Source organism: Dama dama, chromosome 12 (genome assembly GCF_033118175.1).
Source record: "Dama dama isolate Ldn47 chromosome 12, ASM3311817v1, whole genome shotgun sequence".
Lineage (NCBI taxonomy): Eukaryota > Metazoa > Chordata > Mammalia > Artiodactyla > Cervidae > Dama > Dama dama.
Genome location: NC_083692.1, coordinates 34,319,975 through 34,563,767, shown reverse-complemented (window position 1 = coordinate 34,563,767; position 243,793 = coordinate 34,319,975). Strand labels below are relative to the sequence as shown.

At 40.5% G+C, this 243,793-nt stretch overlaps 1 protein-coding gene across 4 annotated transcripts; it reads left to right on the top strand.

Moving 5' to 3' along the window:
* Positions 1-4,341: 4,341 nt before the first annotated feature.
* On the top strand, positions 4,342-198,960 carry PELI2 (pellino E3 ubiquitin protein ligase family member 2). 4 transcript variants are annotated; one of them, XM_061156981.1, is made up of 6 exons: positions 4,342-4,552; positions 55,723-55,852; positions 172,464-172,565; positions 179,464-179,661; positions 181,200-181,388; positions 194,229-198,960. In XM_061156981.1, the coding sequence occupies exons 1-6, from the start codon at positions 4,530-4,532 to the stop codon at positions 194,793-194,795; spliced, it is 1,209 nt and encodes a 402-aa protein (XP_061012964.1). In that variant the 5' UTR covers positions 4,342-4,529; the 3' UTR covers positions 194,796-198,960. The 4 variants fall into 4 exon arrangements, with proteins under 4 accessions (XP_061012964.1, XP_061012963.1, XP_061012965.1 ...); XM_061156980.1 differs by lacking the exon at positions 4,342-4,552 and adding an exon at positions 5,119-5,396; XM_061156979.1 differs by lacking the exon at positions 4,342-4,552 and adding an exon at positions 19,975-20,126.
* The last annotated feature ends 44,833 nt before the right edge of the window (positions 198,961-243,793 follow it).

Here is a 243,793-nt window from a genome sequence, read left to right as displayed (position 1 = left end):
TGGTTCCCATCTCTTTAAGAATTTTCCAGAGTTTGTGGTGATCCACACAATCAAAGGCTTTGTCATAGTCAATAAGGCAGAAGTAGATGTTTTTCTGGAACTCTCGTGCTTTTTCGATTATCCAATGGATGTTGGCAATTTGATCTCTGGTTCCTCTGCCTTTTCTAAATCCAGCTTGAACATCTGGAAGTTCACAGTTCACATACTGTTGAAGCCTGATTTGGAGAATTTTTAGCATTACTTTGCTAGTGTGTGAAATGAGTGCAATTGTGCAGTAGTTTGAGCGTTCTTTGGCATTGCCTTTCTTTGGGATTGGAATGAAAACAGACCTTTTCCAGTCCTGTGGCCACTGCTGAGTTTTCCAAATTTGCTGGTAATATTGAGTGCAACACTTTCACAGCATCATCTTTTAGGATTTGAAATAACTCAACTGGCATTCGATCACCTCCACTAGCTTTGTTCTTAGTTATGCTTCCTGAGGCCCACTTGACTTCTCATTCCAGGATGTCTGGCTCTAGGTGAGTGATCACACCATTGTGATTATCTGGGCTGTGAAGATCTTTTTAATATAGTTCTTCTGTGTATTCTTGCCACCTCTTTTTAATAACTTCTGCTTTTGTTAGGTCCACACCATTTCTGTCCTTTATTGTATCCATCTTTGCACAAAAATTTCCCTCGGTACCTCTCATTTTCTTGAAGAGATCTCTAGTCTTTCCCATTCTATTGTTTTCCTCTATTTCTTTGCATTCATCACTGAGGAAGGCTTTCTTATCACTCCTTGCTATTCTTTAGAACTTTGCATTCAAATGGATATATCTTTCCTTTTCTCCTTTGCCTTTTGCTTCTCTTCTTTTCATACCTATTTGTAAGGCATCCTCAGACAACCATTTTGCCTGTTTGTATTTCTTTTTCTTGGGGATGGTCTTGATCACTGCCTCCTGTGGATTCTAAAAGTTTCGTTGAGTGTAGATCTCATGTTGTGTATTGCCTATCCCAATTTTTTAAAAAAGTGAGTGTACCTCACACTAGCAATCAAAGAAGTGCAAATAAAAATTATCACCTGTCATATTAGTGAGGGTTTAAAAATGCTAGTGAGAGTTCCCTGAGGCAGGCTTTCTCATTTACTGCTGGCTGCAGTATAACTTGGCAGGCATAATCATTTTGAAAAACGGTTTGGAAATATGCATCAAAGGGTCTTAAAAATGTTCATGCCCTTTGATGTAATAATTTTACTTGTAGGAAACTGTTCTCTTGCAGTAATAACTAATATAAATATGTTTATTATTTAGAAGACCAAAAGTTAGAAATCTTCCCAATGTTTTGTAAGAGAGGGAAAGGTTAATAGACGTTGATACACATGACAAAACAACAAAAATGAAGTTTTAGTGACAAGAAAGAAACTGCTCACAATGTAATAATAAGTGAAAACAAGGGGTTAAACTGTGTGAGAGGTGACTACACACGGTATTATCACACTACATAAAAACTTCAAAAAGGTGAAGGAAATGCATAAACACTGTTTATAAAAACAGTGTTGTTTCTGGGTAATTAGACTACGGATAGTTTAAATAAAATAAGACACAAAAAAGTCCCCTTTTTAATGCTTTCCAAACTTCTGACAAGGAACTCAAGTTACTTTCCCAATCCAGAAAAAAAAAAAAAAAATATATATATATATATATATATATATATATATATATGTATATATAAAATTTAAAAACAAAAATGTGATCTAAGTTTTCATGAAAAAATGATGTTTACCATAAGATATATTTTTGAATGTATCTTCTTACTCTTTAGTCTTTGCAAACATAAACATCTAAGGTAGAATGGAGAGTGACTAAAAATTAGAGTATTCTAGAAATACTGGGAGTCATTGGATTGATTTTATTTAAGGTATGGTTAAGGCAAACATAAACTTCTTCAGTAAACCTTTCATTCTAACTTAAAAGAGATAGGTACAACTGGGGTGGGGGACGTGTAAGAGGAAGCTTAACATTTTTTATTTTGAGGCTAACATATGGCCTTAGGTAGCCCAAGCAGCAGAATCAGCTCCCTGTGGGACACTGTGGGTGGGTCATTCTCTTCAGGAGAGTGGTTTAGGAGAGATACAAATGGAATGGCAAGCAGGGAGGGAAGGGGTGGGGGTCTGCCCTGGCAGCCAGGTCAGGCAAGCCCACCCTGGCTTTCAGTGGGTTGGCAGATGGCACAGCCAGATTGTCCCACCAGCCTAGAGCTACTAACTAAAACAATTACATTCAAGAAGAGATAAATTCATGCTACAATCAGATTCCTAATGTTAGCAGGGAATGGTGAGGGTAATGCTCTAATTGGTTTAAGTTGTGAACAGAAAACTCTAATCAGGAATAGAGAAAGGTACAAACTGGCTTTTATAGGGACACAAGCCATAGATACTGAAAAAATCAACTTTATGCCCCACCACTCTGTTCCCCTCGTAGCCTTGCCATTTGATTCCACTTGAGAAGTGGTTTTCTTTTTTTTCCTGTTTTTTTGTTTTGTTTTGTTTTTTTAAACTTTTACGTATATATTTTCTTTAAACCAGACAAAAGCAAATTTGGGGAACTTGGGCCCAATCTAGAAAACAGACATGGTTTTGGTGGGTCTATGCTGTATTTAAAACCTAACAACAGAACTTATATGAGTTGCCTACAGTTAAAAGTTAGGAGATTTGGCATAAAACACAGGATTTGCACTTTAAAAGAAAGTCAAATTTAGCAACTTTAATAAGTAAGCTGTTATTGTCACATGGCAACAAGTAACTGGAGAAGAGTGACCGATACCCCTCTGCAATGGCACTAATTTGCCACAGTCCTCACTCGGCCCTTTTGCTCATTTGGATTTCCATTCCTGGTCCCTGTATGCATTCCTGAGGTTTTCTGGTGTATGATTCCCCAAACTGGTTTGCCAGCCCTGAGTTGCCTAGGATAAAAAGCCTCTACTGCTACAAAAACTAGATCCAAAGCAGCACTTCCTGTAAGTAACTCTGATAAAGATAGACCTGATGAAGAAGTTTAAACAAGCTCAAAGAAATGCAGGGAGAGCAAAAAGAGAGAGATGGCCTTTTGGAATTCAGACGCTCTATGGGAAACTCTCGCAGACAGCTAGAACGGAGGTCCTGCAAAGACTGGCACCCTATGGGAAACTCTCAGCCTAGTCTTTGAAGCTTAGTAGGAGGTTAATAAATATTTGTTTCCATCTTCCTAAGAGCAGATGCAGAGCACAGCAAGGAGGAAATGGAGCCAGAACAGTGTAATGTAATGCACAAAAGCACAGCATGCCAAGAGAGAAGAGAGGGGGTAATTGTAGCCTAGAGAGCAGTAGCAGCAACAGAACAAGCCTGGAGAAGTTAGAATGGCAAAGCCAGGTACTGTCATAACCGGGGACTTCATAACCGCAGCATGATTCTGATAGTCCGTTGCTAGTCACACATCTATATGGTAAGTAGGAGCATAGAGTAGATAGATGAAAACTGCATTAATTAGGCAGAAATTCACACCAAGACACTAATGATGAGAAAGCATTCAACCCTTTAGTGAAGGATTGTTGGTTAAAACTCATAATGATACACACACATGTAACACATGTGTTACAGAGGATATGTAAAATATGCAGGATAGCTGTGTGCAGTTGAAGTAAAGAATTTTTATATTTAGGTGAAGTTAAGTTGTTTAAATTTTTTTTGTGTTTTATTTACCAATGGTGTGGCTTTAGTTACTTTGAAACAATTTAATTCTAAAGCCCCCATTAAAAAAAATTAGTCACTAACTGAAGTAAAATTTCCTGCAGATCATGTCACTGTAGCAATAACCTATCAGAGAATGTTAGACGAGGGGTACTGAACAGCGCAATGGAAAGTTATCGCAACTGTGATGAAATTTTTTTCCCCTAGTCCTTTATTAGGGTCATAGCCAACTAGTCAGTGTTTATACATAGGGTTTGCCGTGTGTATTTAAATATTTAACAATCTTGAGAGGCAGTGACTGACAATAATATGCAGTGTCCAATATGAGTGCTTAATAAATGGTAAAACAAAATACTGCATGATGAGAAACAGCAGTCAGTAAATCTATTATACTCGAAAATATTTCAAAGCCTAGCAACTAGAAACGCAGAAAAAAGCAAACATCATGTGTTGGCTTTATGATAATACAGGAACCTTTATATTCACTAAAAAGTTTACTGAAATAATTTTCTTTTAAATTGCTCAGGGGATTGAGACAAGGTATGGGAAAGGGGAGAGAGTATGGGTTAAAACACACACACACAACTTTTTTTTTGAACCACGTGGAAGTCTGCTGACGACAGACCGGGTTGCTACATCCTGCACAATGGAGGGGTGCTCCAAGCGCCTTCAAAACTCCCTCTAATCCAGTGCCAATTGGCAAAGGCCTCCAAATTTCTAGACTTCTTCAAGCTTTAAAAGACTGGGTTTTGGAAGAGGAGGCACCAGATGCGCGTGTGGAACACCTCCGAATGTTTGCCGCGACACGGTGACACCGGGAAAGCAAATGCTCCCATATCCGGAGAGCAGGTTCTTTATTTACAGCTAGCTAACCCGAGGAAACTAACTTAGGCTTGGGGACCTAAACCGCCGTGCTTCCGGGGATCTCGCGCAGCCTTCGGCCTCCGGACAACTCGGCGACCAGGGCTGAGGTGCCCGCGCTGTTAAGTTTGGGGAAGGAAGCGAGAGGGAAAAAAAAAAAATAGAGCTGCTCCTTTAAGAACTTCCTTTCCCTTTTACTCTATGTTTACATAACACGGGGGCGAGCCGCGGCTGGGCCCGAGCGGGGCGGGGAGCGGGCCCGGGCGGCCCCCCGCGCCGGGGGAGGGGGCGCCGGGTGGGCGGGGGGCTGCGGGCGTCTCGCGGAGGGCGGGGCGGCTCCCACCTGCCCGCGCGCGGGCGGGGCGGCCCTGCGGTCCGGCCCCCGCCCCTCCCCCGCCCGCTGCCCCCGCCCCTCCCCGGCTCGCTCCCTCCTTTCCTCCCGCCCGCGGGGCTTCGGCGGCGGCGGCGGCGGCGGCGGCTGCGGCGCTTGGCGCGGTGGGTCTCCCTGCTGCCCGGTCCCATTTGTTGCCGAGTCCAGCTCGGGGCAGCCGCGGCGCGCGGAGCTCCAGAGAGCCGGGCAGGGCAGCCACGCAGCCACGACGGAGCAGCCGCGGGACTGGCCGCCTCGCGCCCCCTTCGCCGCCGTGCCCTTCCCCGGCGCGCTCACTCCCTTCTCGGGATGGGATTGTAGCGGCGGCGCGGACTCGGCGGGGATCGCGGCGGAGGCGGCGGCGGCGGCGGCCGAGCAGGGCTCCATGTTTTCCCCCGGCCAGGAGGAGCACTGCGCCCCCAATAAGGAGCCCGTGAAATACGGGGAGCTGGTGGTACTGGGGTGAGTCCGGGGATCCCCGACCAGGGGAGCTTGGGGGCGGGCAGCAAGCGCTCCGGGCTGGGTGACCGCCGTGCACCCACATCCCGGAGCAGGGCCATCGGGGTGGTTTGGGGGTTCTCTGGCCATCGGTAGGGCGTTTGGGCCGGTAGGAGCGTCTCGGAGGGCTGGGACGGCGGGAGTGGGGGTGGGATGCCCCCATCCGCGCGCGCGGGGCTGCGGCGGGCACAAGGATGCGCTATCCGCGCCGAGGACGGTGGCGAGGGAAGTGGCGGAGCGCGGTCAGCCCGGGGCGAAGGCAGCGGCGGGGACTGGGGCGACCTCGAAGCCCCGCGGGGCATAGCGTTCGGGGACCAAGTCCTCGGCAGTACCGCGGGGGCAGGGGCTCGACTTCCCCGCGTGCCCCGGGCCGGGTATCGGGGATAGGGACCAGGGTTGAAGCACAGCCGTCGTGGGCACCTCGCAGTGTCCGAGGACCACCCCGCCACCGTGGCGAAAGTGAGAGGCCCCCAGGGTGCCTCTGCTCCGGCTTACTGTGAGCCCCGGGCCGGGAACTCCAGGCGCGGCACCGGCGGCTCGGCGCTGCGGGCAGTGGGATCCGCGCGAGAGGCGTCCGCGGGCAGCGCCTTGCATATTGTTATGGTGACCGCCGCGGCAGCCGCAGCCCGAGGGCAGTGAACTGTCTGCGACCCGGGCGGCCGGGCCGGCCCTCGGCTCTCTCTGCCCGGAGTGTCATGGAGTGGGCAGGAAAGCCGCTGCGCCCGCCGGGGCTCCGGGGCGCGCGGGGCTGCATCCTCTCTGGCCCTCGGTCCTGGGATTCGGCCTCGCAGATGTCCTCCCAACGGCGGGGAGCTCGCCAGCCTCTGCTCCCTCTCGGCTTGTGAAAACCACATTCTGAAGATAGTAATTATCTACAATCTTTAAACGGCAGCAATTAGAGACTTCATCTACTTCCTGAGTTTACTTATGACATTTCTATTGTTTACCCTTAATAAGCCTAGAGAGAGGCTTCGCTGGGATTAAAGCAGGATAAAGTGGGCAGTGAAAGGGGAGCGGAATGGGGTGGGGGAAGTGCGGTAAATTCGGGAGAAGGAGCAATTTGGGTTTAGCCTTGGAAAAGAAAAGAGAAAGGATTATTTTTTCCTTTGGATCTGTCACTCTCGGAAACCCGCGCTTTTGTCCTCCTCTCTTGAAAGACTTGTGTTCCGAACATTACGGGTGCTGAAAGGTAGGCTTAGCACACATGTGAAGAGTCATGGGTATGGAAAAACTCAGGGCACTCTGAAAAATGTGTTTTGATAACTGAATATCTTGAAGTAAGTGCCGACTTGAAGATAATTTTAAAGCGACGAATTTTTAAGAGAAGCTTCCAGACACAGCCCAGCTCAAAGTTGCCCAGTTTGGCGTACTTTGTAGCTACAGTGTTAGGTGGAGTATCATTGAAAAGCTCATTTACCTATTTGGAAGCTGTCTGCAGATAAGCATTTTTCTCACCTGCATCTAATAGCACTTAAAAGCCAAACAGCAAGATTCAGTGGAAGGAGAGAGGACTGGCAGGCAAAAAGCTAGAGTTTAGTTTGTCTTATGTAACCTCAGCCCAGCCCAATTTTGTGCAGTTTGGTTTTGTTTGTGTGGCTGGCTTCAAAGTATGTTTAACATTGTGAACCTGACACGAAAGATTAACTTAGGCCAGGACTTTATTTCATTATTTCCTTTTGAGGAAATGGTCGTTGAGATGTTTCATGAAAGCAGGGTGTGAGTGGGTCTGGAGAGGGTTTGTGTTCATAGCTGGAAGTGCAGGACATTCCAAAACCCTGAAAAGGATTTTCCCCCTGAATTGTCCTCAGATCAGGCTTCTACTAAAGCAGGCTATGTAAATACTTTGCCCGCTGCATGTGCTCTGTTATTTACAAAGGTTTTTCCAGGAGACACTTAGTATGATGGAATTAAGTGTTAGTTGCTCAGTCGTGCGGGACTCTTTGCAATCCCATGGACTGCAGCCCACCAGGCTCCTGTGTCCATGAGAGTCTCCAGGCAAGGATACTGGAGTGGGTTGCCATTTCCTTCTCCAGGGGATCTTCCCACCCCAGGGATCAAACCCGGGTCTCCTGCACTGCAGGCAGATTCTTTACAGACTGAGCTACAAGGGAGGTCCATGACGGAGTTAGCACTGACATTAATATTTTAGGCCACTCAGCAGTTTGTGTGCACCTACTGTGTGCCAGCACTGTTTAGGCTTGGAGAATCCAGAAGTGCACAGGGGGCTATATCACTGTAGTGTGGAGTGGCAGATATAACCAGAAGGAAACATGTAAACAAATGAATAATAAATGGCAGTTTCGGGTGCTGCAAAGTTCTCAACAGAAATGGGTTAGCTTAGGAGACGTCTGCAATAGGCAGGTCTTGCCTTCTTTCGCTGAGAAGGCAGGGAAGGTTTCTCTGAGGAGGTGAAAGGTGAGTTGAGACCAGGCTCTGAGAAGATGCTAAGTATGGTTTTTCAATACGTGAGAAGAATTGGGGCCATTTTCTGTTTTTGAGAGTAGTTCTCTGACTCTCTAACAATACTGAACACACTGAAGAATGTGGGGAAAAGATGAGAAGGTAGGTAGACTCTAAGGCAACCCTTATTAATCATTATCCTACCCTTAGGACTTGAGGTAGTGCCCTCCCTCTTAAATCACCAGTGATGATCAAATAAAAATTATCATCAATGTTGCATGTCTGATCATCTATAACATAATGTCAGAGTTTCTAGTAGATTTTTTTATTGATGAAATTAATCTTGATATCTAAAAATGCCCTATATTAGTATTCATAAAAAACTTTTTGCTTATACAGTGCATTTTTCATTAAAAAAAAATTGTGTGATTGCCTTTTTTTTTCTCTCCTAAATTCTGTAGTAAAATGTTGCTAAGAAATCCTGGAGTGCAGATTGAGGAGCTATATACGTATATGTCTATATTCATACACAAATACTTCTGTGTCTTTTCATGCATTACACAATGTTAAGAGAATCCCAGTTAGGATTTTAGTAGGGTCATCATTTTTGTAGCAGCTTGGTAGAATTTAATTTTTTCATGATTCCAGCCAGTGAATGCATCAGAGCCACAACTTTTTGCTGTGTCCATTACGTAATGAAAGATAGAGAAATGACTATCTACCTGTCAGGTCTTTTTTGCTGTTCATTTTAAACCTGGCTAAAATGTTAAACTTGGGGAAGTGTGTGAGGATTTGAGAGGTAGTTCGATGTAGTTTGTTGGTAAGAGTGTGAACCAGCATTCAGGAGACCTGGACTGAATTTCTCCTTTCTTGCCCACTGGCTTTGTGGTAGTGGCTTAGTCCTTCACTCTCTGGCTTTCCAATTGGCCCAGTGGTAAAGAATCTGCCTGCCAATGCAGGAGGTGCTGCAGAGGTTGTTTGGGTCAGGAAGATCCTCTGGAGTAGGAAACCCGCTCCAGTATTCTTGCCTGGAAAGTTACATGGATAGAGGAGCCTGGTGGGCTACAGTCCATGGAGTCACAAAGAATCGGACATGACTGAGTACATGCACCCAACCCTCACTTTCTTCTTGTTTCTTTAGCAATAATGAAATATGATTGAATTGTCAAGAACCTTTCTGGTTTATATCCTGTAATGGTGGTCAGTGGCTCAAATGTGGAAAACATAGTTAACATAATCTCAGTAGTTTAGCATGCATTGATTTTGTGTATTCCTAAAGTGGTGGTGCTAGAATTTGAATGGGAACTGTGGTTTAATACTGGAAAAGATTGATTCTGTGATTACTTTTATGGAAGTTGGTATGTGCAGAATAGGCACTTTTTAAAGTTGTAATGGTATACATATATCTGACACATTGGTGTTAGATTGTACATGAGGGTGTTCAAAATTTGATAAAACTTTCTGTTCCAGGTTTTAGGAGGGCAGTGATGTTTCAAAATTAAGCTCAGTAGGCTAAAATAACCCAGCACAAGGAAGAGATAATCTGATGATGAAATTTTAGAACTGAAAGGGCCCTAAGAGGCCATGGTCCATACTTCACTCTTTAATTTTACTGATGAGGAAAGTGAGACTCCCAGAAGGAAGGAGGTTTGTTCAAGTTCGTAGCTGAGCTGGATCACTGCCCTGCCGGGTCACAGGTCCCCACTTCAGGGCAGATTCCAGCAGTGCTATCAGTTCCCCAAAGCTTCAGCTTTTGTGTAACTTGCATGAGGGAAGTGGAATCTCTTCCTGGATTCAATTTGAAGCATGCAGCTCTCTTGCTGACTAATGGCCCATCATGATTTTTGGAAACATATTGCTTTACTCTTAGTTCCCCTCACCTCCCTGCTGAATGGATAATGCCTTTTGCAAACCTTTCTTTTTCATTTGTGCTTCACAAAATGTATTTTTACTGGATCTCTCAACCAAAGGTTTTTAACCTAGAGTTCACAGATGGAATCCAGGGAGCCCTTGAACTGGGATGGCGGGAAAATATATCTTTACTTTTACTGGATTCAAACTTAGATTTAATATTTTACTCCATTATGTGTATAGGCAACAAATAGACCTGCTGCTGGATTTGCTATTTAATGCACTGGTCCAGAAATACACACATTATTGTATCACAACTTATCTTTGATAACCAAGTATGATTGACTTCATTTTTAAGCCTTTTGTATTGTATTTTATACATGTAAAATTATTTTTCTGCAAAGGGCTCAGTATACTTTAAAGACTGCCAGAAGGATCCTTTGCACAAAAAAAAGATTAAGAATTTCTGCAGATATGACTCAAAAATAACATGTTGTAGTTGAAACTGCTCAAGATCTACAAAAGATCAGGGGGTACGTGTGGTTTTCCCTTTGGATTGCGCAGCATTTTATCAGGTAAGACAAAGAGGGCTGTCGCTGGGAGAGTTTATGGTCTTTATTTTTTGAAACAAGCAGCTCCAGTTTCTAGATGCCAGTTTTGTCTTAACCTTGGCTCTGTGCCTTGGCCCCTCCCCTTCGTAGTAATAAGAAACCTTAAAATACATCCTAACACTTTTCCTTTTCTTGTCCTCCTCTCTAATTTGGGCCTAAACATCAAACGCCAGCATCCTTTATAGACTGAAAGGTCTTTGAACTTAAAAACAAAGCAAAACAAAAGAAAATCTTTGCTATCTCTCAGCGTTTGGGGTGATCTGAAGAGCACAGATCTGTTTGTGTGGATGGGGTGTCTACTTCTGTAGGCTATAAAGGGTTGTGATGTGACTGGCTTTGAGTTGCTATATTTTCCTTTACTAACTTTAGCCTTGTTTGGAGTATGTGGCTGTCTGTGTGGTTTCTTGTCTGGGTCTCTCAGATTTATTTGTTTCTCTCTCTAACACACCAAGCCTGAAACCTTCATTGGGACTTTTCATTTTCAGTTGTATTTCATCAGGTGATCCATATTTGGGGATGCTTTAAGTAAATAAAAGCAAAACCAGCTTGCTTCAGGTGTTAGTAACTTTGCATGTGTGCATGCTAAGTCGCTTCAGTCCTGTCTGACTCTGTGTGACCCTATGGACTGTAGCCCATCAGGCTCCTCTGTCCATGAGATTCTCCAGGCAAGAATACTGAAGTGGGTTGCCACGGCCTTTTCCAGGGAATCTTCCCGACCCAGGGATCGAACCCACGTCTCTTAAGTCTCCTGCACTGGCAGTTGGGTTCTTTACCACTAGCGTCACCTGGAAAGCCCTCCAGCAGCGTTACCAACACATATTGGTAAAATTGGCAAAAGGATGAAACATGTATACAGAAAAGACCAAAAAACCGAAAACATGTCAGTTGTCGTATTTGAAGGAGACCAGCCTTGTCACGTTGAGGCAGAGGTTTTGTGTCTGCTACACAGGAATCAGCAACATGGAGACATGGATTGGCTTTGGAACGGAGACAGTAGCCCTTGATGGAGCTCGTTGGTGTGGGAGTAAAATAACTGAACAGGAATTTCCAACAACATCTGATTTAACTAAGGGTTTCTCCTAGGGTGAGCAGAATCTATTTTATAAGAAGAAAATGGAAGGTAAGAATGATTCTGTTAACAGTTCTTATTGAGCTTACTATTACCTTCATCTTCTGGAGAATAAAAATAAGGAGAGCAAAAAGTGCTTCATAGTTCTTAGCTTTGTCTAAATCAGCTGTTCTCAACCACTGTCTCAGCCACCTTCCATGTGATGATCAGTTTTGAGGTATGTGGCCAGTAATTTATGACACATAATAAAGTGTGGATCTTTCAGATGATTCCAAGATGTCTCAGTAATAATGTGCCTTTACCTACTTGCATTCTGCTGTGTTCCTCCAAGTGGGAGAGAAAGGGGTGGAGTTACATCAGGCAAGCCAGGAATTTATTCATTCAACAAATATTTAATGGGATTGTATGCTTCCAGGCACGGGGGATATAGCTAGGCAAGGCGGACATGTGAATTACTGTCTTATTCTTGTCACAACCCTTTAGGGAACAGCTATTACAAATATACAGTTCATTTATTTATTCCACCAATATTTGAGCATCTGCTACACGTCAGATGCTGTCCTTGGCACTAAGGGATGCACTGAACAAGACAGGTATCATCTCTGCTGCTGTGGAGCCTCCATAGAGAGCAGTTTAGAGCATAGGCTGTGATGGGGAAGCATGATGGATCGCCTAACCCTGTGCCGGGACAAGAAGAGGATAGCCAGGTGGAGGTTAGAGGGAACAATTGCTCTAGGAGGACGGGCCACAGTATTCTAAGATCCAAAGATGAGCACACATGCTCCTTTGAGGAATGGAGAAAAGTCCCAAATGGCTGGAAGAGAGTGGTTGAAATGAATCATGTGGGCCAGGAGGGTGGGAGGACAAGCCCGGCAGAATTTGGGACTTTATCCTATGGGACTGGGATTCAGTAGCTGGACTGTCAGCTCGGAAACTGGGAGCAGAGAAAGCACTTCTGCAGAATGGGCTGCAGCAGCGAGGGGGTGGAAGGAGAAGCTCAGGCCGAGAGGCACCAGGGCGTGTGGGAGCCAGGATCTCATTCCTGTCCCTCAAGACGTCCAGTCACACCACTGTCCCGGGTTGTGAGTGGGCTGCCACTCATTCACTGACTCGGGAATACTGACCGAGGAGCCGCTCTGCCCTGGGCACTGGGCTGCCCTGCAGGGAGCTCACCTTTCAGTGCAAGAGGTGGGCGGTGCAGACCAGCCAGCACCTTGGGAGATACAGCTTTAATTCAGAGAGGGCCCCGGGAAATCTGACTCAGGACACGGGGCAGGAGAGTGCTTGGGTGGCAGGGCAGGGGGGGGCTAGTTGGGTCAAGTGCAAGGGATAAGGTAGTGGGGCCCTAGAAGATACACAAATCAGGGGAAACATTTCTCAGAAAGTAATTCTGTATCCTCTGAGAGCTCCCACCTTTTCCCAGTTTTTTCTTTGCTTTCAATCCTGTCTAAGCCACGCTGGATGGGTTCCACTCTTATGGGCCAAAGGATTCCGAGTAGTCCTTATCAGTGTCACATGCTCAGGGTGGTAATTGCATTCTCTAGGGCTCCTGGAGACGATTTGCTCTTCCCTCCTAGAGGACAGGGTTCCCCCGCTTAGGGTACGAGGTACACCTTTTCAGGTGCACGGGAGGTGGCATTTCTCTGGCACACTGCAGCGCCCTGCTCAACTCAGCCTCATCTCTGGGGCTCAGGGACCATTTCCTCGCTTGGGAAGGAACGCAGATTCCCGAACACAGCTGCAGGTTTGTAAACAGCCCTCCCCACCTGAAGGGCCCAAGTTAAAGGCTCCCTGCGATACTAAACATGTACTTTACTGACATCAGATACTCCTGTTTCAACTTTTTCTTTTTGTCAGTCACCTAACAGTCATTCTGTCACCTGCAGAGCGTTCTGCCTGGAAGGGAAGCGGGCCATCTGTTCCCGGTCCACCAGCTGCTGGAGCTGCCCTGCGGTGCCCAGGGGTGGGGCTGAAAGGCCGCGGTCATTAGTGCGGGCTGACGATGGCTGGGGTGCATGCCTCCTCCTGGATGACAGACCTAATAAGTATGCATTGAGGGCATTTTCAGCAGTAGATTTAAGACTACTGCAAGTCATTCTTGATTGAGGTTTTATGTCCAGCCTGCATAATGCCTCTCACTTGGAAACGCTTAACTCCATTCATACCCTGCCTTTTCGCTCTTTGTTTAGGATAAGAGTCTCTAGCCTTGTGCTCCCATTCTAATTAGTCCTGGTTTAGCAGAATCCAACCCAAGCAGGCAGCTGTGTGTTTGCCTTCCAGGCTGTTGGTATGGAACGGCTGTTTACTAGTACCAAGCACCTTCTAGGCGCCTTCAAAGCTCACCTCTCCGCCCCCCCTTCTGTCTGTACCTGGCCTTCTTGTGCCTCCTGCTGCAGGGTTGTGGGGCCTCTATCTATCTTCAGAGCTTGTGATGGGTGCGCAAGGAGGGGTTTCTGGAGCACTTGATTGATGAACTGATTACCTTGAGGAAATCCGGCCCTTTTTGTGCAAGGTCCACAAACACAAAGAAGTGTGCTCCTTGCCAGATCCCCAGAAACTTACAGACTGGGTCCTTGCTGTGGTATGTGAGACTGCATTAGAGTTTGGGTGCTTTTATTATAACATGCTCTTGGATAGAATGCAGAATGGACTCTGTCGTTTTGCTCCATAGCTGTTTGTCTAAGGTATGCAGGAGAGCTACTGGAGAGAACAGAGGACTGCACTGTGTGTCAGCAATGTATGCTTCTCAACAGGGTTTTGGCATTCTTGAACTATTTCCACATAATAAGCATTCAGTTGTTTGACTCTGTAAACCATTCAGTGAAAGAACTGTATCTAAAGGTCGTGTGTTGAGGTGGACATTACCCGACTTTCCCAGTAGGACTTGCAACCAGTTGGAGATCAGCTAAGAGAACTTGGGGTTTTAACTTAGACCCATGTTTTTCCCCAAGCATCTGCAAGCATGCTGGACCTCTCTGAGGCGGTGACTCCCCTCCCCCTGCATCTGCGCTGGTTTTGTGATTTGCTCTGAACCATCTTTGTGACGGAGGTCTGTGACTTTTGGAGGCTGCCTTAAGGGGTGTTCTAGCTTCCGTTTTTGTTCTCTATACTAATCTGCCAGGCTGCTATATAACAAAACACCATAGGCTGGGTAGCTTAAACAGCAGAAACTTACTTGCTCATAGTTCTGCAAGCTGGAAGTCCAAGATAAGGTGTCAGCAGGCTTTCTCAGGTTTCTCCCGAGGCCTCCCTCCGTGGCTTGCAGATTATTGTCTCTTGCTGTGTCCTCATGTGGCTTTTTCTTGTATGGGTGCCCATCCTTGGTGGCCCTGCCCCTCATATAAGGACACCGGTCATGTTGGATTAGGGCCCACTTACGTGACCTAACTTAACCTTGATTTTAATCTCTTTAAAGGGGCTTCCCCAGTGCCTCAGTGGTAAAAAATCTGCCTGCAGTGCAGGAGACATGGTTTTGATCCCTGGGTTGGGAAGATCCCCTGGAGAAGGGCATGGCAACCCATTCCAGTGTTCTTGCCCAGAGAATCCCATGGACAGCAGAGCCTGGTAGACTCCAGTCCGGGGTCACAAAAAGTTGGACACAACTGAAGCAACTTAGCACGCATGCACACACCTCTTTAAAGACCTTGTCTCCTAACACATTCACATTCTGAAATGTACTGAGGCTGAGGACTTCAACATATAAATTCAGTCTAGAGCACCTTCTTAGAAGGCAGCTGCCAAAGTAAAGAAGTCTTGACTGCCCTGCTGGAGAGGATGGCCCTGGCAGGATTACAAAAGGAGAGAGGCCTGGCCAGCCCCCAGCCACTCCAGCCACTCTACTGAGGCAACTGACCTTGAGTAAAGCCATCTTGGCTCCTTGGGCCCATCAAGCTGCCCAGGCCACACCACATGGAGCAAAGATGCGCAATTTCCTTCTCATTCTGCTGAATCAATGAGTTCCAAGTGCTGGCTCTCCTCAGAAGCTGCTGTGTTTGGGGGTGGTTTGTTACACAGCAGTAGACAGCTGAGACACCACAGTATCACACTGGCGTGTGGTTCAGTTGTCACATCTGACAGACTAATGGGAATTAATTCACTGAGTTTTTGTTTCCTTCAGGTTATTGATTATTTTAATAAGCACAATTTCAGCCTTTTAGATGAGTTATTCCAAACATTAAGTACTGTATGGCCTGAAAAGCTTAGCTAACAAAAGCATTTGTGGAATAAGTTTATTATGTGTAAGTCATCTGTGAGTCTCTCTGCGTTCATTAATCTCCGTAATCAATATTATCTCCTGAAATTCTTTGAGAGCAGGCAGTTGAAGAATGACCCAGCAGAGCTGAAAACCATGCTTCTGGAAGATTGGAGCGTAAGCAGCTTTAACCCCAGGACAGCTCGTGGATGATGGACTTTCAGGATTTTAAAGGCCACCCAGAAATGAAAGAAATTTAAATAAATGCCCAAATGCTGTATTTTGTAGCTTTTATAATTTTGTAGATTGTAAAGCTTAAAACTACCATAAAGGGACTTCCCTAATGGTCCAGTGGTTAAGGATCTGCTCCATGTAGGGGACATGGGTTCAATCCCCGGCAGGGGAACTAAGATCCCACATACGGCCAAGCAACTAAGCCCAAGTGCCACAACTAGAGAATCTGTGGACTGCAACGAAAGAGTCTGCATGAAGTAAGGAAGACCCCTAATGCCACAGCTCAGACCTGACGTGGCCAAATAAATAAATACTAAAAAAAAAAGAAGAAAAAAAAACTATACTAAAACTACACTAAAACCTGTACAAATGTATAGGTAGGTATATTTTATTGCACATGTGTGGATATATTGAATTAAATGTGGAGTTCACTATACATACTATAAACTGGGCAGTATCTAAGCGTATGCAGTAAACATTACTCACTCAGTTCGTGTGAGGTGATGCTGTTATGGTTGCTGTTTTGGCGATGCTGATGATCTAATGTTTAGGAACCCACATAAGGAAATGCCCTCCAGGGGCCTGCAACCTAAGGGCGAGACAAATAACTAAGCAGCAAACTACACGTGGTGTCGAGGAGAGATGGATGGAGGGAGCCGTTATTTCAGGTGTGCTGCGTGCCAGATTCTTTTGTTTTTTTCTTAATCAGTCCCAGGAGTTAGATCGCATTATTTGGAAAGTGAGGCTTCTGTTCAGGTAACTCACCTTATCAGTGGCAGGGCACTATTGGAAGGTAGGTTTGTATTACTGTGAAGCCTGATTCTTTCCACAGGGTGAAGGTCAAATGGAATTGCTGGGAATTGCTGGGAGACTGGGGAAAAAATCCTGGAAAAGGCAGCCTTTGAGCAGAGTTTTGAAAGTTGGCCTGGATTTTTATAAAGCAGTAATAGTAACGTTGTGGGGTTTAGGAACCTTGAAGGATTTGGCTGGAGATTGAAGTCCTTGGGGAAGGAAATAAAGTATCATCAGTTGGCTGGCATCTTCTCACACTGGGGATACAAGGGGTGATAACAGTGGTCCCTGCCTGCTTGGAGCTTATCGTCCATTGGGAAAGAGGAACTTTAAGCAGATTAAGCCTGGGCAGGTGAAATCTTTCTTCTTTTGCCATTGTCTGTGATGACTTAGGCTGACATTTGTATTTTGTTTACAGCTTGGAAAGGGGGTTTCAAGCCCTTCTCCTCTCTGCATTTGCCTGGATTCTCATGTCCCTGTGTGTTGATTTTTTCCCTTTCTGTCTCTTGATCTTCCTGTTAGTCCTGATTAAGGGGAAGACCCTCCACATTCCCTCCTTTGCCTCCCCGATGGTCCTCAGTCCAACTTATTACAGCAGCAGCACTGGCTTAGCTAATCTGAAAAGCAAAGGGTCAACAGCAGGCCAGGAAAGGTGTGGTGCCTTTTAATTGCTTATTCTAAGTGTGTTAACTTAGACCAGATGCCAATTAAGACTTTGATGAAACTGTTGACTTAGACCCTTCTGGAAGCTGGTGTGGCTTTATGCTGTTCAGTTTCAACCTTCCTGTGAGGGCAGTTAAGCCTTTTCCATTATAGATGTGAGGTGCACATGACCCCGGATTTCTCAAAAAAATATCCTTAATAAATAGACATCCTAAGATATCAGATGGTAAAATACTGAAGGACAAATATAGCCTCTTGATGAGCAGTGTTAGATGTTGTATGGGTGAAAAGCAGAGACTTGGACGCTCTGCAGGGAAGTAATTAAATCAGGAGGTTCTGATAATGTAATAAACTACACAAGGGTGAAACTTGAGTGGTTTACACACTAGAATGCCCTTCGATTGAATTATTGTCTTATAATAGTTGTCTGCCCATGTACTACTGTTTTAAATATTAAACAATAGCACAACTCATGTTTTCCCCAGCGGGGAGAGAAGAGACACAAATCTTCATCACCTTAATAATTTGTGTGTCCTCCTCCTACCCACCACCTTCACCTCCCATGACTGTCAAAGCTCCTGTTTTGGGTTTACTAGTTGAGAAATCCTGTCCCTGATGATTAAGCATACAGCCTCCATGTTGGATAAGAAATAGCACTGCTCCTCTGAGTATGCTGGGAAAGTTCAGCTGGGTGGTGAGCCTGCTGGCTTCTTTAGCTCCGAGGGGACCCTCTGGAGGAGGAGAAGTTCTCCCCTTCACCCTATCTTCAGGGGCGGCTCGGTGGAGTGGCTTTTCTTTCTATAGGGAGTAGGGGGGTCCCAGCAGGGCTTTCCCTTTCCTGCCGTCTCTCAGCTGCTGTACCATCTTCTGACCGCAGGAGGCAGCACTCCAGGTCCCTTGCACAGGGTGAGATGCCTGTTAGGGAGCCCCAGTCCCTGCGGCCAGCCAGGTGCTGAGTTGCCTGAGCCCTCAGAGGAGGTGATGTCACCACCCTTGGAGAAATGGGGAAGCAGAGATGCCTGGAGATTGAGCTTCACCTAGGATCCTGCACAGTTATTAACAGTAAAGGATTGGAAGCTCAGGAATTTGAATCCGGGTCTCAGATTCTAAGGCTTGCCCATATTGGACTTCTCAAAGCCTGTACATCTTATGTCATTATTGGTAGTACCTTTTGTTTACGATCTGAAGGGTGGAATGCTTCACGTTTGGCATTAGATTCTGAAGTTGTGATTATGACAATAGAAAGGCAGGCGATTCCCGTCTGGATCAGCCGGGCTGGGGAACACAAGGGTATGGGCGACAGCTCCGTGGGGAGCCGGCCCCTCCTCACAGTGACGGCTTGTCCTCTTACACTTGCCTTTATGTTCCTCTCCTTCAGGGCCATGAAAGGGTCAGAGGATGCCTGCCCCTGTTTTTCCTGTTGCCTCCGTTCAGATTAGATTCAGACAATAGAGCTTGCATTCCCTCAGGAGAAAGGCTCTCCTGTGGCCCTTTACTCAGCTGAAATGCATCTTTCTCTGATCTAATTGGGTTTTTAAAAAATGCACTTGACTACTCACCATGTTAGTTACCATAAATCACGCACTCTTCAATTTCGCTTGTGTACTTATTTCACCCCAATTTCTCCCAGGGTTAAACCAGTTTTAAGTTTGTGTCCGATTCCTGTAACTTTTAGAGGTTAACACTAATCATTAATACTAATCATTTAGCTTTTCTCCACTGATGAATTTGTAAATGGATTTTTTTTTTGAGGCAGACTATTTATATTCAGGTAATATGGAATTAATTTTAAAAAGCTGTATGTTGAAAAGATGTATAGAGAATATTAATGACAATTTTGGAAGAAGGAAGACAAATCATCCATGATGCTAATGTTATTTTCACTTTTTGCACATTCACTTGTAATATTGTCTCTGCACAAGAATATTTTATGTACTTCATTTTATACATGGTTTATGGGCTGTTTTTTGAAGTGTTAACTGATGCTGATTTTAAGAGAATTTTATTAATGTTAGAAAGACATTTAAAGTAAGCCAAATGTATATATTTTTAAAAAGAGTAGATATTGATTAACAGATTATCTAACACAAGTTCTGCTTTTTTTTTTTTTTTGAGGTGGGTTTGCAGAATCAGAATTGCCATGTGATTTCTAAGGTCTCTGTTCTAACAGGATATGTGGGACTAGGAGAATTGTTCAGGGTTATTGTAGCCACTGTTTGAAGGCTTTAAAAGATCTCTGAAAGGTTAATGTGTATGCTAAAGGCATGATTTCTGAAAATGTTTTTTAGGTACTTAAAAGAAAAGGACCCTTTGAAGAATACTGAATTCTACACAAGAAACATCCAGTCAAGCCCAAGATAACATACTTCCTTGCCCTTGGGGCCTACTTTCTGAGCCCCATTTTGCGCCCCCCCCCCCCCCCCCCCCCCCCCCCATTATGTGTTCATGGAGAAGGAAATGGCAATCCACTCCAGTGTTCTTGCCTGGAGAATTTCGTGGACAGAGGAGCCTGGTGGGCTACAGTCCATCGGATTGCAAAGTCAGACACGACTGAGTGACTAACACTAACTTCTAACTATGTGTTCATAGAACTTTCTTTCTCCTCTTTTCTCAATTGCTTTCACACACATGGTTCTCTCTGCTTGCTGCATCCTGCTCACTTGCTAAGATTGAGCTCAGCTGTTATCTCCAGCAAGATGCCCTTCCTGACTTCTCCTCCCTTTTCCTCCAGGCTAGAGCAGTTATTTCTCAAGAGCTCTCTGTGCCTTGTAAACATCCTTCCTTATGGATCCTGGACAGGGTAGGGCTGGGGTCTCCCTCTTCTGTGCTCTGTCCCCGCGTTCTGCTACAGCCTGGCACTGGACAGTCAAGAATATGGATGAGTAAGTGTGGCTCTGGAAATGTGAGCTTTTAATGCGGATGGTCTCTTCCCCCATTTCTTCGCTCCCTGATCCGGCTTTCAAGAATGATTATTTACTTTTCAGTAGGTATTTCATGCATTTGTGTTTAATTAGCTTCCTAAAAGTATTCTCCTGTTTGCATCTTCCAAGGTTATTGAAGAGTTCTTCAGTACATGAACAGGGTGAACACTCATTAGCAATTGTTTAGCCCTGAAATGATGGTGGATTTAAAATTTTCCTTTTACACTTAAAGATAAGGGGTTAAAGTGACTGAGTACAGAGATGTGGTCTGAAGCTGACAGGAATTTCAGCTTTCAGCTTTAACTGTAGTATTAAAAATCTCCTGAGAAAAGTCAGTAGATCCAAACACAATTCGATGGTGATAAACCTTTTTTTTTTTAACTTAAAATTAGTTGCTCTGGTTTCTTATCTTTCCACTCTGAAGTCACAGATAAATATTCTTTCCATTATTTCTTCACTGATATTTATCACAGTTGGTTTTTGTGTCTGCATGCTGGTTGGGTTTGTGTATTTTCGCACTCTATATCTCCTCCTTTCCAACTCTTTTCTTTTGATTTTTAGAGAGCTTCATGCTTAGATGTATGTGTTTGCTGTTCAGCCAGTTTCCCAATTGGTGTTCTTTTTTCATCTCCCTACAAACATCCTTGCTGTTTGTTGACTTTTCCTCCATTCTGCCACGTTGAGTACAGCTCCTTATATATTTGAAGCAAGACAGCTGGGGTGCTCTGGAAATAAACTTGAGTTTATTTTTTCATTCCTTTTCTTTGTTTATTTAAAAAAAAATCATTATCACGAGGAACCGGCAATCTTGTCATTAAATTCTGTTTCTTTTGCTGGAGAGAGTTGTGTAGAGCAGGGGGGTACAAGCCATCTTTCTTCCCTGGTTTTCTTTTATTCTGCCCCCATCCCACTCCAGTTTCCCACCCTGCCTGCTGTTTAGAAGTTCGAATTCTCCAATGAATATTTGTCTCCTTTCTCCGTTTCAACTCCAGTTCTTAGCAGGACCATAATAGATAATGAAATGTCTAAAATTCAGGTTATTCATGAGATTTATAACAAATAAAGAGGGAAATGCGGTGATACTTTTTAAAAATTACCTACCCATTGGAGAGCAGCGTGGCGGTATACATTATTATCATCTGTATTAAGAACATTCTTTGTGGTACCTCTGCAACCCCTAAGCTATATTCAGAGTATCAAACGTACACAAGCAGTGTGCTGACTCATGACTTACCAGCAAGGAGAAAGGAAATGGTCTGCTTCTCAGCGTGTGCACGGATCTTTGGCAGTAAGCTGCAGTCCCTATGATTTGTGAATTGTGGTTCTATAAAGAGGCTTAATGAATTTGTTCATTTAGTTTTGATTGGGTTAGAAAAAGAGACTGTATTATGGTATTTGGCTGATTATTTTTGCCTTGTTGATTTTCTTTCTGGTGTATTATTTGGCACCTGCTGCCAATAAAACTATGATCTAGAAATTGCACGTGTTCTCTCAGAATGAGAAATGATGTTTAGGGACAGTAGCTCAGTGGTTTTTGGTGAAATGCTGGCTGATGAATCAGTTTATTACTGAAGATCTGTCTCAAGTGCAGTTTCTCCAAGAGCTGACATTTTGGCTTTATGTTATAAATATGTTAGCTATACATGGTGACTATTATTAAGTTGAAAACAGCCTTTATTTTTCTGATAGGATATATTTCAAAAGCTGGAACTCTTGTCACTTCTGTACCAGAAGTAATTGGGTTAAAAAACGACTAACAATATGCTGCATTTTCTGCTTATTGAGTAACTTTAACCACGTATCCTCAGTCTTACCCAGTACAGAGCTCAGTGAAATAGAATGCTTCAGGAGTGGCACACGTAAGGACCATTGAAGTTTTACATTAACTGATGATTAAGCAGAAGTCCCTGTAGAGGAAATTTTAAAAAAGTGATATTTAACTGACATGTATAACATAGTTGTTTGCATTGTACAACAGGATGATTTGATATTTGTATATATTGTGAAATGATCACTGTGGTAAATCTAGTTCACGTTCATCACTATATATACATTTTTTTTCCTTGTGATGAGGACATTTAAGATTTGTAGAAGAAAAAAAAATAAAACACTCCAGTTCATGATGATGCTATTCCAAATCCAATATGAGTCTGCTTGAGTCTGTCTTTGATGAGTTAGGCTTGCCTTGTTGATCCTTCTTAACATTAGCAATCATTGAATACACTGTAAATTTAAAAGGCAGAAAACTGGAACTCAAGGGAATCCTCTGCAGTGCTTCTCAAACATTTTGTAAGTTAGATTTTTAAAATAAAAATAATTTTAAAGGTAACTGAACTCTCTATAAGACCCGACTGTAGGGATGGCATTTCTGTTGGCCAAGGGCTTCATTGGTGCCCTTACATTCTGCATATTTGGGTTTTCCAGCGTCTCCCAGGAGGTGGGGTGGAGTGTTGAGGTCTTCAGCTTCTTTGATCAGAACCCTCAGGTTCTGGATTTAGATCGTGTGGCAAGAAAATAAACACATTTGCTTCTGTAGAGCGTATAATTTAGAAGCATCACTGCTAACTGCCAGATTACATTTTTAACCTTTTAAACTAAACTGGTGGTTTCACTTAATCTGTTGGGTTGTTGAAGATGAGATTAAATCTGGGTTTCAACTGAGGAGGACTGGGACCAGAAAGGAAAGCTCGAGATATCATATGTGATAGATCATTCTCCAGGGCTGTTCAGTTAGAGGGATGCCTTTTGTTTAAACAAGAATAAAAATAATAGTTGAGTACTCTAGCTCACTGACCTTGGTGATTGTGACATCCTCTGATGTAATTATTGAGTGCCAAGTGTTTTTAATTGATGGATAAGCTTGGAATTTGTATGGGATGCCTGCCAGTGGTCTCACGCTGCAGGTGAGAAGGTACGCTGAAGGTACTTTCTTTTTCTCTTCCCTTTCCTCCCCTCTTCCCCCTCTTTTCATAGGTGTGCACTCTGAGATCATTCCTTTCCAGGGAGACCTTGGCAGTTTGCCTTTGGCAGCTTCCTCTAGGAGTCTCCAGTGAAGAGCCCGCCAGTGTAGTTAGTCTGTGTTCCAGCTCCCCCTTGAAAAGCCATTTTGCATTTCCCTACCCTGTGGGTGGAGGTGATGATGGTTTTGTGGGGCTGGTCCTACATCTGCTGGGAAGGTTTGGTTGGGTGATAACAAAGTGAATTTCCCCCACCCAGTGAAAACTGATTTTCATCTACTACTTACTGCAGGGGAGATGCGGGCATCAAGTTTGCAGCCAGGAGCCTAAGATGGGGTCTAAGGTGATCTGGAAGATCACCTCTTCTGAAAGGTGATTTATGGCTTTCATTAGCCTAAGAATCCCACCATAACTTTTCTTTCCTTGGGAGAGGCTGTTGACTGTGCATAATAAGATGGTTTTCTCAGGTGAAATTTGAGAAATTTCTTTTCAGTCATTGGACTGAGTAATAAAGAGAAAAAAGAGCAGTTTGAGCTGTGTAACAAGTAATTGCTTTGTATCTGGATTAGCGTGGAGAAAAAGAATGAAAATCTAAGCTGCCTGAAGCTTAGGGAACCATTGGATCCTGTTCTGTGGCCAAGATAGCACCCTTTCCCCCAGGTCCGCTGTCTCCTTGTCACCTCCAGAATATTGTGATCTGAGTGTGTTAGGGTTGATTCTTCCGCTGAAGATGATGTACACGTGTAGAAAAGATGGTTTTGTGCTTGTTTTCCTTCCCGGGGTATTTAGCAGGATTGTTCGTGTGTGAAAAACCGCTGCTCACCTTCCTGTGTGATCTTTAACTTTACCATCGGTTGTTTAAAAGTCACAGTTGTCCGTGTAATCAGATTTGAGACTGGTGGTTTGGATTTAAGATCTTAAACTGTTCCGAGTTTAAGTTGCCAAGATGCTTTATTTAGGGAAGTAAACACAGATTCATCTTTGCAGAAGAGTTCAGAAACCTGTAAGAGGGATGATTGGATCATTCTCGTAGCAATGTTACGCGATTGCAGACATTTCAGTTTGAAGCGAGGGCCAGCTGATCTGCTCTGGGCTGCAGTTCCTCTCCGACATCACTTCCTTACCTCTCTGGATTCTGGGGGGCCCAGGATGTCTGGAGGAGGGTGCTCCCTGGGCTCCGTTCTCTGCTCTCAAGGCTTCCAATGGATACGGCCTGCTCCCCTCCCCCAGCACCCTGTGTCTGTTCTGTGCTCATCAGAGCATCACAATGCTCAGAAAATTGCTTTCTCCATGAACTGGCTGTTTTTGTTTACAGTAGTCATTTTTCATGGGTAGGTAAAAGTAAGTTCAGGAGCATTCTTTGAAAATGGTACATGTAGTTAGCAGAAAGTGCTGAAACCCCAAACTGTATTTTACACAAAGCATCTTCTGTTCAGAGTTTTAGTTCTACCGTGGAATTAGCAAAGCATCTTTCAGAATTTGAACTTATCTTCTCTTTGGAATTCCCTATAACTTTTCAATCAAATCAAAGTATAGGTGGTTCTGAGGTTTTTTGTCTTTTTTTTGTCTTTCAAAGGCTGAAAAATATTCACGAATTATTAGTTGTCTACAGTAAAAGATGGAAATGGCAACTATTTTACAGAAATATTGTGTAATAGCATATTTACAAATTTCCAAAGTCAGAGCTTTGCAAATTCCAACTTCGTAAAATGATCTATTTGGCACATTTAAGAAAAAGTGGAGTGTTATTGACAGAGATGTGTGAACAATGACGAAGTATTAAAGTTGTAAAGATTTGATCCATCAGGTTAAAACAGTATTCATTTTATTCCCAACTGTATTTGACTTGTGGCATAATGAAAAGATGCGGTGAGCGAATTGTTTTCAATATCTTGTCAATCTAGTAATGTCTGTTTTTCATGCACACAACTTGTTTGAAGTCTCAATAGCATGATTATGGAAATACTCAGTTCATGTTGAAACAATTATTTCTCCTGTGTTATTGGTGTGTTTGTTTTCTCAGGTGCCTTTTCCCAGCCGGGCTTTCTCTTCTTTCCTGCTGACAAAATTGATAAACATGTAGGGAGGCTGTGGGAAAGAATGGGGGTTATAAGGGTTTCTAGCTGGTCCGGCCGACAGGAGCTGGAGGGATTTTCAGGATGTAGGCAACACAGTTGCAGGGACAGCTGGGTGGAGGTGGACTCATTGGAGAAGCCACAGAATCCCTAATTACCTAAGTGTAGGCCTGGCTTCTCAGATACCCTGCATCATAGGGCAGAACCTACCCAATCCTTGGCCTTGGTGTGGTGCTGGCCGGGGGAGGGGCAGAGAGCGAGGCAGGGCTTGTGAGGTTGAACAGAGTGAAAAATACTGGGTTTTCTCTGTATTTGGCGGTTTCAAGATTTAATTGTCTTAGACTGGTTATGAAACAGTAATGTTTTGTGTATGCAGTTGCTTATTTACTAAGCAGAGTGTAAGCAGAGTAAACTGTCGTTTTTGGTTTATCGCTATATTATCGTTTCTTGAACCAATTCCTTTTCCCTGCTCTGTTCCTCCTCTTCCAATTGTTTACTTTCCTGCTTTCCTTTCCTTTGGGTTCCTTTGTATTTTGGTCTGTGTTTTACATCTTAGGTTGACTTTTGAGTCAAGTGCCCAAGGGCCTTTTTCACTTTGAGTGAAGTGCCCAAGGGCCTGTTTTTGGGTTTCTGCTTGCCTTGTTGTGGTTCTTCCATGTTGCAAGGTTGTTTTTTTTTTTTAAGTTTCTAAAAATATAATTCTGGTAACCAGGGAGATTCCCCTAGCACAGATGAAAAACAGAAAAGCTGGGGCCAGGAGAAGCCCTGACAGCAATCACATTGCACACGCCTCCCATTTGATTAGCCAGCTTTCTAGTTGGTAAATCAAGCTCCTGTCTTTAGAGAGGGTAGTGCCCACCAACTTCCCTATTAAAAAGGAGAGGTGGGATTTTAGTATTTGAAGCTTGTTATTGGTGAGGCATGTCACTGCTGCTTAAATTTGCTTTCATCAGAAATGAGTAATTGTCTGAAAAAGAATCTTTCTTCCTCCCCCCCTTCTCTCATTTCTTCCTTGTTGACATCTTAGTGTGCATCTGTGAAACAAAGATGCAGCCCTGTTGGTTATGACTGAGTCGTGCGTCAAGCATGTCGTTCAGAGCAGGTCTCTTCCACCTACAGCTCTAAGTTGATTGTACTTATATCTTAAAAGTTTGTAGTTTTACAGAACTGATGCAGCTTTCCCATTAATATCTTTAGGATTTGTAAAGAATAGGTAATAACAACCTCTTCCTCCCAAGTACAAACAAATAAACTCTTTCCAATCCTGAGTACCTATTTTAAATGATTTAAAATGATACTAGTGGTTGCTTAAAATGAATCATTTGAATATATTCTTGTTATGTGCAAATTAATCAAACTTTTTTAAAGTAGCAAAAGCAGGAGTCAATATAACAGTAATGGATCCTTAATTTGTATTTTACTTTTACAGTGAGGGCTTAAAAAAAAGAGCATTAATTTTACGTGAGTCTTTAAAAATGACTCCTTCTTTGGGAAGAAGTTACTTTTGAAAGTTTCTGGGTAAAGGCTGCTACTTTAAAGGGTTATGTGCAGAGGCCACACAGCCCTCAGCAAGATCCCAACCTTCTTTGTTGTTGTTCAGTTGCCAAGTTGTGTCTGACTCTTTGTGACCCCATGAACTGCAGGACCCCCAGGCTTCCCTCTCCTTCACCATCTCCCGGAGTCTGCTCAAACTCATGTCCATTGAGTCAGTGATGCCATCTAACCATCTCATCCTCTGTTGTCCCCTTCTCCTCCTGTCTTCAATCTTTCCCAGCATCAGGGTCTTCTCCAATGAGTCTGATCTTTGCATCAGGTGGCCAAAGTATTGGAGCTTCAGCGTCAGTCCTTCCAATGAATATTCAGGGTTGATTTCCTTTAGGATTGACTGGTTTGATCTCCTTGTGGTCCAAGGAACTCTCAAGCATCTTCTCCAGCACAGCAGTTCAAAAGCATCAATTCTTCGGTGCTCAGCCTTCATAGTCCAACTCTCACATCTGTACATGACTACAGGAAAAACCAGTATAGCTTTGGCTATACAGACCTTTGTCAGCAAAGTGATGTCTCTGCTTTTTAATATGCTGTCTAGGTTGGTCATAACTTTTTTTCCAAGGAGCAAATGTCTTTTAATTTCATGGCTGCAGTCACTGTCTGCAGTGATTTTGGATTCTAAGAAAATAAAGTCTGTCATTGTTTTCATTTTTTTCCCCATCTATTTGCCTTGAAGTGATGGGACTGGATGCCATGATCTTAGTTTTTTGAATGTTGAGTTTTAAGCGAGCTTTTTCACTCTCCTCTTTCACTTTCATCAAGAGGCTCTTTAGTTCCTCTTTGCTTTCTGCCATAAGGGTGGTATCATCTGCATATCTGAGATTGTTGATATTTCTCCCGGCAGTCTTGATTCCAGCTTGGAATTCATCCAGCCCAGCATTTTGCATGATGTACTCTGCATAGAAGTTAAATAAGTAGGGTGAAAATATACAGCCTTGACGTACTCCTTTCCCACTTGGAACCAGTCTGTTATTCCATGACCAGTTCTAACTGTAGCATCTTGACCTGCATACAGATTTCTCAGGAGGCAGGCCAGGTGATCTGGTATTTCCCTCTCTTTAAGAATTTTCCACAGTTTGTTATGATCCATACAGTAAAAGACTTTTAGCATAGTCAGTGAAGCTCCAGTGAAGTCCTGGAGCTTTCTTGCTTTTTCTATGTTCCAACGAATGTTGGGAATTTGATCTTCTGGTTCCTCTGCCTTTTCTAAATCTAGCTTGTACATCTGGGAGTTCTTGGTTCACGTACTTCAAAAAGCCTAGCTTGAAGGATTTTGAGCATTACCTTGCTAGCATGTGAAATGAGCACACAATTGTGTGGTAGTTTGAACATTATTTGGCTTTCCCCTTCTTTGATATTGAAATGAAAACTGACCTTTTCCAGTCCTGTGGCCACTGCTGAGTTTTCCATATTTACTGGCATATTGAGTGTAGCACTTTAACAGCATCATCTTTTAGGATTTGAAATAGCTCATCTGGAATTCTTTCACCTCCACTAGCTTTGTTCATAGTGATGCTTCCTAAGGCCCACGTCACACTCCCGGATGCCAAGGACAAAGGAGAAGCCAACCCTCTTTAGGAGGGTCTGTCAAGCCCTCCCCATGGAATGAGCAGGAAAAGAGAGTGTTGAAGGCTTAAAATTATTTTTTGTTTTTAACTTTATGCCGAGGACTCAGTGTTTTCAGTTTGAAATTTTGGTTCCACCATAAGACAGGGAAAAATTGATGATATGCACGCACTAGAGCCGATAGGGTCTGTGGACGAGTTAGGAGCTGACTTTTCAGGAGATGCTGGTTTTTCCGCGGGCAAGGGAGCAAGGCCAGCAGAATGTGCAGATGCAGGGAACTTGGAGGATTGCTGGCCAGAGCTTGTGGGAGTTGACACAGCAGCTGAGTGTTTATTTCTATCCTCATTACTCTTGTAGTTTGTCTAGTTGTCCTGTCACCCAAAGAGAGTGTTCATTCAATAATAAAAGAACAGTAGTCTTGTCTGGTTGGTTGGAACCCAAGAGGCTGGCGGCAAAGCTTGGACCGTCAGGCTGTGATGGCCGGTGCCCAGTTCTGAATTGTTTCTTTGTAAACCTGGAGTTCCCATGGATGAGATAAAAGTATAATTTGTTTTTTGTTTATTTTGTTTTCTTTTAGTTTTGAGATAGAGTTGGCGTACAGCACTGTGTATGCTTAAGGTGTATAGCATAGTCCCTTGACTTATATTCCTTGCAAAATGATTGCTACAGTGAGTTTAGTTACCATCCATCATTTGTATGAAAGTGTAACTTGTTTTAGTCAATTTAAGACAAAGTGATGTGATTCAAAAACTAAAATGTTTAACACTCTTCAGGTGTTACTATGTCTCCTGTGTGTCTAGGTCTGGAAAATTAAATGCAGCATAAATGTTGTCAGACCAGAATCTCTCATGAACCTTCAGGACCCTTGCCTCGGGAGCTTCTGTGGAGGACCGGCTGGCAAATACACACCTACTCCTCTTTTGTCTGCTAAGATTTTTCTGGTGGAATTTGTCTCCCAGCTCTTAGGAGGTGATCTGTTTCATGGGCCGTATTCATGGATTTGATGCATTTGATTACAAGGAAAGTGCCTGTACAAAGGCTGGGGCTTAAACAAATGAGCAGTGTATTGTTTGCAGTCACACAGTGCAGTATCAGCGTGTTGCGATCTTTTCCAGTTCTGGAGAGTTCTTTCATGAACAGTGATCTCTAATTTACTGCGACTTGAACCCGCCCATCCCTCTTTAGTGACCTTTGAAATAAAACGTAGCTGTGAGCCCATAGCAGAATTTCACATACTGACAGTGGTCTCTCTTCAGCCTTTTATATTTTTGCTCATCCTCTTAAACTCAGGTTTTCTTGAAGTAAATAAACAATGAATATATTATCCATTTAAAAATATGTGGTATAAAATTGGAACATGCCACATCTTGAATGTGATACCCTCTGATGGGTCTTTGTGTCCCCACTGAGCTGAGACTCTGTGGGGCTCACACTGGGAATCTGCTCCGCTGACCAGTGACTGTCCTCCGGTGCTCACAGCCGAGTGTCAGAATTAGGGACTTTGTGCTTAGAAGTGAGAGCTTTCCCGCTAACTCTTGGAGTCTGTTTCATTTAGAGCCATTTCTTCCCAAATGCGAAAAGGAAATCATTTCCTGTCCTGTCATTTCCCTGAACGCTATTCTTGGAAGAAAGGGTTACTAGAGGAAATCTCAAGGTTACTAGAAATCTGCAGTCCCAGCAGTGGCAAATTGACATAGCTTCTCATTTCTTTTTTTTCTTTTTAACAAATAATTGCCTTTTCTTAAGGAAGCTGCCACGTGTTTGTCGTTGAAGATGTGGAAAATACAGAAACGTATGAAAGGGGAAATCAAATGCTCACAGGTCCCAGCACGAGGAGGGGACAGCTGCTGCCGTGTTCCCTGGCCATGCCCAAGGCCCACCTGCTCCCCTGCCCTGCGGCACGCTCCCTCCGCACGTGCAGAACCAACTAGAATCGGATCCTGTCCTGGGTCTGCCTGCACTTCTCAGTGGCTCCCGAGGCCCTGGTGGTCTGGCTCATGCTTCTGTGTTCTCCTTTCCTCCCCCCTCAGTCTCTGTCACAGCATTTGTGTCCTGTTATAGACCATCTTTATGGACCACTTCCTACTTTGTATTTTATATTGTTTATTTGGGTTTCGTCTGTCTCTCACAGTGGAATGTGAGCTCTGTGAAGCATGAGGGCCATGTCACCATAGTATCCCTAGGGCTGGCAAGTGCCTGGAATATTGTGGGGACTTAGAAATTGATGATGCAATGAGTGAATGAATGAATATACACAATTATATATACACCTTTGTCCTTTACAAAATTCTGTTTGTTTCTCCCCCCCCCCATATTAGTAGTTTATTTTCATTTTAAGTGAAGAACATGAGATTACAATGGCATACTTTTTTTTTTAAAGGCACTAAAGATTAGTATTTTTAGTAAAAAATAGGAGTATATAGTCTTTCTATTTTAAATTCAAAAGATCCAGACTACTGCACTATATTTAAAACTTAAAAAAAAAATTTAGGCTGGATTTAGATCTCTTTTTTTAACCTGTACTTCTTTTTTTCTTTTTCTTTTGAATAATTTTAATTTTACATGAAAATCACAAAAATAGCACAGAGTTCACGAATACTCTTTGCCCCACTTCCTGTGTTTATAAACTTTTATAACCATGCAGCAATAATTAAGATCAGGAAATTAACACTGGTACAGTAGTCGAACCTAAACTACCAGCATTACGGACGTGCATTTCACTAGATGGTCCCCTGCTGCCTGTTTTCCACTCTGGGACCCAGGCCAGGATCTCACACTGCATTCGCTGTCCTGTCTCCCTAGTCTCCTCCAATCTCTGACAGTTGGTCAGTGTTTCATGACCATGACTCTTCTGATGAGTACTGGTCAGATGTTTGTAGATTGTCTCTCAGTGTGGGTGGGTCTCATGTGTTCTCATGAGTAGATGGAGGCTAAGCAGTTATGTCAAGAGGTCACATGCTCTACTCAGGATAGCCTGTCAGGAGTGTGTGAAGGTGAAATGTCTTACCTTGAGCATTTGGCTAAGGTGGTAGCTGCGTGATTTTTCCTCTGTACTGACAGTTTTTCCTTTGGGTCAGTATCTTGCGGGGGAGACACTTTGAAACTAATTTTCGTGTTATCTGTAAACATCCTGCATCCGTCTTGCCTGTAGCAGTTAGCACTGTGATGTCTGCCTGGTGGTGATTTTGTGTTTTCTTCATTCTGCTTACATTTATTAATCGGAATTCTTCTGTGAAGAAGAGTTGTCCCTTCTTCTTTTATGTATTTATTACTCATATCAAGATGAAGTTATGGATCTTGTATTTTATGGATTATCTCTCAAAGTATTACTGTTCATTTTATTGCTCCAGTTGCTCCACCTCCACTGGGAGCTCCTTCCGGGTGTCTTCCTTGTCCTTTTGTCATATACCCCAACCTTTGTCAAATGCCTCTTTGTTTTCTGGCACCACAAGATGTTTCAGGCTTATCTTCTATTTTTCTTGCCATAGCCCTGGAATCAACCATTTTCCCAAGGACCATTGGTTCCTTTAATTGGAGAATGATATTTCGAAACCAAGGTCTTAGTGTTAAGTGAGCTCATTGCTACTGGGGTATTATTGGTTCTTTGCTGTCTCAGTGGACAGAGTTAGGAAAACACACACACACATACACATATATATATATACACATTTATGTAAGTGCTACATCACATGTCTGACTCCTTGCGACACTATGGACTGTAGCCCACCAGGCTCCTCTGTCCTTGGGATTCTCCAGGCAAGAATACTGGAGTGAGTTGCCATGCCCCCCTCCAGGGGATCTTCCTGACCTAAGGATTGAACTTGGGTCTACTGCATCGGTAGGCAGTTTCTTTACCAATAGCGCTACTTGGGAAGCCCGTATATATATATGTGTGTGTGTGGATACACACTTACCTGTGCTTCCATGTACATCTATATTTTTTCTGTATCTTTGTATCTGTAAAAATATATTTATTAAGAGCGATTGGTCTATACTGATCCCTCTCATTCCAGTCCAACATTATACATTTCATTCTAGCCTTCTTTCTTATTTCTAACTTATTTCTTAGGCAAGGAGAAACCTGATTCTCGTGATCTATGTAGTGTATTTAGTCTTTAGTTCAATCCTATTGTATCATTGTGGTTTCAGCTAGAGAAACAGAACTATTAGAAGATATATTAAAAGATTTATTGCAAGGAATTGTCTTACGTGATTGTGTGGGCTGGCTCGGCAAGGCTGAAATCATAGAGCAGGCCATCAGAAAGGGCAGAATGGGACTCTTGGGTGTGAGCTGAAGCTGCGTCCACAGGCGGGATTTTTTTAAATTAATTAATTAATTTTAATTGGAGGGTAATTACTTTACAATATTGTGATGGTTTTTGCCATACATCAGCATGAATCGGCCATAGGTTTACATGTGTCCCTCCCATCCTGAGCGCCGATCCCAACTCCCTCCCTACCCTATCCCTCTATGTTGTCACAGAGTACCAGCTTGCATGACCTGCCTCATGTATTGAACTTGGCACTGTTCATCTATTTTACATATGATAATATATATGTTTCAATGCTAGTTCCTCAAATTATCCTACGCTCTCCTCCCACTGAGTCCAAAAGTCTGTTCTTTATGTCACAAGCGGGATTTCTAAGGAAACCTTAGCTTTGCTGTTAAGGCCTTTCAACTCATTGAACCAGTCCCATGCAGATTATCTGGGATAACCATAATCACCTGGTTATGGGCTTTAATCACATTTACAAGATACCCCCTAGGTTAGTGTTTTATTGAATAGGTGGAAACTGTAGTCTAGCCACATTGGCTTATGATACTGACCGTCACACCTTGCATGTGAGTGAAATGGTGACAGAATTGCTAACCCATAAGTCTATGAGAAGCAGATATAGTAGTGCAACTTGGTTTTTAAGCACTCTGTTTTCTGTGTAAAATTTATAGACACAATGGTGAATATAGAGTGACATTTGTCATAATCTCCAATTACCCCTGCTGTTTGTAATCTTGTTTATTGTTTGTCTTCTTCACTGAGCCCTTATTAATTTTTGCCCTGTATCCCCAAGACTGGGTCTGGTGCCCTGCACAGTGACTGAGTGTTGAATGAGTAAAATGAGTAAGAACACCCATATCCTAATATTTCTTTTCCACCAACTTTCTCCTTTCCCAGTGTTCAAGAGAGAATAGTGAAATGGAGGACGCAGTTTGGAAGGGGATTAAAAAGAGACTAAAAGATGGGTGTTAGGTTAATAAATCCTGGTTTCTGGGGAAATGTTTTACAGGTGTTCTCTGCATTGTGTTAATAGTGGAATAGTTAAAAGGTCCATCCTGTCCCTCCCTTTCTCTTCCCACTCCTACCCCTGCTCCAACAACTGCTCAGTTTTCTGTCTTTGAGAAAAGAATAACTTCCGTGGTTTAGAGCTTCAGAATACATTAGTTGAGGGCATTACCAGACAGTAGCAATTCGCATTTTTGCTGTTTAGGAGTAGTAGCATAATGTAGACTGTCATTTATTGAACCATATTTTATGAATATTTCTCCTATGCTGTGCATTTGGGCTACAGAGAGGAAAAGATGTGGACTCTGCTATTAACGTATATATATTTTAGTGCCCTGTTTCTAACTTCAGTAACATGTAGTTCTGTTTCAAAGGGAAAAACGTATCTTGCATTCTCAGTATTGACTTACATTACTTTTGTAATGATGTTTCTTAGGTATGTACAACCACGTTACTAGGAATGAACACATTATGCTTACATCTCTTTTACCACTAGAAACCAAAGCCAATTTGCAAGTCATGTAAATCCAAATTAACTGAAATTAATGTGACAGATGTTGTTGTTTTGCTAAATCAAAAGCAAAAATGTTTGTATCAAACATTTTTGATACAAAATTTTGCATTGCCTCATAAGGGTAAAGTTTTAATGCTTCTATTTCCCCTTTGGGGACTGAAGTTTTTGTTCTTATTCAGTGCAGTGTAATTTCACTGGGCCTTCTCTTGACTCAGATGCTTCATCTGCATAGTAGGTCTGCCTTCATTTGGTTTCTTGTTAGAGCTAGATGATGAAAATGGGAATAGTTTGCATCATCTCGATTCTAAATGCAGAACAAACTGGGCCGCTGGAAAAGAAGACAGAAAATGTGCTTCTTGATATATTATGGAGCACCCAAAAGTACGTCCATGAATCCCTCCTGGAGAATCATTTGTTCAGGATAGAGAGAGATGTGCAAACATAGTTTCCACGTGAACCCAGTGCTGTGCTGGAGTTATATGTAAGGTGCATTGGGATGGTAGGCAAAAATGTTAGTGTTTGCAGGGGAAGCTTGAAGGATGAGAAGGAGGAGTTGGAGATCTAACAGCATGTAGAAGGTTGCCGGGCCTTGTAACATGGGGAGTTCAGTTGTGTCGCTGGAGTATACATCCTACAAAGGAGAACTTTTGAAGTTGCTGGTAACATTCTAACATAGTCTCATTGTGAAATTCTGGTGTTTACATGCTGACAGATAAATTTTGCTTGTGTTGTAACATTCATCTTAGAGTCTTCATATTTTTTTTTTTCCTGTTGACGAGCAGTCTGTTTTTCTTTTTTACAGCTTTATTGATATATACTTTATATACCATTCCATTTACCTGTTTCAGCATGTATTTCAGTGGTTCAGTAATTTATATATTCATTTATGCATTCATCACCCCAGGGCAGTTTTAGAACACTTTCATTAGCCCGCAGTGTTCCCTCATGCCAGTCTGTAGTGAATTCCTGTTCTCACCCTTAGCTCTAAACAACCACTGATCTGCTTTCTGTCCCTATAATTTTGCCTTTTCTAGTGATTTCATTGGATCATGCCATATGTAGTCTTTTGTGTCTGGGTTACTTCATTCAGCATAATGTTTTTGATGTTCGTCCATGTTGTATCATGTATCAGTACATCATTCCTTTTGGTGACCACATGATATCCCATTATGTGGATGTACCATATCACGTTTGCTCCTTCACCAGTTGATGGACAGACCCCGTGGACGGTTTCCAGGTTTTGGCCATTGTGAACAATGCTGTTGTAGTCATTTGCTGCTGGCAAGTCTTTGTATGGACATATGTTTTAGTTTTTTGGGGGCTTGTAGAATTACTGGGTCTCATGATAAGTTTCTTTAACTTCTTAAGAAACTGCCAGACTTTTCTAAAGACAGCGTACCATCTCACTGAGTGTATAGTCTTATTGGCAACACGTCATTTTGTACCTGGGGCAGAGGGAAGGAGAAGAGATCACAACAGTCACTGTCTTGCACTGGGTTACTTCTTTGACTCCCACTTGATGTCCTGGATTCCTCCACCAGCACCAGATTGCCCAGGATGGCATGCTGACGGTGTTGCTTTCATTTTTTCTTTTATTAGAGTACAATTGCTTTGCAGTGTTGTATTAGCTTCTGCTATACAACAAAGTGGATCAGCTGTGTGTGTGTGCATATATCGTCTCCCTCTTAGGCCTCCCTCCCTCCCCCAGCCCACCCTCCTAGGTCATCGTAGAGCCCCAAGCCGAGCTCCGTGTGCTGTGAGCAGCCTCCCACTGGTGTCTCTTTTACACATGGTGTTAAATATATGTCAATGCTACTCTCCCAGTTCATCCCTCCCACTCCTTTCCTGCCGTGTCCACTTTCTGTTTGACGTTAATTACTTTTTCTCTTTATGAACCCTGGCTTTATGTGAACTTTTTGTCAGACACTGGAATCCGCAAAAATACCCCAATAGTAATTTCCAGCTGGATTAAAACAGTACCCTCATAGCTGTCTTATCCTTTAATAAACTACTCTGGCCCAGCTTTTAGGAAGTAAGGGAAAAGCCAGGAATGTTGTAGGAGGATGAGCAAGTATTTTTAAGTGTGTGGTTTGGGTGTGTGTTGAGAAGGAACGCTGGAGTATCCTTAATGTCATTACCCATGCGGTATGTTGACCACAGCGTCATTACTCTGGCATTGTCTCTGAATCAGATTTGGTACAAGACTGAATTTTCTGTTTGTAACTAGCCTAGGGACAGACTGGTTGAGGTTTAAAGTGTTAAGAGCATTAGGTGGGAACTACAGATGATGTCATGCCTTTTGGTCATGATGTGAAGTCCAGCATCCAGATCCCTGTCTCTGCAATCTGCCTCCTTTCCTGACGTCCCTGTGTAATTGGCACTACGAGCTATGCAGACCTTACCTGGAAGTCAGCCTAGATCCTTCTTTCACGTCTCACATCACGGTGTTTGAAAACATTTTCTTCCTTACATCCCACCTGCCTCCTCTTTCCTGTCCCCGCCATGTCTGTTGCCTCCTGATTCTTTTTCATCTTCCCGTTGCAGTTCACCCTTCACTGATCTACTGGAGAGGTCTGTTATCATGGAAAGCAATTTGTGTGACCCTGTTAGGATTTGTGTCAAAATGTGTGTGTGGGTGTGTGATTGACTACAGGATAAAGTGTAAACTCTGCTTGGGGTAGAGACCTTGACACGGGCAGCCTGCCCTCCTAGGCTGCCTCCAGTCCGAGTGCACCGCCTGCAGCCTCCTGCCCCTCTCCTGGGGCTTCCAGCCTCTGCAAGTCCTGCTCTGGTGTCTGGGAGACCCTGTCCTTCCCCACCCGTGTCCATTCTTAACACATAACTTCAGCCTTCTGCGAGTTAGCATAGGTGCCCAGGCTGCCTGCAACCTTCCCAGATGCCGTTCCCTACTCTGCCCTCTGGTTCTCTTGCCTTGCAGGGCTTTTCGCAGACCTCTCTGTTTGATCTTGTCCCAGAGGACTGTCACCCTGTGCTGCTCTGTCCCTCTCTGGGCTGTAGATCCCCTGGTGGGAATGCTCTTCTTATACGTGTGTGACCTTGGTGTCTAGTGCAGCGCATGGGACGAAGTGTGCACTCAGGAAGGATTTGCAGGTGAGAGAGCCGAGGGGTCTGGGCTAAAGGTGGTGGGAGCAGCAACTGCTCGGACACTGCATCTTCACGCAGCTTTAGATCCAAACCCACCCGCTGTTGAAAGGACTTCATGAGAAGTGCCTCCTCTTTATACTGTTTCAGTAATGAACACCCTCATGCTCAGAAAATGGAAACTTGTCTTTTACCCAGATCCTTTATACTAGGGCTTAAGGCTTCTTTTCTAGCCTTAGTATATCCGGATCCTTCTGTGGAAGTAAACAAAACATATAAGCCAGAATTGTAATAATTCATAGCACTGAAACAGGAGTTGGGAAGTTAGATGCCAAGATGTGTGAACTTATTAGATAGGCTTTAAATCAGATATATCCCCAAGTATTGAAAAGTGAGGGCTTTGTATACAATGTGCCTTTCCCTGTTTAACTTTCTCTTTATGCACAGTTCTGCTTTATTTTGGTTATATATTCTGGATGCAGCAGTTCATTCTTTATCCCTTTTTATTTCTACAACTTGCCCAGTATAATGCCACGTGGAATTAATGCTTTATAAGATAGCGCCTGTCTGCCAGAGCATGAGCGTCTGTGAGGACAGTGCTGTGAGGAAGGAAATGGAAAGAGAATCTGTCCCATCACCAAGTATTTGGTTTCAATGGTTCCAGGTGCCTTGGAGGTGGGAGCCCACCTTTTACATTTTTAAAAAACTATATCACAGTTGTGAAGACTTTTTAAATCATTCTACTAAATTAATTTTTACCTGATCTTCAGGAGTTGTATTCTTAGTTCATTTCCAGATTTTACCACTTCTCATACCTTTGCAGCGTGTGTGGGTAAGGTGTTCAGATCTCTATTTGAAATATTGGATGCTTAATTATTTTTGTTCTTGGTTTAAGACCAGGTATCTTTTGGTGGTGGTGGTCGGGGGTGTTGCTTCCCAAGTGGCACTAGTGGTAAAGAATCCGCCTGCCAGTGCAGGAGGTGCAAGAGACACGGGTTCAATCCCTGGGTTGGGAAGATCCCCGGAAGGAGGGAATGGCAACCCACTCCAGTATTCTTGCCTGGAGAATCTCATGGACAGAGGAACCTGGTGGGCTACAGTCCATGGGGTTACAAAGAGTTGGATGCAACTGAACACACACACACACACACACCTTTCAGAGGATAATGCAGATATTTTGTGTTTTACGCTTATTATTTTTAAGGGAGATTTAATGTCCTTTATGTTCAGATCATACATTTTTTTCCTGACTTCTTCCTTTTTTGGTGAGGGGTTGGGGAGAGACTTAACAGCTCCTGCTTTCCTGTAACTTTCTGTGCTGGCCCCAGTGACATTGTGGGCAAGATTGATGGCTTTTCTAGAAATCATGGCATAGACATTACCAATATTGTTGAGAAGACATTTTAATAACTTAGACCTCTAGTTATGCTTGTTACTTTACTTCTCAAGGCAGGTGTAAGAATAAATAAGGTAAAGTGCTTTGATCTCCTCAAAAGCAAAACAGTTTGAGAAGGAATTATAATGGGGATTATGTCCCTGGCAAAAAAAGCACTGTGTAACTGTCAAGTGTGTCTGATGGTTAACATTAAGATTCAGTGTTGACTGCCAAAATGCCAACTTGAGGGAAACCATTTCTCCACAGGTAGCCAAAGTAAAGAAACTCATTTGAACAAAGTTTAAGAACCAAGATGTATTTTAATAAATGCTGTGCATGTTGATTGATCCAATATAACCTTGTCATTGATTCTATTATCTATTTTTCTTATGTTTAGTTTTTTTTTTTCTTCTTCTTTTACCATTTTGGTAAATACTTTGAGTAGTCACAAAATAATTTTTTCAGGTTAGCCTGTAGATCTGACATAGTACTTAGTGGCACAATATTCATTTATTAATGAATTTTGGGAGTAGATACTTTACATAAATAAGTGTTTAAATATGTTTGCCTGTGTTGTGAACTGTTTATAATACTTGGAAAATACCTTAGAATCTTTTATTTCTACAATTATAAATATTTGAAAGCCTAGCTGGTAGAAAAGGGACAGGTTTAGTTGTGTTGCTTAAGAAGACCTGACATGGAGAACTCGATAAAGAAACCAAATGTAATATAATGTAGAGAAGACCTGTATGGGCCCCAGCACAAGCTGGTTACCCCATGGCTGTGTCCCAGTAGTGGGCGGCTGGGTGGCAGTCTGTCTCAGACACAGAAGAGTTGGCTGTTGGTGGCAGTGGGAAGGCTAGACCAAGGATTCTTCAACCCTCAGTTGAGTTCAGTCGCTCAGTCGTGTCTGATTCTTTGTGACCCCATGGACTGCACACGCCACGCTTCCCTGTCCATCACCAACTCCTGAACTTACTCAAACTCATCTTCTGTCATCCGCTTCTCCTCCCACCTTCAAGCTTTCCCAGCATCAGGGTCTTTTCCAATGAATCATTTCTTCACATCAGGTGGCCAACGTTATTGGAGTTTCAGCTTCAGCATCAGTCCTTCTAATGAATATTCACGACTGATTTCCTTTAGGAGTGAGTGACTGGTTTGATCTCCTTGCAGTCCAAGGGACTCTCAAAAGAGTCTTCTTCAACACCACAGTTCAAAAACGTCAATTCTTCAACCCTAGATCTTGAGAAATCTGATAGAACTTTACAGATAAGACTGAAGTCTTAGGGATATTAAATGATTTTGCGTTTTGGATGTTAAGAACTTAAGGAAACAAGACCTTCAAGCACCTGGTCATGTTTACAGCCAGAGTTTAGGGGAAAAAAAGTGAAAATGAGATTGAGGATAAATTGAGTGTGTGTTGCTGACCAGTGTCTGGCAGTGATATCTGCCCGCATCCACCCATGGTACCCTGTGTTACTCTGAAGCATTGATTGTTGTTCACTCTAGGAGCAATTTTAGGAGTTTAATGCCACATAGCTGTTGCATATAGAGTCCCTTCTGCTTTTCCCTACTCCCTGCCCCCTTTTCCCATCCATCTGGTGAATTTTTTTAATCATTCTTTTTGTTTTTACTTATTTTTCTGAGTTAAATTTTTTAAAATTAATTTTTATTGGAGTATAGTTGCTTTACAATGTTGTGTTAGAGAAGAAAGCTGTGGAGTGATGCACGAATGGGAAGTAAAAATTCATCTGATTAATCAGCTGTAAGTATGCATAGTATGTATAATATTACAGTATATTATGTTTCTCCCCTGTGACCTCTGTCTTGACCCCTGTGTCTCTTTAGCCCATACTTGACTGACCCAGGCTTCCCTGGTAGCTCAGCTGGTAAAGAATCCGCCTGCAATGCAGGAGACCGCAGTTCAATTCCTGGATCAGAAAGACTACCCATTCCAGTATTCTTGGACTTCCCTGATGGCTCAGATGGTAAAGAATCCACCCGCAGTGCGGGAGACGAGGGTTCAATCCCTGGATTGGGAAAATCCCCTGGAAAAGGGAACGGCTACCCACTGCCCTAACCCTAACTCCTAACCCTGCAGTGTTTTGGTCTGGAGAATTCCATGGACAGAGGGGCCTGGCAGGCACCAGTCCATGTGGTCAAAGAGTCAAACACGACTGAGTGACTTTCACTCACTTCACTGTCTGGCCCAGGTGCTGCATTCCTGGTGCTCCCTTTGGACTTTAACCAGATCCACTTTAGAACAACTGTGTTTAGTGGTGTATGTTTCTCAGGGGACTGAACTTGCTAACCATGAACTTGATAATGCCTCAATCATTGGAACATACCTGTTCTGCTGGGACTTAATCAGAGTGTTTGGGTTTTCACTCCAGCTCTTTCAGTTGTCAACTGGTTGCTTCATGATGCCTCAATTTATCATCTATTGGGTGAGGATATTAATAGCACCCCCCTCCACCCACTGCCATATAGGTTTGTTAAAAAAATAAAGGATTTAATATGTGTGTTTAGAATAGTGTCAAGTAAGCATTTAATAAGTTGTAGTTATTATCTGGACCAAAACTGAGAACCAGGTTATTAAGAAATGCATTACTAAGTTTTTTTTTTTTTTTTTTTTTAAGAAAACAAAGCATGTTCTGAGCTAAAACAAAAATGAGGTTAAGTTTCTTTTAATAAAGATACTCCCCAGATACACCTAAATAATAGAGCCGAATTGTAGTAGATGTTCCCACTCTCATGAAAAAGCCCAGCGTGGAGCAGTTCATTGTTGCTACAGTCCACAGGGTCCTTCGAAAACCCATCTCCATTCATGTTATTACTCTCAGGGAGCTGGTCTCACAGAGTACAAGGGTCCTGTCTCCCATCTGTATTCCAGACGTCAGGGAAGAGAAAAGTCAGGAGAAGTGCTCTTAGCCCTAAGGAGAGGAGCCAGAAGTTGCCTGTATCATTTATGGTCCTATTCCTGTGTCCCAGTCACATGACCACACTTACCTGCAGGGGAAACTGAGAGGGTTTCCCTCAGATGGACTGGTTAGAGTCCCAGCTCTGCTGCTGAATGGCTGTGAGACTTTGGGGAAGATGCTTCACCTCTCTGTGCCTATTTTTTTGTTTTTAAAATGGAGGTAAGTGAAGCACCTGAAAAGTGAAATTTAGTCATTCAGTCATGAGGACTCTTTGCGACCCCATGGACTGTAGCCTGCCAGGCTCCTCTGTTCCTGGAATTCATCAGGCAAGAATACTAGAGTGGATGGCCATTTCCGTCTCCAAAGTGAAGCACCTCCCGTGCTTCAGTTAACTCAAAGCATGGAGTTACCATGAGGATTCCATCAAGTTAATTAATACGTAGGAATCATTCAGGGCAGTGCCTGGCACAAAGGAAGCATTATATATGTGTCAGTGACTATGATAATTTTACCAAAAGATAGAAAGGAATATGATTATTGGGGAACAGTGAACAGTCTCTTCCATGAGAGGACCACCAGAGACTGGGCTCCCAGCCTGCCTCATTAGCTGAGGTTTCTGGGTGGCAGTAACTTTGTTATAGTCACTGTGGGTCCCAGGAACTTTTACACTCCTGTCTTACACAGGTCTTGTTTAGGCCTCCCTTGGGTCAGTACAAGAAAGGTTTATGAGCTGTGTTTACAGCTTTGACCTCTTAGTTTCTCATTTCTAGCTCTTCCTTCACTGTGGCTTGTCGTTAATATACCAAAGACGTAAATTAAAGGAAACATTCTATTTACAACTATATTAGTTTATAACATTCATTCTTCATTATAGCAGTTACAGTAGTAAAAAGATGACTGTAAAGTGAAGTCCATTTCCAGTTGGTATTAACCAGAAAATGTGTATAAATGGGAAATGGAATTGCAATATGCAATCCAGTTATTTGTGACTTATGCTTTTTTTCCCAAAACATTATCCCCTGTATTTGTGGTAACAATGGGCTGCATGGTGTAAGTGCGTACTTCCCTTCTCCGTTCCCAAACTTGACTGCTTGGTCCAGGAAATTGTTGGCTCTGCATGTGCCATGAGAGTGGGATGTTAGACCAAGTCAGTGGGAAATACTGTCTGCCGTGTCTTCCGCTTGGTGATTCACAGGGTATATTAGCATATTATGGATGTGAGCAGATAAACCTGCTTTATTTTCTTTAATTCACTTGTCAGACTTCAAAATAAATTTTTTGGTTTATCGACTTGAGTAGTGATGTTATAACTATTTCTGGTGAACAGGATTCTATATGTACTGGCTTGGACAGTATGAAAAATCCCAGTCTGCCTCCAAGTTTATTGCCGATCAGGCTGCTAATTGTATGAGTTGCCTGCAGTTCCTGATCTTAACTGCATTCGAGTCAAGGTGTGAATGTAAGGCCTAATATCTTACTCATCTGAAGGGAAACCACCAGAAAGACATGGAAGTTTGACATCGCCTGATTAGTGGTGCTGAAAATTCTCTTCTTTTAGGAGTTGATCTCTTCTTTTAGGTAACAGGAGTTTCAGACTTAAAATTTTCAACAGTGTCTGTCTTTAGACCCTAGAAACCAGTTTCCTACTCTAATGATAAATTATAGGGGTGAGAAGTTTGACTAGGCTTGTACATAAAATAAATAAGTATATCTGTGTCAAGAATATCTATAATAGAAATGGAAAACTTGGGAATCTTTACAAGTTTTAAAAGTTCAAGAATGATAGGTGTGATAGAGGTTTTTGTAGAGTAACAGCTTTCACAGCTGTGAAAAACCAAATTCTCCTTGTGTACCTGAGAAAATCTGTGCATGAATGGTCTTTTCAGTGTGGCCATTTAACAATTTAGATACATTGTGGCCTTCTTTTGAGTATACATTTAAATCTTCTTCTGGTCCTCAGGGTTGATTTTATTTCTAGGTCTTGTTTCAGATCTATATTGATTAATATTGTACTCTTAGAAGTCCACTTTTATTTAATGAAATATATACTTTTTAAAACATTTAATTCATTTGAAAAATACACTCAACATAGATTTTTTAAAAAGATACTGAAAATATAAGAACTAAATCATATGATAGTTTCTAACAATAATCACTTAATATTTTAGTGTGTTTACTTCAGTCTTCCCTATTAAGTATTTTGAACATGTTAGAGATGATACCATATGCACGTATTGTATTCTCTGGTTTTCAAAATCCTTTTTCATTGCTATTAAGAATTTGCAGTAAATATAATTTCATCATATAGAATTGTAATTATCAACCTAATCCATTATTATTGAACATTTAGGTAATTTACAGTCTTTTGCCACTGTAAATAATGACATAGTTAACATTTTTGTGCATAAAACTCTACTTGTATTTCAAAACTATGTTGTGAGGATAGATTTTTTCAAGTTAGAATTACTAGGTCAAAGAATATAAATACATTTATTAAGGCTGTTGATACATGTTACTAATTATTTTACAGTGAGATTGTGCCAGTTCAGAGTATTACCAGTGATATACTTGAGTTCTGTGTCATTTCAATAGTTTGATAATTTTATTCGCAAATAATGATCTTGCTTTAATTTCATTTTCTGATTACTGATGAGATTGAACATTAAAAAGAAATGTCTACTAGCCATTGTTTCTTCTCTGTGAATTTTCTATTCATGTTCTTCGCTTATTTTTCTATAGTATATCTGTGAGGATGTCTGTTTTTCCTTTTACTTGTAGCAGGATTTACCTATTCATGTTATTAAGGTTTTTCATATTATTACCAGTGGTTTTTCTAGTTTTGTTGGACATATAATTTTACAATTCTTGATATGCAGAAGTTTCATATTTTTACATATTTAAATGTACCAATATTTATGTTTGTAGGTTTTTTTTTTTAACTGCATTTCTGTTTAGAACATTATTATTGACTCAAGGATATGCTAAGTAGGGCTTTCGAGGTGCCGCTAGTGGTAAAGAATCCACCTACCAGTGCAGAAGACACAACAGATGCCAGTTTGATCCCTGGGTCAGGAAGATCCCCTGGAGTAGGAAATGGTGCCCCTCTCCAATATTCTTGCCTGGAGAATTCCATGGGCAGAGGAGCCTGTGGGCTACAGTCCATGGGGCCACTAAGAGTTGGGCATGACAGAGCACTTATATGATAAATAGTCAACTTTGGAATTTTTGTGTAGAATGTAACATGCAGCTCTAAGAAATTTTTTTCTTTCAAAGTAGATGGTTGGTTTCTGTACACGATTGAATACTCCAATTTCTTTTGCATTGGCTAGTGGCCCTTACATCATCTTAACATTACTTTATGTCGCCAAGGGTGTTTCTTCTCCATTGGCATGTGGTTTTTGTTCTCAAGTAATATATTGTTTTAATTCTTACAGCAGTAATACTAGTTTTATATCTTCTTTTCCTTCAGTTAATACCCCTTATTTCTAATTCAGTGTTTTTGGTTAGACTAGGATTTATTTTAGAATGGTGTTCAATAAAAATGGTAATGGTAAGCATCCTTGTTTTGTTCCTGATTTTTAATATAAATGCTTTTTATTTTACTCTTTTACCTTTAAATAATGAGAAGAAAATATTGTTTTATTCTCAGCTCTTAAAGACATTAATCTGAAACAGATGAAGACTTCTATTAAATGCATTTTCAGTGTCTGTATGAAGTATGCATTTTTTAAAAATCCCACTTAATGTAATCAGTCTTAGAAAGTTACACATTTGGAATTATTTCTAATTATCTCTAATTTTAGACTTTTTCCTTCATAGTGAAAAAGAATTCTTTATGTAAAACTTTCATTTGGTATACATTTTATATTTTTGCTTTTCCCAAAGTTTTTAGATACTGAAGAAACTATTTATATTAATTGCTTTTGAAATTCATTTACTTTTTGCTGTATAATGCTGTGTAACAAATCATACCCAAAGTCAGTGACTTGAAGAAACAATCATTCATTCTCATGAGTGTGGGTTGGTTGAGATGGCTCTGCTCCAAGGTGTAATGGAGTGACTCTGCTTATGCTATGTTTATGTGGTTTGGTTCTCCTCCAAGTGTCACTTGTCCTCCTTGCCAGGCTGGCTGGGACATACTCTTCCTATGGCCATGACAGAGGTGACAGAGAATAATCCTAACTGCCAAGCACAACTCAGACCCTTTCTTGCATCATACATTAACATCCCATTGGCTAAAGCAACTCACTTGGTCCAACCCAAAATCCAGGGCAAGGAGGCTAACGGGACGTATAAAGTCATGTCAAAGGGCATGTTTTCAGGGAGGAGTGAAGACCTGGGACCAGTATTTCAGTCTACCACATACAGTTTATGCATCTGTCTTAATTGAGGTGATGAGATTAAAATAAATATTGGAGTGATAAAAAATGAATGTGTGGGATTTAATTTGGTTTTCAAGATTATTAATTGGTGACCTGTGTGAAATGTAAGATGGTAATAATTCTAGAGATTTCCATATTAAATGAAGTAAATCAGACAGATAAGTATCATATGATATCACTTAAAAGAATATCTATATGTATATTTATATGTGCAACTGAATCACTTTGCTGTACACTTCAAACTAACACAATATTATAAATCAACTATACTTCAAGTTTTAAAAATGGTTAAAAAGAACACATGATTACTAATGGCAGAGCTGTGACTCAGACTGCCCTCTCTCCTAAAAAAGATGGTGCTAATTCAAGAATAAGATGAAGTGTTAAGTCTTTACCTGGTCTTGAATTGTACAAATATTTTACTATATTAAATTCATTTCTTGTTATACTTTAGTTTTTTCCCTTTGTGTGATATTTTTTCTTTTTGTTCTTGCTTTAGTCACTAAATCGTGTCCAACTCTGGCAATCCCATGTACTGTGTAGCCCAGTAGGTTCCTCTGTCCATGGGATTTCCCAGGACATACTGAAGTAGGTTGCCATTTCGTTCTCCAGGGATTTTCCCAGCCCAGGGATCAAACCTCTGCATCTCCTGCATTGCAGGCGGGTTCTTAACCACTGAGCCACGTGGCTCATTTTCTCTTCTAGGAATCAAAAATTACTGCAGGGTAATATTTTAACAATAATTTTCACCCCTATGGTAAAAAAAAAATAGGTTCTTTGATATAAAGCACTAATATTAATGTCTTTAATCAGAGCTATTTTGGACCGTTAAAGCCAATGGCAGAAAAAGATGTCCTCATCAGTGTTTTAAAAATAATATAAATAGCCTTCTCTATGCCTCATGCTTTGTGTACCTTCCAATATTCAGTGGAAAAAAAAAAACTATATTGTTGGCTCTCCTGTGATGCTCAAAAATCAAAGATTCAGTACAGTAAAAAAGTACCAGTACCAGTTAGTCACAGTACCAGTTTAAAATGAAAAAGGGAGGAGAAAGACTTCAGATAATATGCACATGGCTAAGTATTAGATGATAATAAATATTTTTCTTTTCGCAAATAGTTCTGTGGACTGGATTTGCTTTGCATGCTCTTTTCTTTCCTGTGACCTGGTTGAAAGAAGCAGCAGGCGGGGGCGTGCAACCTTCTTTAGTCGCAGGAGTTGAATGAGTGTGGACAGAACAGAGAGAACAGGGGTCAGTGAGGAGTGTGATGCTGCTGAGGCTGGAGTTAGGGCCTCTCTGGACAGCTTTACCCTCATCTCCCACCCCTAAAGGGCTCCCGAATCCAAGCTGTAGGATGTTAGGCCTTCCTACTTTATAGGGGAGGGAAAGTGAGGTTCTGAGATGTTCAGGGACTTGTGTGAATGTGGGACTCCTTGCAGGGCCAGAGTGGGGCCTCCGTCTTGCCTTCCTGCTGTACCTTTTGCTGCAGAGAGGCTGAGTGAGGGTGTGTGGGTGTATACATCCCGGAAGAAGGGCTGAAAATCTACTGTGTGTGGGAGCAGTTCTGTGTTCCCGATAACACAGAATGTTTTAATGTTTCACCTTGGGAAATACTGTGGTACGGGGAAGCTGGAAAACCTCAAGATAAAAAGCAATGTGCAAGTGTATGAACAGCTACACCTCAACTGCCATAAAGACTTGAGGGGTCTTTGGCTAGCCACAGCCTCACCCTTCTGAGACAGGATCCTGGTATTTGAGTTGGAGGAAATGCCTTCTCCATGTTGAATTAAAATGTTTGAGAGAGGTTTGGGAATCTCTTTTTAATATTGAAATTGTAACTCTGTGCTGCTATCTTTGTAGCTTAGAAAACAGTCTCATCTTAGGTAAGTTTCACAGCATGAACTCGGAAAAGAATTGGAGCTAGAAATCGTCTCTTGGTCCCTTAAACAACTATCATTATTTCCATACCAACATGGTGACTGTTTCACTGAGACTTTCCTTAGTTTTAAGGTACTGTGTAGAGGTGAAGGTGGGGTACACAAAGACACAGGAACTCCTCAAAGAGCATCCAATCCAAATGTGTGAGTGCATAGTCTCTTTAGTCGTGTCTGACTCTTTGTGACCCCGTGGACTGAAGCCCACCAGGCTCCTCTGTCCATGGGATTCTCCAGGCAGGAATACTGGAGTGGGTTGCCATGCCCTCCTCCAGGGGATCTTCCCAACCCAGGGATCGAACCCATGTCTCTTATGTCTCCCACATTGGCAGCAGATTCTTTACCACTAGTGCCACCTGGGAAGCCAACAGATACATATAATAGCTCAAATAATGATGCTGTAATGATGCTTTATTGACTATGCCAAAGCCTTTGACTGTGTGGATCACAATAAACTGTGGAAAATTCTGAAAGAGATGGGACTACCAGACCACCTGACCTGCCTCTTGAGAAATCTGTATGCAGGTCAGGAAGCAACAGTTACAACTGCACATGGAACAACAGACTGGTTTCAAATCGGGAAAGGAGTACATCAAGGCTGTATATTGTCACTCTGCTTATTTAACTTGTATGCAGAGTACATCATAAGAAACGCTGGGCTGGATGAAGCACAGGCTGGAATCAAGATTGCCGGGAGAAATATCAATAACCTCAGATATGCAGATGACACCACCCTTATGGCAGAAGTGAAGAAGAACTAAAGAGCCTCTTGATGAAAGTGAAAGAGGAGAGTGAAAAAGTTGGCTTAAAGCTCAACATTCAGAAAACTAATATCATGGCATCTGGTCCCATCACTTCATGGCAAATAGATGGGGAAACAGTGGAAAAAGTGGCTGACTTTTATTTTTCTGGGCTCCAAAATCACTGCAGATAGTGACTGCAGCCATGAAATTAAAAGACACTTACTCCTTGGAAGGAAAGTTATGACCAACCTAGACAGCATATAAAAAAGCAGAGACATTACTTTGCCAAGAAAGGTCCCTCTAGGCAAGACTATGGTTTTTCCAGTAGTCAAGTGTGGCTGTGAGAGTTGGACTATAAAGAAAGCTGAGCACCGAAGAATTGATGCTTTTGAACCGTGGTGCTGGAGGAGACTCTTGAGAGTCCCTTGGTCTGCAAGGAGATCCAGCCAGTCCATCCTAAAGGAGATCAGTCCTGGGTGTTCATTAGAAGGACTGATGTTGAAGCTGAAATTCCAATACTTTGGCCATTTGGTGCGAAGAGCTGACTCATTTGAAAAGACCCTGATGCTGGGAAGGATTGAAGGCAGGAGAAGGGGATGACAGAAGATGAGATGTTTGGATGGTATCACCGACTCAGTGGACATGAGTTTGGGTAAGCTCTGGGAGTTGGTGATGGACAGGGACGCCTGGTGTGTTGCGGTCCATGGGATTGCAGAGTCGGACACAACTGAGTGACTGGACTGAACTGAACTGAACTGAATGATGTAAAGCCAGTGTCACTGGTGTACGTGCACCTTCTTATGCACAGTTGCAGCGGTGTGTTAGTGTCTTCGCTATTGTGGTGAATTGACATGCACGCCTGGAGACAGGGATCAAGGTAGGGGGTTTATCTGACTCCACGCTCCGTCTTCACATCCGTTGTCTCTCGTGTCTCCGGCCTGTTCATCCGCAGCGTCTCAGTTACAGTACTTGCTTGTGGTTTATCTGTGCTGGTGAAAGAGATGTTGCTTTCGAGGGAGGGCAGAGCCTTCAGTCTGTAACAGGAAGCAAGGCTGCCCCTGGAACGTGGCCATTTGGTGCTGACGGTGCCTCCTCTCCTGTAGCCCACGTTCTCATTCCCGTCCACACAGGTGGTGCTCTGTGAGTTCAGGCTGGTTAAGATCAAATGTGATGCCTTTGCAGTGTTCTGGAAGCCCTTGGCATGCCATCTCTTGCTGTTGTTTCCTATAGAGAAGTCTTTTTGACAAATGCATTTTTTAGGTGGCAGGTGTCTTCTCAAGAATGTATCTTTGTGTTATTTGTCAGGAGATGCCTTGAATTTAAAAGTTGTCAGTATTGGCTACTGGAAATAGTGCACAGTTTGGAGTCAGACAAAACTGGGTATAGATTTGCTTGCTGTCTGCTGCTTCTCAGCTCCTCAGGTGACGCAGTGGTAAAGAAGCTGCCTGCCAGTGCAGGAGACTCAAGAGATATGGATTTGATTCCTGGGTCAGAAAGATCCTCTGGAGTAGAAAATGGCAACCCATTTCAGTATTCTTACCTGGAAAAATCCCATGGACAGAGGAGCCTGGCCGGCTACAGTCCACAGGGTCACAAAGAGTCAGACGTGACTGAGCACATACACATGTACTGCCCGTTTCCAGCCATGTGATTTATGTGTGTTCCAGTCATTCGAGCCTTTTCTCTGCCCTCTAGGAGCGTCCCTCACAAGGTTTCTTGGCACATAGTAAGTGCACGCCAAGTGCCATTAAAAAGAATTAATGTGTGAACTCTGGATTTTAGACCAAAAGAAACCATATATTACTTTGCGAGGTTTCTTACAAGTGTTTTTCATTGTCCTCTGCAGCTTCTAAATACCTTTACCAGTTATTTGCCCTGCATATATGATGAGCTACATTTTCATGACACGTTTATTCAATAAGTGGAATTTTTTTTAAGTCTCCAGATTTTTTTTTTTTTCATGTGAAGCTTGAAAGGCAACTTGTGGCTTTGAATAAGAATAGCCCTGTTTAGCAGCCGAAACAGATGTGCCGGCAGCGCTTGGAAATCTTGTGTTTACAAAGTTGCTGGCTGAAAACCTTGCCAGGCCAGAGAGCATTCTAACTTTCTTTCCTAGAACAGTAACTTTTGGCCTTTATGAGCAGGGTCTCATCTGTCTGTCTGGGCTCTACTCTCCTGTACAAAAGACCATCTGTCGTGTAGTTGGCTGGGCAGGCGTCAGTGCCTGCAGCGTGCCCAGGCACTACGGCAGGTGCTGGAGATGGACTCACATTCCGGGGGCCGGGGGGAAGGGACCAGGCAGGGAGGTGAGAAGGGCATGGGGAAGATGTGCTGACAGTGCTGGCCTTGCATTAGATCAGAGGTCAGACGGGAGGCTGTGAAACCAGGAGAGGGAGACCATGCTGAAGGGTGGGGCTTGTCCCAGGCGCCTGTTACACGTCATCATCTATGCCAGACCCAGGGGATGAACACATCCACCATCGTACTTACCACATGATTCTCTTAGGCAAAGCACGCTGACTGAAACCACCCACCCTGGCCAGGCACCATAGTAACCATTTGCGTGAGTTGTTGTATGACAGGAGGTCCTGGTAAAGAACACAGAACTGATAAGCTACCGCCAACCAGAAGAATTTGGGAAAGGTCAGAAGGAGACACCATGTGTCCGACCGCCTCCCAGAATCCTTCTCGCTGGCATCTGTCTTGGCTAAGCAATGCATGTACCACCAGGAAGGACTCTGAGGCAGAATGAATGGTCAGAGACAACTGGGAAACTAATCCCATCACCATAAAACCCGAGACTGCAAGCCATGTGGCAGAGCATTTCTCCTGTTCTGGAGAGGGAAGCTTCCCTTACCCTGCGGTTCTCCTCCTGGGTGCCCCTTCCCCGTAAAAATCTCTTACTTTGTCAGCATATGTGTCTCCTCGGACAATTCATTTCCGAGTGTTAGACAAGAGCCCACTCCCAGACCCTGGAAGGGGTCCCCCTTCCTGCAACATTTCTGTGAGGCAGGCATCTGGGCAGTGCTCAACCAGGCAATTCTTCTGTCCTGTGTGGGATCAACCTAGGTCACCTGGTGTAGTCAGCTGATGGATGGGCTGGTCTGGAGGGTCTTGACAGCTTCAGTCACACGTGTGGTAACCTAGCAAGTGGTTGAAAGGCTGGGCTCAACTGGGACTGCTGACTGGAGCCACCTCCATGTAGCCTCCTTGGCATGGCGGGGGTGGGGGGGGGGGAGCGGTCCCAGGGTCCCAGCGTCCCAGCTTCCTTACAAGGCAGCTCTAAGCTCCCAAGAGACAGAAGTTCTAAGGCTTTTACAAGACCTGGCTTTGCAAGTCTTAGCATGTCACTTCCTTCCCATCCTTTTGGCAAATAAGCCATTAAGGCCAGCCCAGGTGTGGGGAGATGGAGTTAGACTCATGTTCCCTGGGAAAAGTAATGGGAACTTGTGGCTGTTTTTAATTGACCATATTGTGTACCTTGATAGGAGAGTCATTGAGAGACGTAAGGCGGGAAGTTGGATGATGGGTAGATGACATCATCAACTGTGCTTTTAGATTTGGAGGCAGATGATGTGTGCTCAAGGTTGGAATTGGGGTGGTGCGGGTAGAGTCCCTGTTTCAAAGTTCTTAGCTGTGAGGAGAAGATTGGAAAGAGAGAGAAGGTGCTGAGTGAGGCTCAGTGTTGGAGAGGCTTGCTTATTTTTACTTGGCTGGTTTGCTCTGAAGATGGGTGAGGTCCTCAAAGACCCATTCTTTTCCAAATCACACTGGCCTCTTTTTTTTTGTAATTTTTTTTTTTTTTTTATTAGTTGGAGGCTAATTACTTCACAACATTTCAGTGGGTTTTGTCATACATTGATATGAATCAGCCATAGATTTACACGTATTCCCCATCCCGATCCCCCTTCCCACCTCCCTCTCCACCCGATTCCTCTGGGTCTTCCCAGTGCACCAGGCCTGAGCACTTGTCTCATGCATCTCACCTGGGCTGGTGATCTGTTTCACCATAGATAGTATACATGCTGTTCTTTTGAAATATCCCACCCTCACATTCTCCCACAGAGTTCAAAACTCTGTTCTGTATTTCTGTGTCTCTTTTTCTGTTTTGCATATAGGGTTATCGTTACCATCTTTCTAAATTCCATATATATATGTTAGTATGCTGTAATGTTCTTTATCTTTCTGGCTTACTTCACTCTGTATAAGGGGCTCCAGTTTCATCCATCTCATTAGGACTGATTCAAATGAATTCTTTTTAATGGCTGAGTAATATTCCATGGTGTATATGTATGGCCTCTTAACTGATAACATGCCTTTGAAAGTCTCTCTTCTCCTATCTTTGGCGATTCAACTTTCTCCTGGTCCTGGTTCTTTGGCCTGTGACTAAGAAGGGTTTACTTACTTATTTGAAGATATAAAAGGTATTTCTTGCAGTATCTCTGCGTCTCTGCTCCGCCGGTTGAAATTAAAATGTTTCTGTATATGTTAAGTTGACATTCCTGGTTTTTGTGTTTTCATCTCTATATTAGACATGGCTTTGGGGCTGCAAGTAGAAGAAACCAATCTGAGTTAGCTAAAACCAGAAAGGATTTCATGAACAGGGGTCAGAGTACATCTGGGCCCTGAAGCATCCTCTTTCCATCTCTTTTCATTGCTTGTCCCTGTTCATCTGCTTTGCTCCTCACTTCTCTGCTGCTTCATCACAGAACAGACTTTGACATCCCCACAGCTCCCACACCTACAGTCTGCAGCTCTGGCCATCCACACAGACTGGAGGGTTGTCTCTGGTTCCCAGGTGTGTGTTTTCTGAGATGAGACTGTCACTGGCCAATTTGGACCAAATGTCTGCCACCAGTCACTCAGTGGGGAGGGTGCTGGCCTGGCCATTTCATTCAGATATAGTGCTGGGCTTACCTTAGGGTGTTCAGGGCTGGATTCCCTAGAAGGGATGTCATAGTGAGCAGATCTCTTAAAAAGCATCTGCCACATTCTTTGACTAGTTGCATTGACTAGCAGTGTGTGGTTGAGAGAAAGGTGCAGCGGAGAGCTGGGCAGATGTGAGGGGCACAGGACACCTTGCCAGATATTGTACCAATTGTTCTAGGCCCCAGTGATGAAAACGTCCCTTTAAATTGTTTAGGCCCTGCCTTTGATTCACATATGTTTTTCTTAATACAGGGCGCTCATACTGGTGTAAGTGATGTGCAAATATATTAAGACACAGTTGATTTATAATGGTTGTTTAATCAGGAATATGTTCTTTAGAGTGGGGATCACAGGTACGTTTAAGAAAATCATGTCCATTATTTTGATCTTGGCTCCAAAAAAGGAGAGGATTAAGACTTGAAACAAATGATTTCTGTACTCTGGAGACGTTTTCTGTAGCTGACGTTCCTTTATGATGTAGATGGAAACAGATTAAAAACACAGCAGGAATAACTTCTGGTAATTTAAATCCATTATCATGCTGCAGCTACAGAATAGTAAAACAAACACCACAAGCCCTTGTTCCGACTTTTGCTGTTCCCCTTGGGTCTGTGTCCCCTTTGCCATACTGCCCGCAGTGTTGTCTGGGTGAGACGGGCCAGTGGCAAAGGCAGGACTTCCAGGAGAGGGTGGAGCCGCCACCCACATCGCCTCTGGCTTTGGTGCTTGGAGGGAGCCTCAGAGTTGTCATGTTTGTCCACACAAATTTGAAACAATTCCTCTTTTGGTTCTCTTTAAAAGAACTTCTGCCAAGAGGGAGCTGGAGAATAAACATGACATGAGACCGAAGTCAGAATGTACAGGGACCTGTAATCTAGATTAGAAAATACAGGTGAAAATGGAAACGCTCTTGCAAGCCTGCATTCTTTTTAAACACTGGTATTGGCTTTAAGGCAGGGGTCCCCAACCCCCCTCCCTCCCCCCCCTCCAAGAAAAAACCGAGGGACTGCACAGCAGGAGGTGAGCAGGCGAAGCTTCATACATATTTACAGCTGCTCCCCATTGCTCACATTACAGCCTGAGCCTCACCTCCCGTCAGATTTGAGATGGCATTAGATTCTTCCCTGGTGGCTCAGATGGTAAAGCGGCTGCCTACAATGCGGGAGACCCGGGTTCAATTCCTGGGTCAGGAAGATCTCCTGGAGAAGGAAATGGCAACCCACTCCAGTATTCTTGCCTGGAAAATCCCATGGACGGAGGAACCTGGTAGGTTACAGTCTGTGGGGTCGCGAAGAGTCGGACACGACAGAGCAACTTCACTTTCTTTCTTAGATTCTCTTAAGAGAGTGAACCCTACTCTGAGCTGCTCATGCCAGGGATCTACGTGGTATGCTCCTTATGACAATCATCCCCAAACCATCCCCCCAACCTACCCCCTGGTCTGTGGAGAAATTGTTTTCTACAAAATCTATCCCTGGTGCCAAAAAGGTTGGGACCACTGGCTTAAGGTATTAATTTAGGGAAATCTGCTTAAGGACAAGTAATATTTCCCAGGTGACTTTTTAAGATATTTGATAGTTTGTGGACTAAAACTCCTCTTTTATACGTTTGGGCTTTTTAATGGGCAACCTTATAGAGGCATACTTTGTTTAATTTTTGAAGGCTAGTTTTCACTAACCTGACAGTATAGGGTTCAAATAGCAATTGGAATGGAGGTAGAGAATTCAGAACTTTAAGAATGCAAGGAACTAAATTTGATCTTCTTACAAATAAAGATCCTACAGACATTAAGATGATTTGAGAGTGAGAGATGAGGTTTAATTAGTATGCTCTTTTTTAACCAATTCATTTAAAAATATTTCTCAAGTGTTTCTCCAGGGTCCATTAGGATGACGTTCGCTGAATTGAGCCGGCGCTAATACAGCCTCTGCAGAATTCTCATTTGCTTACTTCTACTTGGTCTCTTCTGAAAAGATTTGAAGAGTCTGACTTTATAGAATAAGGAACCTATAATTACTTTGTGTATCACTCTTAAATTAAGTTTCTGGAAGTGATTTGAATTTCATTACAGCCGAAGTCTCTAAGTCTGTTTTGTATCCCTTTTGTGGGGTGGTTACTGGACAAGTCTTTATGAGCATTCGTGTCTTTTCCCTTAATTCCATTGGACTTTTATTCTGAATGCCCTTAAAAATCTACAAATAAATGAACTCTTTCATCTCTGTTTATAGGTACAATGGTGCTTTACCTAATGGAGACAGAGGCCGGAGGAAAAGCAGATTTGCTCTCTACAAGCGGCCAAAGGCTAATGGAGTCAAACCCAGCACAGTCCATGTGATATCCACTCCACAGGCGTCCAAGGTACGGGACTCTTTGGAATGGGGAGGGCCGACAGTGAATCATGGGTGTCCTTGTCAGCTGCTCTTTCCTTTCGGCCTCATGTCTCTGTGGGACAGTGTCCCAGCCATTTGAGCTGGATAATCTTGGTTGTGAAAGGCTGTTGTGTACATAGCCCATTGTGTGTTTCACAGCATCCCTGACCTCTACCCACTAGAGGCCAATAGCACATCAACCCCCATGCCCCCAGCCACTTTGGGACAACCAAGACTGTCTCCCAAACTTGCCACGTGTCCTCTGGGGGCTAGGAGTGGGGGCATACCCTCCCCTCTGTCCCCTACCCCTGCCCCATAATGAACCACTGCTTTAGGATGTAGTGACGTCAGCATAGATCAACTGAGGATGGTTGTGGTTGAGAGAGAAACGATGTTCTTTTTCCTGAAGAGTGTTCTGTATTAAATTTTGGTATAAACCTCATTAAGATTTGCTGTTTTCCTCTGTTACTTGAGTAGTGGGTATTTTCACATAATTTGCATGTACATGGAATTGAACTTGTGTAATTATTAGAAAGATTGGAAGTAAACAGAGCTAAGTGCAATAAGAAGTCTATGATGCATACTTCTTGTAAGTGTGCAGTATATAAAATGTTCATTTTTTATGAATATTTCGTTTGTTTTCTGACCCGTAAGTGTAGAGGAAACCTGAATTTCCATTCTGGTTTATATAGTGTACCTATTAGATTTTATGACAGTTTTTCTTTTAATTAAACATGTTACTTAATGTGTATAGTTTACTTTTTACAAAATAATTATATCTACATGAAGTTATTTTATATGGGGCATTGGCTGTATATATTTATCTTAATGGGTTTGAACCATCTGGAATAAATAAGAGACTTTCTTTCAATTTTTTTTTTTTTTTTTTTTGCTGAAAACCAGCAGTTCAAAGAGAAATGAACAGCTTCATGGAAGCATCTGTGGTGTTTATACTCAGAAACAGGTCACCTCTGTTAACTTTTTTATTTAAAAATTCTTGTTGTTTCTGAAGCAGTACCATGGAAGAAGTTTGCAAGATTGTGCCAATTAAGAATCTCTTGTATTAGGGAGGGAATGGTTAGATCAGAATATATCAAATACCAAGGAAACAGGAAAGAATAATACATAGTGGTCATGTTTTTGGCTAGAGAAAGGGAAGTAAGGTGCAAGTTTTAGGAAGGGACGGACACTCGCTAGGGTAAACAGAGGAAATCAGCCTTACTGATTCTGAGAAAAGGAGGAAGTGAAATGGCAACAGAATCTTGGAAGGTCAAAGAATTATGAGAAATATTTTATAGTCCAAAAATATTTGGAGGGGAAGAATACCAAGACAAATGTTTTTAAGCACGTGATGAGTGCCAGAAATACTCTTATTATAGACATGGTCTTTATAATTTTGTCTATGTGTCGATATTTATTTTTTCTTCTTTTGGTTCTGTACCTTTTTATGTCTCCTTTTTTTGATCTCAGATTTTATATTGATACTATGGCTTCAGATATTTAAAAAGATTATAGAAATCTTTGGTTACTTAGGCTTCATGTTACGGTAGGATATGAAATATACCTTCCAATAGCTACTCTTAGAATATCATGGGTCTTCCTTACTCATTACCCACCTCCATCTGCTCCAGTTTTAGCTTTTTCCATTTTACCTTTGTATCTAGATTTTATCTGATGATATTTAGATTATAATCTTTTGGAAGCTGTTTAAATCTGTTTAAACATATCATTGAGAGTACTAATAGTAGGGGAAGTCGTGTTTTGGTGTTACAACCTGGAAAAAAATGCATTCTCAGGGCCTCAGTTTCTCATTTATAAAGTGAGTTCGTGATGGTCAAGAGCCATGTGGATTCAGGGAAGGTACTTTGGTTACAAGCAACAGAAATGATTCTGGCTATATCACACCAAAAAAAAAAAGCAAATGTGGAGACATTATTAAAGGTTAGGCTACAGATAGCTCTCTGAATTGGGGGAAATTTTGAGTAACCACGTTTTGTGAGAGAAGTGAACCAGAGTGTCCAAAGGAGTTAACATAGATATTCTTTCCAGGGTGTTATAAAGTGGCTCCACTTTTTTAATTTTCAAGAAAGAGAATCCAGTAGGTGTGCACAGGGTCAGTCAAGGAAGACCAAGGGAGATGAGTGGACCCAACATATTTATCGTGAGCTGATCACCTGCCCATACTGCCTTTCCCTTATTCATCTTGGGACCTGTATGTCCAGGGCCTCATGCATAGTACTTCATCCTACCTGAACTGGTACCTTAGTCACAAATCCCTTTGTTTTTCTGTTCCCTTTTGAACTCCCACCCGAGTCAGCATTGCCCGACTGCTCCTGTTGCCACCTGCTCTGTTGGCCCCAGACAAAGTCTCTTATGTGTTAAAGCTTTTCCTCAAATGCTGCTTCTCTACCTTACCTTAACTGAGTCCTGGTTTTTCCCCAGGGTGCTCTTTTTCCATCTCTTTTAGTTCATGACACTAGAAATGATTTCATTTTGTTTCCATTTCAGTCTCTTCTTTTGTAACCCTATGTTTTTCATCTAAGTTCCCCTTTCCCCTCCTTCTTTGGACCTCACTGACCTATAACCCACTCTTCCGCATGTTTCCGTGACCCAGGCCCAAGCTCAGTCTCCCTGACTCTCCAGGCCCCATTCAGCCATACAGGAGGATCCATGGTGTAACCTTTTTTCTTTTTTTAAAACACATTCATGGTATAAATGGAAAAACTGTAACTTTTCAGTTTCAGAGACTGTCACTTCTGTTCTGCTTTCCCTACTAGTATGATGGACTTGATGGCCCACCGTCACTTAGCCTCTATTGTTAGCATAACCTTGAGTTCATTCTACTTGTGTATGCATATGCTTGGCTTATCTGATTTCATCAGGGCTTACAGTCCTTTAGCCTGTCCTTACTTGCCATGATTGTTAGTGTGTTTCTAGTCTTCCTTCCTACTCACCCTGTATCCCATCAGAAGGCCTGGGTATGTGGTGGTCTTGGCAAAAGCTGTTTGACCTGAACCAACACGTGCTTAGCTGTGAAATTTCTAATGCTGCAGTGTTGGTAATGAAAGGGTCATCTTTGAGTGGAATTGTACAAGTGAAGGCTGTTAGGGTGGGGGTGGCTACTGTTGTTAGAACGTGAGGGCTTGGCCTCTGACCACGTTGTTTCTTCCCTCTGCCACCATCATTCCTTCTGCCCCACGGTCTGGGGAGAGGCCAGGGAGACCCCTTTGCTGATGGTGGTGGCAGCTGGAAAATGGGCCCTCTTAGTCTTCTGTGCCTCCCAGTATCCAAGCTAAGTCAGGTGAGCTTGGCAAGTGTGTGCCACTGTTGTGTGATTGCTATTTGTGTAATCACTATTTGCATAATATTCATTTGTGTACATATTTGCTCATTACTTTGTCAGCAAAGGTCTGTCTAGTCAAGCCTATGGTTTTTCCGGTGGTCATGTATGGATGTGAGAGTTGGACTGTGAAGAAAGCTGAGCACTGAAGAGTTGATGCTTTTGAACTTTGGTGTTGGAGAAGACTCTTGAGAGTCCCTTGGAGTGCAAGGAGATCCAACCAGCCCATCTTAAAGGATATCAGTCCTGGATGTTTATTGGAAAGATGATGTTGAAGCTGAAACTCCATTACTTTGGCCATCTGATGGGAAGAGCTAACTCATTTGAAAAGACCCTGATGCTGGGAAGGATTGAGGGCAGGAGGAGAAGGGGATAACAGAGGATGAGATGGTTGGATGGCATCACCGACTCAATGGACATGGGTTTGGGTGGACTCTGGGAGTTGGTGATGGACACGGAGGCTTGGTGTGCTGTGTGGTTCATGGGGTCGCAAAGAGTCGGACACGACTGAGCAACTGAACTGAACTTGCTCTTGAAATAGTAATACTCAAAGATATTTCTCCTGTTATGTAATGTGTTTTAAAAAGACAAAACAAAACCTGAAGCCCTGTTTTACTTTTAGCAGGTCTATTACATAAATATAGGGCACTTAGCAATTTATTTCTGTTTGTGTTCAATGGATATTTATCTAGCCCTTTTCTGTAGCCAGCCATTATGCTAGGTATTGGATGTACTATAGGGACCAAAACATGTCTGCGTGGGGCTATTCATCTTGTGAGTAGGCAAACAATAAGTAATCATGTGGATACATATTTAACTGCACATTTTGAAGAGCATAGTGCAGAAAAAGAATAAGGGGCTGTGAGAAGAGGAGGCATAGAGTTTAGTCTGGGTGGATGGGGAAGGATCTCTGAGGAAGTGTCCTGTGAGCTTTGAGCTGAAGATTAAAGAGGAGTTAGTCAGGTGAGCAGGGAGGTCTGGAGCTCTTAGGGTCCTGGTTGGAAAATTTGTTTTTTTTTTTTTTCCAAGGAGAAACATTGAAGGGTGTTCAGAGGTCGATTTATGCTTGTTCATTTATTTTTCAGTGATGGGGGTGGGCAACGATTTTACTTATTTAACCTGTAAATAGTAGATGGTTGTGGTGGGGTTGGTGATGATGCCTGATGGGTAAATATTTTGCTGGCAACGTGGTTTAAATTTAGCAGCATTACTGTGGAAAACTCTTCATCATGGTTTCCCCTTCTTAGATTGTGTTTTATTGAAATCTCCTTTTTTGGAAATTTTTACTTTTAAAAAGAAATTGAATAGCACTGTGTTCCAGTTGGCATTATTTCAGAATGGAAAATATCAGTGGTCCCAAGAATGACAGTTTAGAGAAAAATTAGGGCTATTTAGTGTGACTGTCACAACCAGGATTGCTTGTAAGCTATTTACATTGGGATGGCTCTACTGATTGGTAAGATATTTAAACACTTTCCTAATCGGTCAGTGAATGATGTAAATGTGAAAAGTGGTAAAAGCTAATGATACACATTTCAGTGTGAACTCGTTAGTTCAGCTAATTTCCTGGGCTTTAGTGGGGTCTGGTTTTGCAGCACTCACTCGGTCCAGCCTGGGTCTTAGTGGCAATAGTGGCATATCTCCACTGCACATTCCTTGTGAAGCTGGAGCCTTCTGTGCTTTCAAAGAATCATCTGTTTATCATTATCCTCAGATTTTTTAAATTGCTACAGCTTTTTAAATAGTTGAGTTTTAAATAGTTTTTATTTTGATTCCTTTCATTGTTACTGCACTGTAATTCTTGAGTTAGTAGTGTCTGTTGTTTTGATATTTATAAGTAAAAGAACTAATTTTATTATATTATTATAAATGAAGAGGCAGCAAAATTTTATTGTCTTAGACAACATAAACATGAATATTCTGAATCTGTCAGAGGTGATAAAAAAGAAATATTAGTAGTAAGCTGAAATCCAGAATATCTCTTGATACACCACAGGAATACAAACCTAAAACAAATAATTTGTATGTCTCGGATGAAACACAGTTTGATTATTTTAACAAAAAACATAAACATGAACAGCCTATCTTTTTTAAAATTTATTTTTTATTGAAGTATAGTTGAATTACAGTGTTGTGTTAATCACTACTGTACAACAAATGAACAGCCTATCTTTATACCTCAAGGGGCTAGCAAAAGAACAAACTTAAGCCCAAAATTAGTAGAAGGAAGGAAATAATAAAGGTAAGAGCAGAAGTAAATGAATGAGCCCAAGGAGATTATAGAAAATATTAGTGAAACTAAGAGCTGGGTTTTTTAAAAATATAAACAAAAGAGACAAATCTTTAGCTGGATTCAGCAAGAATAAAAGAGGACTCAAAATTTGAAATGAAAAAGATGTTACAACTATACTGTAGAAGTCAAAAGATCACAGGAGACTGACATGAACAACTATATACCAACAAATTGGTTAACATAGAAGAAATAAATTCCTAAAAACATAAACTCTGCCAAGACTGAATCATGGAGAAATAGAAAATCTGAACAGATCGATTACTAGTAAGGAGATTGGATCAATAATCAGAAACCTCCCTACAGACAAAAGTCCAGGCCCATACTTTGGTGAATTTTACCAAATGTTTAATGAAGAATTAATACCAATTCTACTCCTTTTCAAAATCTTTCAAAAAACTGAAGATGAGGGAACACTTTTAAACTAAATTTTATAAGGCCAGCATTACCCTAATACCAAAACCAGACAAGGACACTACAAAATATGTATATATATATACATGCCAGCATTCCTGATGAACATAGAAGCAAAAATCCTCAAAATAAAATTTTAACAAACCAAATTTAACAGTACATTAAAAGTGTACATCATACACTTTGATCAAGAGGGGTTTATTCCAGGGAAGCAAGAGTGATTCAACAACTGCAGATCAATCAGTGTGATATGCACATAAACAATATGAAGGATAAAAACCATATGTTCATCTCACTAAGTGCCAAAAAGCATTTGACAAAAAATCCAACATCCATTTATGATTAAAAAGAGACCTCAGCACACTGAGCACAGAGGGAATGTACCTCAGCATAATGAAGACCATGTATGACAGCCCACAGCTAACATCATAATTAACAGTGAAAAAACAAAAGCTTTTTCTTTAAGATCAGGAATAAGACAAGGATACCCATTATGGCCACTTGTATTCAACATAGATAGTACTGAAGCCCTAGCTAAAGCAATTAGGCAAGGAAAGAATGAAAAAGTATCCAAATTATAAGAGAAGAAGTAAGATTGTCTCTGTTTGCTGATTACTTAAAATTGCATATTGAAAACCCTAGAGATTCCACCAAAAAACTTTTAAAACTAATAAATTCATTAATGCTAAAGAGTACAGAATTCAGAAATGAATTATAAGAGTAATGAAGAAAATAATCCCACTTACAGTTGTATCAAAAAGAATAAAATCAGAATAAATTTAATCAAGGAGGTGAAAGATCTGTACACTAAAAACAAAAGTCATTGATGAAAGAAATTGAAAAAGACACAAATAAATAGAAGGATATCCTGTGTTCCTGGATTGGAAGAATTAATACTGTTAAAATGTCCATACTACCCAAAGCAATCTACAGATTCAGTGTAATCTCTATCAAAATTCCAGTATCATTTTTCACAGAAATAGAACAGATCATCCTGAAATTCTCATGGAACCACACAAGACTCTAAATAGCCAAAGCAGCCATAAGGAAGAACAGCAAAGCTGGAGATATCATACTCCTGCCTTCATTCTGTATTTCAAAGTAATTGCATCATAATCAGAGCAATATGGTATTGGCACAAAAACAGATATATAGATCAGTGTAACAGAATAGAGAACCCAGAAATAAACCCACACATATATGGTCAATTTATGATGGAGCCAAGAATACTCAATGGGGAAAAGATTAATGCTGTTGGAAAAATCGGACATCCACATTCAAAAGAATGAAACTGGACCACTTACACAAAAATCAACTCAAAATGGATTAAAGATTTGAATGTAAGGCTTGAAATCATACAATTCCTGGAAGAAAACATAGCTTTTTGACATTGGTCTTGGTGATGATTTCTTCAATTTGGCACCAAAAATAAAGGCAACAAAAGCAAAAATAAACCAGTGTGTCTATAATAAACTAAAAGACTTTTGCACAGCAAAGGAAACTATCCACAAAATGAAGAGGCAACCTACTGAATGGGCGAAAGCATTTGTAAATCATGTGTCTGATAGGGGTTAATATCTAAAATATATAAATAACTCATATAACTTAATAGCAAAGTGAAGAAACCCTAACAATATGATTTAAAAATGGGTAAAAGATCTTAAAAGACATTTTTCCAAAGAAGACATCCAGATGACCAAAAAATACATGAAAAAGTGCTCAACGTTACTAATCATCAGTGAAATGCAAATTAGAACCAGAGTGATATTGCCTCATGCCTATTAGAATGAGTGTAATCATAAGGACAAGAAATAACAAGCGTTGGAGGGAACCCTTGTATACTGTTGGTGGGGCAGCAAGTTGGTGTAGCCACTGTGAAAAACAGTTTGGAGATTTTTTCAAATAGCTAAAACGACAATGCCCATGTTACCCAGCATTGTAGCTCCTACATGTGGAAAGGCAATGAAAAAGAAAATCTTGAAGAAGTATCTGTTTGAATGAATATCCCATGTTCATTGCTTCATTATTTATATTAGCCAAGATATGGGAACAACCTGTGTTCATCAACAGTTGAAGGCATAAAGGTGTGACATATATGTATATACAATGGGGTATCGTTTAGCCATGAGAAAGAAGGACATCTTACCATTTGCAACAGCATGGATGGACCTTAGAGGCATTGTGCTAAGTGAGTTAAGTCAGGGAAAGACAGATTCTGTATATCACATATACCTGGAATCTAAAGAACTGAACTTACTAGAAACAGACTAGAATGATGGTTATCAAGGGGTTGGGGAAATGTGGAGATGTTAGTCAGTGTATAAACCCCCAGTTACAATTTGAATAAGTTCTGGGGATCTAATGTACAGCATGCTGGTTATAGTTAATTATACTGTTTTATATACTTGAGAATTGCTAAGAGTTAATCTTGAATGTTCTCACCTTACGAAAGTAATAGTAGTTTTGTGACATGATGGAAGTGTCATGAAATATTTCATGAAAATATCAAATTAATCTTGACAGTGTATCTGACAACATATCTTGACAACAAGGTTTATGTTGTGTACTTTGACAGCATACCTCATTATAACTGGAAAAAATAAACAGAAGTCAGTTTTCAAAAAAATGAGAAAATAACTTCCCAAAATATTTTATCAAAGGGTATTGCTAGAGCAAAGGAAAAAGTATTTATGAAATACTGACACAATATACTATATAAAGTAACTTTCTGACTTGAAGTATTTATTAACACTTCAAAAAATAGTTCTTATATCATGGCAGAGTTATAGTCCTGATTGTTGTAAAACACATCTACTGAGATAAGAGAACAACTTTTTTGGAAAATTTAGGAATTAGGCAGTAAAATTTTAGTTAAAGACAAAGCTCCCACCATTTCACATAGAAGTGGTTTAATAATTTACTTAAAATGCAATATTCAGGATTTTGAAGATAGGTGATGGTTTTTGTTGATCTCACGGAGCCAAAAGGAACAACTTCTAAAATATATTAAACATTATTGTCATATTCAAGAAAAATAGTCTTAATGAGAAATATTTATATGAAAATTTTATGAATTTTGTTCAGGTGGTACAAGTATAGTGCTAGAGAGAAAAAAGTCTGAAATTATAGAAAAATTTCTGGATATTTTTATTTGATGTTTACTTATTTCTGGATCATGGTATAAAAAGATAGAAGTCAAATAAACTTATGATTTATTTCATCTTATGGTATTTAACTCTCTGGTATTTGGTATACCTAAGAACTTAGGATTGAAATAATGAAATATACAGTTGACCTTTGAACAACACAGGCTTGAACTGTACGGGTTCACTTATACATGGATTTTGTTTTTTCAATAGTAAATACTGCAGAACTGCATGATCTGCAGTTGATTGAATCCCTGGATGCAGAGGAACCATGTATATGGAGGGCTGACTCTAAGTTATACTAAGATTTTTGACTGCATGGAGGGTGTTTGCCCAAAGCCCCCATGATGTGAAGCTCAAGGGTCAGTTGTATTTACCTTTGGATGGACTCTGGAAATCATATAGACTTGACTGCTTACTTTAGTAGACAGCTTTTGAATAATTAGTTTTATTTTTAAAAAAGATTTAGCTTTATTATATGCTATTCTAACCATTCTTATTTCTTAATTTTAGAAGAAAGAAAATTTCTAACTATTAAAATAGATAGATTTCTTTGACAAGTAATAGGTATAGAACATAAAAAACAAAATACAGGAAACTGATAGAGAAGCAGAGACTATTAGAGAAACATTTCAAATGAAGTATTTCAAGAGAAAAATTATTAAATTATCTAACAAGTTACATGAAAATACACTTAGTTGATGACAAATCTGAGGAATATAGTTAACTTTGAATAACTTCTTTTTAATATATTGGTTCTTAGAATTTAGCTAGTTGATTGTTATCAAAGCACCATAGATTGAAGGTAAAGAATATTTTGTAAAAATAAGTTAGATAATTGAATATGACAATTCAGTAAGTGATTTTCATAATGGTGATAGAAATAGTGAATAATATTAAGGTTAGAAAAAAAATTGAATTTAATTGACATTAGTTCACCATAAGATAGCATAGCATTTACCAAGAACAGTACTATGTTATGGAGAAAACCTGTATCATCAAGACTCAATTCACCTGTTGTCTTTCAGTAACTGGGGGGTGTTACTGGAGGAGCTTGGTTGGTTGTATTGAATCATATCTCAGACGTTGCTTACCTGTGACAGATGCACATCAAATAAAGGATCACACCAGTATTTTTAACAATTAACAGATGACTTGGAAATTATTAACATGATTTGGTGAGTGTTTGGTGTTCTAACTTGCAGTTTTAAACTGTGTGTAGTTCATACTTAGAGAATAAATGGAAGGCTAGTTTTTTTGATTTATATGCTTATTCATTTTCATTATAATTCTGATTATTAAATATTGTCACTCCTGACATGAATAATTTTAATGTATCTGAGATTAGGTGATTATCTCATTGTTTGTTTTATGTAGCATTAGTTTTAACATCAATAATTGGTTGTTATTAAGGAGAAGGCAATGGAACCCTACTCCAGTACTCTTGCCTGGAAAATCCCATGGATGGAGGAGCCTGGTAGGTTGCAGTCCATGGGGTCACTAAGAGTCGGACATGACTGAGCGACTTCACTTTCACTTTTCACTTTTACGCATTGGAGAAGGAAATGGCAACCCACTCCAGTGTTCTTGCCTGGAGAATCCCAGGGACGGGGGAGCCTGGTGGGGTCGCACAGAGTTGGACACGACTCAAGTGACTTAGCAGCAGCAGTACATTTCTGTAAATTTTAACTCAGTACATTTATTGATGTTTTCCTGAAGTTTTTGATAGTTACTACAAATAGTGTTACATGTAGCAATTTGCAAGTTCTCTTCCCTTCTTACTGTTTGTGGTTTAGCTTTGACTTCTGTTGTTCACAAAGTAAGCAACAGTAGGCTTTCTTGTTTAAGTACATTGTCTTTCAAATCACCTAAGTAAAGTGTTGCAAATTTTTACTGCTGTGTTTAAGTGAGGCAGCTTGACTTGTACTGGGACAGCATAATGAGCACCATTTCCCCATTCAGATTTGTGTGAGCCTTTATGGTAGGTTTTAAGATGTTGTATAGTACTTTTAAAGTTAAAGTTTGAAATGTGATTCACTGCTTACTGAGAATAATTCCACGACATTGAGGGACTATTCCATTTTTCTTAGTCTCTGCAATTAATACAGTTTGGCACTAACATTTCTGTTTCTTCTAACCCTTCTTCTAGCATACATAGTTTAATCGCTTCAAGCACTAATGTCTCATTGTGAGGGTTTTTTTTGTGTGTGTGTGTATGTAGAATAATTGCTGACTTCCTTTCTGTTCATTGATATTTAATCTAAACTTATGCTTTGCTGTGTGGTGTGGGCAAAATTATTCATTGGTTCCTAGCAAAAGAGACATTTTTGTCTTTGTGTTTACCATGTGGTTGGCAGACTAGTGCCCCGCTGCCCGCCCACCCCCAATCAAGATGGTCATGCCTGGTCCGTGGAACCTTGTGAGTATCGAGCATGGCAGAGGGGACTTAGCTAATGAAGGTCATGGAGCTTAACATAGGGATTTTACCTTGGATCATTGGGGTGGCCCAATGTAATTGCAGAGGTTCTTACAAGTGGAAGAGGGATGTGGAAGACTCAGATGTGAGGGAAGGAGCAGCAGGAGGGTTTGAAGCATGAGCAGGACTCAACTTGCTGTTCCTGGATCTGAAGATGGAAGAAGGGGGCTATGGGCCTAGAAATGTGGGCAGCCTCTGGGAGCTGAGAACAACTGTGGCAGACAGCAGCAAGGAAACAGGGACCTCAGCCCTGCCATCACAGGGAACTCCGTTCTGCCAACAGCCTCAGTGTCCCTGAAAACAGATTCCTCCTAGAGCCTCATAAAGGCTCACAGCCCTCCTGACCCCTGGACTTCTGCCACGTGAGACTTGGACAGAGAAACCAGTCAAGGCTACCAACACCAGACCTATGCGATAATAGATGTGTGGTATTTGTAGCTGCTAAGCTTGATGGTAATTTTTTACAGCAGCAAGAGAAAACTTACATATACTATTTCATGGGACACGAAGTACAAAGTACCTTGAATTCTGAGCAGTTCTTAAGTTTGTGTTGTGGGAAACAAAAGGACAGGGAAGCCATCAAAGAATTGGTAGGCAGGGAAGGTGGTTTTTGGTTCTTTTCTCTCGGATCTAGAGTATTGGAGCCAGAGAGCTTGACTCTAGCACATAGTAAATCATCAGTGTAATTATCTGCATTACTGATATATAATAATTATATGATTGACTTGATTCATGTATTAGTTGGAAAAATCATATTTAATTTGTGTTGTCCTGAAAGCACCATTTTATCAAAGAGTTGCTTTTAACATGTCAGTGTGGGTTAATATTTGTATTTATATTTATAATTAAGCCTTTGCCCAAACCTATTTGAATTATGACTAATTCAGTTACTTGAACCCATCCTGTCTTTTCATGGAGAAAGAGAATCTATTGCTATAACTTTCTTTAATAAAAACATGGAACGTGAAAGTTGGAAGGAACTGTATTCAGATTGACTTTTCATTTTACACATGAGGGACCTTAAGTTCAGAGAAGCCCAGTAATTAGTCTCAGGTCACTGGGCCAAGTGTGTTGCCCAGGACCTAGGAGTATCAGTTTTTAGGTGTAAGTAGCAGGTGGAAAATGCTGTGAAGGGCAGGAACCAAGCTGGATTCTGCTTTTAGATTCTTACCTCCCAGGAGTGTGACTTGGAAAAATCCATTTGTTTCCAAACTGGGGCTCCTGTGATGATGAAAGAGATGAATGTAGTATTTGTTAGTAGAAATGGAAGTTACTTTGTGAACTTAAGGGTCATTAGCATTGTTAGCATAAGTTGTCCAGTTGGAAATCAGGTGCTTTGCAGAGAGAGCCTTTGCTACAAAAGGAACAATGATGGAGACTTGGATTGAAGCAGCTGGGTTGTTTATGGTGGTAGTTAAAGCAACAAGTGATAACAAATACAGTTCAGTTCAGTTCAGTTCAGTTGCTCAGCATGTCCAACTCTTTGTGACCCCATGGACTGCAGCACTCCAGGCTTCCCTGTTCTTCACTACCTCCCGGAGCTTGCTCAGACTCATGTCCATTGAGTCGGTGATGCCATCCAACCATCTAGTCCTCTGTCATCCCCTTCTCCTGCCTTCAATCTTTCCCAGCATCAGGGTCTTTTCTAATGAGTCAGTTCTTCGCATCAGATCACCAAAGTATTGGAACTTCAGCATCAGTCCTTCCAATGAATATTCAGGACTGATTTCCTTTAGAAGTGACTGGTTTGATCCCCTTGCAGTCCAAGGGACTCTCAAGAGTCTTCTCCAACACCACAGTCCAAATGCATCAATTCATCAGTGCTCTGCTTTCTTTATGGTCCAACACTCACATCCATACATGACTACTGGAAAAACCATAGCTTTGACTAGACAGACCTTTGTCAGTAAAGTGATGTCTCTGCTTCTTAACATGCTGTCTAGGCTGGTCATAGCTTTTCTTCCAAGGAGCAAGCATCTTTTAATTTCATGGCTGCAGTCACCATCTGCAGTGATACTGGAACTTAAGAAAATGAAGTCTATCACTGTTTCCATTGTTTCCCCATCTGTATGCCATGAAGTGATGGGACTGGATGCCATGATCTTCGTTTTTTGAATGTTGAGTTTTAAGTCAGCTTTTTCACTCTTCTCTTTCACTTTCATCAAGAGGCTCTTCAGTTCCTCTTTGCTTTCTGCCATAAGAGTGGTGTCATCTGCATATCTGAGGTTACTGATATTTCTCCCGGCAGTGTTGATTCCAGCTTGTGCTTCATCCAGCCTGACATTTCTCATGATGTACTCTGCATATAAGTTAAATAAGCAGGGTGACCATATACAGCCTTGACTTACTCCTTTCCCAGTTTTGAACCAGTCCGTTGTTCCATGTCTGGTTCAGGGTACCTCAAAGTGAATTTTGTGCAGCTGAGCAGAAGTCATAGCCTCTGAGGGATCATTCATTGACTGACTTGAACTTGCTGTGGCCTGTTTTGTTGCACCTCTGCCTTTCTCATTGTAGTGCTTGGTTGACCTTATCTTTTGTGAGAAAGTGCTTCAGCCCCTTTGAAGTCCTGTGCTGCTGATGGTTTCACAGGGATACCTGCTTACAAGCTCTTTATTGATCACACTCTTGTCATGGCTGAGTGTGAAAGAGTGGCTTCGGGAACCTCTGGCTTTGTGCTACCAGATTAGAGTTAATGGGAGCTTGGCGGAGCCTGGGCACAGGAGCTCTCAGGGGCATGATAGCTCTGGCTCATGCCTTATCCTGCGGCCAGGTAGCCCTGCAGGATCTGCCCTCTCACCTTTGTGTTTCAGCCTGAGGTTCAAGTTAAATTCCCGAGGTGGCCATGTTTTCCCTCCCCTCCACCCCTTGCACGTTCTCATTTTTTAGGATGTCTTCCAGCCCTGTGCACTAACCTTTGCTCCCCCATCCTTTAAAACTCAGCCTAGATGTCATATCCCCCCAGGAACTCTTGACAGTCCTCACTCCCTGCCTTAGAGACATCCTTCTGTAGCCTCTTGAAGTTCAGAATACACGTGTAAGTCTCCTTCAGTGCCCTGATGCTGTGTGAGAGTTATTGGTTTGCTGTCTCGTCATGTGGGACAGCAAGCTCCTTGAGGGCAGGAGCAGTCTTGCTGTCTGTGTTCCCACTGCCCAGCACAGTTTGTGGGGTTAGGAACCAGACGGCATGACCTGCCTTGGCCATGCACTGGGACAGCTGGTTGTTCTCAGGGGTCAGTGACTGATGCCTTGGGATCCTGCAGACGCATGGGCACATGCACAGGCCAGTTGATATTTCAGGCATATTTGGTAAATTAAAATTAAAATAATCCTTTCCTATTGTTTCCCAGTTTTCTTTCTTTCTTTCTTTCTTTTTTTTTTTTTTAATAGTTTCTTTTTTATTTTTGGCTGCGCTGGGTCTTGGTTCCTGCCCAGGCTTTTCTGTAGTTGCAGTGAACAGGGACTTGTTTTTAGGTTGCGGTACATGGGCTGCTCATTGCGGTGACTTCCTTCTTTGCAGAGCACAGGCTCTGAGGCCCTCAGGCTTCAGCAGCTGTAGCGCATAGTCTTACTAGTAGCAGGTCCTGGGCTCCGGAGCACAGGCTACAGTTGTGGTTCCTGGGTTTAGTTGCTCCGTGACATGTGGAATCTTCCTGGAACAGGGTTCGAACCCATGTCTCCTGCACTAGCAGGCGGATTCTGTACAACTGAGCCACCAGGAAAGCCCCACATTTTCTTATTATTTACTTATAATAATAAAAAATAACTAATAATGGTTTATAATAAAGATAAGCAGCTTTGTACGAAATCTTGTGTCCACCTCTCATCTTTTTTCCTTTTGATCTCAGGAATCACGTATTTGTTATTGAGAGTTTTAAGAAGTTACATTTGTTTTGTATAATATGAAGACGAAAGTTGAATGACGAGTGTGGGTGTTGGAGTTTTGACTTCCTGAATTCTTAGTTTCCTCTGTTTACTTGCTGTAGACTCTTGGGCAGAATACTTTTCAGTGGCTCACATTCCACTTTCATACAACAGAGATTTGTCTCAGGCAGTACAGGCCTGTTTAACCTGAAGTAACAGGCAGTTCCCAAATCTCAGGGGTTTTATAGCAACACAGCATGTTGATTACTCACATTTTGTCATGGCTTAGCATGGAGACTTATTCATCACAGACATTCAGGAACCCAATTGGAAGGTGCACCTTGACTTAGCAAATTTAAAGATCATGGAGGGAGGTAAGAGAGACAACACAGCTCTTAAAGGTTCTGCCTGGAAGTGACATACTTGAATTTCACTAGCTAAAGCAAACATCCTTGCTAACTGAGTTCAAAAGTTAGGGATGCTACAAAAGGATTTTGTGGGAAGACATCAGATATTTGCAAATATTAGTGCAGTCTGCCTCCAGGTAGTGACTTATGAAGGAAAACACTTGGAACATATCATGTGCCTAGTACATGATAGTGATTGATTAATGGAAATATTATTAGTGATCGGTTTCTCTGCAAAGGATTATGTGTTATAAGAAGTTATAAATGGGCTCAGGATACAAAGAAACCTAGCATCCATACTGAATTATTGGCAGTTTGGTTATATTGGGTTAAAAAGTTGTATTTAAAATACACTGATAGATTTAAAATTAAAACTGCAGCCTCATGGTTTGAAGATAGGTTTCCTCTGTAGACATTAGAATGTAAATTTATCATTTTCTTTAGATCACAGCAATTAAGGTTTGCTAATGAATAGTTTTTGAATTATTGAACCCACTAACTTAGAAAATCAGAGTATTGCCTCATTGGAAAAGGTACTTGCCAATTATATTTTAGAAAGGTATTCTTAGGTGAAAATACTTCTGGCCTAAGTCATTTGGTTCTTCATGTATTCCACAGACTGCTAACATTAGCTTCATTCCTTGCCTTTTGAACAAAGAAGTAATCCTGTATTTTCTCAGTGTAGAATTAAACCTTTGTTTCACATAAATAGTTAAGTCATAACAGTTTGTCTTTCCATAGTGCCTAGTTGAAATAAACATGAATATCAGTGATTTCCACCACCTCCAACCCACATTTTAGGAAGTCATGTTTATTATTTTATTCTGCAACTTAGTATCACAGATCCAAGAATATAATTTTTTAAACTTCTAAATCCCATTGTTAGATATTTTATGAGCTAGATAGAATGAATGTTATGAAATTTAGTTTCTTTCTTTATGGCTGTGCCCCTTTGCTGGCCACCTTAAACTATCACAACATTGTCAATCAGCTATAGTCCAGTACAAAATAAAAAGGTAAAAATAAATTAGGGTCCAAACATGGTTTAAAAAAATGCATAAAAATGGGAAATTGGGTCAAGAGAGCTCACCTAGCATTTCAAAAATTTTAAGATATTCTTTAAAGTATACACATCATAGATGTAGAGTTTAGTGGATTTTCATAAGGTGAACACACCATTTAAGAAGTATCCAGGTCAGGAAACCACACTGCCAGTGCTGTTGAAGACTGGGCTCTTCCTCCCAGTCATTGCCCCCTAACCCTAAGAAGGAACCAGGTAACCATTGTTGTGACCTAATGCCATAGACTAGTTGTCCTGTTTTTGTACTTTATATACCTTGGGTCTAATAAGCACATTTTTAGGGCCTCCCTGGTGGCCTTGGCATCAGACAGTAGAGAATCTGCCTGCAATGCAGGAGACCTGGGTTTAATCCCTGGGTCAGGAAGATCCCCTGGAGAAGGGAATGGCTACCCATTACAGTATTCTTGCCTGAAAAATCCCATGGACAGAGGAGCCTGGTGGGCTACAATCCATGGTGTCGCGAAGAGTCAGACACAATTGAGAGGCTAACATTTTCACTTCATTTTTCAAGCACATTTAAAAAAAAATTTATTGGAGGTTAGTTGCTTTACAGTATTGTATTGGTTTCTACCATACATCAACATGAATCAGCTACAAGTGTGCATATGTCCCCTCCCTCTTGAACCTGCCTCCCGTCTCCCACCCCACCCCTCTAGGTTGTCACAGAGCACTAGGTTGAGCTCCCTGTTACACACAGCAAGTTCCCGCTGGCTATCTATTTTACACATGGCAATTTATGTTTCCATGCTACTACTCTCTCTCTTTGTCCCAGCCTCTCCTTCCCCCACTTTGTCTACAAGTCTGTTCTCTGTGAACAAGTATATTTTTATTTCTGATCAAAATAAACAGAAGTCAGTCATAGCCAGCGGCATTCACATGTATAGCCTGCAGCAGTTTAAAGCCTTGCTGCTTGTTGCACAAGTGGAAATGTTTCCTCGCTTAGAAAACTGGTGATTTTGCTAAAATAGCTATGATTTTACAGAATTGAATATCTGGGGGAAGAACTCTTAAGTTTATACAGAACCTTGAGTTTTGTGGTGTCTTGTTTTCCTCCCCTGGTAGCTCAGGGCCTGCATACCAAGTTTTTCTCACTTTTCCCATTTGTGAAATAGGGATCCACCCTGACGCAGGAGGCAGAAAGAGCACAGACTTCGAAGAAAATGAACCCAACTGAGTCTTGGCTCTTCTCTTTGCAAGCCATGCAGCCAGGGCAAGCCACAGAGCCCCTCCGGGTGTAACAGCTGCTTTTAAAGCTGCTGTTTTTGTAAAATATGAAGAAGAGCCTTGAATGACAAGTGTAAGCTTTAGAGTTTTGACTTCCTGAATTCTTAGTTTTCTCCACTTACAGAATGGCAGTGCACACACCTACTGGCTAGGGTAGGCTCTTGGTAATTAGTAGCCGTTCTTTTAGTAACCTAGCATGGAAGTTGTAAACACATGATGGAATCATATGGTCCTTTGAATGCCACTCTGTATGCCTCCAGTATAGGGCTTCCCAGGTGGCTCAGTGATGGAGATGCAGGTTCAGTCCCTGGGGCAGGAAGATCCCCTGGAGAAGGAAATGACAACTTACTCCAATATTCTTGTCTGGGAAATCCCATGGACAGAGGAGCCTAGTGGGCTATAGTCCATGGGGTCATGAAAGAGTCAGACATGACACGACTTAGCAGCTAAACAACAACAACAACGCAACAACCCCTCCAGTGTGGTGGTTTTTGTTCAGCTTGAGCTGAGTCAATTTTCTTAACATAATCAGTGACTTGAAAAGACTTTAGTGTGACTCCCTCCTCAAATGCTATAGCCGCTCATTCTCATTGTGTAGTTTGAGTTTATGAATGTAAACACATCCTTCAAACATAATTATTCACTTGACACCAAAAATAGCATCTTTAAAACTTTATTTTTTAATTAATTAATTTTTAATTGAAGGATAATTGCTTTATAGAATTTTGCTGTTTTCTGTCAAACCGCAACATGAATCGGTCATAGGTATACATACATCCCCTCCCTTTTGAACCTCCCTCCCATCTCCCTCCCCATCCCACCCTTCTAGGTTGATACAGAGCCCCTGTTTGAGTTTCCTGAGCCAGACAGCAAATTCCCAGTTGGCTCTCTATTTTACATATGGTAATGTAAGATAAAACTTTATGTTAAAGAAAGTTGAAAGTTTGACCATCCCGGATGCTCCCTCCCGCTGAAACCTTCTTGACAATGCAAGCCCCGCCTTGCATTAGACTTGTCCCAGCAAGTCTCTGCTGCCCAAGACTTTAAGCTCCTGGGATCAGGCCCTACCTTTACAGACAGGGCCCCCCGAGGAGAATGTGCAGTTGCTGATGAAATGCACAGGAGGCATCCATGATTTTTAGAATTCGTTGCTTCTCAGTTAATGTATGTGGTTTCATGAAAGTGCCAAGAAGTTTGGTAACTTTTGCCCAGAGACAGATGAAAGCTTTTTTCAGACAATACATGGTTTTAGCATTACAGATAGTTGAACTGGTTGAAGCGTTTTCTTATTGGTGAGAATTAATCTTTACCTGACACCCAAATGGAATCCTCAAGGGGGGAAATGAAGTATGGCTGATTGGTAGCGATGAGTCATGTCGGGGGGATCTTCCAGCAACAAAGGCCAAACTCCAGTAGAAGTGTTGACTGGGGTGGGCATACAGTGACGAAAGCAGCAGGAATTCTAGAATGCTACCGTCCAGATAGGTGGATGCAGTCCCTGGTGGAGGACCCTTACCTGCAGGGTGTCACTGGGATCCAGGAGGAGCCCCGTCTGCTTTGTCCCCCTTCCGGGCCTGAGAGATTAGACAGAGACAACATGAGTTTCTCTAGTGGAGTCACTGCTCCACTATAATCTTTAAAATTTGGCGACTGAAACTGTAATTTTGAGAACTTTTTTTTCACTTGATCTGTGATACAAAATCAGTTTGTCCAAGAAATTTGGACTCTTGATTGCTACCTTTGTTTTGTTCTTCAGAATAGAACACTTTTAGTTTTTTTAATAGGAAGCTTTTTAGGGGTTTTGTTTTTTAATTGAATAAAGCTTGTAGCACCCATTTACTAACTTTACTTCCACTTAGTGTTTTAAATCACTAATGTGTTTCTAGTGTTGTATGTTTCTTGTTCCTCTTATTCCCTGCACTGAGTCATGCTGAACATGGTAGAAGAGGGAAGGATGATTAAGAAGTTAAGGAGTGTTTGGAGCAGAGTTTCTGAGCCTTGGCACTGTTGACGGTTTGTCTGGATCAGTGTACCTTGTTGGATGTTTAGAAGCATCCCTGGCCTCTAGCTACTCACTGCCAGTTGTTGTCCCCAGTTGTGACAACTCGTCCTTCTCCAGACATCACTGAATGTCCCCTCTGGGGGCAGAAGGGCCCTAGTTGAGGACCACTGACTAGACTCTGGTCAGTATGGAATGTGATTCAAAGTGTACACTTTGGAGTCACATTCCCCATGTTTAAGCCCCAAATGTTCTTTGGCCAAGTGATAACCATGCTGAACCTCAGTTTACTCACCTCTCAAGTGACAGAAAATACTAACACTTCTCAGCCCCTAGGTTGAAATACATGAGTCAATACATGTAAAGTTAACTTTTAGAGTGGCATCTGGGACATTATAAATGATTGATAAATGTTAACCATGATTATTGTTTCTGCTTATAAGAATATTGGGTATCATAGTACTTCTTTCCTTCCTTCCATTGCTGCTTATTTTTGCACCATGTCACAGAATGGAGACCTAAAGGGAAAGCATAATTGAGAAAGTTTTTCTGCACATTAATCTTCATTTTTATTTTTATTTTACTTATTTTTTTAATCTTCATTTTTAAAAGCTGCATCACCTAGTGTTTTGGCAGGCAGTGTGGCAAAGTGAATTGATATCAGACTCTTCTTCAGCGATTTATGGGCTGTGTAGCAGAAACCATTGCAGAAATCAGGCTTTGTGGAGATACAGAGAGGATGTTTTACAAATTGACTTTGCCTCTGGGGTTAGTCTGGCTTTGGCCTGGATTGAGAAGGGATTCTGAATGGGAGTATGGGCTGGAAGGAACACTATTTCTTCTATTACCCTGGTCAGTCGAAGCTCCCTCTTTCTTAAATTTCATTCATTATCTAATCTTACAAACACAAATACATTTTGCCACAGCTTTGATTGTGACTGTGGTTGCTAATTTCATAGAATAAAACAAGCAGTATTGGGGAAGGGGTGGGGTGGATTAGCAGCTTGAATGGGGGACATGGAGAAGGGGCAGCAGAAATTTTTGTGAAGGGAAAAGAGTTCTCTAAAGTCTGAGAATGGGAAAGGAACAGGAGGAGTTAAGACAAGTGTGTAGGCATACATATGAAAAGAGCCTTGAAATCATTTGTCAGAACAGTGTCTCCTCTGATGATTCATGTAATTGAATTGCACTTTTAACTTTATAGGTTAAAAAAATCCATATGAGTTAACCCCAAATATGTTCATGACAAATATGTTTAACATTTTTTGGGGTTTCTGACTCTTCAAACATACTTTTGATAAAGAATAGAAATTTTCAGTTTGGAAAAATAGTTAAGTAAACATGAGATTTTAAAAGATAAGTCAGCTTCCTTTTTTGACAAAATAAAGGAATATATAATTAATCCCTGGTTATGATACCATTTTTCTGTAGTATTGCACTGGGAAGATTCTGGTTCCTTCTGGTCACTTTCCCCAGGATGAAACTGAAAACAGGACCTTTCTGGGATTGCTTCATGAGTTGAACTAAAGGCTTTAAATTCGATTAGGTGTTTTGTTGTTAGATTCAGTTTTTGAGAAGTGATAAAAGTCTTTTTACCACTTTGTTCTTTTTTATTAAAGTTGTCATTGTTGCTGAACTCTATAGATTCTTATGTAGTAAAAAGCCCTTTGGAAAACACAGCTGGGTGTAAGACATCTCTTACTGCAGGATGTGGAGCACAGACCATGAGCCCCCAGCATCTCTTCCCATAGTTCTGTAAGCAGTACCTCCATTTCTGTCCTGGCATCTGCTCCTAAACCCACTTCTCTCCTTCTGACTCATCTGAGCGTCCTGGTTTTGGTTCTAGTCCCATCACCACCTACCACGTAGTTTAAGTGTTAACATGGTCTCATGCTTAACCTTTCCTTTCCTTTCCCTAATAACCCCAGTACTACCCCCTACCAGTGAGCCTCCAGATCCTGAAGAACTGATGTCTACACTGACCCTGAACTCCACTCTCCCCATCTTCATTGGCTACCCCGGCTTTGCCATTTGCAGTGTTTCTTGAATGGAAAGATGGCTGAAGTCCTGATAGTTCTCCTTTCTCCCTAGGCTGTAGTCACTTCAGCATGTTAGGTGCCACTGAGGTGCTAAAATGCTTTTAAGATCATGTGAAGCTCTTCCCCCACTTCATACCTTTGGGTCTGCTCAGCGACATCACTTCACCCGGTTGAAACATTGAATCCTTCTCGGTCACACACAAGATAAGTTCCCCCATCCACAGAATGGCACTGGACGTCTTTCAGAGAATGGCTCCCACACCTTTCTGATCTCCTTGACTCTCTTCCATAATTCAGTTAGAGATCGTAAGGGGTTAGTACTTTTTAAGATCTTGTTCTTTACCTATGTGAAAATGAGAACTGAGTGTGGTCCTGTTTGTTAGAGTTCAAGGGCCAGCCATGTATAACTCAGGTGTTCCTGTGCTCCCCGTGTATGGTGATGGCTTTAATGAACTCTGGAGCGTTCAAGTCCCACTGATGAGAATTAAATATAAAGCCCTAAACTGGGTGCTGATTAATTTAATGTTTTTTCTCGACACATGTTTCTACAGCTTTCCATAAAAGAAAGCATTTTCAGGCTTTTATGCACATGGATGAATACATGCAAGTCAGAGGTAAATAATCTAGAAATGAATGTAATTCCTGTTTGGCATTCCTTATAATCAGCCCTGTAAACCCCCCCCCCCCCCCCCCATAAAAAAGCGCTCTATTTCTAAATATCTCTTGTGGCTCAGCATTCACACTGTTTACTTATAATACTGTGTCTTTATGTCTGCTTCTTACCATTTCACCATTGCCTGGTTTTCTTAGTAGGGTGCAGAGAGACAGACCCTGCGCATCCCAGGACAACGGAGCTGGGCTACACCCTCCCACACAGACCCACTCTTGAGATGTCCTTGCTCTTTTTTTAGACGGTGCTCCAGTGGCATCATCCATTCTCACCTCGCAGCTGGTTTGAGGCCGAAGCCATTTTCAGCAGCATCTGTTCACTAAGGCAGTTCTGAAGCTAGTTGGGCATTTTAATGGCCATAAAACAGAATTACTGTGTGAGAGACCTTTCAGCAATTTAGCTAAAGGCTTTAGAGGCAGTAGAGATATTTTCACTTATGAAAATTGGCACTAATGAAACATTCCTCTAAATGCCACCACGTTTTGTGTGAAAATCATGCAGACCACCTATCAGAAGCAACTTCCCCACCTTTGCTGTTTTAGATTTTATTATTAAACAATTTCTTAGATTTTGGAATGGTGCCATGGAGGTCTTTTGGTTATTTAAATGTTTGTTTCTTAATTTTTTTTTCAGTCGCACAGCATATGGGATCTTAGTTCCTTGACCAAGGGTCAGACCCATGTGGGACCAATGGAAGTGTTTGTCAGTGGATGAGTCAGTAAAGAGGGGTGGTGATGGTGGTGGTGGTGTGTGTGTGAATATTATTCAGCCAGAAGGAAGAAGGATATCCTACCATTTGCAACAACATGGATGGACCTCGAAAGCATTATTCTGATTGAAATAAGTCAGATTCAGAAAGACAAATACTAAGCATATCACTTAAATGTGGAATCTAAAAAAGCTGAACTCACAGAAAAGAATATAGGCATATCTTGTTTTATTGCACCTTGCTTTATTGTGCTCTGCAAATACTGTGCTTTATTAACGAATTGAAGGTTTACGGTGACCCACCAGCCAGAAGTTGTGTTGGTGTCATTTTCCCAATAGCACCTGCTTGCTTCATGTCTCTGTCACACTTTTATCATTCTTGCAACATTTAAAAAATTTTCATTCTTACATTTGTTATGGTGATCTGTAATCAGTGGTCTTTGATGTTACTACTGTGACTCCCTGAAGGCTCAGATAGTGGTTAGCATTTTTTTTTAGCAATAAAGTATTTTTTAACTAAGGTATGTATGAAAGTGAAAGTCGCTCAGTTGTATCCAACTCTTTGGGACCCCATGGGCTGTACAGTCCTTGGAATTCTCCAGGCCAGAATACTGGAGTGGGTAGCCTTTCCCTTCTCCAGGGGATCTTCCCAACCCAGGTCTTCCACATTGCATGTGAATTCTTTACCAGCTGAGCCACAAGGGAAGCCTAAGGTATGTATATTGTTTATTTAATATATTGCACTATTACACTTGATAGACTACAGTATATGCACTAGGAAACAAAAAATTTGTTTGACTTACTCTGTTGTGATACTCTCTTTATTGTGGAGGTCTGGAATGAACCTGTAGTACTTCACAGATATGTCTGTGCTAGAATGGTAGTCACCAAGGGCTGGAGGGTGGAGGAAATAGGGAGAAATTGGTCAGAGATACAGATTTTCAGTTATAAGTTCTGGGGATCCAGTGTAATTATAGGAAATAATATTGTATTATACACTTGAAAATTGCTAAGAGACTAAATCTTAAATATTCTCACTACACACACAAAAAATAACAATGATTTGAACATGATGGAGGAGCTAGTGGAAGCTGTGGTAATAAGCATTTTATAATATATGTGTGTCAAATCAACAGGTTGCACACCTATAACTTACACAATGTCAGTCATCTCTCAGTAAAGCTGGGAAGAATGTGGATTGGTTGTCAAAACGTTTAATGTGTTCAGCTGGCCATTTTGGACACCATTCCTAGAGGCTGAGGGCTGTTACAAGCTGCTGTTTGCACGTGTAGTTGTCAGGCAGAATGTGAATGGTGCTCCGAGAGCAGAGCGACGTTTATAAGAGTGTATTCCCAGTTGGCAGGTTGTATTTTTCATTCAGTTACAAGATGCTAATTTAGGAATACCACGGTAGGGATACGGGGAGATTCTGATAGAATTCGGCATTTACTCATCTTAAGAGATGAGTAAAATAGAGTACAGAAATGCTTAAAATAGTAGCTGTAATTTTTAAATGCAGTTTCCCAGATTGTGGGAGTTGCATTATATGAACAGAACTGATACCAAGTGAATCTGAAAGCTAGAGAGACGCAAGAGATTGCTGAGGAGTAATTTCCCTCCTTAAAATAACTGTATCTGTTTCATTCTAAAACTTTTTTTTTTTTTTTTGGTGAGGGGATGCATGTTGTGAATTCTGAAACTAATGTGTTTGGCATTCATTTTTGAAGAAGGTACTTCTGAGTCTGTGTTTACTGAGGAATTTAAGCCACAGAAAAAAATTTAGTCCTTGATATTTTGCTATCTGGTGAGGAGACTGTAATTATGCCCCTGTCTCATGGTTGGTGATCTTTGTTTTGCAAAATGTGTAATCCTCTACTTCAAACAAAGTCTGTGTGGATTAATCGCAGATGTAGCTGTAAGGAAGAAATCTTCCTTTCCCCTCCTTTCCCACATTCCTTTCTTTCTCTGAGGCTGTCTGGCTCGTTGCACTGAGATTGTACACAGCTGCCCACTTGAAAAGTAACCAAGAGAACCATTTTTTAAATCATTATCTTCCATCTTTAACAAATATTTCGTATTTTTAATTTTTAAATGTCAGTTAATTTTTGCCAATCTGATGGACTATGACTGGAATTTCTGCTAAATTCCTGGCATTTATTACATATCTAATGTTCAAATTCCTTCCCTGTTTTGAATTGTATTGTTTGACTTTTTTAAATGTGTAAGACCTGTTTGTTACATATATACACATATTGCATATACTTTAGTTGTCTTTTAACTTTGTTCATGGCATCTAATCACATATTTGAGATTTTTAGACTTGGTGTAATCATATGTGAATTTTTTTTTTTCCAATTACGATTTGTAAGTTTCTTGTTTTGCTTAAGAAATAATCTATCTCAAAGCTTACATATCTTTTTTTTCCAAATGCTGTTTTAATTTTGTTTTTTATATTTAGGTTTTTCTTGTGTTTGAAATTTTTACTATTTTTAAATTAATCCTTGATATTAATATTTATTAATATCATTAATTTAATTGATTATTGCCAGTTAATTATTGATTGAGCATCTCCTCTGTGCCAGGCCCTGGGCTCTGCACTGATGAGTTAAATAAACATGGTCCCTATACTAGTGGAGGCTGAAGTGGCAGAGACAGGCAGTTAACTTAAGTAATCAACAAATATGCAATTTTCATCCTGCTTGGTGCCGTCAAGGAAACAGTGACAGAGAATACTGTATGGTTCAGGGGCACAACCTCAGTGATGCTGAGGAATACAGCATGTCTATGGAGGAATACATAGACATTAGCTTTGCAAAGAGAGAGGGAGGTGGACTATAACCAGCAGCAGATTCCAAGACCTCGAGGCAGATGTGAGGGTTGGTTAGTGGAGAGTTGAAGCTGGGGATGAGATGAAGGTGCAGAGGTGATGGATCCTTCAGGTCTTGGTAAGGGGCCTCGGTTTTAATCTAAGTGTAGGAAGTTCTTGGTGGGTTTAAAGAGAGATCTGTGAAGGAAGAGAGGTTTTTGGCTTTAATATGGAGGGTGAAGATGGAAGCAAAGAGATAACTTATGAGGCTACTGTAATAGGTTAGACCAGAGATGCAGTGGCTTAGTGATGGTTAATTTTACATGTTAACTTGACTGAGCTACTGGGCCTAGATATGTGGTTAGACATTATTCTTGATGTTTATTTGAGGGTGTTTTTGGATGAGATTAAAATCTGATCAGTGGAATGTGAAGAACAGATTGTCCTTCATAATGCTAGTGGACCTCATCTAAATAGATTGAAAGCCTTAATAGAGCAAAGACTGACCTCCCCAAGCAAGAGGTTATTCTTCAGCAGCCTTCAGACTTGAATGGTAGCATCAGCCCACCTTGCAGACTTTGGACTTGGCGGCCTCTATAATCACATGAGTCAATTCTTTCAAATAAACAAACAAACACTCTATACACACACAGATACACACACACACACACACACACACACACACAGAGGTTCTGTTTTTCTGGACAATTCTAACTAATACAACAGAGGTAGTCACAGTGAAAAGACAGAGAAGTGAACATACTTTGGAGGAAGAAAACAGCAGGACTCACTAAAAAGAATAAATTGTAATTGAACAGATGGTGATGCCAGTCATTGAAGTGAAGGCAGTAGAGAGAAGCCAGTGTAGGGAAAAATTTAAGAGTTTTGTTTGGGGCCTTCTTAGTTTGAGGTGCCAGTGAGGTATGAGTGGAAGGGTTGAGGGTACGAGTTGGTGATGTGATGCTGAAAGTCCGAAGTGTAGAGAGGGCGGAAGATTTAGGACTGAGCGCTGGAGAACCCAGCCTTTAGAAAAAAAATGAGGAGGAGAAACCAAGAGGGCTTGGTATGCTGGAAGATGACAGCAGAGTGTCTCTCGAGCAGAAGGGAGGCTCTGACAACATCTGATGTTACTGAGTGGTATAGAAAATGAAGACCAAAGAGAAACAACTGTTAGATTTGACAGCTTGCAGATTGGTGGTTACACTGGCTAAAACACAGTTGATGGAGCAGTGGGAGCAAAGTGGAGGATGGAGTGAACAGGAGATGAGGAGTGATGAGCACAACTGTGGCAGCTCTTTGCAGAAATGTGGTGATGGGAAACAGCAAACCCAAGAGACCAGTAATTGAGGGTCTGGAGGGGTCAAAAAAGGTACCTCTTTTTTACTTTTTATTGATGGGTGATTGGAGAGCATGTTCATTTGCTGATGGAGATGATTCAGTAAAGTGGAAGTTTGCTGAGGAGGAGAGAAGAGGGTGTGTAACTGAAGGAACAATTCTTGGGTAAAGGAGAGTGTCTCAGAGCACATGTAACTAACTGCCTGCAAACAGGAGTCTGGGGACGGAAGGGGAGGGAAGAGCCCGGCTGCAGGCAGATGTGCACGTGGAGGGTGGGAGAGGGGTGGGGATGAGGGACTCCCACGGGTTTTCAAAGGGAATGGGATAGTAGGAAGGAAGTTTGAAGAAAGAGATCAAGAGGTAGATTGGGGAAGAAAGTTAATTCAAGAAACAGAATTGCTGGGGAGTGTTGAGAGCCTGCTTGAGGGATTGAGACTGATTTAAAATGACACTAATCTATCTGTGTTTTTCCAGTGTAAATATTTTGCTGCTTGGCTGTGGCTATGGAAAAAGAAGAAAATTGGGTTAGAGTCTGACAGGCAGGACAGAGAGAAAAGTTCTTACAGGAGAGATTAAAGTGATTCACTGTGATGAAAAGAGTACTCATGAGTAATTAGAAACATCTAGCAACTGCGGTGAAGGGATTTGATGAGAGGTTTTATGTATATGGTGTGAGGTAAGAGGTCCAATTGTATTATTTTCAGGAGAAGCAGTTGTGTCCCACTCCTTTATTGAACAGTCCGTCCTTTCTTCACTGACTTTACTTGCCACTATTGCCATATATTAACTTTCCGTATAATGCATGGAGCCGTCTTGGCCTCTCCCCATTCTGCTCCTGGATCTCTCTGCCTCTTGCTCTGTGGGCACACACTCTTTTACTCTGGGGCAGAGTGGTTTCCTTCAGTCACATGTGAAATAGTTTTCCAGACCCACCACCTGGAATGGAGTTGCTTGGTAAGAGGTAAGTTCATCTTTTGCCATTGTGTGTTCAGTTGCTCAGTGGTGTCTGACTCTTTGCCACCCCATGGACTATAGCATGCCAAGCTTCTCTGTCCATGGGGTTCCCCAGGCAAGAATACTGGAGTGGGTTGCCATTCCCTTCTCCATGGGATCGTTCCAACCCAGGGATCGAACCTGAGTCTCCTGCATTGCAGGCAAATTCTTTACCGCTGACCTATGGCTAATTTGTCTAGATGTTTGTAGCATTTTGCACTCCTACCAGCAATATGCAGATTTCTGTTTCTCCACATTTCTACAAATATGTGATATTATCAGACTTGCATTTTGAGGAGTGGATTTTGCTGACCATCTCACTTCATCATGTTGGAAGTCAGGTTTTATATTTTAATGTAGTCAGATGAGTATGTTTCTCCTCCTCCACTTTTTGTGGCTTTTGCTTTTGTGTCTCTTATTTAAGTAATCTTTCCCAGTGCTGATGCCATAGGCATTGTTTCTGATACTGTCTTTTAATATATTTTAAGGTTTTGCTTTCCATAGTTAGGATTTTAAGCCATCTGGAATTTATTTTGTGTAAGTTGTGAGCTAAGTAAAGATTGAATTTTGTTTTTCCATGTTGACAACTAGTTTTCTCTGCACTTTCCCCCATTAACTTTCTCAGTGATTTACTAAATTCCTACATAAACATGTGTACTCACGTATATAGCTCTCTATTCTCTTCCATTGGTCTGTTTATCCCTGTTCAAGCATACTCAGAGATATTGTGGATTTGGTTCCAAACCACCAAAGTAAAGCAAGTATTGAAATAAAGCAAGCCATACACATTTATTGGTTTCCTAGTGCATGTAAAAGTTATACTTACATTATACTGTAGTCTGTTAAGTCTGAAGTAGCATTATGTCTAAAAAGAAAAAAAAAAAAAAAACCCAGTACTTTTAAAATATACTTCATTGCCAGAAAAGAAATGCTTGTCATCATCTAAGCCTTCAGGGAATTGTAATCTTTGCAGTAGTAACATCAAAGATCATTCATCACAGATCGCCGTAACAGATACAATAATTTGAAAAAGTTTGAAATATTGCAGGAGTTACCAAAATGTAACACAGAGACATGAAGTGAGCAAATGTTGTTGGAAAAATGGCACCAATTGACTTGTTTAATGCAAGGCTACCACAAACTTTCAATTTGTAAAAAACGAACAAAAAAATGCAGTTATCTGCAAAGCGAAATAAAACAGGTATGTACCAACATCATATTATTTTAATTACTGGACCTTTATGATAAATCCAAATGTTGATAAGTCCCACCCACCTTGTTCTTTAGGAGTGTCTTGACTATTCTTGGCTTTTTCGTCTTCCAAATGAGTTCTAGGATCAAATTGCCAGGTCCTACCAAAAGGAATTTTGTTAGAATTTTGATGGGATGTAGGTGTAATTTATGGGCTTCCCTGGTAGCTCAGCTGGTAAAGAATCGCCTGCAATGCAGGAGACCCCAGTTCGATTCCTGGGTCAGAAAGATTCCCTGGAGAAAGGATAGGCTACCCATTCCAGTATTCAGGGGCTTCCCTGGTGGCTCAGATGGTAAAGAATCTGCCTGCAATGTGGGAGACTTGGGTTCGATCCCTGGTTTGGGAAGATCCCCTGGAGAAGGGAAAGGCTACCCACTCCAGCATTCTTGCCTGGAGAATCTCCTTGGACAGAGGAGCCTGGTGGGCTATGGTCCATGGTGCTGCGGAGTCAGGCATGATCCGCTAAGCACAACACACAGCATTAATTTATAGATCAATTTGGGGTAAAAGCTTTACAGTATTGAACATTCCTATCCATTAATATGATTTCTCTTTATTTAGGTTACTTTTTTATGACTTTTAATGAAGTTCATTTCCACAGGGGTTTTTTCTTTTTAAAAATTTGGTCCTATATAACTTTTAGGTATAATTGCTATCATAAATAAATCTATTTTAAAAATTATGTTCATTTGTAAAATGAAGTGCTGTTGATTTTTTATATATCCATGCATATAGGTTTTTGGGTCCTGTTTTCTGCCTATTTTTTGATCAATTTTAGCAATTTTATATTTTCTTTAAATACTGCTCCTTTGCTCTGGATTTACTGACAAAGTTACCCATAATGTACACTTTATATTTCTTTTAATCATTCACATCCATAATAATATCCTTTTCTCTTGCTAATATTATAGATTTTTGTTTATTTTTTCCTTTTGTTTTTTTGCTGAAGTATTTTTTACTTACATTTTTCAAAGAGCCATGTTTTTACTTCACTTATTTTTCTGCTGCTTTTTTCTTAAATTTCATTAGTTTTAGCTCATATCTTTCCCTTCTTACAGTGTAATTCTGTAAACAAAAACACTTTCATTACTGTCATGTATGAACCAGAAGTTTGTTTCTTACTGCTCAAGGCCTGTCTCACGAGAATGATCACATGACATTTCTGAATCATCTTTAGTGACTGTTCTGAATGTCCCCGCATAGCCATGTTTGGAAACTGAATGTCTTATTTCTGTGTGGGCTCAGAAGCCATTTACTTCTGTTCCTTTTGTGTGTTTATACTGCTGTGTGTATATACTGTGTTTATACTGCTGCTGAGAATCTAGTTAAAGAAATAAGAACTTTGAGAATGACAGGTCCAGCTAATCATCTAAGATGGTAGATTCCCAAATTTAACTTAAAACCATTTTTTTATTATCAAGAATTAATATTCTTGATAATAGAATGGAAAATTCTGTTTTAAATAATACTCTAATTAATCTACCCACTGCTTCATGGTTCTATTGATTTCTCAGAGTGTGGTTAGCAATGGCCTTAGATTTATAACTGGCAGGTATGAGTGAAAAAACCCTGTTATAACCAATTAGGCTTAATGGTTTATAACATTTTCATTGTATTTATTCTGATTAACCCCAAACCCTACTAATTACATAGAAAAAGTTATTTTGATAAAATATGTGAATATACATGATAAACCAATCTCTCGGCTGTTTGTCCAAACTATATTTATGTATAATTTGCACTCAGTTTCCTGGGACCCAGGATTGCATTCTGCTCCACTGCAGGTCTTGTATATGGTCATGCCGTGTATACAGGTGGTGCTCCATAAAGGTTATGTTGATGGATTGTACCTGCAGTTCACCTTCCCTGTAGAATCCATCTTACAGGTATAGCAACACTCAGTGTATTCACCTGGTAGATAGTCGGTCTGTATCAAGTCTGGATGTCTTAGCAAGTCAGCAGTTTTAAGTGTGTAATGAAGGATTTATATAAAACAGGGAGCAATGATTTAAAGCCAGAATTCAAGGCCTTAAAATAAATGTTTATACTCTTTGCAGTCTAGTTTATAATTCATTTTTCAAATATTTGTTGTTGTTATGTTTGTTACTTGTGGAAAACAGAATGTACTTCTAGCTACTTTGCTTCACTTCTGCCATACACAGCACCATAATCACAAGTGAGAACTCGAAGACTGCTTGCTGTGTGCCAGATACTGTGCTGAGAACTTTTCATATATTTCCTTTTTTTCCCTCTCATCAGTCTTATGAGGTCAGACTTCATCATCTCCATTTTTAGGATGAGGAATCTGAGGCGCCGAGTAATTAAGTAACCTCCCCACGACAGCTTACTGGTCTGCCTGATGCCCAAGCCTGCTTTCATCAATGACCGTTTAGGGTACAATCCGGAACTTGAAGTAATACCTAAGAAGGAAAGAAATCTTATTAAAAGATGGAAAAAGAACCAATATAACTACCATTCAACCAAAAATACAATCCTGTGTGTTGAAATCTTGGATATGAGGTTTTTGGAATGTTGATGTAAGCAAGCACCTCCAGTCCTGTTAGACTAGTTTTGAATATTGAAGCAGGCTTCGGCAGAAGAACTGTTGGCATTTTTATTATCTTACATTTACATTTCAAACATTCTGATCGTTTGACTCACAGATTTTGCCCTGTCTAGAGGCCAGTGTGTGCTCAGTTGCCCAATTGTGTCCAACTCTTCGCGACACTGTGGGCTGTAGCCTACCAGGCTCCTCTATCTGTGGTATTCCCAGGCAGGAACACTGGAGCGCGTTGCCATATCCTACTCCAGGGGATCGCCCCAACCCAGGGATCAAACTCCCGTCTCTTGCATCTCCTGCATTGGCAGGCAGACTCTTTACCACTGAGCCACCTGAGAAGCCCATAGAGGCCATTAGTGATCGTTATTAAAGAAAACTGTTGAAGGATCTCACAAGTATGTTTGGATTTCACAGGCCACCGTTTTTACATCAGAAAGGCACACAGAGTCATCTTTAATGTTAAAATACATGTGATCTGGACATAAAACACCACATAAAAGAATATCAAGCTTTGGTCTTTAAATGTATACCCAAGGCAGAGCACCAGCCTGTGAATCTGGAGCTCAGGAACTTTCTCTCTGCTTGGAACTCCAAAGAAATGATTTACTCTCTGAGCCTCAGTGAGGAAGCTGTAAAGTGACACTGTAAATAAGTCCTATTTCCTGCAGTTCCTCATGATTCATTATTCCATCAAAGTATGATTCTGGATTGGCTGGCTGTTTTTTCATAAGGATGTTTCTTAGGAGAAAAATGTAGAAAATATAGAGAAAAATAAGCTGGAACCTACAACAGATTTTTCTCATTTTTCTTTAAGTAGGCTTGCAAGGTTCCTTCTTCTTAGTGTTAGATAGCCTTTTATCCTGGGGTTTTAGACAATAATGTATCCAATGGTGACAGCTATCCAGGAATGGTTTAAGGATTTTAAAAAGTGTAATGGGGCACTCTGCTGCTAAGTGCATGTTCCTGTGTACAGTGAATTTTATATGTATTCAGTTGGCATTTACTAAGGGCCTACCATATAGATGTTATTTTTCAAGAACACTGTGTTTTTCCCGGTATACTTTAGTTGAATTGTATTGTCAGACTCCCCCTGAAACCATTCTGTTCTCATAGGCTCTCATCCCTGTAAACTGCAGAGTAATATGAAGTGAAGTGATGCTTTTGAGCTGCTGAACGTCTTTTTTGCTGTTTTTAGTGGGTGATGCAGTTGCACTGTGGTTTACCAAGATGCAGTTAGGAATGTTTACCAAGAATTTGACTAGCTAATTACTGACAATAATCTCATGAACCCACGGTCAGTCAGTGCATATTCTTTTTCTGTAAAAGCTGAATTCTTATTGCTGAGTCATTTATAAAGTTAAAACAGGTTTCTTGACGTTACAATATAATATTCACTATGATTGCAAAAGTGTGTTGAACATTCATTATGTACCATTATTCTGTGCACTTGATGCATGAACTCCTCTTATTTTCACAACCCAGTGAAGCAAGTTCTGTTAGCTCATTTTATAGATGGGGAAAGTGAAGCCTGGAGACAGACACACGTGGGGTGTCTTGCCAGTGCCACTCGGCTGGTAGGTGGCAGTGCCAGGTCGCCAAAGCCCACACTCTTAACCATCTGAGAATTGCCCAACTGCAACCGTGTAAGGTGTTTTTATAAAGAGATGCTCTCTTGTTGTCACCTAATAACAAGGAGGATGACTGTAAAAATGGAAGAGGGTGTGTGTGTGTGTGTGTGCACGCGCGCGCTCAATCTCTCAGTCGTATCCAACTCATTGCGACCCCATGGACTGTAGCCCACCAGGCTCCTCTGTAAAGTAGATAGAAGATCATCCTTTTAGCAAAAGAATTATTTTAAGAAAGTTTGCCTGAAATGTAAAAATAATCCTGCAGTTAGGAATTGCTTTTTGTCGTTGTTGCTTTAGTTTTTGGTTTTTCTGGAATAGCTTCCTGCTGCCTCTCTCCCATAGAAGTGTCGGTCTCCCCTTAGAGCATCTAACTCATCTGTTACCTGTCAGCTGTCTTTTTAGTGGAGACGTTCCTCCCGGACCCTCCACTCATGGACTTCACTCAGAACTTGTTGCTCTCCAGGCCTGCTCACTCCCTGCCAGCAGGCTGGCTGCTTGCTGTCTCTGAAGGTTTCCCTAAAACCTCATGGTACCCAATTGTCTATTCTCATGTGAGGCTGGGGTCTGAGTGTGGAGAGGGGGCAGGCTCCTGTAGGAGTGGACTGCACACAGAAGATGGAGTTGGGGCAGGGCCATAGCTTCTAGGGGTTGCATCTCCAGATGGGGATGCAGCAAGGAGAACACAGGGACCTGGGACATACTCTTGACATCTTTGACCTGCATCTGATCCTTGAGAAACAGCCAGACAAATCCAGATCAGGGGGCATTTTGCAAGATACCTGAACTCTTCAAAAACGTCTGTTGTGGAAGACCAAGACCTTTTTAAAAACAGATGGCGGAGCTGTTCCTTATTGGAAGAGATTCCATAGGCAGGAAGCCACAAACAGTGTGTGATCATTCTTCTGATCCTGGACTTCTAAAAAATGCTATTAAAGTACAATTTTTCACTACTTGGGGGCTTTGAATATGAGACAAAATAGATAATCATTGTATGAAGGTTAATTGCTTGGGTGTGGTAATGGTGTGATGAATATGTAGGAAATTGCTGAAATACCTAGGAGTGAGCTATGTCTGCAGCTTACTCTGAAGTAGTTCAGCCACAAAAAAAAAAAAAAAGTTTATTTGTGCATATATGCCTCTTTTTTTTCCGCCACACAAAACATATACACTGTATCTATAGCTCACTTTCTCTATAAATATAGATACCACACCACCTACCTACCTACCTATTGGTCGAGAGAATGGGTGCACATGACCAAATGTGGCAAAAATGTTAACAATTTTGAATCCAGATGAAGAATATCTAAAGTTTTCTGTAGATTAGGGTATGTCAGAATGAAGTTGGGGTGGAGACTTGACCTAGCATTTTTGTTATGGTGAGTCATATGGTTCTTCCCCTCAAGATCAATTCTGAGATTAAAACTGTTTCTAACTTGTGGTAAAACACATTTATGAAGGAAATCAAAACACAACTTGCTCTTTAAAGTGTAGAAGAGTTAAGTTAGTGCTCGCTTTGGCAACAAATACACTAAAATGTAGAAGAGTTTAACTTTTAAATGTAGAAGAGTTTTAAGAAGATTAAAAGATGAGATACTGATTCTAAGAAATATATTTTCACATTTTAATAACTGAAATCAGAATGTGATTTTACAAAATTTCACACCTTAGTACTGTGTTGTAGTTTAATTAACATTTCTTTTTTTACTTGTGTTTTAGTGGCACGTTGAATTGTGATGTGTCTTATAATCAACAGTGTTCTTGGAATATAATATTTAGCAGAAGACCTGATATCTGGACATAAGAGAACTTAAAGATGGGAACATTGTATGTTTGGCTCTTCCTTTAATGGTGAATCCTGATAGCAGAGGCTGGTACCCAAAAGATGATTGTGTGTTAGTTGCTTAGTCATGTCCAGCTCTTGTGCGACCCCGTGGACTGTAGCCCTCCAGGCTCCTCTGTCTGTGGAATTTTCCAGGCAAGAATACTGGAGTGGATTGCCGTTCTCTTTGCTAGGGATTGAACCTAGATCTCCTGCATTGCAGGCAGATTATTTACCATCTGAGCCAAAAGTAAGTGAATGGGGTGTGTTGATTTCAAATGTGCTATTTGATTTTTGCAACTTTTTACCATAAAATAATGAGTGACATTGTTTTTTTGTTGTTGTTGTTTGTTGATTAATGATGATTTCATGAGTATTGGATTTAGTCCACATTTGTTGTGAAACTTATCATTAAGCTAAAATTGTTGGTTAAACTTCATTTTTTACATCCATTTGTAACTGATGGAGTCTTGTTGTTAAATTGAAGCCTCTGGTATCAATTTTTGATGTACATTTCAGTTGTTCTGGCTTTCCTGAGTTTTGAGTCATTCCAGTGAATAAATAATCTGATTTTTAAATAATGAAATGGGTACTAAAGGGAGTTCTGACATCAAACTGAAGATCAAGGAAAAGATGAATGCATTTTTTTTCCTAATTGAGAGAAAATGGGCATGCTGAGAAGGTGTCAGATTGCTGATCATTAACATTTTGATATGTGTGTGTATAAATACCTATCTGTATACTTATATGTATTTGTTTGTATAGTGTGCTTGTGAGATGTATATATGTTGACATCCTTTATATCTGTAAGCTTCTGGGGATTATTTTATTTACTCTAAAACATTAGTGTTTACTTCTCAGAGTTGGACAGTGAAGGACAAAAAATGATTCAGAATTCAGTGAATCGGTTGAAACACGATGGTTATAGGGTCACTTTCTTTATAACCCCTATCTCATATATATACAACAGGAACTCCCACATACCCTGAAGGGTAAAAAGAGTCAGCTTCTACAGAAGGCAACTTTTCTGCTGAGTTTTCTGAAGAAAGATGAAGAGTTAACTATGGTAATAGGGAACTGGATAGAAGGATGGAGGGAAAGTATAGGATGAAGGAAAAGCCAGAACAAAGGCCTTGTGGCTGGAAACGATGATGAAGCTTCCTGCTTTTGCTTGGGGGGGTGGGGAGGGGGGTAGGTACAGATACCCAAGCTGTAAGCAGGGCCCAGCTCCCCAAAGGCTTGTCAGCCCCAATATCAGGCAGGCATGAGGGCTTTCAGCAGGGAACCAAGGCATGAAAGTCCCATTCTGGAACAGCCACAGTGGTGATCTGCTTAGCATTGTAGACACAGGCAGGGATTTCAGAGGTTGGTGAATACCTGGAGGTCAGTTAGGAGCTATTGCAGCAGCCCAGGTAGGAGGTTGTGACGTCGTAGACTGAGTCAGTGGCAGTGGGAATAGAGAGAAGTAGGCACATTAGAGTGACGCGCAGAGTAGATGAACTGGATGCTTGAATCCGTCCTTAGATTCGTTGGATGTGGCAGGTGAAGACAGAGCAAGAAGACTAGAATGACATCTGAGCTCCTGGCTTGAGGACTTGGAGGGATGGTGTGAATCCTGGAGAAGGGCTGAGCGGGTAGGAAGAGATGATTTCTGTTTTGGATGTGCTGAATTTGAGAAGTTTGTGAGGCTTACAAGTCCTGGTTTTCTAAAGGCTCTAAGATGAATGGGTCAGGGGCTCAGAAGTGAGGTTGGGATATGGTGAGGGAGTTAGAAAGATGGCTTTAGAGAGAACATGTGCCCCTGGAGGGAGCTGGAGGAGGAAGGAAAGCTTGGGAGCATAGATAAAGATAATGACTCAATGAACGATTAAAATGAATATTTAAAAAGTAAAGCCCTTCATTGGTTTGGAAAGTAAACACAGTTTTGTACCTTCAAATAGTATTCCTGTGGGGCCAAAGATACAGCAGATGCCCCTGTCAAGTACAGCGAGGACCTCTGATGGCTGTTGGGGGACATGTGCCCTGGGACACCACCCCCGCCTCACCCTTGCTGGGTGCTGGATCTTGGGGTTAGGAAGGAGCTGGGGAAGGAAAGGGGAGTGGTTAATTAAATGCAGTTGAAATAAAAGGCTATTCCAGGCTGCTTCCATATCCCGGGTATTGTAAAGAGTGCTGCAATGAACAGTGGTGTGCATATGTCTCTTCAAATTCTAGTTTTCTCCAGTTATATGGGATTGCTGGATCACATGGTAGTTCTATTTTCGGTTTTTCAAGGAATCTCCATACTGTTTGCCATTGTTTGTGGTTGTGCCAATTTACATTTCCACCAATAGTGTAGGAGGGTTCCTTTTTCTCCACATCCTCTCCAGCATTTACTATTTGTAGACTTTGATGATGGCCATTTTGACCAGAGTGAAGTAATACCTCACTGTGGTTTTTATTTGCATTTCTCTCATAGTTGGCAATGTTGAACATCAGGAAGCAGCTTAAATGCCCATTGACAGAGGAGTGGATAAAGAAAATGTGAGATAAGATACGTAATGGAACATTACTCAACCATAAAAAGGGATGAAATAATGCTGTTTGCAGCAACATGGATGGACCTGGAGATTATTAAGTGAAGTCAGACAGAGAAAGACAAATACCACATGATATTGCTTATATGTGGAATTTAAAAAAGATACATATGAACTTGTTTATAAAACAGAAATAGACCCACAGACTTAACAAAATAATTGTTACCAAAGGGGGAAGGGAGGGGAGAGGGATAACTTAGGAGATCCAGATTAATATATGCACACTACTACGTATAAAATTGGTGAACAACAAGGACCTACTGTACAGCACAGGGAAGTCTACCTAATATCTTGTAATAACCTATAAGGAAGAGAATCTGAAAAAGAATATATATATGTGTATACACACACATGCACACATATGTATGTATGTATAACTGAGTCACTGTGCTGTATATCTGAAACTAACATGACATTGTAAATCAACTATGCTTCAATTTTTTCTTTTAAAAGCTATTCTAAGTATCACAGGTGTTTAAGGAGGTAATTAGAGAATCAGACTTTTTTTTCTTGTGACGTAGTCAGTAACCATTATTTTGATGCAAGAGAAGACCACAGATAACCCAGCAACGCACAGTTAGCAGATTTCCCCAGCAGGGAGCTTGACAGGCATTCAGAGGGCTTACTCTCTCTGGCAGATGCTGAGGACTGACGTGGCGCACCTCATTTACCAGCGTGTTTGCGCTAGGAAGGTGACCTAATTAGAACAAATGGAAATGTCAGGAACTTTCTAGTCTTCTGGTTACAGGGTCAATGCCTCAAATTACTTCTCTTTAGTTGATTTGAAAGGGATTCGTTGTGACTTGTGACTAGAGTTAATCAGGGAAAAAAACAATGTGTCTATTAAATGTGGGTTTGCACATCACCCTTCTATTTCCTTTCCAAGGAAAAAAATTTTTTAAGTTATTCTTGGTTGATGAAAAAAAGTCTCTTCTGCTTCGTCCTCATCTTACAACAGTCTCCTTCACGAAGTGGATTATACTTGGTAAACCTTTTAAGAGCTTCCTTCCAGCTGACGTCACTGTTCTGCTTGCAGCAGGTCCGCCAGTAAGTTGTCATCTCAGAGTTCGGTAAATGCCTCACTTCATGTGCAAGCCTGGCCGTGATATTTCTATTTCCGGAATTCCATTAAAGGCCACTTGTTTTTCTGACGGCGCTCCATTCCTAGAATGCACAGAGTGGCTTCCCTTCAGATGTTTTAAAATAACGTAACGATCATGGAACTTAGCGCCAGCCTACGTCAGATTCTGTGGTTTTTCCGATTCCTCCTCGGGCGTTTTCTTTGTTTCCTGCTGTTCTGTGTTTTATCCCCGATTTCCCTCTCGGTGGATGGCTCTCAGACACTGGCTGTTAACCTTTGATGTGGAACTCTGTCAAGTGTTTTCTGAATTCCGAGATCACTGCTGCTCCTTTTATTGAAGTTGTCGGCGCTATCCTCAGCGGGGTTCTCCGCGTGCTCTGTGGGCTGCCTGTGTCGAATCAAGATGCATTTGACCAGTTATCAAATAAGGGCCCTTGGTTTTCAGTGACTACATGACTATTGCATTGTGAGTCTGCAGTGAAATCCTGGGAAGGCGGCGGAAATTAATAACGGGAATTACCACTCAGGAGCAGAGTGAACATGGGGTTTTAAGATTCCAGAAGTGCTTCGTTTCTCATGGCACTTAGACACATGCTAAGATGATGAGATCCTAATAAATAATATTCTTTGCACATTGCCAGCGAGGCCAGTAGAGCAAAAAATTACTGAATGGTATGTATACACCCTGATGTTGTTGTTACTGTCAACATATCACAGTCAGAACAGCTTTGCCCTGTTGGCTTCTGACTGTGTCCTGTCCCTGAGTTAAGAACTTTCCACACATTATCTCATGTAATTGCCTCCGCAGATACATTTTGAGCATCTGCTATATTCCAGGTACTATGGTAAGTCCTGGGGGTATTATAGGGCTTCCCTGGTGGCTCAGATGGTAATGAATCTGCCTGGGGATATTATGCTCCATGACCTCTAGGAATTTTTAGTTTAGTTAGGAGGTCTGTGCAAGAAAATTAGAAGACCCACTAGAGCAGGATAGGGCTGAGTTGCATTAGGCACAGGGACTGATTTCTCTAGCAGGTTCATTTTCCTCCCCCAGACTGTATTTCCAGAAACAGTATCACACAGTGTGGATAAAGCACAATGAGGCTTTCTTGTCGCTGTGACTCAATGGGAGGAAAGGGATGGGGGACCGGCAGCCAAAGACGGCTGGCGAGGGCTCGCATGGCATCATTATGGGCTGTCACACCAGCTGATGGCTGAAGGGGCACAGTTGTCAGGACAGTTGAGGCCTGGCTTACCTGGTCAGAGGTTGGAGGGCACCTGCTTTGGCAGAGTCCGCTGGCACAGAGCAGTGTCGTGGCCCCTGTTGCCTTTGCTTTCCTGGGGAGATGGCCATCATGCTTGTTCTCCGGAAGGAGCCTGGATCCTTACCTGGATGACAGACACATTGGATCTTCAGGAATTCAGGACTGGGGCTAACCGGGCAGACCTGAAACTCTCATCTTTTTCAGACTTGGAGGTGGTAGAAACCAGACACCTCTTGCGTGTCAGGCCTGGCCTTGGTGCCTACGTTCAAAGTGCTGTCTGTATTCAGGTTGCGTCAGCCAGCTTTATAGAGAGAGCTTTAATTTAAGTGTAAGAGTCAGCCTGATGAGCAAAGAAAAAAAATCACTCTTGAGTGCCTGCCGGGATGGAGGAGGGCGCCAGTGGGGAGGGGGTTCTCAGGAGCACCTTCCCGAACTCCCTGACCATAGCAGACAGGCACCGTGGGAGTGCCAAGCAGGGTAACCTGACCTGTTCTAAGCGACAAGGCTCCAGACCTGAAAAATAAACCAGGGCAGAGACGGGGACATGACAGTTGAGGTAGGCCCAGCACAACTTGCTCCAAGAATCAGAAGTATTTCCATTTGCCTAGAAGGAGTGGAGAGAGAGGAGACTGTTAGAAAACTGTTGTATGTGTCTTTGTATTTGTCTTTGTCTCTCTGTTGACATGTGCACTTCTGGACAGAAGCAATGGTGGGTTGGGACTTCCCTGGTGGTCCAGTGGTTAAGACCTCACCTTCCAATGCAGAGAAGGTGGGAACCATCCCTGGTCTGAGAGCTAAGACCCCACATGCCTCTTGGCCAAAAAACCAAAACATAAAACAGAGTCAATATTGTAACAGGTTCAATAAAAGACTTTAAAAATAGTCCAAAAAACAGTGATGGGTAAAAGTACTGGCACCTTAGCCTGAATCAAGGGACTGGCTCCAAAATAGTCATTTTATTCACAGCCATTAACAGCACCTGCAGTTCTGTTTTGGTTTTTGTTTTGTTTTTTTAAAAAATGCACTTTCACTAGTTGAAACAGTGAACATGATTTTGATTAAATCTTGACCCTTCAGTATTGACTTTGTCTTATGTGTGAAGAAATGGGAAGTGCAGATGAAGAAGTTGCTTCACCTACTGCAGGATGAAAGTCATCTTGAGAAAAAGCACTGGTGCAGTGTGGGTTTGCATGCTGGCCTCGCCACTCCAAGGGAACAGCATTATTTGCACTTAATAGAATAACATATACACGTGGTTATTCAGATTTGAGTATTTGCCACCTATATCCTAAACAAAAGCCATAGAGAGCTTTTGTTGCCTATGTTAAAATTCAAGCTTTCAAGTAAAAATTAGGATTCGAGAAAACTTGTATCTGCTATCAAGTCTTGATAGTTCCTAATACTTAAGGCTTTTCTGATGCTTAGGGGTGATATTAATAAATACAAATTTTGACATATACAGTGAGATGTGGAAGAACACATTTGGAAGAGCTACATAACTCAGTCTTCTCAGGTGGTACTAGTGATAAAGAACCCACCTGCCAATGTAGGAGACATAAGAGATGTAGGTTCAGTCCCTGGATTAGGAAGAACCCCTGGAGGAGGGCATGGCAACCCACTCCAGTATTCTTGCCTAGAGAGTTCCATGGACAGAGGAGCCTGGCGGGCTACAGTCCATGGGGTTGCAAAGAGTTGGACACAACTGAAGCAACTTAGCATGCATGCATGTATGTACATAGTTAAAAGATTCATTCAAAGTGTAAGTTAAATCAATGGATTTTTATATGGTAATTCTATTTTTAATTTTTTGAGGAATCAATACATATACATACACAATGCCAACCATGGTGGTTGTACCATTTTACATTCCCACCAACAGTGCACAGATGTTCCCATTTCTTTACATCCTTGACAAAATATATTTTCTTTTTTCTTTTTCTTTTTTTTTTGATAATAAACATCCTACTGGTTGTAAGGTAGTATCTCACTGTCATTTCAGTTTGCATTTCTTTAATGATTTATGATGTTGAGCATCTTTTCATGTGCTTTTTGGTCATTTGTATGTCTCCCTTGAAGAAATGTCTATTCAAGTCTTTTGCTCATGTTTTTTCACCAGGTTATTTGAATTTTGTTGTTGCGTAATAGGAATTTTTAATTATTCTAGATTTTAACCCCTTATCAGATAGATGATATGCCAGTATTTTCTCCCATTACATAGGCTGCCTTTTCACTCTGTTGATTGTGTACTTTGATGCACAGAAGTTTTCAATTTTGATATAATCCAGTTTATCTGGGGTTTTCTTTTGTTTACTGTGTTTTTGGTGTCATGTCTGAAAAAGTATTGCCAAATCCAGTGTCATGAAACTTTTCCCCTATGTTTTCTTCTAAGAATTTTGTAGTCTTTACTGTTACATTTAGGTCTTTAACCTGTTCTGACTGGTTTTTGTGTATGGTGTAACATAAGGGTTCAGTTGCACTCTTGGCATATAGGTAGCCAGTTGTTTCAACACCATTGGTTGAAAAGACTGTTTTTTTCCCCTTACGTAGCCCGAAAGATTTTAATGTGCCACAGTAAGAAAGGCTCAATGATGTGACTTCAGATTGCTCATCGCAACAAATCTTTAAGAAATGATGAGTTGTCCAGGTTTGGTATTGTATCACAGGAGTGTAATAATAGTATTGCAGTAATGTAGAGCAGATGCTCCTCTTCATAAAAGGATTCTAAAGTAGATATAGGTGAAATGTCACATTTCAGATGGTTAGCAGAAGAAAAATATGTATATGTAAAATGAGAGGGCACATATGATGTATTGTTAATCATTAGTAAATTTAGGTAAAGGGTACACATATAGAGATAGTCACTGTACTATTTTTTTTAAAACCTTGTTTTAAGCATTTACTTTTTTTAAAAAGAAACTTTTTATGTAGTTTGAAATTTTTTAAAATAAAATGTTCATGAAAAATATAACAACCAGGATAAAAATAAATCTATCAGAGGCTTGGAAAATAAAAATATCTCCTACAATGTAAAACAGAAAGATAAAAGTGATGGAAACTAAAAATAAAGTGAGGGAGGGAAAAAAGGTTCAGTCTAGGAAATCTAACATTGACTAATTGTAGATCTTAGAAAGCAAACTGGAAGGAAAAGAGATATCAGAGGAATAATGGAATAAAATGAGATAAAGTAACCCAGAACTAACGAATCTCCAGACTGAAAATGCATACTAAGTGCACAACACGGTGATGGAAGGAGAAAGCCACATCAAGGCACAGCATTGGGAAACTCACAAGAGTTGACTGGTTTTATCCAGGATGGGAAGTCAGTATCAAAGGAACGAGAGGGCTGAGGATTCTGTTTCATTCATTTTAAACCTTGCAGAAGGACTTTAGGGTTTTTGTTTGTTTGTTTGTTTTTAGACTCTGTATACATGTGTTTCTTAAACAAAATCAGGAGTTTGTAATAAAATTAGTTCAGATTTAGTATTTCCAGGCATAAAGAAATGACAAGACCCAGAGAATGGCCTTGGGAGTGGTGAATGGAGTGAAATCTTCACAATTAATGAGGTCAGAGATTGAAAGACTAAGGTTCCATCTGACCCCCAGGTGTGTTCAAATCGCCCACAATAATGACAGGATTTGGGGTGCCAGACAAATAGTGCCTGGGGTCACAGTCTTCAGTCTGGAGCTTCATGATCAGTAAGTAGAGGTACTGAGACTCAGCTATTTCTGTCTGACCTGCAGCTGGATGTCTTCAGAGTTTTCCTTCACGTAAATTAAAAATGAGTGTTTCTTTCTGCATAATTAAAAATAATTTGACTAGGCTATTGTTACTTTTGGTGGTACCTATTCCTCATTTCCTTGGTCTTAAATAACCCCTAATTGTGTTTGGTGCTGTTCATACAATCTGAGCGTTATCGTGTGTGCAAGACTTCTAAGCTGCTAGAAAAGTGCTACGTAAGTCTGTCTGTGGTTCTTTATCCTGCAGCACAGCTGAGAAGCCATCGTAAGGGAAGATAAAAGTCTCAGGTCTTTGGGCATTTGCTCCCTCGCTACTGCCGAGTTCTCTTCTCCTTCCTGGCGATGGTGGAGGTGGCTCCCAGCCCTGAAGGGAGATCCTGTTTGGTCACCGTGAGTGCTGCCGATTCCACAGTTGCTGGCTGACTCACTCTGGCCACCAGAAAGGTCATCACAGAGTCATAAGGCGATTTTTTTTTTTTTTTTTTGGTTGGTAGGTGGGCTTCTGAGTTGAGATGTCACAGTTTTGTTGTGGTCACCTCCTGTGAAGTCTGTCCTCCAGTTGCAACCCCTCCTCCCCTGAACTCCACAGGGCTAAATGCTCCAGTAGTATGTGTGCATTCATTGTTGTTTGGTCGCTCAGTCTCGTCCGACTCCTTGCAACCCCATGGACTACAGCACGCCAGGCTTCCCTGTCCTTCACTGTCTCTTGGAATTTGCTCAAACTCATGTCTATTGTGTCAATGATGCCATCCAACCATCTCATCCTCTGTCGGCCCCTTCTGCTCCTGCCCTCAATCTTTCCCAGCGTTGGGGTCAGAAGAGCCAACTCATTGGAAAAGACTCTGAAGCTGTGTATTCATGTGCACGTCTTATAGAGCAGCTCTATAAGTGTTTGTATTGTTTTTCAGCCTTGTTAGGGTAGAGAACACATTTTATTGATATCTATATAATCTGATATAATTAGAGTACTCAGCATCTAGTGAAAAATGCACATTTTTGGTTAGATGGATGGGTGAATATAAATAAGATAGACATTTAACTTATCAGTGTTTTAGAGAAATTTTCCTATAGACGTATTAAATATTATATTTGTTATTTCCAGCTGGTAAGTTTGCCAGACAGTTGAATTCCAAGTCAGAGGTGGTGTGGGGATACTTGTTAAAGACTCTAGGTTTATTTTTTTCTTTTTTCGTACATATAGCTAAGTCACTTCTTTTCATTTTTTTTAAGAGGGAAAAAAGATCCCTGGTTTCAAAACTCAAAATCCATATGAATACATCCTTGGTGGCACAAGTATAATTCTGTGGAACACTGAAATCAAAAACCCAAAGTCAAATAGCTGACTAGAACCTTCATTTAGTCAGGGAGCAGTGTATTCAGAAGAGCCTGTTGTGCTCAGAATAGCTCTGGTGGTCATTGTTTGAGGCAAAAAAAAGAAAAGCAAAAACCAACACTCAGAGAACTAGTTGTAGATGTCACCAAAAAAGAGCAAGGTACTGAAATCAGCTGGAGGATGGAGACAGCTTTCTTGGACATTAAGTATGTGTGCAGAAGCAACTAGGGGCCCATATCTGAAGTCCCCGAAACAGTCCATTCTTTCACTTTGTTAGGGCCTGGGCAGAACTGCTTTTTTCAAATCCTGCATAGCTCTGCCTTTCAGGGGTATTACTGTGCTGTATTTTATTTTTTCACTGAAAAACTTTCACTCTTTCCCCTGAACTCCTGCCAGGACTGACTTTCCATAGGTCACAGATGCTGAGTCCCTGCTCCTGAAGAATCCCTGCTCTGAACGACTGCTTGTCCCTGGCAGACTGGTCCTGGGACCCTGACCCCCACAGGTTAGCTGAGCTCCTGCCAGGGAATTGGAAGACATGATATACGGGGTGAGGAAGGAAGGGGTGCAGGCCTGGGCTTCCTGAGGACATCTGAAGTTCCTCTCTGCTGCCTTACAGATGCTTTTGGCGGAAGAAGATTGTGACTTGGGGTTCTGTCACAGTCATGCAGACGGGAGCTCCAAGGCCAGGCTCGTGTGGTCAGTGTCTGAGGCAGTTAGGGAGAGCAGTAAGTCTCACCATCACTCTGTCTTTCCTCAGCACCTCCTGTCTTGCAAGCGTCCTGGAGACCAGATCAAGACAGGGACACACACATCCCAGGGGTCAGCCTGGGCGTGTACCCTCCAGGAGAAGGGGAGGTGTAAGCCGTGGCTAAGAAATCAAACCGAGGCCACTGGTCAGAGGCACGAGAGATGCTGGGTGTGAAAGACAGGGGTCAGGAGGAGGGGCTTGGCTGCACAGGCCATGTGAAGACGGGCCCCCCCCGTCTGGGGGCCCTAGCTCTGAAGGGAGTGGCCAGGGCCTCTTTCTAGACCTGCAGCCTGACAGTCATTGCTCTTCACAAATTTTATGGCCTCTAAAATTACCAAGTGATTGCACAGGCAGACTGCCTAGCCTCTCAGATGAGAAAGAACACAAACTCTGGCCTTGGGAGACATCATTATCACTTCCTCAGGAATTAGAGACACTGCCTGGATAATGTTATCTATTCTCCTCCAACATGTGGGGATGAAGTTACAGTTTGTATCATTATGAGTTTGCTTTTTATCTGCTTTGCATCCTGCCTTTTGGGCTCAAGCAAAAGTTTTGTACTGCAGGGGCAGAAGGAGATCCAGAAAAGAATTAACCCTTTAGAAGTCCAGGGAGCAGCATACTTCAAGGACATAGAAGGCAGGGGCAGACCCACCGTGCAGTTGAGTGCAGTTTCCAAAGCACAAGAGGCATCGTGGAAGAAGATCTGGGATCGAAGCCATGGGTGGACTCTTGTCCCTGAGAGTTTGGTGGTTTGATGATGAAGGAAAGACTGGTGGTAGCACTGGTGGTGGTTTTTGGACAGAGTGGGCAAAAAATGAGTTAGTTGGTGAGGTTAATAAGTCAGTTGTTGGGGGTTATCAAAGTAGCATGAATGAGGCTCAGGGTGAATATTATTGATAATGGGTAGGAAGATGCAAGCCAAAAGCTTAGCTTTATTTATTTTGGTGATTTTTCTCCTAAGGGATATATCAATCTTCTGAACAACAAATAGAGGCCTCATGCAGTGGTAGATTTTTAAGGACTCATTTATAAGGCTTGTTCTAATGTCATTATGATTAAAACTCGTAGATTCCAAACTGAGATCCACAGGGATGTCTCTAGTTTTAAATTCATTGGGATGCAGAACCAGAAAATCTGTCTTGCACTCTCATCCAGGCTCCGGGACCAGGGAACCAAGGAAGCCAGCAGAACTGGGAGTCTGTTGCTCTGAGGCTTGGAACTTGGTGGGGGGGACGGGGGCTGGGAGGAGAGTGGCTTGGGGCTGTGAGCCCTGTACTCTGACTTTGCCAGGTGCCAGGTGACTTTGGGTTAGAAAATGATGCTAGTTTTTCCCTGAATTCATTTTTGAATGTTAATGTCACTCACTACTTGGACTGGTTGGGCTTGGTAGAAGTATTTAGAATATCCATAGGTGATAACATGCCCATGGTCATTGCTCTTGTAGAATACCCTCATTCATAGTCTTTCTTCCTCTTCCCAGTCTTCCTCCTGACTGTGTCCAGTGAGGTGAATTTTGTCAAACAATTGCTTCTTGGTTTGTTCTCTTGGTAGGTAAAGGATTCAGACCCATATGTCCCAGAGGGAGCTGAACTTAGAGTCCAGCTGCATCAAGGGCAGCCTTGGAGGGGGCCACCTCTGGATTTTGGAGGATGGATATTCACCTTTTTAAAAAAGTGGAACATTTAATATATATTTTGCATCTGTAAGATATTTAGATATTGAAGGACCCCAAAACAGCATTTTGAGGTACTATGCTTGATCAGCAGGAGAGAAGGTTATTTGGAAGGGAAGACTTTGAAAGGAGACCTTGAGAATGTGTTGAATGTCACACAGAGGGTGTCCTTTGAGACACTGGCTCCCACCTGTGGAGTATCAGGGAGCTCAGCACGATGCTAGGGACGGATGGGCCAAGACAGGTCTTACCCTCAGGGGCTTCCCAGCCTGGGGAGAAATGGCCAAGGAGATAAACAGTGCAGCTCTGAGTTTATCTCCTCACTTTGTTAGGGGAGCTCATGGATGGAGTTGACTGCATGGGGTCAGTAGTCTTCCTAATTTTTTTTTTTTTTTAACTTAGAGATGCTGGAGGTTTTACTAACTTCTTTCACTTGAAGTTGTACTTTGAAAATTCTGAAGCAATGGTCACACACACAGTTGATCAGTAACCTGAGAAAAGGAGCTATCAGTAATTAATATCTGCCTTTTGCTTAACTTTAAGATGCCGACACATCTCGTTCATGAATCTCACGCTTGTGACCATCTATGGAACAGTCTCATGTGGTATTATATGTGATGTCAAGACAGCACTGTATCAGTTTGATTTATGAAAACTCAACGATTGAAATTGTTCTCTTTCTCATCCTTAGAAGTTGCTGAATAGGAAATAATTCTGTAGACTATTAATAATGTGTCTTGCCGGCTAAACCTTTTTCGTGGAGCACCGAGGGCTTCGTGAGAGGGCATTCGGGGATATACTCCCATACTGATGCTGAAGCAATGCAGCATACAGAATAGCCAACTGAAGGGAAATGTTGCTGATTGGCTTGTGAATGAATTTACTTTGGTGCTCTTTTCACACAACTTTGGGTTCAAATAGCTAGGCAGAAGGAAATAATGCTTGTTTTCTAGATTTAAGACTTATTTAGAGCATTTAAAGCTTTTTAAAAGCATCATTAGTGGGCTTCCCTGATGGTACAGTGGTTAACAATCCACCTGCCAATACAAGGCACACAGGTTTAATCCTTGATCTGAGAGGATCCCACCTCCTGCAGAGCAGATGCTGCTGCTGCTAAGTCGCTTCAGTCGTGTCCAACTCTGTGTGACCCCATAGACGGCAGCCCACCAGGCTCCCCCATCCCTGGGATTCTCCAGGCAAGAACACTGGAGTGGGTTGCCATTTCCTTCTCCAGTGCATGAAAGTGAAAAGTGAAAGTGAAGTCGCTCAGTCGTGTCCGACTCTTAGCGACCCCATGGACTGCAGCCTACCAGGCTCCTCCATCCATGGGATTTCCCAGGCAAGAGTACTGGAGTGGGGAGCCGTGGCCTTCTCCGGCAGAGCAGCTAAGCCCATGCAGTGCAACTGCTGAAGCCTGTGTGCCCAGAGCCCCTGCTCCACAACAGGGGAGGCCCAAGCACCACAAGAAGAGTAGCCCCTGCTCCCCAGAGCCAGAGACAGCCTGTGTGCAGCAATGAAGACCCAGCGTAGCCAAAGATGGATGATGGATGGATGGACGGATAGATAATTTTTTTTAAAAAAAAGCATTATTAGTTCATGAATCAAAACTGAAGGATTTAATCAGAAAGAAAATAGATCAGTTATTGAAAGTTCACATTAGGTGTTAAACTATACTATTATTTGAAATTAAGTCTACATTTTGGAGGTAGAACACATGAATTAAGGAGCACTTTACTTTCAAAATTAACTGGATCTTAAAGAATCAGTCTGGAAATGTAGCCCAGTTTTACAAATACAATTTGTAATTGAACTCATGGCTCTTTAATTATACCTGTCAGGTCTGGTCACTGTCACTCCTGGTGTGGAATTTAGGTACCCAATGTTACTGAGCTTCAGTAAGTAACTTAAAGCCTGCAGAGTGTGACTGCAAAGTAATAGCACTGCAGTGGCTTATAGAAATCTTGCAGTTTTATTTTGTAGTCACATTTCACGCTGTTATGATGCTGTGGAATACATGTCACATTTGTCCTAATGTTATAATTTTATTTTTTAATTTATTAATTGAAGGACAGTTGCTTTACAATATTGGGTTGGTTTCTGATAATTTTATTTTTACATGGGAAATACATGTCAACACTACTCAGGAACTTGCTTCATCTGGCTTATGTTTTGCAGAGGTTTCACCTCTCAACTTCCAAAGTAGCATTGAATTTTTTACTTCCTGCTCAACAGCATTATAGAAAAATTAAAACCAAACAAACAGAAACCTTGTATACGGTGGCTAGTGCGTTTGTGTTTTGTGTAGCCATGAGATCATTCATCTTTTATTCGGTTCAGACTCTGTGTGGGTGTTGAGGGGCCGGTTCTTGACTGGGGGTGGAGTGCTGTGTGCTGTGCTGAGTCGCTCAGCCATGTTCGACTCTTCGTGACCCCGTGGACTGCAGCCTGCCAGGCTCCTCTGTACATGGAAGTTCTCAAGCCAAGAACACTGGAGTGGGTTGCCATGCCCTCCTCCAGGGCATCTTCCTAACCCAGGGATCAAACCCATGTCTCTTGCATTGCAGGCAGATTCTTTACCATCTGAGCCACCAGGGAAGTCCCTGAATACTGGAATGGGTAGCCTGTCCCTTTTCCAGGGAATCTTCCTGACCCAGGAATTGAACCGGGGTCTCCTGCATTGCCGGCGGATTCTTACCAGCTGAGCTATGAGGGAAGCCCTGGTGGTATGGCGGGGGCTGTTCAAAGTCTTGGAGTCATACTGGATTGCTTTTGTTTGGTTGTGGTGTTATTTGTTAAGGTTCTTTTCTGTTTTGTTTCCAGCTTTATAAGGCAGTTATGGAGTTACCCGGTGCTCAATCTTCTTCTCTCGATTCATTCCTAAGTTTATTATAACAGTATATTAAACTACTTGTTCAGCAGAGGATGAACTCGCATAGTTGAATATTCAGGCAGGACTGTTATTTGCAAAATACACATAATCATACCCAACAAGGCATAGGCTGTTTCATGCCGCAAAGCATAGTAGCTCCTAAATGTGGATATTTCATGTAATCTGTAAAATTTTTGTCAAATGTTTAATTCTCTGTCTTAGCTGCAGAGCCTGAGTCTGCATACATTTGATGATAGTTTTTCAATGAATACTGTTAGGCAGTTATAAACCAATTGTAAATTGCATTCATTTTCATCTAATTCAGAGGGAAGAAAAGAACAAAGCTCTGCAGGGAGGGGCCATCTTCAGACTCCACTGCTATCAGAATTCATGACATCGGGGCTCAGTGTTGTGGCTCCTCTGAAAAGCTAATTCAGTTTCTTTTGGCATTGACTTACCCAGCAGACAGTTGGCTCTCTGCCATGAGCTGTTGACAGTTATTGCTTCTCCTGAGGCTGATTAGCATGCAGTGTTACAATGTCCCGAAGAATCATTTTGCTTACCTATATAATAATTTAAGAGTTTAATCATTTCCAAACATGTCCTAAGTTATTCAGTCCTTTGTCAGCATCTCATTTCAGCTCTAGAAGTTTTTTTTTTTTTTTAAGCATCTGCTGTAGGTGTAATAGCGTGTTAATACATTAGGGAAAGTGTTCCAAATAGGTGGTTATTTCTAGTAATAGAATTCTTTCCATTCTTTTGCTGCTTTATAGTTTCGCATACACCTCACTTGATGGCAATAACAAAATATAAGCAGTGTATCTCTTCCCTTTTCATAGATGAGGCAAATGAGGCCTGGAGAGGGTAATGGGTTTGACCAGATCCCCAGAGCATGTACGTGCTGTAGGTCAGCCTGCAACCCAACAAGTCCTTCTATGCCAGTAAACTGACCAGATTAGATTAGTGCTGTGTTATTATGGGAAGAGGAGGATATTCCTGCTTTGGAGAGAATGTGTCTAGCCTGGCCAGGGCTCCACTGGCTGCTGCCACTTTTTGAGTGACATCTGAAGCCCGGATCATTCCTCCTTGCCCCGCCCCCCCCCAGCCCCACTGCCTCAGGAAGCCTTTCACATGTGCCATTTCTGACATTTGTATTAAAGAAAACACTTGATACCCTTTGATTCTGCTCCATGCTGAAAGCTAGACATATATTTCATTACAGGAAAAACAAGACGAAAAGCATGTAATAGAAAAATGGCAATTTATACATTTTATCATCGCCTAACCTTTGAGACTTGAACATTCTGGCAGCCATCTCTTTGTTCTCTGTTTATTGTCGCTGTTTTGGTCTGATGTGGAGGTATTTCCTCTTGGTAGGCTTCGCTCTGTCCCTTCTGCATGCCCTTTACTTCCCCGTCTTGCATGTCTTTCAGGGAGCACTCTTGGTGTTCTCAAGCCCTTGCTCAGTAGCTGATAAAGAGCTCCTGCTTATTAAGGGTCATTTGCCCGGCAAGCACTTGGCTGAGCAGGTCTCAGAGGGCATCTCATATAATTCCTTCTAGCCACTCCATCACTTGGTGTTCTAACGCATCTCTATTTTGTATCCTCGCCCCCCCCCCCAAAAAAAAAGTGAGTGTTGTGAAGAAACCTGCTCAGTATCAGCTAATAAGTGACAAAGCTGGGATTCACCTGTTCTGTCTGCCACCAGAGCCGGTGGTCTGATAACCCAAACAGACTGATGGTGTCCTTGCCTGTGGCCAGTTCAGCAGCCATGCGCTCTTATTATTTTGTGGGACATCTCCTTTCACAGAATGTAATCTAGGTTGTTTGTTTTAATAGCTAGCTGATTTTGCATTTGAGTTTTCTGTTGTTGCTGGTTTAATAGCTACCTGATTTTGCACTTAAAAAAATTTTTCCCCCTATTCTGATGCTCAAAATTAGTTTAGTGTTTAAAACATAAGGCAAGAATTTCATTTTCTTCTTATTTATACCTTTATGGTTGCAGAGCAGAGAAGTTTGCCCAGGTGGATCTTTTGATAACAAAAATGATTGGTTGTTGAAACCCACATTGCTGCTTTTTAAATTGTTGCCCATTTGTACATATTTGAGGACTGCGTAGAAACCTTCTGTTGTATAGAAGTTTGTGTTTTGTGACAAATTTTAAGGCTAATTTACTGCTGCCTACTTTTATACCTCCTAGAAGTTTTCCTTTGTTTTTTTCCCCAGAGGTGGAAATGTTATTCTGCTTTGTGGGTAATACATTCAGAAAATCAGATCCGTGTGTGTGTGTGGTTTGTGTGGGTTGGGGTGGGGGAAGAGGGGGCAGGAAGAGAAAAGAAGAAAGAGGAAGAGGAGGAAGGAGAAGAGAAAGAGGAAGAAGAGGAAGGAGAGTTAGGGAGAGAGGGAGGCAGACAGGATTTGATTTGCCAAGAAGATTATAGACTCAGCTCCCAAAAGCTGTTGGTCTGAAGCTGTATCTGTAGTGTACAGTATGATTCACACACAGAAAAATGTGGTCACAATTAAATGTGATGAGAGTTTCGTTCTCAAGGATGACATATATGAAGAGGGTGGTTATGTCATGCTGTGAGCGTGTTAAAGCAGCTGATAACATTCTTGTGCTGCTTTTGCCTGGACTTTATAGGATGCCTGGTTCTTAACGCTTTCTTGAGCATGACCAGGTTGATGATCCTCTTTTCCCTTTACCTTCTTTACTAATACTAAGCAGATTCCTAAGAAGTGAAGGTGTCTTCAGACACAAGCCATTTGGCATATCCTTGTCTCTTTAATTCTTCATAGATTTTTTGCATTAATGTTAACTTTGCCCAAATTTAAAAATGGTTTTCAACTCTAGTTCAACATTCTAGCTGTTTCCAGTGTCCAAGCCCCTTTTATCATCCTTTTCCTCCCCCAGTAGCTACTAGATGATCTGTTTTGCCCCTTAGCGCTCAGCTCTCACAGCTGTGTCTCACCTTCCACAGCCACATCTCCATCAGTTGGAAGCAGCCTGCAGCAGTTAGGATCAGCAAGGAAGCCACTCGGGGGTCTGGGAGCTGCCAGATGCTACAAGGGGATCCTTAGCCCTACTCCCAGGGCTCATTTGTTGTTTTTAGACTCTTCTTAGCTGACTGATTATTCCAATAGATGGGGAAAATTGTACTGCTATTGGCAAACTAAAGAGTGACCCAACTCACCTTCATTGAATCCAGCTGCATTCATTTGTCTGTTTCTGTGTCCTAGTACCCTGCCCTCTTCCTCTTCAGGTGTGAGACCATTGACATCCTCACAGAAAGTGCCCCTTGTTGTGTCTTTAAGGGACACAGGCTCTTTAAAAAAGCTTGGGTTGAAAAACCTGCTGAACAGAAGATTACTTAAGGGTTCTGCTAATGCTTTCCATTGCTCTATTAATGCTTGCTGCGGGAATCCGATCGTAAGCAGTCCAGGTAAACGGTGAGCCAACGCAGACTCGGAGAACTTGTCTATTTCACCAAACGTGTTTCTGACCTGGAGGCTGCAGACACTCAGCAGCAGCCTGTTCCTTGCATCTGATCTCTTCACAAGGCACCGGATGAGGGGTACCCTGCAGATGTGTTCCTGATGCTGGCCGCCTGTGATGGAGCACCGTCACCAGTGCTGGGGCAACAACAGTGGGCCGCATGCCTGCAATGATGGTTTCATACTCTGCAGCTCGGAAGGCAGATTAATTTCATTTGTGCACAGGCACACAGGCAGAGGAGTGTTCTACTGTTTGACACATAGATGACAGTCTGGCTGGAAGCTAGCAATTGGGGGGAAAATAGCTGAAAACAAAATGATAGTTTTGAAGGCAACATAGTTACCAGACCCAGTATGTATCTATCATTTTCTTCTGAAAATCAGAATTTTCACCACGGAAAAAGCACCCAAAAACCAAGCAGTGCCCTGCCTGTGTTTTAGCATTTATGTAACAGTTTGTATAGAAGGACACTGCTGTATAAAGTGATTCCAGTATGGTTGGTTAATTTTGCCAGAACCACGAGATGAAACAATTAGTATGTTTGCTCTTTTTGATTTGAAAATTGTAAGAGTATCTCAGTGTAAAGTAGGGGTGGGGGAGGGTGAAACCTGCCCTGTGACTGAAGGGGGCAGTCACAGCTTGGTGGGAGCATCACTTGAAAATCCAGCTCTCTGCATGACTAATTGGTAGAGAGCCACCAGCAAGCTCAGGAGGAGCTAACAGAAGGGTGTGAAGTGGGAACTAGGAAGGGGAAGACATCCCCAAGTAGTGCCAGCCTCAGTGACCGAAACCCAGAATCCTATAAGGACAAGCAGCTGCTCAGTTGGACTTAACGCAGATGCCCTTAATCATGGTTTTCAGAAACACGTAAGAGTGCTGTGAAGGCGATGGGAGACACGTCACCTGGTTGATGAGATGGATGAACAGCTAAGCCCCGTGCGGCTCTGTGTCATCGGGGCGGACCAGACACAGCCACCCTGGCTCTGGGAGCTGAGCTATGTTTGGCCACCCACACCTGAGACTGAATGTCTGCCCCTGAAGCAAACACACGCTGTGTGGGAGGCTTCACTTAGGCAGCTGAGGAGGAAAGCTCTTTAAGGAGCCCAGCCTCTCTAAGACTCTGAAAGGAATGGCTCAGGTGACTAGTTGAAGGAGTGACAGGCAGGTGGAGGTGAGGTGAGCAGAGGGTCAATGAAGAATATGGAGAGGTGGGTTCCTAGCTCTGGCCCTGAGCTGTTGGCAGCAGTTGCTAAAGGTTTGCCTGCTAACTGTTGAAGCAAAACTCAGAAATAAGCACACTGTTCTTCCATGTCCCAGCCTCCACCTACCCACGATGCTCAGGAATAACCTTTTCACTTTATAAAACGAACTATAGAAGCCTCCTGTTTGCCTCACCTGGGATCTAAAATTGTTTCTAGCTGCCAGGATAGCAGGGTCTTTTACACCTTCAGTGACGTTGAAATACAAACCCAGGGGTGCCGGAGACACTGGCATTGAGAAGTCTCCCGCCTTTTTCTTTTCTGTAGATGAGCAAAGGAAAAAGTTATGCAAGGACACCTTCAGCTGTTCAAACATCAGTGATGAGTGATTCTGTACAGATGAGTTTTATAAGTAGTTGGTGGTGTAAGATTCCCATTTTAATCTTCTTTTGGGTTATTATGTTCTCCCTCAACACATTGTTTATATTTGTTGTTCTTCCTTCTCTTTTATGAAAGAGGGGTGACCATGCCCAGCGAATAGAATTGTGACAAGCTCATTGTACACATCCCAATAAATAGTACGTGACTGCCAGAGGAAGAACACTGTGAAGTTTAACTCTGCCTCCTCCCTCCCACAAAGAACACAGCACTTGGCGGTTGGCTGCAGTAACAGTTATTTGTGTTAGGGTATATTCCCTCTAGGCATAATGGCCATAGGCCACTGTCCTTTTTTAGTTTAGGACTGCTTTTGAATTTTTCTGCCTCCTTTCCTTAAGTTTTTTAAAAAATAAAAGTTAACTGAGCTCCTGCTGTATTATGCTAGGAGCTTTTATCTGTGTCAGCTCATTTAATTTTCATGTAAAGATATTCCCCCTTCATTGGTTTTCATATGTATGGCTTAAAATTAAATACATTTTGTAGCTGCGATACATTTTTCCAGTTCCAGCAGTCGTTTTGCCTGATAAAGATCGGAGACAGCAAAGACTTAGTTCTCTTAATTCCTCTAAGGTAGATCTCTCTCACATCATTATTGAAAGTATTGGAAATGCTAGGTAATGCCAGCATTGAATGGCACTTTAGAAGGTAAGAGTAACAACATCTCATATATTTAGTAGGTGGTTACCACGTGCCAGGCACTGTTCAGAACTCATTATTTGTTTATTTCAATTAAAACAGCTCTATTTGACTTAAAGATGAACTCTGTCCACAGGAAAAGATGTGCTAATGTCATACTGTGCCTTAAAATGAAAAATATTTTTATCAAAGAGAATGCAAAAAGATTTTGTTTTGCAGGAAGACCAGTCTTTTTAGTTCATAATGCTGACATAAAGGGGCAGGGAACAGAGCTAGCCTTAGTCCTGTAGAGGAGAAAGTGGGTGCTCTCTGGGCAGATGCTGCCCCTGGGCTGCCAGGTGTGGTTACAGGGTGGTGTTTTGGTGCAAAGTAGGAAAAGGCCTCCTTTTCTCTGGCAGACACAGTCCCTCACCAGGGTATGCGGCCAGAGAACCAAGTGCAGGCTGGCTTTCAACCCCTTGTGTGTGAGACACAGCTTGGCTTTCCTCTACAGGGCAGCTCTGGGGGACTGGTGTGTGTGTAGAGTGGACCCTGGCGGTGGGGGGGGGGGGGGGGGGGGGAGGGGCGGTGGCATGCGGGAAAGAGGCTGCATAGATGTCCATGGAGAAGGGGCAGGGAGTGAATCTAGGGCAAAATGATACATTGTTTGCTGGTTCCAGGTCTAAGGACTTTCAGAATGGGAGCAGGGAAGAATGGGGGCGCCCACCTCTGCTCAGGGCATCTAAGGCAGTTTTGTCCCTGAAGTGACCCTTGATGCCATGACCTCATTCATCTCCAGAGGCTATGGGCAGAACCCACCAGGGGGGCTCTGCAAACCCCAGAAAAGTTAGGCTGCTCTTAACCACCCCCTGCCTCCAGAACAGTTTTTCTTTCTTTCGCTTAACTTCCTTCCCTGGTCATTTCTCTTAACTGTAGCATTTGAACAGAGTTTAGTCCGAGGGAGCTGAGCTTATTCTGAATGAATAGAGCTTATTCTTTAGGGGGCAGAGCTTATTCCTAAACTCCCTGAAAGGGAGCATGGAAATAAGAGACATTGGAGGGCTGGGATGAAATATGGTGGCTCTTTGACATTCTCCCCCTTGGTCATAGGTGGGGTTCTCTTAAATTGATTCCCTGCTACTGAATTTTCCTCAGCCCAGAGGTCATGAGAGCTGTCCTTGGTCTTTGAAGAACAACCGGGTCTATCCCTGCAAGACCCCCGCATGTTATTCTCTTCCCCCTGTGGATTGCAGATGTTCGGAGAAAGGCCACAGTTGTGGGTTGGATGCAGTCCTAATAATAGGAAAGCAAAATACGGAAGCAAATATGGGTTGGATGTGGAGAAAGGAAAATCTAGTTGCAAAAGAGCTAATGTGTAAAAGGATACACATCTTGATTATTTCTTTTCATACTAGAAAATATTTGATCATTTATTCTTAGCTTCATTGAGAGCCAGATGCAGATTTTAATACCACATGTAGTAACTTTCTAAAATTGCAGAAGAGTGCCAGAAATCACAGTGGGTTTTTTCTTTTTTCATTTTTCACATTTGAAAATAAACTCAAATTTCACACAAATCAGTGCTGTTTGCTGCAGTTCTAGAAGATTAATTTGTGTGTGTATCATACAGTACCTGTCTTCCTCCTCCCAACCCCCGTTTTGGCAAATGGAGATGTATAAGGATGCTGAGATCAACATACCTTACAGTGCATTTCTGAGGGGAAAAAAATGACTTCGTGGTCTGAAAAGTAACGGGGCAGTAAAAATTGGTCTTATGTGGAAATATGGATGAACATGGCTTTTAAAAGGAGAGAAGAAGTCTGAGGAAGTTCTGGTTTAGAATGCATGCCAGGTTCGGAAGTATCCGAAATAATACCTGGATGGTTTGGATATCCATTTGAATGGGCTGGTTTCACGCAGAGGGCTCCATGTTCGGTTGTAGGAATAGTACTTGGCTTTGGTAAAGTGATTTAATATTGCTGTCAGACATGGAGACTTGTGAGTTAGACTCAGGGAAAAACACGGTCTTTGCTTGGGCACCCATGTACTTAATCTATCCCAAATCTTATATCCCAGCAAGGGGTGACCGTGGCTGGCGAGCTCTGCAGTATTTGTTACAAAGTTTGGCTTTCCTTACCAGGCAAGTCCACTGCTATCTTGCCCTCTAGTGGCTTTTTAAAAGCTCCTTAATAGTTCACTCTGAAACTTAGCTGGTAAAATTGTGGCTCTTGAGAAAAGGGTCATCTGTTCAAAGTTCATTAAGGACAGAATTCCTACAACGGAATATGATATGTTTTCTATCTTTCCTTTTAGAAACTGAGCTGACAGATGAGTTCCACTCACTCTAGTTTGTCAGAATTTTGTTTTCATTATGAACCCATGAACACAAGTCAACACCTTTGTGGTACATTTTATGTGTAACAGAGAAGGTTTTGCTACCTTTGTGCAGGGTTTCTCATCTTCTGTTTTAAGAAGGTAATCTTTTCTTCGCTGGACTTGGGAGACTCGGAAGACATGAACATGTAAAGCTATAGTTGGATCAAAATGTAAAGACCTGGTTCTGTGTCTTTTCCTCTGTCTGCTCTTCTGGGTCCCCTCAGGTTCTGTACACAGTCCTGTCCCGGAGGAGCCGTGTTGCCCGCCTGTTGATTGCTTCTCCCCTTTGGTGCTCTGCATAATTTGGAGGTCTCAGGGGGTGCAGATACCTGTGTGTCTTCGATATATGTGTCCCCAGAGCCTACCGTAATGCAGGGTGCTTTGTGCGCAGAAAGTGGGTAAGAACATGTACCCACGTGTGTGATCAATCCTTGGTAAAGACGACCAAAGAGAACAGTCTGACCTGGGAAACAGGGAAAGGATAAGACCCGTCCAAGGGTTCCGAGCAGCTATATGAAACTGGGCTCTGGGGAGCCAGGCTAAGTTGGGCATCAGGCCAGTGTTAGAACAGTTTTGAAGCAAGGCAGAGGGGCTGGCTTCTCCAGAAATCCAGGTATCTGAGAATTCCAGCTGAGCACTGAGTGAGGAACGAAGGTAAAAGAAGTAGAAGGGACGGTGACCCCAAGGCTCTTAAGAGCTAGAGGAGTAACTGGAGATTAGAAAGAACCCCCGCAGGAGGCCTCTGTGTGCTGAGCCCTTCCTGGAATTCCATGGGCGATGGGGGAGGGTGCCCCCATTGACCTGGACTGGCGTGCTTTCAGGCGGGGGCCTGTGAGTAAGGCATCGTGTCCTGGGATATGCTTCTGTGGACATGCAGGGGAGCTGCAGTGAAGGAAGACAGGGGCCGTGGGCCCGGCCAGCAGTACTCCCTCTGCAGGAGAGCCCTAGTCGGCTGTGGGTCTTCTCCATTCTATTTTTCTTGTCGTAGAGGAGCAGAAGCTAGCAGAGGAGCATGGGGGGAAACCTGGCCAGAGAAGCCTTCTGACTTGGGGCAGCCCCCCAAACTGCTTCCCCACAAGCCCTTCCATGGTTGCCCACTTCTCCAGGGTGAGGAGGGGGGACTCCTTACTCTACTGATCCCCATTCCGGTGTTTAGGATCCATGTGTCATGTGGAAATGCAGTCCAGGATTGCTGCTCTCTATCTATGTGATGGGTCTCCTCTGTCCACAAGACTCTTTGGATTCCAGTTATCAGGGGTAAAGAGGTGCCCTGTTAATTCCTCATTGTGCTTTTTTTCCTAAGCCACTTGGATGGATTTCGGGGCTTTCCTGGTGGCTCAGATGGTAAAGAATCTGCCTGCGGTGCTGGAGACCAAGTTTGATCCCTGGGTCAGGAAGGTTCCCTGGAGATGGGAATGGCAACCCACTCCAGTATTCTTGCCTGGAGAATTCATGGACAGATGAGCCTGGCGGGCTACAGTCCACGGGGTCGCAAAGAGGCACACATAACTGAAGTGACTAACACTGGATGGATTTCAGTACAAATTTCTAAATAAATATACAGAGAATTAAATATCCCTACAATTCTGTTGATTTCATATGCTTGCACCCAAATTATTTGAATTCCTGGCTTACTCCCCCTTCCAGACACAGATGTATTGACACTTGGGTTAAGGTGACAGTTGTTTGTGAACTATTAAAACTTCCTGAATGGACCTTTTCATTCATTTTATTGGAGAAAAAAATCACGCTTTGGGGCTTCTACGTTAGAATGGAATGGTGTTCTGTTTTGTTTGCTTAGGCATAAGTTGTAAAATACTAGGGTACATTGACTAGTATTTAGTGAACTTTATATCTTACTTTAACCAGCAGTTAAATGACCATGTTTCGTGAAAATCAACTTTTGCAGAACAGACACTTTAGGAGGGATTATTCATGTTACAAAATGACTTTTTGCTATTAGTTATTATGAAATAACTTGCCACAGTGTTATTTTAAGTAGAAGGCCCCCAGGACTCTAAAATGAATTTTCTGTACAAAAACTTAAATGTCTGTGGAAATTTTCAGGACTGTGACTATTATATAAGATGAAAATGTACCACTTAGTTATATTTTATTTTTTTTTAATTTGTCTTGCCGAGATTTCAGAGATGTACCAATCTGGCATTTTTCTTTTACCTTTCTTCTTCTATATTAAAATTATTACCAAATTCTTCTCCTTCTACTTCCTCAGCAGTTCAGCCCAGAAGCCACTAGGTGGGACCAGGCAAGGTAGCTGTTTGTGTGGGAAAGAAGTGGGTGTGGACCATGGTGATAGAGCTGGGGTGAGGAGGGTGTCATCTTAGGGGGACAGCCCAGCACTGCTGTCAGAACCTGAGGAAGGCAGCCACATGGGGGTGGGGGGCACAGCTGCTACCTAGTTTGGGGTAAGGAGGGCAGCCTGGTGTGGAGTGTTAGATCCTGAGGGGTGAGTTGGGACCTGGGTGGTATGGCGTATGGCAGTATTAACCTGTTTGATGCCCACATAGAATGAGGAGTGTTCCCCACCGGGATCAATGTCAGCAGTGAGATGAAATACACGTTAAGAAGTTGGACCAAATATGTTAAGTACATCAAGGAAAATGGAAGCCAGATGTCTTACTTCTCAGAAGGGAGTTAGAATTATGGGAAGGGAGAAAACTAGAATAAATGCTGTGGTGCCAGGTTGAAATTGGAGGTATCAGTATGAATTCATGGATTTCTATAAACTTGGACATACAGAAACACAGAGGAAATGTCTCTTTTCTGAGTGCAGTCCCGAGGTGTGTTCACTGACAGCCCGAGGGAAGCGGCACTCCAGTGGTAATGAGCACACCTAGGATATAGATCTTAGTTGCTAAATACCATTCTTCTCTGAAAGGAACCAGGACTCCTTAGGGGAAATGATCCAAGTCCAGGGCCTGAGGCGGGAAGGTACAAGGTGAGCCCCAACGTTATGTTGTGTGAAAAAGTAAGGAAGGGCTCAAAACATGATGAAGACATGTCAGAGGAACTCAGGAGTTATTCCTTTCATATCACCTCTTGACAGAAAGTTGACGCTGTAGCAAACGAGTTGTTAACTGCTCCAGAAGTAGTTAATAAGACCACAACCTTAAGAAAAAATATTAACCATGACAAATACAGTGTCAGAACATCTGTCTCCATATTCGGATACTTTTCACTGAACTCTTTAAAAACGCACGTTTTTCTTAGAGGGAGACAGAAATCTTATTGTGATCACTCAGTGTACGTGGTCTGCTCTCCTCGGCAGTCCTGTGGTAACTGATAGGACCTTACTGCTTCAGGATTTGTTACACCGTCATCTCCTGTTCTAAGGGGACTTTTCCCAAAATATACCATCCTATATGAGCTGTGAGATAACGTGGAGATTTGCTTTTGTTTCAGCTGTGAATCGTTTCCTGTGTTCATTGAATGAAATGCTAGAGAGTCCTTAAATGTTTGTTCTGACCTTTCTCTCTCCTTTCTTGTACAGAATCCTCTGTATAGCATCAGTACATCAGTTGATGATGATCTTGGCCTTTGTGGTGGCCAAAAACAGGTCAGGATTCCAGGGATGGTTGCTGTGTTGCCATTGGGGCTTTTTTGATGCCAGAAGAAACATCCTAGGGCTTCCCAGGTGGCTCAGTGAGTAAAGAATCTGCCTGCAATGCAGGAGACATAGGAGATGTGGGTTTGATCCCCGGGTCAGGAAGATCCTCTGGAGAAGGAAGGGCAGGGCAGCCCACTACAGTGTTCTTGCCTGGAGAATCCCATGGACAGAGGAGCCTGGCGGGCTACAGTCCATGGGGTCGCAAAGAGTCGGACACGACTGAAGTGACTGAGCTCTCGAGAAACATCCCAGAGCTAGGTCAGGTGGGGTTGCCTGGGGACAAGGAGCTATAAAGTCACCGCTGAGAGTTCTTGGGGGAGTTTAGGGCAGCTGGGCCCCTCTTGTTCTTGCTTATTGTCTTAGTGAATCTACGCTGGTCTCCTTTCTCTCTTCATCTCTCTGCTATGTAGGTTCTCCACTCTTGTGCCTTCAGCCTGGAGGTGGTCCCTGTGGACTTCTGAAACCCTGGTTCACCTGGCCAGCTCTCATCTTCTCTCTTTGCTGAGGATAACTTTGGGGTGGCATGTCTATGTGTCACTTCAATGCCTTTTCAGAGCCAGGCCTAGAGGCACTGGGCAGCCTGTGAACTGGCTGCCCCAGACTCAGACTGCCGGCCCTGCCATGGTCACTTGTGTACAGGGCCTGGCCATGTCAGAATCATGCAGCCTGAGCCTCACCACTCAGGGTGCAGTGGGGTAAGCAGGACCTGTTCATGGGGAGTCATGGCAGATCTCAGTCTTGCAGTTGTATGAAAGGTTGGAGGATGAATGTTTTCATTTCTAATGCATGAGCATCTCCCCTGCAGGAGAGAGCTATCTGCACAGTTTTCTAGTTGGCTCATGTCATCCTGCTTTTAAACCACAGAGGAGACGCTGAAGGGAGAGGCAGTTATGCATACCTTCAGGTGCAAAGGCACCTGTTTCTGGATGCTGGAGTTAGGTCTCTGTGTGTGTATGTGCTGCTTTTAATTCACTTGGATTCGTTTTATGACTACAGGAATCAAATTCTGGAAGTAGTTTAACTTTTGGAATTTGCTTTTGCATTTGTTTTGGTGCTAGTGGGACTCCACTCCCTCATGCCTCTTTGTCTGCATTTTCCTCGATATTTGGTGGGATATTGGAAAAGGTTGCATTAGGAGCTTCTAGCTGCATAACCTTGTTTTAACTTGACTGAACATTTGACAGGTTCAAAGCTCCAGTTTAACATCTGTTCCTGGGTGTATTGCATCAGTCTAATAACCCTACTTCTTTCTATTCATCCCTCTGACTCATCACCATCCACTTTTGAGGGTTAGTAGTGTTTGGACTGTAGCAAACCTTCCCAGAGAAGGAACCGTATGAGGCACCGCCAGGATCCTGAACTTCTAGCAGCACCAGGTATCTTTTTATGGGGTCATTGAAACCAGTGGAACGAGAATGCTGCTGTCCTTGGATGACTTTGCCTGACACACGTTCTATAGATGCACATTAGCATTAAAGTTGAGAGCGAAGGAAAGAGCATTGGGTAATGGAGAGTCCACTTTAAACTTGGGTTAACCTCTCTGTTTTGTAGTGAAATTTCCCAATGTTTGGTTTTGTTTTAGTTCCACATTCCCTTAGCTTAATACTCTGACTTGGAACCCATACCAGTAAGACCATTTCCCACTTTTTCCTTGATTTCCTTTGACAGTGAAAGTGGCAAATGAGTTTAGCGTGAAGACTAAATTTCCAAGTGGCAACAGCTGCTGGAGAATTCAGGTATCACTCTAACATGTTTTGTATTTGTTGTAATTTTTTCTTAAACAACTTTTTTGTGAGTTTGATAGAATCAGTTTGTAAGTTTGACCACTTCTACCTATGCTAGGATGTTTCAAAATAAGCATACTTGTTGATTTAAAATACATGTTCAGGACTTCACTGGTGGTCCAGTGACCGAGACCTTGTCTTCCAATGCAGGGGGTGTGGGTTCAATCCTCGGTCAGGGAGCTAAGAGCCTACATGCCTTGTGGCTGAAAAAACCAAACCATAAAACAGAAACAATATTGTAACAAATTCAATAAAGACTTTAAAACTGGTCCATTTAAAAAAGGTAAAACATGTGTATACAGGCATGCATAGACAAGAACTTAAACAGCTTTGTTCTAGCTACAACTCTTTTACAGAAATAAGCTAGTCTAAGCTATGATTACCAGGAAGAGGCTTTGATGCTTAGGTTTTGATTATGCTGTAAGTATTAACTTTTACAGCAGTTCTAATAGTAAGATGCTTTTGAAGAATGAATGAGACTCAGCCAATGCAGAATCCTAGCCAGCTTAGAGTATCGTGTGTATGGTACATGTTTATACACGTCTTCTGCCTCAATTCTGTTTTTGACAAATGCAGTAGCTAAAGCTTTTGTAATTCTGATTCTGTTGTTTTTGCTGACTCTTAACTCATGGTGTCTTATGTTTGTGTGTTGTTGGAGTGTTTTTTTTTTTTTTCTTTTTTGAGTTTTCACTGTGAGTTCATAATCCTTATATTCTGTCTGTGGGAATTTTCTGCCATCAGAGTTGAGGGTGGATTTCCCAAGAGAGGAATTGCCTTTGCTTCTCCCAGATGAATGGAGTCCTCTCCAACCCTCAGAATCCCTGAAAACTCAGCTCTCTACTTGAGGTGTTTTGGAGCTCAAGTTATTTCTGCCACACACTTGTATAAAGCCTGATTTGTGGTTCTGAATTCTTGGAGGTTCAGGAATCTCCTCTTGTCACTTAGCACTAAGTTTGAGGCAGGCAACTGTCTTTGTAGTCCTGAAGTATCAGTTTACTTCTATCAAACACTGAGGGTGTGGTCCTCTGGTGTGTCCCCAAAGATGTTCCTTTTGGGAGGTTTTTGTTTTGTTTTTCCCTGCCTCTAGCACCACTGTGAGACTGTGAAAACCAAAGCGGAAGTCCACCCAGACCTGCAATTGCGCCCAAGACAGAAACCACTTCTAGTCTTTTCCTTGTGTTTGTGTGTGTGCTCAGTTGCTTAGTTGTGTCCAAATCTTTGCAGGCAAGAATACTGGAGTGGAGTGTCATTTCCTATTCCAGGAGATCTTTCTGACTCAGAGATCGAACCCGCGAGTCTTGAGTCTCCTGCTTTCACTTAATCTTTGGCTTCTACTATGCCTTACTAACCAATCAGGCCATATCTAGCTATCTATTTTTTTTAATGCTTTCCCCAGTATTTTTAGGTTTCAGTGTGAGAATCACTCAGAGCAATGACTTGGACAAACCACTGGAAATAATAAAGTTCTCAGTTATTTCTTAATACTGCTGTGAACATTTCTCAATTTCACCAGTGTATTTGCCACTGCAAGACCTTAAATCCGTTTTATAGAATGGTGTCAGACAGGCATCCAGACCCCACTTTAACATTCATTGCTCACCACTTTTTTAGAATCCCATTCTGTTCAGACAAGTCTGATGTTTAGATCCTTTTTTCTTCCACGAAACTAAATTCTAGCTCTCTTTAATTCTCCCGTTGCTTAATATTCTGCTCCTTGAAGCAAGACAAAGTAAATCTCCCTTTTTCGTGTGGCATGATCTGAGATCGCCATCCCCAAACATCAGGATTGTTGATATCTCTACTTGGTATCTAGTTTGTCAGCTCCTCAGGCATTGCGTATTCAGAACTGTATCAGATATTCTCAGGATGGCCTGATCGTGTCAGAGTGAGTGGACCCCCTCGCCACTCTCTGTGGCTTTCTGTAGTAGCTCTATCAACAGGTTCATTCTGATTCACTGAGCTATTGATCAGTTCTTCCCTCCCCTCTCTCTCCTCCTCCTACTCCTCACCCTGGTCTTTTTCATGCAAACTGTTTTCAGCCGGATCTTACTTATCCTGAAAGATTGGATAACGTGCACTTTAAAAAGGTAATTCCTTTTGGAATGGGCATATTAAATAAACCCTGATACTATTTTATTTATTTTAAGAATAATTTCCTTGAATGGAAAATAATCTAAGAAGCAAAAATTCCTCAGTTGTTGGTTTAAAACTCTAGCACATTAACTTGATATGTCTGTAGAAGTTATTCACTTATAATTAATAACTAAATCTATTGAATTAATAATATGCCTCTTGCAGTTACAGTGACTCTTAAAAGATATTTTACAGAGGAGTTTCATTTGCTATCTTTAATTTAAAGGAAGAGATTAAAGTTCTTAAAATTTCATTTTCTCCAACGTTTGATGTCAATTACTGTTTTATAGTGACTGCATTAATTAGTTAGATTTCCTGCTGATTTTGGCCTTCTAGTACATAATATAACAAAAAATCTATTAGTTATAATTCAGGTTCTCATTGTAGATATTTTTAGAACACTGTTCCAGCAGGGGTGGTAGCCATTAAAGATGTTCCAGTTTTTAATCCATCTCTACAGTTATTTTGCTCTTCTCAAAATAAAACCTTGATCCATCTTTTTCCTGTTGTGATTTCCTGACTTTTGACTGTGAGGCTTGTTAGTTTTGTGTAGATTGACCGTGGTTAAATGTCTGACAAGATACGTTCTAAATTTCAGACAATCAATTTGGTGTCTAATTAATCAGTTATTAAGATGATTCATGAAACTAATTATACAGGAACATAAAGCATGTGTCTGCAAGCCAACCAGTGGCACTTTCAGTGCCTGTGAACATGTTTGACAAAGATGTTAACCAGGAGGATTTGTGGGTTAAAGTTATTTTAAGGAAATAACTTGGCTATGAAAGGATTTGTTCAGTGAACTAGGAAGAGAAAATCCTTGCCTAGAGATGAGAGATTAGAAAAGTAACTATTTAGGAAGGTAGCTGAAAGCTTCCTTCCAAGTGATTAAAGCAACTCAAGCAATAAATTAAGCGTGCTTCATTGTTAATGGTGAAAAATGTTTTTTCGTTGATTTTGATTGGAAGCATGAATTAACTCTAAATCCTATCACCTATTTTTTGAAGAGCACTTTTTATGCTGTCATTTGTTAGTGACCTGGGGATTTTATCTTAAAGTAGAAAATCCTCTTAATAAAAGGGCTAAAATAATGAAAACTTGGAAACATTATTAAACCACAGTGATAGTTACTGCTCACCTTGGTCTGTATAGTTTCAGAATTGCAAAACAGTTGCCTTAATCAGTTTTAGATAATCTGGAAAGAAGCAATATCCATATGTTCTTTCTTTGGAATTGAGATTAGGGAAATAGTCTTCAAGAAGAGAGTATCTTAGAATATCTGCCATTTTAGAATTCTTGATCACCTTACAGGAGAAAGCCTGACTTACGTCTCACTCCTACTTGACAGGTGAGAACTGACTTTCTAAAGAGCAAACAGGAATGTAGTAATGCCCTCTTTGGTTAAGCATGCTCTAGACTTTTACTTTTAAACCTGCCTTTTTATAGTAATAGCATATTTGTAGAGTCCTTTCCTGTTTCTCTTCTCACTTGATTTCCACAAGAGCTCTGAGAGGCAGAATAAGCATTACATTTACCCTGTGTGTACATACATACACACACATGCACATGTGACTGTATTGCACCTCTTTTTAACAAATGAAGAAACCGAGATTCAGCCAAGTGAAAGACTTGAATAGTTCTACATAGTTTGTAGACTGGAGCCCAGGTCTTCTGAGTTCAGTGCTGTGTAGATGCTGCCACCACGCCCCCGCTGCACCACCACCCCCAACTCTGTATGTACCTGTGGAGAGAAACTACTCTGGTTAGCACCTGTGATTTGGGAAGCCCAGTAGAAGAGCAGATGGAGCCCAGAGCTCAGGGTGAGTCACACTGGGCCCCTGAGGAAATGGGTGACATTGAGCAAGTCCCCAACTCCACGTTTCTTTATCTGTCATCAACTCTTGGTCCCATTTCTTAATAGAAATGACAAGGAGGATGGATCATGTGGAATAGACAATGCAAGAACTAGTCCACCAGGAGCAGAATGACGTGGGGTTTAGAGATGAAGGCCTAGATTCAGACTCTAGTCCCAGGGCTGGGGAACTGGCAGTGGCAGCAAGTCTCCTGACCCCTCTGAATGACCAGTTTCTCATCCTTGCCTTTGGGCCAGATTGTGAAGGCTTTATATAAGCTGTGATAATGATTTGGAAAATTACTTCAAGGGCAGTGAGATGCCACAAAAGTAGTTTAAGCAGGGATGTGAAGTGATCAGATTTTAGGAATGTCATTCTAAGTGCTGTGCAGAGGGCAAGACTCGAATTGGGGAGGTCTGTTAGAGTAATCTGGTGGTGAAATAATGGAGAGAAGTGGATGGGTCGCAGAGATGTAAAGGAGATAAAATTGACCAGCTCAGTAATTGTCCAGATATGTTAGGTAGGGTAAGGGGGAGTTTGGAGACAAGGATGGCGCTGAAAGTGTGGACAAGGTTGTTATTGGTATTGGCAAGAAGAGTTTCATTGGCATTATGGGGGTAGATGCCACATTTTAGAGAACTGATGAGTGAGGGGTTAATGAAGTCTTAGAATGCAAGAAGATTACTCTTCATGGTTGGCCTTCAAGATGTTAGTATCGAGTGATAAGCAGATGGAGATGAGGGTCAAGATGAAGTTTTCAAAACAGGCAAGTCCTAAGCATGTGTTTGAATGCGAACTTAAGAAGGCAGTCAAGGGGAAAGGGAAAAGCTACAGATTGTGGCATGCCAGGCAAATTTTCATTATTGACCTTTGTGGTTGGGAATTGTGCCCACTTTGGGCTTCCTATGGATGATCTATCTGAACATGTGTAGTAGCATCATTTATACTATGTGTCTGTCCTATGAAATTCTTCTCTAGATTATAAGATATCCTACCTGCTAGATGGTTTTGTAGTTCTTTTCTCTATTTTAAGCTCTCTTTATTTTTTGGTCATGCCATGCAGCTTGTGGGATCTTAGTTCCCCAAACAGAGATCAAACCTGAGCCCCTGACAGTGAAAGTGTGGAGTCCTAACCACTGGACTGCAAGACAACTACTGAAGTCCCTGTAGTTATTTTTCTTAAATCCATGTATTTATGGTTTAAAAAAAATTTTTTTAAGTAATGTAAAACATGTGCCTATTCTGTACCAGCAGGAAAAGTCTCTTTATTACAGGACAGAGCACGGCACAAGGATAGGTGGTAAGAAGTCTTCCATTTCTCGGCACAGGATTTGGGCTGTGATATGTGTACAGTTAGGGGCATCTCAGAGTGTCTGGTGAAGCTGAGTAGTCAACCTTTCTTTAGGGAGGAAATACTGGTATTTGGAGTTTCAGGGTTGCTGGAGGAAGATTACTTGTAGAGAGTCTAGAGGCCGCTTGGGAGAAGAGGGACTGAGTCCATCCTTTGCTCCCTGACACTAAAAGTCACAGAAGTATGTCAGGATGTGATGGTGACCACGGCCCGTCGTCAGGGTCCACTTGGGTAGTGATCATGGCCCCTAATCATTATGGGGAGGAATGTATCTGGCTTGAGGAAAGGCTCCTGGTCTTTTTTGGAAGTGTTTGCTAAGAGCAGGAAAATGGTACCTTATTGAAACCTGGGGATCAAGTGAATTGCCCACATGCTGAATAGTAAGGTCTTCCATTGTCTTCCTTCTCTTGGCTCCTGAAACAGTGGAAGTGAGACCAGTAACATCAGCCAGGAGATCTGAGGATTCTTCTCTGAAGAAACCCACCAGACCTAGAGAAAAAGACCTACCAGCTGCCAAGTTTCAGAATTCTGTCCCCTTCAGCAAAACAGATGAGACTCTTGATTACTCAGAGCTGGGCCTATAAGAAGGAAAAAATTAATAACTAAGTATTTGGTAACCAGAGGCTAAAGGAGCTTTCAGTGATAGGAAGATCAAAGTGAAGGTAGAACAGTGGGGAGGAAAAGAAAAAAACGTTTGGGAATCAGTTAACTCTTGAGTCCAACCCCTAACTAATGTGAGTTCCAGAAAAAAGTAGTGGGGAGAAAACTACAAAGAAATGATTCAGGAAAATGCATCTGCCTCCAGATTAAATGGGCCCAGCAGGCACAGACAAACCTTGTTCCTTTGTTCCACTTAGATTTGTTGAGCAACTGCTCAATGATAGAAATATGGAAGAAAAGAAATGTACTCATTGTATGTGTGTATATACATATATATATATATGAAGTCTATAAATATTTATATTCATATACTATAGACCCAGCTGTGAATATTAGGTAGATAGTTGTAACTATGACAACAGTGAATATTTAATAAAAAATTATATTAGCAAGATGAATGAGGGAAATCTGGCTGAGAAAGTTAAAGGCTCATCTTGCAAAACAGGAAGTCAAAACTAACATGTAACTGAAAACCGAGAGAGAGTAACTTAGTAGGTCATGTCTCGGTGAACCAACTTGCCAAGAAAGTCTGTGTAATTTCCACCCTGGTGTGACTGAAGACAGGATGGAAAGCAATCTTTCAACCCTTTGCTGATGACTTCCATGACCGCATTTTGTCTCTGGGGTAGGTGGGGTGGCTTTATCACAGTGAGATTCCTCAAGGAGCTATGCAAGCTTCTTAGGGCAGGCTTGTTTAACATACCCTTTCCAAGAATACTCTTGGGTTACAAGGACTGCATCAGTGCATTCATTTTATTCTCACAAGCCCTGATCTCTGCGAGTTTCTTTTCTGCTATTTGAGAAAGAACATAGTATGGGAAAAATACAGGCTCTGGAACTGGACTGCCTGGTCCTGCCTCCTGGTTCTTAGTGACCTTGGGCAAATGAAGTCACACCTAAGATTCCCTATCTATAAAACAGGGATAATAATACTGCCTCCTTCCTAAAGTGATTGTGAAGAGTAAATCAATTAATATATTAAATAGGTAAAAATCTTCCAACTAGTGTATGGCACATAGCATACAGTTGTACATTATTTTATATTAACAATTTTTTATTTCATTAACTTTTTAATTTTCTGCTATTACACTTGTGTTGTCTTTTTTATTCAGTTCACAAAAATGGATCAGTAATTTAGAAGTGGTTCATTAAAATATGAAAGGAGTGACAGAAATAGGAATGAAATACCACAGCTCAGAATAACATCATAAACATCAATAGTGACCAGAAACCCAGTGTAATTATAGAATGTGAGTCTTGATGGCCAGAGACCAGTGAATCTGCCAGGTTGATAGTTTTACTCAAGTGACAGAAAAAGAAAAATTGTGAACAGAAAGGAGCACAATGACTGTCTGAAAATTGAATTTTACCTGGCAGGTCATTTATTTGTCTGCAGTCTCCAGTGCTTTCTCTGTTATGAAACTTTGTCAAATAGTGACATGAAACCCTCAACACTTCTGAGTCATTTTCAGGCAAGGTATAGTGGCCTTTCCTAGTAAGCCAGTTGTGTCTTCCCAGATCAAGTATAAAATAATGTTTTCCAGGGTGAAATTGATGAATGTTGTCGCTAAGGGCCCAGAATAGAACACCTCAGAGGCATGGTGTAGAATTCCATTCGTCATAGCCAAGGCAGATTTGCCGAGAAGTCTGCAACATCAACCTCGAAGCTGATGGCAAACATACTCGAGAAAGAGGGACAAGCTTTTGGCGAAATCACTATATCAATTGCTGCTGTTGCCTGTCACATAACATCAATGGTATGGGAAAGTCATCACATGTGTGGGGGTGAATATTTTTCTTTATAGTTTGTTGAAATCACTAATATGCAGGGTATAAGTCAGTCCTTAGCATATATCTGATAACACATATCAGGGAGAAGGGTTCAGGACTTTTCAGACAGAGAGGTTCTTAGATGCTTATTTTGTGAGCTCTGATGTCAGTCAGGGGGTCCCTTAACATTATTCCTAATGGCAGAGCACCAGCTGAGTAAGCAGCTGGCAAGATGTAGCTGTGGACGCTGGTCTTCATTTCCCCTTTCCACCAACGGAGTGATGAAAGCTTCATCATTGAATGTGTCTTTCCCACTGGGCTCTACAAAGAAACATTCAGCAGTATCTCAGCTTTTTTATGTTGAATTTTGCTAGCTGTTGCTAGCTTATCTTTTATGAGATAAGATATGAAATAAAGTATTTGTTCATCATCCTGTTGTGAGCAAACACCATTTCTATGACTTCATTTGGATGAGGTGGCCTATCATACAAGTATTTTTTCTTTTCTAATTTAGTCTCTCTCTTCCTGATCAATGACAGAAATAAGATACTGAAGATTTTAGAAACTGGATGATGGCCTTGATAATTTGATCAGCAGGAATTTGACTCTTTACTAGCATATGCTGATTTTCATCAGAAAAGCAAGGAGATCTTGTTGTTCAGTCACTATGTCGTGTCTGACTCTTTGCAACCGTCTTGGACTGCAGCCCTCCAGTCTTCCCTGTCCTCCCTTATCTCTCGGAATTTGCTCAAATTCATGTCCTTTGAGTCAGTGATGTTATCTAACCTCTCATCCTCTGCTGTCCGCTTCTCCACTCAGTCTTTCCAGCTCAGTCTTTCCCAGCATCAAGGTCTTTTCCAGTGAGTTGACTCTTCGCATCTGGTGGCCGAAGCATTGGAGCTTCATCATCACTCCTTCCAGTTAATATTCAGGGTTGATTTCCTTTAGGATTGAATGGTTTGATCTCCATAGGTCCAAGAGACTCTCAATTTGAAAGCATCAATTCTTCAGTGGTCAGCCTACTTTATGGTCCCACTCTCATATCTGTACATGAATACTAGAAAAACCATAGCTTTGACTATATAGATCTTTTCCTTTCAAAGAGCAAGCATTTTTTAATTTCATAGCTGCAGTCACCATCTGCAGTGATTTTGGAGCCCAAGAAAATAAAGTCTGTCACTGTTTCCACTTTTTCCCCTTCTATTTGCCATGAAGTGATAGGACTGGATGCCATGATTTAATTTTTTGAATGTTGAGTTTTAAGCCAGCTTTTATCACTCTCCTCTGCTCATGAACAGGCTCTTTAGTTCCTCTTCACTTTCTGCCATTACAGTGGTGTCATCTGCATATCTGAGATTGTTGATACTTCTCCCGGCAATCTTAATTCCAGCTTGTGATTCATCCATCCCAGCATTTTGCATGATGTACTCTGCATATAAGTTAAATAACTGGGATGACAGTATACAGCCTTGACATACTCCTTTTCCAATTTTGATCCCGTCTGTTGTTCCATGTCCAGTTCTTACTGTTGCTTCTTGAGCTGCATACAGGTTTCTCAGGAGACATGTAAGGGGTTTCTGGTATTTCCAGCTCTTTAAGAATTTTCCACAGTTGTGATCTACACAGTCAAAGGCTTTTGTGTAGTCAGTGAAACAGAAGTAGGTGTTTTTCTGGAGCTCCCTTTTTTTCTCTATGTTGGGATAGAGATATGTCAACTAATATTGGCAATTTGGTCTCTGGTTCCTCTGCCTCTTCAAAACCCAGCTTGTACGCCTGAAAGTTCTTGGTTTACGTACTACTAAAGCCTAGCTTGAAGTAATTTGAGCATTACCTTGCCTGCATGTGAAATGAGTGCAATTATATGGCAGTTTCAGCATTCTTTGGCATTGTCCTTCTTTGGGATTAGAATGAAACTGACCTTTTCCAATCCTGTGGCCACTGCTGAATTTTCCAAATTTGCTGGCATATTGAGTTGCAGCACTTTAACAGTATCATCTTTCAAGATTTTAAATAGCTCAGCTGAAATTTCATACCTCCACTAGCTTTGTTCATAGTAATGTTAAGGAATTCTTGGGCATGTGTAAAAATCTGTGGCAAGTGCATTCAAAAACTGAGTGAAGAATCTAATCATCACTTTCTCCCTGGTGGAAGCATTTCATCTTCCAGCTCTTAAGGATGACTTAGGTTCTAGCAGATGCCTAGAGAAACTTTCAATGCAAAGTTTCTGGATAGTACCTGTGTTCATCCTTAATACAACTGTCTGTACTGCCTATTAGAACAATACATTGCATTGTATAGCTGTCTCTACAGCACAAGTTATGACTTTGCTAATTTATTTAAACTAAGATATATTAATCAGCTTAGAATTAGATCAAGACTATTTCTCAAGTTAAATACACCACTGAATCCTGATATAAGAATGTGCTTATATGCAATACTTATTGTTAATTTTAAAACACTGTTTTACTGATAATCAAAAATTATAATGAACAAATAAAATTTTTTGAATATAATTCATCATCTGCAGGTGTACTGTGTATTCACTGAGTGAACTCATAGCTGGCAAAATTTGAAATGTACTGCTTTGGAATTGAAGTGTTATTATTCTGGTCTGGTGTTCAATCTGTATTATTTGACCTATACAGGCAAGTTTTCTTTCTTTGGGACTATTTCTTCATTTATGGAAATGACAATAGCAAGATAATTTCCCTTGTTATTATCAGTACTTACTGAACTTTCTGAACTTTTATATATTGGTTTTGGTTCTGTCCATCAAAGTCAAGTAGAAAAAATCAAATTTTTCTTTTAAGTGTGTAGCCCATTAATTATTTAAAGTCGACTACTACTCTTCCACTAAGACATCACTTCTAGGGCTGGTTGCTCCAGTCCTTGGAATTCTTCTCCTGTCTGCTTCCCATCACCTTCTGTGTTTTAGCCCTTCGATGTCTTTGCATTTGAATGTTCTTCAGGACAGTTGTGGTCCACCTGCATTGTTTAGAGTAGTTTCTGTGTTATGTAAGAAGCAGTGTTTACTGAGGGAGATCAACTGCATGCCAGGAAATATGGGCTTGGCATGGTCCTGTTATTTAACCCATGGAACTTTGCAAGTAGGCTTGATTATCAACAGCAGACTGATAAGAAACTAAGACCAGATGTTAAGTAAGTTACTCAAGGTAACTTCCCCAGGAAGTAGCAGAGATGCGTGTCCTGTTTCTTTTTATTATTTCATTGCACCATTAACTTACACTACACAACCTCTCTCATACTTACTGCCTCAGCCACATTCCTTTTTGTGAACTAAAGAAGTACTACTTCTTTTCTGAAAACATTAAAGCTATATATAAATGTTTGAGAATCTTTCCCCACCTCAGGAGTTCTGCTGGTAGTGTGAAATGTGATTGCCTTTTTACATTGTTGATCCACCACTTAACTTTAGTACCTAAATATGACTATGTACCTGTTCCATTATAAGGATTGAACAAGACAATATATATAAAGGACATACAGAATCGTGTCTGGAATATAGTAAGATCTCAAGTGTTAGTTGCTCTTGTATAGACAGAGACACAAATACAAGCAAATTCTTATATATGAAAATAAACATATATAACATATGTACAGTCAACTAATGTTTGACAAGAAAGTCAAGAATACTTAATTGAGAAAAGATAAATGGTGTTGGGAAAAATGGATAGCCACATGCAGGAAAAAAAGAGAAAAGAAACTAGACTCAATCATAACCCACAAAACTTATCTCAAAATAGATTAATGACTTAAATATAAGACCTGAAACCATAAAACTGGGGGAAAAAATAAGACCTGAAACCATAAAACTCCTAGGAGAAAACATAAGGGAAAACCTCCTTACCTTGTCTTGGCAACAATTTTTGAAAATGATACCAAAAGTATAAGCAACAAGAGCAAATGCATGGGAATGCATCAGACTAAAAAGTTTGTGCAAGGCAACAGAAACAATCAACAGAATGAAGAGGCAGTCTACAAAATGGTGGAGAATATTTGCAAACCATGTATCAGAGAAGGGGTTAATCTCCAAAATATATAAGGAATTCATACAACTCAAAAGCAAGAAGACTAATACCCCAATTAATAGATAGGCAGAGGACCTGAATGGACATTTTTCCAAAGACATACACTTGGCCAATAGGTACATGAAAAGATGCTCAACGTCACTAATCATCAGGGAAATGCAAGTCAAAACCACAATGGGATATCACTTCACACCTGTTCGAATGACTGTCATCAAAAAGACAAGAGGTAACAAGCGTGGGCAAGGTTGAAGAGAAAGGACCCCTTGTGTACTGTTGGTGGAAATGTGAACTGGTGCAGCCCCTATGGAAAACAGTATGGAAGATCCTCAAAAAATTAAAAATTTAAGTAACATATGACTTAACAATCCTAGCTCCGGGGTATTTATCCAAAGGTAAAGAAATCACTTTTCTAAAGAGAAATCTGCACCCCCATGTTCACTCAGCATAATTTCCAATAACAGCCTCCGTGTCCATTGATAGAAGAATGGGTAAAGAAAGTATGGTGTATGTGTATGAATATGCAAGGAAATACTCAACTATAAAAAAAGAAATATGAACCAACAATCTGTGTATAATACCCTCAACCTGTCTTTTTCACACCCAGATTTATCCAGACATTCTTCCATATCATTATATTTAGGATTCCTATAGTTTTTTTCTTCTTAGAGCTGCACAGTATACTATATTTGGTTAATATATTTAGCTATTCTCTTGTTGATGAATATTTATGTTGTCTTCTTGCTATTACAAGTAATAGTGTAGAGGGCAGTGGTATACATATCCTTATTCATGATACTTGATTGTTTGAACCTACACATAGAAATTTACATTTATCTTTTTCAGAATATTTTATCATGTTAGATTTGACCTGTTTTTATAATGTCTTGTTCAGTCCAGTTCAATGTCTTCTTATTGGATAGATTTTGACACTTTCAGTGGCTTGACTAACTTTCGTTTTGCTTCATTTTTGTTATTGTGATCAACCACCTCTCTATGACATCTTGAAAATTTAGGATTAAAAAAAAAAAGATTGAATTCAGCAGAGATTAAGACAGAATTCTAGAGTTGCCACCAGAGGGCTTCTATTAGGTTGAAACTGATCTTCTAAGCATAGTCACTCACCCAGTTATATTTTCTAACTTATTTCTCCACTGTATGCGTAAAAAGGTCATTACAGACCTTATCAGATGCCTTTATGAAATCTTGTTAAGAAAGTAGTCATTTAGTGAGTTGTCTTTGCTACCCAGTCTGGAAGGATGCTATTTTACTCTCTCTTTGGGGAAACTTGAAATATAAACAACAGATGTCTGTAATTTGGGAAATGTCTGAAAAACGTCTAAAAATGCACACAGTTTCATTGCACACACACAGCAAGTATGAATGCTATTTTGATTCACTTCGGCTCGCTGCCACATAACTGACATCAGTGTCGATGCTCCATTTGGAAACGTTGCAAGATCAAATTTAATATAATCGGTTAAGATGTATTTTCAGAATATTGGGTTGATTTAGACCATTAAAAGTGGTTGCATGAATGTGAAATAGAGTACAAAAATAATTTTGAGGCTCTTCTATGCTAACTATTAGTATGCAACAAACATGTCATATGAGCCAACTAAAAATGAGGCTGCATTGAACATAGTAAACAATGAGAACATGAAGTTCTGTGCACATTTTTATTCATCCTTCAGCTCTTTAAGATTTTAGAGGTTAGAACCACATAGAGAACCTCATTTGAACCTTTCAAAAGCTCTGAAGTGACAGAATACAGATCATTCTTCCCATTTTCTTTACTTGAAGGAAGTGAAGCACAGAGAAATAAAATAACTGCCTAGCAGAAGGAGCAGTTCATTCTGATCATCAAGAGAGACATGGAAAGCTTCACACAAGAGATGGCCTTTAACCAGGGCTTATTCTGTTAAGGGGTGATTTGTGCAAAGTGGTGTCCAGGCCGAGCAGCCAAGGTGAGGAGGCGTGGAAGAAGCAGGAGGGTCTGGAAAACAGAGGGAAGGCCGGTGACTGGCACATACCAGGAGGTTGTGCCCAAAAGGGTGATGCAAGGTCAAACCCTGGACCATCCTGAATGCCTGGCTCAGGAATTTGGACCTGCATCCGTCACAGTGGAAGCTGGCTGAAAGGATGAGAGAACTAGGAACAGAGTGGAGACCTGAGAGAGCTGTTGCTACCACCTACTATTCTGAGGCTTAGTTGTTTGAAACTCACAACGGTTGGTTAGGTGCCCGCAGGAGGGCTGGTCACTGCCAGTGGTCTGTGATCACAGGACCACTTTGTAAGAGAGTCTTCCTCTAAGCAAATACCTCCTAAGCGTGGCTAATTGCCAATTCAAAAATGAAATGCTCACTTTTCTGTCCCAGCTGTTGCCTTGAGTTCAGTGTCCGTGCTTTATGGGGCCATTCATGGGAAGGCTTGAGTACTTTTATCAGTTCATCCCTCTGGTTGTTCTGTGACCTGGCCATGGGAGATGGATTACTTGATGCTCAAAAGTGTTTCTTGGTTTCAGAAGATTGATGTGGGCATCTTTGACTTTCCAGAAATTCCTCTATGAGAAGTCTAAGCTTAAGAAATCAACATTTACTAGAATCCAAACAATAGGGAGCATTTACTCTGTCCCAGGCCTCCGGGGCTGTGGGAAGAAAGAAAAGTCCACAACCTTGGCAAGTTCATCGTCCCCATTTGTTGATATCGTTTACTTAGGTTATTATACATTTGTCTATGGCAGTGCTTGTTTTTTATTGTTTGCAAGTCTTGTCTCTATCACTGTGTGCGTCTTCTCCTCCCCCAACATACCTTTTTCCCTCGTTCTGTCTACATCCTGCCGTGTCAGCATCCCACTCAGGGACCACTTCCTCCCAGAATCCTCATCCAGCTCTTTCCAGCCCACAGTGAATTTAATTCAACAGATTCTTTCAGAGCAGTCTATTAGGTGCATGGTCCTATGTGATTAACACAGGGACAAGAACTGTGTCTAACTTAGTTTTTATAACCTCAGCACTCATTTTGGTGCTAGACATATAATCAGGGCTCTAGGGTTGTCTTGCAAGGAAGTAAGGGGCCCCTGTTCCCTTGAGGAGGCAATATGTAGACAGACACCCAAAACCACACAGGGGCATTTGCGGCACACACATGGCCTGTGTTCAGTGCTGTGGGAATTCAGAGGGTCGAGGCTAGAAAGAGGGCAGAGAGCGCGTCCCCACTGCTCTGTCCATTAGCGTATGTGCAGTGACTCATTCAGTCACAGGCCGTTGAGCGCCTGCTGTGGTCACCAGCTGTTCTGGGCCACGTAGATATGTGAACCTTGATGTCATTCAGATGCTTTTGGGGTGGGTGAAGCATTTCTGGGAGATTTGTCTGACTCCTGTGAACAGACTTAGATTAGAGGGATGTTTTACACAGGGGAGTGGGGTAGATCTCATGTTCTCCAAAGGACAGAAGGCCCCCTCACTTGCAGGACTTGGAGCAGCCTGTCTTCCTTTTCGAGGATGCTCTAAGTAGGGTTTATCCCACCCCAGCTGTAGTACTACCTCCTCTGCCCAGACTTCGGCTTCTGCTTGTTTCCAGTAGCCACCAGTCTTGGCTGGACTTGGGGAGTGCTGTGGGCCTTAAGGAAAGCCTGGGCCATCCTGGAAAGATTGTTAACACACTGCCAGACAAGTCAATATGAAAATTATTAGTGGTCTCTAGATTAGGTTCTTTAAATGCAAAGCCTGGATAATGGTTTATCAAGGAATTACTGTCAGAGGAAAAGATAAGGACGCGAGGGGAGCAGGAGAGTCAGAGAAGAACCTGAGAAAAGGTGCTCTTATCCGAGGTCTAGCCTCAGCCTGGTCCCTGGAGAGCCCTGAAGGATGGGTCCACAGTCACCAACTTTTTTGTTAGTCATGGGCTGCAGGCTGCTCTTAGAGAAAGAGCATCCTCTTCCCGGGCATTTCTGAACTAGGTGGTCAAAGGGGGACCTTCCCCAGAAAAGGATTCAGTTGGGAACCTTCAGTGGCCCACACTCAGCTGCCCGCAATCCCCACAGGGGTGGGAGGGAGGTAGTGCGCTGGCCCTGTGAAGTCACTGACAGGCCCGCTTCATAGGCAGAAGTTGACGTGTGTACTTCATAACCTTTCTGTGCCTCTTTCCATTACACTTGGAATTACCCTCCTAGCAAGATAGTGGAATAATCTTGGTACAGAGCTTTGAAATTAAAAAATCAAGTTTATTTTCTTACCTTGCTTTATCCTGTTAAGTAGGATAGTTATTGATGCTTTACAGTTGAGAGCATTGTAATTTGGTAGTGACTTAAGGTCGAGTAGCAGTATTTTCACAGGGTATTTGTTTCAGTCTTGCAGGAGTTCTCTAAGGCGGCTGTTGTTGTCCCCAGGAGTTGCGACACAGGGAGGTTGTGTGACGCGTTCTCAGCTGCTGTGCAGTGGACTGTCCTGTGTGAGTGAGTTGAATTCAGTCACTCAGCCATGTCCGACTGTTGGCAACCACATGGACTACAGCACATCAGGCCTTCCTGTGCATCACCAACTCCCAGAGTTTACTCAAACTCAGGTCCATTGAGTTGGTGATGCCATCCAACCATCTCATCCTCTGTCGTCCCCTTCTCCTCCTGCCTTCAATCTTTCCCAGCATCAGGGTCTTTTCCAATGAGTCAGTTCTTCACATCAGATGGCCACAGTATTGGAGTTTCAGCTTCAGCATCAGTCCTTCCAGTGAATATTTAGGACCGATTTCCTTCAGGATGGTCTGGTTGGATCTCCTTGCTGTCCAAGGAACTCTCAAGAGTCTTCTTCAACACCCCAGTTCAAAAGGATCAGTTCTTCGGTGCTCAGCTTTCTTTATGATCCAACTCTCACATCCATACATGACTATTGGAAAAACCATAGCTTTGACTAGACAGACCTTTGTTGGCAAAACAATGTCTCTGCTTTTTAATATGCTGTCTAGGTTGGTCATAGCTTTTCTTCCAGGGAGCAAGAGTCTTTTAATTTCAGGGCTGCAGTCACCATCTGCAGTGATTTTGGAGCCCAAAAAATAAAGTCTCTCACTGTTTCTAGTTTCCCCATCTATTTGCCATGAAGTGATGGAAGCAAATGCAGTGATCTTAGTTTTCAGAATGTTGAGTTTTAAGCCAGCTTTTTCATTCTCCTCTTTCACTTTTATCAAGAGTCTCTTTAGTTCTTCTTCGCTTTCTGCCATACAGGTGGTGTCATATGCATGTCTGAGGTTATTGATATTTCTCCCGGCAATCTTAATTCCACCTTGTGCTTCATTTAGCCCAGCGTTTCTCATGATGTTCTCTGCATGTAAGTTAAATAAGCAGGGTGACAATATACAGCCCTGACGTACTCCTTTCCCAGTTTGGAACCCGTCTATTGTTCCATGTCCCGTTCTGACTGTTGCTTCTTGACCTGCATACAGATTTCTCAGGAGGCAGGTCAGGTGGTCTGGTAGTCCCATCTCTTTTAAGAATTTTCCACAATTTGTTGTGATCTCTCCACGTAGACCACCTGTTCTGACTCCACACCCTGCTTCAGTCCCACCATACCCTGCAGCCACTGCTATTTAGGCAAAACCAAGTCCAAAACCTAAGTTTTTGACACCTACAGTTTGTGAAAAGAGGTCTCTAAGCATAAATGATGGGAACTATTGGATGTGACGTTCTAAGTGTTAATTGTTTAAAGCTAGCATGGAGTATCAGGATAAGCTGACAAAGCTCTGGAGTTGCCACATCAAGAGTACTTGCAGACATGATACTTCAGCTGTTTGGTTTATATTCATCTTGTGCTCCTGTCTAGATGGATATGATGGCCGGAGCTTCCACGTATTGTGTACCACAATTCTCTTCATTTTGTTCATAGTGATGCATACATGGGTGAGGAGGTAGAACTTCCAGAATTTTTAATTAAATTTAAGAATAACACAGGGAAATAATGTCTCAGGCATCTAGAATGCTTGAGAGGATTGGGTATTCTGGTTCAAGAATTGACTCATTTGGCAAAGACTGAGTACTCTCTTTGCCAGACATCATGTAACTAAACAGTAAGGAGCTGACACTTTATAGACAAGTAAATCATCACCCTAGCACAGGGGGAGTCAAGTAGCCAGACTTGAAAAAAAGGATGGTTTGGCCTTTAAAATTAGTTTCATAGTGAATGGGTTGCATACCACTGTTTTAAAGTAAGATTTCCCAGAGCAAAAATGTTCCTACACCATGTTCATTAATACAGCCAAGTCTCTCTTTTTTTTTTTTTTTCCTTTATTTATTTATTTTTTTCAGTGGGTTTTGTCATACATTGATATGAATCAGCCATAGATTTACATGTATTCCCCATCCCGATCCCCCTTCCCACCTCCCTCTCCACCCGATTCCTCTGGGTCTTCCCAGTGCACCAGGCCCGAGCACTTGTCTCATGCATCCCACCTGGGCTGGTGATCTGTTTCACCATAGATAATATACATGCTGTTCTTTCGAAACATCCCACCCTCACCTTCTCCCACAGAGTTCAAAAGTCTGTTCTGTACTTCTGTGTCTCTTTTTCTGTTTTGCATATAGGGTTGTCGTTACCATCTTTCTAAATTCCATATATATGTGTTAGTATGCTGTAATGTTATTTATCTTTCTGGCTTACTTCACTCTGTATAAGGGGCTCCAGTTTCATCCATCTCATTAGGACTGGTTCAAATGAATTCTTTTTAACGGCTGAGTAATATTCCATGGTGTATATGTACCACAGCTTCCTTATCCATTCATCTGCTGATGGGCATCTAGGTTGCTTCCATGTCCTGGCTATTATAAACAGTGCTGCGATGAACATTGGGGTGCACGTGTCTCTTTCAGATCTGGCTTCCTCAGTGTATATGCCCAGAAGTGGGATTGCTGGGTCATATGGAAGTTCTATTTCCAGTTTTTAAAGAACTCTCCACACTGTTCTCCATAGCGGCTGTGCTAGTTTGCATTCCCACCAACAGTGTAAGAGGGTTCCCTTTTCTCCACACCCTCTCCAGCATTTATTGCTTGTAGACTTTTGGATAGCAGCCATCCTGACTGGCCTGTAATGGTACCTCATTGTGGTTTTGATTTGCATTTCTCTGATAATGAGTGATGTTGAGCATCTTTTCATGTGTTTGTTAGCCATCTGTATGTCTTCTTTGGAGAAATGTCTGTTTAGTTCTTTGGCCCATTTTTTGATTGGGTCATTTATTTTTCTGGAATTGAGCTGCAGGAGTTGCTTGTATATTTTTGAGATTAATCCTTTGTCTGTTTCTTCATTTGCTATTATTTTCTCCCAATATGATGGCTGTCTTTTCACCTTACTTATAGTTTCCTTTGTTGTGCAAAAGATTTTAAGTTTCATTAGGTCCCATTTGTTTAGTTTTGCTTTTATTTCCAATATTCTGGGAGGTGGGTCATAGAGGATCTTGCTGTGGTTTATGTCGGAGAGTGTTTTGCCTATGTTCTCCTCTAGGAGTTTTATAGTTTCTGGTCTTACATTTAGATCTTTAATCCATTTTGAGTTTATTTTTGTGTATGGTGTTAGAAAGTGTTCTAGTTTCATTCTTTTACAAGTGGTTGACCAGCTTTACCAGCACCACTTGTTGAAGAGGTTGTCTTTTTTCCATTGTATATCCTTGCCTCCTTTGTCAAAGATAAGGTGTCCATAGGTTCGTGGATTTATCTCTGGGCTTTCTATTCTGTTCCATTGATCTATATGTCTATCTTTGTGCCAGTACCATACTGTCTTGATGACTGTGGCTTTGTAGTAGAGTCTGAAGTCAGGCAGGTTGATTCCTCCAGTTCCATTCTTCTTTCTCAAGATTACTTTGGCTATTCGAGGTTTTTTGTATTTCCATACAAATTGTGAAATTATTTATTCTAGTTCTGTGGAAAATACCGTTGGTAGCTTGATAGGGATTGCATTGAATCTATAGATTGCTGTGGGTAGATAGCCATTTTGACAATATTGATTCTTCCAATCCATGAGCATGGTATGTTTCTCCATCTGTTTGTGTCCTCTTTGATTTCTTTCATCAGTGTTTTATAGTTTTCTATGTATAGGTCTTTTGTTTCTTTAGGTAGATATACTCCTAAGTATTTTATTCTTTTTGTTGCAATGGTGAATGGTATTGTTTCCTTAATTTCTCTTTCTGTTTTTTCATTGTTAGTATATAGGAATGCAAGGGATTTCTGTGTGTTAATTTTATATCCTGCAACTTTACTATATTCATTGATTAGCTCTAGTAATTTTCTGGAAGAGTCTTTAGGGTTTTCTATGTAGAGGATCATGTCATCTGCAAACAGTGAGAGTTTCACTTCTTCTTTTCCTATCTGGATTCCTTTTACTTCTTTTTCTGCTCTGATTGCTGTGGCCAAAACTTCCAACACTATGTTGAATAGTAGTGGGGAGAGTGGGCACCCTTGTCTTGTTCCTGATTTCAGGGGAAATGCTTTCAATTTTTCACCATTGAGGGTGATGCTTGCTGTGGGTTTGTCATATATAGCTTTTATTATGTTGAGGTATGTTCCTTCTATTCCTGCTTTCTGGAGAGTTTTAATCATAAATGGGTGTTGAATTTTGTCAAAGGCTTTCTCTGCATCTATTGAGATAATCATATGGTTTTTATATTTCAATTTGTTAATGTGGTGTATTATATTGATTGATTTGCGGATATTAAAGAATCCTTGCATTCCTGGGATAAAGCCCACTTGGTCGTGGTGTATGATTTTTTTAATATGGTGTTGGATTCTGTTTGCTAGAATTTTGTTAAGGATTTTTGCATCTATGTTCATTAGTGATATTGGCCTGTAGTTTTCTTTTTTTGTGGCATCTTTGTCTGGTTTTGGAATTAGGGTGATGGTGGCCTCATAGAATGAGTTTGGAAGTTTACCTTCATCTGCAATTTTCTGGAAGAGTTTGAGTAAGATAGGTGTTAGCTCTTCTCTAAATTTTTGGTAGAATTCAGCTGTGAAGCCATCTGGTCCTGGGCTTTTGTTTGCTGAAAGATTTTTGATTACAGTTTCAATTTCCTTGCTTGTGATGGGTCTGTTAAGATCTTCTATTTCTTCCTGGTTCAGTTTTGGAAGGTTATACTTTTCTAAGAATTTGTCCATTTCATCCAAGTTGTCCATTTTATTGGCATAAAGCTGCTGGTAGTAGTCTCTTATGATCCTTTGTATTTCAGTGTTGTCTGTTGTGATCTCTCCATTTTCATTTCTAATTTTGTTAATTTGGTTCTTCTCTCTTTGTTTCTTAATGAGTCTTGCTAATGGTTTGTCAATTTTGTTTATTTTTTAAAAAAACCAGCTTTTAGCTTTGTTGATTTTTGCTATGGTCTCTTTAGTTTCTTTTGCATTTATTTCTGCCCTAATTTTTAAGATTTCTTTCCTTCAGCTAACTCTGGGGTTCTTCATTTCTTCCTTCTCTAATTGCTTTAGGTGTAGAGTTAGGTTATTTATTTGGCTTTTTTCTTGTTTCTTGATGTAAGCCTGTAATGCTATGAACCTTCCCCTTAGCACTGCTTTTACAGTGTCCCATAGGTTTTGGGTTGTTGTGTTTTCATTTTCATTCATTTCTATACATATTTTGATTTCTTTTTTGATTTCTTCTATGATTTGTTGGTTATTCAGAAGTGTGTTATTTAGCCTCCATATGTTTGAATTTTTAACAATTTTTTCCCTGTAATTGAGATCTAATCTTACTGCACTGTGGTCAGAAAGGATGACTGGAATGATTTCAATTTTTTTGAATTTTCCAAGACCAGATTTATGGCCCAGGATGTGATCTATTCTGGAGAAGGTTCCGTGTGCACTTGAGAAAAAGGTGAAGTTGATTGTTTTGGGGTGAAATGTCCTATAGATATCAATTAGGTCTAGCTGGTCCATTGTGTCATTTAAGGTTTGTGTTTCCTTGTTAATTTTCTGTTTAGTTGATCTATCCATAGTTGTGAGTGGGGTATTAAAGTCTCCCACTATTATTGTGTTACTATTAATTTCCTCTTTCATACTCGTTAGCGTTGGCCGTACATATTGCAGTGCTCCTATGTTGGGTGCATATATATTTATAATTGTTATATCTTCTTCTTGGATTGATCCTTTGATCATTATGTAGTGTCCCTCTTTGTCTCTTTTCACATCCTTTACTTGAAAGTCTATTTTATCTGCTATGAGTATTGCGACTCCTGCTTTCTTTTGGTCTCCGTTTGCGTGAAATATTTTTTTCCAGCCCTTCACTTTTGGTCTGTATGTGTCCCTTGTTTTGAGGTGGGTCTCTTGTAGACAGCATATATAGGGGCCTTGTTTTTGTATCCATTCAGCCAATCTTTGTCTTTTGGTTGGGGCATTCAACCCATTTACATTTAAGGTAACTATTGATAGGTGTGGTCCCGTTGCCATTTACTTTGTTGTTTTGGGTTCACGTTTATACAACCCTTCTGTGTTTCCTGTCTAGAGAAGATCCTTTAGGATTTGTTGAAGAGCTGGTTTGGTGGTGCTGAATTCTCTCAGCTTTTGATTGTCTGTAAAGCTTTTGAATTCTCCTTCATATCTGAATGAGATCCTTGCTGGGTACAGTAATCTAGGTTGTAGGTTATTCTCTTTCATTACTTTCAGTACGTCCTGCCATTCCCTTCTGGCCTGGAGGGTTTCTATTGATAGATCAGCTGTTATCCTTATGGGAATCCCTTTGTGTGTTATTTGTTGTTTCTCCCTTGCTGCTTTTAGTATTTGTTCTTTGTGTTTGATCTTTGTTAATTTGATTAATATTTGTCTTGGGGTGTTTCGCCTTGGGTTTATCCTGTTTGGGACTCTCTGGGTTTCTTGGACTTGGGTGGCTATTTCCTTCCCCATTTTAGGGAAGTTTTCAGCTATTATCTCCTCGAGTATTTTCTCATGGCCTTTCTTTTTGTCTTCTTCTTCTGGGACTCCTATGATTCAAATGTTGGGGCGTTTCACATTGTCCCAGAGGTCCCTGAGGTTGTCCTCATTTCTTTTGATCCTTTTTTCTTTTTTCCTCTCTGCTTCATTTATTTCCACCATTTTATCTTCTACCTCACTTATCCTATCTTCTGTCTCCGTTATTCTACTCTTGGTTCCCTCCAGAGTGTTTTTGATCTCATTTATTGCATTATTCATTTTTAATTGACTCTTCTTTATTTCTTCTAGGTCTTTATTAAACATTTCTTGCATCTTTTCAATCTTTGTCTCCAGGCTATTTATCTGTAACTCCATTTTGTTTTCAAGATTTTGGATCATTTTTATTATCATTATTCTAAATTCTTTTTCAGGTAGATTCCCTATCTCTTCCTCTTTTGTTTGACTTGGTGGGCATTTTTCATGTTCCTTTACCTGTTGGGTATTTCTCTGCCTTTTCATCTTGTTTAGATTGCTGTGTCTGGAGTGGGCTTTCTGTATTCTGGAGGTCTGTGGTTCCTTTTTATTGTGGAGGTTTTACCCAGTGGGTGGGGTTAGACGATTGGCTTGTCAAGGTTTCCTGGTTAGGGAAGCTTGCGTCAGTGTTCTGGTGCGTGGAACTTGATTTCTTCTCTCTGGAGAGCAATGGAGTGCTCAGTAATGAGTTTTGAGATGGGTCTATGTGTTAGGTGTCACCTTGGGCAGCCTGTATGTTGACGTTTAGGGCTATGTTCCTGTGTTGCTGGAGAATTTGTGTGGTATGTCTTGCTCTAAAACTTATTGGCTCTTGGGTGGTGGTTGGTTTCAGTGTAGGTATGGAGGCTTTTGGACGGTCACTTATTACTTAAAGTTCCATGTAGTCAGGAGTTTTCTGGTGTTCTCCGGTTTTGGGCTTAAGTCTCCTGCCTCTGGATTTTAGTTTTATTCTTCCTGTAGTCTCAGGACTTCTCCAACTATACAGTACTGATAATAAAACTTCTAGGTTAATGGCGAAAAGATTCTCCCCCATTAGGGACACCCAGAGAGGTTCACAGAGTTACATGAAGAAGAGGACAGGGAGGAGGGAGACAGTGATAAGCAGGAGGAGAAAAAGGGGAACTCAAGAGGAGAGAGACAGACCTACGCAGTTGTCTGTTCCCAGAGTGTTCTCCGTAGCCCAGACACCCACCAAGTTTCACAGAATTGGATTGGGAAGAGAAGGGGAAAGGAGGAAATAGAGGTGTTCTGAGGTAGAAAACAGAGAGTCAAGATTGGGAGAGAATAATCAACACACTCCTGAATAAAAATGGGAACTGAATATTGGATTCCTAAATGTTCACAATTTATATCATATACTGAAAAACAAAAACTAAAAATCTAGAGGTTAGACTCTTAAAAATACTATATTAAAAACAAAAACCAAAACACACACAAAAAAATTTAAAAATATATATGAGGTTCAGTTTAAAAATAGGGCTTCTCTTCTTTTTTTTTTGGTAAGGTTATAGTGTATTGAAAATGAAAATTAAGGAGTACTAGAGGAGTACTAGAGGACTTTAAAAGAAATAAGAGAAAAAGAAAAATAGAAAATAGAAGATAAAAAGGAGGAAAAAAAAAGAATTTTCCCTAATTAAAAAAATCATAAAAATCTATGAAAATGAAAGTTAAGGAGTAATGGGGGAGTAATAGGGAATTTTAAAGGAAAATAAAAGAGAAAAAAATAAAAAAGAAAAAATTAAAAAAAAAAAAAGTAAAAATATATCTAGGAATTTCTCTGGAGCTGTTGCGGTCAGTGTGGGTTCGGCTCAGTTTCAGATATCTCCTCGTTCCAGCTTACACTTCTCGATATCTACAGGCACCTTCCGGTGTAATCGGTGTTTTCTACAGGGATTTTAATCTGTTGCACCGGTCCCTTCTGAAGCGGTTCCCTTTGTTTATTTGGCTTCTGTTTGCCGGTTTCTTCAGAGCCTCATTTCCACCCTGACACAGGCGGGCGGAGGTGGACTCTTATTCAGGTAGCTAGTTCTGTCGCGCTGCGGAGAGGGGCTGGCGCTGCGGGGAGGGGCTGGCACTGCTTTCTCCGTCTGCGCTGCTCAGGCTCCCGGCTGCTCTATGTGGAGCGTGCCCCGCGCTGCGCGAGGTTCCAGCCCTCGGGTGTTCCACAAAGGCGCAGAACGAAAAGCTGCGCCTGCTCTCTGTGCCTTCCCCGTCAGAGCGGTCCAGGCAGCCAGGGGCTTGGTGGGCGCACTCTCCCCAGGTGCGGCGCGCCCAGTCCCTTCCACGGTCCCAATCTCGGTTTCCACCGGCGTCAGTCGGGTGCGTGCGCTTTCTGCCCTCCACGTCCCCAGCCCCAGTCCCCGCCCGCGCCGGTTGGGTGCCTGCGCCCTGTGTCTCGCCGCGACCTGCTCCCGCCTCCGGCGGGTCTGGGTCAGTCCGCAGTCTGCGAGCTCTTCTCTGGACTTTCTTGGTCCCTTTGTTCTGCGAATGGCCGGCAGCGTGTTCGGGCCGGTTAATTTTCTCTCTCTTTTGCTCTCCCACAGTTCAAGTTGGCAACTCACAAAAGCTCCCTCCGATTGTCCTCAGGGCACTCAGGCCCGGACCCTACCCCAAGCAATGCCGCCCGCTCCTCTCCGTGCCGCCCCCACTTGCTGGTGGCGGATGCGGGTGTCTGGGGTACTTTTCTGCTGAGAGTTGCTTTTAGGCACCTAATCTGTGGGTTTTATTTATTGTTTCCCTCCCAGTCAGGTTGCCCTCCTAGATTCAAACACTTGCCCCAGGCCCGCCAGTGCGAGGATTTCCCGGTGTCTGGAAACGTCCTCTAAGACTCCCTTCCCGGATGGATCTCCGTCCTTAGCTCTTTTGTCTCACTTTTTATCTTTTATATTTTGTCCTACCTCCTTTCGAAGACAATGGGCTGCTTTTCTGGGCGCCTGATGACCTCAGCTAGCGATCAGAAGTTGTTCTGTGAAGTTTGCTCTGCTTTCAGATATTCTTTTGATGAATTTGTAGGAGAGAAAGTGGTCTCCCCGTCCTACTCCTCCGCCATCTTGGCTCTTCCCCTACAGCCAAGTCTTGACTGCAACATCTGTTGGACCTACATTTCTATAATGCAGTCCCATCACTTGCCAAGTCAACAGGCTTTGAAAGAAGTCTTAGAAAACAGGATGGTAATGTTATTCATGTGACAACACATCTAGCTTGTAACATATTATGTGTATTGGTGGTCATGATGAAGTCACCTTGGGTTACACAAGACAAAAAGTATCATTCACTTCAGAATAAAACTGATCAGAAATTCAGAAGCAGGTTGATTCTGGAGGAAGGGGGTATCGAGAAAACATTGATTGAGATCTGATTGAAAATACATGTAAACTTCAAATTGTCCCTGTATCTTTTAGCAAAGACTTTATTATGAGGCTGACTCCTTTTTTTGTTTTAATTTAACACAAATTGTAGTTAGAAAGCAAAAACTTTAAAACTTCTTGAGCAGTAACTAATATATAGACTAAATGAAATCACTCTTTAACCTAGTCTGTAAATTCTTAAATAACAAAAAAGATTTTATCACAGGTAGGTTTTAGATAGGTCTCACCTCCTTAATCTCATATGCTCTTATTAATATTGATCATACAGGTTTCAAGTGTATGTAGCTTTCATCCTTATGTTCATAATAGTGCATACTGCTAGAAAGTGCCAGGTGCCTGAATATTTCTATAGGATGCTTTGTGTTCTTAAATACTGTTTACTTTGACAAGCATTAGGATATATAGTGTTGTTTTTCTTTCAGAATATGAATTTGAGTATTTCTTTTTAAATAATTGTTTGGATATACATAGAGCCCTATTTTAATATTATCTGGTGAACATCAAGGGCAAATAGGATATGATTTAACTAAAATTAACTATATAACAGATATGTGTGTTTTCTTCTTTTATAGGAGAGATACCTACCATATTAATGAATAGATGTATACATTATCTTATAAAGTAGCTGTGTTCTTTGTGTCCCAGGAATACACACAATTCACAGCTACTTTATAAGACGATGTGTACTTATAAGTTATTTGTGTACTCTAGGTACTAGAGATAAATCAATGAACAGCACAGACAAAGTTCTTACCTTTTAGAAATTACTATGTGATATGAGCTAGGAGGAAGACAGTATACAAATGAAATAAATATCAACTATTGAGTGTACAAGAAAAATAAATAAGATTTTCAGGAACTGATCAGAGTACAACTCATATTTAATGTTACTAGGAGTATTATAATTCAAGAAAATGAATTGCTTAAGTTTAAAATTGTCATCACTTCAAGTGTACCAGATTCTACCCCTGGCCCCCAGATTTCTAACTGTATACAAATCAGAGTTTTGTTTCTACCCATCAAGAATTATCTCCTATAGAAACTTTCTCTCTCCCCTTGTTGTACACAATGCAACATTGGGCAGAATATATTAAATAACTGTTTGCAAACATTGGACCATAGGCAGCTCAGCACTTTGATCTCTAAAAGAAGGGATATGAATGAGATAACCCCCACTCCCATCCTGATGGCCTGAAGGCAGTTTCCAGGCCCAGTCACAGAGATGAAGAACCACACAGCTCTGTGAGCTCACTGAGTTGAAGAACCAGGTATTACAGGTGAGGCAGCTAGATTTGGGGAAGGAGAATCCAGAGATGGGGGCTTCATAGACAGGAAGAGCTCCTGCTAGCTGCAGAGGATGATGCCAATGAGCCCCTGGGTAAGCACTGCTTTGCTCACCTGTGGGGTAAAAGTCCACAGTGTGGGAAAAGAGCCACTGGAAACCACTTCTGTAGCTCACAAAGGACTGGAGATGAGTTCATGTTCCCACTTGCAGAGTAGAAAGACTTCAGAATACAGGGGAAGTAGGATAGAGTCTATAGAGAGTAGGAGATAATGAGGCTAAATGATCCCTAGGTTAAAGGTTACCCTGAACTTGCCCTAACAAAGCTTACAAGCAAGCCCTGAGAGAGAAAACTGGTCCAAAGTTAGCATAACTGCTTGCCGGAACAAGTTCAACACCTTTAACAAAATTCAGTACTCCAGAACATAAAAATAACTGTGTCTGGCATCCAATCCAAAATGACCAGAAAGGCAGAAGAGTAGCAAAATTATGACCTTTACTGAGACAAGAGTGGTGAGAATCAACCAATAGAAACAAATCCAGAAATTATAGATAAAATTAACAGATAAGAATGGTAAAACAATTGCAATAGTTCTATTCCCTGTGATCAAGAGTATAGAGAAAAACAAAGACACATTGAGAAGAGTAATAAAAGTACAAAAAAAGAGTAACGAAAGTACAAAAAAAAGTCTAAAGTGAAAAATTAAGTGTTTACAGTGAGATACACACTGGTTGAGGTTAACAGCATTTTAGAAACTGAAGAAAAGGTTACTGAGCTGGAAAACATAGTAATATAAAATACTCAATATAAGGAAAACAGCTGAAAAAACAATGAAGAAAGCCACAGTTAAAATGTAGAAAATATCAAGTGGACTTAAATTATGTTTAATTGGTATTTTAGAAATATGAAAATAGAGAAAGAAAGAAAAGAATGATCAGACACAGTACTGTATATAAAAATATGATTAAGGAGCTACTGTATAGCATAGGGAACTCTACTCCATACTGTGTAATAGCATATATGGGAAAAGAATCTGATAAAGAGTGGATATATATATATATATATATATATATATATATATATATATATATTCACTGTGCTGTATGTTTGAAACTAACATAACATTGTAAATCAACTATACTGCAAGAAATTTTTTAAATGGTCATTTTCCCCCCAAATTTAATGAAAATGAAAAACCCAAGATCCAAAATGCTCAGTGAACCCCAAAGAGAAGAAACACAAGGAATACTACAGTAAGACTTATCACAGTCAAATTGCTGAAGACTGATATAATAAAATCTTGAAGGCACCCAGAGAAAGAAGAGGCAATATGTTCAGGGGAACAAAAATAAGAATGGAAAAACAAAACAAAAAAATTTACCAGAAATGTTGCAAAACCAAAAGACAGTGGGTTGACGTCTTCAAAGTACTGGAAAGGAAGGAAGAGGAGGGAAGGAAAAGAGGAGACTCTCAACCTCGAATTCTATACCTAGCACAAATATCTTTCAAACATGAAAAGAAAGACCTATTTCAAACAAACAGAACTAAAATAGTTATCAATAGCACAACAATAAATGTTAGATTTTTAGGCCGCCAGAAAGGGTATCAGAGGGAAATTTGGATTTACACAGAGTACTCTGAACACAGTAAAAATCAGGGTACATATAAAAGATATTTTTATAATCTCTTCAGAAAATAATTAACAGGTTAAAGCAAAATTAATAATAATACACAAAGTTTATAAGGCTTCCCTGGTGGCTCAGTGATAAAGAATTCATCTGCCAAGTGCAGAAGATACGGGTTTAATCCCTGGTCAGGAAGATCCCCTGGAGAAGGAAATGGCAATCTACTCCTTGTGGCTCAGCTGGTAAAGAATCTACCAGCAATGTGGGAGACCTAGGTTCGATCTCTGGGTTGGGAAGATCCCCTGGAGAAGGGAAAGGTTACGCACTCCAATATTCTGACCTGAAGAATTCCAGGGACTGTATAGTCCATGGTGTTGCAAAGAGTCAGACATGACTGAACAACTTTTACATCCCCCCCCAAACACTTTTATTCTTGCCTGGGAAGTCCCATGAGCAGAGGAGCCTAGCATACTACAGTCCATGAGGTTGCAAAAGAGTCAGGCACAACTTAGTAACTAAAAAACAACAATAACAGGGCTTGTAATATATGGAGAAGTCAAATATATGACAGTGACATCAAGAGCAGGAGGGAGGAATTGTAAGATTTCTGAATTGTTTGTCCCAGGAGTTCAGGGTTGGTTTGTTATTCAAAAATCAATGTATTTCTCTGTATCTACTGCCATATTCATGAATTGGAAGGTATTATTGACATGTCAATTTCCCCCCAAAAATTGATCTATAGATTCAACACAATTTCGGTCAAAATCTCAGATTTTTTTTTTTTGTGTGTGTGGAAAAAAAATGTAAACTTACCACGTGTAAAATAAGAAATACATGTCTTTTTCTGCCCCCTGCCTGCTGCTGCCAAGTCGCTTCAATCATGTCCGACTCTTTGCGACCCCATAGACGGCAGCTCACCAGGCTCTGCCATCCCTGGGGTTCTCCAGGCAAGGATACTGGAGTGGGTTGCCATTTCCTTCTCCACTCTGCCCCCTAGTTCCTGCTGATTATTTTATCTTTGACCTCATGTTCTGGTGTAGTGCTCCTGAGCAATAGTGTTTGCTACAGACTTTGTATTGTAAATCCCTTGGAATGTCCTGGGTGATAAGAGTATCTTTTGTTCTAGCAAAGCAAAGGCAACTCTTGGTGGGCTCCTGGATGGAGGGTGGTTACCAGAGTGACCAAGCCATGATTAGAAATTTGGAACTTTCAACCCCAAATCCCCATTCTCCAGAGAAGTGAGAGGAGCTGGAAACTGGGTTAATAATCAGTCACGCCTACATGATGAAGCCGTCATTGAAAAGTGTGAGGTTTGGAGAGTTTCTGGGTTGGTGAACACATCCATGTATTGGGAGGCTGGCACACCCTAGCTCCATGGGGACAGAACCTCCTGTGTGTGTAACCCATCCAGACCTCTCCCTGTCTGTTTTCTCCTGGCTGTTCATTTGTGTCCTTTAAAACACCCTTTGTAATAAATCAGCAGTAGTAAGTAAAGAAAACTCTTCATGGGTTCCATGAGCCACTCCAGCAAATTATCAAATCCAAGATAGAGGTCATGCAAACCTCAATTTATAGCCAAATTGGACAGAACTTGTGAGGAACCTGGAGGCTTACTATTTGTAATATCTAAAGTGGGGAGCACTCTTACAGAACTGAGCCCTTAGCCTGTGGGGTCCGTGCTAATTCCAGACAGTTAGTGTCAAAATTGCATGGTGTAGAAAATTCACCCTTTTGGTATCGGGCATGTTGTGAGAATGAATTAGAAAAAGAGCATAAAAGAGTTTTTCCCCTGCTCATCTTCTGATCCAGCAGTCCTTTCCTAGGTATTTACCCAGGAGAAATGAAAACAATATCCACAGCTTTATTTGTGATAGCCAAAAACTGTAAATATGTGAATACCCACTAACTGATGAATGGATAAGCAAATCATTGTCTACCCATACTGTGGAATATCACTAATAAAAATGAACAGGCTACTTGTACACACAATGTAGATAAATATTAAAGAGCCTTTGGTAATTTAAAGAAGTGGGTTGTTGGTCTAGGGGTGTGATTCTCACTTTGGGTGTGACAGCTCCCGGGTTCAGATCCCAGCCCGGCCAAGAAGTCTGGGCTTCCCAGGTGGCACTAGTGGTGAGGAATCTGCCTGCCAGTGCAGGAGGTACAAGAGATGTGGTTTCTATCCCTGGGATTAAGCCAGATACAAAGGACTACAGATTAAGTGAAAACACGTTGTTTTCATTTATCTGATACTTTAGAAAAGATGTAACTATCATGACAGAAAGCAGATCAGTGCTTATAGGGGCAGGGAAAAAGAGAATTGGCTGCAAAGAGTAATGAGGGAACTATTTGGCGTGCTAGAACTGTTCTGTATCTTGATTGAAGAGATGGTTACATGACTGTATTTATTTGTCAAAACGCATCAAAGTGTGCACTTAAAATTGGTAAACTTTTTAAAATGCAAATTATACTCAGAGCTGATTTTTAAAAGTATGTGAAACAGATTTTCATAAATGAAATTTGAGGGTTTGATGACACTCCTAGTGTGAGTAAATAGTATGATGAGTATACCTCAAGAAGCCAACACAGTCTTATACTGAAGCTATACAAGCAGGGTTGCCTGCTTGTTCTCATCAGCCCATATGTAGATTGTTATGTTCTGCTATGGATATTTCAAAATGAATGTAAAGAGACAGGTCTGTGTTCAAATTAGGATAGCCAGGAGGGGAAAGGGATTTGAAGTCATGTGTTTTGAAGGAAAAACAGAAGTAATGAAAGATGTTTCACCAAGTGAAGGAATACTGAAGGTGAGATGCAAACTGCCTGTCTATACATATTTGAGGATCTCTTGTATGGGGATTGGAGATTTTTTTGTTTTGTTTTTTACCTGAATGTTCTGACTACAGGGGAATAGATTTCTATACACCACAAAACTTTCCAGGCTATTCAAGTTCAACACTTATTTGGACTAGATGGTATTGATAAGAGTGGTATGCTGTCAAGGAGATTCTAGAAACTTATGAACAATATGCCTTTCTTTCAACTTGTGTTAATAATTTTAACCTATAACACTGTGATTGCACAAATAATTTATATGCATTGTCCTCCCTGATTTCTCCTTCTTAATCTCTCTGCCCCAGTTTCGATCATCTCTTGTTTTTGTAACTCATTCTTAACATTTTATTTGCATGATGTCATACTTTTCTGGTTCTCATTGTCACTTATAGTTCTTCGTTCCTAATAATGGAAAGAAGTTTTGATAGGTGACTGAACTGCATTGCTTTTGAAATGATTTGCCAGACTATGATCTCCTAAATCATATATGATTATGAAAGTTGATATAAATGCCCTCCCCCAAAGTTGGAAATTGTTTTTCAAAAAAGCAATGAAGTAAAATGAACGGAGTTTGGAATACCGTGTAGGCTCACTCATTCACTAAGGAAATAACTTACTCTCCCCAAGTCAGTTTTCTTATTTCACAAAATGGGGATAGTTGTGTTTACATTGTAGTGGTTGTGTGTGCCAGATGATCAAGTAAAATAATATGCACGAGAATGCTCTACCTTGAAAAAGCACTGTATGTGCAGAAATCATTACTAGGTTGGTTACTAAGGTGCAGATGTTTCTTATTTTACAAATCTATTTTGAATTTCTTTTTTTAGAATTGTACTCAAGCGGAGAATTTTATGCATGTTGATTGCTAACCTAATTAAATTTAACACATAAATATATGGCTGAAGGGTGTTGACTTTCCTAGTACCATAAATGAGACTTGCTCTGGTCACACAGGTTATTCTTGAAAAGTTGCTTGATAGGTAGCATCTGTAGGGTTGGGTTTCCCAGGTGGCTCAGTTGTAGACTCTCTTGGCTCAGAATCTGTCTGCCTAGGAGGAGACTTGGGTTTGATCCCTGTCAGGAAGATCCCCTGGAGAGGGAAATGGCAACCCACTCCCATATTGTTGTCTGGGAAATCCCATGGACAGAGGAGTCCAGCAGGCTGCAGTCCATGGAGTTGCAGAGAGTCAGGTACAACTTAGTGACTGAACAACAACAGTCTGTAGGGTTTCCCACTCTGCATAGGCTTCATCCACTAGATAGCAGCACATTTGTTTGTTGAATATATTTATATTCTGTCTCTTCCCCAAAACTATTAGAGGCAGGGATGTGTTTTGTTTTGTTTTTTAATTAGAGTATAGTAGCTTTGCAATGTTGTGTTAATTTCTACTACACAGCAAAGTGAATCAGTTATACATATACATATATCTACTCTTTTTTAGATTTCTTTCCCATTTATGTCACCACAGATCATTGAAGAAGAGCTGGTTTATTTTAAGCAGCAGTCTGCAGGCAAAGTCCTTAGGCAGATCTGTCCCTTCATCTGTCTTCCTTTAGCTGCACAGCAAGTGTAATAACACAGCATTGACCCTGCTCGTTTTTAGCTGCAGTTCTCAGAGTTCCCTTCCACAGTGTCACCCAAGGAATACACATTGTGTTATCTGCTGCACGGATAGATCTTTCCATCAGTGGTAATAATCTTATTGACTTAATAATCAAATCAAATCTGATTCCCCAGTGCATTCAATATCAAGCCATTTTACTTTCCCATTGATTTTTTATGTATAAATAGCGTATCTACAGATTTTTCACATCAAACTGTTTTCTCCGTGATGTCCCTTACCCCCTATTCTTGTACTTTAGCCCTTAATTTCTGAAGGAATGTAAACAATTTTGCTAATAGCTGAGGTTGGGTAGAGGATGATAATGATACTTCTCCCTGTTATTATTGTTTTTCAGTCGCTGAGTCATCTGACTCTTTGCCAGCACACCAGGCTCCCCCTCCTTCACTATCTCCTGGAGTTTGCTGAAATTCATATTCATTGACTCGATGATACCATCCAACTATCTCATCCTCTGTTTTCCTCTTCTCCTCTTGCCCTGAAATCTTTCCCAGCATCAGGGTCTTTTCCAGTACGTCAGCTCTTTGCATCAGGTGGCCAGAGTATTGGAGCTTTAGCATCAGTCCTTCCAATGAATATTCAGGGTTGATTTCCTTTAGGATTGACTGGTTTGATCTCCTTGCTGTCCAAGGGACTCTGAAGAGTCTTCTGCAGAACTACAATTCAAAAGTATCAATTTTTCAGCACTCAGCCTTCTTTAGGGTCCAAGTCTCATGTCCGTACATGACTACATGGAATGTGTTCTTAGGATGGAAAGCAGCATTCTGTGCTGCTGCTTTCCTCCTTTACCAGATTTGTAAGGTTTTTGTAACATGCAGAAGGGCTCCATTAGTTGGTGTTGGGGCTGACCGTCAAACTGACTTGCTCCTGACCTGACATTCTTTCCACTGTCACATTATGTCCCAGTGCTGTCGTCCCCATTTGATTCTTGTATTATATAATATCCCTGATTTCTTTGGATGATATCCTTACCAAATATAGCCAAATTGTAAAAGTCTTAAGATAGAATATGCACAGAGGAAAACATTTTCGTGTACAAGATCTTTCATCCATTTTTGTCAATGACACATTTCATCTGGGGGTTGTCTGAAAGGTTATTGCACTAAGCTAGATGCTTAGATTTTTTTGCCCAAGGGCTTCATAATCTAGTGACCCAAGATTTCTTTACTTCCTCCAAATTTATTTTATACAAATATTGTTAAACATGCTTGAACTCAAGATGTAGAATTTTTATAACCCCTCACTGAAGAAATTACTAGAAGACAAATTTCAGCCAAATAGGAGCTGAGTGGAGAATTGTTGGTAAAGAGACTAACACCTAAATGTTGAATTAAACACTCTCTGTAGGAGTAGAATAAAGTAAAAGTGACTTGTCGCAGAACAGAATGTAAATGTTATGAATTCTACAATGTAGACATAACAAATAATAAAAGATGAGAGAGGCAGAGGAGAAAAGGTGGAAAGTGTATGCTTGCTTATATCCTCAGATTTTATAGCTGGGAGATAAAAACTACCATTTAAAACAGAAAGATATAAGTATATTCAGTGGTTTTTTCAAAAACAAATAGCAGTAAACATTGTAAAATCAATTAAAAGTGTGTGTGGGAGAATGGTAGAAAGGAAATGAAAATATTCTCATTTATCATTGCCATTATTAGAGAGTTAATGAGTGCAACCATATTTATATAGTTGTATACATAAAAGTAACCACAAGGAAAGAAATATAACCCTTCTAAGCAGTCATATAAAATACAGAACATAAGACAAAGAAAGCACAGACCGTAATGTGCCAGATTTTTTTTTTAAGACACTACAGAAGCTTAGAAGTTGAATTTTTAAAAAAAAAAAAATACCACAATAGCATCTAAAATACAGTTGACCTTCATTATTTGCAGGTGCCATATTTGCACATTCACTTACTAGAATTTATTGGTAACCCCAAACCAATACTTATGGCACATTCACAGCCATCTGTAGGCATGCGCAGCATATGGTGAAAAATTTGAGTTGCCACTTGAGGTTGAACAAGGTGACACTCTGCTTGTTGGACAACTAATTATTTGTGAGAAGTATATATTAAACTAGGCATCTTTAAAAAGAAACCCATATAAAACAAGGCTATATCTTGATCAACTGACAAAAATGTTGTGACCCAAGACTCACGGGAGCCTTACCCTGGATTTCTCCTAGGTATTCATAACTGTACTTAAGGATGAAGCTAACAAAAGATGTGCAAGACTTGCACACTAAAGACTACAAAACATTGCTAAAAACCACGTCTCCAAATATATGAAGGGAAAGTCTGTGTTCGTAGATCAGAAAATTCAGTATTGATTTCAGTTCTTCCCAACTTGATTTGTAAATTCAACATACTCCTTATCAAAATTCCAGCAGACTTTTTAAAAAGAAACTAATATTTACTTGAAAATGCAAAAACCTAAAAATACCAAAACAGTTTTGAAAAAGAAGAACAGAATTGGAATATTCACACTAAGTGACTTCAAGACTTTTTTTTTGGCCATGCCACACAGCATGTGGGATCTTAGTTCCCCAACCAGGGATCAAATCCGCTCTTAACCACTGCCCCGCCAGGGGAGTCCCTTTCAAGACTTTTTTTAAGCTATGATAATTAAGACAGTGTGGTATTAATATAAAGATATATAAATAGATCAACAGAATAGGGTCCAAAAATAGGCCTGCACGTATATGGACAACTGATTCTCAATACAGGTGCAAAGGCAACTTAATTGAAAAGGATACCCTTTTATACAGGTGATTCTGGACCATATGCAGAAGTACAAATTTCGATCCATTCCTTTTATCATGTAAAAAAAATTAGCTTAGGATGAATCATAGACCTAAATATAAAACTTCTAAAAGGTGAACCGTGAACTTCCAGATGTTCAAGCTGGTTTTAGAAAAGGCAGAGGAACTAGAGATCATATTGCCAACACCGGCTGGATCATTGAAAAAGCAAGAGAGTTCCAGAAAAACATCTATTTCTGCTTTTTGATTATGCTAAAACCTTTGACTGTGTGGATCACAATAAACTGTGGAAAATCCTGAAAGAGATCGGAATACCAGACCACCTGACCTGCCTCTTAGAAACCTGTATGCAAGTCAGGAAGCAACAGTTAGAACTGGACATGGAAAAACAGACTGGTTCCATATTGGGAAAGGAGCACATCAAGGCTGTATGTTGTCACCCTGCTTATTTAACTTATATGCAGAGTACATCATGAGAAACGCTGGGCTGGATAAAGCACAAGCTGGAATCAAGATTGCCAGGAGAAATATCAATAACCTCAGATATGCAGATGACACCACCATTATGGCAGAAAGTGAAGAAGAACTAAAGAGCCTCTTGATGAAAGTGAAAGAGGAGAGTGAAAAAGTAAGCTTAAAGATCAACATTCAGAAAACTAAGATCATGGCATCCAGTCGGTCCCATCACTTCATGGCAAATAGATGGGGAAACAGTGGAAACAGTGGCTGACTTTATTTTGGGGGCTCCAAAATCACTGCAGATGGTGATGGCAGCCATGAAATTAAAAGACGCTTACTCCTTGGAAGGAAAGTTATGACCAATCTAGACAGCATATTAAGAAGCAGAGACATTACTTTGCCAACAAAGATCCGTCTAGTCATGGCTATGGTTTTTCCAGTAGTCATGTATGGATGTGACAGTTGGACTATAAAGAAAGCTGAGCGCCGAAGAATTGATACTTTTGAACTGTGGTGTTGGCGAAGACTCTTGAGAGTCCCTTGAACTGCAAGGAGATCATCCTAGTCCATCCTAAAGGAGATCGTCCTGGGTGTTCATTGGAAGGACTGATGTTGAAGCTGAAACTCCAATACTTTGGCCACCTGATGCAAAGAGCTGACTCATTTGAAAAGACCCTGATGCTGGGAAAGATTGAGGGCAGGAGAAAGGGACAACAGAGGATGAAATGGTTGGATGGCATCACCAACTCAATGGACTTGAGTTTGGTAGGCTTCAGGAGTTGGTGATGGATAGGGAGGCCTGGCGTGCTGTGGTTCCTGGGGTCGCCAAGAGTCAGACACGACTGAGCAACTGAACTGAACTTAAAAAAGGACACATAGAGAAAAAACTGTTTGTAATTTTGGATTAGGCAAAGATTTCTTAGGCCAAACTAGATTTGTAAAAGAACAAATTGATAAACTTAAAAATTGAAAACTTATGCTCTTTGAAAGAAATTGTTCATAAAATGAAAAGGATACACCAGACAGAAAAATTTGCAAATCATACTTATGATAAAGGATTTGTATTCAGAATATATAGAGTTCTCAGAACTCAGTAATAAGAAAATAACCTAATTTTTTAATAGGCAAAAGATTGAACATTTTACCAAAAAAGATAAAATATAGATGGCAAATTAGCACATGAAAAGATTCTCAGTGTCATTACTCATTAGAGAAATGCAAATTAAAACCACAATGAGATACCACTTTGCACTCATAAGGACGACTGAAATGAAAAGATGACAATACCAAGGGTTGGCAGAATGTGGAACAGTTCCTTGCTGATGGGAATACAAAATGGACAACCAATTTGGAAAACAGTTTGGCAGTTTATTTAAAAGTTTAACAACAGCTACCATATGTCCAGCTACTTCACTTCTAGATATTTGACCAAGAGAAATGAAAGGATATGTTTATACAAACACTTGGACATAAATATTCATAACAGCTTTATTTGCAGTAGCCAGAAACTAGTAACCTGATATCCATCAACAGATGAATGGATGAACAAAATTATAGTATATTCCTATAAGAAAATACTGCTCAGCATAAAAGTAATGAAGTGTTGATACATGCAACAACACAGATCAATCTAAAAAGAATGATGCTAAATAAAAGAAACCAGATTTAAAAAATAGTACATAGTGTAAGATTTCAGTTCTATAGAATGATAGAAAATGCAACCTAACGTCTATAGTGATAGAAAACAAATCCTTGGCTGCCTGGGCATGAGGAAGTGGTTGGAAGGGAGAAATGAATTACAGAGGTGCATGGTGAGGAAGTTTCGGTAGGTTATTGATAGGTGCATAATTTTGATTATGATGATGCTTTTATGATGTGGAGAAATGACTCATTGGAAAAGACCCTGAGGCTGGGAAAGACTGAAGGCAGTAGGATAAGGGGGGCAACAGATGACAAGATGATTGTATGGCATCACTGACTCAATGAATGTAAGTTTGAGCAAGCTCTGGGAGATGGTGAAGGACAGTGAAGCCTGGTGTGCTGCATTCCATGGAGTCACAAAGAGTCGGACACGATTGAGCAACTGAACAACAAAAAGTGTCAAAAATTAGTGACTTGTGCATTTATTATGGCTGAACTGGATCTCCGTCGTGGCACCCGGGCTGCTCACTGGGGCACGTGGGCTTTCTCCAGTTGCAGCATGTGGGTTTCTCTAGTTGTGGAGCACAGGCTCTAGAGTGTGTAGAACTTGCAGTACGCCAAGTTCTCTGGTTGTGGCACACAGGCTCTCTAGCTGTGGTGAATGGGCTTGGTTGCCCTGCAGCGTGTGGAATCTTAGTTTCCTGACCAGGGATCACACTTGCATCCCCTGCATTGGAAGGCAGATTCTCAACCACCGGACCACCAGCCAGGTCCCTGTACATTTTAAATAGATGCAATTTACTGTCTTAATTAGACCTTAGTAAAGCTTTCTGTAATAAAAGTCAACAACAGTAGTACAAGCAGAGTATAGAGATATCTTGTACCTATTGATAAATGTAAATATTCTAAACTTACATATTAACAGAATTGGATCACATAGAAAAATGTGATCCAGTTATAGGCTGTATGTAAAACACATCTAAAACAAAATTATTTAGATTGGGGTAAGATTATGGAGCATATCAAAGAAATGCAAACAAAAAGAATTGAAGTCATCTTAATATGAAAAAGGATTGAATTTTGAGTAAAAAAAAAATGTATCAACTCAAAGAAAGTTTCTGTATAATGAAAAGGGATGCAACCCATCTGGAGGGTTGCATGGGAAGGAGCATATTGTTCACTAGTAACATTTGGTATTCTGCATAGTTTTAGTTTTGGGACTTCCCAGGTAGGGCTAGTGGTAAAGAACCCACCTGCCAGTGGAGGAGCCGTAAGAGATGTGGGTTCGATCTCTGGGCTGGGAGGATCCCCTGGAGGAGAGCATGGCAAGTCATCCAGTATTCCTGCCTGGAGAATCCCATGGACAGAGGAGACTGGTGGGCTACAGCCCGTGGGGTCACAAAGAGTTGAACACAACTGAAGCAACTTAACACACACACACATGTTAGGCAATGATGTGTAACAATATCCTTTGCCTTCCAAAACAAGAATCTGGAGGACCCTATATAATTATTAAATGATCTGATAGAGATTATGAATGTTTTAGTCATAAAAATTGCTGACTAGAATAATAATTATTATTTGTTGGGGACTAGATTCTGTGCCCTTTAAAAACATCATTCAAGGTTTTCCAACAACTCTTCAATCAATGCAGGTATTGTACTTTACAGGTTAAGAAATAGATTCAGAATATGGCCCAAGGACACACAGATAACAGAGGCCGTTCTAAGAAGTTCAGTTGATTGAGGCTTGAGGAGGAACATCCAAAGCATGTATGAATGGCTTGCGGGGGGGCAGGTATACATGTTAAGTACATGTGTGTTTCCTTATACTTCAGTCATTGTCTTACTCAAAGTTTTGTATAATAGGATTGCAACCTGCATCATTCCAGCAGGCTGAACATCTTGAAAATACCAACTGCCAAAATAAATGTTGTCTTTTGAGAGTAAATATTTTCATATTTCTACATAACTTTGATGTGGCCTTATTCAACTGGTTTTATTCCGTGAAGAAAATTATATTCTTCAGCAGATGGACAAATTTTAAGGCCAATATTTCAAGGCCAAGCCTTAAAAATAAAATCCCAAGTAAAATGAAGGAAAAAATTGAACTCCCCCCAGAACTTTTCATTTTTTTTAAATGTCTTTTAAATGAGAGCTTTTGCTTTTTTCCACAATAGATAATCAATAGAATTTTGTATTTTATTTTGAGGCAAGGGTAAGTTTTAATCTTTTATTCTTTAGTGCCCAAGGGATCGTTTTGGCAACTGATAAACTGGCCTACATATTAAAATAATTTTATGGTGGGTCTTTGGATATCTTAGTATAAAATCAATTTATGTCATATTCAGTTTATAGCACTGGGAAGTTTGCCTGCTTATGGCAACAAATTAGACCTTGCATTTACTGGTGGCTCCCTGTAACACATAGTTTATGGTAAATACCTGTGTATCTTTGGAAACAAGATATACTTTGTTTTACCCAGTAAATGCATTATTTGTGAAAAGTATATAAATGGAATTACTGAACAATGAATTTGACTTTTTCAACCTAGTCATTTTGCAAGATTCTGTTATTTATAATTCATATTTATTAGGGTTCATTCTTTCAATTAGCTTTGTCTCCTGTGACAGGTAGCTCTTACATATGCAGATACTTAAATATTCAGATAAGTAAATTAGATGTTGCAATAGACAAATTCACACCCATCATTTAAAGCTTTGTCCATTGACTGACTAAATATGTCTCCATAAAGTTTACTACCTTCTGTTATGAGAGACCACGGTTAGGTTTCTCTCTTCTTCTTCTAGTCTTGAGGTGTACAACAAAGAGGTGTCTCATCATTGTTTTCATTTTCACTGAAATACATGGCATTTAAAATATATTGCATCTTCATCTTTTCTTCTATCCCTTCTTGCTCACATCTACTGTTCCAGAGAAAACGAACTGCTGTTCTGGTGAATGTATTTGTTAGAAGTCAGTTTCTCTGTCTCCTGCCAGTTGAGTGTGACCACCGCCCCCTCCATCCTTCTCCAGAGACCACAGTGGTCTTTACTACCTAGGTAGTCAGCAGCTCTGACCTCTGCTGTGTGGGCATTGAGATAGGGGAAGTTCCAGAGTTCTGCCTTGCGCCATCAGGATTGTATCCCTTCTTCATACCCTCCTGCTTCGTGGGAGCTGCCATGCAGCCTGTGTGGGGTGATGACTTTGAAAAGTGTGCCTTTTCAAAGTCACGACTAGAAATAGACCAGCACTGATGGTGACTAGTGCACACATGTGATTGGTAAGGTAACCTGTTCATGTGTCTAGATGTGTGTCCTCTGTGGGAAAATTGCACATCTTCCCTATTTTCCAAAAGACAGGAGACAAAATAATGCAAACAGGGGGCGGCACATTAGGATAGCCTAATAGGTTTATACAGACTCGGATCTGAACCTGTCCTTCATTCAGCACTTCGTGGTAAACTGGGAGGATATAAAAGTCGCTAAAGCATCTTTGCCCTGAGATACCTCTAACCTTCCTGGACCCAGGACCAGCACTTGTAAGATGACCAAACAGACACGGAGCATTTAAGTAACCTGCCTAGAGTCCCACAGCTGGTCATCAGTGAAGGCGGAAACCAGCCTGATCTGTACTTTTAGCCATGCGGTATACTGCCTGAATCGAAGACTGATTCATAAAGACAGGAATTCCTGCCCTCAAGGCGGTTTTCTTTCCATCGGTGTAAGCGGTGTACAAGTCCCTGGGAACAGATCGCTACGAGGCACATCAGCATGTCCCTGCCCAGCTCTCCAGCCACAGCCCTCAGTTGTCATAGTCTCTGAACTGTATCAGGTCATCTCCTGTGATTGGTACCGTGACCAAATCCAGCTTCAGTGTAATTAGGAGTGACTCCAAGTTAGAAACACGTTTCTGCTCAGACATCCTCTCTGGCATCTGTGTTTGCTGGATTGATTGACCGCGTCTGCCCCAGCCCTGTGCATGCACTAGGTTCTCTGCCAAGGTTTGTGAAATAGCTCAGCGAGCCAATCCCAGACGGGCGTGGGTGTGGCCCGCTGCCAAGCTCAACGCCATTGCCTCTAACAAATAGGCTTATCATTTTGATTTATTTATTTTATGGAACACTGTTGATTTTGATGAAATCCAAGTAGGCATTTTGTGACTTGGTAATCGTAGCCGTGGTTTGGGCACTCATTTGAAATATGGCTCCTTGAAAAGATAGAATATTTTAAAGAGTATATTTATGCAAAAATAAATTATGAATTCCTTTAGCCACCTCCTCTCTTTAGAAATAGTACTCATGCATATTTTATACATAAATTGACAAGGATGGCAGAGATCTCATCTTCCCTGTAGCAATCTGAACCAGACTGATTGAGGATTTATTGCCTAATTATACTTGTCAGCTTGACATAAAAGTCATTAGTTCTGGAAAAACATGTTTTTCAAACCAGGATTATCTCTCATTAATACAGTCAATATCTAACATATATTTAAAGCTAAACAGAACAGTGATCTCTAAAGCGTGTGTTACGGACTACAGGAAAGTGATGGCTCCAAGTCCAGGTTTGTATTTGAGGAGAGACAGTGCCATGTTGTACATCATTCCCTCTGCTTTGAATACAGTGTTGTGAATGCTACTGACATTGACCCATTCTGTTGATAAATTATAAAGGTAATAACAGATGACTTCTGTGAAATGGTTACAGTGGGTGAGTGACAAAGCTAGGATCTAAATCTGGGGCCCAGAGCGTGGCTTTTTCCTCAGCATCAGAATCCACTGGCCATTGATCTCTGCAGTGTCCACACATGGTCTTATTCTCCTTTCCTAAAGATTCCCTAGAGAAGGGAATGGCCACCCACTCCACTGTTCTTGCCTAGAAAATCTGATGGACAGAGGAGCCTGATGGGCTACAGTCCATGGGGTTGGGTTGCAAAGAGTCGGACATGACTGAGTGACTAACACTTTCACTTTTCAAAGTACATGTAAACTTGGAAGCTTAGCAGGATAAACCAAGTAGTCATATTGAGACAGCCATCTGCCGTGAATATTCCCCTTTGCCCCATGTTCAGGCATGTGCTGGATTATCAGTGGATGTTGCAATGAGGCAAAGCAATGCCAGAGACCTATAGGGCAGCTACACTGTGCCCATATGTGCTGGTACCTTCTAGTACCCACCCCCCCACCTATACTTCCCCAGCACCACACAGTGGACATGGTGCTCTGGGTAGTAAAGTCACTCATCAGTTATTTCCAATATGCTACAGAGTTCACAGCAGACTTATTCATCTGCTCATAAATGTGCACTTTTCTGCTCTAAATACCAGAAGGTGTTTTTGAACAAAGAAGGTTGCATTCATTGGCCCAGTTCAGTCCTACCCCAAAACAGATTCCATTATTAAGTTTTTCCATGTCAATTAAAATGTTTCTATAGCAGTTCACCCTATCACAGAAGGTTTGTATTTATAACCAGAATGGCTGGGAAAGGTCAATGTAGTTATTTTCCATTTTATCAGTTCCTTTCTGCAATAATAGTTTTGCATAGTTATGTATTTGAATTGTACAATGGGCTGAAATATTAACTTACAAATTAGAACTAACAGTTAAAGTAGCTTAAAATAAACTTGCCTAAAACATGGCTGGGGAGCCTGTACTTAATCTACTGTGCCTTATTAAAGAGTGCCGAGTTGTGGACATTGTCTAGAAGGCTATAGAGAACACGATCTCATGTTATGTTTCTTGGTGGGACCCAAAAGACGAACGGGTCTCTGGCTCCATGAGTAGACTATTCAGGACATTTTTAGGCTCGTCCCCATCTGATGGGTTGTTAGAGCATCTCTAACTTCTTCCCGAGATGTTTCCTTAGAAACTGAAAGACGGGATGTGGTGAACAGTATCCCAGAATGTCACCATGTTCTGACACATGGTGCAGAGCTCTTCAGAGCAGCTCTATGAAAACTTGAGATTTATCTAGAAAAGGTTCCTTTAATGCCTAAGCCACACCTGGTGTCTGGCCCTCTACTTTGGCAGGCAAAAACAACACTAATTCTATCTGTTCCCAAGAAGAGAAACTATAGAGGCTGCTGCTGCTTTTGAAAACACACTCATTGGATTTAGTCTGATGCTGTGTGACAAAATAGCAGTAATCAGTTCTGTAGTAGTCGGCATCCTGGACGTCTTGACAAGGGGGATTATCGAACCCTTGGGTCGTTTGGTTCTGAGATACAGCAATAGAAGTATGCTGTGGATTTGAAGAAAAGAGAATTTGGTTTTACTGGAAACTCAGATTCATACACATACACACACACAAATCACATCACATCCCCTTGAATAAGGCTGACTCTGGTTGAGTAAGGCATGCCCCATTGTGTACATAATACATGTGATTTGCCGGAGTTGGACATCATAGCTTCCTCAGTGACACCCGCAGATATCTGGGTAATGGTGGTGTGTGCAGTGTGACTCTCACTTTATTTTAACCTGATAACTGAAGATTGTCACTGTAAAAATATATATTTGTTATAGCCACAAACAACCTCTTAATATGCACTCAAGAGCCTTTGAAGGTGCCATCAGAAACACAACCCCTGTTCTCTGTAAAGGCACTGTGCTATCTATAGCTGTCCCATGCCCTGGGACACATAAATCACCTTGATGCCTTATGTGGTAAGTCACATAAGACAGAAAAGATGCTCTGGCCCCAGCAAGCCATGAAAACTGATTGGTTCAGCTGCCATTAGTTGTATAGCTAACTACTGCAACACTTGGTGGCTTAGAGAAGACCATTTGATTTTGTTCATAATTTTGTGGGTCAGGAATTTAGGAAGGGCTCCTGTGAGCAATGTCTGATCGAGGCAAGTGCTGGGACAGCTGGTACTGGAGGGTCCATTTCTAGGGTGGTTCCTTCACTCACATGTCTGGGTCTTGCTTCTCCATGGCCTCTCCCCCATCATATGGCATTTCAGTCTCTGGGACTCTCCTCGTAGCTTGGACTTCCTGTAGTGTGGTGGCCTCTGGGGAATTAGGTGTCTTCTGTGGTGGCTTAGAATGCCAAGAGCAAGTGTTTGAGGGCAGCAAGGGGAAGCTGCAAGCCTCCAAGTGTCATCTGTCATTTCTGCTGCATTACATTGGTCAAGGAAGTTACTATGGGCAGCCCAGATTCAAGGGAAAATGGATTAGATTACACCAGCAATCTCCAAAGCAGAAAGTTATGGGCTATAAAGGAGCTGGTTTTATTCCCCAAAACTCCTTTGGGGAATAAATCAGTTTTGTAATTACTGGTTGCCCAACAGCTACTTTGTATTTGAGGAGAAAAAGTGAAATGTCGCACATTGTTCTGCTTTGTATTTGATCTGTGCCTTAATGCAGTAAAATCAGTGAGCTTGCCTTTGACTCACGGTTAAATTTTAAGTATGAGGGTAATTTGTTATTGTTTAGTTGCTAAGTCATGTCCGACTCTTTGTGATCCTGTGGACTGTAGCCCACCAGGCTCCTCTGTCTATGGGATTTCCCAGGCAAGAACACTGAAGTGGATTGCCAATTCCTTCTCCAGTGACGGTAATAATTAACTGTATATGGACAACAGTGGCAAGAGAGGGCTGAGAGATGACACGAAACTTTTTTTTTTTTTTTATATTCATTCGGTTGCGTCGAGTCTTAGTTGCAACACACGGGCTCTTTCACTGTGGTCCAGGGACTCTTGTGGCACGTGGGCTTAGTTATCCCACAGCACGTGGGGTCTTAGTTCCCCAGCCAGAGATCGAAACTGCATTCCCTGCATTGTAAGGCAGGTTCTTAACCACTGAACCACTAGAGAAGTCCCAACATGAAGGTTTTAAGTATGATTGGTTGGAATATGGTTACTCTATTGACTGAATTAGGAAACCCAGGAGGAGACACATAATGATGCTTTTCACTGCAAGTAACAAAATACCCAACTGAAAGCACCCTAAAGCCCTTCATTTTTCTCACAGCAGTAGTCTGGGGCAGATACGTATCAGATTTGGCTCAGCTCAAAGATGTCAAGGCTCAGCTTGCTTCTCTGAGTCTTTTGGACTGCCTTTCATGTTGCATGATGGCCATCTCAACTCCAGCCATCCCTCAATCATCATTCATTTTGTCTATTAACAGAAAAAGGAAAGAATTCTCTCTTGACATCTTCCAACTCAGGAACTCCACTCAGATTTCTCACAAGTCCCATTGGTTAGGATCGGGTCACCTTTCCATGTGCTAGCTTTAGAGGAGACTGGAAGAGCTGGTCTTTTCATTTTTAGGCTTTTTTGTAAGCAGCCAGCTCAGCTAGCAGGGTGAAAGACATTAGGTGGGTAACCAACAATGTCTGCCTCCGTGATGAATATCATTTTTTCTCCCTACACAGTTGATAAAGTCTCACTTGCTGCTGCTGCTGCTAAGTCATTTCAGTTGTGTCCGACTCTGTGCGACCCCATAGACGGCAGCCCACCAGGCTCCCCCGTCCCTGGGATTCTCCAGGCAAGAACACTGGAGTGGGTTGCCATTTCCTTCTCCAATGCATGAAAATGAAAAGTGAAAGTGAAGTCGCTCAGTCATGTCCGACTCTTAGTGACCCCATGGACTGCAGCCCACAGGCTTCTCCGTCCATGGGATTTTCCAGGCAAGAGTACTGGAGTGGGGTGCCATTGCCTTCTCCAAAGTCTCACTTAGCAGCCTTTTAAGGCTTGAATTAAATGGGCTAAATTGTAACTCTAATAAATTAGTATTTTCTAGAAAGCAGTTGGTTTCTCTTTTACTTTGTGACTGAACCCCAATCCCACTGCTTCTTAATCAAAGATTAGATTATTTCCCTTATACTTTAAAAAATTGATTGAAAGCTCTTTGGCTTCCGTGAATACATAAATCCATCTCGTTAGGCATCTTGCAGAATTGCCTTTCTGATATCATTACATATTACATATCTTTATTCAGTTCAGTTCAGTTCAGTTGCTCAGTTGTGCCCAACTCTTCACGACTCCATGGACCACAGCACACCAGGCCTCCCTGTCCATCACCAACTCCCAGAGTCTAATCAAACTCATCTCCATTGAGTCGGTGATGCCATCCAACCATCTCATCCTCTGTCATCCCCTTCTCCTCCTGCCTTCAGTCTTTGCCAGCATCAGGGTCTTTTCAAATGAGTCTTCACATCAGGTGGCCAAAGTATTGCAGTTTCAGCTTCCTTCCAGTGAACACCCAGGACTGATCTCCTTTAGGATGGACTGGTTGGATCTCCTTGCAGTCCAAGGGACTCTCAAGAGTCTTCTCCAACACCACATATCTTCATAAGTGCCTTATAAAGGCTTATATATAGGGCTTCTCTGGTAGCTCAGTCAGTAAAGAAACTGCCTACAGTGCAGGAGACCTGGGTTCAATCCCTGGGTGAAGAAGATCCCCTGGAGAAGGAAATAGCAACCTACTCCAGTATTCTTGCCTGGAGAACCCCATGGACAGAGGAGCCTGCAGGCTACAGTCCCTGGGGTCGCAAGAGTCGGACATGACTTAGTGACTAAACCACCATATATGTATATAGGGGCTTATAAGAGGAAGACAATTCTGTAGACATTGTGAACCTTTTTTTTTTTTTAACTTTTTTGTAAAGTCTGGAGGCTTGGAGGACTCTGTCATTTAGTGGGAGTTGAACCAGGAAGACCAACCGTAGCTGTTGCCTGGATGTCAGCGGATAACTCAGCTGAGCCGAGCCTGTGACACAAGTAGGACTAAACCCAAAAAGTAAAGGTCTTCAGCTGGGAAGAAAGAGTCCTGACTCAGAAAGGGCCATGGTTTGGGCATCTGAGCAGTGTATAACTTCCTAAGCTGGATAAAGTTGGAATCCTTTATTCTCTGGATCTGTAATTGTCTAATCTTTAAGTGTCAAATTCTGATATTTTTTAACCTTAAAAAAAATTCTCACGTAATAAATTTGAGCTGAGAGTGTCAGTGTTGGTACCTTTGCTAATGAAAGGTAAAGGAGAGGTGGTGAAGACCCAAGGAAAGACACTCCAAGTATCATCTTGAATCTGTAGCAGTTTATTCACTCATCTAACCTTCCTTGGATGCCTGCCATGCTGTCAGTGGTAGGGGTGGAGACCACAGAAGACCAGACCTGTCTTTGAGGCACTGATAGTAACCTGAGAGGGTGTCAGCCACCTTGCTTCTCCATCACAATAGAAAAACGAATATGGTAGGTCAGTATTGTCTGCCAGGTGGGTTAGTTGGGCTGGTTCCCCTTACCATTTTAAAGATCTTGGTCTCTGTATTTGAATAAGTGTAGTGAAATCACAGTATATTACAGTAACTGTGTTTGTACTGAATTCTGTTGAGTGCCAAGAGAAAGCCAGCTTTACTTACTCTCCTTTCTGATATTTCAAAAATAGATCTCAAAGCAACTCAGTGCCTAAGCGAAAATGTTTATTTCCAAAATACCTGACGTGATTGATTCAAGTCAGTGAATCTGTAACTTACTAGAAACTGTCTTTCTGAGACCCATATCTTAAATATTAAAATTACTGCTGAGAAAATGATACTTTTCTAACCCCAGAAAAGTTTAATGTCTCACATGCAGAGAGAAAGCAAAAACTAGTGCCAAGTTTATTAAACAGCTCTCTTACCTTCCCTTAAACCCCCAAGTCTGGCCTGACTCTAGGCTTGAATGCACAAAATCATGTGAGCCCTGACTCATGGCATCAAAGGCAAGTGGCCCTCCATTATTTCTGGGGGGCCCACTGGTGGCCAGAGGTGGCCCGGGTTTTGACTGCCCCCTTTTGCTCCAAACCTCAGTCCTGGCTTAAATCCAGTCTTCTGGGGCCAACTTATCTTCATGTTTCTCCCCGCTGTAGGTACAGCCTATTGGGTGGGGCTCTTGGCAGGAAGGCCTCCCCTCCCCACTTAGCACTGACAGAGGGAGACCCCTGCCAGACAGGAAGTGATTTAGGTAGGTCACAGGGATCTGAAGTTCCTCAGCCATCTCCACCACAGTGGGGAGTTCATCACCTTCTGGGACTTGTTCCACCTTGTAGGATCTCTTTTCCCACTTCTCCATCTTCCTCAAATCCAGAGACTTCCAAAACGGAGCTTGTGTTTAAAACTTTCTTAATTAAATAGTCTCAGAAAATGTGTTTTCCTATGCTCAAAGCATTCACCTTTCCTAAGACTGGTGATCCACATTTATAGCCACATTTGGGAAACTGGAGAAAGTCTGAAATTGTAGTTTGTCTTTAAATGGGCTCATCATTCAAGGTGTCCTGAATCAGCATTTAAAGCCTCGGGGTCCCCTCCGACAGGGGCTGGTCTAGATCTTTGGTTCCCCTGGTTTTGGTCTGTTTCCAGGTGTGGCACTGGGCTCACTCTCTCTATAAATAGCCTTATTCTCTCTTATGATAGTCTGGGTCACAGGAGTAGTTTTAGAATAAAACACTCTAGAAGAACTGGGCCAGAAGCAACTTAGGGCCTGTAAAATGCCTATTTCCAGGACTTCCCAGAGTGGCCCGGAAGCCTAGGTCATGGGGTGGGCACAGCAGGTCTTCCTGGGTGTTGATTTCCCAGCAAACTTGTAAGAAATGTTTAAATGTTAAAACTACAGCATGTTAAAAGAATAGAGTACAAACTTCAGACAGATTTCAAGGTAAAATGTTTCAAGCATGAGAAGTTTGCTTCCAGGCTACTCTCCCAGGGGCTCACATAACTCTTTTCCAGTTAAGGCAACTCTGGTGTAAGTCTGAGAAACACTGGACTTAAAGAGGGTACCATCATGCAAAAATGTCCAACTTTTTTAAAGGCATTCTGTTCCAGCATTTGTTAACTCCTTTTGCAGATAACTTGCAAACTACAGTTATTTTGTGTAGCGTATGTGCCAAAAAAGTTGAGTTGGTGTACTTGCAAGTGGAAAACTTAAATGCAATAGATACTTTTTAAGGAATCCTAAAATAAGTTAGTGTATAAATAATCACCTCCTGGTTATCAGTTTTGTAACTCTGAGCTTAATAAAATATTTTAAGTGGGTTTTTTCAATTAATTATAAACATCCACTTATCTTAATTGGAAATAGTTCTTTATTAATTTGATTTTGAAAAAATGTCATGTATCAATAACCACTGATTTCATGGGACTCTGAGCAATGAAAATTTAAGATTGTATTTATTACTGGAGTTGAATAATCTAAAAAGCATTTTTTTAGATCCCTAATAATATTAAATGTGTAAATTATTATTTCTAATACTTGCATTATCTTCATGACACATGTACAACAAAACATCAGTTCAATGACGACGTTCTTGAGGGCAGCTGATGAAATAACCATGAGGTTAACCAGGCTAACTTCAAAGTTGATTTGGAATCTTATACTATTTATTACTATAAGCAATTGTATTAGTTAAATGTAAATGTTCAGAGTATATTCTCATTAATGTTCTATATATATATATATATATATATATATATATATGTCTAGCTACTTCCAGATGTTTAGTCTTCCTTGGCCTTCATACAGTGTGATCATTCAATAAATGTTTAATAGATAGGCTTATTAAAGTTTTATTTATTATATTTAATGTAAAACATTAGAAATGAAAATAAATTAGGTTGAAGTAGAATGGACAGTGTAATTGAAATAATGTGGAGTAGAATTTAAATAAACCTCTTTTGTTAGCTTGGAAATTTAAAAGTATGTGACCACACTTAAGATGTAGTGAAATATATCATTATGGAGGAAAAAGGAACAATATTGTATTATTGGTTTCTAGATTCACTAAACCAAAGGCTATTATGTTTCGTCTAGTCTAAAAATAGAGGTGATAAAACTAACTTAGCTACATTTTTTTATTAACTCAAAAACTATCTGGCTTAAGCAACTGCTTATACAAGATTTAAATAAGATGATGATCAGCATATAATTATCATTGGCTAAAATAGTGCATTATTATATGGAAGTTTTAATAGAATATTTACTTTTTTTCAATGATTGTTTTAGTCTCATTATAATCCCTATCATATAGGAAAAATACCATTACAAAATGTTATTGAGTTACCTGTTTCATTATGAAATAAATTAAGAAATTTTAAATCATGTTAGTCTGAAAAATTCTATTACTAAGTTAAGGTAACATGGGGAAAATGTATGTTTTTCTAGGACTGTGATTAAATCAGGGCTTGGAAACTAGTAAATTGACTTTGATTTGACTTAAGTAAAATATTGTTCTTATTAGAGATGAATATTTGGTAAATCCAGTCTTGTGACTGTTAACTCTTCTGTAATTCAGGGCATAGCAGGATCGGGCTCTGGTCTTTAGGAAACCACTAGCTTGTGCTGGGTTTTGCTGATAGAGTGATGTCTCTTAACTGTAAGCAGAACTGTGATAAGTTGTTGAAATTTTAATGAATTTTTGTATATTTTTCTTTCACTATCAGGCTATCAGCTGCAAAGGTCAACACAGTATATCGTACACTCTGTCAAGGAATCAGACTGTGGTGGTTGAGTACACACATGATAAAGATACGGATATGTTTCAGGTAACATCTTTCTTTTTTCATGGAAATTTTTACCACATTTTTCCTTCGATTCTTCATTTTGAAACATAGTCAGAACTCCTGGCACAATAGTGTTTGGTGATGTCCAAAGGGAAAAAGGTGAAGATAATATTAAAATTATTCCTGTTTGGTTTTCAAAAGACTAAGAAAACAGTTCTAAAATTGCAAAAAGAAATTGTAAAGACTACATTCTCAGATCTCAGTGCAATAAAGACTCTATAAAATAAGAACAGAACAGAGACTTCTAGAGCCAGCTGTTTTGAAGGATAGCCAATTAATAATGTTGTGATAGTTTCAGGTGGACATTAAGGACTCAATCGTCCATATACATATACATGGGCTTCCCTGGTGGCTCAGATGGTAAAGAATCCACCTGCAATGCTGGAAACCTGGGTTTGATCCCTGGGTTGGGAAGATCCCCTGGAGGAGGGCATGACAACCCACTCCAGTATTCTTGCCTGGAGAATCCCCATGGACAGAGGAGCCTGGCGGGCTACAGTCCATGGGGTGGCAAAGAGTTGGACACAGTTGAGCAACTAAGCACATACGTTATATATACATCTTTTCTCCCCCAAATTTTACTCCCATCCAGGCTGCCTCATGACACTGAGGACAGTTCCCTGTGCTGTATACAGTGGGTCCTTGTTGGTTATCCATTTTAAATATAGCAGTGTGTACATGTTGATCCCAAACTCTGTTAACTATCCATTCCCCTCCCTTCCTTCCCCCTTAGTAACGGTAAGTTTGTTCTTTAAGTCTTATTTGTAAATAAGTTCATTTGTATCATGTTTTTAGATTCCACATATATCGCTTTTTGGCCTTTTGGCTAAGATCAAGTGTAGATTCCACATATAACCGATATCATACAATACTTTTCGTTCTCTGCCTGACTTACTTCACTCAGTACAACAATCTCTGGGTCCATCCATGTTGCTGCAAATAGCATTATTTCATTCTTCTTAATGGCTGAGTAATAGTCCATTGTATATATGTACTACATCTTCTTTATCCAATTCTTTGTCGATGGACATTTAAGTTCCTTTCATGTCTGTTGTAACCAGTGCTGCAATGAACACTGGGGTGCATGTATCCTTTCAGACCATGTTTTTCTCTGGATATACACCCAGGAGTGGGACTACAGGGTCATATAGTAGCTCTATTTTTAGTTTTTTAAGGAACCCTCATACTCTATCCATAGTGGCTGTACCAGTTTGCATTCCTACCAACAATACTGGAGGTTTCCCTTTTCTCCATGCCCTCTCCAACATTTATTGTTTGTGGATTTTTTTGATGATAGCTATTTTGACTGGCGTGAGAGATCTCATTGTACATAAATGATTTACATTTACCTAATAATTAGTAATGTTGAACATCTTTTCATGTGCCTCTTGGCCGTCTGTATGACTTCTTTGGAGAATTGTCTATTTAGGTCCTCCACCTGCTTTTTGAGTGGATTGTTTGTTGATTCTCACTAAATCACATCATTGCTTTGTCACCAAAAGAGCCAATGTCAGCATCTTCATATTATTATAAAACTAATTTTGGTTTCAAGGACCTGGGCCCATTAAAAAGGTCTTGAAGACCCTCAGAAGTTCATGGACCACACTGAGAAATACCAAATTTTACTATACTAACCTCTTAATTTTATAACTGAGAAATTTTTATCTTTGGAAAGAAAGAGCTTAACCTTAATTGGGCAAAAATGGCATTGGTGGCAGAATGCAGATTTAAGGCTCCTCAGTTCTCCGTTCTCTACGTAATACCTACTCAACCGCTTTAAATAAGGCATGGTAATAGATTTATTAAGAAAACGTAACTCATTTGTTATTTTTACTGAAATAATCTCATTCCTTTTGCAGACTAACTGGACATACTGGAGATTAATGTCAGACTAATCTGAGTAGAGTTAAGCAACTCTTAGGCCCTAAAAAGCAGGAAAAAAATTAAAATAAGCTTGATTTTTTTTTTAACAAGTTTATGTGTCTAAATTCTACCACTGACAGAAATCACTGAGCAAAAGCATTGCAGCATTCATATTTCTCAAGTATGGACCTTGTTGCTGAGGGCTGTTCAGCCACTACCCATCGAAATGATTTGTAGGTTAACTGAATGTCTAAAAGTAGAACATCAGAACGAATCAAGAAAGGGCCTTTTACTGCATTTCCAATAGTGGACTCAGATAATAGGCTCAGAAGTCAAAAATATTATTGTCTGAAAAAGTCAAACCTAGATCTAAATTTAAGAAATTAGTTAAGACTGATAAAATATGTTAATATAGTCAGAATAAGATCTTAGTCATTATTTTCTAGAATAAGGGTAAATAAAGGAACAAGAAATGAACATAGGTATTGAGAAAGTAGAATATAAAGAATACAGTTTAGAAAAGGAATCAAAGGCAGTGATGAAATGTCTTACAGAGCCCCTAAAAGGGAAGGCAGTGATGCCAGATACATTCTGATCATGGAGGTAAGGAAACTGGCCAGGTCCTGAAACCAGTGTTAGTGGTCGTTTCCCCCTCTGGTTTCTAAGTTTCATATGCTCCACACCTAAGTGCTGCAATGTCTTGTGTTTTGATGGGGCTTTTTGTTTTTTTTTATTTGTTTATAGTAGTTTTAGATAGTAACATTTCATTAGCATCTATGTAGTTGAAAAAAATGTTAGACTGTTTTAAAATTATTTCCTAAAACAGTATACATGTGTGTGCATGTTTGTGTATGTGGCTCACCAGGTTCAAGCTCACTGTCATAACCTTCCATTAATGAGTTTTATTTCTTGAGCACCTACTACGTGTCAGATCCTCATCTAGTCACTGGAGGTGGACAGGTAAGGCTCTCTCTCATGGAACCTAGATTCTGGAGTACACAGAGAGACACAGAGAAGCAAGCACTACAGCAGGGCCAGGGCCCCACAGCAGAGTGGAGGAGGAAGGAAGTAGTGTGAGATGAACTCAGAGAGGTAGGCAGAGGCCAAGAGGGTAAGGGGCTTTTAGGCCAAGTAAAGAGTTTGAGGATTTTTTAACAAGGAAGAGATAAAATTCTACTTCTATTTGGTTAAGATATCTCCAAGGACTGTCCAGAGAAGAATGTAGGAGGCAAGTGTGAAAACAGGGAGAAAGATTGGAGGCTGAGGTGATGCAAACCAAGAAAGAGCTGATGACAGCTAGAGCTAAGGTGGGGAAATGTGGAAGGACTGAAGATGTGTTTGGAGGAAGAGTTGATAGAATTTACATGAGGTTAAACATAAGCGTGGAGAAATTGAAGAATCAAGGATGACTCGTGGGTGTTGATTTTTAGCTTGAGCAAACTGGGTGCCAGTCACTAGGGCTTGAAGAGGATTCAGATTCTGTTGGAAACATGTTATATTTGAGATGTTTCTTAGATATCCACATGGAGATCATATATGCTAGTCTGAAGCAAAGAGATCGATCAGGATTTGGGGGCTAATAAATGGGATTTGATGAGATAACCTGGGGAGAGAACAGAAAGAGAAAGAGGCTGTTTACCAACTAGCCTGGAAGGGTTTCATTAACTTAATACCAGGTACAGATGTACCGGGACATGCTGAGTGTAAGCCCTGGAAACGTCAGCAAGCAGGGTTTCAGTGGAGCCAGGCCTGCTGAGAGCATGATGATGGAGTGGCTCTGGAGTGGGTTACAGGATGAGTAAGGAAACAGAGGTAGTAACTAGTGACAAGTTTTTCAGGCAGTATTACCAGTAGAAAGAATCAGAGAAATGGAGCTCTAGTTTGAGAATTGCTTTCCAACAAAGGAAAGCATTTTTAAAAATGAGAGACTAGTCTAGAACAGTGCTATTCAGGCTGCTTAGCCAAGCAGCAAAACTTCAAGGATGAGGTGAGTGAGGAAGTTGGGAAGGCATGCATTTGGAAATTTGTAATAGTGGTTTGACATTCCTGAAACACTGAAGTGGATAATCATTTTTCTAATACTGATTTTTGTTATATTTTGAAAAGATATTAAGTGACAGATTGAAATTTTAAAAGCAAACCAAAAAAACTAATCCTTTACCTCACAGTCCCAGAATTTGAGAAGCTCCAGAATGTTTGATGGCTGACCGTATGATCCAGTTAGGAGAGAAATGGGTGATTCAGCAGAGCAAGGGGCCAACATCAGGAGCAAAATCCTTGGGAAGGGCACAATACTGGGCTGCCTAGCACCCATGGAGAGATAGGTTGTGGATAGGAGCAGCAATAGCTCATCCTAGTAATAGGAGGGAAGTGAGAAAATAAGGTTACATATGCAGGGGCACAGGTAGGATTGATTTGTCCAGAGAAGATGAAGGAGGCCCTTTCAGGTGTTTCTGTACCATTTTACCTGTACTGACTTTGATTGACAACCAGGCAAACCCAAACTTTTCTCATATCCATACACAACTGAAAGTGCCATATGATGCTGTGTGTATCAGTCAGCAGCAGGGAGAAAAATTCCCTCTGTGCCTACTATATGAATATAAAATGGAATTCAAATACATCATGGCTGGTCCACATGACTAACCTTAAAATAATGTAGGATGGATCCAACAGTCAGAGAAAGGACAGGCTCCAAGTCTTCCACATTAGGTGAGTTTTCATTAGGAAAGTGGCCTAGTCTTCCCACCTCTGGCAACATGAGGTTTGTGTCCTAAAGTATAGAAATATACTAACACTCTCCAAGTTAGATTTAAGTGGAAGGGAACTGATAAATGTTAAATAACCACTCAGGTAAGTATCCTGACTTGAAATAATTGATCCTAGCAGTATGTTCCAGTTGGAATAAAATGTCATGTTTTACAGGCAATTTCAGTTAATTCATCAAGACATTAATTTAATACATGGGGAATGGCCTTTCTTGAAGAGAGTAATCTCTGTAGACAAGGAACAGTTGTGTGACGCTGTGCTGGAGTGTGGTTTTAGCTTTGAGCTTTTCACAGAGCGTGAGATATCTCTGCCGTCTTCCACGGAGGTGACAGAAATTAGGTCATGGCCTGTGTCTTCGTGAGAGCTCGGGGGTTCGTGTGATGACCTGGCAGTTTTAGAACTTTTCACATTTTACTCCTGAGCTTCAATGGAATAGAGGTTCAGGACAGATAGATTTGTTCCTGAGTTTGGCATAGTCTCCTGTGTACTTTCCTATATTTGTAAAATATTTTGCAGTGTATCTGTTACTTTTCTAATTTAAAAAACTAAAGTGAAATCAAACAGCAAGACAAATGTTGTATAATATCAGTTATATGTAAAATATGAAAATAATTCAGAATCATAAAAATGGAAATTAGAATGGTAGTTACAGGGGGTTCAGGATTGGGAGATGCTGGTCAAACACTGCAAGCTTCCATCTATGAGATGAGGAAGTTCTGGGTACGTAATATACAGCATGGTAGTCATAGTTAATAATACTGTATTATAAACTTGAAAATAGCTAAGGAGAGTAGTTAAAAAAAAAAAAAAAAGCCTGAAAAAATCAGAGCAATCTGAATCAGTAGAGCTTCTGAGTTACACATCCAGCTTTTCAGTGAATCTAGCAGAGGGAAGATTCTGAAACTTGAGAAAGATGAATCATAAAGTTTATAATCTAAATTTTATGTTGCACTTTGTAAAAAGGTGTATGTTTTCTAAACCTGAAATCCATATGTTTAGGATAAATGCATCTATTTAAGTTTCAGTGAACCCGGTGGTTTAGTTTATTCCAGGAACATTTTAATAGGACAAGTAATTAAGCATTGTTAAAAAGAAAAAAAGAAAATAGATGTCTGTTTTTTACAATGCTTATGCTTTAGAGAGAATTTTGAGATCAGGATAAAGATACCTAGGAAATTGAATTCGGGGGCCTTATATATGTATGTACCCTGGAGCTCCGTGTGTTCCTTCCATTGACAGCTTCAGAATCAGAGTCACTGCCGTTAGGAGAGAACATTAATATCATGTTTAACAAGATATTGTTTACATATAAATTATTTTAAGACATATCTTTGGCATATATAACATTTATTACTGTTTCCTAGTTAGAGATTCATAGAACATCATTACATAGACAATTTAGTATTTTGTCATGAGGACTTCCTTACCTGTAACAAATATTTCCCAGGACACAGAAGTACCTGTCTTATTTGGATTTAGTGAATATGAAAAGCTTTGTTGGAACTCTTAAGATCATGCTAATGAAATATATTCTTTCTGGCAGCATTTAAACTTACCAAGGAAGTAAGCCAATAAAATATTATTGTCAGCTTTATACACCTTGCCAGGATAATTCTTTAAAAATTCAAAATTGAACTGTTGTGACCAGCATTTTTAAACCTTTCATATGACTGTATCTCAAGCTTTGGGCTGACTTGTGTAGCCTTTTACACCGTTCTCACTTACGCGGAGGAAGGGAAATAGGCACTGGGTCTCTTAAGCCTGGGGTAGGGCTGTGCCATGAGTCACAGGTGGGTTCACTCAGTGTAAAAAACCAGGCCCTGGGGTCTGCAGCCTGGCAAGAGTAGGGGAAATAGGGCTTTAGTTTGCTGGCTGCCTTTAAAATCTCGGGGTTTTTTTTTTTTTTTTTTTTTTTTTTCACTTGGAAATACAAGAGGGGAAAAAGGAATGATTTTCTATGATAGTAATAAATTATGTTTCTACCTGATCATACACCTGTTTGGGGTGAGATATGTTTTCTTCCAGAATAGAAAATGGAGCTTTTTTCTTAACATTTAAAAGGTGTTATGGTTGGTTACCATAACACCTCCCTTAAACAAGAGAAGGAGCAGACTTAAGATTTTTTATTCTAACCTTCCTAGTAGAGATAATGAATATTAAAGGATCCTGAACACTTATTTCATGTGATGAATATGGTGACATATTTTTGGATATGAGTGGATCATGAGTTATAATTTGATTTATTTAGGTGGGCAGATCAACAGAAAGCCCTATCGACTTCGTCGTTACAGACACAATTTCTGGCAGTCAGAACAATGATGAAGCGCAGATTACACAGAGCACCATATCTAGGTTTGCCTGCAGGATAGTCTGTGACAGGAACGAACCTTACACAGCACGAATATTCGCAGCTGGATTCGACTCTTCCAAAAACATATTTCTTGGAGTAAGTACTATTAATTAGTACATTGTTTCTAGAAAAACACCCATTATCATCATATATATAACATTTAATTGTGGCCAGAATATTTGCTTTGCAAAATGCTTCTGGCTTTAGATTTTGAAATTTTCATTTTCATGAAAAACTTATTAAAAAGCTGAAAATAATTGTTATATTTGCCATATTAACTATAAAATATGGAGTGACTTCTTAAAAGTATGTATATTACCACATATAACGTATGGTAGATTTAAGGGGATTTATTTCAGAAGGAAAAACAAATGATCAGATCTAGATAATGGGGGTTCAAAAGAAAATGTTGTTCATTCATTCAAAAATTTGTTAGTTTACTTTGTTCAATATTGGGAATTACAGACGTGATATCACAAAGAACAAAACAAAGCTAAAAGACTAAAAATATCTCTCTTCATAGACTGTCCATGTAAATAAAAAACCCACACTTGTAGTGACTATCCAGTTTTAATATAGTCCCTTTTTGAATCAAGGTATTTTTGCAGGGGGTAAAAAGCTCTCTTAAGATGGCCTAAATGGTAATAAAAAAGGGTCATCCCGTATTACAAGAAATGCCTAGGAAGGCCAGCTGCAAGATTGGTTGATCCAGTGATTCTGTAATGTCAGGGGAGCCAGATTTATCCCATCTTGCCCTCTGGGCACACCAGTTTCCTCAGACGAGGTCCTGGTGTGGATGAGATGGCTCCTATACTTCCACACCCTCCCCACTCCCCGCAGCATGACAACTCGCTGAAGAAGGGGAGCAAGGGCCATATTTCTTCCTGGTCTCTCTTTGAAGAGCAAAGAAACCTTTACAGGAAGCTTCCCAGAAGACTCACTTAGGTCTCATTGGCCAGAACTCAGTCATATGCCCACCCCTAAACCAGTCATAAGTGGCTTACCTTAATCAAATTTACCCAAGTCCTGTGAACACTATCTGGCTCTGTCCCCAAGAAAGAATGGCCAGGTGTCCAATCTGCCGTTATATCCAGTCACTTGTGCCTTCCACCTTTGATGATGTAAACACTGATCCGTATGAAAACAAAACATAGTGGCCACAACCTGTTGGCCTGATGTATTTTGAAATTTTGTTTGTTGAATGAAAAATTTTCACTTCCTTCTAGTACTTACCTGATAACAAGTTCATACAAAACATTTTTAGATAATAGGATGAAAGCACTGCACAAATAGAACTGAAGAATACATACTGGATTCCTGAAATCACCTGGGGTTGTGGGGGTAGGGGGAATGTGGTTCGAAAAAGAATCTCTGAGGTAGAGGCCCAGACATCAGGTTTTCTTTTGTAAAAGCCCAAGATAAATATAATCTGTCTCCAGTGATAAATCATTCATCTATTCTTACACTTCTTTCATTTTCTCAAACTAATTGCCTATTTTATCCTTCTGATTATTAGCTTTAAATAGAGAATGAAAATTGCTCACTTTCCTCCCCTCTGCCCTTACCCAATATTTTGGAGAGATTCTAGAACCTTTTTGTGTTGAACATCATCTTCTCTGTGGTATGCTTTCCAGGAAAAGGCAGCGAAGTGGAAAAACCCCGACGGCCACATGGATGGGCTCACGACCAATGGCGTCCTGGTGATGCATCCGAGAGGTGGCTTCACTGAGGAGTCCCAGCCTGGGGTCTGGCGTGAGATCTCTGTCTGTGGAGACGTGTATACCTTGAGAGAGACCAGGTCTGCGCAGCAAAGGGGAAAGCTGGTAAGTGGACTTCACACAAAAAAATGCATAAAACTACAAACACATAACTTGAACACTGTCATTTTTCTCCCCAGAAATTCAAAATCTTTGTCTAGGTCTTAGGGTTGTGGTCCACTGACCCAGGAGAGTAGGGATTTTCTCCGAAAATAAGAAGGAAATGGCCTTATTCACTATCATGATTAAGCTTTTCCAATAGTGGAAGAAAATTACCTTTTGTTCCTAACTACATTAAAAGCATAATTCTATCGTTATACTTCACCATTGAATTCTGTTTAAATTCACTTTAAGAAAAATGAACTTATTTTTAGTGTAAAACTTTACTAATTTGGAAAAATTCTGAACAGTCTAAAACTAATTAGTGAAAATTATGAATTACAGAATTATTTACTAGACTTTCTGGGGACAAAAAAGATAATTAAGTTAGCTTTTTTTTTTCTTGTTCATAAGAAATTATAGTTCCCTATATAATTCAAAGTCATAATTACAGTTTTACTTGAAATAGTTCACATAGTACATTGACTTGGCATGTTAATATTTTTTCTATAAATATTACTGCTTATCCAAAATGCCCTAAAGCTGTTGGGTTTTTAACCCTTTCTTCTATGGAGAATCATTTTAATACCTTAAATAGTAAGTTTTGGGTTTCTCATACTGCCATGGCTGTGTGATACAGCACTAAAAGGTTCTTAGTAAATTTTCCACTCCAGTACTTTTAATTAATTGTTGTGTAGAAACTAGAACCAGAGAGAACAAGTGTTTTCTTTCAAACTACCAGGGAAATAATAATATAAATAATAGAGGATGTGATCTAGTTCACAGAGAAAGATGATATTTCTAAGACAGAAAAAAGATGGGGGATTTTACAAAGCTGGTTTGCTATTCTCTACTGGATGTTTGTTTTTAGGGGATAGTTATTTTTATTACTTGTTTACACCATTATTCAGCTGCAGGTATAGCTTCTGCCTTTTGTGATAAAATCCCAATCTTGGAGCATTATGACTAAAAGTGAAAAACACTTTCTATGAAAGCCAAACAGATTCAATAAACTTTGCTGAAATATGTTTCAAGAGATTGTAAATAGGAAAGAGGATGTAAAATCTGTTTTCCAGAAAAAGTTTTGATCATAGGCTAATTCTACACAAAACTGGTTTAGGATGGTCAAATGAGTTATTGATCATTATAATAGCAATAGTAAGTAATCAGTGTATGTTTGCTGGGTGCAGACACTGCATTAAATGAGCTAATGTCTCAGAAATGTTAATCTGCACACCAGCCTTGTCAGGGAAGTGGAATTATCCCTGTTTTATGGATGAGGAAGGCACAGCATAAAGAGGTTGAATATTGCCCAGTCACAGAGTTAGAAGGTGGCAGCAAATGGGATTTTAAATCAGGAGGACCTGAGTTTAAGTTTGAACTCCTGGCTTCTACTCAGTACCATCTTATAGGGAATCATACTTGGTTGGCACCATCACCCTGGGCAGATAGAAAGCATACACTGGTGTCCAGGAGGGCACAGCACAGGATGAGTTTCTTGCCGACTCTCATTCATGTATTTTGTTCAGAGATAGTTGTTACTTTTACATGCTCTGAGAGGGAAGACATGCTGCTGTTGGAGCAGTTACTGCATGTTAACAGTTCTGAAGCCAAGCCATGGTTCCAGGTCCTGATCTGCCACTTCGCTTACATGCACGTAACTGGAACAATACTAGTACCTACCCTTTAGAATTACTGTGAGAACTGAGTAAGAATGGAGCAGTGCTACACCCAGTCCCGAATTAGTTGCCATGACTAAGCAGGAGCTAAGGGCTGGGAATCTGATAATGACCGGGATGTCCAGGGCTCTGCCCTCAAATTGTGGAGTCTGGAAAACGTTACAGGGGAGGCCACAAATCATTAGCATATTTTGCGATTAGCACAGTCAGAAGAAAGTACTGGAAGGCACAGGAGTCTCTCAGAGGGACACCTATCCTAGACATAGGAGTCAAGAATATGTGGAAAATAAGAGACCATAGACTTAAAAGTTACGTTATTTACCAAGAACTGCCCTGCAGGAAGAAAAAAGGTTGTTCACCCTGGCTAAGGGGGCGGAGACAAGATGGTAGAGTAGAAGAATATGAGCTCACCTCTTTGTATGAAAAGTGAAAATCACAATGAACTGTTAAACAGTCATCAACCAAAAAAACAACCCACTAGAACCTACCACAAAAGATATCCTACATCCAGTAAAAAGGGAAGAGGCCCCTTTGGAGTGGTAGAAGGGGCACAGTAGTAATAAAATCAAATCCAGTACCCACTGGGTGGATGTCCCACAAACTAGAAAATAATTATATCGCACAGGTTCTCCCACAAGAGACCTCTGAGCCACACATTAGGCTCCCCAGCCTGGGTTCTGGCAATAGGAGGAGCCGTAAGGGGCAACTATGGCTCACTGTGGGGACAAAGACACTGGCAGTGGTAGTTCTGAGGAGTACTCATTGGTGTGAGCCCTCCTGGAGGCTGCCATTTTTTTCATGAAAACCTAGCCCCGCCCAACAGCCTGTAGGCTCCATTGCTGGGATGCCAAACCACCAACAGGGTGGGAGCACAGCCCTCCTCAGTAGGAGACAGGCTGCTTAAAGTCTCCTGAACACATAGCTGCCTGCTTAACATATCCCTTGACATGACCCTGTCCACCAGAGGGATAAAACCCAGCTCCACCCAGCAGTGGGCAGGAAGCAGTCCCTCCCACTAGGAATCCTGCACAAGCCTCTAAGACCAGCCTTATTCACCAGGGGGTAGATTGCAGAAACAAGAATTACAAACTGGCATCTTTCAGAATAGACACTGCAATCACAGAAAGCTACACAAAATGAGATGCCAGAGGGAGGAATATACCCTAGACAAAGGAACAGATAAAACCCCAGAAGAACTACTAAGTGAAGTGGAGATCTACCCAAAAACAATTCAGAGTAATGTTAGTAAAGATGATCCAGGGATCTCAGAAAAAGAATGGAAGCACACATAAGAAAATAAAAGAAATGTTTGACAAAGACCTAAAACAGAAGAACAATACAATAACTGAAATGAAAAATACAATAGAAGGAATCAGTAGAATAACTGAGGCAGAAAAATGAATAAATGAGCAGGAAGAATGGTAGAAATCACTGCTGTGAGACAGAATAAAAAGAAATGAGGACAATCTAAGAGACCTCCAGGACAAAATTAAATGCACCAACATTCACATTATAGGGGTCCCAGATGGAGACGAGAAAGGACTTGAGAAAATATTTGAAGAGATAGTAGCTGAAAACTTCCCTATCCTGGGAAAGGAAACAGTCACCTAAGTCCAGGAAGCATGGAAGTCCCAGGTAGAATAAACCCAGAGAGACATGCCAAGATACACAGGAATCAAACTGACAAAAATTAAAGACAAAATATTGATATTTACCTTGAATATAAATGGATTTAAATGTATCTAACCAAAAGACACAGACTGTCTGAATGGGTACAAAACAAGACCTATATATATGTTATGTTGTCTACAAGAAACCCACTTTAGACCTAGGACACATACAGACTTAAAGTGAAGAGATAGAAAAAGAAAGCTAGAGCAATACTCAACAGGTAAAATAGACTTTAAAATAATGACTTTATAAGAGACAAGGAAGATCACTACATAATAATAAAGGGATCAATCTAAGAAGATATAACAATGACAAATATTTATATACCCAATATAGAAGCACCATGATACATAAAGCAAATGCTAACAGCCATAAAAGGGGAAATCAACAGCAACACAATAATAGTAGGGGACATCAACACCATATTTATACCAATGGACAGATCCAGACAGAAACTAAGGAAATAAAAACTTTAAATGACACAGTAGGCCACACTAGATTGATATTTATAGGAAATTCCACCTAAAAGCAGAATAGACTTTCTTCTCAAGCAATAGAATGAACATGGAACATTCTCCAAGAGAGATCCCACCTTTGATCACAAATCAAGCCTTGGTAAATGTAAGAAAATTGAAATCATATCAGGCATCTTTTCCATTCACAATGCTATGCGATTAGAAATCAATCACAAGAAAAAGAAAACTAAAAAATGCAAACACATGGGGTTAAACAGTACTCAATAACCGAGAGATCACTGAAGAAATCAAAAAGGAAATTAAAAAATACATAGAAACAAATGACAATGAAAGCACAGCAATCCAAACTCTGTATATTACTGTGTTAGTTGCTCAGTCACGTTCAGTTGTTTGCAACCCCACGGACTGTAGCCCACCAGGCTCCTCTGTCCATGGAATCATCCAAGAAAGAATACTTGAGTGGGTAGCCATTCCCTTCTCCAGGGAATCTTCCCAACCCAGGGATCAAACCCAGGCCTCCTGCATTGCTGGAAGATTCTTTACTGTCTGAGCCAACAGGAAAAAGCAGTCCTAAGAAGGAAATTAACAACAATTTAATCTCACCTCAAGAAACAGGAAAAATCTCAAACAATATAACCTCACACCTAAAGCAACTGGAGAAAGAAGAACAAAAGCAAACCCCACAGTTACTACAAGGAAAGAAATCATACAGATTAGAGCAGAAATAAATGAAATAAAGAAAAAGAAAATAATATCAAAGATAAATAAAACTAAAACTTGGTTCTTTGAGGAGATAAAATTTATAAACCTTTAGCCAGAATCAAGAAAAAAAGGAAAGGATTCAAATTGATAAAATTAGAAATGAAAAAGAAGAAATTACACCTGACACTGCAGAAATGCAAAGATCATAGCGACTATATTGGATAACCTGGAAGAAATGTACAAAACAACTTTCCAAGACAGAACTAGAAAGAAATAGAAAATATAAACAGACCAATCACAAGTAATGAGATTGAAAGTGTAATTTAAAATCTTCCAACAAACAAAAGCCCAGGACCAGATGGCTTCACAGGGAAATTCTATCAAGCATTTAAAAAAGAGCTAACACATCCTGCTCAAACTCTTCCAATAAACTGCAGAGGAAACAACATCTCAAACTCACTCTACAAGGTGACCATCACCCTGATACTAAAACCAGACAAAGATATCCCAAGAAAGAAAATTACAGACCAATATCACTGACATAGACACAGAAATTTGCAACAAAATACTAACAGAATATAACAACAAATTAAAAGGATCACATCATGATCAAGTGGGATTTATCCCAAGGATGCAAGGATTCTTCAATATATGCAAATCAACCAATGTGATACACCATATTAACAAAGAATAAAAACCATATGCTTATCTCAATAAATTCATAAAAAGCTTTTGACAAAATTCAACACCCATTTATGATAAAAAAGAAAACTCTCCAGAAAGTGGGCATGAGGAGAACCTACCTGAGCATACTGTAGCCATGAAATTAAAAGATGCTTGCTCCTTGGAAGGAAAGCTATGACAAACCTAGACAGTGTATTAAAAAGCAGAGACATCATTTTACCAGCAAAGGTTCATATGGTTAAAGCTATGGTTTTTCCAGTAGTCATGTACAGATGTGAGAGTTGGAACATAAAAGAAGGCTGAGCACTGAAGAACTGATACTTTTGAATTGTGGTGCTGGAGAAGACTATTGAGAGTCTCTTGGACAGCAAGGAGATCAAATCAATCAGCCCTAAAGGAAATCAACCCTGAATATTCATTGCAAGGAAACTGATGCTAAAGCTCCGATATTTTGGCCACCCGACATGAGAAGCCAGCTCATTGGAAAAGACTCTGATGTTGGGAAAGACTGAAGGCAAAAGAAAAAGAGGGCAGCAGAGGATGAGATGTAGATAGTATCACCGATTCAATGGACATGAGCATACTACAGTCCATGGGGTCATAAGGAGTTGGACATGACTTAGCGGCTGAACAACAACAACAAACCTCAACATAATAAACCCCATAAACAACAAACCCACAGCAAACATCATTCTCAGTGGTGAAAAATGAAACCATTTCCTCTAAGTTCTGGAACAAGACAAGGAGTCCACTCTCACCACTGTTATTCCACATAATTTTGGAAGTCCTAGCCATAGCAGTCAGAGAAGAAATAGAAATAAAAGGAATACAAATTGGGAAAGAAGTCCAATTGTCACTGTTTGCAAATGACATGATAACTGTACACAGAAAATCTTAATGATGCATCTGAAAACTGCTTGAGCTCATCAATGAATTTGGTAAAGTTGCAGGGCACAAAATTGATACATAGAAACTTATTGCATTCCTATACACTAACAATGAAAGATCACAACAAGAATTTAAGGAAACAATGCCATAACCACTGCAATAAAAAGAATAAAATACCTAGAAATAAACCTACCTAAGAAGACAAAAGATTACACTCAGAAAACAATAAAGCACTGATGAAAGAAACCAAAAATGACACAAACGGATGGATACACCATGTGCTTGGATTAGAAGAATCAATATTATGAAAATAACTATACCACCCAAAACAATCTACAGATTCAATGCAATCCCTATTAAGTTACCAATGGCATCTTTAACAGAATTAGAACCAAAAAAATTTACAATTTGTATAGAAACTTAAAAGACCCTGAATAGCCAAAGCAATCTTGAGAAAGAAAAGTGGAACTGGAAAACTCAAGCTCCCTGACTTCAGACTATACTGTAAAGCCACAGTAATCAAGCCAAAATGATATTGGCACAAAAACAGAAATATAGATCAATGGTACAAGATAGAAACCCAAAGATAAACTCACAAACTTGTGTCACCCAATCTGTGACAAAGGAGGTAAGAATATACAATGGAGAATAATCTCTTCAATAAATTAGTCCTGGGAAAACCAGACGGCTACATGTAAAAGATTGAAAATAGAACATTCTTTAACGCCACATTCAAAAATAAAATATAGGAAAATATAGGAAAAACACTCTTTGATATAAATCACAGAAAGATCTTTTTTGACCTATGTCTTATAATAAAAATAAAAACAAAAGTAAATAGGACCTAATTAAACTTAAAAGCTTGTGGACAGCAAAGGAAATGATAAACAAGATGGAAAGATAACCCTCAGAATGGGAGAAAATATTTGCAAATGAAGCAACTGACAAAGGATTAATCTCCAAAATAAACAGCTCATGCAGCTTAATGTCAAAACAAAAACAACCCAATCAAAAAATGGGAAGACCTAGATAGACATTTCCTCAAAGATGACATACAAATGGCCAAGAGGCTCATGGAAAGATGGTCAACATCACTAATTATTTGAGAAATGCAAATCAAAACTACAATGAGGTATCACCTCACACTGGTCAGAATAGCCATCATCAAAAAAAATCTACAAACAATAAATGCTAGAGAGTGTGTGGAGAAAAGGGAACCCTCTTGCAGTGTTGGTAGGAATGTAAATTGATACAGCCACTATGGAGAACAATATGGAGGTTCCTTAAAAAACTAAAAATAGTTTGTCATATGATCCAGCAATCCCACTACTGGGCATATACCCTGAGAAAACCATAATTCAAAAAGATACAAGTACCCTAGTGTTCATTGCAGCACTGCTTCCAATAGCCAGGACATGGAAGCAACCTAAATTGTCCATCAACAGATGAATGGATAAAGAAGACATGGTACATATATGCAATGGATTATTACTCAGCCATAAAAAGGAACAAAGTTGGGTCATTTGTAGAGATGTGGATGGACCTAGAGTCTGTCATACAGAGTAAAGTCAGAAAAACAAATATTGCATGTGTGTGGAATTTAGAAAAATGGTACAGGTGAACCTATTAGCAGGGCAGGAACAGAGGCACAGACATAGAGAACACACATGTGGATGCGGGGAGGGGTGGGGTGAAGGGGAGGGTTTGACGAATTCGGAGATCAGTAATGACATATATACACTACCATGTGTAGAACAGATAGCTAGTGGGAACTGCCGTATAGCACAGGAAGCTCAGCTTGCTGCTCTGTGCTGACATAGATGGGTGAAATAAGAAGGAGTGGGAGGAAGGTCCAAGAGAGAGGGGATATATATATGTATCACATATAAATGATTCACGTCCTTGTACAACAGAAACTAACACAATGTTGTAAAGCAATTGTAGACAATTTTAAAAAAAAGAAAAAAGGAACAAAAGGGGAGAGGGCCCAAATCATTAAGATTACAAATGAAAATGGAGAAATTACAACCACACCACAGAAATACAAAGGATCATAAGAGACTACTACATGCAACTATATGCCAACAAAATGGATAACCTAGAATAAATGGGCAAATTCTTTAAAAGGTATGCTCTCCCAAAACTAAACGAGGGGAAAATAGAAAAAAATGAACAGACCAAATACCAGTGCAGAAATTGAGCCAGTAATTTTAAAACTTCCAAGAAGCAAAAGTCCAGGACCAGATCGCTTCACAGGTAAATTCTACCAAACATTTAGAGACGAGTTAACACTTATCCTTTTGAAGCTACTCCAAAAAATTGCAGAGGAAGGAACACTTCTGAATTCATCCTCTGAGGCCACCATTACCCTGATTCCAAAACCAGATAGATATCATACATGCAAAAAGAAAACCACAGGCAAATATAATCAATACAGATGCAAAACTCCTGAACAAAACACTAGCAAACCTACTCCAACAATACAGTAAAAGGATCATACACTATGATCAAGTGGGATTTATATCAGGGATGCAAGAATTTTTCAATATCAGCAAATCAGTCAGTGTGCTATACCACATCAACAAACTGAAGAATATAAATCATATCATCATCTCAAAAGATGCAGAAAAAGCTTTTGATAATAGTTAACATCCATTTTGGATAAAAATGCTTCAGAGAGTGACCACAGAAGGAACATATTATCTCAATGTAATAAAGGTGATATATGAGAAACCCACAGCTAACATCACACTCAACAATGAAAAGCTGAAAATATTTCCTCTAAGATCAGGAATAAGACAAGGAAGTCCACTCTCACCACTTCTTTTCAGCATAATTTTGGAAGTCCTAGCCACAGCAATTAGAGAAGAAATAAATAAATGGAATCCAAACTGTAAAAAAAGTAAAACTGTCACTGGTTGAAGATGACATGATTCTGTACATAGCAAATCCTTAGTATCCTAAGATGCTACCAGAAAACTACTAGGGCTCATCAGTGAATTCGTAAAGTTGCAGGATACAAAATTAATACATAGAAATCTGTTGCATTTCTATATACTAACAACAAAAGATTAGAAATTAAAGAAACAATTCCATTTATCATCACATCAAAAAGAATAAAATACCTAAAAATAAATCTACCTAAGGAAGCAAAAATTTGTATCCTGAAAACCATAAGACACTGATGAAAGAAAACAAAGATGATGCAGACAGATGGAAAAACATATCATGTTCTTGGATTAAAAGAATCAATGTTATGAAAATGGCCATACTAGCCAAGGCAATCTACAGAACTAATGCCATCTCTATCAAATTACCTATGGCATTTTTCATAGAACTAGAAATCTTTATGGAAACACAAAAGACCCTAAATAGTCAAAGCAATCTTGAGAAAGAAGTACAGAGCTGGAGGAATCAGTTTCCCCATCTTTAGACTATACCACAAAAGTACAGTCATCAGAACAGTATGGTACTGGTGCAAAAACAGAAATATATATCAATGAAACAAGATAGAAGGTCCAGAAATAATCTTAGGCACCTGTGGTCAATTAATCTATATCAAAGGAGACAAAACTATATGATGGAGGAAAAATATTCTCTTTTATAAATTGTTTTGGGAGAACTGAACAGCTACATGTAAAATAATGAAATTAGAACATTCTTTAATAGCATACACAAAATAAACTCAAAATTGGTTAAAGACCTAAATGTAAGACCTGAGAGTACAAAACCCTTGCAGGAAAACATAGGCAGAACACTGACAAAAATCATAGCAATATTTTTTTTGGCTCTGTCTCCTAGAATAATGAAAATAAAAACAAAAATAAATGGTACCTAATTAAACTCAAAAGCTTTTGCACAGCAAAGAAAACCATAAACAAAATGAAGACACAATCCATAGAATGGGAGAAAATATTTGTAAATAATGCACACCACAAGGAATTAATCTCCAAAATTTGCAAACATGCAACTCAAAAAAAAAAAAAATCAAAAACTGAGCAGAAGACATTTCTCCTAAGAAGACAGATGAATGGCAAACAGGCACATGAAAAGATGTTTACCATCACTAATTATTAGAAAAATGAAAATCAGAACTACAGTGAGACATCACCTGAGACCAGTCAGAATGGCCATCAAAAAATCTACAAACAATACATGCTGGAGAGGATGTAGACAAAAGGGAAGGAATTCGCCTACAGTGTTGGTAATGTGAAATGAAAGTGTTAGTCCCTTAGTCATGTCTGACTCTTTGCAACCATGAACTGTAGCCTGCCAGGCTCCTCCATCTATGGCATTCTCCAGGTAAAAATCTAAGAGTTACCATGTGATTCAACAATTCTACTTCTGGGCATACATCTAGAGAAATTCATGATTTGGAAGGATACATATACCCCAGTGTTCACTGCAGCACTGTTTACAATAGCCAAGACATGGAAACAATCTAAATGTCAACAGATGAGTGGATAAAGAAGCTGTGGTTTGAGATGGTGTCACCTGGAACTTGAGCCAACTGCACAAGAGTATTGGAGGTCTGGTGAGAGACCATGGCCAAGAACAAAACTAATAGAGCAGAAGTCTAGGAATGTATTCCACATAGCCAGCCAAAAAAGCTTTAAGGTTAAAAATAAAGCAAAACCAGTTACCACTAATCATAAGAAGATAAACATTGTTAATGATGAAAAAGTTAGCAGAGTGAATAAAGCTTTTGTAGATATGCAAAAGAAACTTGCAAACTTCTCAAAAGGCCTTTCCCTTGAACCTCTGCAGAAACAGCTGATTTGTCAGCAGTGTCATGAAAACAGCAGTTAATGTCGATGAAGCTACAAGATTAATGGCTCAGTTGTAATACAGTGGTGGTGCATCAAATTTCCCCAAAAGACCAATCAATTAAATATTTTATACAAAAAGAAGATGTGGTACATATATACAGTGGAATATTACTTAGTTCTTAAAACGAATGAAATAACCTCATTTCATTGCAAGATGTATAGAACTGGAGATTATCATACTAACTGAAGTAAGTAAGAAGAGAAAGACAAATATCATGATATTCTATTACATGAGAAATCTTTTAAAAAGTTATACAAATGCTTTTACTTACAAATTGAACAAATTCACAGAAGTAGAAAACAAGCCTGTGGTTACCAAATGGGAAAGGTAGCGGAGGGACAAATTGGGAATTTGGGATTGACATAAACACACTACTATATTTAAAATAGATTACCAACAAGGACCTACTGTATAGCACAGGGAACTCTGCTCAGTATTGTGTAATAACCTAAATGGGAAAAGAATTTTGGGAGGGATGTTCAAGAGGGAAGGGACATAGATATACCTATGACTGATGAATGTTGATGTTTGGCGGAAACCAACACAAACTGTAAATCAATTATCCTTCAAGTAAAAATAATTTTAAAAAGAATAGATATATATATGTATGTATCACTGATATAAACAAAAAGCAATGAATAAAAAGTAATCATAAGGGGTGAAAAAAAATGTGACCCAAACTCCAATTTATTACCACAGCAGTGTTCTTCTTACCCAGTTTCATGCAGAGATGAAACCTCCCCTAGGAATTATCTGTTGTCAAGAGAGAAGGGAGACTTCTGACATCCAGCAAGAAGGGAGGAGATCAGGAGGAGTTCCGGGGGTGGCGCTGGGGTGAGGAGAGAGATTCAGCAACTTAAAGGCTATTGAAAATCTGTGAGGAGAGAGATTCAGCAACTTAAAGGCTATTGAAAATCTGTCTCTGTGTTTTTCCTATAAAATATTAAGGTCTATCATTTTGTTGGGATTTTACCTTTTTCTAACTACCAGTATTTGATACTTTATTAGGGAAGGACAGCTTGTAGGCAAAGTGCCATCCAAGTAAGCCTTGAATGATGAGTGGGAGTTTGTCAGGCCCTGGGGTAGGCTAGGATGGGGTGAGCCCGGACAGAGAATTCTAGGCAGAGGTTCACCTGAGTGCATCCACAGAGCGCGGGTGGCACATGGAGGCAGGGATGGACCATGTCTAACTGCTGCTCGTCAGCTGTTAATCGTCTGTGAGCACTTGGTGCATGTAGCACTGCCAGTCTTTTAAATGATGTTCTGAAGCTCACAGTGAATGTGTCTGCTTCAAACCTTAGGAATGCAGGATAAATGATATATCGTGTGAAGCTAAAGGTCACCGGGAGTCACTGGCAGCAGTGCAGTATTTATTGCAAGGCCCACCAAGGGTCTTCTGAATTGACTGTGGTCGAAATCAGCCTAAGTCTTCACCAGATGAACTGGTTGGACATCTCCTATGCCTTATGAGACCAAGGAGGTGTTGTGCTGTTGTTAAGGAGGAAACACAAAAATCTAAGGAGATTTGTGAAGTTTGTTAAAATAACCACTACAATTACAACCACTGTAATCATCCTCCAATTAAAATAATTTTTTTTAAAAAGAAAAACAAATAAACCACTCCATTAATTGAACGTATAAAAGTAAGTGTATTCAAGCTTGGGCCTTTATGTGTATCACACATATGATTTATATCCAATGTTCAGATGAGGAAAGGGAGGTTCAGAGGGGCTAGTTACCCCTCTAGTCCTGTTTTTAAAGGAGGCCGGGGGATAAACTGCCTCTTGTTTATTTCATAGTTGATCTTTTAAGAGGAAAGAACACCAGAGAGATTTGCCAAATTTTGCTTTAAAAAGGCATGTCTGTCAAACTTGTAGGTGGAAACTGAGACCAACGTCCTGCAGGATGGCTCCCTCATCGACCTGTGCGGGGCCACCCTGCTCTGGAGGACGGCGGATGGCCTCTTTCACACCCCAACCCAGAAGCACATCGAAGCGCTGCGGCAGGAGATCAACGCGGCGCGGCCGCAGTGTCCAGTGGGGCTCAACACCTTAGCCTTCCCCAGCATCAACAGGAAAGAGGTGGTGGAGGAGAAGCAGCCCTGGGCGTACCTCAGCTGCGGCCACGTGCACGGCTACCACAACTGGGGCCACCGCAGCGACACAGAGGCCAACGAGCGGGAGTGCCCCATGTGCAGGACTGTGGGCCCCTACGTGCCGCTCTGGCTCGGCTGCGAGGCGGGCTTTTACGTGGACGCGGGACCGCCCACTCACGCTTTCACCCCTTGCGGACACGTGTGCTCAGAGAAGTCTGCGAAATACTGGGCTCAGATCCCGCTGCCTCACGGAACTCACGCCTTTCATGCCGCCTGCCCTTTCTGTGCCACGCAGCTGCTTGGGGAGCAGAACTGCATCAAACTGATTTTCCAAGGTCCAGTTGATTGATGCCCTCAAGAGCCAGCAACGACTTTATTAACAAGTTACTGTGAAGATTTTGCCACTCACTCTAGATTTTACCTTTTTATAATGCCGTTTATTAGGGGGAGGGGGGTGTCCTGAAGCTAGGAAGAAAGAGGGGCACGGTGATGAAACATGCCAGGCATTGACCATAACCGTGGTGCGTTGCATGCTCAGAACAGCGGCATCATCATTGACGTGTGCTTGATTAAACCGTAATACCTTTGTAACAATTGGATTTAAAATGCCATGCTTTCATTTCAACCTTGGGGTTTCTTTGGTAAACTGAGACAGGAGTTTAAATCCTATTTTAAAACTCCAGAAGAAATATATTCAAAAGTTGTTGGCTCTTAATTGCAACCTTCGGAGCTGTGTGGTGTAGGTTTTAGTCATGCCCTATCTGGAAATACTTAATACAGGTTAGAATCTGACTAGATACCAAAAGAGTGGCTCTGTAAGATGATGTTGGGGACAGGAGACCTTAAGTACAGGTGGTTGTTTTGAAATCTGCGGCTTTTGTTATTTTTCTTTTGAGGGGAGGGAATATGTTGGTTTTTTTTTTTTTTTTTTTAACTTCAGTGGCATTTAATTACTTTATACACACATTCATCAAATCCCTTGGCATTTCAAACAAAGAATTTTCTATAACTTTTTGGTCTGCCTTTTGTTATTTTTGATCTGCCATGGTCTGTGTCGCTGATAACTCATCTTGCATGGGTAGAGCTATTTGGTTGATTAAAATGTAACTCTTATTAAACATTCATTAAATGAGGGTGATTATTGCAGCAGGAAACATGGCCCAGGTTATATAATATCAAGTTCATTTGCTTACTGAATAATTGAAGAGTAATTAGAAATAAGGTTTTACTCTTTAAAACCACTTGTTGGGGTTTCCTAAGTTTTTCTTAAGAAAGCCAAAATTCTGTGAACTTAAAAGCAACATAACACAACGATGCAGTCAGTTTTGTTCGCTCCCCTTCTGCCATCTGTCGCCTTCCACTGCAGCTTACAGAGCCCTGTAAGTTTTGAAAATGTTTGCAAATCAAACTAAATTTAAATGTAATCATTAGATACACAACACCAAGTGGTACATCTGCAGAGAGCATTTGAAATTCCTGATTTCAAGAGAGCAAATGAGTGTTTACTGAGGAATAATTAAATCAGAATTTCATATGAGCTCCACCAGCCCTCTCTGTTAGTTTCATTTCATTTTTGAATAATAATTCTTGGATGTTCGTTCTCTGTGCTTGGTACCAGTGTATCACCATTCCCATGATGTAAAGAGCCTTCAGGACATGCCCCTGCCAGAGCTGGCTGGGATGAAAGATTCCTGCCACATGGAGCAACTATGTTTAAATTAACATCCTCTTAAATTGACCATTGCAGATTCGTGCCGCATTTTTTTAACCTTTGTAAAGATATATAATTTATATGATTCTAATATACTGTATCCCTGTTCTAATTGGATTTTTCCGTGGTTTGCCTGCTAGCAAATATTTTGCCTATTTTCATTTGTTCTAACCCATTTTGAAAGCCCTTTTCCTTAACGTGATAAGATCTACTCATCTTGATTGCTGCTGCTTAAGTTGATTTAATATATAAAAAGTTCAGCCTATAAGTTTTCAAATAGCTTTACTTTTTAGTGGAGATTATTGTTTATCATGAGGTGGTTTTGTTTTGGTAATTTTTAAGTGCTGTGAAAATCCAACAACAGTCCCCTTATTGATAGCTTACTGTATTCTGTATAGCTTGCTCAACCTGCAGACAGAGAATGAAAGAAAAAAATGAAATTGCCTAGAATAGCAAATGCCTTTTGACATACCCAGAGTCTCCCATGGCTAGCTTTTACAAATGTGATCTGTGCCGCTTTAGGCTCCACAAAATGATGCAGGTAGCACACAGTCCCTTTTCTTGCCATATGAAGAAGGTGATTTGAGGAGTCTTGATACCCTAAAATGCATCTTGTAAGATAAATAGGTAATATCTAGCCTTTCTAGATGCAAGACTATCAAAAACTTTTTTTTTCCCAAAAAGTTACCATCTGATATAATTTTCTATTTCAAGGACTATAGAAGTTAAAGTCTAGTACTTCTACATATGCAGCCTATGCCCCAAAATAGTTATGTTCCAACTTGAAAGCTTTGACATTTAGTGAACTTGGGTAAGAAATTACAAGCTCTTGGAACGGGTAACAGTGACCCACCCTCTGTTATTGCCACATCTTTTCTTCTGACTTCCAAGTGAGGTTCCCTTTCCCCTGCATGGGGAACCACAGCCAGGTTGCACCTCTGTAGAAGGAAGCCAGGCTCGTCTTGGCACTTCCAGTAAGATCTTTTAACGTTGATTAATGAGACTCCCCCTATCCCCCATATTTGAGAGCAATTTCATTTGTAAGAATAAAGAACTCTAGCTCAGAGTAGAGTCATATAGTTCAGAAAAGGTAACTTCTCAGAGGTCATGCCTGTTATTATGTCTTGCTTGACATCACATTCAAGGACAAATCCCACTTCCCAGGTGTATACATAGGAAATTGCAGACCAATTATCCTGATCTCAGCCTGACCAAAATGCCTTTTATGACTACGTTTCCAGAAAAACCCCAGTGATGTATTCCCATAGTTTTCCACCCCACCCCACCCCCAATTGTTTATGCCAGTTTATTACCAAAAAAGAAGAAGAAAAAGAAAAAAAAAAAGTTCAGAGTTAATGAGATACAACTCTGAATATTTTTCTAGCCTGGAATTTTTTTTTTATTATCACTAATCGGTGCTGCCAGGCCATGCATGCTGCAACTCTACATTTTCCTTATTTGGTTTTGCTTTTTGCAAGAAGGGCTACAGTTCACATAGCAGAGTAAGTATTATGCTTTCTGTGTTTTTTTCTAACTGTAGCCCAAAAGAATTAAAATCTTTTAATATAAATAGCATATTTATCATTCCTTGATAGTTAATTATAGAGTTTGGTACCTTTGTGCCTCAGGGAAGCCACGTGACATAACTGGTTATAGAATTTCAGGGTTAGGGTTTAAAGAAAGGAGAAAGCCATTGGAAAAATGATGGGCTCCATTAAGGAGACTAATGAATCTGGATGCAGAAATATGCCAGGAACTGGCATACACATGATTGTAGTAGAATTTATTTCCAGGATCAGTAAGGAAATTATTTTTAAGTTATTACATCTACTATATTAGCAAAGTTGAGGATAACTCTTCTTCATAAAGCTTCAGTGCTTTCTTTTTGCTTACATTAAAAAAAAATTTTTTTTTTCAACCCCTGCTGTTTGGGAGCTCAGTATTGTTATTTGGGCACTTTTTGAGGGTTTAAAAAGGAGCATGTTTTCTCCTTCTTAATTTAAGTGTAACATAGGTTACAAAGTTGTTACCTACAGTTCTATGATTTTGATCAGTGTTCCTTTTTAAATCCATTCTGTTCTTTGGATTTAAAGGATATATGATCACAACCTTGTTAATGCTGGCTAAAAAACACTTGTCAGCTTCATGCAATCCTGCCTTGTAACAGTGGAATTTCTGATAGACAAACAACAGAATCTTGATTTTAAGCTGGATCCAGCTCTGTTCTTTTGGCTGTAGCTCTTACATCCCCACAGTTTAGCCTTCATGGGCAGAGGGTATGAAGTTCCTCCTTGAGTGCTAGAAGGAGAGCATGGCTCTGTTATCATTTCTTTATGACCCAGTCAAAGACCAGTAAGACAACTCCAGAACCTTTCTAAAAGAATGTAAGCATTATTGAAGCAGTAAAACAGAAGGTTCAGTATTTCTTTTTAGTAAAACTAATACCCTCTCAAGTTTTCACCCTTATGCAGAATCCCTAGAGGAAGATAGGGAAAAGCAAATATTTTTCCAGTTCTACTTAACTATTTCTAAACAAACAAAAACTCGATGAAAGGGAAGTTGTTTCTTTTTAGCTGAGATGACAGATTGTTTCTCTGTATTAAATAGTCTAGAAGCTAAGAGGGTGGTCATATTTACCATGTATAGTGTTATGAGCAGTTAAATTTTATGGATATATTTGTAAAACTGTTCTTTTATATTTCATGTCAAATTGAAAAGTTTATTTCTTCACTATTGTATCTGTGGAAATACAAGCCATTTTACAGGAAAAAAATCTTCAAAAACTATTAAATGGATCTCGGTATCTTTTTGAGTCATTGTCTTCATCAGACCGTTCAGTAGGAAGTATATATAACAGTAGACTTGACTTCTGCATTTTTCAAACTTTCAGGTTGATCCCAAACAGTTGAGCTGATCATTGTTTTATATTCTGCACAATACCTATTTAAATCTAGATTCTGAAAATCTTAATTTTTTTTATTTGAAAAATTCCATTGGTGTTTATATTTGTGGCATTACATCATGGTCAAATCTAACTTTCAGGAGCATTTAACTTGGTCTGTAGAATTAATAGATTTTCTACATGGCCACTATAGTCACATTGCTACCTTTTTGATAATCTTCACTTACTTTTTAACAGCATAGCATTATGTGTAAGCCTCCAAGAAACTAGTATGTCTTTTCATAACAAAAGGTCTTTATGACAGTTTTTTTTCCCTCACCACATTGATATTTAAGGAGTCTTAAAACTCCAATACTTTGGCCACCTCATGTGAAGAGTTGACTCATTGGAAAAGACCCTGATGCTGGGAGGGATTAGGGTCAGGAAGAAAGGGGCACGACAGAGGATGAGATGGCTGGATGTCATCACCAACTCGATGGACATGAGTTTGAGTAGACTCCGGGAGTTGGTGATGGACAGGGAGGCCCAGTGTGCTGCTTTTCATGGGGTCGCAGAGTCGGACATGACTGAGTGACTCAACTGACAACTGACTAAGTATTGTTGAAGGAAATAGATTTTTCATCCCCCCCCCCCACCAAAATACACATTTATATAGGCATTTATTTCAGGATTAAGTATTCTAACACTTTAGTAAATCTAAAATGCCATGTGGTTATAGAAAAACATAACCAGTTACAGTTGTGAGATGCATTCCATTTTACAAGAGTGTGAGAACTATTCATTGGGGAAAGAAGAGTATTTAACAGATGGAGCTGGGATAACTAGATATTTGATGCAAAAGAATGAAGTTGGACCCCTTCCTCACACAGTATACAAAAATTAACTCAAAATGGACAGAGCAAAAACTATAGTAGAGTAAACCTTTGTGACCTTAGTCAATGAGTTCTTAAACATCAAAAACACAAGCAACAAAAGAAAACAAATTGGACTTCAAAACTAAAATATTTTGTGCTTCAAAGGACACTGTCCTTTACACTTTGTCAAAAGTAAAAAGACAACCTATACAATGGAAGAAAATATTTGGAAATATATCTAATAAGGAAATAGTATCCAGAATACCTGGAGATCTCATAACTCATCAAGAAAAGGACAGATGGTCCAGTTTAAAAATGGTCAAAAGATTTGAATAGGTATTTTTCCAAAAAAGATACAAATGACCAATAAGCACATACACATTACCAGGAACAATAGGTATCAGAGAAATGCAAGTGAAAAGCCAGAAAAATACCACTTCATACCCACTGTGAGAGTAGCAAGGGAAGAACAGAACCTGACTCCTTGTTGGATCTGTTTCACTTTAACCTTTGCTCTCCATTGCTTTTGTTACTATAATCACTGAAAGGATGTTGTCTATAAGCTGTAAGCATACATAATGGCCTGCCCTGGGAAACCTGCCCCTCTGCCCAAGAAAGTTTAACTAAGGTACCTTTGTTTGGCTCCGGGGGAAACATTCTGACCCTGCCCACTTGTGAAAGGTTGCAGGAAAAAAAAAGTTATCCCAGCCTCTCCCCCCGCTGCTGGCTAAGCCAGAAGATATTCTGCAAGGCTTATAGCATTTTTTACTTCCTCACCTTGTCCCTCTCTTTGTTCTACAAAAGATACTAGCATCCAGACCCTGATAAGACTAGAAACACTTGTTCCATCTTCTCAGATGCCCGGCTTTTAGAATAAAGTCACTGTTTGTTCTGTTCCTTGCTTCAATACCTCATCTCCTGATTATTTGCCTGTCACGTGGTAAACAGACCAAGCTTGGATTTGGTAACAAGCTAAAATCAAAAAGACAGTAAGAAGTGTTGAGAATGTGTTGAAAAAAATTGGAATTTTCATGCACTGTTGGTAAAATTATAAAATGGTACCTGGTGGCTCAGATGGTAAAGAATCCACCTGCAATGCAGGAGACTAGGGTTCGATCCCTGGGTTGGAAAGATCTCCTGGGGAAGGGAATGGCTACCCACTCCAGTATTCTGGCCTAGAGAATCCCGTGAACAAAGGAGTCTGGCGGGCTGCAGTCCATGGTTTTGCAAAGAGCTGAACATGACTAAGTGACGTAAGCACTCACACAGCACCCACTTTGGAGCTAACAGTTTACAGCTCCTCAAAACGTAAAGTAGACAGTTACCCTGTGACCCAGCATTTTCACTCCTGAAAAGTGAAAGTGACTCAGTCGTGTCCAACTCTCTGTGACCCCATGGACTATGCAGTCCATGGAATACTCCAGGCCAGAATACTGGAGTGGGTAGCCTTTCCCTTCTCCAGGGGATCTTCCCAACCCAGGGATCGAACCCAGGTTTCCCTCATTGCAGGCAGATTCTTTACCAGCTGAGCCACAAGGGAAGCCCAAGAATACTGGAGTGGGTAGCCTATCCCTTTCTCCAGCAGATTTTCCCAACCCAGGAATCGAACTGGGGTCTCCTGCATTGCAGGAGTATTCTTTCCCAACTGAGCTATCAGGGAAGCCCCATTTTCATTCCTAGTGTGTGCCGAAGAGAATTGTGAAACCAAGCCAGGACCCTATGGGCTCTCCGGGGTATAGATTCTTTCTTTTCCTGTCCCCAGTTTATAATTTGTAGGAAAGAGGCTTTGTTCAGCCCGTCCTGAGTTCCAAAGGGCGGGTTCGGACTGTTGCTAATCAGAAAAGGGAGGGGATGCAGAAACAAAGGAGAAGTCAAGAATCAGTAGTGCAGTAACATGGCAGGGTCCTGGTTCCTCCTCAAGGAATAGACACAACAACATATCTTTGAGTTCTTCTACAGGAACTAAGCCCCCACTACTTAGTTGGGGACTAAGGGAACTATCCTCTATCCTCTGTCCCCCACCCGGATAGAGGATGGTAACTTACGGCTGAGCCAGGATTCTCTGAGCTCCACCTTGTTACCTCACTACCAACCAGTCACACCCTGCAGCCCTCACCTGAAATGATGCCTATAAAATCCTGTCCCCAGAAACCACCAGAGAACTCAGCAGTTTTATTTTCTTTTATCATGAGCCACCCTGTCCTCCTTGCATGGTCCTGCAGCAGAACTGTCTCTGCTCCGGATTCTGATGTTTTGGTTTGTTTGGCTCACTGCATCAGGCACACGAACTTGTGTGTGGTAACAGTAGTGACCACATTTGCACAACTCTGAATATACAAAAAGCAACTGAGTTTTATACTTTTAAGGGGTGACTTATGTGAATTATACGTCAAAACTAATTTTTAAAAGATATATACTGAATTCAGAGATGTTAGAAAAATGTGATTCCTAGAATTGACTGTAGTAGCATATAGCAAAGGAAGCCATAAATAAAAGGTAAAGACAACCTACAGACTGGGAGAAAATATTTGCAAATAATGCAATGACAAGGGGTTGATTTCCAAAATGTACAAATAACTCCTACAACTCAACAACAAAAAACAAAACAACCCTATCAAAAAGTGGGCAGAAGACCTAAATAGACATTTCTCCAGAGACATGCAGATGTCCAAAAGGCACATGTTCAGAATTACTAATTATTAGAGAAATGGAAGTCATTGAGATACCACCTCACATCAGTCAAAATAACCATAATTTTAAAATGTACAAATAAATGCTGGGGAGGCTTTGGAGGAAAGAGAATCCTCCTGCACTACTGGTAGGGGTGTACATTGGTGCAGCCTCTATGGAAAACAGTATAGAGGTTTCTCAAAAAACTGTAGAGTTGCCATATAATCCAATAATCCCACTCCTGGACATATATCCAGACCAAACTCTAATTAAAAAAGATACATGCACCCCTGTGTCCTAGAAGCACAATAACCACAACAGCCAAGACATGAAAGCAAACTAAATGTTCATCAACAGATGAATGGATAAAGAAGGTATCTTTGAGTTTGATATTTGAGTTTGAGTTTGAGCATACCTTTGATAAAGAAGGTATGCTATGTATATGCATATATATACACACAATGGAATGCCACTTGGCCATAAAAATAAAAATGAAATAATGCCATTTGTAGCAACAAGGATGGACCTAGAGATTATCATACTAAGTAAGTCAGAAAGACAAATATCATATGATATCACTCATATGTGGAATCTAAAATATGACACAGATGAACTTATCTATGAAACAAAAACAGACTCACAGATACAGAGAACAGACTCCTGGTTGCCAAGGGGGAGGGGTGGATTGGGAGTTTGTGATTAGCAGATGCACACTATTATATATAGAATGGATAAACAACAAGGTCTTACTCTGTGTGTGTGTGTGTGTGTGTGTGTGTGTATAACAAGCATTTTGCTGTACAACAGTAATTAACACACTATAAGTCAACTACACGTCAATAAAATTAAAATATAGTACCACATACTTTCTTAGTCATTGAGATAAAAATATTCAAGATCCTCAAGTTTTTGCCTATCTTGAGATGTTTTCCAAAGTCTTACAACATAAATCATTTCTTTTTATCTTGCTTCCACTGGTCATTAGCTAAAGAGAATATATACATAAGCCTACTTAAAAAATTACAAGACAGCATCATACTCTTAAGGACTGCCTATTTTTGCTATCAGGATGAAAAAATAGAACACTATTTCTGAATGAATAGAATGCTGTTTTAAAGAATAGAATGCTATTCTGAGACCTCAAAATCGACTTTCTTTAAAATGGTGTTTTTGAAAGCAAAAACTTTTATAACCAAAATAAAAGCCAACAGAGGTCCACTGTAAAAAAAAAAAAATTAACACCTAGTAAGTATGAACTTCATAATCCCACCACCTAGAGAGAAACACTTAATATTTAGAGGCTTATCCTTTCTAAACTTAAATAAATTTTAATTGTGACTTCAATTTCATTCTGGTCTTACTCTTAGTTATTTAATTACAAGAACTTTTTAATGTAAATTAGGAAATGTGGCTTTGGGAACAGAGGGAAACATGATGACTTATATGTTCTGTAGTGGGTTTCTCAGTAAACAGCTGCAGAAGAAAGTTCTCCTTCCCAGAGACACAAAATGTGCCCAAGACTGGCAAAATAAAATCGCAATGGTTATGGCTGCCAAAGCTGTAAGCCTGAGAAAGCTATGTTCAAACTGTTGTGGCCCCCTAAACACCCATTGCCAATTGTGGGACTTGCACTGGAATGCCCAAAGAGACTATTCTTAAGCATTGCTTCCTTCTTTTATCTTTTAAACAGGTTCTAGTTGAATATCAAGGCTATTCTTATTAAAAAACGTATAACCGTATAACGGACTTTCTTTTTTGCCTAATTCCATGTTTAAACTTAAGCTCACATCAGAGTGCCAAGAAATGTTGCTTATAATGCAGATTCCTTAGTCCCATCAACAGAGGCTGATATTCTAGTTCTCAGTCTCTCCAGGAATTTACACTTGACAACCTAGGTGGCTTAGAAGACTCTGCAGGTAATCCATGTTCCATGCTTTGAGAAATTCTTCAACTAAATGATTGTGTTGATTGTATGCCTCTGTGGTTGAAATAACTAATTCCACTCTGTGGTTTTGGTTCCCCCAACATGGTTTCCTAGGGACTTGAGGTGTATGGCCCCACATAGAGATGGGAATGAATGGCCTGACCAGTCAAGTGTTCTTCCTACCCTGTGATCCTAACTTCCATTTTCTATCACATGACTGGACCTTACTCAACTTCACTGCTTCTTTTCTAAACTTTTGTTCCTTCTCCTTTAGGGCTGATTTCTTTAATACATACTTTAACCATTTCTATGTTACAAGGAAAAAAATCTCCAAAAACTCTGAAATTAGTTTGAGGGCGTTAAGAGTTAAAAATAATTTTGGGAACTTGCTGAGTTTTCAAAATTGTTATTTAACATTATGAAACTTGTCATGGATCAGTAAACTGGGTATCATCACAGCACATTTCACAGATTTATGGTTCCTATCACTTAGTGATATATTTCTAATAAAACTTGGAAGGGAACCTTTTTTAATCCCAGAGTTTGACTTCTGCATATATTCTGTAAATGTTCTGCTGTTTAGATCCATTGCATTAAACAGACAAGTATTTCCTCATCTATAAAACAGAAGTGGTAATAGGCTTCAACTCCGTGAAGATCTAAAGGTAACATAGTATAGGCACTATGGTACATAATTGCTCAATAAACAATAGTGGTATACAATATATTGCTCCCTTGCAAGTGAAGCCTGGCAGGACCCTATGGTACCCTCCCAGATACAAATACTTTTCAAGTCCCCGGTTTATTTTTTTGTAGGAAACAGGCTTCATTTCTTTCATTGACTTCCCCTGAGTTCCAAAGGGCAGGTTCACATTGTTGCTAATCAGGGAAGCAAGAGAATGCAGAAACAAAGGAGTAAAAATCAAGAAACAGTAATGCATGGATGGACCTGAAGATTATCCATAAATATCACCTATGTGCAGAATCTAAAATATGATACAAATGAACTTATTTATGAAACAGATACCGACTCACAGACATAGAAAACAGATTTTTGGTTGCCAAGGGGGTGGGGGTGGGAAGACCGGGAATTTGCGATTAGCAGATGAAGATGCAAGCTATTGCATTTCTAAGAGCATGGAAAAATAACAAGGTATTACTGCCTTGTACAGTTCAGTTCAGTTTCATTGCTCAGTCATGTCTGACTCTCTGAGACTCCACGGACTGCAGCACACCAGGCCTCCCTGTCCATCACCAACTCCCAAAGTTTATTCAAACTCATGTCCATTGAGTCGGTGATGCCATCCAACCATCTCACCCTCTGTCGTCCCCTTCTCCTCCTGCCTTCAATCTTTCTCAGCAACAATATCTTTGAGTTCTCCTATAGGAACGAAACACCCCCCCCCCCCCCAACCAGGTGGAGGATGATAACTTCAAGCTGAGCACAAGATTCTTTGAACACTGCTCTGTTATGTCACCACCAGGTGGTTAATAAGAAGAAAATCTGCACACAGGGGAAGATGATGAAGACTAATGCCTTCCCTCAAATGGTTAACGAAAATTAACTTTCCCTTTCTTCTTTTAAGACTGTCATGGTCAGGCAGAATCTTTGGAACTGGTTTTTGGACCAAAGTCCACTTTCTTCACAAGCTGCCAACCTCCTAAATAAAGCAACCTTTCCTTTCCAACCAACACTGGTTTCTCAAGTACTGGCTTTCAAGTAGTGAGCAGCTAAACTTCATTTGTTTATATATTTCTCAATGTGTCATCTTTAGAACTTAAAAGTCTTAGAAATTGTTCTTTGTTCAAAGAAGGCTTTATAACCTTGACAAACAGTCTAGTACATTCCATATTTAACAGACCTCCATTTTTTCCTCATATATTTTAAATTCTTGAGGAAAGCTTTAATTGTTAGGCTTTAGCCATTATGGACCCATTATCACACATTCTCAAGATAACTTATTTTAAATGAAACAAGTGAGCATGAGCCCAATACTGGCTATTATTATTCAAGTGGCTCTAAACTCAATCTTTAGATAAATATACTATTGTTGCTTATGCACTGCTCTGACTTAAATATTTTAATAGTTTTTATGCTGGTGACCACACAATGATATTACTTTATGAAAAGAATTATTTAGCAAATATACTTGTGACTATATATTTACTTGTGTGTATTTACTATATATATACTTGTGACTATTGACAATTATGTAGCACTCTCTGGTAGATGGTTCCTAACTTTAAATGCATTTATTTTTGATAGTCTCAAAGTCTCAGTCTGTTTATTAGAACTAGTTTATTCACTTGGAATAGTGTACCTCATGGGTTGAATGGACAGCAAAATGGATTACCACTCTGTGTTGCATTTGATTTGTTCTCTTGTTAGTTTCTTGTAGAGTAAGAACATTTAAAGCACTACTAACTATACTATTAAATCCAATAAACTAGCAAAATTTCAAGTCCCTCCAGCCCAACAATTCCACTGAATGAGAACTCATTTATCTGAACCAACTGATAGTAGTTAGATTCTTAAAATGTATTTCTTAGTCTGCTATTATTTCTAAATTTGTAGGATGAAGTTTGCTTTAGAAAATGAAGGTTTCTGGATTAATTGAGCCTGAATCAACACAACTGAAAAAAAAAAAAAAAAAAACCCCATTGTGGTCAGTGGGAAGAGCATTGAGTTAGGTATTACTTCCTGGTAATTGTGTGACCTCTAATTAATTATGTAATCTCAGGCAAGTGACTTAATCTCTGTTTTTCACATGAGAGATGATGAAATTAGAATAAAAATTGATCACATGTCAGATCACAAAACAAGTCTCAACAAATTTAAGAGACCGGTAATTAAACTAAGTATCTTTTCCTGCTGTAATGGAATAAAACTAGGAAATACAACATACGGGAAACAGTAAACTTTACCAAAAAAAAACAAAAAAAAGTGGAAATGCAATAGCACACACTTGAGTAACCAGTGAGTCAAAGGGGAAATTAAAAAAGAAATTAGACAATACCTTGGGGCAAATGAAAATAAAATGTCAACAAATCAAAATTTACATATTATGAAATTCATAACAGTAAGTGCATACATTAAAAGAAAGATTTCAAATAAACAACCTAATTTTATACCTCAAAGAATTAGAGAACAAATTGAGCTCAAAATTAGAAAGTAAAGAGCAGAAATAAAATTTTGAAAAAATCTAAATAGGAAACAAACAAGTTGGCTTTTTGAAAAGACAAAACAATTTACAAACTCTTAAGCTGGACTAAGAAAAATAAAACTCAAATAAAATCAGAAATGAAAGAGATATATGATAACAGAAATAAAAAGGACAAGAGACTACTATGAACAATTACCCACCAACAAACTGGATAAACTAGAAGAAATGAATAAATTCATAGTATACAGGACCTTACCTGTCTACTGAGAAACCTGTATGTGGGTCAAGGAATAATGGTTAGAACCAGACCTGGAACAAATGACTGGTTCAAAATTGGGAAAGGAGTATGACAAGGCTGTATATTGTTGCCCTGTTCATTTAACATATGTGGAGTACATCATGTGAAATGCCAGTCTGGATGAATCACAAGCTGGAATCAAGAGTGCCAGGAGAAATATCAAGAAACCTCAGATATGCAGGTAATACCATTCTAATGGCAGAAAGTGAAGAGGAATTCAAGAGCCTCTTGATAAAGGTGAAAGAGGAGAATGAAAAAGATGGCTTGAAACTCAACATTCAAAAAACTAAGATCATGGTATCCAGTCCCATCAATCACTTCATGGCAAATAGAAGGGAAAAATGGAAACAGTGACAGATTTTATTTTTCTTGGTTTCCAAAATCATTGTAGATGATAGAAGCCATGAAATTAAAAGATGCTTGCTCCTTGGAAGAAAAGCTATGACAAGCCTAGACAGCATATTTAAAAAGCAGAGACATCACTTTGCCGACAAATGTTAATTTAGTCAAAGATATGGTTTTTCCAGTAGTCATGTACAGATATAAGAGCTGGACCATAAAGGCGGCTGAGCACCAAAGAACTGATGCTTTTTAATGTAGTGCTGGAGAAGACTCTTGAGAGTCCCCTGGACTGTAAGGAGATTAAACCAGTCAATCCTAAAGGAAACCAACCCTGAATATTCATTGGAAGCACTGATGCTTAAGCTGAAGCTCCAATACTTTGGCCACCTGATGCAGAGAACCTACTTATTGGGGAAAACCCTGATGCTGAGAAAGACTGAAGGCAAAAGAAGAAGGGGAGGCAGAGGATGAGATAGTTAGATAGCATTCCCAACTCAATGGACATGAATTTGAGAAAACTCCAGGAGATACTGGAGGACAGAGGAGCCTAGTGTGCTGCAGTTGATGGGGTTGCAAAGAGTTGGACACTACTCAGCAACTGAACAACAATACGGGACCTAGCAAAACCAAATCATGAAGAAACAGAAACCAACAGACCCATAACTACTATGGAGATTTACTCAGTAATAGAAAATCTCCCAAAGAAAACTCAGGATCAAACAGCTTCCCTGGTAAATTCTACCAAACATGTGAAGAAAAAATAGTGCTGATCATCTCAAACTCCACTCAAGGTTGGAAAGGAGGGAAGGAACCCTTTCAAACTCATTTTATGAAGTCAGCATTACTTTAATAACAAAGTTAGATGAAGACTTTAAAAGAAACAAAAACTATAAGCCAATATCTCTAATGAATATAGATGCAAAAATTCTCAATACCAGCAAAGGATCTTATGCCATAACCAAGTGGGATTTATCCTTGAGTTGCAAGGATGACTCAAAATATGAAAATTGATTAATGTGATATATCACATTATGAGAATAAAGGATAAAAATTGCATGATTGGAAATGGCCAAGATGGCAGAGGAAATGGCCAAGATTGCAGAGTAGAACCCTAAACTTACCTCCTCTAATGAACACATCAAAATAACAATCTGCAGAACAACAATCATTGAAAAAGACTAAAACCTGCCAGAAAAGATCATCCACAACTAAACAAATAAAGAAAGAACCACAAGACTGGTAGGAGAGGCAGACTTGTGATATAATCAAATCCCATACCCTCAGGGTGTGCAAACCACCAACTAGAGGATAGTTGTATTGCAGAGATTCTCCCACAGTGGTGAGAGTACTGAACCCCACGTTAGACTCCTTAGCCTAGAGGCCTGGCACCTGGAAAAGGAGACCCCAGAGCATTTGGCTTCAAAGGCCAGTGGGCTTCATTAAAAGAGGCCACAGGAGTGGGGGAAATAGAGGCTTCACTCTTAAAGGATGCACACAAAATCTCATGCACCCTGATGAAAAACAAAAGCAAAAATTTGATAGGGGGCTGGGTTAGACATATATGCTGGTCTTGGAGGGTCTCTTGGGGAGGTGAGGAGCAGGTGTCACACTGGGGATATAGACACTGGTGGCAGATATATCATTAAGCATTCATCTATATGAGCTCTCATGGAGGTTGACAATTTAGCACTAAGACCTTGCCACACCTAATGGCTTATGGACTGCACTACTGGGATGCTTTGGGCCAAAAAGCAAACTAGGCATGGACAGAGGGCCATCCATCATCAGACAGGCTGTCTAAAGATTTCCTGAGCCCACAGCCACCTCTAGACATGGCCCTGCTAACCAAAGGCCCAATAGCCAGCTCTAACCTCCAATAGGCAGGCACTGACGCCTCCCATCAGGAAGCCAGCACAAACCTCTAGACCAGCCTCACCCACCAGGGGGCAGGTACCAACAACAAGACAACTACAGAAAACTAACCAAAATGATAACATGGATCACAGCCCTGTGTAACTGAAACTATGAGCCATGCCGTGCAGTGCCACCCAAGATGGATGGGTCACGGTGGAGAGTTCTGAATGGAATGTGGTCTACTGGAGTAGGGAATGGCAAACCACTTCAGCATTATTGCCTTGAGAACCCCACAAAGAGTATGAAAAGGCAAAAATATTTGACACAAAAGATGAGCCCCCCAAGTCAGTAGGTGTCTAATATGCTACTGGTGAAGAGTGGAGAAACAGCTCCAGAAAGAATGAAGAGGCTAAGCCAAAGCAGAAATGATGCCCAGTTGTGGATATGTCTGGTGGTGAAATTAAAGTCCAATGCTGTAAAGAACAATATTACATGGGAACCTGGAATGTTAGGTCCATGAATCAGGCTAACTTGGATGTGGTCAAACAGAAGATGGCAAAAGTGAACATTGACATTTTAGAAATCAGTGAACTAAAATGGACCAGAATGGGCAAATTTAATTCAGAAGGCCATTATATTTACTACTGTGGGCAAGAATTCCTTAGAAGAAATGAAGTAGCCCTCATAGTCAACAAGAGAGTCTGAAATACAGTATGTAGGTGCAATATCAAAAATGACAGAATGGTCTCTGTTCATTTCCAAGGCAAACCATTCGACATAACAGTAATCCAAGTCTATGCCCTAACCACTAATGCTGAAGAAGCTGAAGTTGAATATCTACGAAGACCTGCAAGACCTCTAGAACTAACACCCCAAAAGATACACTTTTCATCATAGTGAACTGGAATGCAGAAGTAGGAAGTCAAGAGATAACAGGCAAGTTTAGCCCTAGGAGTACAAAATGAAGCAGGGCAAAGGCTAACAGTTTTGCCAAGACAATGCATTGGTCATAGCAAACACCCTCTTTCAACAACACAAGAGACAACTCTACACATGGACATCACCAGACAGTCAAATACAAAAAGGTAAAATGGTTGTCCAAGTAGGCCTTACAAAAGTTGAGAAAAGAAGAGAAGCAAAAGGCAAACGAGAAAAAGAAAGATATACCCATTTGAATGCAGAGTTCCAAAGAATAGCAAGGAGAGATAAGAAAGCCTTCCTCAGTGATCAGTGCAAAGAAATAGAGGAAAACAACAGAATGGGAAAGACTAGAGATCTCTTCAAGAAAATTAGTGCTGTCAAGGGAATATTTCATGCACAGATGGGCACAATAAAGACAGAAACTGTATGGACCTAACAGAAGCAGAAGATATTAAGAAGTGGCAAGAATACACAGAAGAACTATACAAAAAAGATCTTAATAACCTGGATAATCATAATGGTGTGATCACTCACCTAGAGCCAGACATCCTGGAACGTGAAGTCAAGTGGGCCGTAGGAAGCATCTCTATGAACAAAGCTAGGGGAGATGATGGAATTCCAGGTGAGCTATTTCAAATCCTAAAAGATGATGGTGTTCAAGTGCTACACTCAATATGCCAGCAAATTTGGAATATTCAGCAGTAGCCACAGGACTGGAAAAGGTCAGTTTTCATTTCAATGCCAAAGAAGGGAAATGCCAAAGAATGTTCAAACTACCGCACAATTCCACACATTTCACATGCTAGCAAAGTCATGATCAAAATCCTCCAAGCTAGACTACAACAGTATGTGAACTGAGAACTTCCAAATGTACAAGCTGGTTTTAGAAAGGGCAGAGGAACCAGAGATCAAATTGCCAACATCCACTGGATCATCGAGAAAGCAAGAGAATTCCAGAACAACATCTACTTCTACTTCATTGACTATACTAAAGCCTTTGACTATGTGGATCACAACAAACTATGGAAAATTGTTTAAGAGATGGGAATACCAGACCACCTGACCTGCTTCCAACAAAACCTGTATACAGGTCAAGAAGCAACAGTTAGAACTGAAGATGGAAGAACAGACTGGTTCCAAATAGGAAAAGGAGTACGTCAAGGGTGTATATTGTCACCTTGCTTATTTAACTTATATGCAGAGTACATCATGCAAAATGCCAGGCTAGATGAAGCACAAGCTGAAATCAAGATTGCTGGGAGAAATATCAATAACCTCAGATATGCAGATGACACCATCCTAATTGCAGAAAGCAAAGAGAAACTAAAAGCCTCTTGGTGAAGTTGAAAGAGGACAGTGAAAAGCTTGGCTTAAAACTCAGCATTCCAAAAGATCGGCATTCCAAAAGATCATGGCATCCGGTCCCATCACTTCATGGAAAATAGATGCGGGGACAATGGAAACAGTGACAGACTTTATTTTGGGGGGCTCTAAAATCACTGCAGATGGTGACTGTAGACATGAAATTAAAAGACGCTTGTTCCTTGCAAGAAAAGCTATGACCAACCTAGACAATGTATTAAAAAGCAGACATCACTTTGCTGACAAAGGTCCATATTGTGAAAGCTACAGTTTTTCCAGTAGTCATGTATGGATTGACAGTTTGACCATAAAGAAACCTGAGCACCTAAGAATAGATGCTTTTGAACTGTGTTGCTGGAGAGACTCTTGAGAATCCCTTGGACTGCAAGATCAAACCAGTCAGTCCCAAAGGAAATCAACTCTGAATATTCATTGGAAGGAATGATTCTGAAGTTCCAATGTTTTGGCCACCTGATGCAAAGAGCTGACTCATTGGTAAAGACCCTGATGCTGGGAAAGATTAAGGGCAGGAGGAGAAAGGGGAGACAGAGAATGAGATGTTTGGATGGTATTACTGACTCAGTGGACAGGAGTTTGAGCAAACTCTTGTCCATTGAGATAGTGAAGGACAGGGAATACTTGTGTGCTGCTGTCCATGGGTTGCAAAGAGTTGGACATGACTGAACAATTGGAAAAGAAGAGCAGTTCCTCAGCCTACAGATCAAGTCTGCAAATACAGGCCAGACACCACCCTGGGACCAGCTGGCCCCTAACCCTTGGGTGACAAGTGGGGAGTACGCTGCTGGGATGCATGGGATAGCTCCTACTGAGGGCCACTGCTCCTAAGTTGAGAAATGTAACCAACCTACCACATACATAAAAAGACAAATAGCAATTTAGACAAAATGAGGTGACAGAGGACTATGTCTCAGATGAAGGAATGAGATAAACCCAGAAGAAGAACTAAGTGATGTGGAGATAGGCAATCTACCCAAGAAAGAATTTAGGGTAATGATTGTAAAGATGATCAAAGAACAAAAGAGGAAAATAGGTGACAAGAATTAGAAATGAGAACTTTTTATCAAAGAAATAGAAAATATAAAGAAAAACCATACAAAGAATACAATAACTGAAAAGAAAATACATTAGAAAGAATAGTAGAATAAATGAGGCAGAAGAAAGGATCATGAGCTGGAAGATACAATACTGGACATCATGCTGCCAAACAGAAAAAGAAAAAAAAAGAAAGAAAATAAATGAGGGGAGTTTAAGAAACTACTGAGACATTGAGTATGCTAATACAATTGAATATTGCATTAGAGGGAGAGTTCCAGAAAAACATCTATTTCTGCTTTATTGACTATGCCAAAGCCTTTGACTGTGTGGATCACAATAAACTCTGGAAAATTCTGAAAGAGATGGGAATACCAGACCACCTGACCTGCCTCTTGAGAAACCTATAAGCAGGTCAGGAGGCAACAGTTAGAACTGCACATGGAACAACAGACTGGTTCCAAATAGGAAAAGGAGTACATCAAGGCTGTATATTGTCACCCTGATTATTTAACTTATATGCAGAGTACATCATGAGAAACCCTAGGCTGGAGGAAGCACAAGCTGGAATCAAGATTGCCAGGAGAAATATCAATAACCTCAGATATGGAGATGACACCACCCTTATGGCAGGAAGTGAAGAGGAATTCAGAAGCCTCTTGATGAAAGTGAAAGAGGAGAGTGAAAAAGTTGGCTTAAAGTTCAACATTCAGAAAACTAAGATCATAGTATCTGGTCCCATCACTTCATGGGAAATAGATGGGGAAACAGTGGAAACAGTGTCAGACTTTATTTTTTGGGGCTCCACAATCACTGCAGATGGTGATTGCAGCATGAAATTAAGAAATGCTTACTCCTTGGAAGGAAAGTTATGACCAAACTAGATAGCATATTAAAAAGCAGAGACATTACTTTACCAACAAATGTCCGTCTAGTCAAGGCTATGGTTTTTCCAGTGGTCATGTATGGATGTAAGAGTTGGACTGTGAAGAAAGCTGAGCACTGAAAAATTGATGCTTTTGAACTGTGGTATAGGAAAAGACTCTTGAGAGTCTCTTGGACTGCAAGGAGATCCAACCAGTCCATCCTAAAGGAGATCAGTCCTGGGTGTTCATTGGAAGGACTGATGCTGAAGCTGAAACTCCAGTACTTTGGCCACCTCATGTGAAGAGTTGACTCATTGGAAAAGACCCTGATGCTGGGAGGAATTGGGGGCAGGAGGAGAAGGGGACGACAGAAGATGAGATGGCTGGATGGCATCACCGACTCGATGGACCTGAGTTTGAGTAAACTCCGGGAGTTGGTGATGGACAGGGAGGCCTGGTGTACTGCGATTCATGGGGTCGCAAAGAGTCAGACATGACTGAGCGACTGAACTGGACTGAACTGAAAAGAAGAAGAGAGAGAGAGAATGGGCCTGAGAAAATATTTGAAGAGATAATAACTGAAAACTTCCCTAACCTGGGGAAGGAAATATTCACCCAAGTCCAGGAAGCACAGACAGTCCTATACAGGAATACACTACAACAGATTGTAATCAAAATGACAAAAGTTAAAAGTTGTGGAGCAAAAGAAACCCTCCTACATTGCTGGTGGGAATAATAAATTAATACAACTATTGTACTATGGAGAACAATATGGAGGTTCCTCAAAAAACTAAAAATAGAGTTACCATGTGATCCAACAATCCCACTCCTAGCCATATGTCCAGAAAAGAAGAAAACTCTAATTAGAAAAGATGCACAAGATCCAGTGTTCATTGAAGCACCATTTACAATAGCCAAGACATGGAAGCAGCCTAAATGTCCATCAACAGATGAATGAATAAAGAAGATGTGGAATACCACTCAGTCATTAAAAAGAACAAAATAAAGCCATTTGCAGCAACATGGATGGACATGGAGTTTATCATAGTAAATGAAATAAGTCAGAGAAAGACAAATATCATATGATATCACTTGTATGTAGAAACTAATAAAAATGATACAGATGAACTTATTTACAAACCAGAAACTGACTCACAGATCTCAAAATCAAACTTACAGTTCTCAAAGGAGAAACATGCGGTGAAGTGATAAATTTGGAGTTTGGGATTAACATATATACACACTACAGAATAGGGAACTTTCCTCAGTATTCTGTAATAACTGATATGGGAAGAGACTCTCAAAAAGAATTAGAGGCTGCATATATTACACATATATAACCTGATTCACTTTACTGTAAACCTGAAAGCCAACATTGTAAGCCAAGTATACACCAATAAAAATTTTTTAAAAGATAAAGAGAATATTAAATGCAACAAGGGGAAGGCAACAAATAGCCTACAAAGGAATTCCCCTAAGTCCATCAGCTGAGTTTTCAGCAGAAACTCTGCAGACCAGAAGGGAATGGCATGATATACTTAAAATGATGAAAGAGAAAAACCTACAACCAAGAATACTCTACCCAGAAGGCTCTCATTTAGATTTTATGGAGAAATCAAAAGCTTTACAGACAAGCAAAAGCTAAAAGATTTCAGGACCACCAAACCAGCTTTACAACAAAGGCTAAGATAACTTCTTTAGGTGGAAAAGGAAAAACCACAACTGGAAGCAAGAAAATAACAAAATGGAAAAGCTCGCTGGTAAAGGCAAAGATACAATAAAGGTGGGAAATCATCCAGGCACAGAAAGTAGGGAGTTAAAAGACAAAAAGTAGTAAAATCATTTTTATCCACAATAAGCAGTTAAGAGATACATAAAACAATTAGATGTAAAACATAATATCAAAAACTGTAATGGTGGGGGGAGATACAAATGCAGCATATCTAAAATATATTTGAAATTAAGAGATAAGCAACTGAAGGGCTTCCCTCGTGGCACAGTGGATAAGAATCCACCTGCCAGTGCAGGGGACGCTGGTTTGATCTTTGATCTGGAAAGATTCCACATGCTGCAAAGCAACTAAGCTTGTGTGCCCATAGCTACTGAGCCTAAGCTCTAGAGCCTGTGAGCAGCAACTACAGAGTCCATGTGCTATAATTGCTGAAATTCTCATACTCGAGGGCCCATGAGCTGCAACTACTAAGCCTGTGTGCTGCAATGACTGAAGTCCATGTGCCCTAGAGTGTGTTCTGCAACAAGAGAAGCCACCGCAATAAGAAGCCTATGCACTGCAATGTAGAGCAGCCCCTGCTCACCACAACTAGAGAAAGCCTGCTCAAAGCAACAAAGACCCAGCACAGTCAAAAAAGAGAGAGAGAGATAAGCAACTGAAACCAAGCACAAATAAATGGTGACTCCTATACAAAAATGTCACAGTAACCATAAAACAAAAATCTCTAATAGATAAACTAAAAAGAAAAATGAATCCAAATATAACACTAAAGATAGTCACCAAATCTCAAGAGAAGAGGATAAAGGAAGAAAAGGGAAAGAGAGGTCTATAAAACAAATTCAAAATGGAGAGAGTGGAGACAAGATGGAGGAGTGTAAGGACAGCCACCTCTTCTCATGAAAACAACAAAATCACAACTAACTGCTGAACAACCATGGACCCAAAAACATACTAGAACCGAAACAGGAGAGAAGAGGGAAGGGCACAACTTTTGAAAGAATGACATAGTCTAAGAATACAACATAAACCGATTAGAATCAAATGGGTCCATGATGGCAGACAAGTCAACTTCGACTAGACCTTGATCCTCAATCAGTAAGCTAAATGATACACCCAGAGGCGCCATGACAGTCCCAACATACCATCAAAAGACCAAAAACTGTTTGGTGACCCAACTCCTGGAAATCTCCACCCTTTCCCCAAAATAGTTGGAATAATCTTCCCATTCATTAGCCTATGAATTATCCAGCCCATAAAAGCTAACCACACCACATTTTCAAGGTCCCTGAACTCACCCTCTGGGATGGCCCTCACTCTGCCTATGGAGTGTGTTTCTCTCTGAATCTGAATACATCTACTTCTTACCTATCACTTTGTCTCTCACTGAATTCTTTCTAAGATGAGACATCAAGAGCCTGAGCTTAATTAGATCCTGAAACCAGGTACTGTAGGTTTTAGCTTGGTTCAAGTCCCAGCCATGTGGGTTAGAGGCCAAAACTGGGTTTTGGTTGGGTTCGAGTCCTGGCTATGTGGGTTTGAGTTCCAAACTGGGTTTTGAGTCCAAGCCACATGGGTTCAAGTCCTAAGTAGGGTTTTGGCCAGGTTCAAGTCCTGGTTATGTGGGTTCGAGTCCCAAAAAGGATTTGGGCTGGGTTTGAGTCCCAGTCTGAGGTAAAAAATTTCAGAACCTACCAAAAAAGATATCCTACATCCAAAGACAAAGAAAAAGAAGCCACAATGATATGATAGGAGGGTTGCAATAGCAATAAAATCAAATCCCATACCTGCCAGATGGGCAACTCACAAACTGAAAATATTTATACCACAGAAGTTCTCCCACAGGAGTGAACGTTCTAAGCCCCACATCAGGCTCCCCAGCCTAGGAGTGTGGCAATGGGAGGGGCACCCAGAGCATCTGGTTTTGAAGGTTTGATCTCAGGAATTCCATAGCACTGCGGGAAACAGAAACTCCACTGTTAGAGGGTGCATACAAGGTCTTGTGCACTTCAGGACTCAGGGGGCGGGGGTGGAAGCAGTGACCTCATAAGAGACTGCACCAGACTAAACTGTTGGTATTACAGAGTCTCCTGCAGATGTGGGGGGTGGTGTGGCTCACTGCATGGACAAAGACACTAGGGGTGGTAGTTCTGGGGGGTACTCTTTGGTGTTAGTCCTCCTGGAAGCCACCAAGACCTAGCCCCACCCAACAGCCTGTAGGCTCCAGTGCTGGGATGCCTCAGGCCAAGCAACCAAAAAGGAGGGAACGCAACCTCACCCAGCAGAAGCTAGGAAGCCTGAAGTCTTTCTCAGCCCACAGTTTCCTACTAAACATACCCTTTTGACACAGTCCTACCCACCAGAGGTACAAGACCCATCTCGACAAATGAATGGGCAGGAACAAGTCTCTCCCACCAGGAAGCCTGCGCAAGCGTCTTAGACCAGCCTCATTCACCAGCGGGGCAGGGAACAGAAGCAAGAAAAAATACAACCTTGCAGCCTGTAGAATGGAAACTGCAATCACAAAAAAATTACACAAAATGAGATGTCAAAAGAACATGTCCCAGACAAAGGAACAAGATAAAAACCCCAGAAGAACAACTAAGTAAAGTGGAGATAGGCAAGCTACCCAAAAAAAGTATTCAGAGTAATAATAGCAAAGATGATCCAAGATCTCAGAAAAAGAATGGAGGCACACACTGAAAAGATTCAAGAAATGTTTAACCCAGAAGAACTGAAGAACAACAAAAAGAGGTGAATGATATAATATCTGGAATGAAAAATACACTAGAATGAATCAATTGCAGAATAAATGAGGCAGAAGAATGTGTAAGCTACCTGGAAGACAGAATGGTGGAAATAACTGCCATGGAACAGAATATTAAAAAAAGAATGAAAAGAAATGAGAATAGTCTAAGAGACATCTGGGACAAAAGTAAATACACAAACATTCTCATTATAGGGGTCTCAGATGGAGAAGAGTTATGACCAAACTAGACAGCATATTAAGAAGCAGAGACATTACTTTGCCAACAAAGGTCTGTCTAGTCAAAGCTATGGTTTTTCCAGTAGTCATGTATGGATATGAGAGTTGGACTATAAAGAAAGCTGAACACCAAAGAATTGATGATTTGAACTGTGATGTTGGAGAAGACTCTTGAGAGTCCCTTGGACTGCAAGGAGATCCAACCAGTCCATCCTAAAGGAAATCAGTCTTGAATGTTCATTGGAAGGACTGATGCTGAAGCTGAAACTCTAATACTTTTGGCCACCTGATGCAAAGAACTGACTCATTTGAAAAGACCCTGATGCTGGGAAAAATTGAAGGTGGGAGGAGAAGGGGATGACAGAGGATGAGATGGTTGGATGGCATCACTGACTCAATGGACATGAGTTTGAGTAAGCTCCGGGAGTTGGTGATGGACATGGAGTCCTGGCATGCTGCAGTCCATGGGGTCACAAAGAGTCAGACATGACTGAGCAACTAAACCGACTGACTGATGGAAAAGAGAGAAAAGACTTTAGAAAATATTTGAAGAAATAGCAGCTGAAAACTTCTCTAACAATGGAAAGGAAACAGTCACCTAAGTTAAGGAGGAACAGAGAGTCCCAGGCATGATAAACCTGAGGAAAGTGCCTAGACGCATAGTAGTCAAACTGACAAAAATTTTAAAAAAGAGAAAATATTAAAAGCAACAGGCAAAGACAATAAATAACACACTAGGAGTCTTCCATAAGGTAATCATTTGATTTTCCAGCAGAAACTCTGCAGGCTCTAAGGTTCTGCATGATATATCTAAACTGACGAAAGGGAAAAACCTAAAACAGAGAATAACCTACCCAGCAAGGCTCTCATTCAGATTCAGTGGAGAAACCAAAAGCTTTACAGACAAGCAAAAGCTCAGCAAATTCACCATCACTAGACCAGCTTTGCAACAAATACTAAATGTGGAAGAAAAAAGACAACTATAGAAGAAAATTATGAATGTAAAAGTCCACTGTTAAAGGCAAACAAAGGTAGGAAATCATCCACATACAAATATGATATCAAAATCAGCAACTGTGAGTACAAGAGTGCAAATGTGGGGTACTAGAAGTGCATTTTAAATTAAAAGACCAGCAACAAGTAGTCTTGTTGATATACAGACTGCAATAGCAAAACCTCATGGTAACCACAAACTGAAAATTCACACACACGAAAAAGGAAACCAAACACAAAAGTAAAATTAGTTATCAAATCACAAGAGAAGAGAACAAGAGTGAAAGGGAAGAAAAAAAGGCCTACAAAAATAAATCCAAAACAATTAACAAAATGACAATAAGAACATGGATATTGATAATTACCTTAAACATAAAATGGAATAAATGCTTCAACCTAAACACACAGATTGCCTGAATGGATACAAAAAACAAGATCCATATATATAGATCTACCTCAGATCTAGGGACATATACAGACTGAAAGTGAAGTGATGGAAAAAGATATTCCATGCAAATGAAATCAAAAGAAAACTGGAGTACCAATACTTACATAAGACAAAATAGACTTTAAAGCAAAGACTGTTAAAGGAGACAAAGAAGCGCACTACATAATGATCCAGGGCTCAATCTGAGAAGAAGATATAACAATTGTAAATACATATGTACCCAACATAGGAGCACCTCAATATATTAATATAAGGCAAATACTAACAACCATAAAAAGAAGTTGAGAGCAACACCATTAATATTGGAGAACTTTAACACCCTACTTTCACCAAGATCATCCAGACAGAAAATCAGTCAGGAAACACTAGCTTTAAATAATAGATTAAACTAGATGGACTAAAGAGACATTAAGAGAGTATTCTATCCCAAAGCAGCAAGATACACATTCTTTTCAAGTGCACATGAAACACTGTCCAGGATTGATCACATGCTGGGTCAAAAAGTGAACCTCAATAAATCAACAAAATAAAAATTATATCAAGCACCTTTTCTGACCACAACACCAACAAGATTAGAAATCAACTACAAGTAAAAAGAGGCTGTAAAAAACACATACATGTGGAGGTTAAACAATATGCTACTAAACAGCCAAAGAATCACTGAAGTAATCGAAGAGGAAATAAAAAAATACCTAGACACAAATGACAACAAAACCATGATGATCCAAAAACTATGGGATACAGCAAAAGCAGTTCTAAGAAGGAAGTTTATAGCAATAAAATCTTACCTCAGGAAAAAATAAAAAACTCAAATAACCAACTTAACTTTACATCTAAAGCAACTAGAGAAAAAAAACAAATAAAATCCAAAGTCAATAGAAGGAAAGTTCTCTTGTAGCTCAGTCGGTAAAGAATCTGCCTGCAATGCAGAAGACTCAGGTTTGATTCCTGGGTCAGGAAGATCCCCTGGAGAAGGAAATTGCAACCCACTCCAGTATTCCTGCCTGGAGAATCACATGGACAGAGGAGCCTGGCAGGCTACAGTCCATGGGGTCGCAAGTGCCATACACGACTTAGCAACAAAACCACTACAATTATAAAGATCAGAGCAGAAATAAAACAAATAGAGACAAAGAAAATAATAGAAAATATCAATAAAACTAAAACCTGGTCCTTTGAAAACATAAACAAAATTGATACACCTTTAGCCAGACTCATAAAAAAGAGAAAAGGGAGAGGTCCCAAGTCAATACAATTAGAAATGAAAAAGGAGAAGCTACAACCAACAGCACAGAAATAAAAAGGATCATAAGAGACTACTACAAGCAGCTATATGCCAACAAAATGGACAACTTAGAAGAAATGGACATATTCTTAGAAATGTACAATCTCCCAAGACTAAACAAGGAAGAAATAGAAAAAATGAACAGACCAATTACCAGTGCAGAAAATGAGTCAGTAATTTAAAAACTTTCAACAAGCAAAAATCCAGGAACAGATGTCTTCACTGGTGAATTCTACCAAACAGTTAAGAGTTAATACCTAGCCTTCTAAAACTATTTCAAAAATTGCAGAGGAAAAAATACTTCTGGACTCATTCTCTGAGGCCACCATCACCCTGATACAGAACCAAAGATATCACACACACAAAAAGAAAATTGCAGGCCAATATCATTCATAAATATAGATGTAAAAATCCAGAACAGAACACTAGTAAATCTACTCCAACAATAAATTAAAAGGATCATTGACTATGATCAAGTGGAATTTATCCCAGAGATGCAAGGATTTTTCAATATTTTCAAGTCAGTCAGTATAATGTATCACATCAACAAATTGAAGAATAAAAAAGCCTTATGATCATCACAGAAGACATAGAAAAATCTTTTGATAAAATTCAACATCCATTTTTGCTAAAAACTCTTCAGAGAGTGAGCATAGAAGGAAAATACCTCAACATAATAAAAATGATATATAATAAATAAAAGCTAACATCACACTCAACAGTGAAAAGCTGAAAGCATTTCCTCTAAGATCAGGAAGAGGACAGGGATGTCTACTTTTGCCACTTCTATTCAACATAATTTTGGCAGTCCTAGCCATGGCAATCAGAGAAGAAAAAGAAGAAATTCAAATTGGAAAGAAGTAAAACTGTCATTGTTGATGATATGATGCTCTACATAGAAAATCCTAAAGATGTTACCAGAAAACTACTAGAGCTCATTGATTAATTTGGCCAAGTTGTTGGATATAAAATTAGAACACAGAAATCTGTTGTATTTCTATACACTAACAATGAAAGACCAGAAAGAGAAATTTAAGGAACAATCTCATTTACCATCATTAAAAGGAATAAAATACCTAACAATGAATATACCTAAGGTGGCAAAAGATCTATACTCCAAAAATTGCAAGACACTGGTGAAAGAAATGAAAGATGACACAAATAGATGGAATGATATACCACATACTTGGACTGGAAGAATCAATATTGTTAGAATGATCACACTACCCAAAGCAATGTACAGATTCAGTGCAATCCCTATCAGATTACCAATGGCATTTTTCACAGAAGTAACTCAATTTTTAATATTTGTATTGAAACACACAAAACAACCATGAACAAGTAAAACAATCTTGAGAAAGATGATTGAAGCTGGAGGAATCATGCTCCCTAATTTTGGATCATATTACAAATAGAGTAATCAGAACAGCATGGTACTGGCACAAAAGCACACAAATAGATCAATGGAATAGGATGGAAAACTGAGAAATAAACTCACCCACTTGTGGTCAATTAATCTATGACAAGGAGTTAAGAATATACAGTGGAGAAAAGACAGTTTCTTCAATAAGTGGTGCCGAGAAAACTTGGACAGCTAAATGTAAAGAAGGAAATAAAAACATTCTCTAACACCACACACATACACACAAACAACCTCAAAATGGATTAAAGACCTAAAAATAAGACGGGATACCATAAAACTCCTAGAAGAAAACAGGCAGAAAACCTTTTGACATAAATTGTAGCAGTACTTTTTTGGGATCTGTTCCTAGAATAATGGAAATTAAAAAAATAAACAAATGGGACTTCACTAAGCTCAAAAGCTTTGGCACAGCAAAAGAAATCATAAACAAAATGAAAAGACAATGCACAGAGTGGGTGAAAATAATTGCAAACAATGCAAACAATTGCAAACAAAACACACTAACAAGTGATTAATGTTCAAAATATACAAACAGCTCACACAGCTTTAATATCAAAGCAAACAAACATGACTAGAGAAATGAAAATCAATACTACATTGAGGTTTCTCCTCAGAATGGCAATCATTTAAAAATCTACAAACAATAAATGCTGGAGAGGGTGTGAAGAAAAAGGAAACCTCCTATACTGTTGGTAGGAATGTAAATTGATGCAGCCACTATGGAAAACAGTATGGAGGCACCTTAAAAAACTAAAAGTAGAGTTTTTCATATAGTCCAAGAATCCCACTCTTGGGCATATATAGAAAACTATAGTTCAAAAAGATACATGCAGCCCAATGTTCATAGCAGGACTATTTGCAATAGTAAAGACATAGAAGCAACCTAAATGTCCACTGACAGATGAGTGAATAAAGATGTGAGATATATAGATATATATATATATACACACAATACAACCAATCATAAAAAAGTATGAAATAATGCTATTTGCAGTAACATGAAAAACCTAGAGATTACCATATTAAGTAAGAGAGAAAGATAAATATATGATATCACTTATTGTGAAATCTAAAAAATAATACAAATCAACTTACAAAATAGAAATGGATTAATAAACATAGAAAACAAGCTTATAGTTACCCAAGTGGATGAGGGGTAGATAAATTAGGAGCTTAAGATTAACATACACATTCTACTATAATAAAATAGGTAAACCACAAGGGCCTACTGTATAGCAGAGGAAATTCAATATCTTGTAATAATTTATAATGGAAAAGAATCTGAAAAAGTATATATGTGTATATATGTCATATATAACAGAATCACTTTGCTATACCCTTATTTTAAAGACATTGTAAATTATACTTCAATTAAAAAATTTTGAATTGCATGATTGTCTCAATAGATGCAAAAAAAAAAAAACTGACGTGATCAAATTTAACATTTATTCACAATAAAAACTCTCAAGAAATTAGGAATGAAAGGTAAATATCTCAACATTATAAAGGCTGTAAATAAAAAACACACAGCTAATGTTCCATGGTGTATAACTACAAGTTTCCTCTAACAGAACAAGTCAAGGGTGTCTACTCATCATTTCTATTTAACATGGTACTGGAAGTTCCATCCAGAGTAATTAGACAAGAAATAAAAAGCATCCAAATTGGAAACAAAGAAGTAAAATCATCCTTGTTTATAGACAATGTGGTATTGTATATAGAAAACACCAAGATTCCATTGAGAATAATTATAATAAATGAATTCAGTAAATTTGCAGGATGCAAAAGTCAACCTACAAAAATCAGTTGTATTTCTATACACTAACAGTAATTATCTGAAAAGGAAATTAGGAAAACAATGCCATTCACAGTAGCACCAAAACAAAGAAAATACTTAGGGATAAACTGAGGTGAAATATTTATATACTGAAAATTAAAATACTGATGACAGAAATTTAGAAATAAACAAATGGAAAAGCTTCCCATTTTCATCAATTGGAAGACTTAATATTGTTAAAATGTTCATTCCATCCAAAGCAATAGACATATTCAACAAAATCCCTATCAAAATTCCAAAGATTTTAACAGAATAGAAAAAGCAATTCTACAATTCATTTGAAACCACAAAGAATCACAAATATCCAAATCAATTCTAAAAAGAACAAAACTAGAAGGTATCACACTTTGATTTCAAGACATATTACAAAGATACAGTAATCAAAACAATATGGCACAATCAACAATACTGCAATTTTTAAGAAGTGTGGTACTGGCATAAACAGACATATAAACAAAATAGAACAGAATAGAGAGCCCATAAATAAATCTGTGCTTGTGTGATCAACCAATTTCAACAAGTGTGCCAAGAATACACAATAGGGAAAGAATAGTCTCTTCAACTATTTGGTATTGAGCAAAGGGGATATCCACATGTTACAGAATGAAGTTGGATCTATATTTTATACCATCTATAGAAATTAACTCTAATTGAGTTAAAGACAAGAAATCTGAAAATGTAATAGTCCTAGAAGAACACATAGGGGGAAATCTTTATAACTTTGGTATTGGTAATGATTTCATGGATATGACAGACACCAAAAGCACATGGAACAAAAACAAAAATAAATAAGTGAGACTACATCGAACTAAAAAGCTTCTGCATAGCAAAAGAAACTATTAACAGCAGGAAAAGACAACGTATGGAATCAGAGAAAATATTTGTAAACCATATATCTGATAAGGTGTTAATCTCCAAAGTATATAAATAACTCATACAACTCAACAAACAAAAAACCTATTAACCCAATTTTAAAAATTGGAATGAAGCCTTAAATAGATACGTCTCCAAAGATACACAAATGACCAACAAGCGTATGAAAAAAATGCTCTACATCACTTATCATCAGGGAAATTCAAATAAAAACCACAATGAGATATCACCTCATACTTGTTAGAATGGCTTTAAAAAAAAAAACAAGAGACAAGTGTTAGCATGGATGTGTAGAAATAGGAGCCCTAAACACTGTTAGTGGGAATGCAAAATGGTATGGCCTCCATAGAAAGCAGCATGAAAGTTGCTCAAAAAAGTTAAAAATAGAACTTCTTTATTATTCAGCAATCCCACGTCTCCATATATATCCGAAGAATTGAAATCAGGATCTTGAAGAGATATTAGCCCTCCCATCTTCATTGCAGCACTATTCACAATAGCTAAGTGAGGAAACAACGCAAATGTCTATTGACAGACGATTGGATAAAGAAAATGTGGTATATACATACAATGAAATATTATTCAGCCTTAAAATAGAAGGAAATTCTGAAATTTGAAACAGAAGGAAATTCTACTATTTACCCTACCAAATTTTTATGACTAAGTAGTACTCCATCGTGTATATATACCACATCATTTTTATCCATTCATCTATCGATGGGCATTTAGTTTACTTCTGTGTCTTGGCTATTTTACATACTGCTGCTATGAACATCAGGGTGCATGTATCTTTTCAAAATGGAGTTTCTTTTTTCAAATATATGCCCAGGAATGGGATTGGAGGGTCATATGATAACTCTTTTAGTTTAGGAAACCTCCATAATGTTTTCCATAGTGGCTACACCAATTTGTATTCCCACCAACCATGTAGGAGGGTTCCTTTTTCTCCACATCCTTTTCAGCATTTCGTATTGGAGACTTTTTAATGTTGGCATTCTGACCAGTGTGAGGTGATATCTCATTGATTTGCATTTCTCTAATTAAAGAATCCGCCTGCCAATGCAGGAATGTGAGTTGGGAAGATCACCTGGAGAAGGAAATGGCAACTCACTCCAGTATTCTTGCCTGGGAAATCCCAGGGACAGAGGAGCCTGGTGGGCTATAGCCCACGGGGTTCAAAAAAGTCAATCATGACTCACCGACTAAACAACAATAATTACAGATGTTGAGCGTTTTTAATATGCCTATTGGCCATCTGTGTGCCTTCTTTGGAGACATGTCTATTTAGGTCTTCTGCCCATTTTTTTATTACATTTTTTGTTCATGGTGTTATTGAGTTGTATGAGTTGTTTGTACATTTTGGAAATTAAGCCCTTGTCAGTCACATCATTTGCAAATATTTTCTCCTAGTCTGTACGTTATCTTTTCATTTTGTGTATGGCCTCCTTTGCTATTGAAAAACTTGTAAGCTTGATGAGATCCCATTTGTTTATTTTTGCTTTTATTTCTATTGCCTTGGGAGACTGACCTAAGAAAACATTGGCATGATTTATGTTGGAGATTTATGTTTTGCCTATGTTCTCTTCTAGAAATTTTACAGTGTCCTGTCTTATATTTAAGACTTTAAGCCATTTTCAGGGTGGGTGTGTGCAAGGAGTGAGAATGTGTTCTAACTTCACTGAGTTACATGAGGCTGTCCAACTTCTCCCAGCACTACTTGCTGAAGAGTCTCCAGACAAAAGCAATATTTTAGTGGTATACATTTTGTTAGCTTAAATTGGCAAAATTACTCAAATAACAAAAAATTTGAAATCTAGGATTATCAAAAATAGTATAATCTTATATCAGCCTTATCAGTTACTTTCTGTTGGGTTGGGGAAAAAAGAGTCACAACACACCTTCAATCTTAATACTAGTCAATACAAAGCAGGAGCTTGAAACAGAAATAGAAAATCTTTTCAAAGTTAAATCACTAACAACAATATCTATTCTTATAAATATTCATGTCAGACAAAAATCACCTTTTAGAGTAATACAAAAACATTTATAGTATGGTACCTTGCACGATGGGGCTTCCGAGGTGGCTCAGTGGTAAAGAATCCTCCTGCCAATGCAGGAGACACGGGTTCAGTCCCTGGGTTGGGAAGGTCCCCTGCAGAAGGAAATGGCAACCCACTCACTTCAGTATTCTTGCCTGGAAAATCCCATGAACAGAAGAGCCTGGTGGGCTACAGTCCATGAGGTCACAAAGAGTCAGCCAAGAGTCAGCCATGACTTAACAACGAAAGAGCCTTGCACAATATCCAAGTGTAGGCAGACACCAAGTGGATAGGCCTGAGCTGCATTCTTGTCACAGGTCTGAATTTAAAAGAATTCCACTCCCATTTTCATGAGAATATTGGTGGCATTCTGTGCATATTATATGCACATTATTAACTCCATTCTTCATGAATCTGAGTCTGAAAGTAGCCTAACGTGCCACATAGTACAGTACAACTTGCAATGCATTAATTTGGAGCTTCCAATAATCCAAACACGATCAGATTTTGCCTATCAAGCCATTTCTTTTCCTCCTAAACTTGTGAATGAGGACAGTAGAGGAAAACTAAACTTCAGAAAGCCTGCTTTGAGCATAGCAGAAATATCATTTATGTTAAATATATTAATTAAAAGATTATAACTATGAATATATTACATGTATCCTATGTAACTATCTTATGTTACTGTGGATATAGTACATGTATATATTATAGTACATGTACTGGTGATACCTATATATATTTCATTTTCATTCTTTGGGAAAAAAGTTTAATCAATACCTGAAGGTAGTGGGGACCGGATTCGTTCTGCCCGATGCCCAAAGTCAAAATGCTGAGAAGCTGAGGTTTGCAGCAAAAAGAAGGTTTTAATTTGCAAGGCAGCCAAGCATGAAGACAGAACAAGCTTCTGGCCCACCTTCCTGAAGGCCAGGTTCTGAGAATTTGGGGGAAAGAGCAGCAGAGTGTTCTGAGCCCTGTGAGCATGAGTGGTGAGAGGGGCTGTCGGGGGCGTGAGTAATGTGGGGAAAGGTGGTTGGAAGGTTTGTAATTGTGGTTCTGCGCAGGCGTAACTAACTACAAGCCAACATAGCTTCAAACGTGGAGGCACTTGGCATGATCTGTGGGTGGAGTTTTTCAGCCCTCTGAAGTCCAAAGGTCACCAAGTGGACACTCACGCATGTCCAGTTGGAGGGTTGGTGGTCCTATCCAGTCTTAACCAGCTGAATCCAAACTAGATACAGCTGAGGCCAAATTCCTGGAAAACTCGTGCAACTATCTTATTGTTTAGGCTACAAGCAGCTTGGGAGACATCCAAGTCTTAAAACCTTGATTAGTGAAGTCAGGTGAAATGGATTTGACTAATGATCAGCCATGGTTTCACAAGTTTAACTTGTCTAATTGTTGAAGTATCCCTTATTTTAATTATGTGGAATACTCCCCCTTTAGCTAACAAAAGCTGTTTCTATCCTGAACAACTCTCGTAAAAAGCTCTTATCTAACCTGACAGGACTGACCACTATTCTCCATTCCTTCTATGAAACACAATAAAAGGTACCCATAGCATGCTTATGCTCATAGCTACTTCCTACCCTCTGTTAACCTTTCCGACCCTGCAAGACTGTTAAGAGCTCAGCTGTTTTCTCCACCTCCAGTATCAGTTCTCTGTCCAAAGATCAGATTCTCAGGCTTTTACTCAATATCCAAAATCTGAGAGGTCCCAGATTAACGGAAGCTGCCAATCAACAGCTCTCCTATCTGTGATTCTACCATCTTCACAATGTTATTGTTGCTTAGTTGCTAGGTCATGTCTGACTCTTTTGTTCTCCATGAACTGTATAGCCTGCCAGGCGCCCCTGTCCATGGGATTTTCCAGGCAGGAATACTGGAGTGGGTTGCCATTCCCTTCTCTAGGGGATCTTCCCAACCCGGGAATCTGATCTGTATCTCCTGCATTGGCAGGTGGATTCTTGTAACGCTGAGCTACCAGGGAGAGAGAGAGAGAGTTAGTTGCTCAGTTGTGTCTGACTGCCACTCTATGGACAGTAGCCTGCCAGGCTCTTCTGTCCATGGGATTCTCCAGGCAAGAATACTGGAGTGGGTTGCCATTCCCTTCTCCAAGGGAAACCCCACCAAAATACAGACCCATCTAGTTGTGATGCATGGGCATCAGCAGCCCTATTATGTGTTTTAAGGCAAATTTTAAATCAATTATATTTTATGTGGCATTTCTAGTCCTCCTCAGTGAGCACAGCAGCTTACACAGGGGACGTTCCACACCTGGATGTGAAACTGCAGGGCAGGAGCCGAGGTCAACCATGTAGTTTTTGTGTATCCAGTTTCTGTTTCAGGGCTCTGAAAGTTCTTCTCTGCTCAGAAAGTTAGTGCTCCTCAAGATTTGACCAACACAACCCAAATAAACCACTTTTTTCTCCTTTTACCATTTCTTACAAAAATGTTAACACATAACTTTTGATGATTCTACTTTAAATATGCCATTCAGCAATGATTTGTTAAATCAGCTTTATTTTAACGGATTGTGTCGACTCACTTGAAGTTGACCAGAATTCATTTGGTGGAGAGAACCATCCTCTCCCTATCTCCCTGTAGTTATGCGTATAAACAGAGAGATGGTCTGGTCTTTGATGCTCAGAGCAGCAGAGATGCAGTTTCACTGTAGGTGCTTCAGCTGGCTACTTCTGCATAAATAGCCAGTGAGCCCAGCTGTGGGCCATGTCAAGATCCCAAACACCTGTCTCTGCAGAAGCCATCTTACTGTACTTAGTTAGTGAACCTTCTCAGCAATTGGCCTTCCTCTAAGCCTGTGGCAGCACAAGGTTAGACAAAACCAGGCAGACATGGAGTGTGTGTGTGTGTGTGCTCAGTAACGTCTGACTCTTTGTGATCCATGGCCCACCAGGCTATAGCCCGCCAGGCTCCTCTGTCCATGGAGAATAGCTTTCCCTGAATCAAAGCCCAAATTGAATTGAGGACTTGTAAAGATGTCGACGGGCTTGCTCCTTGACTAAAGTCAATGGGATCTAGACCTTAAGGACAGCATAGTGGATGCTGATTTCCATTAAGAAAAGTGAGGAGAAATGCTTACAGAAATGGTACCACCTCCCTCCAAATCCATATCCCCTTCCCTCCCTGCCCTCCAGCTCCTCTGCTCACCTAGCAATCACCTGAAAGGAAGAGCTTCCTGAGCTGACAGGGTCCTTTAGAGAGAAGGTAATTGTCCTCTCTCCAAAGATTACCCCTCTATTTGAAAAGCAAATCCTACTGTCACCCCTCTGCAGAGTCATGCCACTATTTTTAGTGTGTGTCCTTGTGCTTTTGGGTGATGAGTCAGGACTCTCTTTTTTAAAATATTAAATACTTGGCATTCCTCAGAAAAAGATAGACACATTTAATGTTGCTACTTTTCCAATCACCAAGTAAAGATTTGCTCCTTTTCTTAGCTGTCTTGAGCCCCACAGAGCTGTTTGGGCTGCATCCCCCGCCCCCCCCCCCCATGCTACTGCTCATTACAAAAGCAACAGCCAAAGCAGATGCGAGGGAGACACACTGGTGCTCATAAATTCAAGGAGCTAAAATAGCAACAGCTGTGGCAATTGCAGGATTTCAGCAGGTAATCAACTAACTAAGAGCCAAAAGAGAGATTTGACAATTCTACCAGGGACTGGGACAGAGGGCAGCGAGAATTTGAGCTTCAAGGAGAATCTTCCCTGCTTATCAACAAAAATGAAAACTTCATGACTTTACCCACTGAAGCACAACAGACTTGCCTGCTTTTGATTCCAATCCCTGAGCAGTAGGATTATCTTTTCTCATCTCATAATATTTGGCTTTCTTAGATATATTTATCCTATATTGTATACTGTGGTTCACCTGTGTATTTTTAGTTTAATCCATCATTGGTTTAATACCATCTTTCAATAGATTTATATACTTATGATAAGATGGGCATTTTTAAGGAGAAGTATTGTGTCAATTTAGACTGAAGCTCATGAGTAGCATTTCTTCTGAAATGTTCTTTTCAAGTCTAAAGGGCAGTGATTCTCAGATTCTCATATAAAGGGTAACTAGGGTTACTGGGTCACCTTTGAAGGTTAGAACAGCACTCAGGGACCAGGGAGGCATATGAGGCATAGAAAGGAGGTAAGAACTGTGCCTTGTTCTCTTCTGTTACGAAAAACTTTCCCACTGAGAGGACAGATCCAGGCTCTAAGTATCAGTGCGGTGACTAAAAAACACAGACCAGAGCCAGTCTGCCTGGTTCAGATCCCAGCTCTTCCACTTCTAGGCTCAGTAATTGTCAACAAGTTTCTGGACTATTCAGTGTCCCAGTTTCTGTCTCTGTGTAATAATGCTAGCAATACCCACCTCAAATGATTTTATGAGAATTAAATGATTCACTAAGTGGAAAGTGCACATCTCACACATAGTAAGCTCAGTAAAAGTTATACAAATCATATCTCCTCACTATTAAGCAATTGTTCAACAGTTGGAACACTAGAAAATAGCACTATCAAGTAAAAATATCTCTTTGACATTTTAAAGACATTTTTTGTATTAATTAGAGCTCTGTTGGTTGCAAGTTCAACTTAAACTAGCCTAAGGGGACAAAAAATTAATTTATTGGCTCTTACCTGGGAAGTTTAAACAGTATACCTGGCATCCCAGCTACAACCTCAGAAAGAGCTAGATTCAAGGTCTCTCTCTCTCCAGCTCTAGGCTGAGCTTACAAGGTGTCTTCCACATGACAGGAAGTTGACCACCACCAGCCCCTTACTTATACCCTCCTGGCCTATCAACTCCAGCAGACAGTCTCCCCTGATGCTAAAGCATCAGTTTCAGGAAGGACTGTGATTGGTTCAACCTACAGCCAGTCACTATGGATGCCAGGATGGTGGTATCCAGCCAGAATCAAGTGCCTTCCCCTATAAAGCTAGGGTAGAAGCATAGGGAGGTTGAGGTTGAAGAACAAGAGAGGGTAAAACTGGCCACTGCAGTGCCAACCAAACCTTACCACACCCACGGAATCGATTCCCTGTGGGAAAGAGTTGTCCTGATAGCAAAGCCAAGTAATAGATGCCCACCTAAAGCCACCTGGGAAATGGGCTAAGTTAACAGGAGCCGACATTGCACATTTCCTAAGATAAAGATCCGTTATAAATACATCAAGATCAAATTACATCTTTAACTTTTAAATCAATAAACAACAATTTATTGATTATTATCTTTCAATCAACAATTCTAAAATTTAATTGTAACCGTAGATAGAGACAAGATCTTCATTCTTTCATATAGAGATGGCAAATACATTAGATATGCCTTATATCTCATGTAACCTAGGAAAATAGGTTATGAATTCCTAGAATGCTATGTTGAGAGATTCCAAGGTTGCATCCTTGCTCAGACAGAACAATACTACTCATGGGTATGGTCTGGAGAATAGTGGCCCATATGCCAGGTGATAACTGCCACTATGATGCCACTCTAAGAACACTTATCCACAAACCGAGGACATTATAGATGGAGAGATTTTCAATTAGAGCCATGTGTCAGAACTGAGCTCCCAAACAATGCTAGAATTAATTCAAATGACCAACATGGCAGGTTAGGCACTTAAGTGAGCAGCTTTACAACACCACAGATGAGTGTTGAGAGGCTGACTCATTGTGTTAAGAAGGAAGAAACTGCTGGTTTACCTCTTTCAAAGCCCCCCTGGAGCAGCCTCGCAAACCTCGTGCTGAGATACTTCACTGCTGCTGCCGCTGCTGCTAAGTCGCATCAGTCGTGTCTGACTCTGTGCGACCCCACAGACGGCAGCCCACCAGGCTCTTCCGTCCCTGGGATTCTCCAGGCAAGAATACGGGAGTGGGTTGCCATTTCCTTCTCCAGAGATACTTCACTACAACACAACAAATAAATAAGAGCAGGAAGGTAACTTAATCTTTTCTTCCTCATTTTAGCATTCCTAGTTGAATACTTCAAATGACAGTGTATGTAGTATTTCACTAATTGCTAGACATAGTAAGCTTTCATCAGTGATAGCTATTTTCATGATTATTTAACGAATTTTCTTCTTTATAATGCATGGATTTTATCACTAAGTAAAAAGTGAGAGATCTATGTGGCCAAACTCTTATTTATTTTGAAGATTTTCTTGGAAGATTTCAGAGAAGATCCCCCTGTGTTACCATGTTTTTCACTGTCTATATTTTATGATGTTGTGACATCTTGGGGGCCTTGTGAACCCAGGGAGAGACCACCCTCCCAGAGCTAGCTAATTCTTTGAGATAACAAACACCTTGTCTGTGAGCACAACTTTCATATAAGGAGGTGGTTGGGGACGTGCACTTTGGATTGGTTGATTTGTATATCCAAAGTGCACGTCCCCAACCACCTCCTTTATCAAATACTCACACAGCAAGCCAATATGTTCCCTGCCTCGTATCACCCTGGGGCCTGGGAATGGACAAATAAAGAGCATCCTCATAGCCTAGACCCTGTCCAATCCTAAGCCCGCTCAACCTTACCAACCCTGCCTTGCCCATCCCTTCCTGCAGAGACCACAATTGAGGCCCGGGCCATGCTTTCCTGTTACTCCTGCTTCCCGAATGACTTGGGTGCTTTCCCTGGTGCTCCTGCAAGGCACAGCATTCCCTTTCCTCTTGGGAACTGTAATAAACTCTTCTTTCAAAGTCAATTGTCTCTGTCTGTCATCTTTTTATACCTGATTAAAACAAATCCCAGGGACATTTTAGGACATTCCCATAACCACAAACAATAGGGCTGAGGAATAACATGTGAAGAAGAAAAACATACTCTCAAAATCGAAGTAAAAATGTGGGAAGAGGAAAGAAAACCTTTGAATACAGTAGGTTGATATAATTTATTACTCATTTTATCTCTCTAGTTGACTTTGAAAAGAAGTTACCTAAATCTAAGTATGGGCTTCCCAGGTGGCTCAGTGGTAAAGAATCTGACTTCCAAGCAGGAGATGTGGGTTCAATCCCTGGGTCTGGTAAGATGCCCTGGGAATGGCAACCCATTCCAGTATTCCTGCCTCAGAAATCCTATGGACAGAGGAACCTGGTGGGCTACAGTCTATGGGGTTGCAAAAGAGTCAGACATGACTTAGTGACTAAACAACAACAACAAAGTCTAAGTATATATATATATATATATATATATATATAACTATGGAATTCTATGGAAATAAATATCCATTTGCTGTAGGATACTTGGCAGAGTTTTTAAAATTGTGGACAGAATTAATCTTAGAGAAATAATCTCCAGTATAATCTTTCACAATTCAGCAGTTAATCTCACCAAAACATGTTCAAGCTTGGACCAATCTTTTTTTGTATTTTCTTTTATTTTCAAGAAGCTTTTAAGTAGTTTTTCTTGATTTTACTGCCAAATTTTCAAACACCAAGCCCTTGGGTTAGAGGTCACATGCCCATGTGTAAAATTCAGCATCAAAAAAAGCCTAATTATAATGGCTCTTTGGAATAAAGAATGAAGAGGGCAGCCACGGTGAGGAAAAGCTGGCCCTGTGAGAAACTGCAGGGCATACACACATACAAGGAAGCCGCATCGGCAGTGAACATTCCAAGGACAGGATGCAAAGGGCAGCCACCAGAGTGTATCCTGCACAGAGATGCTGTGTACTGAAAGGAGGAGGAAACAATTTATAGACCAAGAAAGACCTGGACAGAATTATCCATTTTGGGAGGAATCATTTTTGCTGAAGCAATGAAGACTTTCTAGAGAGCTATTTGAGGAGGCAGATGTTTAGATAATATATTGCTGCTTTGAATTTCTATAACACCTTTCATCTAAGAGCTGCAGAGTGTAACACAAACATTAACTAATAAATTAAGCCTCGTGTTACCTCTGCATGATCCATAGACATAACAGCCATTTTCACAGCATCAGAAAGGCAGCGCCCTGCTCAAAGGTGCTGAAGTCATTTGTCCAAGGTCACGAAGGGGAGAAAACGGCAAACTCCTTCACAGTGAGTGTCAGTTTCTCTGCACCCTCCCCACAGGGCACTTTTTCTCACTTGGCAGGTCAGCAGCTTCAAGAGCATGTTTTCTTCTCTGGGACACTTAGTGGTAACAGAAGGAGCACAAGGTTTACCCCAGTTTCCGGTGATTCCCTTTAGGAGATAGCTCTTTAATTAAACTGGGAGATGATTTGAAAACCTTAAGTCTTGGATCAAAGCCTTAACTCCTTTCTCTCCAGTTTACCAAGGAATTAATTTGTGTGCTCATGCTGGTCTCTTTCCTGGAATGACACTAGCTTTTAGCTCTGGAGTTACTTTTCATGTGATTTAATCCGATTACCCAGAGGACTTAATCTATTACAAGAATATCAAACAGCCCCAACACATCTATTTTGGCATTCATGTAATTATTGATATTTTTACTGTTATTTTAATTTCTGAAAAGCCCATAAAATTGTCATTGAAAACTAAAATGTGACATTGTGACAGAAGACAGTTTCAACTCTTACCAGAATCTAACTGGATTGTCAGTAAAATTTGGTTTACTTTGGTCAGGCATCACTGTATCTTCCTAAATGCTAGTCACCTCCTTTGGCTCATCAACAACCTGTTCCACAGTGGTATTGCATTTTCCCTCTTTCTCTCTGACAGCCCACATAATTTCTTCAGTAGAATAATCAGGTAGAGAGAAAATAAAGCAAGGAAACCAGTTATAACACCCTGACTTTCAGAATCCCTTTCGGAAAGAAAACCACCACCCCTGTTACACACAGACATGATTATTTCTACCTTGGTACATGTTTTTAAACTTCTCAGAGAGTAACAGGCTTACCTCTAAGTCATTCACATTCCTAATTTCCATTTATTTTCTCTTTATTCCCTGGTGGCTCAGTTAGTTAAGAATCCCCCTGTAATGCAGGAGATCATCTGCAATGCAGGAGACCTGGGTTTGATCCCTGGGTCAGGAAGATCCTCTGGAGAAGGAAGTGGTAACCCACTCCAGTATTCTTGCCTAGAAAGTCCCATGGACAGAGGAACCTGGCAGGCTGTAGCCCATAGGATTGCAGAGAGTTGGACACAACTGAACACACGTGCACAACTGCAATCTTTGAGACAGCTGACAAAAAACCCAGAGCACATGAAATCAATCCTACCAGTCTTCCAGGGAATTTGTGCTTTGTGACAGAATAGAAAAACTATTTCTTAATCATGTGAGCCCCTGCTTGACTGAAAATTGGCAGGGTGGGATGGTTTTGTGACAACAGAAAACATCTGTGACAGTAGACAACATCTATTCTGGCTATAGATTTAGCTAAAATTCTCACCTGAAACCATCAACAAAATGAAAAGGCAACTTACAGAATTGGAGAATTTATTTGAAAATCATATATCTGATAAGAGGTTAATATCCAAAATATAGAGAGAATGCATACAACTCAAAAGTCAAAACCCAAACAATCTAATTTGAAAACGGGCTGAGGACCTCAATAGACTTTTTCCCAAGAAGACTTACAGATAGCCAATAGACACATAAAAAGGTGCTCAACATCATTAATCATCAGTTCAGTTCAGTTCAGTTGCTCAGTTGTGTTTGACTCTTTACAACCCCATGAAGAGCAGCACGCCAGACCTCCCTGTCCATCACCAACTCCTGGAGTCCACCCAAACCCATGTCCATTGAGTTGGTGATGCCATCCAACCATCTTATCCTCTGTCGTCCCCTTCTCCTGCTGCCCTCAATCTTTCTCAGGATCAGGGTCTTTTCAAATGAGTCAGCTCTTTGCATCAGGTGGCCAAAGTATTGCAGTTTCAGCTTCAACATCAGTCCTTCCAGTGAACACCCAGGACGATCTCCTTTAGGATGGACTGGTTGGATCTCCTTGCAGTCCAAGGGACTCTCAAGAGTCTTCTCCAACATCACAGTTCAAAAGCATCAATTCTTTGCTGCTCAGCTTTCTTTATAGTCCAACTGTCACATCCATACATGATCACTGGAAAAACCATAGCCTTGACTAGATGGATCTTTGTTGGCAAAGTAATGTCTCTGCTTTTTAATATGCTGTCAGGTTGGTCATAACTTTCCTTCCAAGGAGTAAGCGTCTTTTAATTTCATGGCTGCCATCACCATCTTCAGTGATTTTGGAGCCCCAAAAAATAAAGTCAGCCACTGTTTCCACTGTTTCTCCATCTATTTGCCATGAAATGATGCGACCGGATGCCATGATCTTAGTTTTCTGAATGTTGAAATTTAAGCCAACTTTTCATTCTCCCCTTTCACTTTCATCAAGAGGCTCTTTAGTTCTTCTTCACTTTCTGCCATAAGGAGAAATGTAAATCAAAACCACAATGAGATATCACCTTACACCTGTTAGAATGGCTGTTATCAGAAAGACAATAAATACCAAGTGTTAATGAGAATGTAGAGAAAAGGAAATCCTTATGCACTATTGTTAGGAAGGTAAATTGATGTAGCCACTGTGGAAAACAGTATGAAAATTCCTAAAAAATTTAAAATAAAACTATTATATGACCCAGCAATTTCATTTCTTGGCATATATCTGAAACAACTGAAGTCAGGATCTAGAAGAGATATCTGCATTCCATATTCACTGCAGCATTATTCACAGTAGTCAAGACATGGAAGTAACAGAAGTGTCTATCAACAGATGCATGGATAAAGATGTGATATATCTATGTCTATATATATAAGTGCATTATATTTATGTATGCGTACATGCGTGCTAAGTTGATTTAGTTGTGTCTGACTCTTTGTGACCCTATGGGCTGTAGCCCACCAGGCTCTTCTGTCCATGGGATTCTCCAGGCAAAAATACTGGAATGGGTTGCCATGCCCTCCTCTAGAGGATCTTCCCTACCCAGGGACAGAACACGTATCCCTTACGTCTCCTGCATTGGCAGACTGCTTCTTTACTACTAGAGCCACTTGGGAACCCCATATTTATGTATAGGTATATCTACGTCTACCTATATCTGTCTACGTTGAAAAAGGTCAGTTTTCATTCTAATCCCAAAGAAGAACAATGCCAAAGAATGCTCAAACTACTGTACATTTGTGCTCATTTCACATTCTAGTATGGTTATGCTCAAAATCCTCCAAGCTAGCCTTCAGCACTAAGTGAACCAAGAACTTCCAGATGTAAAAACTTGGTTTAGAAAAAGCAGAGGAACCAGAGATCAAATTGCCAATATTCACTGGATCATAGAGAAAGCTAGGGAATTCCAGGAAAACATCTACTTCTGCATCCTTGACTACACTAAAGTCTTTGATTGTGTGAATCACAACAAACTATGAAAAATTCTTCAAGAGGTGGGAATACCAGACCACCTTACCTATCTCCTGAGAAACTTGTATGCAAGTCAAGAAGCAACAGTTAGAACCAGACATGCAACAACTGACTGGTTCAAAATTCGGAAAAGAGTACAACAAGGCTCATTATTGCCACTCTGCTTAACTTCTATGCAGAATATGTCATGCAAAATGCTGTGCTGGATGAATCACAAGGTGGAATCAAGATTTCTAGGAGAAATATCAACAACCTCAGATGTGCAGATGATACCACTCCAATGGCAGAAATTGAAGAGGAACTAGAGAGTCTCTTGATGAGAGTGAAAAGGGGGAGTGAAAAAGCTTCTTGAAAATCAACATTCAAAAAACAAAGATCATGGCATCTGGTCCCATCACTTCATGGCAAATAGAAGGGGAAAAAGTGGAAGCAGTGACAGATTTTATTTTCTTGGGATCCAGAATCACCGTGGACAGTGACTGCAGCCATGAAATTAAAGGACACTTGCTCCTTGGAAGAAAAGCTATGACAAGCCTAGACAGCATATTAAAAGCAGAGACATCACTTTGCTGACAAAGGTCCATATAGTCAAAGCTGTGGTTTTTCCAGTAGTCATATACAGATGTAAGAGCTGGAAGATAAAGAAGGCTGAGCACCAAAGAACTGACATTTTTGAATTGTGGTGCTGGAGAAGACTCTAGAGAGTCCACTGGACTGCAAGGAGATTAAACCAGTCAATCCTAAAGGAAATCAACTCTGAATATTCATTGGAAGGATTGATGCTGAAGCTGAAGTTCCAATACTTTGGCCACCTGATGCGAAGAGATTACTCATTAGAAAAGACCCTGATGCTGAGGAAGATTGAGGGAAGGAGGAGAAGGGGGTGCCAGAGGATGAGATGGTTAGATAGCATCAATGAATTAATGGACATGAATTTGAGCAAACTCTGGGAGATAGTGAAGGACTGGGAAGCCTGGTGTGCTGCAGTCCATCGGGTCACAAAGAGTCAGACACAAGGACGCAACATAGGGACTGAACAACGACAAATCCCTACACCCGCCCCCCCATACATACATACATATATATACACACACACACATATATATATAATGGAATGGAATATTACTCAGCCCTGACAAAAATGAATCCTGCCGCTTGTGACAATATCTATGAACTTTCACAGCATGGTGCTAAGTGAAATAAGAGAAGGACAATACTATATGGTATTGCTTATGTGTGCAATCTGAAAATTAAAAAATCCAACTTATAAAAACAGAGTACAAGAGTGGTTGTCAGAGGCTGGGAATGGGGGAATGGGGAGAGGTACAAGGGTACAGACTTTCAGCTATAAGATGAATAAGGTCTGAGGATCTAATGTAGAATATAGTGACTATAGTTAATAATACTATTGTGTCACTGAAACTTGCTAAGAGATGAGGACTTTCTCACCAAAAAATAGAAAAATACAAAGATAAATATTTATCTTTGTATTTGTATTTGTGTTAATTAACCTTATGAGGGGAATCCTTTCAAAAATAGAATATGTGTATCGAATGACTCTGATGGATATACATTTTAAATATCTCACAATTTTTAAATCAATTATACTTCAATAGCTGAAATTAAATTAAATTTTAAAATATTCTCAGTTAAAAAAATTGAATTCTCATTTGACTTTAACTTCATCTATTACTTTAGAATATGAAAGAAATGGAATTTTTTCTTTTTGTCTTATCACTAAACATTGCAAGCCACAGAGATTAACACAGGGTAACTTAAGCAGAAAAGGAATTTACTAGAAGGATTTTCGGAGAAGGCAATGGCACCCCACTCCAGTACTCTTGCCTGGAAAATCCCATGGACCGAGAAGCCTAGTAGGCTGCAGTCCATGGGGTCTCACAGAGTCAAGCACGGCTGAAGCGACTTAGCAGCAGCAGCAGCAGGATTTTAGTGCAGAGTTAAAAGGAGGGCCGGAGAAACAAGGAAAAGGGGCAGGAACTAAAGGAGGCAAGACACAATCAAGTGGTCGTCATTTGGTTTAGGATGCAGAGCTGGCAGTGCCACCCCGTCATTCACCATCCCTCCACTCAGCTCCATGGCAGATCTGGCAGAACCAGGTCTGGAGAATCCTATGGACAGAGGAGCACGGCAGGTGGCAGTCTGTTGGGTTGCAAAGAGTCAGACACAACTGAAGTGACTTAGCATGCATGTGCAGGGACCATCGTTGGGTCCCTCCCTCAAGACTTAAAGTTCTGGGTGTGAACATTCTACTGGATAGTTTCCACTTGTTCTATTCCTTAACCACTAGAGAGCAGGTGGGGAGAACCCTTGCCAGCCATCATCTTCCATCTTGAGATCCCTCCAGAGCAGAGGAGATTTCAGATGCTGAAGCCAAACACTGCAAATGCTACCCAACTTACCACATTCATGTCTGCTTAGGAAATTCTACCACCATACTACATAACTCATTCTTTCTCTCATAAACACACATATATACATATATATCTTATGCAGTATATATACATACATACATACACACACACACATATATACACATGCATATATATATGTACACACACACACATATATATATATGTACATATATATGTGTGCGTGCTAATTCACTTCAGTTGTGTCTGACTCTTTGCAACCCTATGGACTGTAGCCCACCTGGCTCCTCTGTCCATAGGATTCTCCAGACATGAACACTGGAGTGGGTTATCACACCCTCCTCAGAGAGGATCTTCCCAACCCAGGGATCGAACCCGCGTCTCTTACGTCTTCTGCATTGGCAGACTAGTTCTTTACTACTATATAAAGCCATTCTTAAGTGTGAAATTTAGTGGCATTAAGCACATTCACAAAGTTGTGTAGTCATCACACATTATCAGGCTAATTTCAGTCAAGTGTTTTCCTCTGGTGAATGTGGTCGCGAGGAGGTTAGAGGTAGCTCTGTGGAAACCAAGATGGAAAGGGGTCTCTTACAAGCAACGAAGCCTGGGTGTCCTCTTCATGCCACACTTATAGCAGCTGACAAATGCCATTTATACAACAGCGCAGCTTTTCATTACCACCGTGGTTTACTAGCACGTGGTGGCTGGTTTGTGTTGATAAGTAGACTGTCCCAAACCCCTGGACTCAAGTGTGGCCAGCTAACTTAGCAGTGAGGTCCCTCGCCAGTCCCCATTAGTTGTTTCATAAACAACGTCCCAGTACAAAGTTAAGATGTGAATAAATTCTTCTTTTGAATCAGCTCCTAGTAAGTGAAATTGTCTCTAGTGTAATTCCAATGAAAACTGGAATTGTCTTGGTAACTAAGAAACCATTTACTTTATTCACCAATATATTATCTGTAACTGCATTCTAGACCCACACATCACACTTAGCATCATCTAAGAAGGGAATGCTTCTTTGGCCCCTACTCTTGTCCCAGTTCTAAAGTCACTGACTTTGGGTAAAAGCCCCTTCCCCAACGTCCCCAGAGAGGGGAGGAGTTGCCTCTACTGCAAATAACATAACACAGGACCAGCAGTATTGACTACAGTCATGCAATTGATTCCACTGTTGCTAACCTTTTGGAGTTTTAAAAGTGAAGTACTTTACATCCCCTTCCATTAGTAATGTCCTCGAGGTTACTGTGGTTATTGTTTACATCTCCTGTCCACATCAGGCAAGTTATTTGCCCAGTAACTAGATTTTATAATCCATCAGTTTTCATTTTAAACAGAGAAATTGGGACTGATGTGGTGGTAGGGCTGGGGAGAGACTGTCTCAGAGAAGCTGGTTCAGTGGAGTTTGAATAAGGCAAGAGAGAAAGTGAAGAATTATACAAAAAGACTAAAAAGTTTTCATTGATTATGCCCTGCTTCACAAAAGGCAGGGGAATGAGAGTCGATGGTCAGCCCTATGACCTCCAATATGTGATCAGCTACCCTGGAGAACTGTAAGAACTAAGTGCCTAATAAATTCCAGTCCTCCATGATCGGGAAGGGAGGTATACATGCAGACTGTGGGTTTGGTGCCCATGACTTCTGTGTTGTTCTAGCTTGGTAATTGGCCCTTAACAGTGAGTGGAGGGGGGGGGTTCTAATCCCCAGATTAGATAGAATCCTTCCCCTGAGGGAAGCACCTGCTTCCTGCCATTCAGAAGCAATGATTCCACTTTCTCCTTCAAGCTCATCATTTTATGACACCATTATCTCTCTGCCCAGAATAGGAAATGGCAATTTTAGAGAGTGGAATAGAGTGAAATTGGTGATTATAGGGAGCTTTGAAATATGATCTTTTATGCCTTCTTACTATCCATTTACACCCCCCCCCCCCACATGGTGAATTGCTGGCAAACAAAATTACAGAGGGTTTAAGTCACAGATTAATTTGATTTTTGGTGCTAGTATCTCCCACAAGTTGTTTGTCTTCTCCTTTCTAGGTCTTTGCTCTAGAAGGTACATAATTACAACTTCCTGCATTACCATGCCAACACCTATACGT

Coding starts and splice junctions, on each gene's coding strand:
- PELI2 (XM_061156979.1), top strand. CDS start 20,029: ATGGATCCTGGACAGGGTAGGGCTGGGGTCTCCCTCTTCTGTGCTCTG. Junction 172,566..179,463: donor AAGATACGGATATGTTTCAG/GTAACATCTTTC, acceptor TGATTTATTTAG/GTGGGCAGATCAACAGAAAG. Junction 179,662..181,199: donor CCAAAAACATATTTCTTGGA/GTAAGTACTATT, acceptor TATGCTTTCCAG/GAAAAGGCAGCGAAGTGGAA.